Source organism: Colletotrichum fructicola (assembly GCF_000319635.2).
Source record: "Colletotrichum fructicola Nara gc5 chromosome Unknown KSG_Nara_v1_contig04, whole genome shotgun sequence".
In the NCBI taxonomy this organism is placed as follows: domain Eukaryota; kingdom Fungi; phylum Ascomycota; class Sordariomycetes; order Glomerellales; family Glomerellaceae; genus Colletotrichum; species Colletotrichum fructicola.
The window spans coordinates 2,195,342-2,441,213 of NW_027094054.1; the positions used below are offsets into that span (position 1 = coordinate 2,195,342).

At 54.8% G+C, this 245,872-nt stretch overlaps 73 protein-coding genes across 73 annotated transcripts; 37 read left to right on the top strand and 36 right to left on the bottom strand.

The window, feature by feature from the left end:
- Positions 1 to 4,808: 4,808 nt before the first annotated feature.
- CGGC5_v007431 (uncharacterized protein) lies at positions 4,809 to 5,991 on the top strand (the record flags this gene model as incomplete). Its single annotated transcript, XM_032036016.1, has 3 exons — positions 4,809 to 5,326; positions 5,514 to 5,520; positions 5,572 to 5,991. 3 exons carry the CDS (start codon positions 4,809 to 4,811, stop codon positions 5,989 to 5,991), a joined length of 945 nt encoding a protein of 314 aa, XP_031885151.1.
- A 513-nt stretch (positions 5,992 to 6,504) lies between these two features.
- imt1 (Inositol phosphoceramide mannosyltransferase 1) lies at positions 6,505 to 7,494 on the bottom strand (the record flags this gene model as incomplete). The annotated part of the gene is made up of 1 exon (XM_066151859.1): positions 6,505 to 7,494. One exon carries the CDS (start codon positions 7,492 to 7,494, stop codon positions 6,505 to 6,507), a length of 990 nt encoding a protein of 329 aa, XP_066008622.1.
- Positions 7,495 to 11,326: 3,832 nt separating this feature from the next.
- On the top strand, positions 11,327 to 12,299 carry CGGC5_v007433 (uncharacterized protein; the record flags this gene model as incomplete). The annotated part of the gene is made up of 2 exons (XM_066151860.1): positions 11,327 to 11,960; positions 12,097 to 12,299. The coding sequence occupies 2 exons, from the start codon at positions 11,327 to 11,329 to the stop codon at positions 12,297 to 12,299; spliced, it is 837 nt and encodes a 278-aa protein (XP_066008621.1).
- Positions 12,300 to 13,008: 709 nt separating this feature from the next.
- On the top strand, positions 13,009 to 13,758 carry CGGC5_v007434 (uncharacterized protein; the record flags this gene model as incomplete). Its single annotated transcript, XM_032036018.1, has 1 exon — positions 13,009 to 13,758. The coding sequence occupies one exon, from the start codon at positions 13,009 to 13,011 to the stop codon at positions 13,756 to 13,758; it is 750 nt and encodes a 249-aa protein (XP_031885061.1).
- A 708-nt stretch (positions 13,759 to 14,466) lies between these two features.
- CGGC5_v007435 (uncharacterized protein) lies at positions 14,467 to 15,501 on the top strand (the record flags this gene model as incomplete). The annotated part of the gene is made up of 2 exons (XM_032036019.1): positions 14,467 to 15,091; positions 15,155 to 15,501. 2 exons carry the CDS (start codon positions 14,467 to 14,469, stop codon positions 15,499 to 15,501), a joined length of 972 nt encoding a protein of 323 aa, XP_031885273.1.
- Positions 15,502 to 16,978: 1,477 nt separating this feature from the next.
- Positions 16,979 to 18,026, top strand: CGGC5_v007436 (uncharacterized protein; the record flags this gene model as incomplete). Its single annotated transcript, XM_032036020.2, has 2 exons — positions 16,979 to 17,663; positions 17,722 to 18,026. 2 exons carry the CDS (start codon positions 16,979 to 16,981, stop codon positions 18,024 to 18,026), a joined length of 990 nt encoding a protein of 329 aa, XP_031885163.2.
- A 2,946-nt stretch (positions 18,027 to 20,972) lies between these two features.
- CGGC5_v007437 (Efflux pump FUB11) lies at positions 20,973 to 22,799 on the top strand (the record flags this gene model as incomplete). Its single annotated transcript, XM_032036022.1, has 2 exons — positions 20,973 to 21,633; positions 21,688 to 22,799. The coding sequence occupies 2 exons, from the start codon at positions 20,973 to 20,975 to the stop codon at positions 22,797 to 22,799; spliced, it is 1,773 nt and encodes a 590-aa protein (XP_031885114.1).
- Positions 22,800 to 23,089: 290 nt separating this feature from the next.
- On the bottom strand, positions 23,090 to 24,446 carry pdiA-1 (Protein disulfide-isomerase; the record flags this gene model as incomplete). Its single annotated transcript, XM_032036023.1, has 5 exons — positions 23,090 to 23,536; positions 23,590 to 23,944; positions 23,996 to 24,195; positions 24,269 to 24,276; positions 24,329 to 24,446. 5 exons carry the CDS (start codon positions 24,444 to 24,446, stop codon positions 23,090 to 23,092), a joined length of 1,128 nt encoding a protein of 375 aa, XP_031885149.1.
- Positions 24,447 to 25,800: 1,354 nt separating this feature from the next.
- On the bottom strand, positions 25,801 to 27,589 carry rcm1 (25S rRNA (cytosine-C(5))-methyltransferase rcm1; the record flags this gene model as incomplete). Its single annotated transcript, XM_032036025.1, has 2 exons — positions 25,801 to 27,339; positions 27,389 to 27,589. 2 exons carry the CDS (start codon positions 27,587 to 27,589, stop codon positions 25,801 to 25,803), a joined length of 1,740 nt encoding a protein of 579 aa, XP_031885115.1.
- Positions 27,590 to 28,513: 924 nt separating this feature from the next.
- Positions 28,514 to 30,158, bottom strand: CGGC5_v007440 (uncharacterized protein; the record flags this gene model as incomplete). The annotated part of the gene is made up of 2 exons (XM_032036026.1): positions 28,514 to 29,753; positions 29,803 to 30,158. 2 exons carry the CDS (start codon positions 30,156 to 30,158, stop codon positions 28,514 to 28,516), a joined length of 1,596 nt encoding a protein of 531 aa, XP_031885147.1.
- A 5,521-nt stretch (positions 30,159 to 35,679) lies between these two features.
- On the bottom strand, positions 35,680 to 37,390 carry CGGC5_v007441 (uncharacterized protein; the record flags this gene model as incomplete). Its single annotated transcript, XM_032036028.1, has 3 exons — positions 35,680 to 36,161; positions 36,218 to 36,284; positions 36,350 to 37,390. 3 exons carry the CDS (start codon positions 37,388 to 37,390, stop codon positions 35,680 to 35,682), a joined length of 1,590 nt encoding a protein of 529 aa, XP_031885148.1.
- A 943-nt stretch (positions 37,391 to 38,333) lies between these two features.
- Positions 38,334 to 38,956, top strand: CGGC5_v007442 (uncharacterized protein; the record flags this gene model as incomplete). The annotated part of the gene is made up of 2 exons (XM_032036029.2): positions 38,334 to 38,558; positions 38,621 to 38,956. 2 exons carry the CDS (start codon positions 38,334 to 38,336, stop codon positions 38,954 to 38,956), a joined length of 561 nt encoding a protein of 186 aa, XP_031885026.2.
- A 728-nt stretch (positions 38,957 to 39,684) lies between these two features.
- On the bottom strand, positions 39,685 to 40,869 carry CGGC5_v007443 (uncharacterized protein; the record flags this gene model as incomplete). Its single annotated transcript, XM_032036030.1, has 3 exons — positions 39,685 to 40,169; positions 40,227 to 40,293; positions 40,348 to 40,869. The coding sequence occupies 3 exons, from the start codon at positions 40,867 to 40,869 to the stop codon at positions 39,685 to 39,687; spliced, it is 1,074 nt and encodes a 357-aa protein (XP_031885113.1).
- A 1,097-nt stretch (positions 40,870 to 41,966) lies between these two features.
- Positions 41,967 to 42,659, top strand: CGGC5_v007444 (uncharacterized protein; the record flags this gene model as incomplete). Its single annotated transcript, XM_032036031.1, has 1 exon — positions 41,967 to 42,659. The coding sequence occupies one exon, from the start codon at positions 41,967 to 41,969 to the stop codon at positions 42,657 to 42,659; it is 693 nt and encodes a 230-aa protein (XP_031885112.1).
- Positions 42,660 to 43,220: 561 nt separating this feature from the next.
- On the bottom strand, positions 43,221 to 46,417 carry hutI (Imidazolonepropionase; the record flags this gene model as incomplete). Its single annotated transcript, XM_032036034.1, has 5 exons — positions 43,221 to 43,486; positions 43,564 to 43,735; positions 43,787 to 43,870; positions 43,922 to 45,116; positions 45,168 to 46,417. 5 exons carry the CDS (start codon positions 46,415 to 46,417, stop codon positions 43,221 to 43,223), a joined length of 2,967 nt encoding a protein of 988 aa, XP_031885012.1.
- A 1,449-nt stretch (positions 46,418 to 47,866) lies between these two features.
- On the top strand, positions 47,867 to 49,102 carry CGGC5_v007446 (putative inactive purple acid phosphatase 16; the record flags this gene model as incomplete). The annotated part of the gene is made up of 1 exon (XM_032036035.1): positions 47,867 to 49,102. One exon carries the CDS (start codon positions 47,867 to 47,869, stop codon positions 49,100 to 49,102), a length of 1,236 nt encoding a protein of 411 aa, XP_031885011.1.
- A 714-nt stretch (positions 49,103 to 49,816) lies between these two features.
- On the top strand, positions 49,817 to 52,139 carry CGGC5_v007447 (uncharacterized protein; the record flags this gene model as incomplete). Its single annotated transcript, XM_032036036.1, has 3 exons — positions 49,817 to 50,075; positions 50,125 to 50,920; positions 50,969 to 52,139. 3 exons carry the CDS (start codon positions 49,817 to 49,819, stop codon positions 52,137 to 52,139), a joined length of 2,226 nt encoding a protein of 741 aa, XP_031885202.1.
- Positions 52,140 to 52,299: 160 nt separating this feature from the next.
- On the bottom strand, positions 52,300 to 53,624 carry CGGC5_v007448 (Sterol uptake control protein 2; the record flags this gene model as incomplete). Its single annotated transcript, XM_032036037.1, has 3 exons — positions 52,300 to 53,136; positions 53,194 to 53,430; positions 53,484 to 53,624. 3 exons carry the CDS (start codon positions 53,622 to 53,624, stop codon positions 52,300 to 52,302), a joined length of 1,215 nt encoding a protein of 404 aa, XP_031885010.1.
- Positions 53,625 to 55,095: 1,471 nt separating this feature from the next.
- Positions 55,096 to 56,172, top strand: CGGC5_v007449 (uncharacterized protein; the record flags this gene model as incomplete). The annotated part of the gene is made up of 1 exon (XM_032036038.1): positions 55,096 to 56,172. The coding sequence occupies one exon, from the start codon at positions 55,096 to 55,098 to the stop codon at positions 56,170 to 56,172; it is 1,077 nt and encodes a 358-aa protein (XP_031885201.1).
- A 1,656-nt stretch (positions 56,173 to 57,828) lies between these two features.
- On the bottom strand, positions 57,829 to 59,673 carry fmqE-7 (MFS transporter fmqE; the record flags this gene model as incomplete). The annotated part of the gene is made up of 4 exons (XM_032036040.1): positions 57,829 to 57,970; positions 58,024 to 58,276; positions 58,329 to 59,359; positions 59,438 to 59,673. The coding sequence occupies 4 exons, from the start codon at positions 59,671 to 59,673 to the stop codon at positions 57,829 to 57,831; spliced, it is 1,662 nt and encodes a 553-aa protein (XP_031885009.1).
- A 1,179-nt stretch (positions 59,674 to 60,852) lies between these two features.
- Positions 60,853 to 62,278, bottom strand: EMP47 (the record flags this gene model as incomplete). Its single annotated transcript, XM_032036041.1, has 2 exons — positions 60,853 to 62,083; positions 62,169 to 62,278. 2 exons carry the CDS (start codon positions 62,276 to 62,278, stop codon positions 60,853 to 60,855), a joined length of 1,341 nt encoding a protein of 446 aa, XP_031885008.1.
- A 1,088-nt stretch (positions 62,279 to 63,366) lies between these two features.
- ALG8 (Dolichyl pyrophosphate Glc1Man9GlcNAc2 alpha-1,3-glucosyltransferase) lies at positions 63,367 to 65,057 on the top strand (the record flags this gene model as incomplete). The annotated part of the gene is made up of 4 exons (XM_032036042.1): positions 63,367 to 63,443; positions 63,502 to 63,774; positions 63,834 to 64,327; positions 64,384 to 65,057. 4 exons carry the CDS (start codon positions 63,367 to 63,369, stop codon positions 65,055 to 65,057), a joined length of 1,518 nt encoding a protein of 505 aa, XP_031885013.1.
- A 1,410-nt stretch (positions 65,058 to 66,467) lies between these two features.
- On the top strand, positions 66,468 to 69,825 carry ITC1 (Imitation switch two complex protein 1; the record flags this gene model as incomplete). The annotated part of the gene is made up of 7 exons (XM_032036043.1): positions 66,468 to 66,470; positions 66,525 to 66,590; positions 66,645 to 66,703; positions 66,757 to 66,775; positions 66,828 to 66,893; positions 66,942 to 68,677; positions 68,727 to 69,825. 7 exons carry the CDS (start codon positions 66,468 to 66,470, stop codon positions 69,823 to 69,825), a joined length of 3,048 nt encoding a protein of 1,015 aa, XP_031885215.1.
- Positions 69,826 to 72,118: 2,293 nt separating this feature from the next.
- On the top strand, positions 72,119 to 73,006 carry CGGC5_v007454 (uncharacterized protein; the record flags this gene model as incomplete). Its single annotated transcript, XM_032036045.1, has 1 exon — positions 72,119 to 73,006. The coding sequence occupies one exon, from the start codon at positions 72,119 to 72,121 to the stop codon at positions 73,004 to 73,006; it is 888 nt and encodes a 295-aa protein (XP_031885064.1).
- Positions 73,007 to 73,584: 578 nt separating this feature from the next.
- On the bottom strand, positions 73,585 to 75,697 carry CGGC5_v007455 (putative Xaa-Pro aminopeptidase; the record flags this gene model as incomplete). The annotated part of the gene is made up of 5 exons (XM_032036046.1): positions 73,585 to 73,795; positions 73,859 to 74,965; positions 75,028 to 75,154; positions 75,293 to 75,366; positions 75,639 to 75,697. 5 exons carry the CDS (start codon positions 75,695 to 75,697, stop codon positions 73,585 to 73,587), a joined length of 1,578 nt encoding a protein of 525 aa, XP_031885030.1.
- A 2,880-nt stretch (positions 75,698 to 78,577) lies between these two features.
- Positions 78,578 to 81,713, bottom strand: ASG1-8 (Activator of stress genes 1; the record flags this gene model as incomplete). The annotated part of the gene is made up of 5 exons (XM_032036047.1): positions 78,578 to 79,429; positions 79,483 to 79,867; positions 79,921 to 80,550; positions 80,600 to 81,347; positions 81,401 to 81,713. The coding sequence occupies 5 exons, from the start codon at positions 81,711 to 81,713 to the stop codon at positions 78,578 to 78,580; spliced, it is 2,928 nt and encodes a 975-aa protein (XP_031885044.1).
- A 7,655-nt stretch (positions 81,714 to 89,368) lies between these two features.
- csn-1 (COP9 signalosome complex subunit 1) lies at positions 89,369 to 93,166 on the top strand (the record flags this gene model as incomplete). Its single annotated transcript, XM_066151861.1, has 10 exons — positions 89,369 to 89,462; positions 89,519 to 89,596; positions 90,227 to 90,287; positions 90,500 to 90,657; positions 90,839 to 91,076; positions 91,211 to 91,323; positions 91,499 to 91,543; positions 91,764 to 92,044; positions 92,103 to 92,864; positions 92,939 to 93,166. The coding sequence occupies 10 exons, from the start codon at positions 89,369 to 89,371 to the stop codon at positions 93,164 to 93,166; spliced, it is 2,058 nt and encodes a 685-aa protein (XP_066008627.1).
- Positions 93,167 to 94,837: 1,671 nt separating this feature from the next.
- prp18 (Pre-mRNA-splicing factor 18) lies at positions 94,838 to 95,943 on the bottom strand (the record flags this gene model as incomplete). The annotated part of the gene is made up of 2 exons (XM_032034126.1): positions 94,838 to 95,161; positions 95,224 to 95,943. 2 exons carry the CDS (start codon positions 95,941 to 95,943, stop codon positions 94,838 to 94,840), a joined length of 1,044 nt encoding a protein of 347 aa, XP_031886539.1.
- A 678-nt stretch (positions 95,944 to 96,621) lies between these two features.
- Positions 96,622 to 97,683, top strand: SAP18 (Histone deacetylase complex subunit SAP18; the record flags this gene model as incomplete). The annotated part of the gene is made up of 3 exons (XM_032034127.1): positions 96,622 to 96,695; positions 96,766 to 97,397; positions 97,664 to 97,683. The coding sequence occupies 3 exons, from the start codon at positions 96,622 to 96,624 to the stop codon at positions 97,681 to 97,683; spliced, it is 726 nt and encodes a 241-aa protein (XP_031886540.1).
- A 670-nt stretch (positions 97,684 to 98,353) lies between these two features.
- CGGC5_v007460 (uncharacterized protein) lies at positions 98,354 to 98,820 on the bottom strand (the record flags this gene model as incomplete). Its single annotated transcript, XM_032034128.1, has 4 exons — positions 98,354 to 98,407; positions 98,494 to 98,609; positions 98,702 to 98,737; positions 98,796 to 98,820. 4 exons carry the CDS (start codon positions 98,818 to 98,820, stop codon positions 98,354 to 98,356), a joined length of 231 nt encoding a protein of 76 aa, XP_031886541.1.
- Positions 98,821 to 100,020: 1,200 nt separating this feature from the next.
- On the top strand, positions 100,021 to 100,941 carry GTT1-1 (Glutathione S-transferase 1; the record flags this gene model as incomplete). Its single annotated transcript, XM_032034129.1, has 3 exons — positions 100,021 to 100,055; positions 100,104 to 100,489; positions 100,556 to 100,941. 3 exons carry the CDS (start codon positions 100,021 to 100,023, stop codon positions 100,939 to 100,941), a joined length of 807 nt encoding a protein of 268 aa, XP_031886542.1.
- Positions 100,942 to 101,329: 388 nt separating this feature from the next.
- Positions 101,330 to 103,837, top strand: CGGC5_v007462 (Pentatricopeptide repeat-containing protein; the record flags this gene model as incomplete). Its single annotated transcript, XM_032034130.1, has 1 exon — positions 101,330 to 103,837. One exon carries the CDS (start codon positions 101,330 to 101,332, stop codon positions 103,835 to 103,837), a length of 2,508 nt encoding a protein of 835 aa, XP_031886536.1.
- A 792-nt stretch (positions 103,838 to 104,629) lies between these two features.
- Positions 104,630 to 106,037, bottom strand: CGGC5_v007463 (Metallocarboxypeptidase A-like protein; the record flags this gene model as incomplete). The annotated part of the gene is made up of 3 exons (XM_066151862.1): positions 104,630 to 105,205; positions 105,321 to 105,413; positions 105,465 to 106,037. 3 exons carry the CDS (start codon positions 106,035 to 106,037, stop codon positions 104,630 to 104,632), a joined length of 1,242 nt encoding a protein of 413 aa, XP_066008876.1.
- A 1,393-nt stretch (positions 106,038 to 107,430) lies between these two features.
- CGGC5_v007464 (uncharacterized protein) lies at positions 107,431 to 109,815 on the top strand (the record flags this gene model as incomplete). Its single annotated transcript, XM_032034132.2, has 1 exon — positions 109,285 to 109,815. The coding sequence occupies one exon, from the start codon at positions 109,285 to 109,287 to the stop codon at positions 109,813 to 109,815; it is 531 nt and encodes a 176-aa protein (XP_031886538.2).
- A 3,347-nt stretch (positions 109,816 to 113,162) lies between these two features.
- On the bottom strand, positions 113,163 to 115,284 carry CGGC5_v007465 (uncharacterized protein; the record flags this gene model as incomplete). The annotated part of the gene is made up of 3 exons (XM_032034133.2): positions 113,163 to 114,263; positions 114,318 to 114,528; positions 115,250 to 115,284. The coding sequence occupies 3 exons, from the start codon at positions 115,282 to 115,284 to the stop codon at positions 113,163 to 113,165; spliced, it is 1,347 nt and encodes a 448-aa protein (XP_031886575.2).
- Positions 115,285 to 122,542: 7,258 nt separating this feature from the next.
- On the bottom strand, positions 122,543 to 123,728 carry SUR2 (Sphingolipid C4-hydroxylase SUR2; the record flags this gene model as incomplete). Its single annotated transcript, XM_032034134.1, has 2 exons — positions 122,543 to 122,955; positions 123,041 to 123,728. The coding sequence occupies 2 exons, from the start codon at positions 123,726 to 123,728 to the stop codon at positions 122,543 to 122,545; spliced, it is 1,101 nt and encodes a 366-aa protein (XP_031886535.1).
- Positions 123,729 to 125,884: 2,156 nt separating this feature from the next.
- Positions 125,885 to 126,793, top strand: CGGC5_v007467 (Translationally-controlled tumor protein-like protein; the record flags this gene model as incomplete). The annotated part of the gene is made up of 5 exons (XM_032034135.1): positions 125,885 to 125,899; positions 126,066 to 126,177; positions 126,284 to 126,421; positions 126,491 to 126,653; positions 126,709 to 126,793. 5 exons carry the CDS (start codon positions 125,885 to 125,887, stop codon positions 126,791 to 126,793), a joined length of 513 nt encoding a protein of 170 aa, XP_031886574.1.
- Positions 126,794 to 127,143: 350 nt separating this feature from the next.
- CGGC5_v007468 (uncharacterized protein) lies at positions 127,144 to 128,402 on the bottom strand (the record flags this gene model as incomplete). Its single annotated transcript, XM_032034137.1, has 2 exons — positions 127,144 to 128,265; positions 128,325 to 128,402. The coding sequence occupies 2 exons, from the start codon at positions 128,400 to 128,402 to the stop codon at positions 127,144 to 127,146; spliced, it is 1,200 nt and encodes a 399-aa protein (XP_031886686.1).
- Positions 128,403 to 128,924: 522 nt separating this feature from the next.
- Positions 128,925 to 130,039, top strand: MTW1 (Kinetochore-associated protein MTW1; the record flags this gene model as incomplete). Its single annotated transcript, XM_032034138.1, has 2 exons — positions 128,925 to 128,987; positions 129,053 to 130,039. The coding sequence occupies 2 exons, from the start codon at positions 128,925 to 128,927 to the stop codon at positions 130,037 to 130,039; spliced, it is 1,050 nt and encodes a 349-aa protein (XP_031886685.1).
- A 1,509-nt stretch (positions 130,040 to 131,548) lies between these two features.
- Positions 131,549 to 133,033, bottom strand: ATG15 (putative lipase ATG15; the record flags this gene model as incomplete). Its single annotated transcript, XM_032034139.1, has 1 exon — positions 131,549 to 133,033. One exon carries the CDS (start codon positions 133,031 to 133,033, stop codon positions 131,549 to 131,551), a length of 1,485 nt encoding a protein of 494 aa, XP_031886684.1.
- A 1,941-nt stretch (positions 133,034 to 134,974) lies between these two features.
- vps902 (Vacuolar protein sorting-associated protein 9b) lies at positions 134,975 to 137,351 on the top strand (the record flags this gene model as incomplete). Its single annotated transcript, XM_032034140.1, has 3 exons — positions 134,975 to 135,312; positions 135,366 to 137,094; positions 137,145 to 137,351. 3 exons carry the CDS (start codon positions 134,975 to 134,977, stop codon positions 137,349 to 137,351), a joined length of 2,274 nt encoding a protein of 757 aa, XP_031886683.1.
- Positions 137,352 to 138,308: 957 nt separating this feature from the next.
- Positions 138,309 to 140,956, bottom strand: ain1 (Alpha-actinin-like protein 1; the record flags this gene model as incomplete). The annotated part of the gene is made up of 4 exons (XM_032034141.1): positions 138,309 to 139,185; positions 139,240 to 140,219; positions 140,286 to 140,352; positions 140,442 to 140,956. 4 exons carry the CDS (start codon positions 140,954 to 140,956, stop codon positions 138,309 to 138,311), a joined length of 2,439 nt encoding a protein of 812 aa, XP_031886690.1.
- Positions 140,957 to 143,447: 2,491 nt separating this feature from the next.
- Positions 143,448 to 145,285, top strand: CGGC5_v007473 (putative D-lactate dehydrogenase; the record flags this gene model as incomplete). The annotated part of the gene is made up of 2 exons (XM_032034142.2): positions 143,448 to 144,983; positions 145,253 to 145,285. 2 exons carry the CDS (start codon positions 143,448 to 143,450, stop codon positions 145,283 to 145,285), a joined length of 1,569 nt encoding a protein of 522 aa, XP_031886689.2.
- Positions 145,286 to 147,238: 1,953 nt separating this feature from the next.
- Positions 147,239 to 149,190, top strand: CGGC5_v007474 (uncharacterized protein; the record flags this gene model as incomplete). Its single annotated transcript, XM_032034143.2, has 6 exons — positions 147,239 to 147,252; positions 147,321 to 147,338; positions 147,574 to 147,589; positions 147,661 to 148,152; positions 148,205 to 148,351; positions 148,405 to 149,190. The coding sequence occupies 6 exons, from the start codon at positions 147,239 to 147,241 to the stop codon at positions 149,188 to 149,190; spliced, it is 1,473 nt and encodes a 490-aa protein (XP_031886688.2).
- Positions 149,191 to 150,005: 815 nt separating this feature from the next.
- PRE6 (Proteasome subunit alpha type-4) lies at positions 150,006 to 151,033 on the top strand (the record flags this gene model as incomplete). Its single annotated transcript, XM_032034144.1, has 5 exons — positions 150,006 to 150,036; positions 150,095 to 150,101; positions 150,155 to 150,207; positions 150,264 to 150,651; positions 150,706 to 151,033. 5 exons carry the CDS (start codon positions 150,006 to 150,008, stop codon positions 151,031 to 151,033), a joined length of 807 nt encoding a protein of 268 aa, XP_031886687.1.
- Positions 151,034 to 151,192: 159 nt separating this feature from the next.
- CGGC5_v007476 (Uncharacterized protein) lies at positions 151,193 to 151,675 on the bottom strand (the record flags this gene model as incomplete). Its single annotated transcript, XM_032034145.1, has 3 exons — positions 151,193 to 151,512; positions 151,574 to 151,617; positions 151,671 to 151,675. 3 exons carry the CDS (start codon positions 151,673 to 151,675, stop codon positions 151,193 to 151,195), a joined length of 369 nt encoding a protein of 122 aa, XP_031886692.1.
- An 832-nt stretch (positions 151,676 to 152,507) lies between these two features.
- SSL2 (General transcription and DNA repair factor IIH helicase subunit XPB) lies at positions 152,508 to 154,988 on the top strand (the record flags this gene model as incomplete). Its single annotated transcript, XM_032034146.1, has 1 exon — positions 152,508 to 154,988. One exon carries the CDS (start codon positions 152,508 to 152,510, stop codon positions 154,986 to 154,988), a length of 2,481 nt encoding a protein of 826 aa, XP_031886691.1.
- Positions 154,989 to 159,775: 4,787 nt separating this feature from the next.
- Positions 159,776 to 162,645, top strand: TRK2-2 (Low-affinity potassium transport protein; the record flags this gene model as incomplete). The annotated part of the gene is made up of 3 exons (XM_032034148.1): positions 159,776 to 159,875; positions 159,956 to 161,646; positions 161,698 to 162,645. 3 exons carry the CDS (start codon positions 159,776 to 159,778, stop codon positions 162,643 to 162,645), a joined length of 2,739 nt encoding a protein of 912 aa, XP_031886531.1.
- A 772-nt stretch (positions 162,646 to 163,417) lies between these two features.
- CGGC5_v007479 (mitochondrial 54S ribosomal protein bL19m) lies at positions 163,418 to 164,166 on the bottom strand (the record flags this gene model as incomplete). Its single annotated transcript, XM_032034149.2, has 2 exons — positions 163,418 to 163,932; positions 163,989 to 164,166. 2 exons carry the CDS (start codon positions 164,164 to 164,166, stop codon positions 163,418 to 163,420), a joined length of 693 nt encoding a protein of 230 aa, XP_031886532.2.
- A 269-nt stretch (positions 164,167 to 164,435) lies between these two features.
- Positions 164,436 to 165,642, top strand: CGGC5_v007480 (uncharacterized protein; the record flags this gene model as incomplete). Its single annotated transcript, XM_032034150.1, has 2 exons — positions 164,436 to 164,550; positions 164,603 to 165,642. The coding sequence occupies 2 exons, from the start codon at positions 164,436 to 164,438 to the stop codon at positions 165,640 to 165,642; spliced, it is 1,155 nt and encodes a 384-aa protein (XP_031886529.1).
- A 181-nt stretch (positions 165,643 to 165,823) lies between these two features.
- Positions 165,824 to 167,009, bottom strand: cys-17 (Cysteine synthase 1; the record flags this gene model as incomplete). Its single annotated transcript, XM_032034151.1, has 2 exons — positions 165,824 to 166,821; positions 166,892 to 167,009. The coding sequence occupies 2 exons, from the start codon at positions 167,007 to 167,009 to the stop codon at positions 165,824 to 165,826; spliced, it is 1,116 nt and encodes a 371-aa protein (XP_031886530.1).
- A 2,097-nt stretch (positions 167,010 to 169,106) lies between these two features.
- On the bottom strand, positions 169,107 to 172,065 carry CHFR (E3 ubiquitin-protein ligase CHFR; the record flags this gene model as incomplete). Its single annotated transcript, XM_032034152.1, has 2 exons — positions 169,107 to 171,866; positions 172,015 to 172,065. The coding sequence occupies 2 exons, from the start codon at positions 172,063 to 172,065 to the stop codon at positions 169,107 to 169,109; spliced, it is 2,811 nt and encodes a 936-aa protein (XP_031886527.1).
- Positions 172,066 to 172,863: 798 nt separating this feature from the next.
- CGGC5_v007483 (putative enoyl-CoA hydratase) lies at positions 172,864 to 173,793 on the bottom strand (the record flags this gene model as incomplete). The annotated part of the gene is made up of 2 exons (XM_032034153.1): positions 172,864 to 173,594; positions 173,658 to 173,793. The coding sequence occupies 2 exons, from the start codon at positions 173,791 to 173,793 to the stop codon at positions 172,864 to 172,866; spliced, it is 867 nt and encodes a 288-aa protein (XP_031886528.1).
- An 870-nt stretch (positions 173,794 to 174,663) lies between these two features.
- On the top strand, positions 174,664 to 175,359 carry Rer1 (the record flags this gene model as incomplete). Its single annotated transcript, XM_032034154.1, has 3 exons — positions 174,664 to 174,732; positions 174,793 to 175,210; positions 175,271 to 175,359. 3 exons carry the CDS (start codon positions 174,664 to 174,666, stop codon positions 175,357 to 175,359), a joined length of 576 nt encoding a protein of 191 aa, XP_031886525.1.
- A 654-nt stretch (positions 175,360 to 176,013) lies between these two features.
- On the top strand, positions 176,014 to 177,469 carry CGGC5_v007485 (RNA polymerase II-associated protein 1-like protein; the record flags this gene model as incomplete). The annotated part of the gene is made up of 2 exons (XM_032034155.1): positions 176,014 to 176,284; positions 176,337 to 177,469. 2 exons carry the CDS (start codon positions 176,014 to 176,016, stop codon positions 177,467 to 177,469), a joined length of 1,404 nt encoding a protein of 467 aa, XP_031886526.1.
- Positions 177,470 to 178,048: 579 nt separating this feature from the next.
- CXT1-4 (Beta-1,2-xylosyltransferase 1) lies at positions 178,049 to 179,985 on the bottom strand (the record flags this gene model as incomplete). The annotated part of the gene is made up of 2 exons (XM_032034156.1): positions 178,049 to 178,124; positions 178,196 to 179,985. The coding sequence occupies 2 exons, from the start codon at positions 179,983 to 179,985 to the stop codon at positions 178,049 to 178,051; spliced, it is 1,866 nt and encodes a 621-aa protein (XP_031886533.1).
- A 3,182-nt stretch (positions 179,986 to 183,167) lies between these two features.
- On the top strand, positions 183,168 to 184,614 carry FUN26 (Nucleoside transporter FUN26; the record flags this gene model as incomplete). Its single annotated transcript, XM_066151863.1, has 3 exons — positions 183,168 to 183,355; positions 183,417 to 183,450; positions 183,493 to 184,614. 3 exons carry the CDS (start codon positions 183,168 to 183,170, stop codon positions 184,612 to 184,614), a joined length of 1,344 nt encoding a protein of 447 aa, XP_066008658.1.
- Positions 184,615 to 184,793: 179 nt separating this feature from the next.
- Positions 184,794 to 185,645, bottom strand: CGGC5_v007488 (uncharacterized protein; the record flags this gene model as incomplete). Its single annotated transcript, XM_032034159.1, has 1 exon — positions 184,794 to 185,645. One exon carries the CDS (start codon positions 185,643 to 185,645, stop codon positions 184,794 to 184,796), a length of 852 nt encoding a protein of 283 aa, XP_031886524.1.
- Positions 185,646 to 186,033: 388 nt separating this feature from the next.
- Positions 186,034 to 187,321, bottom strand: CGGC5_v007489 (uncharacterized protein; the record flags this gene model as incomplete). Its single annotated transcript, XM_032034160.2, has 2 exons — positions 186,034 to 187,058; positions 187,111 to 187,321. The coding sequence occupies 2 exons, from the start codon at positions 187,319 to 187,321 to the stop codon at positions 186,034 to 186,036; spliced, it is 1,236 nt and encodes a 411-aa protein (XP_031886668.2).
- A 3,271-nt stretch (positions 187,322 to 190,592) lies between these two features.
- On the top strand, positions 190,593 to 192,745 carry MDM34 (Mitochondrial distribution and morphology protein 34; the record flags this gene model as incomplete). Its single annotated transcript, XM_032034161.1, has 2 exons — positions 190,593 to 190,859; positions 191,369 to 192,745. 2 exons carry the CDS (start codon positions 190,593 to 190,595, stop codon positions 192,743 to 192,745), a joined length of 1,644 nt encoding a protein of 547 aa, XP_031886670.1.
- A 1,723-nt stretch (positions 192,746 to 194,468) lies between these two features.
- On the bottom strand, positions 194,469 to 195,336 carry CGGC5_v007491 (Protein AF-9-like protein; the record flags this gene model as incomplete). The annotated part of the gene is made up of 2 exons (XM_032034162.1): positions 194,469 to 195,037; positions 195,096 to 195,336. The coding sequence occupies 2 exons, from the start codon at positions 195,334 to 195,336 to the stop codon at positions 194,469 to 194,471; spliced, it is 810 nt and encodes a 269-aa protein (XP_031886669.1).
- A 1,157-nt stretch (positions 195,337 to 196,493) lies between these two features.
- Positions 196,494 to 197,430, top strand: CGGC5_v007492 (Uncharacterized protein; the record flags this gene model as incomplete). The annotated part of the gene is made up of 2 exons (XM_032034163.1): positions 196,494 to 196,606; positions 196,665 to 197,430. 2 exons carry the CDS (start codon positions 196,494 to 196,496, stop codon positions 197,428 to 197,430), a joined length of 879 nt encoding a protein of 292 aa, XP_031886665.1.
- Positions 197,431 to 197,533: 103 nt separating this feature from the next.
- Positions 197,534 to 198,448, bottom strand: SYF2 (Pre-mRNA-splicing factor SYF2; the record flags this gene model as incomplete). The annotated part of the gene is made up of 1 exon (XM_032034164.1): positions 197,534 to 198,448. One exon carries the CDS (start codon positions 198,446 to 198,448, stop codon positions 197,534 to 197,536), a length of 915 nt encoding a protein of 304 aa, XP_031886664.1.
- Positions 198,449 to 198,934: 486 nt separating this feature from the next.
- CGGC5_v007494 (uncharacterized protein) lies at positions 198,935 to 200,176 on the top strand (the record flags this gene model as incomplete). The annotated part of the gene is made up of 1 exon (XM_032034165.1): positions 198,935 to 200,176. The coding sequence occupies one exon, from the start codon at positions 198,935 to 198,937 to the stop codon at positions 200,174 to 200,176; it is 1,242 nt and encodes a 413-aa protein (XP_031886667.1).
- A 1,591-nt stretch (positions 200,177 to 201,767) lies between these two features.
- On the top strand, positions 201,768 to 204,109 carry CGGC5_v007495 (Kelch repeat-containing protein; the record flags this gene model as incomplete). The annotated part of the gene is made up of 3 exons (XM_032034166.1): positions 201,768 to 202,014; positions 202,092 to 202,782; positions 202,837 to 204,109. 3 exons carry the CDS (start codon positions 201,768 to 201,770, stop codon positions 204,107 to 204,109), a joined length of 2,211 nt encoding a protein of 736 aa, XP_031886666.1.
- An 11,991-nt stretch (positions 204,110 to 216,100) lies between these two features.
- On the top strand, positions 216,101 to 217,186 carry CGGC5_v007496 (uncharacterized protein; the record flags this gene model as incomplete). Its single annotated transcript, XM_032034168.1, has 2 exons — positions 216,101 to 216,312; positions 216,625 to 217,186. 2 exons carry the CDS (start codon positions 216,101 to 216,103, stop codon positions 217,184 to 217,186), a joined length of 774 nt encoding a protein of 257 aa, XP_031886671.1.
- A 3,987-nt stretch (positions 217,187 to 221,173) lies between these two features.
- On the bottom strand, positions 221,174 to 222,859 carry Haspin (Serine/threonine-protein kinase haspin; the record flags this gene model as incomplete). The annotated part of the gene is made up of 2 exons (XM_032034171.1): positions 221,174 to 221,833; positions 221,882 to 222,859. The coding sequence occupies 2 exons, from the start codon at positions 222,857 to 222,859 to the stop codon at positions 221,174 to 221,176; spliced, it is 1,638 nt and encodes a 545-aa protein (XP_031886554.1).
- A 404-nt stretch (positions 222,860 to 223,263) lies between these two features.
- On the top strand, positions 223,264 to 224,763 carry CGGC5_v007498 (UPF0674 endoplasmic reticulum membrane protein; the record flags this gene model as incomplete). The annotated part of the gene is made up of 3 exons (XM_032034172.1): positions 223,264 to 223,336; positions 223,469 to 224,336; positions 224,391 to 224,763. 3 exons carry the CDS (start codon positions 223,264 to 223,266, stop codon positions 224,761 to 224,763), a joined length of 1,314 nt encoding a protein of 437 aa, XP_031886555.1.
- Positions 224,764 to 225,037: 274 nt separating this feature from the next.
- On the bottom strand, positions 225,038 to 225,608 carry ECM15 (UPF0045 protein ECM15; the record flags this gene model as incomplete). The annotated part of the gene is made up of 3 exons (XM_032034173.1): positions 225,038 to 225,107; positions 225,166 to 225,268; positions 225,428 to 225,608. The coding sequence occupies 3 exons, from the start codon at positions 225,606 to 225,608 to the stop codon at positions 225,038 to 225,040; spliced, it is 354 nt and encodes a 117-aa protein (XP_031886556.1).
- Positions 225,609 to 226,323: 715 nt separating this feature from the next.
- On the bottom strand, positions 226,324 to 227,445 carry CGGC5_v007500 (PI-PLC X domain-containing protein 1; the record flags this gene model as incomplete). The annotated part of the gene is made up of 1 exon (XM_032034174.1): positions 226,324 to 227,445. One exon carries the CDS (start codon positions 227,443 to 227,445, stop codon positions 226,324 to 226,326), a length of 1,122 nt encoding a protein of 373 aa, XP_031886557.1.
- A 4,887-nt stretch (positions 227,446 to 232,332) lies between these two features.
- On the bottom strand, positions 232,333 to 233,907 carry cdc37 (Hsp90 co-chaperone Cdc37; the record flags this gene model as incomplete). Its single annotated transcript, XM_032034175.1, has 3 exons — positions 232,333 to 232,455; positions 232,539 to 233,822; positions 233,884 to 233,907. 3 exons carry the CDS (start codon positions 233,905 to 233,907, stop codon positions 232,333 to 232,335), a joined length of 1,431 nt encoding a protein of 476 aa, XP_031886558.1.
- Positions 233,908 to 234,789: 882 nt separating this feature from the next.
- Positions 234,790 to 235,095, bottom strand: CGGC5_v007502 (uncharacterized protein; the record flags this gene model as incomplete). Its single annotated transcript, XM_032034176.1, has 1 exon — positions 234,790 to 235,095. One exon carries the CDS (start codon positions 235,093 to 235,095, stop codon positions 234,790 to 234,792), a length of 306 nt encoding a protein of 101 aa, XP_031886559.1.
- Positions 235,096 to 235,497: 402 nt separating this feature from the next.
- On the bottom strand, positions 235,498 to 241,392 carry mot1 (putative helicase mot1; the record flags this gene model as incomplete). Its single annotated transcript, XM_032034177.1, has 3 exons — positions 235,498 to 241,150; positions 241,288 to 241,305; positions 241,382 to 241,392. 3 exons carry the CDS (start codon positions 241,390 to 241,392, stop codon positions 235,498 to 235,500), a joined length of 5,682 nt encoding a protein of 1,893 aa, XP_031886731.1.
- Between the last annotated feature and the right edge of the window lie 4,480 nt (positions 241,393 to 245,872).

Here is a 245,872-nt window from a genome sequence, read left to right on the forward strand (position 1 = left end):
CCAGTGTGAAGCTCGCCAGGGCAGGCAGGGGTCCTTGGGGGTCCTTCCCGCCAAGGTCGGATTGAACGATGGGTCCGTCATCCCGCCAATCTACTCTAGCTCTGACGTGACGCCTGAGCGACTCACCACCTCCTCATGTCAATCAAAGCCCATTGTTGAACGAGCACTGCTGTGGTTGGCACTGACAGTGGCCCTCGCCCGTTCGCAACTGTCGCCGTCGTCGCCGCCTTTCCTTAGTCTGGAAATGCTAACCACCAGCATCCACCACCCATCTGTCGTCCTCCGTTGTTGGTTCACCAGAAAGCCACGCGATGAACGGAACCGCTCCAGACCAGTCCCAAGCCAACCGTCGATGGATGAATCCGCCCGGCTGAAGCCACCGACCATTGTTCCTTTCAGGCACACTCCTTTTGATTGACGGCGCTAAGCCTGACTGACACCAACCCACGAGGCTACGGCCGAGACCCTGTCCGGCTACCTCGATGCTCACCACACTCGACTCGTGTCTCGAAACCCCTCAGCTTGCTTTTCACCAAGCCTCCAACGCACGACATCCGGCATCTCTCTGCTCGCCCACGCGATTCGACTCGGTGGCTGCCCTCTGCGGAAACCTGTCTCTCTCCTCACGCGCCCATTCTCCGTGTTCCCCCGCATTGCCGGGCATGAAGAGATGTCTACTTTACACCCCAGCAGAGGCACCCGCACCAATGAGACACCAAACCCAGCTCCCCAAAGTCACGAGAAAACACGCACAACGAACGTCTCTCTTCGTCCTTTTTCCCACAGAATTACCGCTCGCATAGTTTATGCCGCCGGTCGTACAAGAGTATCAAGGAAGGGCGCCAGCTTGAAATGAGCGACCCAGCACGGCGGTAACGCCTGCGTTTGCGTTGCCACCCCCGGCCAAGAATATCGCGTCCCGCTCGGTATCCAACACGGCAGCCACTTGATAATCATCTCATAAGCCTTAAAGCCGCCGGTTTGCATCTACAAACTCCGCAGGATCTGGCAACCTGACGCTGGGCCCTTGCTTTGTGCGACTCTTCTTGCTGGGACAGGGAACCAGTCTGACCTCTCCCCGGCTGATATCTGCAGCGATTGCCTCCAAAGGTCCAGACCGAGTTGCCCAGCTCAACTACGAATGCCGGACTGCATCACTCATCACCGCCACGTCTCATCCTCGCTACCGCCTCATGCTAGCCAGGCTCATCTCCGCTGCTTTTCTTCGCACTGTCTGGTGACAGACTCTCGGGTCCGGTCCAACCTCCCAAGAGGCCTTGCTCGCGCATATATTTCTCCCAACGGCAACAAGACCGCTCCTAATGCCGCCTGCACCACCAATCATAAGATCTCATGCATGGCCGCCCCCACCGCAAGCAACACCATAACCAGACACTCCAGGATACAGCACCCAGGTTTCTGAAGCCAGCTATTCTGGGCGTTTTGCGGCATGTGTGCCTGCCCCCGATGATGAAGAGTCTACAGTACCGGTGGTGGGTGACACGCCAATGTGACGATGCAGATTTCAAGGCATCATCATTCAGGTACCGCAATCTGCAATTTTCACAACGAAGCCGACGGCATTACGACATCCGACATTGCAGATGAGCCTTCTCCGCTCCAAATCGTGGTCCAGCGCCGCTAATATGGAAGGCGCAGATGGACACGCCGACGAGCCAAAGAACCCGGCAGCTGAGAACGATGAGTCTGCTCACGACACGACACGACCCCGCATCGGTTTGATCCAATGAACCAAACTATCGTCCCTGACCTCGATAGGACGAGTCCGCGAACACCATGTGGAGACGCTCGGCCGCGGAAGCCTCGACCTGCAGCTTTTCTCCTAGCGTCCAAGATGACGGGCTGTGATACCACTTTGCTCCTGTCACAGTGCATCTGCGGCCTAAAGGGGGCCTGTTGCTGAAGCCACATCACGCATAATACGCAACTACACCCTATGGGAAAAACGCCGACTTGGTGGGAACCAGTAACCTGGAAGACTGGCGCACCCTCCTTGGCCTCCTGCGCTTGGAACCAGATAACACTTGTTCCAGTCTAATCTAGCAATCTCACACATGTTATTTTCGCCGGACGAATCATCACGCCCGACATTTGTTGGCCCAAAGTCGCGTTTTTTCCGAATCTCGGCCGGACTGCCGTATATGATGCGGATCTTCGAAAGGATTATTCATAGGTTCTGCGGGCAACATCCGAACCAAGTCGCCGACGCACGCGAGGCTTCAGTCCGTTTGTTAGGCAACCGCATCAGCAGTCAACCAAAGGCCGCCGATTGGTCATCATCCGAGTTTGATCATGTTCTCGTTGAATCTTTGGGGCCATGTCTCCTATCAAGGTAGTCCTATCCCACTTCACTTTCGATACATGCACCATCTGCAAAGCCGGCGAGTCGACTAATCACCGGCGTCGAAATCTGGGTCGGTTCTGCGACGTAACCCAACCACGCCCCCTTTACTCTGTCAGCAACTCATAACTTCGCGATTTAAGCATATGAGCCATGTACAAAAGTCCCAAATCAGTCGGCCACTGAGACATCTGTAACAATTATTGCATACATCCCCGCATTTACCACCGACACGTCTTTGCTTTTACTGTCACGGGGGGAGAAAGCGCCGATAATTCGAAACAACGGCTAAGTGTAGCTGGCTTCAACGGCATGCATAGCGCGGGTTCTTCATACTTCATTTGCCTTGGAATCGTTCTGGAAGATTGCCTCGAGGGGTGCTGCATCGGTGGGCGGGCGTGGAGCAATCTAAGACCGTTGCACTCGGTGTTATGGCCAGGCTGCCTTCGACGTCGGACTTGGTTAACTGAAGCCAGTCAACAGACCGATTTTTCGCGGGGCGAAGTCGTCCTCTTAGGTGATGGTCTGGAGTCTTGTCGCGCCTAACAGGTGTTCGGCGTGCCTTGTTTGGTCGCAATTTTCGAGTGTGATTTGCTCCAATATTCACAGGTAACTCGGTAGCCTGCCTTGTTTAGACCTTCCTCCGATCTACCAGAAGACTCTATCGGGTTCACCCTGAAGACCAAGACTGTCACCTTAGCCTATCGCCGGAGACTTTCGCCGCTCGTCTGGGTCAGCTCTCTCATTCGCCGAATCTAGGGAAATGAAGTTGATTTGGTTCGATCGTGAGGTTATATCTGAACGTCGGAAACGTCAAGGGAACTTGATCTAAGCGCATTGATTGCTCTACAAACAGGCCTGCGAGGGGCACTCCGACCAAGAACTCACTGTCAAATCGCTTCTCCGGGACGCCTCAGGATGGAACACACGAAACATTGCGACAATTTGCAGCCTACCAATTCTCTCCAGCCCTACCCTCGGTACTGAAATTTCTGCAACGTTGCTCGCCGGAGGAGAGTCCTTGGTTGGATGCCGGCGTGGTCATTACCGCGGTTCTTGGCCCGTTCTCATCTGCGAACAACGTAGTCGGCACTTGGGAAGAGGACGCACCTCTCATTTTGACCACAAAGGTGCGAGATGTCTCAGTTCTCGATGAGCCTCGCCTGTTTGCGAGGCCCTTCCCTACACCTTATCCATCAAGTGATGACAGACAACAGGCGCTGGTTAACCTGTTCTCCCGACGGCATGTCTTTTGCCCCGGGCTGGGTCTGATTGGATGGCAATTGGACAGGAAGAGCGGGGAGGAAGAAATGGAGCTGCCCTGAGCTTCGCCCAGTACCACCCTCAACTCGTATGGGCGCGCGTGGCCGTCAATCGCTTCCATTTGTGGCGTGTGGCGGAGTGCTTGGGTTGTTCAGCTGCTGTTGAAGATTATTGCATCTCCGAGCGAGGTTGTCGACGAGAAACTTTGCTGTCTCTCGGGTTTGGCCCTTTTTGTTTTCAGTTTAGCACGTATTGAAAGCCTTTGGTGGATGGTCTTTCTCAAGGGAGGTATCCGGCTTGCGGACTTGCAGGATATCTAAGCCGATTTGCACGTAGAATACTCACCGGTTTCCGTAGTCAACCCCGGCGTTCACGTGCATTCATCTTTGGCAGGGAACTCATTATCTTGTCATTCGAGGCTGTGCCCTTTCTCAATCACCGAGACAACGATGCCGTCCAGTGCTTCCACCTCAATGCCTCCCAGAGATCCCAACGGCTTTTATGGGACATCGACCCGACCTCATTCTCTGTGGTGCTTGCCATGTTCGTTTTATTTGATAAGCTGCGAGCATGGCCTTATAGAGAAGTCTTTGGTGGTATCCAATGACGGACTTTCAGGGCGTCTGAGCTGAACTACGTGCAGCATGTTCGCAGCTTCGAGAGATTGACCTCAGCTTCTCTGGCGTCAGGATTTCTTGTCTTGTCTATCTATACCCAACCCTGCTGTCCTGGTGTTCGAATACTGTCGACTCCATCAGTCACGAAGACAAAACAGTGACAATGATGTCTAATTCTGCCAATCACTCTGACAAAGAGATATATGCTGAGAGCACGATGTTGATCTGGCCGCTTTCTCCAGCCCGTTCTCTACATTCTTCTGATTTGATTAGTTTCTGGACTGAGATCAAGGCCAGGTCTTCTGGTTAGAGTCGAGGCTATAGATGGCTCGGTGGCCTGTGAAGGTCAAGTCATCAAGTCTCGTCCACCTTGCCGTCTTCTCTCATCTCCGAAAACCTAGAAACTACCTTTTCATCCAAGATGAGTACAAAATTTCTGATCACAGCTTTCCTTTTTTTCCCTTTCCATTCTCCTGCGTACAACATAGGAGGACTATTCCCCCAACCCACAACCCAGCGAATCCTCCACCACGAACAACCAAACCACCAAGAACAAACCCGCAAGAATGGAACCAGCTTCGCAGCCCCAGCCGGTCCAAGCACCAAACTCTCGGATCCGCCGCGCGGTCTCGCGGCCCTGGGACTTTCTCAAAGCTCACCTTCGCCCCGTCTGCCAATACGTCCGCCGGCACTTCACCCGCCCCAGCGCCTCCGACGACGCGGCGCGCACCCTCGCCCTCGCCCGCCGCCAAGCCCACCTGCAGGTCCTGCAGACCAACTTCCGCCCTGACGTCGTGCAGAGCCTGCAGGAGACGCCGTGGCTCGCGGCGCACCTCGCCGCCGGCGGGGATGACGCGTGGGACGAGAGCCAGCGGACGTTTCCCGACCGCGTGGCGGGCCACGTCCTCACACGCCTGCAGATGCACAACTTTAACTTTGTCGAGAGGGGGCAGGTGAATCTGCCGGCGCGGTCGGTGCGCCACCTGGAGTCGATCATGGAGCTTGTCTTTGTGGAGGAGGTTGCGAGGAAGATGGCGGCGACGATGCGGGAGGCGTGGGTGGATCCTGAGGGGCCTAGCTGGTGGTGGGTTTTCAGGCATAAGACTGTCGCGGAGTGGTTGAGGGCTGTGGTTGAGCTGCAGTTTTCTTGAAGGAACTGTGGATGTTCATCAGGGGGTCGTCCTTCTTCCCTTCTAACTTTTTCTTCCGCAGTTTGCTGCCTGTGGGCGCACCTTTTCGACTGCCGTATGACTCTGACGGGGAAATACCAGGGGGTCAGTGAGTACACGCCTGGCATATTGTAGTTTCTCGAAGCTAACACAGATATAGCCTCAGGTCAAGCTGCGTGGTAACTTGTCCAACTTGTCCAAGGGGAGGACCATTCGTCAAGTCCACTTCAGGGGAAGGACCATTCTTAAAGCACTGGAAAGCGCTGGCATCGCGGGCGAGTTCAGTGAATGGTACGATCTGACTGCTGGGATCAGGGTTCCTGACGCCTCTTCCCCGAATACCTGGATGCTGGCAATGGCGAGGAACTTGTGCATCTACCACGGAACTGCGAATGCCTACATTTACAAGCGCGTCAACTGTTCGGAATCGTTCCCGGACTTGGGTTCCGCCGCTCTCTCCGCCGGAACGACACAGATTGGGGGAATCGGATGGCACTCCGCACCATCCCGCAAGTCTTCAAGAGGTTCAGTGCATTGGGGGCGTTGTTGTGGGCTTCATTCGAGGAGCAGATTTGCTTGATCGGTCCTAAGGGCAAGCTCGTCAGCAACTCTAGGGTCGGCGCAAGAACAACACCAAATTGCGGAGGGTGAATCTACTGACGTGGTATATGGGTTGGGTAATGGCCAGCCGTACAAGAGCTCCTCAACATTCGGGATGGATATGTGGCGAACGGCCTGACAGGGTGGACGGGCGGAAGCGCTTCTCAACTCCTTGCACATTTTGAGCTGTTCATTTATCTCGTCCAGGGGATAAATCGGAGTCATCGACTCTGCGCCTAGATACGCTACCATGCTCGAACTTATGCCGCCGGAAAGGAACGTGGAGAAAGAATCATCGACCTATCACAAAAGATCTAGTTAAACATTCTTTCTCAATTCAGCTCACATACCAAGAATATCTTCTGAGTCAATTCACACAGAAAGGGAGTTTTGTAGACGCGAAAATATGCCCTTGGGCGGCACTAGAAGGCAAGATTTCAGGGGTTTCAAATTATACCAGCAGTCTATTCTTTATCCAAACTTCACTCAGCAGTCAGACCTCGTTGTGCCACTTTTTGTTGCAGCACATTGATTGAGAAAAATTTCCGCGGTTTCGCCTCGTAATCCAAAAGAACACCAGAACTGCTCCTACACACGGAACAGCTAGCCACTTGCTGTCCAGGTGTAGATGATCGGAAATGTAGTTCAAGACTTGCCCGTCTGACCCGTGCCATGATCGACCCGCAGCATGTCCGACCACGGTCCTGACATGGCGCTCGCTGAGCAACGCCACACGAGGTTGGTTCGTCCCATACATCCACATGTACTGACGATATGCCGCAGTCATCATCAGCGGCCCCGTAGACCAGAAAACCCTCAAGTACGGGAGAAGTATTCTCTTCGAAGTCGAGCCGCCACGTCGCTTGGCCTCTTGCAGAGACCACATTAAGAAGTCAGAACCCTTCTCCGCCATGAAGAAGTGATTGCTCAACCCCGCAGCGCCTCCAGTGGGCGCGAATACAGCTTGTAGACCAAGATGTTGGAGACACATTGTTGCTTCGACGGATCGAGGGTGGACGTCCAGATCAGCATAGATCCCTCCCTCTGCATGTATCACGACCAGACGTGCCAGATCTGCTCGCTGGATATTGTGATCGTAGGTTTCGTATGTCGGTAATAGCCAGGAGTATTTCGACTTGATGAGGAAAAGGATGTCGTCGTCGGTCCAGATTTTGACTTGATAGCCCCTTGGTTCGAACATGGACTTCCAAGACTCACGGGAAGCTCTTGCTGGATACGTGCTGACGTCTGTAGTCTTCCATATTTGGTGAATTGTATTTGGAACCGTTTCGTCGAGCTGGCTGTCGTCGATATTCGACAGTGTCGAAGGAGGGCATTGGTCTAGAACTTCGATCGGCTGGCTTGGGAGACTGAAGTCGTTCGTGTTTGTGTAGCTGAGTTGATGCAGGACGAGGAGTGCTGTGAGCGAAACGATTGTAGCGGCCAGAAGCTTCAAGCAGCTTCCCCGGGGAACAACGACCATTATAAAGACTGAAGGATAAGAATTGAAGTTTAAGAAGATTTGGTGATAAAAGGAGGACGAGGTAGTTGTTTAGGGCTGAATGTAGATGGGATGCAGCGTAAATTGAAAGGGGTATCTTGACAAAATTTCAAATAACGGAAAGAAAACATGCAAGTTAGCACTTGCAGGAGAGGCAAGGAACGGAAACGTAAAGAATGCAGTCTATCAGAAATTTTAACAAGCAATTGCAACCATTTCTTGTAGAGCTGTGATCGTGAAGGTGAAGTGTCGAACCACTTGCTATCGGAGGGCAAGCTTGGTCTGACTTAATATACAGTAGGACCACGGAACTGACTCTTGAACCACTAAACAGAAACGACCACCCTCAAATCACCCGCCCTATGTTCATGACAACCTTCCGTCTCCGTATGTAATCAGAAATCGCCAACTGACGATCTCTGGACGGAATGTGGACTTCCAATCATGCAGCAGCACTAGGGCGCAGCTGCCGCAGCCAGGTTCGCTTCACCCACCAACTCGGTCGTGACCATCTGATGGTCAATGCCATCCGAACCCAGGCATCAGCAAAAGGGATCCCGGTGCTGTCAATTCTGAGTGCGAGACCCCTTTACCCACGAGTCAGAATCTAAAATCGACACCCGGTGGAGGTTTGTACCAACATGATCATCTTGATACGAGGTCGAAAGCAGCTGGGTTCTACACTAGCCCTACCGCATCTCGGTAGGTGCCGGAGGATTTGGTTGTCGTAAAAAGTCCCGTGCCGAGTCTTTCGCTCTGTTTCGGGATTTGATGTTGAACATCGTTGGCCGCGTACGAAGGAGCACTAGCAACAATGCATGCAGCTAGCTCTGAGTTATTTCTTCATGAATGACATCTATTGGTTCTTGTCCTTTTTCATCCATGCGAGTATCATTTTTCACATTCAATGGTAGCTCCAAAATACTTGTTGTCTCTATGTACAGTTGTGTAGGTGTCGGGGCTCGGAAGAGCCCCAACTTCATTTTCGTCTGAATCACCCCCTTCCAAACTTTAGAGACCAGGAAATTCCAAGTAGTCGAGACATCCCTGAAGAGTTAGTTCATAGCAGACCCTCATTGTCTATACTTTGAGTTCGTTGGCCAAGAGCCTCAATGTGCCCAAGGAAAGAATGTCGAATTGTCGATACGGATCAGCTTCAGGGTCAAGATTGTTCGCTGCGTAAAAGAACTTTCCTTTTGGACAGAATTTGAGCAAGTCGTCCAAACGCTAGTCCCTTGTAAGTCATGGAGTGGTTATTAATATTTTGGTTCTGTGCACCCACATTGTTGTAACGCATGAGCTGAACCCACCACAGGCAGCAACATTTGTCCCCTGCTCAAGGCAGCAGCATTTTGTACCCAATCTCCCTCCAACGTCGAAATAGAGTAATGATGTCGCGATTGACGGAGAATTCGGTCCCCGTATCTCGTGCTGTATTAGTTTACATTTTGCATGTTAATCTCAACTAAGTTTTGGCCGCAGTAGTTATCCCAGGAAGGTATTTGTAAACGGAAACCCTTGCTATTCTGTAGAGGCCGCCGATGATTGTTTCTTGTATTTGATTTCGTGATATCCGTGTCACTGTTGTTCACTTCTCCGACTCTAGCCTCCCTACGGGCTTCTGTCTGAAAGTACGAAGGAATTGGATGGAGAGCTGTAGAAAACTCATTCCCGTTTTCTGAGAAGAAGAAATAGTGGCTTTAGGGTTTTTTTTTCCCCTCTTAGTGTTGAGAAGAGTAACTCAAAGGGGCCGTGGTCCTTGGAGATCAGAAGAACAAATCAAAAAACGTATTGAGTAGCACCGTTCGTTTGGTAAGACCATCTGAAGCTGGTTTTATTGCTCTTTTTACCGGTAGCGTATCGTACTGTCGAATACTGCACAGGCAAAAGTCCTTGAGATGTTGTGACTCCACAGGCAGGCTCGCAAGGGAAGGAACGCGGAAAACAAGATGGAAAGTATCGTAAACACCGATGGCATGAATCGTAGCGACGTTCTGACTCGATAGAAAATGTTACAAGTGGTAGGCCAAGATACTGTGGAAAGAAATTTTGGCTTCATTCCGATAAAGCCAGCCCCAGTATATCTAGCCTGCTTGAGACATTTGGACCGAAAAGCAGATATGGCTCCTGAAATAATGATGTGGCCTTGATCGGAGCTGATCGAAAGAACTCGAAATACGTAATATCCTATTGGATGAGAGAATGTTGCTATTTCTTCACCTCGCACATGACGCCATGGCTGAAATATTCGCGGGAGGGCATGACTGGCTCTCCTGGTCGACAGGCAGCTTCACTCATATGACTAGTCCGGTCCATGGAACCTTGCATACTCATGGCCAACCTATCAAAATCTGCCGCAGTGACCATTATAAGGTGAGATTTGTATTCATTTGGGAAAAAGAAGTACCAAAACGGCGTGGCTTTAACGCATCCAGCACTGGCTTGTCTGGGGCTTGACAGGGGCTATCACCCCGTTTGCCAAATTCACCTGGTTGTCACGCTTGTCTTTTTTTTCCTCCTTGCTGCATTGTTGACTAATTGTGGACAAGAGACCACATGATCAAACTGACTCGGAGGACCCAGATATCTTTCCGTATGAGAATTGGGATGTCCCTTCGGAGGGAGATGTCAGCATCAGACAAGTTAGCCTAAAGGGCGATCCAAATTGGAAGCCTGAAATGCCTATCCCACAACCCGAACACTGAGTTTTCTCTCCAAGGTAAGTAGTGAAGAGATAATGCATTTTGCCTTGATTATAGCCAATTGGTTTCCGTACTTCAAGAAGAAATCCTTCCCAACGCCACTCCTCATGGTCTTTCCGCATTACCTAACAGGCTGACGAGCTGTCGGCTTTTAACCGTCCCAAACCCCGGATCAGGCTTTTTGGCCATGTACAAGGAAAGTTTGAGCGGGCTTTCGACATCTCAGGGGGCGCTTCCATAGCTTGTAAGTCTCCCCAGTGTGATGACATGGACGGCATTGCCTTCAGGACTCGTCTGCTTCCCTATTCCCTCGACGCCAGTTCGCCTGTAGTTCTGAGCACGATATCAGAGGTTCGCTTGATGGCTGAAATGTCTTTTTTGAGACCGATCACAGCGAACACGCTCCCATCCCATGATGCTGGTTCTCAACAGTCCTGACATGTGTGGCATATTACTTGGCTGGGGCGAAAGCAAGGTATCGTTCCAACTTCTACTTATTTCCTTTGATACTGACTCTCTTGTTCCCTAGGCCGGCTAGCACGAACGATCATATTACATGTGTCATGAGCGTCGATGTCCAATCCAGACCGCAAGTTGGAGACGAGACCTTAGAAAATAAGATGATATCGGGCAAAGTGAGAGGGCGAGAACGTAACTGAGGTCATGTGCGTCCCCGGGGAATATTCAAAGAAGCCGATAAAGTCGATAGACAAGTGTTGCTGGGGAGTATGTTTCTATCAAAGCGGAAGGATCGAAGGTGAGAAACTCTTTAGGTCTCTCTGTGAGCGAGTTCTCGAGAACAAATAGTTTGGATTCGTTGCTGAAAGGACCGAAGGGGGAAAGGCAGAAAAACCCAAAGGGCAAGAGCGAACTAGTTGGTCCCTGCATGTATCTGCTCTTCGAGAGCTTCGTCCTCTTTTTCTTTGCCCTCCTTCTCTTTGCCCTCCTTCTCTTTGCCCTCCTTCTCTTTGCCCTCCTTCTCTTTGCCCTCTTTTTCTTCGCTCGTACCTGATCGCCGAGATTTTCGTCCATCTTCACCTTCACCATACACACACACACACACACACTTCCGCATTTGTACCCAAGAATCACACCACCCAACCTCGATTAAGATGGAGATTGATGAAGATGACAGTATGGCTAGCAATGACTCCGGCACCAGTACCACTAACAACGATGATAACATTGTGGCCAACATCGCTGCCGATGGCGATGTAATTATGGTCGTTGGTCCAGAAAAGAAAGAATTTCGACTCCATTCCTTCTTTTTAAAGACCACTTCCAAGGTCTTCAAAGCTATGCTGGGTCCCAATTTCGCCGAGGGTCAGCAACTCAACGCCAACGGGGCTCAAGGCAATCGCACGCCGGTCAAGATTGACCTCCCAGAAGACGACGTCAAGAGCATGTGTTTCATCTTCAGAGCTATTCATCATCATTTTGACGCCTTCCATAACGCTAAGGACATTCCTTTCTTCGAAATCCTGGTCGCCGCCGACAAGTATGACCTGATTCATGCTATCAAGCACGCATTTCATCATGCGTTGGCTGCCGCATTTGGAAAAGAAGACACCCTGAAGAAAATGCTGGGCGTAAAGCTCTGGAAATTCGCCATGGCTGCAGCTTTCGTCAAGGACACTACTGCCTTCAAAACTGCTACGCGCATTTTTGTTCTACACTGGGAACATGATTTCCTCGATTTTGCCAAGGTGTATTACTTCAACGAGGTGTTTGCATTCCACGTATGCGGTAAGTGAAGTCCATTCGACCAGATTTTAGGTCAAGGGCTGATTCGTTGCTTTCCCAGCTGCTCTTGAAAGAAATCGCTCTGATTGCAGACAAAAAGCAATGGTAGAGTTGCTCTTCGCATGCAAACGCGAATCAGACCGGCGGAGACTCGAGATCAAGTACAAGATTGGGGTGTCCGACCCCTACCACTTCATTGAAAGCAGCGTGAGTCGTCAGCTAGACCTCATTGAAGACTGCGTCGAATATCGGAAAGGTGGAAGACACACCGACGATGAAGACAAATACTGGATGGATACTTTAAAGGAAGATGCAGGATTGCACCTGGCTCTTTTCATTTGAGATGACGTACCTCTGGCTACCGAATCGGAAATGTCGACGGTCATTGGCGAAGGGGATTGGCGAAGGACAAGTCATAGCAACAGTGACCTTAGAACAGGGAGACTGGAAATCCAGGGAAGGGACCTCAGACTGTAGATTTGGCAAGAGAGCGGCTTGAAAGAAGGTTTTGGTTACTTGGATCCACGAAGACGAACTTTCCATGAATTCAAGCAAGAATCTGCTCTCTCAATTCTTGATTAGAGAAATACAGGGCCCGCTAGAAAAGAGATTTATCAGCCGCATGTGCTTAATCTGTCTTGCATACACAATCTGCGACGCCATCAGAAGCAGACGTGCTGTCACCAACTTCAGCGATAGAGGTCTGGCAACCAAAGCGAATTTTAAAGAGGTCAACAAGTGTTATTGATGGGCAAATCTCTATCAAAGCGAGACAGTCGGATTTCGAATTCCTTTTGTTTCTCTTTCTCAGTCCTGGAGCCTTGGATCTCTCTGATTCCGTTGTTCAGAGGGTAACATGGTAAACCGTTCTGGAGGGAAAGAGCTAGCTTAGGTAGTTGGTTCTTGCCTTGCCTTGCTACAACTTTCAACTTCACCCCCACCTCGCCCTCGTCGCTTGATTGCAGCCGCTCAGTAGGCATTTTTCGTTCACCTTCTCAGCACAACAACTTTCGCCATCGCAAGCCACAGAGCATCACTGACATCGACCAAGATGGAAGTCGACAACGATGCCAATATGGTAGGCGACGATACCAACACCATCAACAACATCGCTCCCGATGGCGACGTTATCATGGTGATCGGCCCTAAGAAGAAGGAATTTCGACTTCATTCGCAGATCCTGAAGGCCGCTTCTAAGGTCTTTAACGCTATGCTCGGCCCAAAGTTTGCCGAAGGCCAGCAGATCGTCAACAAAAGAAGTCATAACGACCCGGTCAAGATCAACCTCCCCGAGGACGACGCATACAGCATGGGTGTCCTTTTCGAGCTCATTTATTATCGATATGATGTTCTTTCTAACGCCGACGGTATCACATTTTTCGACGTTGCGCTCGCTGCCGACAAGTATGATCTGATCCGTGCCGTCAAGTACCCGATCACCGAAGCCATGGATGGTATCTTGTTCAGCTATGATGAAAGAGGCGAAGAGGAATCCATGTGGAAGCTAGCTATTGCTGCTTCAATATTCGATTATGATCCCTGCTTCTATAAGGCCACTGAGGCGTTGATTTTGTTATCTTCGGATGGATACATCAGATTGGCCGACAAATGGTATACGGATCAGATGTTTGCACTTCGCCTATGCGGTCAGTCTCAATGGAATTCATTCGAAAATTGTATATTTCCTAACGTCAAGGGTATTTCAGGCCTTCTCGAAGACCAACGAACAGAGCTAAGACGGCTGGCGATGCGCAAACTTATGATCGTCTGTGCGCGGTACAACAATGAAGACAACGACTAAACGCAAATGGCATTTGGCTCAACGATCCTAAGATTCGATATCAAGAGGAATGCTCCTGAGTACTTTGCCAATATGATTACTTCAATCAATTCCGCAAGAAAGCCAAACGAAAGGAGGACAGAAGCACCAAATGGATGGATGAAATCGTGGGAAAGGCTGGGTTGCATTTGTCCGAAATGCGTGCCTAACGCGGCATACTAGGTATTCAACATGGGCTGAGGAAACACAAGTGAAAGGGAACAGATTGGGAGCTTGCTTAGCCAAAGGATAGATGGACTTGTCCAATCACGAACAAATTCAATTCGAGTGGACTTTTTAGACGATGACACTGCAAAGCAATTGACCTAATCTACCACCAATGCATTCATTTACAAGAATTTATCCACCACAGCAAACTGGGAGCCAACCGACAATTTCCGTTGGTTGAAAAAGTCTTCATCAAAATAAGAGGATTAAGGTTTCTCTCTGTCTCCTTCCTTGAATATCGGGCCGCCCTGACTCCATTGTTCCAATAGTACCTAGCGAGGTCAAACACTTCACAAGGAAAGAGCTATCTAGTTGGTTCTTGCCTTGGCCACTACTTTCAACTTCACACTCACCACACCTTCCTCGCTTATTTACAGCTGCTCGTCAATTTCAAGCCCGTCACTGCACCTGAGAACTTTTGGCACCGCCATTCAAACGAGACGCTCCGCACGCCAATAAAAAATGGAGGTCGACGACGATGCCAGCATGGCCCAAAATAATGCGAGTACCGCCAGCGATGATGCCAGCAAGATCATCGACGTCGCTGCCGACGGCGACATCATCGTGATCGTTGGTCCCGACAAAAGAAAGTTCCGAGTCCATTCTATCATGCTGAAGTCCGCGTCAAAGGTCTTCAACGCCATGCTGGGTCCTAATTTCGCAGAGGGCCGTCAACTCCGCAACGACAGCCTTCACGGCGAAAACACCGAGATCAAGCTCCCGGAAGATAACGCTTATGGCATGAGCACCATTTTCCATCTTCTTCATCATCGTGTGGACAAACTACCGAACCCCATGCCTGCCGCTCTCCTTTTCCAACTTGGTATTGCCGCCGACAAGTACGATTTGGTCTCGACCCTGAAGTACACTATTACCGGCGCCATCCATCGGGCCATCAATGACGGCAGAGGGTTGAAAGATATGAGGATGCTTGATGTCTGGTATCTGGCCATTACTGCGGCTTGCTTCGACGACGCTACCAACTTTGCCACACTTACTCACGTCTTGGTCTGGTATTGCGATGTCCACTTCGTCCACTTGGCTGAGGAAGCGGCCACTGATGAATTGTTCGCATACCGTCTATGTGGTAATTCTCTTACATGAACCATTCAAACAAAAAGTATGTGAGACCGACAAGCTTTTGAAATAGGTCTTCTTGAAAAGAAACGCTCAACTATCCGTTCGGAGATGCAGCACACAGTTCTGGTCGCGTGTTCCTGTAAACAAGAAGGTAGAGTCCTTACCACGATCAAGTGGGGCTATAGCGATGACGGCGAGTGGTACATGGCGGAGTGCCTGTCTGAGGGCAGTTTGCACGCGATGTGGGATTACATCGATGATGCGGAACTGAATTTCGCGTTCATGGAGGATAAATATGATGCAGATTCTTCTGTGTGGTTGCCTTGGATCCAAGGTATCCGCAAAGATGGAAAGGTGTTGCTGAAAGACACGCGCAAGCCTCAAGCCGAGAATGGTATTGATACGCAACGCCCCTGAAGATGATTTGGCTCGGAAGACATGGACGAGATCGCGCGAACAAGGGAAACATGGAGAAAAAGAGACAGCCGGGCTGGAGATGCACGCAAGTTAGAGGCGTGCGATCACCGTGATATCGAAACCTAGGTAAATTAACCCTAGCCCTCCTAGCTCTACACACACACATATATACTACGTGAGCCTATGTAACCAATTACTTTGGGCCACAACACGCGTATACACTCTATTCCTAGCAACTTAGATCGGTGACCAGGCTAACCCGTTGCCGTGGTTCCAGTCTCTTTCAAAGGTCTGATCATGCTAGACAATTGGGATGACAGAGTGCTTGATCACCGCATGATGTTGTTACAGAAGAAAGGTGGTGAAATGCCCGAGCGATTCTAACCGAATTGAGTTCTGTTCAGAAAACGGCGTGTTCACCCCTTTTCTGCTCGCGAAAGAATGCTGCCCAACTCAACGTCATCGCAGCCTCAAACCCCATAGCTCCTGCAAGACGGACAAAAAAGACTCGAAACGTTCTTCTGGGCCAAGCTAGCCCAATCAAGCCGAGCTGGAGACCGAACGCAAGGTTCAAACATCCGGAGTGAGCTCGAGCCACCACACTTCCTCCTCTTCGCCGAGCACCGCCTCCTGTGGCTGCTCTCCAAGAACGATCACGAGAAAAAGGGCGGCGGCAATTGACAGCTGTCGACCGCGACTCGAAACCTGGGGAAAAAATCAAACCAATCTCATCATCCTCCGATCGGAGCACGCAGCCAAGGGGCAGACTCGAGCTGAACGCACTCTCAAAGCTTCACCGCCTCCAGCAGGGCGCGTGTGCCGGACGCACGGCACCAATGCAGAATCAAGAGATGAAATCTCAACCACAGCCTCACCATCCCCCGACTCCAATCGGGCCAGGACCAACGAGCTGGGGAAACCCGGCCAGCGGCCAGCACCCAGAACGCGTCCTCTCGCAAAACAAGCCTCGGCACTGACGACATTCACCCCAATCCTCCCAATCCCCAACCTTCCTTCCCAAACGTTCACTCCGCGCAGCTGAGTCGGGGGAAACACCACCAAGAGATTCTTGCTTGCGCCCGGCGTCTCATCGGACCCCGGGAGACCTGGGTCTTCCCTGGCAGCGAGGAGGATGCGGAGGAGCAAACCATGGTGCTTACCAGACAGGACCAAGCAAGGCCCAGAAAAACCCTGACTGACTCTTGAACTGCCACCCGAGGAGGGGAGAAGGTCGCGTTTGAAGGGAGGGGGAAAAGCCTAAACGGTGGCGATGGCTATGGTGCAAGTGAAAGGCCAACAAAACACACAACACACATTGCGCAGCTCCATCTCAGCCTCACATCAGATAAGAGCGGCCTCCCACAACAACAGAATTCACGTCGGTCCATCAGTGCTGCCTCCCCTAGACTCACACTGAGACCGCCCTCCCCTCCCTTCCCAGACCTACCGAAGAATGGACAGCCCGCTAAGCAAAAACATGACAATCGACAAGCCCAACATGGTGACGACAACGACAACGACGACGGCGTCGGAAAAGTTCTTCGAGGTGCGCTCGCCGGCCAGCTTCGCGGCGCGGATGTGGTCGCGCACGGCGCACAGCGGCGTGCCCGTCGTGCCGGACGGCGACGTGATCCTCGTCGTCGGGCTGGGCGACGAGACAGCGGAGCTGCGCGTGGACTCGCTCATCCTGAAGCGCGCGTCGCGGGTGTTTGGCGCGATGCTCGGCCCCCGCTTCAAAGAGGGCCAGAGGCTGCTCGACCGCAACGGCGGCGCCTCGTCCGAGCCCGTCAAGATCAACCTGCCCGACGAGGACCCGGAGATCATGGAGCTGATTCTGAACATCCTGCATCACCAGAACTCGCGGGTGTGTCAGATGGCGGCGGCGGATTCGATCTTGGAGGTGGCTGTCGTGGCGGATAAGTATGACCTGGTTGATGCGCTCAAGTACGCATCGCAGACGATGCTGCATTACCATGAGCCGTCGATTGAGCATCTGACCGTCGGGGACCTGTGGCGGTTGGGGCTGGCGGCGGGGTTGCTGAATGAGGGCAAGGCATTTGAGAAGGTGACGAGGATGCTGGTGTGGAATCACACGGTGCCGTATATACAGCTCGTGGACGCGGAAGATGTGGTCGACATTGAGTTCGCGCTGCGGATGTGCTGTGAGTTTGAAAAGAGCACTTGCTCATGAGATTCTGAGATGCTGACGACGAGTTCCAGATCTATTGGAGAAGGAGAGGCAAGACTTGAAGACGTCATTGCTGCAGCATCTACTGCCGATTATTTCCACTGGGAATCAGCTGCGCCTGGTTGAAATCAAGGTGGACTCGGCGGAACACTTCGACGCGTGGCCGGAGTTGATGAAGCTGTTCGGGGCCAGTCTCAATGAGATGACCCGGTTCGCGGAGGGACTCGTCCTGGCGGACCGAAGCCGCCGCGCCGCGGGGCCCAACTCGGACTTCATGAGGCACTTCAGGAGTAGGGGCGGGATACGTCTGGAGGACGCGCGGAAAGGGCGCGACTGATGAGGTTGACGACAGGAGGGGGATAATAGACCACGGCGCCAATGAAATATGCACTTGCTTCCTCATCTCGTCTGCCCAAACCGTCATCCAAAAAGCGCATATGAGATGAAAAAGTAAGCAGTGAGAAAGAGAGCGGTCAATATCTTGATTTTCCTTGTCAATAAAAGTTGCACGGACGACTTAGCTCAGGGCGCGGTCAGTCCGTTCTAGAACAATTGTCGAGATGGCTCCTGTTAAGCTCTTTTTTTCCATCGATCGTCGTCTAGTTTGAATCGGCCGTGGGATCCAGTTACATGGGTTTGGCAAGGTGACATTGAAGGCCAAGTCTAAATGTTACCTGGGGCTAGGGAAGCCAGGAACGCCAGGGAGCAAGCCACAAAGCGACAGCCGAGGCACAACAAACGTGGCTTCGGAGCTTTATCGATTAGATTCGGTCAAACGCCGACGGACAGGCGTGACCCATGCCGAGGAGGATTGCAGACGGGCCCCGTTCCGCGCAGGCCTGCAATCGCCGTAAATACCATTCGCGCAAGTCCGGTCTGCCAAGGCGCTGGTTACGTTGAGCTGTCGTCCGGCCGAGGCACAGATGCAGTGAGAGAGAAAAAGTTGATAAGCAAAAAGTGGACTCAGGACGGGTCACATATCTTTTGCGAAAGGTTTTGCTCGTTGCCGGTCGAATGGGAAGCGCAAATGACCCTGGATAGCTCCAGAATTTATGGGCTGACCAGGTGCGGAAGTTGGCATGGCGGAGCGGTCCAGGCAGGTCTGGCAGTTCAAGCTTGACGAAGGCAATTTCCAGAGATTTTCGCAAGAGCCGACGGCTCGGGAGCCAAGTCTAGCCAGTCGTGCAGGGGTTCTCCTGGGCCGCGGTCGCTTGGTGACCACTGGCCAGCAGCGTGATTTGGCAGCTGGACTTTGTTCGATCTTGGGAAAAGAAAGGACTGGAGGCTCGAATCGGTCCCGACGATGGATCGGCTCCGAAAGAGAGGGGCGGGTTGTTGATGGCCGGATCGAAAGACCGAATGCCTCCTCGATGACAAAAAGAAGACCAGTCGAATAAGCAATGTAGCACACCGACGCTAAAATCGCTAGAACAGGTAACAGATTCATCGCCGAATGAATGGTTCTGCCAGTTGATTGTCCACGGGTCGCGCGCTCGCGTACTATTGGCGAGGTCTCGGCCGACGCGCCGGGAGGCTCAGCCCAAGGTGCGCTAATCTCTGAAGCGGGCTCCCCAAAATGGCATTCCAGTGTTGTTGGTTCGTTCGTGACGGGCATTGCATTCAACCTGCATCAGCCTCTTATCGGGCGGCATGACGATCCTTCCCATCCATCTATCCAGATCTGGCAGCTGGCCGGATATACCAACTTCCAACAGGCGATAAGCCGCGGGTCTCAGTTCATCCACCGCTGGGCGTAGTCAGTGACGGCTTGCTGCCTCTATCGTCGTATGTTGGTGGACCGGCTTTCAGCCATGCCTGGGTCCTCAATGATCCAGACAAGTATATCTAGGGGAGCGCGTGGCCTGCCTTCTCGGCGTCCTCACAGCATCCGATTAACAGGGCGTGCGCGTCCGCGGCTAGGGATGAACTTGACAAAGTCCGAACGGTCGTCTCAAATCCTGTCGACCTGAAGCCCTGGTTTGTAATAAGAAATGAGTGGCATTGAGTTACCATGCGCACCTGAGAAAAAGGGATGAGCGACGGAAAATACAAACAGCCCAAATCCGTTGGAGTTGGGAGGCGACTGACGGTCTGACCTTGGGTAAGCCATCAATCGACCTCGGCACGGTGTGCAGATCCGCCGACATCCCGGTCTGTGGAGCTCTGCAAGCGGGCCGCCGACCCATGAGAAATCGACTTTGAAGGCTTCGCCCACGTTGTTTTCGGTCGTCGAAGCCCGGTGTGGCCGTTGCTGGAGGGGCCCTGGCTCGCTAGCCAACACGTCATTCCGCTTGTTGGTGCACTAAAAGCAGTGCAGGCACGAAGTACGTACCCGATTTAGTCGGGAAGGAGAGAAGAAGAAGAAAAATGTTGCCGACCAAAGTGGATACACCTGCCTTGCACAACTACGAATAGAGTTTAATGCAATCCCGTTCGTCTTGTGATTCAAACTTCAGTTGGAGGGACCTGCGACCTGCCATCGCAAACCTGACAAGAGTCTATATCCGGACGAGGGGCATTCTGCTCCTGCAGTCAACTCTTGGCATCAGTCTGAATTCCGTCTTCAAACCCTTGCGCCGAGACGCAGACACGACAAGCCCAAACTCCGAATCAAACGATGACTCTGCTTACGACATGACGGCTTTGCAATCACCATCCGTCTGCTGCAATCTGTGCGGCGCATTCGCCATGTCAGACAGGCGGCGGCTAAGGCTTGCGCTAGCCCGCGACACCAGTCGCATCGACTCACAAACTGCGCTCGACACGGAGATAACCACTCGGTCAATTGCTGTCCCCGGCCAGCCACGTCCGACCCTCCGTGTCATGCAGTCATGGACGACGACCTGAAGAATTGTGCACGCGGAAGCCATCCCGTTCGGGTGGGCTTGCATCGGTGGAGCCCCCTTCCCATGACCCCCTGCAATCCCGCCCCGATGGAGACACTCCATTGTGATACGGGCACCGACAAAGGGTGAAGAGGGCGAAGGCCATGGAACGACCATTGGAAATCTCCACTGCGGCCCCCCGCTTGGTACGCAGTATATAGAACATACGCCGTCCCAGTTCTCCGGGATTCAGATCTCGCTCTAGATCTATCGCCCATCTTCCCCGACCTGGAACACCAGAGTTCGATAACGACATCCTCGACGATCGTCATACAAGCACAGTCCAGTCCGTTCAACATCGCGATATAAGCTTATCAGACCACCCGTGCTACCGGATCACCACGAGGCCGCCACGAGTGCCGCTACCACCAGCTCGTCCGACCCCAGACTCCATCATAATGGTGTCAACGTCACACTCTTCGTCATCTTCAATGACGGCAACAGAGGCCGATGTTGAGGCTCAGAAGCCTGCCAGCAAGGCCAACTACTTCCACCTCCTCTTCGACCAGGCCGGCGTCACCCCGGCCGTTGTCGACCGCAAGTACCCCGGCGAGGGCACCCTTGAGTCGCCTTTCGTCGTCGATTTCCTCCCCGAGGATCCTCACAACCCCCAAACATTCGCCACGTCGAAGAAGTGGACGTACACCATCCTCCAGGCCATCGCGACTTTCGCCGTTGCGTTTGTAAGTACAGCTTACTCCGGCGGCATTGCTGAGGTCATTCGCACATTCGGCGTCTCTACTGAGATCGGCATCTTGGGTGTCTCACTCTTCGTTGTTGGTTTCGCTGTTGGCCCCTTGCTGTGGGCTCCCCTGTCTGAGCTGTATGGCCGTCAATACCTGTTCATCGGTACTTACATCTGCCTCACTGCCTTTAACGCTGGTGCTGCCGGCGCTCAGAACATCGAGACGCTCATCATCCTGCGTTTCTTCGCCGGTGCCTTTGGCTCTTCGCCCCTGACCAACGCTGGTGGTGTTATTGCCGACATGTTCAGCGCCTCGGAGCGTGGCCTGGCTACTGCCATCTTCGCTGCGGCCCCTTTCCTTGGTCCTTCAGTTGGTAAGTCTAATTCATCCGAACTTGTCCCACTGCAGCTCGAACTAACATGTTCAGGTCCCATTGTTGGTGGCTTCCTTGGTGCCGCCGAGGGCTTCCGCTGGATTGAGGGCCTGATGGCCATCTTCACCGGTGTCCTCCTCTTCGTTGTCGGTCTTACTGTCCCCGAGACCTACGCCCCCGTCCTCCTCCGTCGCCGCGCCGAGAAGCTCGAGAAGATGACTGGCAAGCACTACGTCTCCAAGTACGAGGCTCACCAGCCCCGCAAGACCGTTGCACAGCAGTTCAAGGTCGCCCTTTCTCGCCCCTGGATCCTCCTCTTCAAGGAGCCCATTGTCCTTCTTACCGCCATCTACATGGCTATCGTCTACGGCACGCTGTACATGCTCTTCGCCGCCTTCCCCATCGTCTTCCAGCGCGGCCGTGGCTGGTCTCCCGGTGTCGGTGGCCTCGCTTTCCTCGGTGTTGCCGTGGGCATGATCGCTGCTGTTATCTACACCGGTTTCGATAACCGCCGCTACGCTAAGGCTGCTAAGGCCGCCGGCGGTTTCGCTCCCCCTGAGGCCCGTCTCCCGCCTTCCATGGTCGGTGGCTGCCTCCTTCCTATCGGTCTTTTCTGGTTCGCTTGGACCAACGGCCCCGAGATCCACTGGGTTGTCTCCATCATCGCCTCCGGCTTCTTCGCCGCCGGTCTCGTCCTGGTCTTCCTGTCTCTACTCAACTACCTCGTTGACTCGTACGTCGTCTTCGCCGCCTCTGTCCTGGCCGCCAACTCCGTCATGCGTTCCCTCTTCGGCGCTGCCTTCCCGCTTTTCACCACCCAGATGTACGAGAACCTCGGCATCCACTGGGCCTCGTCCATCCCCGCCTTCCTTTCTCTTGCCTGCTTACCCTTCCCCTTCCTCTTCTACAAGTACGGCCACATCATTCGCGCCAAGTGCTCGTTTGCTGCGGAAGCTGCCGCCGTCTTGGAGCGCATGCGCAACACCCATGAGGAGGTCAACGAGGATGAGGCTATGGAGGAGGAGCAGGAGATGAAGCGTGAGCGCACCCTTGAGCGCCAACGCACCAAGGAGCAGCGCCAGCGTGCCAAGTCCAATGCCGCTGCCCCTGGCGGCGTCTTGTCCGAAGCCCCGGCCGAGGACGAGAAGGCCGCCTCCACGGCGTAGGCTCAAAATCCTTGACGCAACCACACTTTCCTCATAATCACGGTTACCAAAAATGTATAGAAGGTGGGATAAATGATGATACCCGGAGACGTATATATGTCGATTTCACGGCATGACTAGCATTGGCGAGGAGTTATTTTTTGCATCATTTATCGGAACATTATCACGGCGGCTACAAGAGCCTCATGCAACTCATCACATACCAGATAGACCTTTCATGTATAATCCTAGTAATAAAGTCTATGGACTCAAACCTCGTTTTCTCTCCACTGTGACTTAATGCCGCCATCTCACAATTCATCTCTCTCCCGGCCCCCAATCTTGATCTTCAACCCCGGAATGTTCTTGACCTTAAGGTTGCTCGACCCCACGATCCTCACATTCGCGCCCCCGGCTTTCTCCTCCTTCGGCTCCTCCTGCCCCGGCGGCGTCCACGGCTTCACCCGCCCCTGCCACACGTCGAGTCCCCACCCCTGCAGCTCCTTCGGCGTGAACCCTCTGTCCTTGGGGTAGCGGTACACTCGCCCGTTGGACAGCTGGTGGACCGCGCCGGCGGGGTACCCGTCCCTTGCGGGGTCGAGGCCGAGTTTGCCGGGGAGGTCGGGGAAGTAGGCCGGGTCGACGGTCACGCTCGTCAAAGAGGCGTACTGAGATTTCGCAAAGGAGGATAGCTGCGCGCGGATTGAGGCACGGGTCGCAGCTGAGGGGTGGAAGATGTAGACCATCGGCCAGCCGCGCTGGAGTTTGTTAGCAGCATGTTTATGCATATGGGTGGGAGAGGGTTAGATACCTTGAGCAAGCGCTCGTGGGTGGCGCGTGACAGATCCGTGATGAGTGGACGTGAGGCCTCAATAAGCCATGCTTCCAGACCGTCGGGCGAGGAGGAGGTGTGTGTGCTCGCGTCGTCGCGCTTGCGGCAGACGACCTTTGAGTCTGCAGCCTGCGTGTCGACGACGCCGAACGTGTACTCCGTCCAGTACTTTTTCGCCACGTCCTCAAAAGCCTCCCGGAGAGATGTTTCCGAGGGTTGCAGGTGCGCGATGCAGACAAAGTCGTCTACGTCTTTGAATCTCTCTGCCTCTTCCGGGCCCACACGCGCGGGGATCTGGGAGGAGCGTTTGGCTCGGTCGATGAAGCGAAGGATTCTAGCTGCGGTCAGTGAGGGAATTCTAAAGCATGCGAGAGAGGGGCCTTACTCATCGGCGGTCTGCGGCCCGGCATAGACGGCCACGTGCTCGGGTCCGCGGTAGAGTTGGATCTCGGGAATCGTCTCAGGAGGGGGGCTCGGGCATCTGGAGTCGTTGGGGCAGTCGGCGACCCATTCCAGGGGAACCTTAGTCTTGGAGCGGACGGTGTCCCATTCTTGAGCGAGGGCTTTCCTGGTTCCGTGGGATTCCTGTTGGATGGTTTGAGTTGGATGCTAGGGCTTGGGAGGATTTGGGACTTTTTGGGTGATGGGATGAAGTTACTTTGACAACTGCGATTGAGTTTAGTGTGATGATGCGAAGATGGGGTTGGGATGAACTCACATGCGACGAGTTTGAGGCCGGGGGTGGGTTTTGCAAGCGGTGCTTGGTCTCCGGCGTAGGTTCCGGAAGCTAGCACGGAAAGCCAGATGCTGAGAGTAAGAAGTGTAGAATAAATCATGTCGCGGCCTCTCATGTGAAATTTCATTGAGTCGCGAGAAGAGACAATCAGGTTGCGAGAAGAAGGTTGATGGGATTGGGGAGATGGTGGGAACATCTTCGACAACCCCTGTCCTCTCTCAGACAGGGGTATTCTCCTTAGTCAGGGGCCCGTAGTTGAGGTCACATCGCATGAAACGTCGCTTTTGCCAAGTTGGGAAGTCCAGCTAGCGCTTGTGGTCTATTACCCTGACGAATATCCGACCAATAGTGATAGCAGTGATGACAGCACCGCTGATGGAAGCTGGTGACTAGGTGGTCATTGCCATGACGTTACAGAACTGTACTTGTCCAAGATTTGATGGACTGCCAGACCAACGAATTTGTCGAAGGCTTGGATGCCGGGCTGTAACCGAGAAAAAGAGCGACCACAGTATTCTTGGACAGCGCAGAATCGTTGAGCCACATTGTTAAATGGGGCTAAAACATCGCTTCTCTGTCAAGCACAAAAGGTTGACTGAAATTGTACTTGTTAGCCATGCGGGCTAAGTTGTAGAGTCGCTCGACCGGAGTGGGTGCCTGTTGAGGCTCGCCTTGATGGTGAAGGCACAACATGGTGAAATACAACTCGTTAGCATAGTCATCGTCGCCGTTGACGCACATGTTTACGTGAGCGATAACCGTGACTGGTCCTTCGGTTCGTTGATAGATGAGAGGCTGTCCCAGGATAGCGGGGAACGGCCAGTAGACCGTGGGTAGGTATCGGCTGTTGATTTCAAGCTTGCGAATGCTTTTACCATCACGAATATACATGAGTATGTCCCTGGCAGGATCAATTTCGGTGATTGGCTCCATGGGCACCATCTGCGTATCGCTTTGACTCATGACGGTGGTTGTTGATGGTAATGGTGTCGACATAAGTATTGTTGCAGAGAAGTTTCGTCAGAAGAGACGCAGTGAAGAAGACCCATATATGAAGGCCCCCGACGCATCAGTGCCTACATCGACCGCATAACCACAAGCTACTGCCTGGATTTGATCGTCTCCGTCGATCGGCTTTCTGGCAGGTATTCCGATACCAGGAGCTCCAATCACACATTCCACCTTCAGCCTCAACGTGATCTTCCTGAAAGAATACCAGGAAGGCACCAGAAGAAAACACATGGCAGGGACGAAAAGAGAGACAGGAACAGAGGCGAAAACAGAAACAAAAAGCAAGGGACGCGGCTATTTTCCAGGATCCTGTGATGAGGAGCCAGAGTAGAGGCGGCCTTTTGCAATGTGACCATAAGTTATTTGGCGATCTTTAAGCGGTGCTTCCTTTGATTCGAGGGTATCGGGACCATATTGCTCTGCTACCATTATTATTATAAATCCTAGTCAAACCCACCCCATTCCTCCTCATTTTCACTATCCTCGGAGCTGTCGCTGTCATCCTCACTCTCTTCCTGACTCTGTTCCTCCTCCTTTTCCTTAGCGGGTTCATCGTCGTCCTCAGCCAACGAGACCGGCTCACCAGTGCTCTTCAGCACCGGCATTCCCGTCAAGTCCCTAATAATCTTCCCCTCGTCATCTCTCACGTACGGTCCGTCCTCCTCCACCATATCCACGTCCCCGTCCCTCTCAAACGCAGCGACAAAGAAACCCATCACTCCATGTCCATCGCCCTTGTACGTCCGTATACAGGCCTCCGCAGCCTTTTTGTCCCCACCACACGCCTCGGGAAGCCCGCGAACAGGCCACTCCTTCATCCCGCGGACCTGCTTCTCTCTGACCAGAACCCGCCATCCGCGCTCCTTAGCGATCTTGGACTCGAGTGCCTTCATCACCACGCCCTCGTTCTCTTCAGCGTGAATCGAGCACGTCGAGTACGTAATCTTCTTCGCCGAGGGAAACCTCATCGCATGCAGGAGCAACGTCAGCTGAAATCCGGCCAATGAATTCAACCTCTTCTGCAGCTCCTGTTCGGACTGGATCTCCACCGCGTTGCCATCGTCGTCCACCATCACCTGCTTCGCCTCATCTTTCTCCTCCCGTTTTCGTTTCTTGACATCAGGCTTCGTGCCCTTTGTCTTCCCCTTCGAGCCGCCGGGCCCCGAAACCTCTGGCAAATGCAACTCAGGCATCGAGTCACGACCCACGATACCGCTCCCCGAACAACTCGGGTCCAGCAACAGCGCCCCGACGTCCGCGTATGCCTCCGCCTGCGGATCGACCTCCAAAAAGTCCTGCCCGAGCCCAATCTTCGTCGTCCCCCTGCTCCCCGCAATCCTGACCATCTTCTCCAGCGTCTGCGCCCTCTTCGGGTCTCTCTCGAACGCGAAGATGGTCTGCTTCGCCGCCCCCTGCTCCGGCTGGTGGCCCTTCATCACCGCCGCCAGATGCGTCGTCTTGTTCCCCGGCGCCGCGCACGAGTCGATCACGTCGCCGTCCTGCGGGTGCGGGTCCAGCAGGTACGCCGGGAAGCACGACGCCTTGTCCTGCAGGATGACGTCGCCGTTCTGGTACGCCGTCGACTTGGTGACGTCCGTGCCGGGGCTCGTGGCCAGCAGGTTCGGGACGTGCGGGTCGATGAAGACGGCCTTGGCGCTCGATGCCGTCACGTCCGCGATAGAGAACACCCGCTCGAAGCCCTTGAACGTTGTCTCCAGCTGCGTCTCGACGTCGCTTTTGAGGTGGTTCACCCGGATCCAGCGGGGGTGTCTGCCCTCCGGGTCCGCGTTGGCGTTGACGTCCGCGCGCAGGGCGTCGAGGGAGGGCATCCGACGCCGCAGACGCGCGCGCGTGAGCTCCGAGGTGAGGCGCGCCTTGTGCCTCTCAATGGTCTGTCTGAGGCCGTGTGATTGCGGGAGTGCGATGCCGCCTTTGGCGAGCAGGAAGTCGTGGACGAGTAGTAGGGATAAGATTGGGGTGAGCTGCGACGGGTTAGTGAGTTCTTAGGATGAGTGAGCGCCGGGTCTTTACCTTTCGCTCATGGCGAAGCAAGTCCGCCGCCTCGATGACCTCCTTCAGCACGCCGCTCCATTTGCACGTCTCGAATGCCAGGGCGTACACCTGCGCGGGTGGCGACTTGAGCCCCTTCTTGCGAAAGACGCGACTCTTGAGGCTGCCGCCGTGGTCAGGGCTGGCCGAGAGGATCTCGGCCGTCTCATGGTACAGCGACATTGTTCCCCTTCTGTACTTGTTCCTATGGCAGTTTCAATTGGTGCAAGTGAAATGAGAGAAGAAGTGTTGACTCGTCCGTCCGGTGTGGTGCATTTCAATGCCTCGGTGAGTGATTGTGGAGCTTGCTCGGCCGTCGTTGAAGAGAATTTGCGGTTCGGAGAATTTTTGCGGGGACCGGGCGGGTGGAGACGACGGGGGATTGGACGCGCGACGAGTGTCTCCCGGCGCATGCCCATCGACTTTGTCACTTTAAGCTGATTTAATTGGGGGATGGTCCGGTGAAAGATTCTGGATCAGAATATTGATTCAGAAGATAGAAGAATTGGGTCTTGGGGCTGCATGAAAGGAAATGAGGTGAAATTCTTCCCAGCAACCTTAATTGGACCGCCATGGCGGGATGCACTTGGTAAGGTCACTCATCTCACGTAATTGACCACGGCATTCCATGCGAACCATGATGCAAGTAATCCATATGGTGACGCTCCAAAAGCAAGCAACTGATGGAAATCGTTTCTGGTTGAACTGTCTATCTGACTACCAGAACGAAGAGGCCAGCGCCTCTATCCATTTGTGTCCCTTTCAAAAACCCTTCCCAAATGTGGCCATCTCAGGCCGAACAAGAATCGAAGTGTATGTGTCCCCGGTGTGAGGTATGTATGTAAATCTGTTTCATCATCTTCGTCAAATCCAACGACGGATAGTCAAAAAAGCAAACGGAAAGCCTCCGAGTGAAGTTCATTTTCCAAAGCCTGACCGAAATCCCCGCCCAGTGTTCGTTTCCAACCAGAACCCCTTGGTATAAGATCTGAAACTCCCGAATTTCCCAACACAGGCCCTAGAATGTCTAATGAAAAGAAGTTTGGTACAGGCGCAAACAAAAGAGGTGCGCGAAGGTGGAAGACTCCGTCTGTGTTGATTGGCCGCTTAATGGTGGTTGCTGTGGCGGCGGCGCATGTGCTCGTGAACATGACGACGGGCCTTCTTGTAGCCGTCGCTGTTGTTGTTCGCAGGGGTAGCGGCGGCCTGGGAGTCCTCGCTGGCAGTGACCGTGACGGTCTTCCAAACAGTCTTGGTGCTGCGGCTGCAAGAGCCCGTGTTGGACTTGACAGCATCACCGAGAGGGTTTGTGGGAGCGACGGCAGGAATTGACGCCTGGGCTGCCTTGGAAGTGACGGCCGCACTGCTGACCTCCTTCTCGGGGGCTTGCTGGACGGGAAGCTGGGATGCGACAGCAGTGGCCGAAGCCGCCGGAACGGCTTCCTGCTTCACAGCGCCGCTGGAAGCTACAGCCTTGGCGGAAGCGGCAGAGGAAGCTGCGGCAGAAGGCTTGGCGGATGCGGCGGCAGATGCAGAGGTGCCAGAGGAAGGCTTAGCAACGATGCCACCGGTGAGTCCGCCAACGACGTCGCCGAAGGTCCAGCCGCCAAGAGGGTTGCTTCCTGGGAGAGCGTCCAAGATGCCGTCGGTCTTCTCATCAATGGGAGAGGGAATGGTGCAATCCTTGTTGGTGTTGAGACCCTTGAGCAGACCGGGGCACTTGTCCATACCGCTGGAGCCAGCGTTGCAGTTGTCGATAATCTGCTGCAGAACATCGGTATCCCAGGCAGCAATGAAGTCGGCGTGAGAGCTGTAGCCAGAAACATCACCATTGGACAGGACGAAAGGCTGAGTGCCCTGGCCCGGAGTCCAGCGGTCGGAGAACTTGGGGGTGTTCCAGTAGACCTCGAAGAACATGTGGGGAACGTGGATGTAGCCGGCAGGGCAGTTGGCACGACGCTTGTCCGTGGCATCCTTGTTGGAGGGCCAAGTCATGCTGTTCTCATAGTCGTCGAGGGCCTTGTTGGGGTTGTAGCAGGAAGGCATGTGGATGTCGGCGCGAAGGGGAGAAGCGTAGCCGTCGCAGTTCTGGTCAGGGAAACCAACACCAGAGCCCTGGTTGTCGGGGTCAACGATACCAGCGGTAGATCCATCAGAGTTCGTGGGGTAAGAGGCGGGGTTGTAGTTGGATCTAGGGCAGGTCCACTGTACTGGCTGGACGGGGCCGTCGGCGGGCTCGAGATTCTGCTTGCCGCCAGTGGAGGGTACCACTCTAGTAGTGGTGTTACCGCTGACGATCTGAAGACCCTTGGGGAAGGCCTTGATCTCATCGTCGGTACCCTCGAAGCTGCAGATACTGTCAGCACAGTTCCTCAAAATCCAGGCGCAGCACTTACAAGTAGTAGACGTTGACGTAGAACATCTCAACCGGCTCGAACTTCTTGGTCTTGGGGTCCTGGAAATAAAGCCAGGGGAACCAGTAGGCACTGTTGTCACCAGCAATCATGGCATTGGAGCACTTGGACTGGGCCAGAGTGTCACCGGTAGCTGACATGCCAAAGTTGCTTCCTCCCATGACACCGTGAACGTGCGAGGCAGGCTGTCCGGGGGAGACGATGGGATCAACACGGGTGCGGACGAGCTCCTTGCCGTTGAAGCGGAGGACGGCGAATGTGCGGTCGCTAGACTTGGAGCCGGCCGAGGCGGTGCCAACGAGGGCGGCCAGGGTAGCGGCGGCGGCGGAAAACTTCATGTTTGCGCTTGTTTTGTGTGATGAGAATGGGTCGAGGTGAAGTTCAACTAGATGAGTGAAGAAGAGGTCGTCGCTGGGACTTTGGGCGTTGAGTAGAGACTGTGGATGCTGATACCGGAGCACCTTCGAAGAGAACGATATATCGCTCAGATGTGATTGTAACTCGGATGAGCGACGAAAAGTGTGTAAGACACTGTGAGTGAGAGAGTGAATGAATCAGACGGATCAAAGACGATGTCTGGGTGTTGTAATGAGAGTGATGCCAAGCAAGCTCAGCGTTAGTTTTGAAAAGGAATGATGATGAAAGGAGAGAAGAAATGCCCAGCAAGTACGACAGGGAAAGGTGGTGGAATGGGAGGTGAGGTCGGGAGTCTAGATCAGGGTGGAGGGAGGCGGACGGGGAAGTATTATAATCGGAGGGCATCTTGGGACGGGGACACACGGACAGGGTGGATGGCAGTTGGCAGCCTACGGCCCAGGCATCCTGACCTCACCTCCAGCTCACCTCTCGCCGCGCGGAAGAGGCCCGGGGGGCAGGAAGACGCTAGTCTAGAGCCCAGGCGCGCTCAGCCGTGACGCCATGGAGTGTTCTGGGTAGTGCGGCCTGTGAAAAACGGCGATGGATGCCCACAGGACCGCAGGGCGAGGACGGGGGCACGCACGGGAGACGAGGAGGTGGTGTGGGCGTGGGTGTAAGTCTGCCGGGGGCCGGGGAGGCAACGCATCTTGGCGGGAGACCAGCGAGATGGGAAGGACTGCGGGTGTTTGGCTGGGCTGAGTACCGAGTGCTAATATGGCCCGCCTCCGTCCCCTGGTGATAGACTTTAAATATGGGATGAACGACAGGGACGAACCCTTGAGCTTCAGAGTGCGTCGAGGTTCCTTCACTCCTGTGCAGCTATTTTCGAGTACATTTACTCAGCTTATCCTGCCATTATTATCCACAACCAAGAAGCAGTATGTGCATTAGTGGCATCAACATCAAGGGAAAAGAACGGGGAAACAAAGTTGTTTAGGTGGCTTCCCACCACCAGAGAAACGGCAGACGGCTGGAGAGAAGAAACAAACGCTGCAAGCCCCTGGATACCAGACCCCGCTCCTCCTCTGGCCGGGCGTTTTCCTCTCTGCAGACTGCAACTGCAGCTGTGCTGCACACTTACAAACGGGAAACCGCCCAGACTTGAAAAGGAGGCCGCGGGAGTGCACAAAAGTTGAGATGGTGTGCTGCAAGACCTGTTCCTGCATAGTGCATACGAAGGAGGCACCCTCATTGGCCATATATGCGTCTAGCTGCCATTTTTTGTGCAGGTCCCGCGTTGGATTGTCGTCCAGTGTGACGCCGGACGAACTTAGCAGCATGACTCGCCCCTGAGTGTGAGTTCTTTTTTTGCTAGCGCTGTGCCGCGCCGAGTGGCGGCCAGTCAGCTTCAACCAGGTTGAATCAGCGCCTTGGAAGACTGCCACCTTGGCTCAGTAACCCGCGAGGCCAGGCGGCAAGAGGTAAGCATACTGCTTTGGCAGCGACGGGTGCCCGTTGGTGGCGTAGACGGTTGACATTGGAAACGAGAAGCGCTCCGTCCGTCTGGAAAAGCTAGCAGCAGTTTGGCCGAAGCGCATGGCAACCAGAAAAACCATTGATCCCGACTTTTCCATGGCATCTGACAGTATTCGTATTTCAGGGGCAACGGAAGCCGAGGGGCCACCAAGAAATGACGTTTTGGCGGGCTGTCACGGCCTCTCATCTAATCCGCCATGTCTTTGCCCGTCCATCGAGAGGCTGACGGATTTGATGATGTGGATATTGCTAATACGGTCGTCGTCGGGAATGACGAGGTTGCGGCGGGGGTGACGGGATCTCGGCTGGGATGACGGGCGGTGGAAATAGGGTGAAGCAGCAGCCGTTTGTCGCTGTTTTCTTCAGCCAGGTGAGACGGAACAAGAGAAGATACGGTGCTCACTCAATCGAGCCCCAAAATGCCCAAAAACGAGTTGGAGCAGCAGTGACGGCTCTCCCTGGACTCAGAATGGACCTCAGAATGGAAAGTGAAGGGGTTGAGGGGTCGAGGGGGCGAGCAAACAGGAAAGAAGAGGAAGGGCCGGCCGCTATGCTAACCTTAATCCAGGCAAGTGGTTCCTGGGCTGGCGGGTCCACTTGCGCAGGGGTTTCCCCATGTCATCTGGTACGTACCTTCGTTGATTGCAGTTGAGGGCTTCTCAGAAGAGAAACTGGAAAGAACAATCCAGATGATGGACGACAGTCGCCAGCACCTGCCATCTGCTGAACAGTTGCGGTGGCAGGAGCACAGTTTGGATGTTCTCACCACCTGGCAGTCACGTCGAAGACAACCACAGCCTGCAAACAATCCCTTTCTTGCCCCGGTGAGGAATCCTCTTGTCTCGGCTGCTCTTGGCCCGGTAAAGACTTTTCTAGCTGCATAACTGCTTGTGCACTCATAGCTGCCCGCATTGGTCGCACGACACTCGATTAGGTTCAAAATTCCAACGATACCAACCAGGAGAACAATCCCATTCATTTTTGCAAGTGGATGGTGACCCAATAGTCTGTTTCCATTCCAACCCTTGGGCCTTTGCGAGGTCATTCGACTGAAGGAGAACACCGATGGATTCGCTCTGGTGGGATTCACCAAAGAGTCCAGACCTTTGTCGATATCTCCCACAGAGGCTGGAGGATCTGTCTTGAACCCTGCCATGACAGATTGCACAGGCCCGACTCAATGGTCAATGGATTTTGAAGGACCACTGAGTCGCATAGCCAGCCGCCGATGGGGTTTCAGAACGTCTCATCCCGGCGCTCATCCCGTGTTTGTCTACCCACGTTTTCAACTAAACACTCGCGGAACGTCCAGCGAATCACGCTTCGTCGAGCCGCCACCATTCCATTGGTCAAGCCCGACGGGGAGATCAACCTCTACCTCCGAATGTGACCTCGTTACATCGTCTCCCTGTCCATTGCATCGGGATTTCCTTCTCATCAGCTGCAGCGCCAGCTCACCGAATTCAGCGACACGGAAACTTGATAGCTTATGAAACCGCCACAACACATGCCTCTCAGGGGCGTTGCGGCCGCGGCCGCCTGCCAGGAGATCATTCTCATGGCACTTGATAAATGGCTTGCCATCCTCTAGGTCCTCCCGTGACTGCCGCTTGCCGGTCTAGGTCGTTGTCGACCTCGAAGCCATCCGCACACCAAAGTTCCCTCAAGTCGACCAAATGATGGCTGTCAGATGCGGCTGGCGCCAACCTCCAATGTGAAGTGGTTGGGTGGCTGCGGAAGCATTACGGCTGGTCACGTTTGCATCTTCGTTTGCTTCCCTCGACAAGAGGCTTTCGTATGGCTGAAACTGCGGACAGGTTTGCGCCTCCGATTCTAGAGTCGTGACGTGGAAGCTCTCTAGACCAGTCACCCTCAAGCATCGTGGCCATGTTGCCGTTCGGTCAGGCTGGGAAAAGTCAGGAACACAACTCTTGCTTCGATCAGCCTTCATACTCTGACTCTGAATCCTAGCAACATTCCCTTCATCTACAACGGCGCACTTGCGCCCTTTGCTCGATTTAGGTCTCGTTTTGCAACGCCTCATTCCAACGCTCGCCAATCCTTGCTTACCCGGACTTCGGTCGAGTGTCCTTCTGTCTTCCCAAGACTTCGGTCGGAGACAGTCTCACCGTTTTTGGTCAATTGTTCTTCGGCCAGGGCAATTGTCACCGGACGTCGTCATGGAGTTCCTCAACGGACTTCCCGGGTACCACTCACCGCCATCAACATCACTGCCCATGCTTTTACTCCTCAGCACTGCCACCGTCTGTTTATTTCCATGTCATTCAGCCTCCGCTTATACGGTCGGCGTCGGGGGCTCCAATGGCTCTTTTCGCACGTTCATATTGCCAAGCAGGGCCTGGTTTGGATGAGTAAGGCCAAGAGCGGACGCGAAATGAACGATAATAGGGCACGACAAGATGCCTCGACGTTGCAATCCATTTAAGCATACCCTGCTCTCTGGGCGACCGTCATGCGATTCATGCTTGCTCACCTTTTGTGAAGCCCGTGAGGCTGTACCCCTGTCGCATTCAAGGGCGGAAAACCACAGACTGGCGCGCGCTTCAGAAACGCCGGGCTCACAACAGTGGCCCGCCCAATCAAACAGATGACGAATACCGGTCAAGACCAGAATGCGTGGCTTCTCATATGAAACACATTGTTTTCACTTTCTGGGAAACAACAATGTTCAGTTTTGTTTGCACAGATACGTGGGTGCGGGCAGCCCTCCCGTCAGCCAAAGGCCGAAGCCACCGGCCATGCAACCGCTATGCTCGCTTACATCACGATGCACCAATTCTCGGCGAACGGCAGTTTTCATGCAAATTTGCCGAACTTTCTTATTCCTGTCAGAACATGCGACGATCCTTTGGACGAGCGAACTAACAAATTTCATTTATGAGATGATTGCTGCCCGCTTTGCGATAGTGCTTTCCCGCAGGGACGGATCGACGGCGGCGCGCACGATACCGAGCCCAGTCCAGCCGGGAACGCCATCCAATCTTAAGCCATGTGTCGCCCCTCGCCCATCTAGAATCCCTCGTCTGAGCAAGCGCAGCCGATCATGTCACCGCGGCTTGTTGATCCGGGGGAGCTCAGCCGGGTATCTCTCACGGAACCGAACCGTCACCGACATCAGAGCATCTTCCGTGCCCATCAGTGCCGACTAACCTACCATCAGCTCCGCCTTAGCGTGGAAAAAAGTCTCTCAGCTGGTGCTGCCTCCTCCCCCGTCAGACAGAGTCAATGTCCCTACATCAGTGTGCCCTTATCGCGCCCCTTACAGCATCGCGACCCGGAACGGCGTAGCACGCAAAAAGCTTCGCTCGTGTGCGTGCCGAGCGTCCGGATCGCGGTCTTCGGGGCTAGGGCTGACAGACATGGGCCCGCGCGGGTGATGTTGGTGTTCGAATGACGGTTACGTGCGTCTCGCTCTGTTGGACCCGTGTGTCTCCGAATGTCTAGGACGGTGGAAGTCAGCAGTTTCAATAATTTTCCACGGAACGAGACACGCTGGGTCGACAATTGTTCGAAACTGACACAGGCCGTACTCTTGTATTTCCCCTCATGTCTTGGGGGATGAGCCAATCGTAGTTGACGGAATGATCTGTCAAGCTCCGATGCGTTACACGGCAATATACTTGCTGAGGAATCAGACGGCCGAGGCGTTGTCGCGTTTGAAGCTGCGGCCAGCGAAGAATTCTAGTAGGCGACACCATTTGTCTCGTTTTAGATTTATCAAGTGCTCATGGAAGTGGTTGAGATCACCTTGTATTGCTACACTGCTATCTAGGAAAAGCCGACCTCGTCGACTTTCTGTCGTCGTGAGAGTACCCAGACATGAAAACCTCCTGCCGAACCCATGCCATTTTTAGTAACTAAACCCACATATTCACTTGAGGCTCACACAGCTAGTCCTTCTCCCGACCTGGATCCTTTCTCTCTCTCTCTGTCTCCTTGATAGCTTCAATCCGACAAAGTGTGACCCAGCTCCTTTTCAGCGTCCTGCATATACTCCACCACCGTCTTAGCATCTCCCCGGATAAGCTCGTGATCTCTGTCATCTCCCTTGCTCAATTGCTCCAGCCTCTCGATCCAGAAGCCCCATCGTTGCAGACACATCATCGGGGGGCCATGATACAGTGGTCCTGGTTCTTCGTAGTCCATCGAATCCTCCTTCGGATGTTCCGCACCAACGTTTTCCAGTGCCCATCTGAGAAGAGGTTTGGAAGCCAGACGCATCGACCACTCACAGGCGATAGACATCCGACACTCAGCAATGTCAATATCTGGGCTGATCTCCTCCTCGAGGGCCGATCTCATGGCATTCATGGCATGATGATGAGGTCCGCCAATCGCACTTGCCAGACACAGGCCTCCGAAACTGTTCAATTGCTCCCAGGCAAGTCTACTTTCCCAGGTGAGCTTCGTGTATCCCGTGGTCGGATCTGAGAGTAAGTCAGTGATTACTTCCCAAAAGTAAAGCAACTCAGAGGTGGCATACCAGAACAAAAAGCAGCATCCATGCAGTATGAAAACATGGGAAGATCCTTCCACAGACGCCTTTCCTCCTGCAGGGCCGTTTCTCGTCAGTATCGATGAAGCATAGAGAAGATCTTGAAAGAAAATAACTTACACTACCAATCTTCACGTATCCCCTCGCTTGGCGATGCAACGATGAAACAACCCAAAACATCGAATACACGCTCCTGAAATCACCAAATCGAGCGATGTCAATGAGGATTTCCCACAGCGTCCACAGCCAGTCTTTGACCTCTTCCTCCTGATCGCTAGGCGGGCAAAGACTGTCAATCTTCGCGGCGGCTTCCTCCGAAGATTTTGTATGGATAGACGCAACGGCGGTAGCCAACACGTCGATGATGGCACGCTGTTGCTCAGAGAAGTCTCGGTTTTGGAATCTTTTGATTCTGTACACAGGGTTCGAGTTCGGGATCATTTTGTCGTCTGCATCTTCGTCTGACTGGTGTTCTGCGGCAGTGTGGAATGAGGCGTTGTCGTCATTCAATGCGTCGGATACAGTCGTCAAGTCCTCAGTGACCACCGGAGGAGCTCCTGTTGGCAGATCTGAGTCGCTGCACCGACCAGACGAGAGACCAAGAGCGGCTTCGAAATCCTCGCTGGATTGCGACTTGGGTCTGTCTGAATATTCGATTGTGGGGTCGGCGTCGATTGTTTTGGAGAGATCGACGTTAAAGAGACCCTTGCGCTTCCCATTTCTTGAGCCAGTATCATAATTGGCGTCAACGGGTCCTCCAAACAGCGAGCGAGAAGATCCAGCATCGCACCACGCCTTGGTGTCAGAGGTGATGCTTCGGTCGATGGACACAAGCAATCCTGGAAAATTTTCACTGTATCGAAATCCAGGTGGAGGCGAGGGCTGAGGAGGGAGAGTAATCTGGGCAGTGGAAGGTTGGTTTGCAGAAGCCTTTGAGGTAGACTCAAGAGCAGGTCGAGTAGATTGCTGAAATCCATCGTCGGCTTCCGGTTCAACGGCGATGTCAGCGAACATTTTCGTCAGCTTTGCTTCGTCGCCTGTTGCGGATTCGGGAGAGGGATCTGTCATAGGCTCAGTCGCGGACTCGCTAGTATGCTCCTTGACGCTGTCCGGCGCGACCTCTGGCGCAACGTCTGTCGGGGGGTCAATCTTGGAGTTCATGCTGTCGTCCGGGACAAAAGTCTTCGTCTTCTTGGTTGTACGATCGTGCCGCGAGAAGAGCAAGGAGGAAAAATTGAGAGAGCAATGCGAAGGGGAAGGGGAATGTGAAAAGTCGAGGTGGTTGAGGGAGCGAGTTGGTGAAAGAAGGAAAGAAAACAAGACGGTTGAGGGTAGGTGCTGAAATAATTATCAGGCTTGATCACAGCTGATCTGAAAGCAAGCTGACCGCCCCGCTTGTTCTTTGTAGATGCGGGTGCCCTTCCACGGGCGACCCTGCCACGTGACCCGTTTGTCGCAACTTCACCTCAAAGATCACCCGACCGCCCAGTGAATTAAGCAAACCCATCAGGCGAATGTGTTGCCATGGCAGATACGGTTTGTTGACTTTGGGCCTGTCCTCCGGTACAACGATTGAACGACCCTACCTACGGTGCAAGTACCGTCGTCGATCGATGTGGGTCCTGATCATGAAGCTATTCCCAAAATCCGGGTATGTGAAGTAAACAGAGCAACTGCCCATGTGGCAGGTACTCAACAGAAATCGTGATGGCCCTTGGAAGCTCTTAATATTTGGTGTTTGAAAGTGTGTGTATTTTGCCTCACCCGCATCACCTCACGCGTTGCTACGTGGTTGCTTGGGAGGTTGATGCCTCAGGGGATGGGCTTCGTCTGATGATACATCGCGCTAAAAAGGGGGTACCGCAAGTGAATACAGAGACGAGGCCTCAGGCTTTGATCGCGTCAGAGTGATCGCGTCTCAAGGCCTTCACCATATAAAGACGTCAGAGTATCCCTCCCCCTTTCAAGCCCACCAACCCTACCCTTCTCGCGATCTTTCCCTCTGACTCCTCTTGACGAGAACCTCAAACCTTGGTGATTGCGATCTGCCATTACAATTCACACTGTCTTCTCACAAACTACCCCTATCATCGAAGACGTGACCATGTCTCTCAGTCTGTCTCGTCTGCAGACCAGAGGAAGCGCCTCCAACAACTCGCGCCCGACAACTCCTCCCAATGCCCCAATGACATGGGCCTCCGTCGTCTCGCCCAGGGCTGGCCGCCCGGTCAACCACTCCGAGAAATCCTTCGTGAGCCGCGTGGCCCGCCAAGAAGAGGCCGACATAGAAGCCGAAAGGGCCCAGAGACGCAAGTCTCACGACTCTTACGTACATCAGTCCCTCTCCTCCATGTTGCATGCCTATGAAAACCAACTGACTTTACTTCAAAGTACTCCGCCCATTGCGAAGACGAGCCTCAATACGACCATCTAAATGCCGCAGACATCCGCCGCCAAGTTCGACAGGCGCCTTCAGAACACTACTCTCGCGGCCTCTGCCCACACGAGTACGGCAACAAGCCTCCCCTCCCTCTGCAAGCAGAGCCAAGGTGGTCGGAGTTTCCGATGAAGCCTAGCCCTTCCAAGGGTGAGCGCGGAAACAACTACACTGGCGGCAACCCCGGTCCCGTCCGAGCAATCTACAACGACGACAATCGCGAGGTGTTCGATGTGGCGTATCACGACAAGACGCGTCCTGGCCGCAAGTCGAAGAACGGGAAGTCTTAGGAGAGCCACCCGTTTTCGCTGGCGACGTACCGTCCCGCCTTCCACAACCCAAAGCCTTGAAGCTTGCAGCTATTGGATCAAAGATGAGCAATGTCATCTTTATGAGAATCAGCGAGTTTGTGTGGACACAGCTTCTTTCTTGGTAAGCGCGATATCCCTTGTCCTAGACGATGTTGCTTCCATCGCTAACACCTTTGTCAGATTACAAGCGAGGCGCATTGCGGTGCTTGATTGAGAACATCACGAAGGATTGCAGGTTGGATGGCAGGTTCTCGAAGATGCAGACAGGCCACTGGTTTATCAAGCCAGAGGAGCATGAAGCAAACGCGTGGCGGAGAGCTGGATTTGGATGGATAATGACTTTACGTGGTGGGCTGGGGATAATGAGACATGGATGATATTCTTTTGAGTTGCATTGGTTGTGCTGATCTGACGGTGCCATGGCATCGAAGTTGGGGCGTTTTGGCATTGGTTTCGTCGTTCTGCACTTGGCTTGCAGATTGGGCTTTATGAGCAAAAAATACCCACAGCGATAGAAGCTCTTAGTTGTGCTGTTTTCCAGAAATCAAGTTTGTTCTGCTCCTGATGAAAACGCTCGTCCTTGTGGGATTCCACAGCGTGGTAACACAATGCTTTCTATTTCCAAACAGACCGTAGACCTTTGAGTCGCGCTGGATCAATGCCAACTACTAGCCTATGATAACTTTTCTGCAGGCTTGGGGAGCAGTTCATGCTGACAATAAACGACGCACACGCTTCTCGACGTTTCTTATCGTCTTCGCGGCCTGAAGTGCCATTTCCCGCGTGTCTTCTTCCAATACAGACGCCTCCTTCCCAAGCATCTCCAGACGTTCAATCCAGAAGCCCCATCTCTGCAGACACATGGTCGCAGGTCCGCCGTACAATGGGCCTGCTTCCAAATATGATGGCGAGGCCCTGGCGACTTTCGCACGACCAGGGTTCTCCAGCGCCCACCGTAGAAGAAACTTGTCGGCGTGCTTGATCCAAAGGCAAGCGACCTGTATCCTGCAGTCTGCAAACCCCGGCAACGTATTCACATCCTCCTCAAGGGCTGTACGCAATGCTATGATAGCTTGGTCGTAGTCACTGGCGAGACCTGAGCGCATCAGTCGAGCCGCAAAGCAGCTGATGTTCTTCCAGCTCTGGACGTCTGCGGGGTCAAGCTTTTCTGCTCCCAGTTTGCTGGTTGGGTCTGTATTGGACATGATTCAGAATCATTCTTCGACATGGCATAAAAGGTAGAACTTACCATTTTCCCAGTACTCGTGAAAAGCGATTGGGAAGACGGGTAGATCTCTCCACACGCGTAGATCGCTCTAAAAGCATAATCAGCTGATGTACAACTTCAGAATATTGCAGGGGCAGCCTACGCCCCAGACGTCCATCATCCCTTTGGCACACTGCACCAACTCCTCAAGGATGCGGATACAACCCTCTTGTACTGTGTCTTTCGATCCAATATCTGCAACGATGTCAAGCATAACAAGCCAGACCATGTACATCCAATTGTTGGCCTCTCCAGTTCGGTTCAAGGGAGGGCAGAGATCGTTGAGCTGGTGCGCGGCCTCTTTTGCTGCTTCTGGAGTGGCGGCGGAAATTCCGCGAGCGAACAAGTTGAGGACCGCAATATGTTTTGAGGTGATGTCCTTACCATCGAGGTCGTAGCTTTGCAGGATCTTGTCCTGAATCTCGAGCTCGAAAGCAGCAATTTTTGCGGGCGAGGTCTCGCTATCGACTTCTTCAGAAGCTGGACCATGAGTCTCGATCTCCGCACTAGGCGCAATTGGCAACTGCGTCGTGCTTCTTGCCTCGTCTTCTGCCGCAGGTTCTCCATTAAGCTTCGTGGAGCGTTCTGCTCGAACTTTGGCGTCTGCTTGCGCGTCCCATTCCATCGCTGACTCTGTTTGATTCGGAATCTGTGCTCCAGTCTGAGTATTGATGGATTGTGCGACGCAGGGTCCCTCTATAATGATTGACGTGAGTGGATGGTGAGATGCTGTGTTATAATAAGACGTCCAAAACACGAACACGCGTGTGGGAGTTGGAAGATATGGGCAAAAGGTGGAGCGCCAGAGTATCTGCGACTAGGTGAATACGGAAAGTGCGAGAGGTGAAGGTGAATTGGCGTACCGGAGCAAGGAAGGAGGTGGCGATGTGAGGAGGAAGTCACTCGCCCCGCCTGCTTCTTCCTTTAAGCACCCAACAGCCTCACTTTCTATCCATGTGGCTCAGTTTGCGAAGCTTTTGATACACGAATCAACTTTCGCTTCTAGTAAGTAGCAAATAAGTAAAGACAAAACTCCGTGAATTTAACTGAGTCACTGGTTATGGTCATGACGAAAGTGAAGTATCGTCAAGTCCTCAGACAACATCCGTATGATGTTTACAGACACTTGATGCCCCCTGAGTCACCTGTGACATCCATACATTATCTGGATCTTTGATCTAGGAATGCACAGAGTTATCATACTATGCGTGGAATATTGTCACTACTCTTGACTTGTTGACGTCTTCGACTGACGTGTTTGAGACACGCCCAACCTTACAGAGGAAGCATCCACTTCACAGTGATGGCTTTTCAGATATATTCGAAGCAAATTTGTCTGAAGATGATATTCACTTGGTATCCCTTTGGATGATGCGCGCCAGGATATAAGCAATAGCAATATCATCCTCGCGCAGACGGCGACACGAGGTGAGTGAATTCTTAAACCCCATCCACTTCAACGCTGGGAAAGAAAATTCGAAAATAAAATCCCTTGGATTTCTCCCGAGTGAACACTCTCTCTACTCTCAGTCGACATTGGTATGATCCCAACTGCTCTCGCCATACTATCTCAGGAGTTTTCTCGGCGTCTAGGTGGTGTAAGTCTTCCTGCATGTCCACTTTGCGCTGAGCCATCTTGAAATCTTCCCTCACTCTCTATATGTCTCTCGATAACACTGATTATCTCGCAGGTACAGTACTTGAGAAGGAACAATACTCAAGATGAGCTACTCGTCTAACCGTCACCACTTCAGAAGTGGCAACGGTTCCTCGACGTCCTCGCAGACGGAAGTCAGGACTTCGCGTCGGCAAACCGCGATTATTGATGTCGAGGACCAGCGTGAGATTCACCGCTGGACGTATGGACCTCGTCAGGAGGAGGATTACCTCGACGAGCAAGATCTCGAGCACCGCCGCCGTCGAAGCCCGACCCCGTCTCATGTGAGTGATCCGCCGGTACTTCACGTCCTAGCTGAACGTAACCCTGTCATTATTTCGCAGTACGAGACCGACTGTGAAAACCCCGAGTACAGGTTTCTTCTCGCCTCAGATGTCAGACGTCAGGTCCGCCAGGCTCCTTCGTACCATGGTGGAAATCGCGGCTATCCCCATCAGTACTTCAATCGCGAGAGACTCCCTGTCCGATCCGAAGCTTCTCGCTACGAGCATCCCATCATGCCAAGTCCGGGTGAGGGTAGAGAGCTCGACAACTGGAGACCTGGACTTATACCGGGACCCGTCAGGGCGATCTATAACGAAGATGACCGCACCGTCTTCGAGGTGGGATACCACGAGCGTAGTGCCGCACCAAGTGGACCGCACGTCGGTGCGAGACAGAGTAATACCCCGTTTAGGCTCGCCAGGTACCATCCAACTGTTGACTACAGGGATGAAGATGAGAACAGGCGCTCGTAAGTTCGGCATTGATTTTGCTCAGTATACATCTTTTCGTGTCTTTCGGTGCCTCGCTTGCCGGCCATGGTTGAGAAGCATGGACGTAGAGAAGAGGTCTTCATTCCCACAGACCGGGGGTATCTCTGGATGATTTTGTTACATAGCATAGCGCACGGCGTCGACGGCATCGTAAATAAAGAGACCTGTTTCTTCATTTGTTATCGTCTAGTATATATATGGGCCTCCGGCTGAGTGGAACGAAAGCTTGCGCGTGGCGCAGATGCATAACCGTTACAGGCTTTATACCCATCTTCTTCTCAAAGCTGACTCTTTGCTCTCCCGTATATTATGGCCCAAGCTTGTCAGATAGGACCCAACAAACCAAGCTTTCATCTTTCTTGGTGATGAATGCAATGCTTGCAAGCAGCGCAACAATCGGGGACTGCTCTTTGAAGATCGCCACCTTTTGGTATTGACGCCTCGCACTATCCGCAGTGCCTATGATACTGCCAAACTTAGATATGAAAGATGATTTACATTTACAAAAGATTTACACAAGTATGGGACAATCTTGAGCCCTGTCTACTGCTCATCGTGCTCCTGCGGCCAGCAAGCAGCTACCTCAATCTCGCCATCCTTGCCCTCCTCGAAGCTGAGCGCCACGGTACCTCCAAATTGGAGCGGGCTGCCCTCCCAAATGACAATGTCCTTGCTCCTCTCAAGGCCGAGAATGTCTTCGACGTTGCTTGACACAAGACGGACGGTCTCCTTGGCTCCGAGGTTGGCGTACTTGGCTGCCCAAGAGGCCTCGAGCGCAAGGTCGTGGAGGCGGTAGTCGGCTGGCATGACTAAGGAACGGAAAGTGTCAGTCTATGTATTATTTTCATAGCGACTGTATGAAAGGGAAACTCAGGGGGAAACATACTGTCAGAGACAACGGCAATGGCGAAGTAAACACCTGCCTCACTCAAGAGTCGGGCGACACTAGGCGTCAGGGGCGGGCCGACGACTGCGTCTCGGTGTCGGAATTCGTCGGGTGCAGGACGAGTCTGTGTGAGAATGAGAGGGATCTGGGATTTGGCGAGCTCCAGGGCGACCTGCAACGCATGGTTAGTCAGATAATGGGCAGCGTCAGGGATGACACTTACCAGAGGGGCCTCAGCACCGCCTTGAATAACAATGTTCACGTCGGGGAAGTCCTTCTTGATGCTGATGATTTGCTGGATGTCCCACTGTGCACATGTCAGTTACGATGCACCAAATCTGGCCGTTGGGTGACTTACGTGGTTATTAGCCTTGATAATGAGCGGCAGCTTGCCGTGCGCTACCTCTCCGAAGGTCGTCTCGTTGTGCTTGCCCTGGCCGTCCACCAGAATCTTGCGCAGCTTCTTGACGGCGTTGCTGATGGTTCCCACGCTGGCCTTGGCGCCATCATCAAGAGTGACATGCAACGCGACCTCGGGCTTGAAGATTCCACCATCTAGGAGGGTGCGGCCCCGTCGTGTGAGGATGCCGACGCTAACACCGTTGACGAAGCCAGCGTCGCTGACGGGAGGAGAAATGGCACGAGAAACGCCACCGAGGCGGGCGCGTGCAAATGCCTTGCCCTCCAGCTGAACGCCGTACTTGGCAAAGTCAAGGTTCTCAGGGTCGTTGCCGTCGCGCTTGAAGTCGGCGTAGCCATCGCCAGTGGAGGGTTCCGTCGCAATCTCCACCAAACCGAGGGAGGATGTGATGGCCGTCAGACCTGGGAGGACGTGGCCGTCGGACAGATCCAGGGTGGTGACTTCGCCTTCTGCTGATGCCTGGGTGACTTCTGAAGCGCAGTTCTTGGAGGTGTTGAGACACGTGATGCCTCCCTTGTTGATCACCAAGGTCAGGTTCTCCCCGCTGACATCGTGGAAGGTCGAGGGCATCTGCGGGTGGTTCTCTAGGAAGGTGGTTGTGATGCCGTTGATGACGAATGTGGCCTTCTTCTTGGTCTTGGAGCAAAAGGCTTCCTTCGCCTCTGGCTCGAGTTCCGTTCGCATCTTGGGAGTGATCGGTGCGGGGACCTTGGCGGACGCCTCGTTGAAAGTCGTACCCATGCTCTCTTGAACAATCTGGTGCTTAAGCTGGGGGTTGCCGTCGATGTAGACCTGGAGAGGGGTCGCGCCGATAGAAAGGGGGTGGGCATCCCAGACAACCAGATCGGCATCGTATCCAGGACGCGCGTAGCCAATGCGGTAACCCAAGTCGATGGCCTTTGCGGGGATCGAGGTGACAGATTGCAGAGCCTGCTCTTCCGGCAAATGGAACGAATGGCCAACACCGGCCTGATACATGATATACTTGGCGCTCAGCTCCGCCGACGTATGGTCAGATTTGTAGGCGACAGGAACGCCGTGCTTGGCGAGGATTGCACCTGCAGACAAGCTGGGAGCGTAAGCCTCCCACTTGTACAGACTGAACTCGGCAAAAGTGGCAATCGTGACGTTACTGCAGGTTTGTTAGTTGTGGAGGTCGTTCAGATTACCCGGTGATACTCACTCCCCATAGTTCTTCAGCATCTCAGGGACTTGCCACGCTTCAATGGCATGGTGGAAGGCCCGGACCTTGACACCAAACTCGCCGGTCACTCGCAGCATGGTCTCCAAGTCCTCAGGAAGATAGCAGTGGTTCTGCATTGCCACGCGGCCACGAAGCATGCCAGCGGTAGACTCGAGCTTCAACTCGGTGGGAAAGTTTCCCAACTGCTCGATGAAGCGGCGCTTCTCCTCCATAGAGGCCGTCGACAAGAGCGTGGCAGCCTCGCAGTACTCGTCCTGCTTTTCAACAAGCTCTTTGGCCTTGGCGAATTGCTCACGGAGAATCCAAGCATCGGCCATACGAGTGTGGTCGTACACCCGCTTCGGGTTCTCGCCGCAGGCGAGCTTCATGTATCGATGGCGCTCTTCGATGGGGATTCCGTGCTCGAGGAGGAGCTCCTCCACAATGTATTCGCCCAACTCTCCAGAGTTGAGAACATTCTTGATCGCAGTTCCCTCACCACCCATGACATTGGCGGATCCAGGGAGAAGGAGAGACGAGGTGATGCCACCTGACATGATGATCTCTGTGGCCACATCATACGCCTTGGTCGAATCGAGAACGCGCACGAAGGGCGTCAACGGGCCGTAGGCTTCGTTCACCTCGTTTGTGTCGTCGGTGGCAGACAGGCCAGGCCACATCATGACTGCATGGTGGGAGTGCATGTCAACCAAACCGGGTGTGACAAAACGACCGTGCACATCGTGCTCGACAGCTCCATCGGAGCTGATTGACTTGGAAGCAGTCGTCGCCACCTCGGTGAAGAGGCCTTTCTCAAACTTGATGTCCATTGGCTCGGAGGCAATCGTCTCGCCGTCGAAGAAGGTCGCGTTGCGAAGCACAACAGGCTTCTCCTGGCCGCACTCCTTGTTCCATCGCGGGTTCGACGTACGCGACTTCGGGTTGGGGCTTTGAGGGAAGGTTTTGAGAGAGGCGCAGTGTTGCAGCGACTCCTCGAACCGGGTCAGCCGGGCGGACGAAGTCGCGTGTTGGGCGACATGGTCGAGCTTCGTCTCGCGATCGAGGAGAAGGCACAGCCAGGTAATGGCACCGCAAAGGAAGACGGCGAAGAGCAAGCGGACGGATATCAGGCGTCGGGCAAGGGTGCGACGAGTCCGGACGCGGGGGTAGGCGGCAGCTTCATACGGTGGTGGGGTCTGGAAGGAATAGAGGTCGGCCTCTTTCGAGGACCGGCCTGCTGATTGAGGCATCGTGTGATGATGCTTGGGGTCGAGAGTGCTCCGGGTGAACGAAGCAATTGGTCACCAAAATGGCACTTCGAAGTAGCAGAAGAAGGTCGACGTATCGTAGAGAGTGGGACGTCACATCATTTTATCAGTGGCAGCCTGGGGTAGCTCTCTTGTGAGCTTCAGATTACGACTTTTCGCATCCATGAACGGGAATCTCGACCAGTTGGGAAGGTCAATTCAGCGTCGCTGGAGCTCCAGGAAAGCTTGGGTGATGAGCGGGGAAGCGGCAGTGGTATCTCACGCGATAAGCTTCTGGAGTTGTTAGTCCGGCCATATCGTATGGGAGTGATCTCTAACAGGAAACATCCGTCGCCCCCAAAGCTACTTGTGCTCCACTGGAGCTCTCATCGCCAACCGGGAGCTTCGCTGCAGAGTGTGTGCGACAGGGGAACTTTTGGGGAGCAGCATGTTGCGTGTCTCATGCTGGACGTGACGCAACCCAGAGTGAGCGTCGCTGGCGCGTCCAGACTCTGCATCGGCGCGTCGACTCGAAGTGAGCCTTGTCACGACCTGCGTGGGAATGCAGAATAGGCGCTTGGACTGTCCATCGTGCTGAATATTCGAAGACGAAAGACCTTTCACTCTTCACCAAACGACGACGAGTCCTTCTTCATTGCTGGGATTCTCAAAGTTTCCTGCTCCATCGGCAACAAACCCCCGGGCCGCCACCTCGTCCCAACTATTGAATGAAGCCTCGTTGCGCAAGGGAATCTTCAATTCAGCCGTTCCGACACCTGCAATCGACAATTGCCCATACCAAAGCCAGGGCGTTGTAGATAACCACCTGCTTTTAGATGAGCGAGGAGCTGCTAGAAACACCGGACGATGATCCCTGGGGGCGGGAAGTACGGGGAAAGGCACACTTGGCACCGGATCTGAGCCAGCACTTCCTGCAAGTGGAGGTCTTGGGTTAGTGACGGAGAGGGAAACACTGTGAAGGGGGGAAATTCGTCTCGTCTTTCCCTGGTTGGCTTGGGCCGCCTCCGTCTCTGGTGGACCAATAGGTCTCCCCCTCCCCCAAAACGGCATCTGCCACAGTGGGCCTGTTTTGGCTCTGTTTTGGAGTGTTTGACCCTTGGGAAATCCCAGCTGCAGCGACAGCTAAAGCTGTTCTGTTCTGGTCTTCCTGCTGAACATTGACATTTTCTGCGATTCAATGTCTCTTTCCAAATTCCATATTTCTTCTGGTTCCTCCTCACCGCGCCTAGATTGGTTTGTTTCCTCGCCTGGCATCCAATCATTTCGTGCTTTTTTCGATCTACCAGAGACAGCCTCTGCACTGTAATGCTCCTTCGCCGGCGTCTATATCCATTGTCTCGTCCGTAATCTTTCCATTTCTCGGCACTCGCCTTCGTCCTCCTTGCATCTTCTTCGCCATCGACACCACAGACATCTCCACCATTCATCACGATGCCGGAAGCAAAATTGGAAGAAGCAGTTCAGCTGCGCCCTCCGCAGTCTACTGCCCGCCTGATGGAGCGCATCTGTCAGCTGATATTTGTCTACGCCATTTCCTTCGCCGCCATGTTCATGCTGGTCACCAAGATTTCCCCTGGAAAGTGGCCGCTAAAGGAGCCGTCGCTGGACAAGCCCAGACTCAAGCTAGGGGCCACGAACCGCGACTTTCGCATTGGCATCTTTTCTGATCTGCACTTTGGGGAAGTCGAGTTCGCCTCCTGGGGCATCGAGCAGGACGTCAACTCCACTCGCGTCATGAAGAATGTCATGAGGAGCGAGCATCCGGATCTTGTGGTACTGAATGGCGACCTAATTACCGGCGAGGACACCCACAAGGAGAACTCGACAGAGTACATCAATCAGATCGTGCGGCCCATGATAGAGGCTGGCCAGAAATGGACCTCTATTTACGGAAACCACGATTCCAAGCACAACCTGGACCGCGAACAACTCTTCCGCGCCGAGAAGGGCTATGACCTCTGCTACACCACCTCCATGGGCGACAAGCTCCCCGGCATCACCAACTACTACTTGCCCATCTTCGACGGCGACGCCAAGGACCCCATTGCTCTGCTGTGGTTCTTTGATAGCCGCGGCGGCACTACCTACCAGACCGACTCCGACAATATGGACGATATTCCCAATTGGGTCGCACCTGAGACGGCCGAGTGGTTCACCACGACCTACGACGAGCTGAAGGAAAAGCACGGCCGTGTCATCCCTAGCGTGGCCTTCGTGCACATCCCGCCCCACGTTTTCCTCGACGCCCAAAAGTCAAATCTAGACCCAAGCAAGTTTCCGGGCTTGAATGCCGACTCCCCGTTGGCCATCCAGGGCCAGGGCCAAGAGGACGACCCGTTCATCGAGGCGCTGCTCGAGGCCGAGGGCCTCCACAGCATCCACGTCGGTCACGACCACGGCGACTCCTGGTGCTCCACTTGGCCCGGCCACGAAGGCGGACTCGGCGCCGAAGCTCCATTCCTCTGCTTTGCAAAGCACACAGGCTATGGAGGATACGGCGAATGGAACCGCGGTGCTCGGATGCTGAGACTGCTGTTTTCCCAGGGCGATAACCCGCAGATGTCGGTCGAGACCTGGGTCCGCATGGAGGACGATCAAGTCATCACACGTGTCTCCCTTAACGAAACCTACGGCCTGGATTCCTACCCTTCCAACAATGGAGAGTGAGGGATAACGGGCTATCTATAACTACAAAGAAACGCATGAATTACAAAGCGTTGCCTGGACGGATTTATATCACTGCAGTGGAATATGCAGGATAGGCTATTGAGACCCGGCCAAGTCAACCCAGGAAGCAATAATTCCCACTTCGGCTCGTTTCGGCCGCAATAACTGGTCTTCGAGACAAGACATTCGTGGCACATTCTCCCTCCGAAGGATGTAGGATGCTGTGCGCCCACCCTTCCATACATTCCCTCACTCCTCCTCCCATTCCTCTGGGCTCGCACGGAAATTGCACAGTCCTCGCCCTGCGGTCAGCTGCGGTCAGCACCACACTTTGCGGCCGGCCGACGCCTCGTCGCAAGCTAAAAAAGAACGCCAAACAGGCCGCCAGCAATCTGTGCGATGCAGCCATAATACCATTGTCTTCTTCCTTCGCGCACTTTGTCTTTCTGTTCCTTCCGCCATCGATCTTACCGTTCTCCAAAACATTCTGCGGCAGAGTCTGGGACGATCATTATGGACAGAAACACAACATCCAGTGAGCGACCACCGCCGAAGTACACGACTTTCAAGTCATTCGCAATGTCTCGCCAACCTCTTCAACATGCACGACGACCAATTTACATTCTAATTGTATACTTACTTCTCCTACTTGGACCCTGGATTTGCATCTGTGTCGTCAATCAGCGAACAACGTCCGATCCTTGGGGCATCCTCATGCGGGATGATTTCGACAAGTACAGCCGATGGATGCGCGTGGCGCCGTTCCTGAGTGCAGTGACGGCTGTCATTGCGCTGCCATGCGTTGCGGCTCTTCTGGCCCATGGTGCAGTGGTGTTCTCTCAACGACGATCCCATCGGCAAGCCCTCAGCCTCCGACAGCTGTTTGCTCTTTCCGACATCCAATGGACGGCGGTTTTCTCAAAAGGACAGACATCGTCTTACCTGATGATGGCTACGGCATTGCTTCTGCTGGGTAAGCTTTTTGGCGACTGCTTGTGATCAATTGGCTGACCAGATCTAAGTTGCGGCACAGTTGCCTCTTCAATCACTGCTGATGCCGATGTCCGCTCGTGTGGTTTACCCATGCGACAGCTCTCGACATCTGACAAAATGGGATCGCACGTGCGATGGTGCAAGGTATCGGGCAGAAAGGGTCGGCATGGAGCCTGAGCCGGCTTTGCTGAGGGTTTCCACCAACTTCCCCAACATCATCAGTCCAGTGAGATCCAAGCTGGCCAGCATCACGTCAGCTGACGTCCAGGAGAACCTGTGGCGCGACGGAAACACTGACAGAAGCTTTGTGACTGGATCAGACCACAAGTACAATGACGCTTTCTGGGTTTCGTCTGTGCCTGCAGGAACGACAACGGGACCGCTCCGTCAACACTCGATGAGACTCAACTCAACTGCCGACTGCCAAGTTGCGACTCGTGAAGACTTTCCTTCGGACTGTGTCGGCTACTCAACCACTCTTGAAGGATTCGGCGTCACCATCAAGGTCTGCATGCCTGATGACTCCAAGAACCCCGAAGTTGAGCGAGCGCTGCTTCCCCCGCGTCGACGTCAAGACATTGACGAAGTCGTGTTCATCGATGCACAAATCAGCCCTGAGGCATTGCAGGCCTCTGATTTCGTCTCAGACCCAGCGGAGAATGTCACCCTGAAATGCACGGCCAAAACAACCCGTGCATTCTTCGAGCTTGGTAACTTCTACACCAACCTTAATCAGTCAGGCATTATCGACGAGTGGCCCTCGGATGAGGTGATGAAGGCCCAGTACCACGATTACGACTGGGCGGGCAACCTCATCACTAGCGAGTGAGTTCAAACATGCCCAAATTTAAGTCTGATACTAACACCCTGCAGGTCGGATCAAGAGTGGGATCGCGACGTATTCGGGGGATGGACTTCGTCTCAGGGCCCGCTGAGGACAACTGTAGAGGCCCTCTTCGGCGCCGAATCGTACCCGCAAGCCGTACTCGCCTTCCTCAGCCAAACTTTTCCCGATGGCCAAATGCCCGGCAACCTCACTTTGACCGATGACTCAGTCCGCGATGCCACCAAGAAGGGTTGCGCATTGCCCGCACCTCTTCATGGCTGGCAAATGCCGTACAACTCCAAAAACGACGAATTCGACACATGGTACCCTTCCATCTATAACGGATGCACGCTGAAGAAGCTTCCCAAGTCGCTATTCAGGATCGCACAGGGTCTGCGTCACTTGACTGTGGCTCAAAGCACTCTCGGGGTCGGCATGTACCTGTCCAACGCTGCCGTCCTGCAGGATGCAGCTTCGAACGATGCGGCAAGAACGATCTACAACCTCACTGGCACGGCTTTCGTTGCACCAAAATACAGCCTCGGGGCGACAGTCATGCTCAGCGCGCTCATTGCCTTTCAGGCAATCTGTCTCGCCCTGCTCGTCTGGTACATCTGCACCCTGCCGACATGGACAAACACACTCGATTCGTTTGCGATGTTCAGAGTAGGCTCGCAACTGAAGGACTCTGTCAACCTCCCTCCTATGGGCCGTTTTGACAAGGACGATATGCACAAGTTCAACGAAATCGATGGCCTAGTCGGAGTCGTCCCGGGGCCGGGCATCACGATGGACGACGATCTCGAGATGGCGGCCATGACATCGTCCAACCGTCTGATCCGAAGTGCATCTTCGGCGCAGCAGTACGAGATAATCAGGCCCTCATCGCCGGCCAGCTCAGTCAGTTCAGCCTCGTCCGTGGATATGCCGGCCGTGCCGCCGCAAGCTCGCCAGGTCCCTGATGGAACTTACCCGGGCGGCGTACCCGGGATGTCGGCCGCTGACTTGAGCTCCTACCTTCAGGGGGGAGGGCTTGCTGCGCCAGTATCCCCAGTCTCATCCGTGGCGTTGTCTGTGAGGAGTGCGTCCCCGCCGCCGCCGTATTTGCCGACGAACTCGTCAAACAGGGAGCAACGGACGAGGTTGCCGTATGAGCTCGGCTTGGGAGCCCCGGGACTGATCACAAAAGCATTGTGGAGCAGGAATCAGCCGAAATAGTCGGCTTTGGGAGTTGCATTGGGCCGTCGCTTATCACAGCCAGCAAGCCTTGGAGTTTACATTCATTCATGTCGAATTAGAACTGATACCCAGAAAATAACAAACGTCGTATTATTCACATTGTCGATGCGTTTGTCCTCCTGAGAAGTATCCATTGCCGTCATTGGAAGTCGCCAACAGCGACAGATGTATGTTGTCGTTCCAACTCTTGCTTAATTAAACTCTCCATGATATTCAGCCTCCTCGACGCCCACCAAGACTCCTCGGATCCCAGCAGCAGCCTTGAAGTTCGATAAAAGTGGTACAACACCAGCAGTGCCCTCGTGTCACTGCTGATAACCATTTCTAGAAAGGTGCCGACGCAAAAGAGCGGGAATGAGAGGATGTACCGCTCAAGATCGGCTCTTTGCGGTGGCGACGAGTTGGTCTCTCTGTGCCCCCAGAGCGCGAGGATAACGGAGAGACGCGTGACGATGGCGTGGTAAGCCTCGCGCTCTTTTGTCGCCTGGGCGGAGAGCTGTGTTTGGCTAGTTGATGATTCGTCATACCGTCTCATGAAATCTGCTACTATGCCTTCACAGTCCATGCCCTGGCTCGCTACGATATCTTCCAGAGTACTACATTGGGATATCGACGACATATTTGCGAAAATGCTATCCGGGCCTTGGGCCCTTGTGCTGGACAGGAATACCCTCACACCGGAACTGAGGAGGAACAGCTGGTCACCCTTGAGGTCCAATCGACGGCCGTCAGCTGGCTTCCCCTCGTCTTCCAGTAAGTCTAGGTTGCACCACGTGAGGTAGTGGATCAACATGGCCGTGAAGAACAGCGGGTTGTGCTTCTCACGGCCATCGTCCTGGCTGAGGGCGGCACTAAAGCCAGCACAGCTGCGAGACAGGAGTGCCAGTGCAGCTTCATCGTACAGCGGCTCGTCTGGGTGCAGGGCGCTAAGGTGTCGCGCCGAGGTGGCCAGCATGGCGGTCATCAGGTACTCTTCCTGCCAGTCCCGTGAGTCAACTGTCCCTGCTCCTCAAAGGTAGCAAGGAATATTCACCTTGAAAGCGAGCGACGTCGCTGGGCCCCATACTTCAGAAAAGCAGAGAGTAGGAACCGTGACGTGCTGGAAGTGATGGAAGAGCTCCAGGTGGACGAGGTTTACCGGCCCAGAGAGGTGTGGCGGCCGGGAGGATGCGGGTGAGGCGTCCTTTTCAGGAGTAGCGGAGGACTTGTGGGGTTGATCGCATGTTTCGTTCCGTCTGATGCAGTTCGAGCAGGGTGTTTGCTCGTCGCACTTGGGATCGTAAGAAGCCTGATGGGTTCGTAAAGCACCAGGAGGGAACGCACCTTGACTTTCCGCTTCTTGCAGGCGCCACAGCCGCCTCGGCTCTTCTTGTGCGCCCTCATCTTTTTCGTCTCGTTGTGAGCCGTGTCGATGAACCGCAGCGACCGACCGGGTTCTGTACCCTGAGATCTGGGGTCTGACATCGTGTGATGGATCACCTTGAGCAGTAGGGGATGACTCTATGGAATGTTCGTGTAGCTGCTGGTTGAAAGGCTCAGGGTTGAACTTTCATAGATTAGAGAGTCACTGCATCTCGACAGGTACTGCTCGATTTGTATGATTCCGGTCCCGGGGTTTTTTTTTGGGCGCCATCAAGGACAGGTTCGATGTGGACTCGGAGGGGTGTTGTCAAATGCTGAAGTGCCTGGGGTAAGCCTGGTTGGGAATGCGCGGGGGTGGCTGCAGTCCGAATAGAGTTTAGCTCGAGGGTACCTGGATACCAGATTAGCGGTGCCAGGGGAGCCGGCGTCTTCATTCGCCAGCGTGTAAGTGAGTTAACAAGAGCCGGCTGCGAACTGTCTGCGGACTTGCATAGCACATTGACACTCTGCGACTGGAATACGGCTCTATCGAGCAAATTTCTTGACATAACAAAGTAAGGCTGCGGGTTTGAAGGAAGAATTGTGTTCCCATGACGTAATTTACGGGTCCAACCTCTCTGGGAAGACACCTTTTATCTCTCTCGTGAGAAACAACCGCATAATCCACAGTTGATCAAGTCAGGAGGGTAGATATATGTCCAGTCACACCATTTTCGAACAAAAAGCTAATTTTGAACGAAGAACATAGCAGGGACGATGACGATGCCAACTACAACGAGCAAGGACGACAACGGCGGCAAGGAGGAGGACGGTAGTATTAGAGTCCACCGGAAAGGTAGTCCATTAAGAGCAGTAAAAGTTGTGGTCTCTTGGTACACCAAATTTCCTACCAGAAACTCTCTGGTAGATGAAGTCCCCCTTGATAGTGTAGGCATCTAACATTATCAAGACTGACATACTGACAAGTCCTCATGGCCCGCCAAAATCTCAATGAAAGTGACGAGGAATATCACCGAATGCCTTTTTTGTTGTTTCTCGCTCGCTCACGATCCGACCAACTAACCAGGCGTTCGTTTCCTCGTACCGCCTTCAATCCATCCTTCCCCCGGAGGCATGAATTTCCACCTCTTTGGCCATCGACCTACCAGGTCACAAATTTAGACTTTTCTGTGCCTGAAATCAGGGTTACGGGTACCTAGCTTGAAAGATGCCGGTTCCTGAAAAGATGTTAGAGATACCTCTGGCAATTGATGCTTGAAGATAGACTTTTCTGTGCCTGAAAACAAGATTACGGGTTCCTGAAAAGGTGGTCTATGTTATCTGACCCTTCAAGCTCTCACGATTCCTTCGATGAATCCCTATAAAACCCCAATCTCTCTCATGGTCTGGTCCTCCTGAAATCTCTCCGTCTCTCTTCATCGTAGCTTGATTTCTATTTCGCTTCCAGCAGATACAATTCTCGTTACACACAACTCTCACCAGATACAACTTTCGTTACACACATCTCTCGCCATACACAACCTCCTTCACACACATACACCGTTTTTACCCTGTTTGTCTCGAAGTGGTCAGTATGACCTCTAACGAAGTATCTCGAGAGTCTTCTCAGCAGAAGCGGGAGGTGGCCTCCAGAAGCCCCCGTTTCTATGTTCAATTCGACTGTGGCCTGTCTATTCGATGCAAGCCTACGCCCACCCGCTTTCACGGCGACCTTTGGGTTGAGCCTCGTGAGCGGGCCATGGCAGCCATTCCTGAACACGACCAGCCCACACCCCGCGCTCTCAATCTCTTCACGGATTCCTCTTTTCCTGGCAAAGAGTCGTGGGGAAGTGGTCCCAGCGGTCACTCAACACTGGACAACCCCGCGGGAGCCACCGTTACTTGGCAACCCCGCCCCGGTCTCAGCCCCGACTGGACAGCCAGCACGTACAGGCTCATCAAGTGCCCCGACTTCCTGGTGGCAGAGCTGTACGCCTTGGCTCTCGGGCTCGAGACCGCCCTCTACCTGTCCCGCGCGGTCCCCGACCTTCGACAAGTGAACATCTTCACGGATTGCAAGGACGCGATCCGTTCACTCATGAGGGCCGACGCGTCGGACGATGATCCCTTGGTCCAAAGAGCCGTTGCGGCATCCGCCAAATTAGAGGCCAAGGGTGTCAGAACCGCAGTCCGATGGTGCCCGGGCCATGTGGGCGTTGAAGGCAACGAGAGGGCAGACCAGCTCGCCAAAGCAGTTCGCCGCTGCTCGACAAGGAAGGGGGCCGTCCCGACTGAGATGCCAGACAAGATGAAGGAGTACAGGGTCACCGTTAACGACCACGAACTCCGCTCCTTCAATGGCCGGTCCTCTCCGCCAAGTCGTTCGCCTAGTCCTCAGCCCGCACCATCGCTCTCTCAGGGGCCCATGATAGGGTCTTACAATGAACATGGGCTTTGGGTTCCTTCCTCCGTCCTGACACCAATTAACCCAGGACACCCAAGCCCCTTCAGACCGCCCACGCCGCCTGGTTTGGACTTGTTTCCCGCATACCAGGCGGCAATGAGTCTGACATGGCCCCAGGCCTACTATCAGCAGCCCCCCATGCAGACTCATGGGCTAACATACCCTCCTGGACTGATGCCCCAGGCCGGTGCCATGGTCTACGCATAGACCTGAAAGAAGCAGCGTCACCAAGCCTGCTAAGTCGGCTTAGTTCCCTGCCAAAGAACGCGAGTCCAACTCTGGAGAGGACTGGACCGGCATTGACGATAATGCCGTTCCAGCATCCCACCCGAAAAAGAAAAAAAAAGAAGAAAAAAACCAACATCTCTTCGGACACCTCTTCGGATACCAACCGCACGTTATAGGACATGCACTCTTCGAATACTTCCCTGGCAGCCGCTCTTCTTCACACCAAGTCGTTGGCCAGTACCAGCGTCCTTCCAGTCAGCTATGGAGGACATGGTTCTACACAGGGCCTTTCCAACGACTTACATGCCGCCAGCGGCGCTTCAGCGATCAGGTCTCCTCAGACCGACAAATGGAGACTACCTCGCACTTGCGGAGCCACCAGCCTGGAACATCCAGCAGTCTACTATACCGGCAGGATAACAACCACACCAGGTCGTAACACTACCGGGATCACTTTGATCTTGGAATGCGTTGCCGCCTAAACACATCCTGTCGGTAGAGCTCCTCTCAAACAAACGCAAGGCCTTTGTGCTCCCACGATCGCTTCAAACAACACACTCGTGGTAGACCGACGCTACAGTCACCACCTCATCCTAGAGTGCGTTGCCGCCACATCAAGGCTGTCACACTCCCAGGATAGCCTCCAACACCACAACTCGCGCCATAGACCAATGTCCCATCTCATCCTAGAATGCGTCGCCTACCTTAACAAGGTCGTGTCGCTACCAGGATTACTCACAACAACAACTGCGACACAAACTCATGGTAGACCAGTGTCCGGCGCCACCTCATCCTAGAATACGTCGCCTACCTTAGCAAGGTCGTGACGCTACCAGGATCTCTCAAAACACAAACATTGTAGTAAACCAATACTACAGTCACCACCTCATCCTTGAATGCGCCGCCGCCTCATCAAGGCCGTTGCGCTACTCGGATCACTCATAACAACAACACAAACCTCGTGGTAGACCGATGTGCCACTCATCCTAGAATGCGTCGCCTGCCTGACCAAGGCCGCGGCGCTACCAGGATCGCCTTCAGCATAAACATCATTGGCGACAATGCCATCTCAAGCGTCGAACAAGACGTTTCTTGTGTTACGACACAGACTACGCAGCACTCGACAGGAAGGACTCTTAGGACTCCACCCACCGTGACAACTAGAGTCACACTACCGGCTTAACGCCACTTTTGAACAACACCCAGCGACTGAGTTTTGCGATTGCCTTTGATTTACCTGTTTACCAACCAAAAACACTAAAAAAAAAAAAAAAAAAAAAAAAAAAAAAGAAAAAAAAACCATTGTGCTGCGTGGTCTGTTATTTCATTTCATTTACATCGCGGTGCAGTCAAAGACTGCAGGAAAGGGAAGGGAAGGGAAGGGAATGATAGGGAAGGAAGAAGGGAAGAGAAAGAAGGGAGGAAGCGCTGCGGTTCTAGTTGTTTGCTTTCGATGCTTACACATTTTGATCGCTTCGTACATACTTCTGAACAGGCACATAGAGAAAGCATTGCTGAGCGGTGCTAGGAATTGCCTGCAAACAAGGCACGGGTTTTGACCCGAGAAGGGTTTCCCATGACTTGGGGCAATATTATAGTACAATAACAACCTCAAGGTTGAATATACACAAAATATCAATGATCCCTCTTCTCTGACGTGACAGCCTCTTGATCGTGACTTGCATTGACGAGACGCTCCGTCGCCGTGAGCGTCTTATGGAATCTCCAAGGCTTGATGCCGCGCTCGAATAATTCGTCCAGCTCCGCAGCGGAGCGCCTGTTGTGATATCATCAGTATGTTTGTCAAATGATTCAGATGGGAAGACGTACCCCTTGGTCTCGGGAATCAGGAACCACATGGCCACCACGAACGGAAGTCCTACGCCGGTGTAGAACCAGGCCGTCTTCAGCTCCCAATTCCACTGGTTTCCGTCCACCATGTACGGGGTCAGCACGTTCATGACAACACCCGCAACGCATGTAGAGGCAGCTCCAAACCCAGCCGTGTAAGGCCGAAGCCTTTGCGAAGAGATCTCGCCGATGAAGCCCCAGCCGGTGGCTCCATTCGCAGTCATGCCGATATCTAGTCCAACATCGTCAGTATTCATCCTTTAAAGTTCAAGATGCCAACTCACTCCACAAACATGCAAAGAAGACCAACAAGACAAAGGTCGGCCCACGTCTCGGCACAACCCCGAGAATCCCAATGGCCATACACGCAGCCCACGACAACGTTGACCCGCTGCATGAAATCCACCTTCGCCCGACCTTGTCCGCAATCAGTATAAACACCAGTCCGCTCACGATGTTGATCCCGGACGTGATGCACGTCGCCTGGAACGGATCCTTGATACCCGCCTGCTTGAAGAAGTAGCTCGCAAACGTCGAGAACAGCGTCAGCCCCACGAACTGCTGCGTCATGAGCGTCCACAGCGCCGTCACCGTCCGCTTACCGTCGACGCCCTTGAAGATGGCGTACCACTCGACGTTGGCCTGGGACCGCGCGACCTCCATCTCGTGGTCGACGGCGATGACGAGCAGCTGCAGCTGCTGCTCGACGTCGTAGTCCTCGACGCCGCGGTACAGCCAGCGCAGCGACTTGCGGGCGGCGTCGAGCTTACCGCGGGTGACGCACCAGGCGGGCGACTCCGGGACGAGGACGTAGATGATGATCATGAGGCCGATCTGGCTCCACTGCGTGTAGATGGGCGTCTTCCAGTCCTCGGGGGCATACTGCGACATGACCTGCAGCGCGACAGGCGCGAAGAACTGTCCGAGGGCGAACCAAAAGTTGTAGGCTAGTAGTAGCCCGCCGCGGATTCTCGTTGGGGCGACCTCGGCGATGTAGGTCGGGACGGTGGACTGGAGGCAGCCTACGCCGACGCCCGCGAGCAGTTTGGCAACCAGCCATACGGGCCAGGTTTGGGCCACAGACTCGCAGAGGATACTCATGGAGAGGATGAACCAGTACCAATACATGGCGCCCTTGCGGCCGAAGCGGTCGGAGAGGAAGGGGACAGTCGTCATGCCGATGATTTGGCCGACGGACATTATGGAAGACCACGCGCTGAGGATGGGTGCGGCGAGGTTGGGTTCACCGCGCGAGGTGGTTTCCGTTGCGAACTGGTTGATGAATCCTGGGTTGGCGATGATGTTGCCGTTGATGCTACGTTGTTGTTAGTCTCATGTGGATGTCTCCTTCTCAAACTTGGTTCCTCAGAAGAACGAAACACAGAACACTTACCCAATCTGATAACCATCTGTCGCCGCGCTGAACGCAACAGCAAAACAAGTAGCGGAGCACACTTTGAAGGCCTTGAAAGTCTCCCACAACGTCAAGGTCTCGTAGCCCGACACGCCCTGGCCCTTGGCGGCGGCGTCGAGGGTCACGTCCTTGGGGTTGTCATGTTGATTCTCGAGTCCGACGTCGTCGGCGTGCTCAAGGGCGATTTCCGGCTTCTGGTCCTCTGTCTTCGTCATGCTTAAGATTGTCAGAGAACTTCACTCTTGCCAATGAGACTAAGAAAGCCGACATCCTGAGATGAACCGTTATATATCTCGCAATGCCAAAGACATGGGACGCAGACGGCAGAGCGGGTAAAGCCAGCACCACCAACGTCTACATGTCATCCAAGACCGCTAGGTCCCGGTGGGCTGGGCTGTGTCATTGCGCCAAGCATCTTGGGTCTAAATTATCCACAATGATATACCGAGGACAAGGAGGGCGTACCCAACAATCTGGGGTAAGAGTCTGGGGAAGTGGCAGTTTGATGGGGAGCAACAACTCCACGACGCCCGTTCGGTTTGCATTACCCCGGAATATGCCCCAGATTCCCAAGGAAGCTGTGATCGGTAGTTCGAGCCAAGAGGGCGAGTCGTGAGGGGAACCCCGCATCAACAGCATCGCTGCTCCAACTTGGAAGTTTTAAACATCGTTTTTCTTCTCCACTCTTTGGCTTGAAAAGGATATCCTACGCTCAAGGTTTGAGACGGTCGGTCAGTTGGTACGGCTGGTTGACTTGGAAGGTCCAACACAAGGTCCCGCTGGACATGGGGTTGTTCGACTCAGAACCTCGGTTGTCAAGAATGAGAACCAAGGCTAGGAAATCATGGTCCCGGACCCTTTGTACAGGAATCTGCTCTTCCACTTATTATTTGATTTGGGGCAAAACAATCGCAGTCGCATTGAAATGTCTGAATGTGAAATCTGTGCGGCCAAGGCCTGTTAACAGCCTTCGTTTTTCTGGCAATGTCGAAGATGTTTAGACTCAGGCCGCGTCCACTCTACTAACACGCTCTTCAGTCTGTACTAGGCGTCGTACGCGTCAACGAACATTCAATTTTCAGAGACTTGATGAGATGGCAGGAACTTTGCGATATGAACTTGGAAATTTTTCGATTTCTTACACCGACGCCTGCACTTGCTCTCGTCGTCATCGACCCTACTCGGCTCGCCTCTTGTGTATTCTCCGTTTTATATGTCTTCGTCGCCCGAGACGCTACACGGGACTAAAGGACAACAACTTCCCGTTGCAGTAGCACGGCGTCCATCATTGGCCAAAATTCACATGATGCAACCAATCGTACATGATTTATACAAGACAACTCCACACACGCCATCTCTGAAATGTTGACTTTGCGGACCTCAGCTTCGTCACCTTACAAGTACTTCTTGGGCATCGAGTTCTTTCTTCTCTTGTAAAGGACGTAGCCGACAGCGAGAACGACCTGAGACCCGACAATGACAAGGATAAGCTTGCCGTGACCAGGAGCGGCGTTGACGATGTTCGAGGACAGGGTGGAGTGATGTTCGCTCATGTAGCCCTTGAGAGAGTGCTCCGTATTCTTCATTTGCAGGTTGAGATCGGTGCGCATGGCGCGGATCTCGCGCTCGAGGGCGTTAATGCGGTCCTCAATGCTGTAGACCTTCTCGATCTTGCGCAGCTCCGTGCGGAGCGAGTCGAGAATCTGCGAGGTCTCTGCGTGGCGGTTCTCGGCGTGCTGGTTATACTGGTTGACAGAACGGTAGATGGTGCCGATCTGGTGGTTCACCGACTGAAGACGGTTGTGCAAATCGGCGAACTGCGCCTTGGACGAGGTGATCACATCGGCAGGGCTGTCGGGGATGGCATTGAGGTCGATGGGGTCCTCGTTGCCGCTGCGGGGGTTGTTCGGCTGACCCTGGTTGGCCTTCTGCTCGTGGGCTTGCTGTTGCTGCTGTTGTTGTTGCTGCTGCTGTTGGTGGCCCTGGTTTTGCTGCTCGCCGGCGTGAAGCGAGTCGGACATGACAACCATCTTGAAAATCTCGAAAGAGTCCGGGTTGTCGGCGCTAGCGGCGGTGATACCGAAGGAGTAGCCGGGAGGGATCTTGACCTTGTCAGTTTCGAAGCAAAGGCGTCCGTCGATCTCGACCTTGAAAACGCTGGAAGTCTGGCGCAGCTTAATCTGGCTGGGGCGGCCAAGGTTGCGGTAGTGGTACTGGCAGTGACCGAAAGCAAGGCCGCTAATATCACTCTGGGCCTTGTAGTCGGTCGAGCGGTCGTTCAAGAAGCCGCGAACCATGCCACCAGTACCGCCGTGACCGTCAACGACAAGCACGAGACCGTCGAAGCGGCCTGCAGTGTATGCTGAGCTCATGCCAACGTCGTTGGAACCGCCACTGGTGAGCCAGATGTTGAGGTTTCCACCGGCGCGCTCGCCGCCATTGGCACGGAAGTCGATGTCGGCGATCCAGTTGCTGTGCATCACCTTCTGGGTGCTCCAGATGGAGCCGCGCTGGTTCCCGGGGGCGACAGGGGTGAGGATGATCTTGTTGGAGAGGATTTCGGGCTGGTTTGGTTGTCCCTGGAGGACAAAGTTGGGAACGTGGCCATCGTTGTTGGGCGATATGCTGTTAGACGTCGTGGTTAGTGGGAGCTTTTGGACATCGGCCATACGTGGGCGCGCTGGAAAGATGCGGCTAGGAAGCTTCTTACCTGCCAGTGTAGCCAAAGCTGAGCTCATTGATGAGGTACTGAGCTTGTGTCAGGCTCGCACCGAGAAGAAAAGCGAGCGTCGAGCTCAGAGGAGCTTGCGACACACGCATTGCGACTGAGGGTGAGGTGGCACGCGGGAGCTATGTGAGGTGGTGGGAATGGTGGGGAGAGGAGAGAGGGCGTGGATGGGTATCAAAGAGTTGGAATAACGAAGCCGGCCGTACGCCCACAGGGTCGATCAATTGCGTATTAAATCACAGAAGCAAGCTCCTGAAAAGGATGCAGAATTGAAGAGAAAATACGAAATGCAGAAGACGGGATCCAAACATGCGTGGGAATGGCGAAGATGGTTAGAGGGCCGCCAAGTTGAGAAACTCGAGGCAGGGGTCGTTGGTGGTGGTGCGGTGTCTGTGGGTTGAGGACAGGTTGGCACAAAAAAGTGTCAAAGACTCGCTGTGAAGCTCCTGTGCAGCTGTGGATGGACCACACTGCCCCCTTCTGGAAGGCTGTTTGTCGGCGTTGGCTTCCGAAAAGCGCATTGAGCTAAGGAGTAAATGAAAATCAGCTTGAATGGAGAGCACGGCAGGCCAATGATTATTTATTCGCCTCCGGCTTTGCTAGTTTAATCTAGAAATGTCTAGTCTCCCTCAGGAGGTCGTGGGGTCTCGTGATGATGGATTCTAGAGATGAAGCTTGGGTACTGTTCCGCGGTCTAAGACGGAGCATGAGCCTTTACTGGAGACTGTCACGAAATAGAAGGGACCCTGGTCCACCACCTCCGCGTCGTAGGTAGGCATGGCCCGAGCTGTGTCGATTGGGCTCGCGCGGTTCCTTGCATTACGCTGTGCTAAGGTGAAGACAACTGTGGCGTGGAGCTCTCCATCTGTGGCTTGAACAGCACCAGCCACATCTATGTCTGAAGCTTTCCTGACCCACTTCTAGAAGTCGGGGCTGGTTTCACCGCGATTTCTGCACGGACCCCAAAACGGACCCCTGTCCATCGCTTAGTCCACGCCTTCTCCAAAATGGCAAGCTGCAGCTTTGAGAGCAGGACCCCTGACGAAAGCGAAGGTGGCCTGTGATTTTCCTCCCACCTGCCGGGCAGCTTCAGCTCTGTCACCACGCCAAATTGAAGCTCTCACGGCACCGCCCTGTTCAATGCGGACAACCTGCTGATCAGCCCTTGGAACGCGCCACAATGGCTGAATCATACCCAACCCTCTCCCAATGCGCGCTTGTCGCCGGCGCGCTTAAGGTCCTCCTCTTCCCGGCCTAGTAAGTGGACCGCCGACCGACACCTCCGAGAAGCCACCGTCGCTGACCTGCCGCGAAGCAAATCCACCGACTTCGAAGTCCACCGGAACTGGCTCGCCATCACGAACAGCCTGCCTTTGTCCAAGTGGTACTACGAGAAGACCTCGGAATGGACCCTCGACTACCCTCCCTTCTTCGCCTACTTCGAGTGGGTCATGTCCCAGGTTGCGAAGCTCGTCGACCCGGCCATGCTCAAGGTCTACAACTTGGAATACGATAGCTGGCAGACGGTATACTTCCAGAGATGGACTGTCATTATTTCGGAGCTGGTCCTAGTCTATGCGCTGCAGCGGTGAGTGCACCCACTTGTCCTTCGAGATGGGAACAACAGCTTATATGGGGTATCACTAGATTCATCGAGACCGCGACGGGAGGAACGAGACGTGCTGCCCAGGCTGCTGCCATCTCAATTCTTCTTTCCCCCGGTCTTTTGATCATTGACCACATCCACTTCCAGTACAATGGCGCCATGTACGGTGTGCTCATCCTGTCTCTCGTTCTGGCGAGGTCCAAGTCGGGCTTGCTGGGCAGCGGGCTGGTGTTTGCTGCGTTGCTGTGCATGAAGCACATCTATCTGTACCTCGCCCCGGCCTACTTTGTCTTTCTTCTCCGTGCCTACTGTTTGTCGCCCAAGTCCATGTTCAGAATCCAGTTCCTCAACTGCATCAAACTGGGAGGTGGTATTGCGGCCATCTTTGGTGCCGCATTTGGACCGTTTGCAGCTCTGAATCAGATACCACAGATGATGAGCCGCCTTTTCCCGTTCTCGCGTGGGCTTTGCCATGCCTACTGGGCCCCCAATGTCTGGGCTCTGTACTCCTTCGCGGACCGCGTCCTCATTTATGGTAGGTCATCCACCGACCCATGACTATTCCACAGGAGCATGCTAACAGAAATTTAGTGGCACCCAGGCTCAATCTCCCTGTCAAGGCCGAAGCCATCAACAGTGTCACCAGAGGACTCGTGGGTGACACTGCCTTTGCGGTGCTGCCAGAAATCAGTCCACGCACTTGCTTCGCTCTCACGCTCTTCTTCCAGGTGCTGCCTCTGATCAAGCTCTTCTTCCAGGCCCAGATACCCTTGCCCTGGGACAGCTTTATTGGGGCGGTGACTCTGTGCGGCTACGCTTCATTCCTCTTCGGATGGCATGTGCACGAGAAGGCCATTCTTCTCGTCATCATTCCCTTCAGCCTTATTGCGCTCAAGGATCGCCGCTACCTCAGTGCATTCCGACCATTAGCTGTCGCTGGACACGTCTCTCTCTTCCCCCTCCTGTTCACGTCGGCGGAATTCCCAATCAAGACGGTTTACACCATCTTCTGGCTGATTCTGTTCCTCCTGACCTTTGACCGATTGGCGCCGGCTTCCAGAAAGGCCAGGTTCTTCTTGCTCGACCGATTCAGCACGCTGTATATCGCAGTCAGCATCCCGTTGATCCTGTACTGCTCACTGCTGCACCAGATAGTGTTTGGGAAGCGGTATGAATTCCTGCCGCTAATGTTCACGAGCTCGTACTGCGCGGTGGGGGTCGTCGGCAGTTGGCTCGGTTTCATGGTGGTTTACTTCACGTCATGAAAGTGTGGAAAACCGCTTTCTAAGCGAAGGGTTGTTCATATTAATCGTGTATAAAAGACGAAAATAAGACAAAGACTGTGCCCTTGGGCGAAACTTTTGCGTGCCAGTGATGACGGCCAGTTGCCGGAAGTCTAAAAGAGACGCTTCGTCCCGTGGGGGCCTGTTCGACAAGAGCCAATCAAAATGCAGAAACTCACGTGTCTGGAGGCTGACAGCAGCACCCAGATCCACTAGCAGCCATGTCCCAGGCGAGAAACAACATTTTGGAGCTAACGGCTGAGCAAGGGGACCGGGGGTCGTGGGCCCCTGGGACATAACCCATTGTATGCCATCAGCAAACGGAAGAGCAAAACAAACGCATGTCGAGCACAGTTTTGGCCATGCAGAATCGGGATTTGCCTAATTGACTGCTCTGGAATGCACTTGTAAGGAAATCACTTACACGGAGCTCGGCGGCCCGGAGTGGCCTTGTCGAAGCAGTCCGGCCTTGATATCGCGACTTTTCTCGAGCCCCGTCCGTCGGAGGCATACAAAAAAGATCACATACAAACGAATCATATCAAATTTACCACGGAAGCATTTGGAAGTAAATTTTAAGGCGTTGTGGTGGTAAAACGGTGCTCCTCCGGGTGCGATCCCGAGGAGGTGATTGACGAAAAACAGCCTACCCGTCAAGGCCGGACGGTGCACATGACATATATGAGGATAAATCGACGAAACTGGAGTCTTTTCGGTCACTTGAGTGCTCAATCGATTGCTCCGGCGGCGGCGAGTGCAACGAGTACAAAATCGTGGGTGGCCGACGCGGGTGTGGGATTCCCGAGGTGGACGGGGTCGTGGCGGGTGGAGGAGGGTGAGGAGGCCTGGTGAGCAGCGCTCTGGGAGATGGGATGCGGAGGCACCGTGGGCCGAACGGGCCAAGCGGGCGTGGGCCAGGACCGCTTTTACTGGCGCTCTTCGTCTTTTTCCCTTTTCCTTTCCCTCCCCAAGCTCACCACTTCTCTTCCCACCTTTTTGTTTTTTTTCCTCGACGTTTCACCCACGACTCGCAGGCTGCGCGTTTCCTCCATTAGCCCGCGACCACAACCACCCTCAACATCGCCATTTGCAACCACATCTACCGCCCTGACACGTCTTGTTCGACCCGCACCGCGTCCGCCAACTCGCGTGTAAGTGCACCGCCGAACCTGCTCTCCCCTGCCCGACACCTCGACCGCGCCTCCGCCCCCTCCGGCCGCGACCACAACAACCCGCCACGACCAGCACGACGCGCCGCTATCGACCGGCAGATGCTTCTCGAGAGTCTCTAACACCACTTACACCGGTTCAAGAGAAGGAAGGCTGCAATACAGCCTCGTTGCGCATTCGGACCTCGACTTTTGGACCATGCCATTGTAGCCCACCGCCACCATGGTACGGACCCCGTACGCGCCCCGAGGGAGCGCGCGCCGCTGACTTGCAATCCAGGTCTTATTCAAGCGCAAACCGGTGCAGTTCTTGCCGCCCAAGGACATTAAGGATGACAATGCAGAGGTTCGAAAATTGAACTTCACGGACGATGCGACGAATACTGATGTAAGCCCTCAGGTCTGGCACATACCGCAGACCGGTGAAGTCTTCGCCCATTATGAAGACTATTTAACTAGGTGAGCTCCCCGTTTTTGCGTTCTGGTGGGTGTTCCGAGCTAACTCGGTGAAGAATGGATTTCTACAAACAGGTATGTTTAGTCTAGGTGGGGCTATGGGCCAAGACTTGCTCACACCGCATAGCGCCGATTCATTTGCCAGATCACAGGGCACTCTGGCTTGACGTTTTTCGAAGCTCTCAAGAGCGAGGTTTGTACTAAGACGTCATCCCCACACCTAGACACTAACACGCGATAGCTTGCTGGCGCCGAAGAAGTCGAGCAGGCCTTCCCCGAAGCCCTCAAGGGCCCGGTGCTGCGACGCGTACAATTCCAAACGGTCTCTCGAATCGATACCCTGGTAGACATGGTTTTTGAAGAGTTCAGGGCGGACTACTACCCTGGCGAAGCAGTCACAGTCAGCACGGCAGACGGAGAGAGGTTGCAGGGCGTTGTCAGAGAAAAGACCCGGTTTGGAGGCAAGGTACTACCCGACGGCACCTTGACACCTCCCTACACTAGATACACGGTCAGCCTCGACGAGAGACCCGGCGCCGAAGCTGTGGTTGACGACGATCACATCTGGCGCGATCGCAAGATCTTTACGAAGTCGGTCCTGCGCTCTTTTATCAAGAAGACGGTGACGCGCGAGGCATGGAACGGCGCCCCGTGGCTCGTCAAGCAGGACTATGCGGCACAATACCACATCGACTCTCGGGTCCCGGCTCACCTGCGCTACGATACAAAGTTGATGGAGCGGAAGCAGATCCAGGCACAGAAGCGAGCAAATCAGCCGCATGGCCAAGAGGCAAACGGAGCAAACGGTGTAAACGGAGCTATGCAGAACGGGCCGGCTAGGTTACCGGAACTGAAACCTGCACCAAAGAACCAGAAGGGCAAGCTGCAGCACCAATCTCCGGATTTCGACGGCAAGGGTTCGCAGGGCATGCTTGCTGGACACGAAGGCGTATTTCAGGCGCCTCCTCATAAGAATCCCTTCCAGCTCCCTCTCAACTTCAGAAACCAGCAAATGCAGCACTCCATGGCTGCTCCCGAAGTACCCCCACCGCCTCCGCCGCCAAAATATCCCATCGAAGATTTGCAGGTACCGATGAGGGAGGGTGTTGTCAGACCGCCGCTGTCGTTCTTCTGCAAGGACCCTCCAGCCAAGACTGATGACGCCACCAAGGGCAGCGCTGGCCCGCAGGACAAGATTTCGATGGAGTCAGTCGGCTTGTTCCTGGAGACGTGGGATACGCTCAACGTCTACTGCGAGATTTTCAAGCTGGATTCATTTACGTTTGACGACTTTGTTGAAGCGATGTGCGCTGCATCCGAAGAGACGACGATTCAGCTATTTGAAGAGATTCACTGCGCCGTTTTGAAACAGCTCGTCAGCGCTGAGGCAGACGGTGGCAAGGTCAACGTCCCGCTGCCAGAAGTCGAGGAGGAGGATGACTCTGAGGAGGAAGAGGAGGAAGAAGAAAAGGAGCCCACACCTGAACCTGACAGGCCGCCTGCTAGAGCCACTAGAAGCAGTCTGGCGAGGGCCGAGGCAGAGAGATTGGCTGCGGAGGCGAGGGCCGCTGAGAAGGAGAGCGAAAATGTGGAGCCCGAAATCAAGCATCGCGCAGACGAGGTTCTCGAGGACTACGACTGGATTGAAGAACTCCGAAAGCGAAACTTCGCAAATGGCGGCTGGGAGAGAATCATCGTTGGTCTGCTTCATCAGCTGTCGAAGGACGAACGGCATGAGAAACAATGCGAAGACCTTCTCGCACAGATCGTTCCCCCGGAGGTGGAGCAGCCCACGCAGGACACCGTCAGGGAGCAGTACGCCAACCTCGACGTTAACCTTCGCGTCCAGGCACTGCAAATCATCTGCTTGCTTACCACCAGAACCAAGGCCATGCGCACGTACATGGAGGAGTGCAGCGAACAGATGACTGCTTTCCGCAAGGAGAAGATTGACTGGCAGCGTCAGAGGAAACAAGCGTGAGTTACGTCAATCCCGTCTCACCTGAGAGTGCTAACATCCCGCAAGACTTGAGGAGCTGCGTGTTCTAAACGACCAGCGCAAGATCTTGTTGCCCGACAACATGCCACCGTCGCCGCCTCCTGAAGCGGAAAAGCAGGATGAAGACGTCAAGATGGCCGATGCTGATGACTCAGTCGCGGATGCCGAGGATGAAGTTGCCGACTCCGAAGAAGAGGGCGCTCCCCGCAGAAACATCCGTCGTGCCAACGATCGTGCTGCTGAGAGGCAGCGCAAGCGCGAAGAAGAAAAGAAGCGCAAAGAGAAGGCCGAGGCCGCGAAGGTGCCCAAGCAGTCGAAACAGTTCATCAAGGTCCTCAAGGACATCACCAAGAAGGAGGAGTTCATCAAGAAGTGTGAAGAGGAAATTGCCGTCATCGACAACGACCTTCGCGAAGCAGACTGCGGTCGAACCAGGGTGCTTGGCAAGGATCGATTCTGGAACAGGTACTACTGGTTTGAGCGGAACGGAATGCCCTACGGTGGGCTTCCAGACAGCTCTACCGCTGCCGCCGAATACGCAAACGGTTGCATATGGGTCCAAGGACCTGACGACCTGGAGCGCGAGGGCTACATCGACACCGATCCCGAATACCAGGCCGAGTACAAGACCAAATTCGACATGACTGTTCCGGAACGCAAAAAGCTGGAAGAGGGCACTACTAGCGTTTACAACGCGCGTCAGTGGGGCTTCTACAGCGAGCCGGAGCAAGTCGACGAGCTCCTGAAGTGGCTCGATCCTCGTGGATTCAACGAACTGCGACTCAGAAAAGAGATTGTGGCCTTCAAGGACAAGATCGTAAAGCACATGGAAAACCGAAAGCAGTACCTCGCCAGCGCAGAGCCCGAGGAGAAGGAGGAGAAGAAGGAGAAGAGGAGAGACTCCAAGCGGATGAGTACAAGGGGGCGCCATCATGAGCCGACGCCTGAACCGACGAATTACCGCTGCTTGTCTTGGGAGAACACCACAGCTATGGAGGAACTGGGTCACCTCCATTCTGAGCCCCCTCCTCCCCCAAGACCCAGAAAGCAGACGACAAAGAAGAGGCAGGCCGTTGAGCCCTCTCCCTCTCCTGAGCCGGCGCCGAAGACAAGACGGCGCAAGTAAACGACACGAACACAAAGCAGTCACGACCTGATGGCCGTGTGATGTACTGCCCGGCATTCACTGTAATTACTAGACGTGGCCTGTAACGACTGAACAGAGCCATCGGTATGGGCTGATCTTGCCCAGTACCGACTTTTCGGGGCTTGTTTTTGGAGCTCTTGCGAGCTTTATTTCATGGACCTGGCAAAACATAAACTTTGGTGTTCCGGTAACTGAAAAGAAGAAATCTGACGGATGTCCACCACAACTGGGGGACAAGTCGAATTGTTTGCAGCATGGCTGGCGGGTGAAGGAACTTTTCAAAGCATTGGGCTGGCGGGTTGAATGGCGTGCGTGGTTTGCATTAGCTACATGGGGCTTGGGTTATAGACTCTCCAAAAAGAAATTCACGGATTATCGTTCTGGATGCACAGACTTGCGACGCGTGTGATGATGTGTGCTTGGGGGAAGGTTTTCCTTCGTTCATGGTTTGGCAGTTAAAAGAACGACGGCGCTTCATGCCGTATGATGCTGAAGATACCACGCTATTTTCCATCAAACCGTTGAGATGCCGGGAGAGGTCATGGTCACGATGTCGTCTAGTCTAGACAATATTTCCAAATCTCAGGAAGACGTTGACGAAATACTCCAAAACGACTCGACAGGCGATATTTCGCATTGTGGATCGATGCCAGTGCATCGGAAGTTGCTTGGACTGGTTCTTTCCCTGTCCTACGTACTTAAAGTCATTGCAGATTCAACTCGAGGCAACCACCGAGTAGCATCACTTCTTCCATTGCGTCAGGGATACGTGCCATTCGTCAGGCGATTGGAAGGTTGAATCCTGTCATGCACAACTAAAGGGTTGCCAGTCTCGGCTTCTGACCGAAAATACACAGCAGGCAGCTCCGCAGGCGAAGCTGCGTGAGTTGCCAATGCCGGCACAAACACAATGGATAGAAGGTTGTGTCGTAGCCCATCCTTCCTTTCGACACACCCACGATGAGCGTTTACTACCGACAACCAGGGGGCAGCTGCCGTTATGCAACAAGAACAGAGGCACGGCGTGCTGCTCACAATACCGGCAAAGGCCTTTCCTCAGAAGGTGATACAGGCCTTCCTTTTGCTCCCACACACCCCATGGTGGTTATTACCTTCGAAGTTGGAGAATATAATGGGAAAGCGCCACGGGGCAAGACCAGCAACGGCAACTGGACTGGATCGCAGTTCTGACGACTTCTGGGCTCCCTCTTCTCCCGGAAACCTCCTCGACTCCACTCCAACAACAACAACACTTCTCCCACATTCATCTACGCCCGTCTCAATTTTGGCTGCACTACCACATTCTTCTTCTCAGCAGTTGGATACTTCAACTTACCAGCTTATCATCGTCCGATTCGCTGCATACCCATAACATCGCCATACTCTTCCCACCATGGCTGGCTCCAGTACCGCCGCAATCCCCCGGAATCCTGACTGGGACAAATGGTCTGTAGGCAAGAAGATCTTCCATGAAACGTTCTGGCAACAAATTCGGGATGGCCAGGATGAAGACTTTAAACGCGCCAACCTCAGATTTCTGAGACTAGACGTGTCTTCCGTGGACATGTCTGATCTTTACTTTTTGCAAGCAAAGGTTACCGGCGACTTGAGAAAATACGTGCAGCATATCTGGCTGAACATATCATTCCATAAATGCAAATGTGAATGCCAGCCTGGCGAGGCGGAACCAGATGATGCGACGAAACTGGGCCGCAATCAGCACGGGAATCCGTTCAATAATGGGCCGCACGCGACACTATTGCAACAAGCCATCAGAAAGCTTTTTGACGCCTTGACAGATTGGAAAGAGCCTGCTCTAAACGAAAAAGGGATTGCAATCGAACTTAGCGCACAGTCATACTCTTACAAGAGGCACTTCAACTTCGACAGGTCGTATTTTGGGTCATCTGACGAAATAGGGTCTTCACTAGAACATGAAGAAACACATCAAGACCTTGACGTATCGGCTTTTCCAGATTACACGAAGCGCATTCACAAACAGATGGCATTCCGCTTGTCTGCAGACGGTTTGCCTACGCTTCCAGCAGTCACCAAGTTCGTACTGCGCAGACAGTTTCGTCACAGCCTTATATGCCTGCCAGAAAAAGGCAAAGGCAAAAGCAAACATAAATGGGGATTAAGACCCATCTTAAGAAGGTTGCCTAACCTTAAGTCTCTGGTTTTCGAGCCATGGCGAGCGTGGACTGATGAGCACCAGCGTCTTTGCGATCAAGGTAGGTACGCAGTATTCATATGAGACTCAGGCCAAAGCATGGACGACAGCAAGGACGACAGCAAGGACGACATCAAGGACGACAGCAAGGACGACAGCAAGGACGACATCAAGGACGACAGCAAGGACGATGGCAAGGCCGACAGCAAGGACTCACGTTCATTCATTATCCCATTCATCACTGACTTTTATCATTTAGAATACGGTTTGTTATTGTCGAAGCTGCCAGAAACAATCACAGACGTATCTGTGTATGAGGACAACAACGAGTCCTACGCCCAGAGGATTGCCGGTGTTGACCGCCTTCTTCGTGTCCCCAACGCTTCCCTCGGAAAAGAGCTTGCTGAGGCAAGCCAAAAACTCACAAAATTATCCGTCGCATTCATGGTCGAAGCTGGAGACTTTTTTGATGAGTGCTGCGGAAAAGAGGGCTTCCGATGGCCACATCTGGAGTCTCTTACACTGACATCGCGGCTACTCGCGCGCGACGATAACAAGGCGATATTGGATATGCTGAAGAAGGCCGCAAGGGTTGCTGAACGCATGATTAACCTCAAAACTATGGCGATATGGTTTGGCACCGAAAATAAAGCTTCTTGTTTCGCATACCACCTACGCAGCGGACACAGTCGCATTACCTGGCAAGGCACTAAGTCATTGGTAGATGATACCAAGCTGATTCAGCTCTGGACAATTGTAGCCTGGAAACAAGATGCCTCTTTCGACGGTCTCGTGCAGGAGGGTTTGTCGGACATAGGTTGGAAACTTAATAGTACATACTTTGCGGGCTTAGAAGGGCAGTTGAACTCAGCTCAGGAGCTCAAATCTCATGGGCATGCGGCGTTCCTCTTTGGGGATACCTTGCCCGCCGATGTCATTGACCCGCTTTCTCTGTGGCAGATGCAGCAGGAAGCTCGCGTGTTGTGAGCGTTTACATGTACGTTAAGGGGGCAGACTTAGCATAGAATGATTGTTATGAGTTGTGCTAGCAGGCATTGTCAGTTGGCTTCCGGGCAGTGTCCATACACACGTATATCCTCGTAAAGCGACTATGTTTCAAGTCGTCGTCGTCGTCGTTGTCGTCGTCATCCTCTATCATTGTTATTTTTTTTTCGCTACCCCTATTGTTTCTCTATTGCTGTCGTCGTTCTTGCTAGGACTTGTATCGTTCATTGTACTTCCTGTTATGTTTGTCTTCCGCGTCGTCGTTTCCATGATCTACATCGTTCTCACCCACATAGGTAGCAAGGCTCTTTTGTAGACTTGCGGACTTCGGTGGCACTTCCAATCGTTGAGCAAGCAAATTTTGGATTGAACGATCAGCGTCGCCATCATGTCTTGTCAATTATGTAATCGTTGGAAACTAAATCTCGCCATCAAAACCGCTCAATCGCAACCCACCAAGCGGCGCAACTCATCTCAGCAACGCTCGCCCAAAAGGCACACACAACGCTTTCCCCTAATCATCATCCGTCTTTATAAGAGATTTAAAAAAACAGAAAAGCTTAGGCCTTGCCATTGATGACTCTCAACAGCTCCTCGCCCTTTGGCGCCCCGGTCGAGAGGTTCTCGTAGCCGTCGTCCGTGACTAGGATGTCGTCCTCGATGCGCACGCCGCCGACGCGGTAGTACTTCTCCAGCACGGCCTTGTTGATGAAGCGCGCGTGGCGGGGGTTGCTGAGGAAGTAGCCCTCGATGTATTCCCTGCAAAAGTACCTGCATTCCTCGCGTCAGCATTGTTTCACAGTATCGGGTGTCGTTGGGGATGGCGAGACTTACACGCCCGGCTCGACGGTGACAATCATGTTCTTCTTCAGGTACTGCCGGCCCTTGTACGGCGGGGGCACCGACGCGGCGGCGGCCGTGGCCCGCGCCATGGCGCCCATCATCTCCGGCGTGATGACCTCCCGCTTGCCCACGCGCCCGCCGGCGCGGCCGCCCATGGCGTTGTTCAGTAGGAGAAGCCGCTCCCTGCCCGAGACGTCGTGCACCTCGAGGCCGACGTGGTGGCCCAGGCCGTGGGGGAAGAAGGCGGCGACGGTGCCGGCGTCCCAGACCTCGGCGGGGTCGCCCCGGAGCACGCCGAGAGCGAGCAGGCCCTCCTGGGCGACCTGGCTGGCGTGGATGTGCAGGTCGAAGAAGAGCGTGCCGGGGCGGATCATGGCGATGCACTCGTCCTGCATGCGCTCGACGATGTCGTGAACGGCTTTCGCCTCGGGGGAGAAGCGGCCCGGGATGGGGAGGGTGCGGGTGATGTCGCTGGCGTAGCAGCGCCACTCACAGCCGGCGTCGAAGACGACGACGTCGCGGCCCTCGAGGGGCTGGTCGTTTGCGTCGTAGTGGAGGGTGCCCGCGTTGGGGCCGCTGCCGGCGATGATGGCGTAAGCCTGGTCGCGGGTGCCGGCGGTGGTGCAGCGGGCCTGGAAGATGGCCTCGATCTCGGCCTCGTTCTCGAGGTGGAGCAGGCGCTCTGCGACGCGGCGGTGGGCGGCGGCGGAGACGGCGTTGGCCTTGCGGATCATGGCGACCTCGTACTCGGTCTTGACAACGCGGGCCTGGTCGACGGCGGGCTGGAGGGAGGTGAGGTCGACGCGGACGTCGGCCATCTCGCGGAGGAACTCGCCCGAGAGGGGCACCTGGTCCGGGTGGATGACGTAGAGGGTCGACCCGGGGGCGAGGTGGCGGTAGAGGAACTTGTTGAGCTGGGTGGTGTAGCGGACGTCGTCGACGTCGAACTGCTCGAGGCACTCGGCGATGCCCGGGGTGCGGCCGAACCAGAGGACCTGGCGCGGCTCGACGTAGGGGACCCAGAGGATGAGGCGGTCCGAGGCGAGCTCGTAGGTGACGGCGCAGTCGGCGAAGTTGGCGCCGCTCAGGTAGTAGAAGCTATTCGCGGTGTTAGTCGGCTTGAGGTCCGGAAGGTTTGGTGGGGGGGAGGGGGGCTTTACTATCGTCGTTGCCTGAAGGCCGGGCCCATGTCCGAGTCTTCATATTCGCGGCTTGGTTCGCCGGGGAGGAAGACGAGGCCATCGCTGACGTTGAGCTCGGCGGCGACCTTGCGGGCGTGGAGTTTGGCTTTACGGTGTTAGTCTTATGTCTTTGGTTATATTGACGATGAAACACAGGCAATTCCGCGGGCCTCCCAATAGGCTCATATAACATCACGGCAAAGACACTTTCTCACAGCCAACATCAAAACGGAAACTTGCATACCGGGATACTTGGCCGGGATCGGCGCGACAGAGTTGACAGACTCGATCGTCGGTGAAGTCTTCACCTCGATAGCCCTTCACCGAAGCACAGAACACAAATCAGCAAACATTACTCATCAGTCGGTGTGAACAGGCAAGAGAATCAGAGCGCGTGAGTGAATGAGAGATAGGTGGAGGGGTGTGTGTGTGCACGCAAGCAAACACGGGAACAGCAGGAAGCTCGTTCTGGCATCTTGGGATGGCCGAAGAGGAGCTGCGTGGTGTCTCTCGCCTCCATCGCCAAGGCTCGAGTTCCCGGATTGGACAGAAGGAGATGGAAGTGAACGCGCAATGCTTTCTCCACCTACAGAGCATCAAACTCATCCACCACGACGACATCGTGATCAACGGCGCTCTCCATCGTCATGGTTGCTTCTTTCTGCGATCCTGTGCCGTCTCTTGGGTCGTGAGCAAAAGGCGGGGTCCCTAGTATGTGGTGGTGATGGGTGGTGGGCGTGTGTTTCCCCGTCGTCCGATGGCAAGGGTAGGTGGTGATGGGCGGTGGGTGGTGGTTGGTTCGGCAAGGCGGTCTGACGACGACTGAGTTCCCGCCCAAGAGGCTCTAGAACGTCCCGCGATGGGCCAAGGCAGAGGAAACGCAGATGCGGCTAGGATTAAAGTAAGGTACAAGGTTTTGGGTCTTGGGGTAAGGTAAGGCAAGGCAAGGCAGGTTTAGTTGGGCTGGGTATCCGTAGTGTAAGGTAGGTAGGTAGAGTGGGATGCAGCAGATGTGACGGGACCTCTGGGTGCGTGCCGCTGCGGCTCTGTGGTTCAGCCCAATAGGCGATGCGGCTCGTGAAGGGTGGTTTGTGCTGGATGGGGGTGGCGTTTACGTGGCGTCGCGTGCCAAGACTTTCCCGAGCGGTACCGCAGCGGTGCACTGTAGGGCCAAGTACCTACCGCAGCGTGGGTTCGGACAACAGCCGCGGGCAGGCTACCTAGGTACCCAGAGGCTAGATCAGGTCTCGGTTGCAAGGCGAAACCTGGGGATTGGTCGATCGGTGTCGTTTGTTTGGTGGAGGGGCACTGCGCAGTAAGGGTTGGAGGAGGAAGGAGGGGCCGGAATGACGATGACACTGGAGCGTGCGTGCATGTGTCGTCGTCGTCGTTGTTGTCTTCGGCAGGTAGGGAACTGGGAACAGGTCGAACCGGCGGCGGCGGTGGTATGCGATGTGTGGTTTGTGGGCTCCCGGGTCGTCCCCGTTGTTCTGCGTTGGCGCAAGTTCCGCTCTTCGGTGCCTCCGAGACGTGACGACGGCACGGGGGCGTCTGTTCGGTGTTGCGGGATTACGGAGTCTGACTAAAACGCCTTGAAGCGTCGCTACGAGCCAGAAAAAAAGTGGCCCGGCTCGACGACCTCAGGGTTCTTCTACGCGTAGTGTGAGGAGATGCAGCATGACAAACAACCGTCCCGTGATAGGACGGCCCGTCTTTCAGAAAGAGGGCCCGGCGCGCGAGATTCCCATCGTCCGCGGTGGCCCGTAGTGTCACGACTCACCAGTGGACCTCCCCTTCATTCAGCCCAGTGCGCGCCGTCGCCCGCCATTAAGCGCCCCATCGAAAAGAACATGCAAGAGAAGGAAGGGGGCCGACTTCGGTGCCGAAACGGCCTGCCGCTGCGAGCTGGATTCTGATAAGGATTTAGCGGAGATATCATACCCACAGCGCTACGCCCAGCTAGAGTCCACCACTGTCGTCTTTGGTGTGGACCGGGGACGGTTCCTGTGGGAAAAAAGCGCCGCGATCCAATCACTGCCAATGTCCAGCTTCACCAGTGTTGTATGTATCCCTACTCCGGTACGAATACATACAGTGCCCCTCTCTACATACCTGGTAACTCGACCCCCTTGTCCCCTGGATTTGCAGCGGCGGAAGGTACCGTTCGAACGACTCCCCCCCCTGCTACTCACCTCACCATCTCCATCGGGGTCACACTGTGTGCTCGCGAACATGTCTCCCAAGGTCCCGCGAAGAGGGGAACGAAGAAGACCTCAATACGGTGAGCCATCATCGTAGGTAGCGACCGACGGGACCCTGAGCTAGGAAGGTGGGCAGAACATTCAATATGTTTTTGCTTCAGGCTTGTACGAATAGAGGGCCGCGGTACGGGTACTCCTGTCACACATACTTTTTCTCTCTTCAACGGATACAACGCTCTGGAAACAGGCGGCCAACGGTTCCCGCCTTTTACTCCTCTCGCATCAGCCCCGTCGTTCGTTTCCCTGAATCCCGCATGACTCCTCCTCCAAAACCGATACGAGGAGCGAAGGAAGGTACTTGCTTGTACGTAGATTAGTATCCCGCCCCCAAATGTCGAGGCGTTGGGGAACCGCTTTTCTTGCCAAAAAAGCCAAGATCGCGAGAGAACAGTGAACACACACACCCACTCACCCACCCCTGCCTGGTAAAACCCGTCAATCGCGCCATGCCTTACCGATACCAACCCCCTCCCTCTCCTCCACTGGACAGGCTGAACGTAACGTACCTCGGCGGCCTGTAGGTCAAAAGTCTTGGCCTGTAGCTGCGATGCGATGCGATGCCATGCGCTGCAATGCACGCCGAGCTGCACTCCATTCCATCACTTTCGTAGTGTAGTATGCCTGGGGAGGGGACCGTTTGTGTCGCAAGTGGTCCCTGGAGAGCACTTTTGTTCCCGCCTGAATCAACCCTCCTTCAACCCCACCTGGAGGTTGTCACTCCGTCACCCCATGCCCCAAAGCTTGATAGGCCTCTGCTCCCTGCCTAGTTAGCTCACATAGATACATACAGATAGATGGTCATGATGTTGGTACAGTTGTCTATATCCAATTGTATACTAGCTGCTGCATCAACTACCATACAGGGCACAGATTCGTAAAGTGCTTCGGGGAGTATGCACACATGTCTCCCCTGAATAGATCCATGAACCTTCATTGAACGGCTCGTTGGTGATGTTGTTCATGGTGGCGGTCCTTGCCTTTCGAGTCGCCTCGCCCTTTGTCTTGCCTCGCCTTCGTCCTGGTGACCGTTTCCGCCTCTTGCCTATGCAGACTTGATTGTAAAACCCTTTATATCAAGTCACAACCTGAACGCCTGCGGGAACCGATATGGCCCCTATACCACTCCCCCAGCCGGCTGGCTCTTTCCACAATCCTCTCCTCTCCTCCTGTCAAAAAAGAATCCCTGAAAAATAATCGCACCCTGAGCTTGCAGGGCTCCAAAAATAATGCTGGGTATCACTTGAAGCGAAATGGTGCTGCCGCCCCCCTCACAGGCCCTGATATCCGTTCCTGGCAAGCAATCCCGCTGCCCAGTTGCTTTGATAGCCAGCAGACTCAGCGAGCATCCTGTCAATGTCTCCAGGTCGTTGCTGCTGCATGTGCGCTCGCCTGGCCTGCTCTATCCTCGCGGCGTCCGACATGCCCGGGTATCCCGAGTGCTGGTACATGTTGGACATGTCGAACCCTGACTGGTGGTGTTGGTGGTGGTGTTGTTGCGGCGCTTGCTGCTGCCCCTGTCCCTGGTGCAGGAAGTAGGCCGGAGACTGGCCGAGGAGCTGCGTGTCGATGTCGTCGAATGCGCCGGGCATCATGAAAGAGGACGCATCCTGCGGGCCGCTGACGTTGTTCGGCCCGGGTCCCTTCTGGTAGCCCAGCTCCATCATCGGCTGGTTGGGGTAGGCGAACGGGTCCTCCGACGGGAACATGAGCGAGTCGAGCTTGCTGATGTGGTTCATGTTGTTGCTGTGCGCGTGTGGTGGCGGGAATCCCTGCGGACGGGTCGAGCTGGCCGACGTGCTCACCGAGTCTGGAGTCGCCCGCGAAGCCATGTCCATGGAGAGTAGATCCTGCATCGCGAGGTTCGGGTCCTGGTACGCAGCCTCCGAGATGGGCACCCCGTCGAAGGAGCCGCGGACGTGCGACAGCCGCCCGCTGGCGATGGACACACTGGGCGATCGGCTCATGTCTTCGGATCGGCGATGGTTCATACCCCCGTGCATGCCCGGGTGGCCATGGATGGGTATCGAGCTGGTCTTTGGCCCGGGTGCCGATCGCTTCTTCGTAGGGATCGGCTGCGCCTTGGCCTGACGGAGCCTCTCGGGCAATTGTTCAAACAAGACCTGTCCTATGTTAGCCCATGTCGCGCCAAGAACAGATTGGGGTAAGCACTTACATTGAGGGCGTCGGTGACCCTGTCGGCGGCTTGGCTCTTGTTCTTCAGTTTCGCAACAATGTCTCTTCCTGCAATGGCGTCCTCAAGGACCTCCGCGGAGCCTGGCTTTTCGGGATTCTCGATGGCGTAGAAGACGAGCGAGAGAATGGCGAAGAACTCGGTGAAGAGCATAAACCAGTAAGGCCCGGCAAGCACGTTTTGCTTGCGGATTTCGATGCCAATATGGACAATGTTGCGCGAGACGCTGATGCATGCCGCGGCGCAAGCATACGAAAGCTCGTCAATGTTCTTGTCCATGCTGATCCGAGGAGACACGTAGTGAAGGAACGGCCTGTAAAGAACGAGCTGCACATGCGCGTAGGCGAATCTCAACAAGTGACGGACGCTGTGGCATTGTTAGCAAATTAGTCTGTTGTCAAGGGTCCCAATTTGACCTACCGGATGACCTCGACAGGACCGTCAGGGCTGGGCCGCCATTGCGCAGGCAGAACCTCGTACCACTCCTGCAACTCGGTCTCGATCCGCTTGATGTTCGCGTAGCTGATAAGGTACGTCGCGCCCGGCTTGTCTCCCTTCATGACGCTCTGCCCAAGGCCCTTCAATGGATACACGAACTTAAGGATCTTGGCCAGAATCTCCATCAGACGAGTGTGGGCGTTGAAGGCCTCGAAGAACGAAAAGACCCCCGGCGGCGGAGTCAGGATACCCTCGTTCGTGATGTATTCGTCGTCGATCTCGGTTGGGTACGGCTGATCAATATCGTCTGCGTTGAGCAGTAGCGGGAATCCAAGCATGGCCGAAACGTAGATATCCATCTGGCGGATCACCCAGAATACCCGCTTCCTTACTTCCTGTTCGATGATGGAAATCTGCTCGTGCTTCAAGAACCTGTGCAGACCCATGCGCAGGGCTGATCGGAGTGCGATTCCCACGAACGCGTAACATCCGCTTAGGTTCGAGGTTGCTTGCAGGAACAGAATCATAAAGAGCAGTGCTTGAAGGGATGTCAGGTCTCGACATTCCGTGATATCTTGAAGAATCCTCCTGGCGGTGTCATAATATTTCATTCTGTGACAGGTTAGGTGAGGTTCAAAGATTGGAAGTTGTTATTACGTACCCTTCTTCCGCGGACTCCTTGTAGGCCACGGGAGGAGCGGTCTCGTCCAAGTTGGCATACATGCAGCCCAGGGCCATAACAGCAAATAGCAAGCCCACAAAACGGTGCTCTTCCTTGGTGTAATCTTCGTGAGACTTTTCGTAAACGCGGTCAAATAATTCGTAAAAGGTGGGAATGTGAACCACCCGGATCAGGCAGGTAGCGCAGTTGAGCGAGTAGTAGCAGAGCTTCCTTGCCACTTCCTTTGGGGGAAGTTCAGGAGCAGTTGCCAACGACGCGTCGAAAGGGGAGGAGGCGGCTGATGCTGGGGAATCCAGGTTGATCAAGCCAGCAGGTCGTTCTGGCCGAGGGAGAAAAGGTACTTTGGTCACCGGTCCCATCATGCCCCGGAAGTTCTCCTTCATGCGGCGCAAAAAGACAGCCCCAGATGACACGCCGTGAAAGTCCCAACCGCCCTTCTCGTCCAAGTCCAGCTGGCCTATGGACTCGATCATGGACAGAAGCTGAGCGTCTTTCTCCTCAGGAATAGCAAAGGGGTCTTGCCTCAACTTGGATACCGCTGCTCGTGCGTGCTCCCTGTTGCGGAACTCTTGCTGAACAGCAGGGTCGAGCGTGGGATCGGCCAAGTCGACGTCCGGCATGAACTTGCGCAAAAGAGCTTCTGCACGTTGCAGGCGGCTTTCCAATGCCTCAATGTACTGAGGAGCAGGATTGCGCCTGCGGTTTGAAGGCTTGTCATATGTGCATTCTGGCGAAGTTGTCAGTAAATTAGGCATAACAGAGTTCTCAGAATCTACAAACCGTAGCTGTAAACTGAGCAATGAGTGCAAGGCTGCTTGCCATCGCACTTGATCTTTTTGCGTCTGCACTCGTCGCATGCCCTGGTTACACGTCGACGTTTCTGTACGGGAGCGTTGGGAGCGTCAGGGCCGCCCGCCTTTTCGTCCATGTCAGAACCAGAATGGCTGCCGCTGGGCGAGGGAGGTTCCTTGACGGGCCACCCAGCGGAAGGCGCCGCAGATTCGTTGTCCGACATGTTGGGAGAGACGCCAGAAGCTTGCGAATCCGGGGGAGAGTTGTTGTCGGTCTTGACAGGGCGTGGTGGAGGACTCATTGCTGGTGGTGGTGGGAGCAAAACCAACAAGAGGTGCGTGTGCCAAGAAATGCCAGATTGGAGGTGATGTGTGGTTGTGTAGTAGCTGTTTGTGTTGGTGGTGGTAGTGGTGGTGACAGCTCGTTCGAGCTCACGGTTCTCGGTGTAAGTGCAGTTATGGTGGACGAGCTCTTTGCATATTTGTGTATGTATGCAAGGGTAGTTGTCCGACAAGCCAACCCAATTGCTAGGAACGGCTTCCGGACTGACCAGTCTTGAACATTTGAAGAAGAACGAAACGTGTGCCAAGACTTCGCGGGGGATAGAAGGAAGATAAGTTTAAACAAAACGGGAGACGAGAGGAGGAGCCGGGGGATCTTTTGCCTCTTTGCTGGCTCGTCTGGGTAGCTGGGGGGTGGAAGGCCCTTGTTTAAGGCCGAGCAGGGTGCGGGTGCGGTGCGGTGCGGTGGTGCGGTGCAGCGCAGCGACCAGCAGACTGAGAGATGGGCGTGAGGTGTGTGTAAGTCGCGCGGAAGCTGAGCGCGAGGATGGATTACGTAGCGGTAGGTAGCGTCTCGGCCGGGGTTGGTTGAGACAAGAGAGTACACGAGTCGAGGGTATGGAGAATATGGTCCCGCACGGTGCAGTCACCGCGCTACTGGGACTGACTGCAACACACAGGACACGATCTGGCGGCAGCGGGAAGGGTGGTGTAGTGTGACTCCCCCCCTTAGTCCCAGTACACTAGCATTCTGTAGTGTACCTGCCTTGCCCTCCTAGGACTTGGAGACCGGAGTCTAGCACCCCGGCTCGAGGCAAGCTGTAGCAGTATCCTAGGATCTTGGGGGTGTGTATGTGTGTGTGTTCTTCCTGTGTACTGGTTGGGTCACTTAGCGGATAGGGACAAGAGGGAACGGAGACAATACGAAACCGTCGCGAAGGGGGACGGGGAAGCTAGGACGAAAGGGCAATAGGGATCGGTACGAGGGTCAACGCCGTGAGTATGTATGATGTGTGAGTGTGAGTGGTAGTGGAGGGGGGCAGAAGAGGGGATGGAAGTTGGGGGAGTTCGACTTGGAGACATGATAGAGTGTGTGTGTCCAAGTCGAAGGAGGGGAGGGGAGAGGGGAGGGGCGAGCATGAGAGGAACAGGGGAGGCGTAAGGCAGACTACACTGTGACTGCTGAGTGGCATGTATGTACAAGGCCAGCAACAAGCCAAGATGAATTAAGGTAAGGCGAGCAGAGCGTCCAGACGACCTGTCGTGGCGCTCGTGCTTGGGATGCTTGGGACACTGGCGGAAGCGCGCGAGGAGACACAAGGGACAAGACTTTTCGAACTGGGTTCTTGGGCTGGGAAGAGCACAACACAATGGCATGTACCGCTTCCCCCCAGCAAGCAACAAGAGAAGAAAGGGCCCGCCGAAGGGGGACCGGGAGGGGGGGGCGTATTCCAGGGAAGATGGAGGTAGGGTGGTGAAAGCTCGGTCGAGGCGACCGCGGTGAGAGATGCGCGGTAGCCATTGGTGACAGATGGCGGCAGCTAGATGCGCGAAAGAGACCATCTCCGCGGTACGCATGGTCTGTGAGCGATGCGCCCAATGACTACTGTTGTTGTGGTCATTTATTGTACCTGTATATGCACAGAACGTGAGGACGGGAAGTACGGGGATTAGAAGTCTGTACATAAAATGTGCCTATGGCGAGTTTGCGCCGTATCTCGTCGCAGAGTACCTTTCCGCTGGGAGGAGTGGGAGGAACGGGGATCGTGTGTCGATTCCACCGAAAGCCAAGACAAGACAAAACGGACGAAAAGAGACGCTCCAAATCGAAAGGGTGCCCGCCCCTGGACCTGACATATGTTGGTGCTAGGACTCTCAAACTCTGAACAAAGGGGAGCATCCCGACCCGACAGTGTTCTCTGCAGAGTGCAACAGGCAGCACGGGCGAAAAGTGCGGTGCTGGGATAAGCTAGAACTGCGAGGACGCTCAGAAATGTACAGGACCAGAAGGTAAGGTAGAGCGAGACTCTCAACCCCGACGGTGGTCGGTGGCATAGAGTCCGGACTCGAGGGGCCATGCTTGTTTCCGTGTTAAAAGCGCCATTGCAAGTGGAGGGCGTCAGGACAATGACGAGATTGGAGTAGTTGGAGCTTCTATCTTGAGAACTTGAGCTAGGCTCCGTTGAGTTAACATGTTGTAGGCAAAAATAGCAGTGCTTTGTGGTGCGGGTAATCTGAACGAACAGAAGGGTTCTTTTGAAAAAGCCAACGGTGCGAAGGGGGCGAGAAGCTAAGCGTGGATGTAGAATTTCGGGTTGGGGTTTGGCTTCGGGCCCGCAGAGTTGCAAATGCTCCCTTCCCTTGTCTTGACGAGTTAATGATGATGGCCAATCTGCTGGGCCTGTGACTAAAGAATGGGGACTGAGACTGGGACTGGACCTGGGAACTGCCGTTGGTGGCTGTCAGTCAGTACCTGGGCGAGTACGGCGTACACTACCATTTGCGGAGGCGCAAGTGGTACGTGTAATTCCGTGTAAACACAATTTGGCTGATTGCGATTGCAAGGAGCATCTCGTCTCTGCTTCGTCTCATGGCTATCGAGTGATTAATTGGCCGTGGGACGTACCGCGCGGGAGACCACACACGCTTCGGAACACTCTCAGACTGGCTCTGGGCCGTCGCAGGGCGGGCATACTTCAGCGAGTAATCGCTCTGTATGGGATGAATAATAGCGGCGAGAGTGAGCGACCTGAGTCGAGCACGCAGCAACCGGACGGGCATCTTTGGGGCCCCCGGCTGATTTGACTCGAAAAGGAATAATAAAAGCGGAGGTTTTTCGGGAATGGATGCAGCCCGTTTTTGTTCGATGGAGACTCTTTGAGAGAAAGAGATCCGTTGCAACCAGGACCCGTCGGCCACGGAACGCTGAGTTGCTCCTGAGAGCCTGTGGTGCAATAAGCCGCCCCCCTTCTGCTGCTGTGTGCTTCGCAGAGCAGCGACCGTCGACCTTGCTTGCTTGCGCCATGTCAGTCAACTCTCCTCACAGCATCATCAGTCATGCCGCAACGCCTGCAGCTCTGCGTCTTGTGGATTGAGAGCCTGCAGCGCCAACGATGTTCGTGCATGCGTTTGGATGCACGGTGGAGCCGGGGGTACGTATGCCTTTTTACCCTTTTCTGATGTTTGTGTCTTTTGCGAATCTTGCTTGAAGCCAACCGCAGCCCTGAATTCCACGCCATTCGGTACCTTACCGCATGGCAACGTGGTGTAAGGAACCTCAATCTGCACACACACGGTAAAGCTTCTGGGTAGCAGTAGCAATGACAGACCGCCACGGGACTGTCATCCGCCCGGTCTCGTCCGGCAAGCTCCATCAAGCCACCAGCGTCTGCAAGACAAACCAAGGCCTGGTCTGACGGTCCACCACCGCTAGGGTTAAGAGGATGCCATTCAACAGGTCTAGGGTGTTTGTATGTGTCCATGAATAGATCACGGAAGCAGAAAGAGAGCAAGCCTAGGCGCTTTGTCTTGTCCTCCAGCTCAAGTCAGCAGGAAGAGACTCTCAGTGGAAAGGTAAAGAGAATAAAAAAGTCGAGTCCTCAGTCAACGCTGACTTATCCCACCTGCCTGCTATGCACGAGACGCTGGATAAAAAGTGATCCAATTGGATCGGAATTGATTCCCCAGGACACCCCCGGTCAGGTCCCCGACAAGGGTACCTCCTTAATGCAAAGCAGTTCCTGTTGCGACCAGTCGAGCGCAGAGGTCAGCAGAAAATCAAAAAAAAAAAAAAAAAAAAAAAAAAAAACGAGACCACAAAAACCTAGTGAAAGTGAAATGGTAATGGTAATCAGAAATGGGGGACTGGTCTGATCCGTCGCCGTCGTCATTTAGTATGAGGCAGATAATGACCATCCCTAGTCCCTGGGTGCACTCGGTCCCGAGTACAAGGTTGGCCATCAACTCATTCGGTCTCCGAGTTGAGCTGGCGGAGCTAAGGGTTTTTGACTTGGCCAGACGATACCACGGCGCATGGCAGGCCCAGTTTCCAAATTGTAAGGACGGGGCCTGCTGGCTCAAACGGTCTGTGATGGTGCAGAGAGTCTGGGCTCCGCGCCCGCGCCTGCGCCAGCGCCAGCAGCCAGAAGGTCTTTCGTCCTTGCTTCATCGGTCCATCCCAAGCATCGCATGAGAGTGGCTCTCTGTCATCGGCCATTCCCAGCAGTGGCCTTGTCAGCGACATCAGCCGCTGCCTCGTCTTGCGATTGCCTTTTTTTCTCTCTTCAAGCTGTGACTCTTACCCTCCCTCGGCCTCCACCCACATTCCTTGGTGATGGAGGCAGGAATTGGTCCGAGGTTGGGATCGAGGGTCCAGTGCGTTTGTTAATTGTGTCGCCATGGTGGAGAGGCACGACAGACACGGCAGGCGAGACCATCCACGCCGATCCAAAAAAGTATGGAGGATGGCATACACCTTCGTGACCTTGCACAGGGACCGGGAGACAAGCTAGACCAACGGGAGGGTGCCACTGGCCAAGAGCCAAGTTGCAGGACAAGAAAAGGCGGCGGCGACGAAGACGACGACGACGACGACGACGACGCAGGCGGGCCGCCCCCTTTGTCATGGCATGAAGCAAGGCCGTCGAGTCTTCTTGTCGAGTGTGTGTGTGTATGAGAGTGAGCGTTCAGGTGTGAGTTGTGTGCGCGCAGGCGAGTGGCCCGCAGGACCCCTGTACTTCTTGGTGGCCCCCCTTCCGGATAGCCAGCTCGCAGAAAGATGGGCATCTGGCATGGCCATCGCGAGATTCTGGGCTTTGGATGCAAGCATTGTGGGAATGGAAGACGCATGGAATATTCGAAAAGGCTTCGTTTGGTGGATTACCGTCGCATGGTTGACGGGACGTTGTCAAATGGTCCGCCCTACAGAAGAGCAGGGCCCAGGGCTGAGGGAAGGTGAGGTTCTGAAGTCTTGGCATCCGTCATTGGGGTCGACTCTATTGCGAGTTTTGGCTGTCAATTTTCTCTTTTCGCGGGAAGGGGGGAGCCATTGGATCAGATTGGCGTCCCGTCGGGTGATTGATTGCGTTAAGGTACAGAGGGTACGGGTACGGTAGGTGCGAGACCTGAGCCCTGGAAAGCGCTTGGGGGTGGTGCTTGCCGCTGGGCTGGCTCTGGCTCTGGCTCTGGCGGCTTGGCTTGGGACGGGGGGTTGAGCTCCTGCTCCAAAAAAGCTCCAGCTTCCAGCCTTTGGGGTCCTTCCTTCCATTGGGGGTGAGTGACCTGCACCTGCCGCTGGTTGTCTGTCTCTGTCTTAGAATGGGCAAGCGCTGGGTATCGTTCCTGCCACAGGTCACCCGCATGCCGTGCTTTCCCCCTCAAACGGTACAAACGGCAAGAGGCAGGAATCTTTCTTTGCTCCGTAAGTACCTTCCTTGCTTGCTTGCGTGAGTTTAATACCAAAGGTAGGAGCTGAGGTACGAACTGACTGAGGCGACCGGTGGAAGGTGACGACAACGGCAAGTGCCAGGCCACGGACCACAGGGCAGCAGCCAACGGCAACGCCAATGCCGTGACGTCCCATGGATTGGAGACTGTCGAGGTCCAAGGTGTGTCCACCGCTCCCACTCCCACTCCCACCACCGCGTCAGCCCAAGGGCGGGGGGCCAGAAAACGCAAGAGCTTCCTGGTCTTAAGTCTTGGCACGCTCGATTTTCCTCTTTGCCAAGACTTCCACCCCGCCCCTTCGCGCTTGCGCTTGTCTTGACAACATCCATCGATTGTAAAGAGCCTCAGTTGATATATCAAACGTTCTGGAGATGCTGTGAATTGGGCGTTTTTTCCCGTTGTTTTTTGCTCCCAAAACTGCCCAAAAATGCCTCGTCGCTGCCGACCGTCTCGCACCCCCAGGAGTGTGCTCGGGTGTCAGAAAACAGGAAATCAAGGAACCGGCCACGTTACCTTGGTGCCCTCGCCCTCGCCCTCGCCCATCCGCGCCCGCCCTCGTTATTTCCGCAAAAATTCAATCAAAGAGAAAGAAGAGCCAAAAGACTTAATGCATGTGTCAGCCACTAGCAGGGCCACCATTGTTGACACTGTCCTCCAGAGGTACACCCAAGTACAGTGTGAGCGAACAGCATGGGGGCGGACCGACCGTCCACATCGCTAAATCTTGGTACGTACCCTTTCCTTTTTTTTTCCCCTCCCTCTCTCATCTTTCATATGCATCCTGGCACCCTGGTACCCTGCCATCCTGGCACTGCTTCAAAACCCCGGCAAGGTACCTTACAGATTGTACCCGAACCACTCACTCAACTCTGAGTCTGCCCGAGTGGTCCTTCTCTTCAGAGCAAGAGCCACCCGAGCCGACCGCAACGCTGAACCACAGTGCTCACGGCTGCTTGCCAGGTTGGGGCACCACAGTCACCACGACCACATCGCCCACCTGCGACCCCCTCGATCCCCTGACGCGACAGCGACCCGACGGCTTCCATTCAGCGACAGCACCCACAGGACCACACGACATGCACACTACACCACGATAACGGCCAGACTTCTGAGCAGGAGACCCTCGCAAGACGCGGACATTCATTCCAACGTCCATCCTCTAGGAAGTAAGTCATGACTTGGGTATTCAAGGTTGCGTCTTTTTATGGAATACGGATACTCTGTCTCTGACAATATCCTCCTACCTTTTGCCCGACTGATGAGTGATCCCCCGCCGCCGGGCCCAGCGTTGGAAATGGAACCCGTCATTCGCGCCCAAATTCGCTCCAGCACCCTGCCCTTGCTTCGGCCCTGCTCTGCTGGACTGGACCAGGCCCGGTTGACCTTCCATTGTGAGGCCTGACCTGGACCTTGTCTGGCTCTCTAGGGACTTGTCTGGATAGAAGACCAGACCAAACCAGCCCAGCCCAGTTGCTCTAGGCTCTAGCTTCCATGCCACTGTCGCAGTTGTTGAAAATCAATCTCTCGGGCGAGCAACCCTTCGCCGATGGCTACACTTTCTCCTGCAGCAAATCAGGAGCACCGTCAACACAATAATAGACTGAAAACCCGAGCTGAATCTGAGACTAGCCAACAGGGATCCTTTGCTTTCCCCAGTCCCATCAATCGGCACCAGTCAACTCTGGCGCGCATCGTCACAAGGCCTGCGCATTAGATCACTTTCGCCAGACATAAACTGGCAACAGGCGGAGAGCATCAAACAGCGATATGCTGCCGCAGAGGTCGACCGCGTAAGACGTGCAAGCCAAGGACGCTCGTATGGCATCGATCGAATTGGCATGCAGTACCGCACCCAATGAAGCACATACCACCTGCGCTCGACAATTCAGCCCGTCTTTTTAGCTTTGAGTTGCTTGGAAACAACACATACTCGGTCAACTACCGTCCTGTCACCTGCTGTCTGTGATCATTCCATCACCTAAAGTGCAGCGTAACTGTCTGAACAGGTACGTACCTAAACCTGCCTTGCAGCGCACATCACCTTCAACAAGATAAAATATTGGCTTGTTTTTCTTGCTTCAGTTGCTAATATTTGCGGTTTGGCTTCGGGCTCCAGTCGCAATCGCCAGACCAGTGCCATCTTCAATGCTGGCCCTGGCCCTTGTCACTGTTGAGGATTCATGTCCAACTGATCCATTCTGATCCAACCCCAATGCTGCACTGTCGGTCCATGACGGCCTTGCCTCCATCCATCAACCCTCCTCCCGCTCGGTCATCAAACGAATCAGTGCACGAACAGGCCAAGGGTACGAACGAAGAACAAGGTGCGGCTTCTGCTTCCGCGGTCCATCTTACCACCGGCTGAACAGGGTGAGCCCAGTAGCATTGGAGTTTCTGGTTGATGTAAACTTTGCTGCCGTTTGTGTTTACAGCTGGTCTCACCACGACATAAATCGTCGTAGGCTTCGTTGTAAAGACGTTTACAAACAGTGGCTTTGTACTAGGCGTCTTCGCCGCGCTAATCGCATGAGAAGTGTCATGCTATGAATGCACAAGTCCGCTTTTCGGGTTGTAAAGTTGCCGGTCTACCTATGCACAACTTGACAGCCTGACCAGGCGTAAGACAACTCAAAGGGAATGCAGAAAACAGTGGCATCTGTGAGGATCAAGTGGACTTCGTAGGAGTCGGTACCCAGCTTTTGCATCCCATCCGTACATAGGTATGTACGGATGGGATGCAAAATACGTTCATAGAAAGTGAGGTGAGGTAAGATGAGGCAGGCAGGCGTGGCAGGTTCCATGGTTCCCTTCACTCAATCTACCTTACCGTATCGCCAAGACTTTGTACCTTATCCTTATTCTCAGTGATCGACCGACTGCCGCATCTGGTCACCAATCACTGGCTCCGCGACACGCAACGAGATCGCCAGTGTCATATCTGCGATTACCATTCTGCATACTTTTTTTTACTTCTACCTACAACGTTGCAGTTGCAGTCACAAGTGCAGCACCACTTTTTACCTTCGACACCACGTCCGAAGAGCGTCGCGACACGGATAGACAGCTCCTCGATACTCATGCACCTCAGCTCAAGGACTTGTATCCGCTGCGTGGAGGAAGTACCTCTGGCTGTTCACTGCCTTATTCAGGTACCTCCCCTCCTTATTCAATTACCCCGCAAAAACGGCCCCCAGCCACTGCCAAACAGTCTCTGATTCGCTGGAGGCGCCACCAGCCTGCTGCGCCTGCCTGGCTCTGCCTGCAGTTGCCATCCTCACCATCCCTCCATCTCTCCCATCGTGCCATCACATCACCTCCATCCAGTCGTCCTTGCCCCGTCTCATTCATCTCTTGCGCGCAGTGCGACACAGACGCCAGGGTCCATTTTCCATCGTTGTCATTCGCCTGCAGCTCTCCGGTTGCATCCCACGAGTTCATACACGAGACGGTCACAGAAGCGGCAGAAGCAATTCGAGCGGCATATTCCTGCCTGGCCTGAGCAGTCGACCGACGTACTGCGTAAGTGAGGCCTTCCACCTTTCTCTGAGCTTCCACCTTTCCACCTTGTACCTTGTCGGCGTTAGCCTCGCCTTCGCCTGCCTGGCCTGCCTGGCCTGCCTCTTCGTACCGTACCGTACCTGCCTTACCCTTCCCCAACTGTCACTGTCCCGTCCCTGTTCAAACGGCCAACCTGAGATAGAGCCCCTCATCCCACCCGACCTCAATCTTCCACTCATTCCACGACCATCCACCGCTTCCACCAGCCCCTTTCTCTCTGCTAGCCCGGGCAACTCTAAACCGCTATCGGTGCCATCGGCCACCGCACCTCTCATCCCCATCCCCGGCCTTCTCTTCGCCGTCCTTGCCCTCGTTGCCGGCGTGCCTTTCGTCCCCCCTCGCCTCGGTCTCGTTGCTGTCCTCCGCAGTCCTCTTGCTCGGTACGACACGCCCCCCACCCCCTGGCACAGCGCGCTGTACTGGCCTAACGTCCGCACCATACCTTGAGGTGCCGTCCCTTCATTAGTGTCACCGATACACACCTTGCCAGCCCCCTGCTAACGGTCATTTACAGAGCGCTGATACGATATCGCAATCTCATCATGGCTGCCACCAGCGCCAACGCCAATACCTCCCTGTTGACCTTCTTCACCCAGATGGAAAATCAGGACGGCGTCATTGTCAAAGGTGCGTACGCCCGTTGTCTAAGCCTTGCTCAACGTCCGAGCTAAGCCTCTCACTCATCTTCACCGTGCCCATTCCCCTCACCGAGCCGGGTCCCGGTCCTCCCTTTCCCTGTCTTGTCTCAAATAGGAAATCAGTGCCAAGACGCGTGGCCTGCTAACCCGCTGTCACTCTCTAGACATCCCCAAACTCGATCTAGATCTGTACATCCAGAACTACACAGGTATGTACGCTCTGCTCTCACACCCTAGCACCTCGTCTCAACCTTGTTTCTCGTAAACTGCGCCTTGTTGCCCGTCCATACCCTCGCGGGTCCTCCTTGGCTCAGCCTCCGTCCGCGCCTCCGCCCTCGTCTCCCCGCCTGCCAAGAAATTCCGCCGTCCCCCTCAGGGACCACCACTCATAGGGGACCACACTACTCACTCTTCTCTCACCTGTCACAGGCCGTACCCGCTTTGAACGACTGTTCCTGATCGGCCGGACTTGCGTGCCGCTCTGTGTCGACGCCCTGAAAGCTGCAGTCGCCGAAGCCAAACAGGGTCAAGACGTTCAACGATACCGTGAGGCTTTTGAGCACATTCACATCGCCGCTCCTTCTGAGCCAGAGGCCGTCTTCGATCAAGAATGGGTAGACAACACCGACAGGGCCAACAAGGCCAAGACCCACAACCTTGAAAATGAACTGAAAGGTTACAAGATGAATCTTATCAAGGAGAGCATTCGGGTCTGTTCACAACGATAATCTGGCCCTTACGAACCCGGGAACTGACAGAATGCTACAGATGGGCAACGAGGATCTGGGCCGTCACTTCGAGGCCACTGGCGACCTCAACAGTGCTGGCGAGGCTTACAGTCGAATGCGACCCGATGTGAGCACATCGAAGCACATCATCGACGTCGGCAAGCACCTCGTTCATGTCTCCCTCCAGCGCCGCGAGTGGCCCATGGTCATTGCCAACCTGAGCAAGATCACCGGAGTACAGAACGGCGACGACGAAAAGGGGCTCCAACCCTACGTCAAGATAGTCCAGGGGATTGCCCTCATGGGTTTGGACAAGTTTGAGGAGGCAGCTAAGAGCTTCTTGCAGACGGATGCCGGCAAAGAGGGAGTGGACTACAGCAATATCGCGAGCCCCAACGACGTGGCAGTGTACGGTGGCCTCCTGGCTCTGGCGACCATGGACCGGAAAGACTTGCAGACCCGCGTTCTTGACAACCAGAACTTCAGAACCTTTTTGGAACTGGAGCCTCACATTCGCAAAGCCATCTCTCTCTTCGTCAACGGTCGGTACTCGGCATGCCTGGCGATCCTCGAGGCGTACCGTGCCGACTACCTGCTGGACATCTATCTCCAGAAGCACGTCAATGCCTTGTACTCTCAGATTCGGAGCAAGTGTATTGTGCAGTACTTCATTCCGTTTTCTTGCGTCACCCTCAGCAGTTTGGAAGAGTCCTTTGCAGTTGAGGGCCAATCGCTCGTCGATGAGCTCGTTACCATGATCAAGAATGGCTCCTTGCAAGCTCGAATTAACACAATTGACAAGGTAAGTCCGCGGCCCCCGAATTCGAACACCCCAAAGCGGAATCGCACAGTGCTAACGCACAGGCCAATTGCCAGACATTGGTCGCCGTGTCTCCGAACCCCCGAGCCAACCTGCAAAAGCTGGTCCTTGACACGATTGATGGCTACGAGCGGGACGCCCTCGAGCGGATCCGCCGCATGAGTATCATCGCAGCAGAGATGGAGGTGAAAAACCCCCGTAAGGGCACTGCTCATGAGGGTGTTGATGCACTTTGGTTCGAGCAGTCGAACCGGCCAATGGCGGCCGCCGGCGAGCTGAGCTGAGCTGCACAATGTACGTCGCCCTGAAAAGGGTACCGGCCGAGTGTTGGAGCAGTTCTCCGCGCATCGGACGCGAATCGGCAGGCGATGAATGCTGCCGAGCCAGAGAAACGAGGGGCACTTTTGACGATCCACTCGGGCACCCTAGTCAGAAACCCTAAAAATTGGCTGGTTGAATGCCAATGCAGAACGGGCGGGTTGGCGCCGGATCATTGGTTCCCCTGAGAGAGGCATACGTACGCTCGCCAACACTTTAGCAACACTGTGGTATCATTCAGACGTCATGGCACTTTTTGCGCCAGACACAACCCAATTAGCCACTAGAATCGGGGTCACTGGTTGAAGACTTCACGCAGCTGGACGGTGGAGCGGCGAAAGGAACATTTGGTGGTGTTGATCGCGGGATCCCCGGGGCCGATAGATTGAGGCTTACGCAGCAGGCATAGGGATGTGTCAAGGGAAAGGGTACAGTGGCACCAATGGGAATAATCGGGAATGAACTGCTGCCCATATTCTATGCGACACTGCGTGCTTCTGCTTCGCCCGAACCGTGTCCAATACGTGAATCCAGCATTGTTCGTGCCTAATTCCAAGTTAAGCTTACCCTGTCGACGGGATCAGAGGACGATAGCCGGCGCTTCTCCTCGTAACGGTCTAGCGGTCGAAGATGGTGTTGTGTGCCACATCTCGACATGCGCATGCCTGCAAAAGCAGTTGCACAGTGCTGTCAAGTCTCTCTTTCTCGCGTCTCTCGCTTAACGGAGAACGGGCCTGAACCACCAGGGACCTTTCGGTAGGTGTAGGGGTGGTGGTGGGTTGGAAGGGGAGAGAGCCCGGGAGGAAGAGACACCTGATGATCGCTGCTTGGCTCCATACTCAAGTAGGCGCAAGGCTCCATTAGCATGACCGGGGCGATGAAATCACACCGAGGCAGAAGAGTCCCCATCCCCTGTTTCCCCGTCGCATCTACCGCAAATAAAAGCCGGTGAGTCTTCAAAATGGGGCGCATTTTGGGGGGACCCGACGCCTCTGCTGCCGCTGTATCTTTTGTCTTTTTTTTTCTTTTTTTTTTTTCCTTATTTAGGGGCCAAAAAGGCTGTCAAGGATGCAGGGTATAGGAAACTCGGAGGCATGTCTCCAACTGACCCTTGGAGGGTAGGAGGGGCGCGGTTCGCGTTCCTAGACTGCATCAGGAAGTCCAACAGTCCTTGCCCACGATCCATCGCGGCAAAAGAGTAGGGAGGGGGGTGAAAAAGGCTTTGGTCTCCATCAAAACTCCATATCCATATCGACCTCGCTTTCGCCTTCTTTTCCCTTTTCTAGTGGGATGCCCGCCTGTCCGTCCGGGACTAAAATGCACCCGCTAAACCAATGAGCAAGATATTACAAACAGTATCGGAGTACAAGTTTTCATGGTGATGATGGCGCGAGTGAGCCCGCAGAAGCAGAAGTAAGGGGAGCGAGTGAAGGGGGAAATGCCGAATGTGCGTAGCCCTGTCTGATGGCGCATTACCTCCACTCGAAAGACTCCTCCTTTGGCGGTCTCGGCATTGTAACAAGTTCACAAAAGTTCTGCCCCAAAAAAACCTTGGTGACCTTGGCAAACCTGAGTCGTCGTACGTAGTCCTCTTTTTTTCTCCGCCGTCGTGCATCGGGTGTTTGGGCTCGATTCGCTCATCCCATCAATTGCCGCACGTCGGTGGGCGGCCAGCGGACCTGCGCAAAGGTGAGCAGTCGCTTGATGCTCTGCAGGTACTTGCGGGTGACCTCGTCGCCCATGACGTGCCCGCGCTCGCCGTCGTGCAGCTTTTCACGGGCACTGCGCTCGTGGATGCCCACCATGGTGACTCCGATGGGCCAGGCGGCCTTGCCGATGGAGAGGCGGAGGTAGCCATCGTTCGCGTCGACGTAGCGGCGCTCTTGCGCGGCTTGGACGATCTCGATGATGGGGGCGAGGAGGTCGTCGTCCAGGTCGTACTTTTCAAACTTGCGGAAGAGCTGCGAGGTTGGTGTCAGTAATTGAGTGGTTGGCTGGCAAAAGAGGGTGGTCGCGGACATACCGGCTTCAGGTTCTCGCGGCTTTGCACCATCGCGCTGTAGGCCGTCTTGCTGGCTGTGGTATCCCGCCGCTCTTGCTCCATCGCCTTCTCGTACTCCGTCAAGACCATCGTGAAGTACGAAGCAAGCTGCCTGAACAACCATCGCCTGCCCTCCTTGTCCTTGGGCACCGTGCCGTCGACCTTCATGTCCTTCTCCTCAACCAGCTGCAGTGTCGTCGGTATCGGGCCCTTGGTCACCACCGTCGTGAGCCTCCTGTACCTCCGCAGCCTGGCCGCGTGGCTCTCCCCAAACAGCGTCGCCGGCTCGCCCAGATCGCGCAGCTTCGTGTAGAGTTCTTCGTCGGGTATATCCTCCATGCCATCCTCCATCTCGGAGACATCCTCGCTGCTGGCCTTGACGAGCTCCGGGAGCCCGAGCCGGCGCCGTCGCGCGCGCTCTTCCTCCTCCTCTTGCTCCTCCCGCCGCTTCCGTGACTCCTCCGCCAGCCGTTGTCTCTTCTCCTCGCGGATCTTGTGCTCCTCTGCCGCTTCCTCCTCCCGCTTGCGTTTCGCGGCGGCCTTCTGCTCTCGCTCTTTCTCGAGGCGGGCTTGTTCGGCCAGGTACTCCTCCTTCCGCTTCGCTTCGACGTCGGCGCGCTTGAGGTACTTTGAGGATGACGACGAGCTGGACTCCTTTGATGACTTGTCCAGCTCCTTTGACATGAGCGCTGCGAAATCCATGATTACGGTTCGCTGTCTATCGATCGTTGGGGGTTCGTCGTCAGGGGGACTTCGTCGGTCGCCGTGGCCAGTGCTGGCTAGGGGTGGGTCCGTTCCAGCTCAGAAGGGTGTGTTGTCTCGTGCCTGCGTCGCGATGGCGGTCCCGTCCCTTGATGGTCGTTTGTCGTCGCCCGCGTCGATGAAAAGTCGATGAGATGTCGTTGAACAGCTCGGCATGGGATAAAAGAAAAAAATCGGATAAAACGTTCCGCAAAAGCTTACTTTGCTTTATTTTTACGTGTTTCCCCCACACCTTGGGGGAGGCAGTGCAAAAAGTTGTGGTGGACGATCCATGCATGGAAGCTCTGGAAGATCGCGCTTAACTTGCACAGCCTCACTCGCCTACGACCTTGACTCCAGTCCGGGGGAACGCACACACGCAAACTAGTTCCCGCGTTTTCCTGCTGGACACCCCCCGAAAACGTGTCTTTGTACCTGTTCGTCGCAAGGGGAGCTTGTCAAGCTTTTTTTTCCGGGCGTTTTCCTTTACTCCACCGATTTCCTGTGTTTTGCAGGCTTAGTTGCTTGCATTTGACGTCGTGTGTGCGGTGTTGGTTTCGTGATACCTCACCCTCCGACCGCACCCACCCGACTTCCGAACCACTGGACCTGCTCAAGCCAGAGCCAAGGAAGGACGTGATGGCTTCATACGACCGGGAGGTAACTACCCCATTCTTGCTCCGGCTCTTTTACAAGAATGGGTCATTTCACAGGTAAAGTGGGACTCAGGCACCCCGTCACTTCGGGCTTGTAGACATAGCTTGCTAATGAATTGTTTCCCAGGCCGGACGAGTTCGCATCGAGGAGCCTGCCACCGTCGCTGTCGCTCTACGCCTGGCCCAGCAGCACCCTCACCGAGCTGGCAGAGCAAGTAGCTGCGGAAGATCCTACCCTCCTCCCGAGCCCGTCCGTGGGCACAAGGCTCGCGTTCCGATTGATCTACCCCGACGCCCGAAACGCGGCAGCCACCGCGGGCGCACATCACGCCCCGACACAACCACGGTTCATGGTGAAAGACCTGGGCAGCGTAGTGCTCGGCGGCGATGGCGCTTCGGCAGCGCTGCTTGCCGCGGCCAACGGCGCGGAGGGAGACGATGGAGATACCGAGATGGCGGGAGCTGCCGCGCTGGCGACCGCGGAGGCGGCGATGAAGGACAAGACGCTTGGGGAATTCAAGTTCGTGGTGGGCGACTACGTCTCATGCGCCATCTTGCCGCCGCTCGCCGACGGCTCCGTTGCGCCGGCGATAACGGCACGGAATGATAGGCCAACGGGCCCGAGGGGTCCTGCGGCTGGGCATCCTCCGCACAATAACCGGCGAGACGCTGGGTTCGCAGGAGGCCCGGGTCGGGACAGGGAACGGCGTCGCTCTGGGTTTGGAGACGGTGGTTTCCCTGAGGGCGAGTGGAGGAGAGGTGAGAGGCTCCCTGATGATGCCCCTGACCGGTCTTGGGCAAGAGGGAGGCGGGGAGAAAGAGGCGACAGATGGTGATTTGGACCCATCTCGTTCAGTTGCGACCTGAGGAGTTTCTGGCTTTCCGGGTCGATATTGACTTTGCCTTCGACTGGAAACGACAGTGTCGGTTTCACTCGTTCGGAAATGGGTTCTACAGACTTCGGTCAACGAGGCAGGCTTCGGAAGTTATACGCCGCTCCGTGGTTGTTGACCTGATAATGACAGGGGACCGCGCCATCTGGTAGCCATCTTCGGGATGTGAGGGCCCTATTCGCCCAGACTTGGAAAATATAAGCGGCGGATGGAAAACTGCATCATATGACCGATCCAGGCTCACCATTGAGCTCCGAGAAGACGTTGGGGACAAAGTTTGACGCCTAGGCGGGTTTCCTAGATAGCTTCAGCATGGAAGCCTACGGGATTTGGGAGACGATGATTTGGGAGACAACTGATTAGGGGCCATCGATGAGTTTGTCAAAACCCTAGTGGGCACATGCAGGGCAAGGTGGCCTGGATGCTGAGAGTGCATCATGGAAGTAGTGGACATCTATGGCTCTGTCGGGGCATGCCGTCAACTCGAGAGCTTTTGAAAGACGAGCGGGGTTCGCCAGAAATACCGGAGGCAAGGAAGCAGAAAGGGGGCTTCGGATCACGACTAAGGGAACGATTGCGGTGGCTTCGCAATCGGCACGGCGTAAAGGTTATCAAAAGGGATACCAATTGTTTTCATTGGGGTCATTAGCACCCATACATCATCAGAACATATCAATCAGGACATGCTTCAAACACGGCAAATGTGACCTGAGGCGTTGCTTCGAACAAATGGAAACTTGAATTGTTTTTCATTTATTTCTTCCGTTCCAGCGTGGATCTCCAGGCTTATGTACGACCACAGCTCCATTGTACCAAGTCAATCTATCGCTCGTAGACGAGGTCGCCCTTGCGCTTCGCACGCAGATCCCAGAGACCCTGTTCATTGCGTCAGTATGTGTGCCACTTCAAGATTCCAAACCGTGCTCATCGCTAGGCAGGGTTCGGGAGAGAGTAGAGCTCACGTCGGTCTTGTAGCCAATGTATCCGATGATCGCGGGGACAACGGCAATGTAGATGAAGGAAATGCGGGCTGTTCTCGGCGTCCATCGGAAGAAGATGTGTCTGTTGCTCTGCATGTCTGTTCGGCGTCTTCGGTTAGCACCTCCACTGCTTCCTCTCTCGCGACGCAATCAATTGCATCAATTAGCTCGGATATTGGATTCAACGTACGTCCCAGCTTGACCAAGGCCGGGTCAAGGGCCAGCTCTGTCCGCAAGAATTAGCATTTCTTCAGGTGTATTTTTGGGGTGTCAGATTGGCTCACTGTGGTGCTCAACGCCGCCTGCCATCTTGATCGATGTCAGAGCAATGCTCAATCTGTGTCCTGGAGAAGAATTGGCTCGGTCGGGACGACGAAGTTTGCGGCTTTCCGGGGTTAATCGGCAGAGCTCATCGACTTGTGCTGCTTGAAGCGCCGTGATGCGCGATGCTCAGCCGACCGTTGGAGTTGCTTGCTTAGGTAATACCGTCTCATGCCTTGAGGGTCAGGCAATAACCAATCATACGGGCTGTATTAGCCAGATGCTTAGACACTGTGACACTGTGCACCGCGCCGCTCTTCAGGGCACATGGACAGTTTGAAGTTGGTATGAACACTGTCTTACAGACTCGTCTGACCCTCGCAGGCTTTGTGTAGTTGGAATTGCTGCTGTTTACATAATCACACCAAGTCAACGTGCCAGAGTGGTTAATGGGCTGCCCTGCTATTACGTCTGGCTTTCGCTGGAAAATAACATAGGCAGTGGCTTCGGTCGCGCAAGTTCGAATCTTGTCGTTGACGCATTTCCTTTTTGCTATTTTCCCTCAACTTCATCCCGTACATTCCGCTCTTCTCGTGTGTGGTTTCGTTGATACTTTTGAAGTTATCGTCTGAACTTTGACTGTTTCTCCCGGCATTCAATTGAGTTGTGCTGCAGTCGCAAAGTACCTCGCACTCGGGTTTCAACGAGGACTACCTAGTGCTTGTTATATTTACTTCCGGATCGTAGTTCAGCATCGACGAAACTGCTATCTACTCAATTTTACCCCCAAGACTCAAATCATTACGACGCTAACGTGTGATATCATTGACCATAGGAAATTGCAGTCGGAGCCAAGAGTTCCTCCGAAGATGCAGTGTCTCCGACGATCATGAATTGGGCACTTGATTGGGATGTCGACCGATGCGTTTGTGCCGAGGCAAGCCTAAAATGTGGGGGCCTCATCTGGTGTTGCTCAGAATGCGCCGCTGCGACAGAGGACGGTCCAAGTGTTTTTGTTTGGAAGCAGGTGAAGGTGAACTCGGTGGGGCCCGGACACATGAGTTTCCGGTGTACTAGTGACGTATAAAATGAGGGACATGACCTCGGCGATTTATTTGCTTGTCGATTTGCTTGTACGTTACTGTGATTGTAAAAGGTTCTGCCATTGTCTTGAGATAGCCCAGCTACGTTGAGTAACATCGGAAACGATAAGACGCAGTACCACATTCCAAGCGAAACATTAGCAGGATGGCAACAGAGGAACCCAAGGTGAAGCTCTACTGGTAAGTGTCCGTGAAGTCCTGTACGACCAAGTTCTCACATACAAGTAGGCTGGAGCAGTCCAGAGCCCAGAATATTCTTTGGCTGCTTGAAGAGCTCGAAATCAAGTATGAAGTGGAGGTCTTCCATCGCAACAAACAGACTCTGCTTGCGCCTCCAGAGCTAGCCAAGGTTCATCCCCTCGGCAAGTCTCCAGTCATCGAGATCTTCCCAGGTGGCTCTGGAGAGTCAATCAAGCTGGCAGAGAGCGGTTACATGACGCAGTACCTGTGTGATCACTTTGGAAAAGACTCCGGTCTGATCCCCAAGAAGTGGAAGGACGGCCAAGAAGGCAAAATCGGAGGAGAGACCGAAGAGTGGACGAGATGCCAGTATTATATGCATTACGTTGAAGGAAGTCTGCTTCCTGTCTTTACCTTGTCTCTTGTCATCTCAGGTTGGTCTATCTCGAATGCCTCAATTGAGCATCTTGTCAGATCTCGCAACTAACACACTTCGTCAGCCCTCAAATCGGACAATGTCCCCTTCATCGTCCGGCCTATCACCTCGGTGGTCGCAAACAGGATCTTCAGCATGATGATCTTCCCCAACGCCAAGAAGCATCTATCCATGATTGAGGAGCATCTTGCAACTGCTCCAGGTGGAGGAGACAAGTACATTTGCGGTCCGAACTTGACGGCTGCCGATATCCTGCTCAGCTTTGCGCTCATCGCTGCTGAGGGCAGGCTCGACGGATTTGGAAATTGGCCAGGAGGCTCAGCCAAGAAAACTTATCCCAAGGTATTTGCGTATATCGAGCGACTCAAGAAGGAGCCCGGGTATGAACGATCTGCTCAGAAGATCCGCGAGATTGATGGCAAGTTTGAGGCCACCATCTCTCGATTCTAGGGGATATGGGGTTGGGAAACTGGTGGGCGGAGAACATATACCACTTTGCATTGTTTTTCTTTCTTCCTTTTACGTTAGTAAATTGACAATGGTAACAACTCTACGTAACCTACCTATCAAGTAGAAACGTTACTTGGCCTGGTGACCTGAAGCTGAACGTCTCTCGTGAAAGTGGGAGAAGCGAACCTGGGCCCAAGCTCTCTCGGGTAGGTATCCGTACGTCTTAGCGCTACAGCCAATTGACAGGGGCGGTAGCCACCAAATCGGCGTGCATCCTTCCGTGCCCCGACCTTGCGTCCCGGAATTTTTATCGAAAATCACCAACTTGCAGCTCATCGCAAGGCTCCAACCCCACGTCACACGGTTGCTCGCCCGACTGCCAGACGCCATGCTGGCTTCGAGGACGGTATGCGCTCGCTGCCGGACCAGGCTTCTGGCTGGCGCGATCGCTGCCAGCACCACCCGCCCGAACTCGACAGCAAGTTTCCCCTCCGTCACTGCCGAGCAACCCTCCGACACGACAGCGCAGCCACCGCGGGCCCAGGCCTCTGAGGCTTCTCCAAACAAGACCCGTTCAAGAAGATCAAAGAACGATGCCGATGCGAAGAAGCGAGCGCTGGATTTGTTCGAAAGCGCCATCAACAAGAGCAGGGGCGAAGAAGCCGTTGCGCAGGAGACGCCGTACACCTTGGAGAAGCTGGCCCGGCTTGCGAAAATACTCGATACTGTCCTGAACTCGAATTTGAAGAAGAACGTCACTGTTGAAATCGCAGCGAGGAACTTCGTTATTCTGGAGACAGAGGTCTTGCCAAGTTTACGAAACTCGAAGATACCACAACCTATCTTGATGGAAGCTTCGCAAGCATTGCGACAACTTATAGACTTCAAACTCATCAATCCGCAAGCGAAAGAACTCCCGAGCCTGACAGACCTCTGCCGACTCATGTCTGATTTCGGAAATGTGAAGCCTCAGTCACGTTTGCAGTTCATTAACACATTCCTTAATGCAATCTTGCAAACGCTTTCCGAAGCAAAAGACACCGCCAACATGGAGTCTGCAGCTGTGGAAGAGAGGTTACTACAGGATCTTGTCGATTTTTGGAAGCATTTTACTGCGTTGCGGCGAGTGGACAGCGGTCTGCGATCCGAGCCGAAATTCTGGCTCACCTCGAGACCGGACTTGCGAAGCAGCGACCAGCCGGTGAAGCTCTTCAGGTTGCTACTACATTCTGTAGCAGCCAACGTGGTCGGATTGGACACCGCGTTAGTGACTACGTATGTCCTACTTTCAGACCCTGCATACGAACACACAAAAGCGAGGGAAGATGCGGCGCCTCTCCTCGAAGCGTTGGAACCCATTATCAAGCGTTTCGACCGCGGAAAACTTCGTCCTCTATTTGAGGCGCAACCCAAGTTGTGGCAGTTTGTTGAACCAAGGGCAGACTGGCGGGTCATTCAAGCGGCTCCCAACGTGTTGGGTGAGTTCGCCACTGCTGCGCCAGACGGCTGGGCCCCAAAACATGGCAAATTCGCCTACGCACTGTGGCACAAACGCTTCAACATGGCGTACCGTGGAAACGACCATGCAGCTGTGCAGCAGGCCTGGAGAGATCTAATCGAGCCACCTAATGATGCAAGTCGGGCGGGCAAACTCCGTAGATGTCCCGAGCTGTTCGATTACATATTGCACATTGCCTGCCACAAATCTCGATATGAGAAGGCCATATACACGCAGGTCATCTCCGAGGTTTTAGAATACATGAAGGCCATCGGCCTCGAGCCAACAATCAGGACATACACCTCTATGATGGAGGGTTGGAAGCTGGCAAAGCGAATCGAGCCTATCGAACACATGTGGGAGTCTATCACGACAGCCGGGCTGAAACTGGACCATCAGATTTGGTCAAGTCGGATATCTGCGCTTGGCGGGCTTGGAGCAGGGTGGGATGGCATCAGAGCGCTCACCCAGATGGACAAAGCGTGGCAAGAGGCAGTAAAGAACGGAACAGAGGACCAGGCTCTCAAACCTGCCATGTCGAACGTAAACGCGGCAATATCCGGGCTTCTGTGGCGAAACCGCATGGACGGCGTAAAGAAGGTCTTGGAGTGGGCTTCTGAGAGGGGCCTGCAGCCTGACATCTACACCTTCAACATGCTTCTCTCCAGCATGTTGAAGCAAGGCAAACACGAGGAGGCGGACAGGATACTAGTCAGCATGAAAGCGGCAGGTGTCAAGCCAGACGGCGCCACTTTCACCATTATCATGGATACCGCCTTCACCGACATATCCCAGCAGTCGCCCGAGGAGCAGAAAGCCACTATTGGGAATGTCTTCAGGGAAATGAAGGCCTGCGGTATCGACCCGAATCAGGAGACGTATGCCAAGATGATACATTCTCTCATCAGACAGGGCGACGTCGCGCGGTCTTCCATCACAGCCATCCTCGCCCACCTGCGCGCCACTGGCCAGCAGCCCTCCACCGAGATCTGCACCATGCTCGTCGAGTACTTCATCGACCATCAGCCCGACCTCGACACCGTCCGCGCCCTTGTTGACGACCGCCGGTCCCGCGCACGCGCCCTGACGGACCGCGTCTTCTGGGAGACCGTCATCAAGTACTACCACCGCGCAGACGACCTCGACGGCGCTCTCGAGATCGTGTACGACCTCGACGACTGGGGTATCTGGCCTGGCCTGCCACTGCTGGAGCCCCTGCTCCGGTCACTGCTTCACCGCAAGGACTGGGACGCCGCTAAGAAGCTCGTGGGTACCGTACGGCGACAGCCCCGTCCGGAGGCTGCTGACCGAGAAAGTCGGTACTGGAGGCATGCTTTCTGGGCTGTGGCAAGGGATTACGACTTGGTTGATCACAACGCAGAGGTGGTGCAGAATTAGTGAAGATGGCCCTCCCCTTGTACGATGTCGAAGAGACTGTTGTATAACACGTTACAATACTAAAACCAATGCCTCTTCATTTATTGTCTTTTGTCGATGATATTAAGACTTAAGTGAAATCAAAATTGGCGACTTGCCCCGGGGTGGTTGATTGATCAGCCGGCGAGCGGCGAGTTCATTCCCAAAGAAATACGAAGTCGTAGGAATGTTGAACCCCTTCCCACTTCTTGCTAACGTACCACCCTTTTTAAAATGGATCCAGACTGACCCATATCCAAGAAAGGGCCCCCGTGGCTCGTTGGTTGTTGATCTGGCACTATGACAAACCACGCGAGGGTCTTCGAGGGTTCTTCCTCCCAAATGCCCATTGAATAAGGCGTTGCCCTGGCTCAAAAGTTCATAATAGACAGAACTGATCATGTGTCAGTCCTGAAAATGTCCCCTTTGGAGTACTGTTCACGTCTGCAGCAGTCCCAGGGAATGTAATGCCACCTATGTTATTCGAGTGAGCTGAGGCAAACCATTGCATATGTTCCGCTGACAAAAAGACGCCGTGTATCCTGATATTTCTCTCATGAGCATCCTAGTATACGGTTTTCCGGAACCATGATCTGTTTAAGTGTTTTATCAAAGTGCAAGCTTCACACAAGGTCAGCGGCTGGTGGCTTAAACAAGCTCCAAGTGTCAACCATGGCAGCAAAACTTTGTGGGGGATGTGGGGGAATCTCTTCACGACAGTGCCCTAGTTGCGACCCGGAACCTCCAATATGCCCTCATTCTTCGAGGCGGAATCTAGCCAACAACACCAAGAACATACTTGATCCCTGCCCAGTGCTCCTTGGCCGTCGGCCGAATCAACTCCGGAGGCAGCACGAAGCCACCGGCACCACTGGTCTTAGGCCTCAACTCAACACTCCAAGAATACGTAGCATTCAGTGCGCCGTGATGAAAGTCTCTCGCAGAACCAGTGGAGTAGTACAAGATCTCACACGAAGGCCCGACCTGATACTCCTCGCCACTCGTCGCATTGATAGCAGCTGCGTAACCGCCGCCGACATCACGCTGTGCCTGCAGGTTCTTGGGGAGGACATCTGGCGCACAAGAGAAACCCCAAGGGAGGAGGATGAGCTGTGAGTAGCTGTGCCAGTCAATGAAGAGGCGAATGCCCCCCGGCGTGGCAGCTAGCTTGCGGGAGAGAGCGGAGAGAACGACGTTCTCAGTCGTGTCACCCGGGCTGAGGCCTCGGAAGGTCTGGCTGCAGGGATCTGATGAGACGCTGCCGTCCTCGAGGGGGTAGTTCCATTGGAAGTCCCAGTTACGGTTACCGTCAGTGCCGATACAGGTGATGTTGGAGCGTGGTTGACGGTTCTTCCGCCAGAGACGATCGGTCGTTTGGGTATATACGAAGCCTTGATGAAAGTTAGTGCATTGAGGAGCACAAGTAGGACAGGGAATTCTTGCCGTCTGGATTGTGGAAGGGCACGATGTAGAAGTCGTAAGCGTCGAAGAATGCTGTGACGTTCTTGTTCCCGGACCGATAGCCTTCGATGAGCTGGTAAGTCAGGTATTCGACGGTCTTCACCAACGATGTTAGTACATGCAATATCTTTTCAGTGGCGACGCTTACCATAGTTGTGATCCATTCCCTGGCGTGAACGGTACCGTGCCAGAGGACAATGGGCTTGTTCTCTGCCGGTTTTCCACCCCAAAGCTTCAGCCCAAAGATGTTGCGCCCTTCGTACGAAGATCCAATGTCCAGCCACTGCGAGTTGTTTGGGAACGCGGCATGAAGATCCTGCCAATATTGTAGGTGGTCATCATATGAGTGGTAGGAGTCGAACCAGCTTAGACTTGGCAAGCCGCCTCGTTTCGTCAATGGGGTAGAGTTAATGACTCGAGATTCTTCCATAATCTGGTTGCCCAAGTCGTTGCTCAGAAGTTGGGTATCAAGTCCTAAAGCCTCGAAGCCGCTAATGTCATTCGGCGGAACCGCGACCTCAATGAACTCTTTCAAGTCGATGGAGGGGAATGACACTAAGCGGGATTGGAGGTCGCTGGGGGCATTGGCGGTTGACACCCGGTAGACATGGTATCCATCATAATTGACTTTTGCGTCTCGCGGGGCGCTGCTACTAGTGATTTTCACAGCAGAAGCTGCGACGAGGGGTGACAGAACCGCCAGGTAATTGGCGAACTTCATGATGACTTTGAGCTTGGCCCGGCTGCTAGTGTTGCTTGGAATGACATACGGGCTGAAAACAGCATTTGAACCGAGTAGACTTTATATGCGCAAGTCCCTTGATGGGCTTCCTCTTGGCTCAATAAACTCAACAGGGGCAAAGTGAGGGGTTCACTCTTGATAACATGCAAGCCAAGACCAGGATGCTTGGATGACGTTCTAGAAATCCTTTGCTTGGTAGCATTCTGATATTTCTTTCGTGAGATTGTCTATTATTTGGTGGAGGTAGCCTGTATGGGTTCGCCGTGATGTTGCATGGAAATGCAGAGCTACTCCCAGAAAAGTAGGTGCGAAGCATTTCGGGGTCTAAGGCGACTCCAACTTCCACATTACGTTTGCTTGGCATCGAGGATAACCGGCCACTTTAGTTGAACCTTCCGTCTGCGGATGCGGAAGAAGCATAGACTTACTTGGATCTGGCGCGCTGCCAGCATGTCGACTTACGTGAATCATTCGGCGGTATTGGTCTTTTAGCCAAGAATCAGGATTTATTTGCTGGCGATCACGCACTCGCAAGGCCTGCTCCGGAATAGTCCCGGCGAGTCCGGCTCCTGACGGGGATCCACTTTTCGGTTCTCTTCCGTATTCGCACCCGACACATCCGGATGTCACGCGGAGCTGGTTCGAGCAGCATTGTGTTTACCTAGTGTTCTTTGGCAGCCAAAGTGACTCGTTTGATACTAAGTTATATAGCCCACCGAATATCCGGGGAACCTTAGTGAGCTAAAACTCCAATATGAATGTGTAATTGTGCCAGGCAGTACGAGCCGCTGTTATGTGGACATTGGCTGCCTTTTCTGGACCAGCCTAAATCCGGCCTTCGAATCCGCAAAACTCTATTTCGCATTTCTCATAGGAAAAACAACAAGCAACGGGATTTCATACAAAACCAATTCAGATTCTATGCTAGTCGGGTGTGTGAGTGAGATGACTGAGCATACCGCAGCTGGAGTTCGTCTTACTTAGTATCGGACCCAAGCTCCGCGTGTGCCCCCTAAAGGCTCCACTAGGCTGCTCGGCGTCGACCGGTTTGGACCCCAAACGCCAACCCCAATTCACCTTACCTACCTACCTACAGTTTACCTGAGCGTGCCTTGAAGCTAGCTAGGTGCAGTGAGTACAGATGGTCCGACGTCACAGGTGCCTGTGACAGCCGCCACTTTCCAGAATTTTTTTTCTCTCCAACTTTGACGCGTCGTCTATTTTTCAACATAGGTGTTCCTTAGCAAAACCATCGAATTATTGTCGCCAAACGCCAGCTCTACGACCTACGAGCGACGTTTTTGTCGCGGAACAATTGCACTGCGGAAATGGGCTAGAAATCACAACCGAAATATCGATACCGACCGACGCGATGGCTACCGAGAGCTCCAAACCTTCGTGGCGCGACGAGTCTTCCGACTCTGGAAGCGGAAGCGACAGCGAAAATGAAACCCCATCGGCAGCCACCCCGACAACGGTCGAATGGCTTGCAACCGGCCGTGCAAAGCGTTCCACAGCCGGCAACCGAATGAAGTCGATGCTGGCCAACGAAGAACCCGACTCCGATCTCGAGCTCCTGTTTGCCGAAGACGACAACGACGAGGGCTTCACCGATGTCGACGATGGCGGTTCCGACGTACAGATGGACTCGTCATCCGACGACGAAGACGAGCAGAACCAAGGGGATGACATGGAAGGAGAAAAGGAGCTTGAGAAGCAGGCCAGAGAGAAGAAGGCTGCGGCGCGGAAGCGGAAAGCCCAGGAAGTCATACCGGTCAAGTTCAGGAAGAAGGTTCGCATCGACGCAAATCAGAATACTGCACCAGCTCCGCGGCCCAAAAAGAAATCAGAACGATCAAGTTGGCTACCGTCGCCTGCCGACATGCCCGTCCGTGCCTCGTCCCGACAGACAACAGTGCTCAGCAAGGAGCAGCTGCATCAACAGATGAAGGAACGAGAGGCGAAGCGCTTGAAGCAGGCGAAAGCAATGGAAAAGAAGGCCCAGAGGCAAGCGGAATCAAAGAAGCCCCCGATGACACAAGCAGAGCGACTCGCTGAAGCCGCCATTGTGGAAAAACGGAACTCCAAGTCCCTGAACAGATGGGAAGAAGCGGAGAAGGCTCGTGAGGAGGAGCGGCTGGCCAAGATTGCAGCGCTGCAGAATCGCACGCTCAAGGGACCTGTTGTGACGTACTGGAGTGGCCTGGGCGAATGGGAGCATCATTTGAAGCATGTTGGCAGGGTCGCGGAAGAGGAGAAACCTGTGCGGAAGAAGCGGGAGAAGAAGGAAAAGCCAGAGAAGGGCAAAGGCAAGGAGAAGGACGGGAAGGAAGGCGAGAAGGCCGAAGAGAAGAAGGGAGAAGGACCAACAGCCACTGCGACTCCTACGCCTGGGCCCGAGACTACGCCTTCGAAGCCGGCAGACGGACAAGGGGAGTCGAAACCTGAAGCTCCATCAGCGCCGTCAGTATCGACAACTGGTGATGCCCCTCAGACAAATGGTACCCCGAAGGCACCATCGCCACCCACGCCATCTCCAGCAACACCAGCGGATGCGACTCCAGACATCAAGACAGAAGACAGACCCGGCGTCATGGCACCTCCGTCTATGGCACTGCCTTCATTAGCATCTCCTTCGTGTGCGCCTCCTTCTCTGGCAGCACCTCCATCCCTGGCACCTCCTACAATTCCACCAGCGGCAACCATCTCACCTGCAACCTCCCAACCTGAAAACCAGCCAAGGCTCATGGCACCACCATCAATATCACCTCCACCATCAATGAGCGCACCGTTAATGGCTCCTCCGCCGATACCTCCTCCGCCAAAGACTTCGGTCCTGGCAGCTCCGGTACTGGCACCACCAGTCCTCGCGCCGCCCCTGGGAGGCATACACCTGGGACACCACAACTCACAACCTAAATCCAACGTTCTCGCGCCACCCAACACGTCACAACATCGATCTCCTCTCTCCATGCCCGCTCCGCCTCCACCTCCAACGGCGAGACCGCCGCCTCCGCCACAGGCACCCCTTCAACCGACTCAACCTCGAGCTCCCCCCAAACCTCCCATGGTGGCTCCGTTACCACCGCCGCCGCCTGCAGAACCCCCAAAGCCCGAAGAGCAACCCCCAAGCGAGGTCGCTCGCAGCGCGTTCATCCTCCGCAACTTTGATGAAGACCTGATCAAGGATAAGACAACCCAGACGCAGATTCTCTTCGGACGGAGGATGGACCGCCTTGCAAAGCCCGCCCCTCGCCCAGTTTGCGTCATTACCGCTCACCCGGCTCGCTACCGGGACCCCGATACGGGTCTACCTTATTATGACGTTCGTGCATACCGGGAGATTCAAAGACTCCGCCGTGGTGAGTACAAATGGAGCAGTCTTCTCGGCGCCTGGGTCGGCAATTGTAACTACGCAGCTCGTGGAGTCCCGGAGAGGTTCCTGAAGGGTGACGGCAAACCCAAGCCCAAGCCAAAGGAGAAGGAGGTGGACGTCACCATCGGGGCACCCTCCGAAAAGCAAGAAGGCAAAGAGGACAAGACCGCCTCGCCCCCACAAGAAGGGGGGAAGAAACAGCCGGAAACGGTGGCGGAGAAGCAAACGGTTCCAGCCCCGCCTCCGTCCGCACCGCAGACGCCGCAAGCGCCGCAGGCCGTGGTCCAGACGCCAGCCCAACCTCAGACTCAGGAAGCGAAACCGGCAGCGACCGAACCTACAACGGCCCCTGTAGCCGCTTCGGTCGCGACACCAGTCTGAGTAAGAAGAGACTTTGGTGGTTGTGTCCCTGAATAATGGCGGCGGGAGAACGCCTAAAACCTCAGACGCTCTTTATAGGCTCCTACCGATCAGATCGGAACGAGGGGCCGAAACAGGAACGGGGGGTTTAGGGGGACGTAGGGGAAGTGGAGGGCGGGCAGCCTGTGCATGAAGAAGCTTGTTCGCCCGTTGGTGTTGACGCCCGTAATGAACCGCACTTGGTCTGTAATCATATCTCTATATCGTATGTAACAATACCCTCAGGGCGCTTCTTCGAAGCCAGCCTCTGACGTCTCGAGAATATCTCGAGCAATACATGTTCTGCCTCACAAGGTCGCCGAACCAATCTCTCTCACGTTCTGGAATTTGCATCAGGTCATCAAACAAGATTACCTACAACGCTAGAATTTCAACCGTTCACCAGCTTCACGAACGCACCCACTCGCAGTACACCCCACCCAAAAGACATCGGGTGCTGCCACACATCGGAGCACTTGGGGCAGAAACGTTAAACGGGGCTCCGGCCGGAGATGTGTCGGCGCCGGAGCTCTCTCTACCATTTCGTCCTGCTGCAAACAATACAGGTATTAAGGGGGTCAGGAACAAACCGGAAGGTGTTAGAGAGGGCGGCCCTGTCCACTGGAAGGGGTGAACTTGCAAAACGAAAGGAAAATAGACGTCGACGGGCACACAGTAGCATGAAAAACGTTAAAAATTGAATTGTCTTGGAAGTGTCGTTGAGGGTGTGCTGGCGTGGTGCGAAGAGTCGAAATATGCTTTCCTTCACAGACGGTACAGATCCTTTCTCATGTTGGGACGTTTTCAATCTTCAGACCAGGCACACTCAGATGAGAAGGCTCTCTGTCGTTGGCCGGCGACCTTAGTCACAGCTCGACCCGTTCGGCCACTCACACCCTTCGTCTCGACTCTCACCACACGCAGCTCAAGTTTTTCTCATTACTCGTGTGCGTACAGTCTATCCCGTGTAAGCATAGTCAGGCACACACACACTCAGTCACACACAACCACACGGGGAGGGCGACGACGAGGAGGGCAAGAAAGGCACCTACACACCACCTTTCCTCCTCCCTGCCCAACCGTAGTTACGTACGCACGCAGCGCACGCACATAACTCACCCACACGTAGACCACCACAGAAGGGGAGAGAGTGCGCGCGCGGGCAGGTTTGCTGCAACACAGACGCATGATTACACTTAAGCTCTCATCAAAGCACACCAGACACATAAGACTCTCACACACCCACCCATCCACCCATCTTAATCCATCCCAAGCTTTCGGGTTCGATATCGGATTCCCGTCTACCCCCACCGGCCACCACCCGCCGTCCGTCAACCTCGTCCACTCATTCAGGCACTACACTTTCACTTCTCACTGACAGCCTCATCGGACGAGTGATCAGGTCAGGGCAGGTCCAGGGGAAAACTGCAACCGCCCGAAGGGAAAAGGACGTGTTTGAAGATCGCCTTGCTTAACGTTCACGTAGTGTTGGCTGACCCCCTTGACACTCCCACCCACCACAGGCGCCCTCCCCGAACGAATTACAAGCCAGTTATCCGTCTTGGCGGGGACCAACAGAACGACAAACCGAGACTGAATACACCAAGACAAAGAAAAGATGGGAGGATTTAACTTGCACGAACATGGACCAGCTCACCACAGGCCGCTGTAATGCTCGCGGCCCTTCGACCAAACCCATCTCGACCGTCCCTCTCTCGGCCGTGAATGTAGGGCTCGTAGCTTTCCTCCACGGCGGCCCCGAAAAGGGGACTGCGGACACACGCATACCACCACCACCATCATCATATCTCGCGATGCTATATCGTCCGTTTACCCCCCGAATAAGATTAAGAGAAGGTCATGTCGTCACCACCCTCATTACGCAGGTACGCACAAAAAACCTGCTTAAGCTTGCGTACCTGAGCTGGAAGAATGAGGGCATTCCCCCCCCCCCCCCTACGAGGCCTTCACCATGCTGCTCAACACCCTCTTGGTCTCTGCGCCCCCGCCTCACTAGTACATGCAGCAAGCAATGCGCGCGCGCGACGGGCGTCCGAAAGAGGGGGAAAATAAAGAATCATGAAGAATGCCCGTCTAGAGGAAGTATCGTCAAATTCGAAAACCTGATTAGCCCAAATGTTGCTTTCCCATGAAAGAAGAAGAGTAATCCCGCGCTACGCGTGTCTTGGTCAGCGACTCCGCCCGACGACGACGGTTAAAAACATGCGGAAAATGAATCCAGCATGCTGTCTCGAGACTAAACTTTTCCATCATCTTCGATCTGCTGCATAACGCCAGTCAGTCCCTCCTCTCCACCTGCATCGTGTTCCTTACCATTGGTAACTTGATCAGCAAGCTAAGCTTCTTTGACGGGTTTGATCTTCCCTCTTACACTTACACACACACAGCACCTGACTGACCACTGGGCCACGCGGAACTTGGACATATGGGGAATGAGAAGCCGTCGAGCCTCATGTTCGCGCGCCCGTGCCCCGTTGTGTGCTGCCCCAGTTTCGATGTGCTTCCTGTTTGGATGCTGTGAAACCTGCTGCGAAGATGTGTCTTGGCTTTTCGTCGCAACCGGCCTATTTTCGAATCAATGCTTGAAGCCCAAGTTTTCCAGACGGCGGGCTGTGTGTATTATCTTTAGATCCTGAGGAATATTGGCAACATTGGCAATGTGGCTGGGCTGGCTCTTTGACAGGGCGGTGTAAGTCACGCGCAAAGATCACGATGTTTGTAGACGCAAAAGTTTCTTGAATCATTGCAGATGTTTCATTCGTCACCTAGCAAATCCATACATCGTTCCACATGGCACATTACCAAGTCCATCGCCATCAACAGCGCACGTTGTCATCCAGTCCTTCTGGCTGGCCTGAAAGCCGCAACAAAGAAATGAAACTAGATACTCCCAAGCACCGTCGCGATATAGTTGTCCATTCCCAACATTTTGCGCCGAATAAAAAATCACAAGAGAGCAGCTTTTTGGAATGCCTGCAATCTCTCCATCCCATTTTCCCTGAATCGCTCAAAAATGCCCACTCCATAAAGCGCCGTCGACGTGATAGCCGAACCATGAGTGGAAGTAGTAGAAGGGGAAGTGAAAATGGGGTATATCCTCGTCCAGTACTCCGCAAAAATCCTTTCCGCCGTTTGTTCGTTTCTCAGTGGCTTAACCACTTGGAGTGCTCGTATACCCTTCCTAAAGGACAGGGGAGCTAAAGCAGATATGTGACCTGTTGTATAGCCGTGTCTATTTGTGACGTTGCTGTAGGTGGTTGTGTGTGTCTGTGGTCGTCCATGTGTAGGACTACCCGAGGAGACTCTATTTAGACACCCTTGCCCCGGATAATGTCGACCATCCAACCCATCTCGTTGACCAAGTCATCGAGCTGGTTGTCGGTAGGTGCTGAGACCACAGTAGTGGTGACACCTGGGTGGTTCTTGATACCAGGTGCACGGGGCAGGCTGTAATTCTGCTCCAAAGAGGGCTTTCTTGAGCCGGGTAGGGATAGAGGCTGGACGTAGTTCACGTCACTCTCGTTAGAGAAGCGGTCATCGTCGGTAGAGTCGTAGAAGGAAGGAGCCTCATCCTCAGGGGACATGGGCTCAATAGAAGAGGCGACGCTTGAGTCGGATGAAAATGAGAAGCGTGAGGCAGGAGCGATCTCCTCAAGTTCTTTAATAGGCAGAGGAGGAAGAGGAGAATACTTCTTCTCACGAGTGAGCACCTTGACGTTGCTCACGGTGGGTAGGGTGCTGTCAGAGTGGGAGCGCTTGAAAGGCGGTGGTGACAGGCTGGTAGCGTAGTGGTTGATTTCGGAGAGGGCTGAAGACGCGAAGTTCTCGTCGTCCTCGATCTCTTCCACAATATCATCAGGGATGTAAACAGTGGGCCGATTCTCATTGGCCCTTGCGAACGGGTTCTCATCAGAGAGAAACCTGCGCAAGCTCTCGGGAGAGAGATCGCGCGTACGGCTGCCGTCTGAGGACTCGCTTCTGCTGTCGTCGGAGTGGGTATATGAGTACGGAGAAACAGGACGCTCATCATCGTCCATCTGGCGCCCACGCTCTGTGCTGCGGCTGGTGGAGGGCTTCCTGGAGAAGAGACGGCGCCATGTGGGTGGTGGTGAGGTTGAGCCAGAGCGTGCGATCGCTCTGGAAGGTGGAGCCGCGGGGGCGGAGCCCAGGCGCTGGTGGGGACTGCCGGGGATGGGTGGTGGTGGGCGGGGAGTGATGAACTTGTCCTCCGGGTTCATGGTCCTGTACTCGCCCTGGTGAAGAGAGCCCAATGATGCGCTGCGCTTGCGTTCCGCCGCCATCTCGTATGGAACTTCCAGAGTGTTTACAGTTTGTCCTGGCAAATACGGGCATTGCGTGGTGGTCGGCAGAGCAGGGTTGTGAGCTTCATGGATACCGTCAAGCTCATACTGAGACGTGTTAGCCAATGTCGATGGCATTTCAGCCACGAGACCATTGCTCACGTAGTAGTAATAGGTGTTGCCCATCTTCAAGCCACCGTTGCGTTTCTTGTCCCGCGCTCCAAAGTCATCGTCGATGGTGATGTCGTTGAAGGTGTGGCATCCGCGCCATTGGCCGCGATCTCGTCGAATGTCTCGCTCCATTGTGTACGGTTTGGAGAAGTTATCCCAAGATCCAACCAGCTTTACTGTTCTTACGGAAGGGTGAGTTTGGCTACAAGATGCTTTGGTTAGTAAACCAGGACTTGGGGATGTCAAGATGTTATATATCATGGAAGCTCGAGGATGTTCAGTGATGCATGCAGTCAGCCGCTAGGCTCACGCCGAGCATCAGGCCTGGGTGGCCCTTGTACCTGTCCTCCCCCGAAAGCGGACGAGGTGCCGACCAAGGTCGGCGATGCCTTTTGGCTTTGGCAGGCGTTTGACGGAGTTCTCGGAAGGTTGCCGTTGGGCTCATGATGGAGGGTGGAAGGAGAGGAACGGGCGCAAGCTAGGGCCGGGGACGCAGGGCATAGCATAACCCGATATAAACTTTTCCGTCCGACAATGTTCGAAACATGAGCCCAAGCAGTTGGTTAAGCACAGGCAAACAAACTTCGGCGCCGGTCCCCGAATGCCCTCCCCGACTTCTTGGGGAAACTGAAGAGACTATGAAATGCTAAATGAGGACAGGCGACGAACTTTCGCCGGCCTGGAACATGCTGTGGTGGTGGGATTGGGCGAGACATGGGTGTAGAGGGTGATGGGACGAGGGGTGAAGCTGTTGTTGTTCAAACATACAATTATGCGATTTCGAATGACGGTACGTAGATCGCACATTCAGGTAGTAGTGGTAGTGTATAGCGAAAGCGACGCCGAGATTTCGACCAGCGAACGGAATGAAGGAACGAAAGCGAACAGTATGAACGACCTATGGCCCTGATAAAAAGACTCACAGCATGAAGGTGAAAAGCGTCGTAGTAGGATCCATAGCTGGAATAGGTTGGGCAGAGCCCAAATGAAATAGGATGTGGGAGTATGTCTCAATTAATGGGTTTATTGTTCCGCGGCGCCGTAGCAGCGCAATCCACCCGGTGACTTTGTTGGCTGTTGGTAAGGTCGGAGGGCTTGGTATTTCCACCTCTGGTTGTTGGCCCGGCCGGTGCGGTGTAAGTCGACTTGGCCTTCGTTGGTTGGGACAGCACAGTTGGATTTGATTTCAGTGAAACACCAGGAGGCTTCCCATTCTGTCGGAATAGACGCAGAGCAGCTCCAGATTGAGAATAGGCAAGGCAGATTTGAAATTGACGGAGGGGGTCGTCGACCAATGGAGAGGAGGGGGATGTGCGTGGAAGCGCCGTGACGGCAGTCTGGATGGGCGAGGTCGACGGTTGACTGGTGAGCGCTTAGAGAAACAAGCGGGCGGGCCCTGAGCATGCAGCAACAGAGGCTGGACGGCAACGCAGGTACGGTTCTGGGTTTGGAAACAGGCGAGGTAACGGAGGAATTGGAGTTTTCCAGAACTGTGTTAGAGGTTGAGATGGAAGTCAGGTACCCGTCTGCTCAGGATTGGCTGTGGTTTTGGTTTTGCTTCTGGGCGTCGGGTTCGGTGGATCGGAGTGTGGGTGGGTGTTGAAGGGAAGTTTCCCGCAAGTCGCTCTCTAATATATATGAACCTCGGACGGAGCTGGGGAGCGTCTCGAGAACCTTGAATTCGGGTCTGAATGGAACGGAGGGCTGAGCAATAAGCAGAGCCGTAAAGGTAGCGTAGGCTGAAGCAGTAGCGTGGGTGAGAGAATAATTGGACGGTCGCAACAGAAACGTGCCCTGGCAGCCAGTCGAACCAGGCCCAGAGGAGACCAAAACCAGGGTCTCCCAGGCTATTTGAATGGTCTCTCGCGCACGAGCGCAAGGTAAAGAAGAACAAGAACAGGTGGGTTCAGTGGATATAGTGGATTCTGGCTGGTCCTTCTCTCGATCTGGCGGCAGGAGTCGCGCTTTGAGCCCACCCAAAGGCCCCTCTAGCAATTCCGCAAGACCCGTGAGACCCCGGTTGAAGAGGCGTCGATGGTGAAAGCAAGCGGCGTCAAGTCAGCCAAGTTGGGTAAGATGGGGGCAGGCTGCTGTTGAAGGCTTTCGCCGGGGTGGGTTTTGTGGCTTCGAGGTGGCAGAGACCCCACGGAGTTGGCCAAGACCCAGAGGCCTTAGAGGCCGCGGCCTTTCCTGAGGCAGCGAGGATTGGTTTCGTGGTGAAAGCTGAAGCGGACGTAACGGAGAGACTCTGACGGTTTCTGTCAACCAACAGCGCCTTTTGGAGGCGAGGCAACACCAACAGCAGCTGCTGTGAAAGGGGGCGGCGGCAGCGTGAAGGGCACAGTTCATGCAACGCGCTAATATGGCCAGGGCTAGCGAAGCCTCGTCAGGCCATGTGGGTGTCCTCGTTCGAGGTTGAGTGCCGGGTGCAGCAGCAGGGGGGGTGCTGCCGTGTGGGAGAATCGATTGGATGATGGGCTTTTTGATTAAGGTCCGCCGATGTAAAGTACCACTGGGTAGGGATTGGCCAGCAGCGATCTGAGGTGACGAGATTCCGTTGTAATCTTGTCGCGGTTGTCTGCCGGTTCAAGGCGATCAGGTCTCACAGTCCACCAGTCTCAGACTCGAGGGGACAAAGATGACGGACTGGCTGATGATGTCGCTTGCAAGTTGCTGGGTTCTCGTTTGGCAAGATGCGATGAGAGTCGGAGCGGAGAAAAGGAAAGGAAAGGGAAGGACAGGAAAGTGGAAGCAGAAGATGAGGTGCTACGTAACTGCCCGTTGCGTTGCTTCTCTCACGTCGGCAGGTCTGTGTTGCGCCTTCCTGCAATTGCATTTGCAATTCCAGGAGTTGCATTGCACCTGCCCTGCACCTGCACCGGGCTGCACCTGCGCTTGCAGACCGTCAGACAGACAGTCGCCAGAGGAAGGGAAGCCACGATCGTTCCTGCTTCCTGCCAGTCCGTTCCTGCCTCAGCTGCGGCTGCACGTTGCCTGCGCCTCTCTGCCATATTTGGAAGCATCACCTGCAGCCCCATACCTCTGATCCACTGCAGGCAACAACAAGTTGTAAACATTGCAGCCTACGATGCTCTCTTCCTATGTCTTGCTTGATCCAACGGAGGACGGAGGACGGGCCACCCACAGACGGACGGCAGGGACGGGAACGCGGCAGAGAGACGGGAGCAGCAGACTAACGGAGATGGATGTAAGAATCTTCCGTCGTCGTTGTCCTGGCAAGAGGCAGGTACAGGCCGAACATGATGGCACTCCGGGTTTGGGTATCCCAGGTCGAGATCGTGTATTCCTTCCTCTTCTCCCAAACACTGAAGAGAAAGCGTCGCTGTCTTCCTGTCCAGCTGGCGAACCGTGACGCTCCAAGAGCCAATCAATCCCCATGCGGCAGGAAAGCCCCACGCCGAACTCCGTCTATTAAGCTCAGACTGCCCTCCTTGTTGGGTCCCATCTCCCACGTCGCAGCCTGCCTGTTTTGCCCAACCAACACTGTTGTACGCAGGGCCACGGGACCTGGTCTGCTTGGGATGCGCGGGAGGGAGCGTCCACGTCGTCGATGATCAAACAAAGCACACGTCGTCACCGCAACTCGGCAACTCTGGAGCTTTTCTGTAGGCAGTACCCGACTCCCGCGCCAGTGCTTCCCGCCCCCAGACGTACATTGGACGGTCAAACTACCTGTCCAACAACTCCCTGTTCCCCGGGAGAGACACACTTACACGGAACACTTCAAACGGCCGACCAAGGTGACTTACAATCCGAAGTCCTCGCAGCCCCCTATCTCCCCTCGCATGAAAAGCAACCATCGCATTGCAGTTAATCCGCGCCGCCTATGACGCTCCCAAGGTCACCTCCGGACGGTAATCAAGTCTGTGAGGTCGTTCGCGAGGTTCAGAGAGCCGGACGTGCCTGATGGATGTTGGCTTGTTCGTGACGTCGCGGCCCTAACCATGACAAAGAGTCAGTTCAATGCCGCCACGAGGACCCTCAACCCCGGATGGACAATCGCATTGTCCGTTGCGCCGGCCCTTCGAGGTGTCACTCGGCCACGGCATTCTATATCGATTGCCGCCCGTATCATTGCTGCGTTACCACAATACGACAACATCGTGGTCCGCTGACCACCGGAAGAACGGCGCCAGACGATCCTCGACAAGCTGACCTTTCCTGCCTTTGACTGCGCATGTCTCAGTCTCGAACAGTTAGCATCCTGCAAGTTGTTGCCAATAGTCCACGGGCGTCACCGGCCCCTGTCGCTTCCGTCGCATTTCGGCCATTCACAGACGCTGCTGTCAATAGCTCCCCAGCATCGAGATGCAATCGGGGACCGCCAGTCCAGATCGGACCTACGCCGAATTCATGTCCGCCGCCGACGGAGACTTCAGCTCCAGCTTCAGCACCACACTACAGTCCGGATCTTGGCAGGCGTCGAGACTAGCTGCTGCGATATGTCTCCGCTGTCGAGCGGGACCTGCAGACACATCAGGTGCACTAACGCAGTGGAATGTGCCGGCTGCAGAACCCTGCATCTCTTTGTGGTGTTTTGCAGGCTGGATCCAGAAAGATACCCACTCATATCGTCACGTTGCCAGCGTATGCACCGCATAGCTTCGCATTAGAGCCCTTCTAGTGTCATCTCAGCTGGAGTGTCACGGCAACGGTTTATTGACGTCAAATTGGCTCATGTTGAGAGTATTGGTATCATGGATCAGGCACATTGCCCTCACAAACGTCGCTACGCTGCCAAGGGCTTTACGTCAGTGCAGACAGCGGCAGTGATGCCTTGACAACACCAAGTGAAGTGATGCCAAATCACTCCAGATACCAGAACCATCGCGCAGCGTCCGCGATGCACCCCCTTCTGGAGCGCTCTCCGTTTGCGTCTCAAACGACAAAGGCACGGACGAGAGGCGCTTGACTGGACATTAGTTGACATATTGCTGAAAACGATTTCGACCTTCCCCAGAATCCACAACCATCAAGTGCTCCTTACCGGATTCGTCGACTCGATGTGTCCGCGATGCACACGCCCGTTTGGTTCATGCGATCTACCACACGTTCGAGCCATCGTGATCGCAACTTACCCAGACCACCGCCGCCGCCGACTGTCACGAAGAGTCGGCGTTACCTCAAACACACCTGAGCTGCCCAATCATGCTCGACTCACATCTCCGACAACTTCATCTCGACCTCGTCTACCTGGTCTCAGAGCTTAACTCTAAATCTCAGACAGCACAACGCAGCTCGTTATCGGTGTTAGGCCATAGTGGCACTCGGCCGGGGCTGGTCAGGTCCGCGCTCCGTTCCGACCTGAACTGTTTCTTTGCATTATCCCACTGGTTACGGCCGACTCGCTCTTCGTCTCGACTTGACTCGGAGGCTTTCTCTTTGTCTTTTTTGACGATTCCTTAAAGGGGAAAACGAAGCCGACGACGGGCACGCACGAATGTTTCTGTGCTCCTTGCGCATTTTGTCTTTGACGTGACTCGGCTTCATTCTCTCCACGTCGCAGAAGACACCATTCATGTCACGTCTCCAGTTCGTCCCTATTGCTGCTTCTACAGCTTAAGCTGTGCCTATTGCTGTGCCGCCTAAGCGGTCCCCGATCGCCCGAGGTCCCCGGATTGATTGGATCCCCAGACTCTCCCTGTCAGGGCAGGACGAACGGCCAGGCACATTCGGGGGCCGTCGGGCGCCGGCCACTCATTGGCTGTCGCGTCGCTCACTTGAGAAATGACACACACCATCTCGCGCCTTCAGGGTCCAATCCTCTGGAACGAACCGTCACTAGCGGCCAATCTCACGGGCTCCCCTGAATCAGTCTGTTATGAGACCTGAAAAATTTACGATACTTTTGTGAAGTACGACGATAACATGTCTCAAGAAAAGAAGCAATACCGGCGTATCACAGTCCTACGACCGATAGAACAGTAAACATGCAAAATTTCCCAGGGTTCACACCTCGGCCAATCATGTTACGACGTGATGTGAGCACCGCGAAACCATCATGTTGGCTTGATATTATTTATGTGCAACAATGCAAAGTCGTTCGTCGTATCAACGCCTCACAATAGCAGGTGATTGTTCATTACGCAGGCCTAATAGTTCCCCCTCGGTAGATGATACTCTGCCATCTATAATTTGGCATCTTCGGCGGGCTGCCTGCGGCTGCGATTCTGTGTCTTTGCTCACTCGACCCGGCATCAACGTCCAGACGATATGGAACATATGCGGAAAGAACGAGACCCGCCTCGCTTCGCAGATTGACGGCGTCGATCACTTTTGATAGAACCTCGCGAATCACCGCTCAATGCCCCCGTCGTCCCGTCCCCCCTCTCCCCGTTCTCCCCGATTCCCCGAGCACGTTCTGATAGACCCACAATCCCAAATATCCGTATTTCCATTTCGAGATGGATGGAGAGGGACCTGGGACCCTTCGTTGCTCTGTGTTTCCCCTGCCGAGCTGAGAGAGGGAACAAGTAGTAGAGCACGGGATTCGCTGCGGTCATGACGCCCAGTTGCAAACACTTTGCGCGCAGATCACACAAATCCTCGGGTGCTTCCTCTGCCGTTTCGCAGCACGGCCGCGCAAACCCAAAGAACGGTCCCCCATTGTGTGGTGCAGCTGCAGCGAATGCACTCCTGACATGTTTGCCTCCCGCTCGCGCGCAGCCTAACGCATCATGTCATGTTCGCGCAGCCTAAAACACTCGCACAAACAATGAAGCCACCAGCAAACACGCCAAAAAAAAAAAAAAAAAAAAAAAAAAAAAAAAAAAAAAAACCCACCTGAGTGGTGCTTAGGCTGAGCAGCAGAAACGTGGGCTGTCGTGATGTTCTTTCCAACACTAATTTGACCCTAACGCACGCAGGGCAGCGCGGGCAGCGGATACACGCAACAAAAAGTCAGAATTAGAAACGGTCCAGGCAGGAGAATGGATCGTCGGATCATCTTCTTTCCAGGAACGGTGGCGACCTGGACCTGCGCAAGCTTGCACCGGGATGAGCACGGAATGCCTAAACTTGCAGCGGGACTGCAACAGAAGAAGCCTCTCTGGCGAAAACGCCCCAAACAATGCGTGCCCTTTCCTAACGCTCGACTTTGGCTGTGTATGGATAGGTATGGAACTGTCAAATCAAAGTCGCGAGTGGCGATGACAGGTTCCAGACAGATGCCTAAGATGCCTGGATGCCCCAAGCGTTCGGACGGCCGAGCCTCGACTGGGACCACCCTTCGGAAGTTACAAGTACCATCTCCGAACGTCAACCGCGCCCAGTCTTCGCCTCCTATTATGCTGTTCCGTTGCCGGAGCCGCACGCAGCGTGACGTCCGTGGCTCAGTGGTGACATATATGGCGCTCTCACATGAGAGAGATCCGTTCACTGTTTGAACAACTGCACATAGAGTATTTAACAACCCCACAGGAAGGAATCAGGGAGTGTGTCTGTTGCCAAGCTTTCTCCTACAGTAAGCACGGTGAGAATGACCACATGATGTGATTGCAGGAATTATTATCGTCCATTAGGTGTGTGTGATGTGGTAAGCTGGTGTGGGAGTTGATGACCTCCCTTTCGTCACTGATCCTCCCAACCTCCTAAGACTAGTTTGTTCGTGGCCACGTTCCGCAAAAGCCGATGCGATTGCCCCTCCTCCATCCTTCGCTGCCCGACATCTCAAAGGATGCGGGCCGCGACGGGAACCGCATATGCTGCATAGAGGTGTGAAGAGAGAATCCTCTCCATCTCCTCTCCTGGCTGTGTCGCATACAGGCCAACTCATTCTTTCCCTTCCATCTCTTCTCTCGTGGTCACAATAATCGAATCAAAACAAGAAAACATTGCTCCCAACATGTTATGTGTGTGTCACATGAAAACGCCCAGTCCCATGCTTTCCCTATTGTGTCTTGTTTGTAAAAAGTTATGTTTGTTTTTTGCGCCCCTAACGTGATGGTATCCCTTCTCTCTCGTCGGATGCAAAGATTCACCGAGCTCTTTTCGAATTCCGAATGATCCAAACCAGACTCGACTTTTGCGTCAAAAAGCGGGAGGGCGCGCAGGGTTTACAGAAGAATCGAAGAAAAGGGGCATCGTTGTGCGGTAAATTATATGTTGTTTCGTCGTCGAATAACGTGGTTTCGGATCGATTTCGGAGTCTATCGCCGATCACCTCCCTCGGCCGATTCGGGAATTTGCTTCGCTTCTCATTCGGACTTGGCCTCCACCGCCTTGCTGTTGCTCGCTGCCACTTGCTGTACGCGGTTTTTCCTGTCGCCCTTGTACCTCGTGTCCAGGATGCGGTCCCAGAAGATGAAGAAGGGCTGCGAGAAGTTGGTCTTGATGCCCCATGTCTGGTGGTGGATGTCGTGGTAGGCGGCGTTGTTGCTCGAGATGTGCTGCAGGGGGTCCCAGGGCAGGGAGTAGCCGCAGTGGTCGTCAACGGTCTTGATGGTCGAGAAGCAGAAGAAGAGGAGACCCTGGCGGGCGGTCATGCCCGTAAGAAGGAAGCCAATACCGGCGCCGAGGGTGTCGAGGAGGAAGCCCTCGAAGGGGTGGTTATACAGAGCACCGTAGGCGTAAGGAACGTAGAGGCGGTGGTGTCGCGAATGGAAGGTAGCTAAAGGAGCACTCTGTTAGTCTTTTGAAGCTCTTCCGAAGATCCCGGAGCGCAAACAACTTTTGCGCCGAGGCGTGAAACTTACTGTACATCCACTTGTTGACGTGCATCAAACGGTGGAGGAAGTACTGCCATGTGTCGAGGACCGAGACAGCGGCGAACAGCTGCATACCGGGGATGACCAGCCAGTAGATGGCCTTAGCGACAAAGAGCTCCCAAGCGGCGAAGGCGGGGACGACGGAGTGCGATCCGTCAAGCAGCTCGGTGGTGAGAAACGGGTAGTGGCCTCCAGCGAGGGCGCCGGCGATGAACGGGTGGCCCGAGGCAGACATGTTCTTGGAAATCGAGGCGGCGTTGAGTCCGAGCAGGCCGAGGACGGTGGGCAGGGCGCGCTGGGCGAGGCGGACGCGGGTCGCCCAGACGGCGACGTCGTACTCTTCGCGGCCAACGGTCTGCTCGTCGTCAATAACCTCGAGGAAGACGGACATGGCGATCTGGATCAGCTGCTGGATCAGGACATCGCGGGCGACCTCGTAGCGCGAGACGTGGTTGCGCTTGGTGATCTCCTCGGGGGTGTGAAGGCGGTACTGGGGCCAGACATCGTAGGTGTCAATGAGGTGGAAGAACATTGACAAGCACCAGTAGACGACGATCGGGCCGAAGATGTTAAGGTAGCTGTCTGGAATGCCAGGAATGAGTTCCGGCTTGGGCCTCAATGTGTAGGCCGGAAGAGGCGGAAGGTCGGCAGCCGCCGACGTGAAGTTGAGGGCCATCGTGGGAGGAACCGTTTCGTTCACCATGGCCGGTGCGATTGTCGTGGGATTGGGCGATTGCGATCGGTATGGTGTCGGGTGGTGGTGTAAGGGGAGAGAGGTAGGTTGCGAGGCGAATGGATTCGGTCGGAGGGCGCGGTAATGAAGGAGCGAGGTGAGGTTAAGAAGGAAGGGCGGGGGGCGAAGCACGTTCGCAGGCCAAATGAGCGGACGGGTTGGATATGTACGGATATGAAATGCCAATCCTTGGGTGCAAATGCAGACAGGGCTGAGACGAGCAGTCGACTGGGCCTGTGGCGAGTTGTTGGTCGAGGTTTCACTAGCTTTGACTAGCTTGGTCCTTGTCTGCAATGCAAAAAAATGATAGCGCTCGACTTTAGGTATGTAAGTACACAGTGAGAGACAGATGGGAGCAGAGCAGAAAACAACAGCAGCAAGTATTAGAGGTACGGTCTTATTCACTGGGCTGGCCGCTCGGTGCTTTGAAAGATGATAGGCAACGGTCTTAGCGGCGACGGCGGAAGAGCGGGCGGGCAATTTTTTCCCTTTCTCGGAGGCCGGGCTCTTCTCGAGGCGCTGGCCCTGCGGTGGTGCCGTGCTGGCCCATCACCCACTCCAAGAATGATGCGCTTTATCAATCTCGCTTGTGAAAAGGCGCGGGCCTCTCGCCTTTCGACTGTCTCCCGGTTTTGCCACGGATCGAACCACAAATGCCGTCGCGTTCTAAGCTTGGTCACTTGAGGGACAAGATCAGCTGGAGGCCTTTTAGACTCTGCGAGCATGCGCCAATTGCCATTCCATTTATGCGTGCACTCGTAACTGGGTTCGACAATTGCGCGCTACCTCGCTCCTTTGCGAGTCTCGCCGCGTGTTGGCACTGACAGCCGACAATACGCTGCGATGACGAACGCCTGCCACTACAACCACGAGCTGGCTCCTCGCGTAATTCGCGGCGGCCTTGTCATGTTGTCATAACTTTAACACCCTGCGCGGCTTGCTACGCTGCCGTGTCAGGCCACCGGGCTCTCCCCTGTCACCACCGTGGATACGCGGACAACTCGGTGGCTTAAGTAAGCCCGGTTCGCCGTGATCCACGACGCTGACTGGTCGAGCCGTGTTGACATGAAGGGGTGATGCTTAATAAGTCCAGAGCCCAATCTCATCGTGATGATGCGCCCACTCTCTGCTGTCAACAAAATGTCTTCTCGAGGATGCCCCTTTCCGTGCCATGCGTCAATAACATCCGCATGTCGTTCGAAGGAATTCAGGCAGGGCATGGCTTGATCATGACGGGTGCTGGACTTGATGACTTGTCCAAAGTGAGGCGTTGGTCCCATCATAGCTCCGCCCAACGTGCTATTCAAGAAAAGGGTCATTCTCACAAGGGTCAGACCCAAGAGCATACGATGCTCCATGTCGGAGAGAGGTTCATGTGACACGCCAGAGACTGGCAGTTGAAAGATCGGGCTGGAACACACCGCTGTCGCTCCCTGCTGGGCGCAATTGAGGCTATCCCAGCTTCGAACGTGGATGTGGTGGATATCTCCCTGGAGCCTTCAGCGGCTGCGGCGCCGTCGCCTCAACCTCATCGGCTGGCTTAGCTAAGACAGCCTCACCCAGCTGCACCTTGCTGCATTGGCAACAGACGAGGTTGTTGACCAAGAGGTTATTCTCAAGTGTTGGTATCATCAAGCCGTACAGGTCAGGGGTTCCTGTGTACAAGAATCCAGGTTGGTGCGATCCATGCACAATGGTAAACAAGATGCAAAAACAAAATACCTTCCCAGGTTGAGATTCCATCAGGTTGATATATGCGCATTCCAGCAGATCAGGCTCGCCCGCAGCCAGCTGCGAGTGTCCTCCGGGTCCGCGCGCACGTTCTCGCCCCTCGGCCATGCCGCCTGTCCCGTTAGTCAAGCCCCTGTCTCTTCACCCAAATCCTTAACACGCACCCGGCCGGCCATCGAGACCAGTCCGAAAACAACCTAGCGCCTAAAACCCCACCAAACACAGTCCTCCCACTTGCCAAATTTGCGAACACTTTTCGCCCTTCAAAAGCGACCCCTCTTCTCTTCTCCAGACCCAGACAACGAATTTCCGTTTCGCAGTCTCGTTCATTTTTCACACCCCTCGACCTTCTCAGACAAACCGCCAAGATGATTATCTACAAGGTACGACACCAAGCCCCTTCAGACGACATACCGATGGTCTTGCAGAGGTACACGAGCTAGATGGATTCTGTACCCCGCCATTTTAGGCGGCGGAGGAAAAAAGCGACAGAAAATGTTTTTCTTGATAGGGGGATCGGAAAGCTAACCAGAACCCCGCATTGAATAGGACATCCTCACCGGAGACGAGATCATCTCGGACTCCTACGACCTCAAGGAGATCGCTGGCACTGTCTACGAGGCTGACTGCGCCATGATCACTGAGGGCACTGTCAACGTCGGTTCGTAATACCCTACCATATACCCCCTGGGCGCTTACCCCGCGCCTACTTCCGGTTCCAGCGAGAAGAAGCAACAGCGACAGGATGCTAACGGAGCAACGCTCAGACACCGGTGCCAACGCTTCCGCCGAGGAGGCTGACGAGGGTGTTGAGGACGCCGAGGTCAAGGTCAACAACATCGTCCACTCTTTCCGTCTTCAGTCCACCCAGTTCGACAAGAAGAGCTACTTGACCTACCTCAAGGGTGCGTAAACTACAGGCGAATCATGGCCAGCATATCGAAATTGAAGTTCCGCTAACACTGTTGCTCAAGGCTACATGAAGGCTGTCAAGACCGCCCTCCAGGAGAAGGGTGCCGATGAGGCCAAGGTCAAGGAGTTCGAGACCGGCGCCTCCAAGTTCGTCAAGGAGACCCTCCTGCCTAACTTCAAGGACTTCGAGTTCTACACTGGCGAGTCCATGAACCCCGACGGAATGTAAGAAGCAACCCCAATTCATATCTCTCCATATTTGGATACTGACTTTGATCAGGGTCGTCCTCCTGAACTACCGTGAGGATGGTGTCACCCCCTACATCATCGTCTGGAAGCACGGTCTTGAGGAGATGAAGGTTTAAGAATCTCGACGGAAAAGTTCTGTTTTCGAGATTTTCTTCGGTGCTGGGCTCCATTTTACGTCTGGACACCTTGCTATAGCGTCCATCTGCTTTGGCATATATCCCTTCAGATCCTTAGCAAGCAAAAAAGTGAAAAAAGAACACTCGGTGTTGACCGTAATATTTTGAATGATTCCTCGGATGCTGAAGTGAACTGCAGATACTGCTTTTGTTCTTATTCAATGCCGGCACCGATTATATCTACAGAGTGCCGTTCCCCGCAGGGTGGCCTGACTGACCGTAACAAAGAACGCCACAAATGCATGCCTTATGTAATGACAACGACCCCGCCTCTATCCACGCGCACTACTCTAGAACGTCGGCTTGGTTGCCAAGGGAATCGGAGGGGGCTCATCATCGCCGGGCGGCGTCGGCTGAGGTGCCCCGCCGATCTGAGGCTTCTTCTTCGGCGGCGGAGGCGGAGGCGGCTTCTTCTTCCCTAGAGCGTTCACGAGTCCGGGCGGCGGGGACAATGGCGTAGACGCGGTACTCGAATTACCCGCCTGCTGCTGCTGCTGCCCGCTGGCCTGCCCGGCATACTTTCCAACCTTGTCGGCAATGCCGTACTTCTGATTCAGATTGTTTGCACTCTTGACGCCGGCAGCGACCTGCTCCCCATGTCGTTGACGGAAGTTGTTGAACGTGGACGCCGCAGAGCGGGCATCTGCCATTGACACTGATTTCGGGTCCTTGTGGAAGTTGGATGCCGTACGGAGAGCTGCCTGCTTTTGTTCCATTGTAGTCCCTTCCGTTGGCGGCGGGCTGGCTGATTGCCCTGAGCTCTTGCCTAGCTTCGCAAAGCGGTTTTGCAGCTCGTTCATCTGGCCGGTGCTAGGTGGCGAGAAAGCCCCTGATCGCGGGGGCGGTGCAGGACTGCTGTTGTTGGAGCGGGACGGGGGATCGGGGGGAGCCGGCCTTCCAATGCCTAGGGCAGGTACCGATACCCCAGCGGATCCAAGCCGGTTAAGTGCATTTTGGTTGAGGTATCCTCCGCCGCTGGATGTCGGAGGAGGTGCAGGTGATGCTGGCGCGGTAGCTACCGAGGTTGAGGATGGTGTTCGGGGTGGAAGTCTCGGGGGCAGGCTCGGCGGCGGCCGTGTTGCCGTCTGGCCGGGGGTCCTTCCGTCGGCGCCATCTTTCCGTCCCGGCGGCGGGGGCAGGTGAGAAGTCGACAAGCCCGTCGTGTTGACCCGGAATGGCTGTGGCGGAGGCGCCTCCTCTTCCTCTTGTTGCTGGGCGTAGCGATTGTCCTCGTAAGGCGGAGGCGGTACACCAGGCGACGTTGCAGTCGATCGTGGAGGCGGCGGCGGGATAGGTTGGCGTGGATCTCTCCTCGGCGGCGGTGCAAAAGAAGAGGGATCTTGTAGAGACGATAGTGGTCTGGCGACGTGGTCTGCTCGGTCCTTCTCCTTGTTCCTGCCCAAAAGTCCATTCTGCCTCTCTTCGTCAGCTTATCGATTGCGTGCTTTCTACCATGATTGACCGAACGCACCACTTGGCCCTTGAGCGTAGTTCCCTCTTTCTCAGGATGCCACCCATTTTTCATGAAATTGCCGAGTCCTGAAGACATTGTGCCGCACGCAGTTTCTCGAACGTCGAAAAAAAGATTCGATGAAAAGGGGAACACCCAAGAGAAAACGATGTTCGACTCGGGTTTCGGGCGGTGTGAAAAGAAGAGACAGGCGTGTCCGGTTGTGCAATTAATGTAAAAGCGTCTCCGGTGGAGGTTCAATCATGGATGTCTCCAGTGGTGGCTCTTCGTCAGCGCTGCATCCTGGTTCGCTGCGTGACGTCGGCTGGTGTGGCAGTGACACTGGACGGGAGTGGGCGCCCCCGCCCCGGTCACTATTGGGCCGCTAAGAGAACGGGCAGTCGGGCGCTGGCAGGGCCGCCAGCGGGCAGATAAATCATGCTGGGCGCCTTGCGATTCAGGCGCGAAAAAAGAGCCCCTCTGCTGAAGGAAGCAGCGCCCTGGGCCTGGACTAAATATTGACTTTCGTCGCGTCGATCGCGTCTTCGAACTGCATGTCATCGTTGCTGTTTTCCTGACTGCGACCAACCCCGCCGATTGACTGCAGCCCAACAGCCCGCGATGGCGCAACGAAATATTATCGACGTCGAACTGTTGACTGAACACCTTGGATACGCGCCAATTGTACGTTGGTTTCTCATTCCTAGCCAGTGCATCTTGGGGTGATTGTGAGGCTAACTGCGGCGTAGTCGCTCCTCGACAGCATCATCAACAACGTCAACGCAGTCGCCGACAAGACCCTCGACCGTGTCGAGCAGGGCCTCTCCAAAGCGCCGCCCAAGGCTCTCGGATTTGAAAAGGCACTCAAGCAGCAGAAAAAGAAGGCAGCTTCAATCGAAAAGCAGGCCAATGTCGAGGAGACGGCAAAACTAGAGATCGTTGACGGGGTGCACAAGCTCGAGACGTTACTATGCGCAGCCATCGACAAGAACTTTGACAAATACGAGTTGTACGTGATGCAGAACATCCTGGGCATTCAACCAAGCCACCGAAACTGGATGCGCCTGGCCCACTACGACGGTCTCGACTTTACGGCAGGAGCACACGAGGACGCACCGACGAGGGAGAGCGTCGACGCGCTGAGGCGGAAGTTGCAGGCCAGCCAACGGCTGAATGTCATGCTTCACGCGGAACAGGCCAAGAACGCGGCGCTACTGGTGAAGTTGAAGGAGGTTGTCGGCGGTAAGCCCGCCGGCGCCAGGAGTTCGCTGGGAGCTGCGGAGGTCAAGGTTGAGGGTGCGGACGACAAGGCGCCGTTCCAGTTCTTGCACAACAAGGGTGACTTGACAGGGGCCGACGCCAAGACGCCGATCACGACCACTACAGCGTTCAACTTGTCACAGCTGCAGGCGCTGCGGGCTCTGTCAACTTCGCTGAGGAATATCATGCCTGACCTGAAGGACCCAGCCAGCACCGAAGAAGGAGCAGAGAAGAACAAGAGCTGGAGGCGGGAAAGAATGGAGTACGTCGAAGGCGAAACGAGGAAGCATCTTGAGAGCGTCAGGGGCCTCGAACTGGGCAAGGACGGAGAAGTTCGAGACGGAGAGTGGCAAGGCGAAGGAAGAAAGTTTGCCAAGGGCGAAGTTGAGGGACTTGAAAGCGTGGTCGCAGCCCTTGGGGGAGGCTCAGGTGAGCCTGCTGCACAAGACGATCCGGACGCCATGGACGAGTCATGATTCACTCAGCTTGTTTGAATTGCGATGGGATTGTTATTCCAACCACACCACGACAGAAATACGGCGCCTATCATTCGCTATCTTTCTTTGCTAAGCGGGCTGTGGCAGCACCGGCAACGCCTCCAAGAGATGAAACTCTACATACAGAGCACACACGCTGAGCGCTGTAGCAGCCGGGAGGTGCCATATCCGTTTCACAGCCGGGCACCATCATTAGTGGTGTTGAAGGCTTGTCAATCACAGGTCTGTGGGCCGACACCGCGACGGTCCCCAGCTCGTTTCCTGCTGCTGGGATCTACACGAAAGGAATTGGCAAAGCATCATTTCGAGTAAGCTGGGCAGCTGCCAGTCTCAGAGATTCGTCGAATCGCCAATAGCTTGACCGAGCTCGTACCCGCCCACAGCTTCTAGAACTTGGATGCAACTCTAGACACAGGCCACATCGAGTCCAAACGCTCAGTCAGAAGTTGGGCGTCCGGGTGCGTCAAGGAATGGAATAGGACGGTAGAGTCATACATCGCAGGTGGGCGGGAGGGACCAAGAAACATTACGACGTCACGAATCGAACGGTCATGTCAAGTGTGAGAAGGGAGGAAGTAGAATCAACAAGTACATACCAGATGAGCTCGAGAAGGGCAATTGAACCATGTTTCAAACTCCTAATCTTACAAAAAGCTACTGCACCTGAGATTCGTGATTTCATATAAACGAACCAGAGCGTCGTAACTCTAGTCCCTGTCATACTACATCGGGCTTGATTGAAAGGGTTGAGAGCAGCTGCAGAATAAGGGGGGTCTTTGGTCTTCGAATGAAGAGAATCGCGGCCGCCCAGCCACCTCCCGAGGTCACTACAGCCAACCTAGAATTGTTTTCCACAGCTCTGCTGCAATGTTCAGGTCGAGTGTGTGAAGGATTAGCCAAGTGACCACATGATCGACTCGACCGCTTTGGTTGAGGTCGCCATGAGCTTTGACGATGTTCTGTGACGACGGCGGCCAGAGATAGATAGCAAGCGAGCATGTTCTCTTCTCGCAACATCTCCTTGATGATCCATAGCATTGTGCATGAGTTTTGCTATTCGGGGGCGGATAGTATGACGCAATAGTAGTACTAAAAACAATGAGGACGACCAGGGTGATAACAAGAAGGACAATAATGAAGGAAAAGGTCATTACGCTGATTTCATGATGGCAATATAACGATACCACATCTTTCTTGCCCAGTGTTCAGCCATGATGTTGCTCAGCACTGTCGCTGGTCCTAGACAGGGTTGGCGGAGTGACCTAGCACGCATTAGAGATATTAAACGGAAGCCCTCGGGTTAATGTTGATTCTACTCGTTGTATTTGATCTACAGCTAGCGCGAGCCTGCTGCTATGTACTTCATTCTCGTGACTAAACGCCTATCTGCTGGTTGATGATTGATTGTTATGCTCCCGTGACCCAAACCCATTCCCATTAACACCAGTGAATGTAATACAAAACCACTGAAAAGGACAAGAAAAAAAATCACATCTCCTCACTGATACCCTCAGAAACCTGGTCCCACTCCTTGCACCATCCGAACCAGTATCTTCTGCGACACTCGGGCTCTGAAGGTGCCTTGGTAGGTGCCGTGGTCGGAGTTGCGGTCGGCGCGGAAGGGGCGGAGGTGATGAGATGCGAAGTGGTTGTTATAGGTAGAGAGGCTGTCGTCGAGACCGCGTCCTTGCATCCCCAGAAACGTCCTGGTGTCATGCAAGTGGTCGTGGCAGACTCACTTGTCGTCGTTGTTGACGTAGTAGTTGTCGTAGTGGACGTAGTCGTCGTCTTGTCCTTGCATCCAAACCATCCGGGTGTCTTGCAAGTTGACGTTGTCGACGTAGAGGTGGTGGTTGTGGGACCGCCCGTAGTCGTCGTCTCGTCCAAACATCCCCACCAGCCAGGAGTCTGGCATGTGGCGGTGCGGGTGCGAGTCGTCGATCTTGTCGACGTCGAAGACTTGGATGTGGTCGTGGTCTCGGTGCCGTTACTCTCGTACATCTTCCAGTTGACGCAGTCACGGCATTCGGGTGTCGCGTGGCATACGGGGACATTATCATACTTCTCGATCACGTCGTGGATAACCGATCGAATCTTGTGCGTTCCAATACCAACGCGCCATCCCTTGTCGGCCACTACGTCGTAGACACACTCAACTCCAGTATGGCAGGCAGACTCCATGGCGTATCCGGCGAATGAACATGTCGCAGTTGCGCCGTTGCAGGTGCCGATGTAAATGGGGTCTGCTGTGTGGCCAAAGTGGAAGGCGCCGGTATTCTGACGAGCTTGATGGACCATCTGCTCGGCTCCCGGAGGTACTGGCAAGCCCAGTCTGCCGGCAGCGAGCGCCTCTGGTACGGCTTCAAAGGTAACGACAGGCACACCGTAGGTTAACCCCAGTAAAGAGCTAACCGCGCCACCCAGGGAGTGGCCGGACAGCCAAATATTTGCATCGGGGAAGATCTCGGTGACGTTGGAGTATAGTTCCTTAGCGGCCGTATAGTAACGGTGCTCATCCTTGAGTGCTTGAACGACGCAGGTGTTGTTGCATGAATAAGTAGACGTGGCGCAGTCGCAAACTTGATGCCAGGTCCACTGTCCTTGCTGAGCACAGCAGCAGCTGAAGAACAGGTTGTCGTTGACTTTGTCATTGGTGGTGGTGCCATCGCCGTCGAACACCGCGGGGGACGTGCCCTTCAGTCCGATGACAACAGTCGAGTTCGTCGCATCGGCCCAGATGTGACCGCGCAAACCGTCGGTCTCCCAACCAAAGTCCGCACTCCTGTTGTACGGGCCACCAACTTCTTCCCAGTCCGCTTGTCCCTCTTCCTCGACGTATGCGTTCGCTGCCATCATCGCCATACTCAGCACGGTCGCCTTGTCGGTGATATTGGGTCCGGGGACTTCGTCGGTGGTCCAGGACGACGGCGACATGATGTTCACATAGCCGCGCTGTCGGGCTTCGGTGACCATGGGGTCTACGACAGACGGGCGGCGATCGACCAAGCGTTCTATCTTAAGAGGCGAGCTCCGAGCCTTCAGAGGCAGGACCCTCTCCCTCTCGAAGCCATCCTCGGCGGTCAGCCACACCTGGCTTTCGGCGTCGTTTGCGTGGCTTCGGACATCCCTCCGTCGGTGTAAGTCAGGATGACGATATGTGCCGTGATGGAAGACGTGTCGTAGTGTAAATAGGTGCTCGTCTGAAAGGGGTTGTTGTGTGGTTGGCGGCAGCAACGGTCCAGGAGGCAGTACTGCCTGTTCTTGTTGGGGAGCTTCCCCTGCGGATGTCAAGGTTGGCGATACCGCGAGGAACGATAAGAGCAGCTGGGCCGTGACTCTGCCAGCAGAGGTGCATGCGCCGCGGTTCCCTAGTTTTAGTCGCATATTTGGTGGTTGTTGTAGAATGGAGGATGGTTGACCAGAGAGCCAGGCGAAGACGGGCGACAGTCTGGTGTTGCAGATATGAATCCCGAGGTTGGGGAAGGGCGGACTGGATCAATGATGCCGACGTTGAGATGCAGAGGACTCGCGTGCCCGTTATGACAGCATCAGGTGGGCAACTGGCGGGTGTTTACGTCGCCTCCGAGTCGCGGAGGGTGCTCAGACCAGGCCTGATAACCCACTGCTGTATCCGGCAGGTCTCCGCCTCCAGATCTCTGTTAAGATCTTAGCGTAGAGGGCCGCTTTGACGATAACAGATCCCCTGAATCAGTACTCAAGACACCATGCCTCCTGATAAGGCGCAATCAGGGAAACCCACACCAGCATGTGACCATGGTCACTTCAGACAGTGCATGTCTTCTGTATTTCCAGCCAGTCGGAGGCCTGACACTCGTTCGTGTCCGCCACTTTGGGGCATCAAGGTCATCTTCAGCGGACGCTCGGTAACTGGACGATCCCGTCGCGCTCCCCAGGCACCCAGGGCGGTGCAGCTGCCATGGATACCTAATTTTTGACAGCCCGAGGCAAATCAAGCGTATTCATGCTGGAGATTGTCTACGGGGCTTAACACGGGATTCTGCAGGCAGTGTTGTGGACGGTGACCTGACCGCCCAGGTCTCCGGAGCACCTTATTGGGATACCTGAACTGCCTAAGGTACATTGACGATTTGAAAGCAGCTTTGGCTGCCTTCATCCTCTGTTTGCTGCGTTAGGCGAGAGTCGAGGATAGCATGGTGCCCAAGGTTGGATAACAGATCGAGATGGCAACATGTCTGGCCCAGGTCAGAAGGTGAAAGTACCGACCTAACCAAAACGGACGAGACGGTGAAGCATCATTCGCCCTGTAGTAGAGCGGCTCCTGGACACGAGGTGAAGTAGCCTGAGAGCCACTACGCCCTGCCCTGCCTAAATCAAGCCCCCTGTCATGCCTATCCGTAGCTCCCCAGTACATGCATGCACTGAAGGTCGGATCCGTCTGCAGATGACACCTTCCACCTTTTCTAGTGTTCCAATGAGACAAGAGCGGGGACGAAAGCTCCCTCAGTAGCTGCCCGTTGCTTGCGTTACGTCGCCTTGTTCATGTTGCTCTGAAGCTTCCATTCCATCTGCAAAGACATCGACTTCCACCTTGTTGCTTTTGCTTCTTCTGTGCGGGCACCGAGCAGGCCGTGCTGCCATCGCAAAGAAGCCCATATATCATTCTGTTAGAGATGCGAATAGAAACATAACTGCCATCTTTGGCCATCCTGCGATCCATTATCCCTGCCAACCCGCTCCATTTATGGCATAAATCCGCCTCACACGCGACTCAACCGTCCCGCGTGCTGCCGCCAGGGATCTCTTTCCTCTGATATCGGGTTTCAAGACCGGCTCAATACTTAATGCCGCCCTGACGACAACAGGTATGCACTTCCTGAGCCCGCGACATTGGCCCGTCTTTTCGCACTCTTGCAATCTGCACGGCTGACAACGATGGCTTCTAGCACCGTCGAAACCCTCATGGCGTCCACCGGCCCATCCAAGTCTCCCGCTGCTCGGCCGAGCACCATACGAGCCCCATCATTCACTCGCCAGAGCGAGGACAGCGATCCTCTGAGAGTACCGAAACGAGCCCAAACATTTCAGAATGGCTCTGCAACCGACCCGTTGGCCACGCCGGCCGTCCCCAGCAAGTCGAAACAGGCAGACGAACCAGAGGCCCCAGATGCCTTTGAAACACGACCCTCAACAGATAACGACGATGGCTTCGATGGCAGAGGATCTGTGGATCTGGGCGAGTTGCCAATCGAGCTTGTGAGCTTGACTGACAGGTAGCGCACCTGATGCCTTTCAACCTAGAGTACGAGGATCTGACAGAGCACAGCTTCGTCGAGTCGCTGACCACGAAACACCACCCGACGCCACTGAACATCGACAATGTTTCCCAGCTTTTCCAGGATTTCTATCAAGTCGCATCTACACACATCAACACCCATATTTCTTCGCTGGTCTCCCGGCATAACCGGGAGGCGTCTCCCGCCCCGTCCGCGTCATCCAAGGTCTCCACAGCCAGTAGGCTTCGAGCCAAGGCAGCGTCTCTCGGCAACAAGGACAAGCCCAAAGTCCTGCCCAAGGCCGAGCCAGAACAGCAAATGATCACTGCGGAGGAGCTGGCCAACAAGAAGAAGGCTCGAAAGGCGATCGAGGCTAAGCGGGGAGTCATCGAGGAGGCCGTCGAGCGAAGGCTATGTGAGGGTATCTATCACAAGATTTATCGCCACAAGAGCACCCAAGATGAGGCGCAAGATGCCAAACTGCGGTCCAAGACTGCAGCCTTGGCCCTTGTTGGTATTGGACCCTTAGACCTTGGAATCGATCTTGGAGACGACAAGGCGCAGACACCTGAGGCGGCTGTCGAGAAAACCGAAGAAATCAAGAAGTGGCTGGAGCAGGCCAGGAGAGACCTCATCATGATGAATGAGAAGAGGTATCCGCTTGGCAAGCTTCACCATTTGAAGGCAGCTCATAAGAGCATTGTCGAGACTTTGGCGCACTTCCATCCGTCTGCTTCCGCGGATGAGATCATGCCGATGCTCATCTTCGCACTCATCACGCTTCCTCCTGAACACTTGAACGTCATAAGCCACTTGCACTTTATTCAGTACTTTAGATGGGACACCAAGCTGACGGGTGAGGCCGCGTACTGCTTGACCAATCTGGAGGCGGCCATTGCCTTTCTGGAGACGGTCGATCTATCCACGCTAAGGGCGGATGAGCTACCCCAAGGTCCTGGAAAAGGTCCGAGCCAGCCGGGGACGCCCCGCGCTGACACGTTCCCTCCGGCCTTCCCGCCCGGCTTGACGGTAACAGCGGACACAACGGTGGAGACCGCTACTGGGAATGCTACCCCAACGAAGCCGCCCGCTTCGCCCTCGGCCTCGGCCGGGCTGCGTGCTGCAGTCCAGGCTCGGAATAGAAGACTGAGCGAACTCGTCAATACGCCTGCCCAAGCCATTGGCGCTGCCAGTGATGCTGTTCTCAACACTGCTGACCAGCATATCAAGACCATTTCAACGAGCTTGGGCGATAGCTACAAGTTTCTCGTTGGCAAATTGCGGGAGTCTCAAGGGTCACCCACGGAATCGGGTCAGGGGCTTGTCGTGCCAAAAACTCTTGATGATGCCAGGAAACTGGTCAGCACCCCGCCTCCCGAGGAGGAGGGCTCGGTGAGCGGTGCCAGTTCCATTCACGGAACAGAGGATGCCGACTCCACCCGTCGAACACCCTTACGAGAGGACAAAATGTTGAACCTCATCGGCGGACGGAAACCTAGCAGAGACCACAGTGCCGACAGTTCTCGCAGCGTGAGCAGTTCCAAGAAGGCTACGCTGCTGAAAGAGAATGACGAGAAGGGTTTGCCCACGTCGTCGCCAGCATCGGGCTCAAACCCACTCGACTCTGTGCGCAACTTTGGCAATTCGCTCTCCAGGTTCTCTGGCATGGGTATGATTCGTGGCCTTAGTCGGACTGCGTCTACGCCCGTCGTGGCCAAGGAGATGTCACCGCCAAAAGACGGTCCGGCCAAGGCAGCCGAAGGTGTCGACCTGGCAACGGTACGTTTCCCATGGGCAGCAGCTAGGATTCGAGACTAATTTTGATGCAGGCCTTCCCAGATATCGCGGCCGCTTTGCCGCCTAAGCAAGCGCCGCCCCCCAAGCCAGTGCCACAGATCAAACCACCCAACAAGCGATTCATGGAGCTCCAGAATGCGGGCGATCTCAAGCTTAACGAAGTACTGGAGCTGTTGCGTGACTACAGGAGACTGGCAAACTCGTTGAAGGATATGGGTGCATTCGAGAACCAGAAGTGAGATTATATGTGGCGGCGGCCTTGACAGGCAACTTGCGTTCATTACGAGTAGGACAGGGGCAGCATACCGGAGACATTGGCGTTTTGATATTTGATATGGGACCTGTCGGCAGTCCAGGCTACAGGTACAGCAAGGCTACACCACTGGCACATTATACAAGGAGGGTCGTGTGGTATTATTACTAGACATAGGGTTTTTACAAAGTAGCTTGAAATAAAAGAAAGACCGTCATACCCCACATCCTCCGTGGCTGATCAAGATGGGAAAGTGCTGATGCTATCGCATGAGCAAACATCCTGTGCGAGCACTGGTTTCCGGGAAGTCTCCGGGCGCCGGTGGGAACAAAGCAAGAGTGCCTCTCCGTACATTAAACATGAACATCGTCCCTGTCAATGGCACGGCCATCATTTCATGATGATTTTCCGAGGCACCAGCAAAGAAGAAGAGAAAGAGAAAGAAAAATGAAGGGTTTCTACTCTGATTTTTGGTTTTTATATGTACCTGACAGAACGACAAGAAGAAAACAAAAGGAGTGAGAGAATATCCATTTCGCTCCCTGCGACGACAAGAGACTCGCTCGCGCCCTAAACACCCAACCAATGCTGTGGAAACGATGCTTGAACGCCCGCCTCCCTCTTCCCCAACCTCTCTCCACCTGTTGCTTCCCCCGGTTCACCCGTTTTCAGAGGCCCGGGAGCTGGGGATGTGTTTGGAGGGCCCTCGCCCAGGGAGGGATACTAATGTTTTGTGTGTGTGCGTGTGTGATGGTGGTGGTTGCTGTATATATACCTTTTCGGTTTTTGTTTGTGTGAAGTGTGTGGTTTTGGACATAGGAAAGACCCCCGATGAGAAGAATTTGCCTCCCTGCTTCCCAGACCGTTCCATTATTGTCCGTTGTGTGGCTGTTTTGATGCTTTTTGGCTTATTTGATTTCATGTTTTTTCCTCCCCGAGTGGTCTAGTGGTTACCGTTCAACTTGGGGTCCTTGGGCGGCACTGTGCTCGCGCGGTTAGTGCGCTCCTGGAGCACGCCGATGGGCACATTGCCAGCCTCCTTCTCGTCGTTGATCATCTTCTCCATGAAGGCGATGTAGTCGTACTGCGGCATGCCGCGGTCCTCGGAGGTGTCTGGCCCGTTGTGCGGCGGGATGATCTCAATGAGCTTGTCAATGACCTCGTCGGGTACCAGGGAGTGGCGGAGATCCATCTCAGTAACGTAGGGCTTGCCATCGGCGACCTCACGGAAGGACTGGAAGACCTGCTCGGCGGTGTTTTGGTCCTCGGTCACGTCAACCATGAAGCGGATGAACTGCTCGAAAGTGACGTGGTCGCGGCCCTTCGAGGTATCCATGAAGTAGTCGTGCATCTCATCCTCGGAGAAGACGAGGCCAAGGGAGGCAAGCGCGGCGCTGAATTCGAGTTCTTGGAGTGAGTTGGTGTCGTCCCGGTCAAAGTGGCGGAAGACAGACTCAAACTCCTCAAGCTGAATGGGCGTCAGGTTGGTCATGTTGCGAGCGACCATCTGGTTGTCGAGGAAGGAAAGCTTCTTCTGCACCGAAGACTTGACTAGACTGTGCTCATAGACCAACTCATCGTAGGTGTAAGTGGTGAAGTCATTCTCCTCAATGTTGGCCTCCTGGCACTTGGCGTCCACTGCAGCAATAGTGTCGAGATACTTGTCGAGAGGGGGGAGGTTGTCGCTGAGCTTGCGGACGTGGTGCAGTTGATCCTCAACATCACCGTCCAGACCTGAGATTGCCAGTTGCATGGTATTCAGAGCCATGGCAAAATCGTTGGCCTTGTCGGCGAAAGATTTGCGGAGGGCGTTCTTGATGCTGCCGTGAAGTTAGTACGAGAATCGTTACACTCTGGAAAGATGCAACACTCACTCTCTGATGGTTTCGTTGATCAGCTGTGCCCGCCTCATCTCCGTTTGCGCCAGAGTTGACCATTCCTTCTCCATCGTCTCCAGCGACAACTCTGGTGGGGGGTCATACGGCCGCAGCCTGTACGTGCCCAACTTCGTCTTGATGTTGCCCAACAGGGTGGCGAGCTCGCTCTTCTCGGCAACCCAGTCTCTCTTCTTACCCCTCTTGAACGCCGCGAACTCGTTGGCTTGAGCTTTGGCATCGGCATACGTTCCTTGGAATGTAGCCTGCTGCCACTTCTCAACCTGCTCCCTGATCTGCCTCAGAAGCTCTCTCATGCGCCTCTCGTACGCGCTTTGCATCTCCCAAGCGCCAGCCATATTGTTGACAAACTTCTCCACGCGACGTCCCGCATTCTCGACCTTCTCCATCTGAGAGAAGGCGTGGAACCAGTAGGCGATGTAGGTCATGAGTGACCTCTCATCGGGCTTGGCAACGTCACACACATCCTCAACATCCAGCAGCTTAGGAATACCAATCTCCTTGTGCGCGATATCGAAAGCCATCTGCATGTTTCCCCGACGGTCCGACTTGTCGAGGGCGTCGTAGTCGATCAGGTCTGGTCTGTGAATATCGAGCAGGGCGCAAAAGGCGAGACCGTCGTTCCAGCTGCCGCTGAAGTCGCGGACCTCCACCTCGTCGTAGCAAGCTGTCTTTCTTTGACACCACAGGAGCAAGCCCTCCTTGGCTGTCATACCCTCCTCATTGATGTCACTGATTGTGAACCGCAGAATGAGTGTCCAGATCAGACCAAGGATGATTTTCTGGTTGCCATCGACGACATCCTCGGCACCGATGTTGGTCATCTGAATGCCCCTGGACTTGATGAAATCCAAACCGGTGTTGACATTTTCGAATCGTTGAACGCGAAGCTTCGGCTTCGCCGCGTAGCGTCCCAGTGTGTCGTTGGACAGGCTTTCTAGCAAGTGGATGAGGATAACCTGCGCAAGCAATTTGTGTTAGCCAAGAGAACCCCGCAATTCTGGGAATAGGGGCTTGAAACTTACACCATCGCTGAGATCACGCACGAGATCCTTGACTTCGAGTGAACGAGCCTCCAACTTGGTGTTGAGCCTGGTAAGAAAATACACATATCAGTAACTGATCGTCACCACCACGGACAGAACCAGGGTCTTTTTCTCGGGGTGGGGTCCGGCTCGTACCATTTGGTAAAGGTCTTTTGCTGGACCGTGATCCATTTCTGCTGTTCAGCAAACGCCATTCTCGTCAAGCCCTGGTCATGCGGCGGCTCAATGGCAGCGAGGGCATCGGCGGGGGAGGATCCGGTGGCAGAGCGGAATCGGTTCTTCTTGGCGACGCTCTCCTTGCGAGTTAAAGCGAGGCTGCTGCTTCCAGATCTCTGCAGGCGCTGCGCATGCAACTCCTTTTTGTCTCGTCGGCTTCGCGGGCTCGGTGTGGTGCTGGCGGAGCTGTTTGTACGGAAACGCGAGTCGGGGGAGGACTTTTCTGGAGTCGAGTGCTCGGTGTTGGTCGGTGTGGTCGGGGTCGTGGAGGCGGGTGAAGATGTAGAGGTGTGGCTGCCGGTGGTGGATTTGGTGCCGGCCGAGTGGTCGTGTAAACAAAACTCGGGGAATTCCTCGTTGCACTGGACGTTGCCGGGCAGACTCGAGCCTGACAGTGGGCGCTGCCCCTGAGGGCCTCCCCCGGTGGACGTCATTTCGGGCGATTCTAGTGGCTCGCTAAGTCGACTGGCAGCGCTCGTCCGCTGCAGGCGCCGGGATTTCGATAGTGATGTGGCTTATCGATAACGGCCCAACTGCCGGTCTGCTAGGATGAGGGGGGGAAACGTTTCTTCTGGACGTCTTCTAAGGGTGCCTCTTTTAGCAGGTGAATGGAATGTTGTGGGTGAATATGTCTGTGTCACTTACAGCTAAAAGACACTAAGGTTGGTTAGCAGGTTCAATGCGTGTTGAAAACAAAACAGGCTGGCAACACGGCAACGGCGAGAAGAATATCGAGGAAATCAGTCACACCACAAGCCGCAATAGGGGAGACTTCGCAGTTTATACCATCCATTGGATTCCCTCCAACGCATTCCAACGCCTTCAGTCTCTTCCCAAGTACAGACGAAAGACGTCGCGCGGCGCCAACAAAGCGAGGTCTCCCCCAGGCGCAAGATCCCTTCTGAAACAAGAGCCTGTCTCCCGTCCCTCCACTCCACGATCAGGAACGCGCCCCTTTCTCCCATGTCTCCCACAAGGACTCCGTTGATCCCTCCGCTAAATCGGCCCTCGACGAGTGCTCGAGTCGTCACTGTCGCCTTCGCCCTCGTCACCCCCAGCGCCAACGGGCCCGCCCCATCGTCCCACTGTCTAGGCCACTCATGCATGCCATAATGCTTGAAGCTGATCGGCAGGGATCCCTAAGGGTGCCATGGAGGTCGTGACTTCCAATTCTGGCCGTCGCGAAGCCTCTTCGTCGTCGCGGATAAGGCAGTTGCAAGAGATAGGGGGAGGCTTGCAGCTCCTGTCTTATGCTATTCGCCGGGCCCTATTAGTTGCCCATCCTTGAACAATGACCTCAATGGCCCGTTCTGGCTTTTCTGTCTGCATTCTTGGAACATTCTCCCCTTCAGCCACTCTCCAATTTGTGGGGGAAACCGCCGACAAAACGGCGAACCGCTCGAGGATCGAAATTCCTCTGACGGGGATCAGTTCCTCTATCCGCAACGTCGTCTATCCCGTGCCGCCGGTCTCCCGCTGTAATCCTCCGAGAGACCCTCGCGCGGTGGAGAGGAAAGGTCGAGGACGCATGAATGCACCGCGGGTACTCTGACGAGGCTCGCGTCAAAGAGCTCAGACGGAGATTGGCAAGGACACTTTGCCCAGATCCCAAATCTCTTAGTTTCACAGGCCTGGACATGGCCGATGCTGTTGCTGGTGCTAGCACACCCGTCTCGTGGCCTCTGCGGACAATAAGAGGCACGAGGGCCATTTTGCCGGGCGTCTGAGCCAGATTGCGACACGTCCCGCCCCTAGCCGAGACAACGAGCATGAGATGAAGAATGATGAGGTCAGACTTTTGGTCTGAAGAATGAAAAAAGGCATGCAGCCCGATACCGAGGCGAGATCTGTCAGCACGGCACACAGATGGCAGAATGAGACGGAATTCGCACTTTTCCTCTGTTGGAATGGTGCTTGCTGAGTTAGATGCAATCTTCAGCAGATAAGATTGAAGTGTGTTGCTCCATGACTTTCAGATGCAAGTTGGAAATCGTCTTTGAGACGAGCCAGTTCAGTTGCATTCTACATCGCTAATCTCGACTTGGCTTCGCTTAAAACTGTCTAACTGTGGGCACCCGAGAGGACAAGCCCGTATGCAGCGATCTTGAAAACGGCTTCAGACATAAGACATCCTGAATATGCAGGAGCTTTTGTGTCAACGGGCAAAACACACTGTGAATCTTCTTGCGGCGTGTCAAGTATGAGCTGCGCCTCTTTCGGGTTGCTTGCGCTGAGTCGCAAGTCTTACACCTAAGGCTGATGACTAAGACGACGTCGTTTTGGGGAATTCGAGATTGAGAACCTCACCGGTCCGGATTTCGTCATCCAGGAATGGGGTTTCAAAGGCAAAAATGGGGTATTCACTTGCGAATAAAGCCAGATATTTAGACGATAAACAGCCGGTCGGATCGATGGACAATCGAATGCTGAAAGCCAGTTGGTCCTCCACTCCTCGGCAAAAACAAAACTTTTGCCGACGGCAAAAACCAGCATTTTCACCGAGCCAAATTGTCGGTACTGCTGCACCGAACCACTTGGTCTATGGCACGCAGATTTCAGAAGCACTTCAGGCGCTGTAGCGGGCTTTGACGCCATCGGGTTGGCAATTCCGCACTATTTACTGGCTGTCCCTGCAGGGGATTAGTGCTTAAAGCCGAAATCGGGACCAACGTCACCCAAATCTCGAACCTCACGCAACTTTTTTGATTTCTTCAACCCGCTGGGTCCTCAGTCTTTCAAAACCTAGCCAGGACACACAAGAGAGCTGAGCGCGGCTGTTCGGTGCCCCCTTTCATCCCCTCTTCTTTCCTTGTGTCCCACAGCCACATCAAAGTCATAATGGCCTCTAGATCAAGGATTCAGCCCCTTCTCCGGGCCGCTGCCCGGAGGCAAACACTGCTGAGCGCCGGCAGCCGGCATCCCGCCATGCGGCAGATCTCGGCCCCGGCCGCTACCGTCGCTGCCGCCCGGTGTCTCTCGACCACGGCCGTGAGATGCGCGCAGGACAAGAAGGAAGTCAAGCTCACTGCTGCCGCCTATCCGGATCTGAAGCGGGACTCGCGCTTTGCCGAGGTGACGGATGCTCACGTCGCCTACTTCAAAGACCTCCTGGGCCCCTCCGGCGTTGTCGATGGTGTCACCACCGACGCCGCAGACGACCTCGCGGCTTTCAACGAGGACTGGCTGCGCAAGTACCGCGGCCAGTCGCAGCTTGTCCTCAAGCCCGCGTCAACAGAAGAGGTCAGCAAGATTCTCAAGTACTGCAACGAGCACAAGCTCGCCGTCGTGCCCCAGGGCGGCAACACGGGTCTCGTCGGTGGCTCTGTCCCCGTCTTTGACGAGATTGTCATCAACATGAGCCGCATGAACCAGATCCGCTCCTTTGACGACGTCAGCGGCACCCTCGTCGTCGACGCCGGCGTCATCCTCGAGGTCGCCGACCAGTTCCTGGCCAGCAAGGGCTACATCTTTCCCCTCGACCTGGGAGCCAAGGGCTCATGCCACGTCGGCGGCAACGTCGCCACCAACGCGGGCGGTCTGCGTCTGCTCCGCTACGGCAGCCTCCACGGCAACGTGCTCGGTCTCGAGGCCGTCCTCCCTGACGGCACCGTTGTCGACGACCTGTGCACCCTGCGCAAGAACAACACGGGCTACGACCTCAAGCAGCTCTTCATCGGCGGCGAGGGCACCATCGGCATCATCACCAAGGTCTCCATCATCTGCCCGCAGCGCTCCCAGGCCGTCAACGTCGCCTTCTTCGGCCTCGAGTCGTACGAGAAGGCCCAGCAGGCCTTCAAGGCCGCCAAGGGCCAGCTCGGCGAGATTCTGTCTGCCTTTGAGCTCATGGACGCCCGCAGCCAGGACCTCGTCCACGCCGTCAGGGGCAACAAGCGGCCTCTGGAGGGCGACCATCCGTTCTACTGCCTCGTCGAGACCAGTGGTTCTAACGGCGACCACGACTACGAGAAGCTGGAGAAGTTCCTCGAGGACGTCATGACCAACGAGATCGTCGAGGACGGCGTGCTCGCGCAGGACGAGACGCAGAGCAAGGCTCTCTGGAGCTGGCGCGAGGGCATCCCCGAGTGTCTGGGCCACTGGGGCGGCACGTACAAGTACGACGTGTCGATCCCACTCAAGGAGCTCTACCAGCTCGTCGAGGACACCAAGGTCAAGATGGAGGCGGCCAGGCTGGTCGGTGACACGGACGAGTTCCCCGCCATCGGCGTCGTCGGCTACGGCCACATGGGCGACTCGAACCTGCACCTCAACGTCGCCGTCAGACGGTACGACAAGCGCATCGAGAAAGTCCTCGAGCCGTTCGTCTACGAGTGGATCCAGGAGCGCAACGGCAGCATCAGCGCCGAGCACGGCTTGGGCGTGGCGAAGAAGGCGTTCATCGGCTACAGCCGAAACGAGAGCATGGTTGGCCTGATGAAGCAGATCAAGAATCTCTATGACCCGGTAAGTGGATTCTCGGTTCCTTTCTTTTCTCCTTCCTTCTTCCCGACGGGGCAGATTCGTTTACCCTTCCGTGCCGTTCGTGTAAGACGGCGAATGTGACCCCCATTTGTCACTCTGACTCTCACTTGCTGATGATGACTCCCCCCGCCGCCGTGTGCTGCCCCCCCACACGATGCTGCCTGTCACTGCCTCCCCTCCCGCATGAGAATATTGCCCATCAGCCCTGCCTGCCTGGCGTGTGAAAGGAATGCTGACGTTGGGCCAATTAGAACGGCATCATGAACCCTTACAAATACGTCTGAGAGGGCGCCAAGAAACGATACCCCCCATCCCTGAACGGAGACGAGTCCGGCTGCCTTAGCCTTTCGGGCCTGACGTCTGGAAACGGTTTGTTGACGCGTGGTTGGAGCCCGCGCCTGTGACACCGGCTGGGTTCCCAGCCAACCAATGGCCACCACCCTCTGGAAAGAAGTAAGGCAATGTGGTTTTGTAAAAGAAAGAGAAAATCAGGTGTGTCGTGTGAGCGAGGCTACGGTCGGTGTGTGTGTGAGCCGGCGCGCGGCGCTCGTGTGCGTATGTGTGGGCATGACTGACTGCGCACTCTCAAAAGCGCCCTCTCGTGGTGGTTTAGAAGACATGACTCCCAATCGGGACATATTTTGAGATTTTTGTCTTACAGAGGGAGAAGAAAGTGCCTCGGCAAGCGTGATTTAGTAGGATATCACACGGCACACACGAAATGCACACTAGATTTATCATCATCATCACCAGAGAGAAGTGAGGGGAATAAAAGAACACAGCCATGAAAAATGTCCAAATCCATCACAATCTGACGATCATCCGCCAATCCTCGGAGCGCCGAACCATGCCCGGGGGACGGGATTGACTTGGATCGGACATGTCTAAGATCGGACGTTGACGAAAACGTGATGCGATCAGTCGGTCAACCCCAGTTCAACAGTCCCCCCAGCCTCAACCGCAGCGGCCCCATGGCGTCCCGAGGACAGGTCTCAGCCCTTTTCCCAGCCCTGGGGGAGAGGGGAGGAGGGGAAGGGGAAGGGGAAGGGGACTGATGACTCTACGTTCCAAGGACAGTAGTCACATACCATAGTATTGATGGGCAACGACGTAAGCACGTCCATTGGCTACGGTACGGCCGCCCCGAGCATCTCCCAAGGTGAGGGCGAAACACCAATGACAATCGCGCCGTCGCCGACACCCGAAGCCCCGCACACCCGCAGACCGGCGTCTCTGGTGTCTGGTGTGATCGTCCCTGCCTGCTGTTCTAGCAGGCGGTGTCAGGATTGGGACTCGTGTGTCTCTCGGCTGCTGCAGTGCTTTTCTGTTTCTCTTGTTTCCCCCCCTTGTCTCGAGGGGATGGTGCCTGAACCCACGTCGTTCCCCCGGCCGGCCATTCCGCACCGACTGGCTGACAGTGCCCTGGCAGAAATCTTACATGCTCAACTCTCATTTGCCCCTTTACTGAGGATACTGAGTGCGGCACTGCGACTTGCCAACCTCTCCCCTCAGCACTCTCAGCGGCCGCACCATGTCAGCCTCCGAGCGACCAATCCGGAACCAGGGCCCGTATGTCTCGTGGGGCCTCCGAGCCCGACCCCCTGTCGTCGGTCTGCAGCCCTACGGAGGCAGCTCCTAGGGGGGACGTGCACACCGTAGTTACCGGGGAGGAGGAGGAGCCGAGGAGGACAAGGTGAGATGGTTTACACTTTTTTGTTTGCTTTTTGATGTTAGTCCCGCCTGTCAAGTCTCGGGTCGCACTTGCAACGATCCAAGCTTGGCCAGTCGATGCTGTCATCCTTCACCGGGTGATTGACTTGATTCCCACACTTGCGCATTCCCACGCGCCGCATATACGTAGGCACCCTCTTCAAAGACACTGATCTGATACAATCATTTTCCCCATCCAGGGGCCCGGTCTTGGCCACGGATTTGCGCTCCTCGGTTCGATATCGAGGAACGAAACTAGAACTAGATTGATAGCCTCCGCCGATGCCGTCTCATGCAAGGAATCAGAACCGGAACATCATGTTCTCGCAAATCGAAGCTCATCGTGCCTCGGCCGGGGGAATCGTGATGCTCTATCTACCCGCGCCCTGCCTCCGATTCTAACCAAAGGGAGGCATATATTTGATCGTCTCGGAGCGGCCTGCCTGCATACGCAGCCGCAGCCATCTAATTCGCCCAAGCTGTCCCGGGTGTTCAGTTCCCTTGCTCCCAACTGTCCATACACCGTCATGATCCACACTCGGTAGGGCTGCAGCACACCATCCACCAGGTTATCCCGCGAACCATTGTTTGCCTAACACGGTCCCACAGACGTCGGCACTCGCCCACGTAAGAACCTCCCACTCCGCCATCCTGGACCACGGGAGACCTCTTGACGTCCCGCTGCGGCTGTGTTGGGGCATGATATATACCGGGCCTCGTGCGCCTGCCTTTCCGCGTTCGTCGTCTTGAAGAGGCTAGGCCAGCTATGGGCATTGCGTATCTTCCAACGTTGAAGTTTGAGATTTTGATTTGTCACCATGGTTGGAGTCCGTGGTAAGTATAAGGGGTGCGAGACATGCAGGGCCCGGCGAGTTAAGGTAAGCCCTTAGAGACCCTGAAGAGCGCCTCTTGGGAGAGACAACAGCTGACGGCTCGATGACTGCCTTAGTGCGACAACGAACGACCGTACTGTCGGAAATGCATCGACAGCGGCCGCGAATGCGCTGGGTACGAGCGCGAGATGGTATTCATCACCGCAACCATCGACGACGGCGGCCGTTGCTCGTCTCACCCTCCCCGACAGGTATCCGCGTCCAAGAAGTCTCCGAAAGCAAAAGCTGCCGAACAAACGGCGCCTCGCCTTGCACCAACAGAGCCGCTAACACCCGCGTGGGATGACTTGATTTCCTTGTCTGAGAACGGCGTTGTGTACTCGGTGCAGATTGCGACTCTGCATGCCAGGCTGCAGAACGTCTTGCGAGGCGAGGAGGACCGCAATCGATTCAGCTTTCCCATTGCCTTTCCACCATACCTACCCATCGACGTGGAAACCTGGGACAACGGAGGTGACACGGACCTGGCTGCGCAGAACATGATCAGCCTCTTGCCTGCCGGTAACGTCGCCGGTCCACCAGATGGGATATGCGCATTTCTGTTCGAGGTGAGCGGATCTGAGTATCTCCAGAGAGGAAAAAACTGCTAACATGCAGCAGCAAAACCCAGCTTATCTCGTGACGAACGGCATCACCCCCTGGGGCTTACCCCAGGAGAACCAAGATGTAGTGAAGAAGTTTGGGCCGGAACAATTCAAATACTTTCCGAATCACCATTTCTTCGTCAGAGTGTACAGGTGCAATGCGGTAAGGAGCCAAGAAGCACTGTTGTACCGCCAGCGGCTAATTGATAGGACAAGATCATTCTTGCCCTTCTTCATAGGAAAGCGACCTTCTTATCCTCATTTGAGTGGTGTACAATCCCATGGGAGATGCACCCCAAGAGCATCTTTGACAGACTTTTCGACGTCATCGTCCATCTGCCTGGCATCTTTGCTCGAGTCGACCGCACCATCCCATTCGCTGCAACTTTGCAACGCCGACTGAAAGCGCAGGAACTTTTGAGCAGTTGCTTGCAGGTTGAACAGCAGCTGGAGGAATGGCATACGTTCGCACGCTCCCCGACCCTTGAGCATCCGTATGCGTACTGGATCGAAGAATCGGACGATCAAGATGCGCAACAAGTTCCTTTCGCCAACCCTTTTGCCGACAACTTCGCATTCAAGGACGGGATTACCGCCGTCATGTTTCTGTACTACTGGATGACGCTGTTGCTCCTCCATCGGTGTATCGAGAGTCTGCACCACGCCATATTTCAGCCAGTCATCGAGGATTTTCCGAATATGTACCCGGATCTACCGCCACATCTACAGATCAATCTAGCGAGATATCAGCAGCGTCGGGAATTCGCGGCCAGAGTGTGCCGTGCACTGGACTTTGCCCTCAACACAACAGTACAGCCCGACTTGCTCGTTGCTCCTCTCGCAACGGCTTTGGAGTTTTACCGAGAGCTCAACTCATCCTCGCGGGATGGAGAGCTGGAGATCATGTGGTGCGAAGGCTTCAAGCTGAGGCTGGCATCGAAGGGACAAGATATTGCCAATGTACTCCAAAGCAGGCAGTGGGCCGACCTGGCGAGATTTTGAACGGAGCGGGCTCCTTGTTTTCGATGGCGCTAGGTTGACGCTGGCAACCAAAATTCCTACACGGCTGTAGACAAAACGGTGGAGGTATTGGGATACACGGACTTGATTTGGCTGCGTGGTGTTGACCGGATGCTTTCAACATTATTTTATCGAGGACCCAGCGGTCGTGGTGGTTGCGCGATGGACTGGCCGCCATCGTGGGAGAGTATTGTGTTGTAATATATCATAGGCTGCTTCTGACGCCAGAGTCATGACGACACGGCGAAGAACACACCCGCTGCAGCTGAATGCCTCTTAGAAATGTAAGATTTGTCAGATTGTTGCAAGATTCTTGAAGTCGCCGCTTTCGAAGGGGAGAAAACAGTGCAAGGCTTGTCGTGACTTGAACCTCCCGTCGTCAGTGTACTTGTCATGGAGGACCTGCTTCAGTTCACAAGCAGGTAACTAAGCTGCCCGCGTGTGAATACTGAGATGGGGGGGGGGAAATCTGGTGCAGCTGTGCACGGACCATATGCAGACCTGATCCTAGGAGCTCCCCTCGCTGAGCGTGATGGCGGTGGGCGGGAAGGTCCATTACCCGGACTTTCCCCGGCGGTACAGAGCTCCTGGAGCTACTCAGCCTTCCGTGCCAGCGCCAGCAGATACCGAAGCTTCGTCAGACCTGCAGCCTGCCTACCTTACCTCACCTAATACTTCATCCATCCTCCACCGACCGCACCCCTTCCATCCACGGCGATTGTCCCGCAGTAACGAACATCTCGCCGAACTGAACAAAATCAAACAACTCCTTTTCTACCAGCCGTCATTCAGCAAAGATGGCCTCCGGCTACGATAGAGCATTGTCTGGTACGTCGCCCTGCCTGTCCGTTAATTGCAATGTGTTGAGCTAACCCACCGCAAACAGTCTTCAGGTCCGTCAACATCTCCCTCGACCCTGCCCAAGCCCGCCAACTAACTTGCACAGTCCCGATGGACACGTCTTCCAGGTCGAATATGCCGGTGAGGCCGTCAAGCGAGGTAATAATGCGCGCCCGCCACATCCCAGGGCGAACTCCAGCTCACTGTTATCATAGGAACGTGTGCGGTCGGCGTCAAGGGCACCGATGTTGTCGTTCTCGGATGCGAAAAGCGATCAGCCATGAAGCTGCAAGACACCCGAATCACCCCGTCCAAGATCCAGCTCCTCGACACCCACGTCTGCCTGGCCTTCGCTGGCTTGAACGCCGATGCCCGCATCCTTGTCGACAAGGCGCGGTTAGAGGCTCAGTCCCACAGACTCACTGTCGAAGACCCCGCCTCGATCGAGTACATGACCAAGTACGTCGCTGGTGTCCAGCAACGGTACACGCAGAGCGGTGGTGTCCGGCCATTCGGCATCAGCACCTTGATTGTCGGCTTCGACAGCGGCAGCAAGGTTCCCCGCCTTTACCAGACTGAGCCTTCTGGCATCTACTCGGCATGGTATGTTCTTGGCCTAGAAATTTGCGTGAAAGCACCATGCTAACCCTCTTACAGGAAAGCCAATGCCATTGGCCGTTCAAGCAAGACGGTTCGCGAATTCCTCGAGCGCAACTACAAGGAGGACATGGACAGGGAGGCTACCATCCGCCTGGCTATCAAGTCTCTCCTCGAAGTTGTCCAGACTGGAGCCAAGAACATCGAGATTGCTCTGATGGCTCCGGGAAAGACAATCGAGATGCTCCCGGTAGAGGAGATTGAGAACTACGTCAAGAACATTGAGCAGGAGAAGCAAGAGGAGGCGGCCAAGAAGAAGACTGGCCGGACGCCAGGAACCGGAAGCGCGGCCATCCTGACGAGAGGCTCCGGTGACGGTGACGAGTAAAGGCATGAAAAGGCGTTGGGTTCGCGGATAGACGACACTGATGAGGGTATCAACCAAATACCATTGTATTACCACCTCTAGACATGCCGTGGGGAATCTACTAAAAACGGTGTCCATAAAATCGCCTGCTGTCACACAAATGCCCAACTAACCTCCAACTCAACCCAACTTGTCCGCATCGTCGGTAGGGTCGAATATCGACTTTCCTTCGACTTGACGGACACGCTCGTCCTTGATCATGCGGCTGTCCTTACGGGCGTCCTCGCCCTCGACAGAGATGGCGGCCTTGGGAGTGACAGCGTCGATGACGAAGTGGTTATCGCAGTGTGGGCAGTACTCGTCGGATTCCTCAAACTCTTGCGCGTCCTTGCGGAAGCACTTCTTGCACTTCTTACAGGCGAAGGTCATGTCGAAGGTTTGCATGAGAGGGTGCCTCTCCTGCTCCTGGTGGCACTCGGCGCAGTCGAACCATTTCTTGCCTGTATGGGAAAAGCGATTAGATGTGTCTTTCCCAGGATGGGGAATTCTTCGGCGGCGTACAGCATGGTGAGCGGATGGCGACTTGCGCGTTCAGGACGTGTTTGCTGTCACGAGCTATTAGCTGGCGGTCAGGGGTCGAAGGCTCGATGGAGCGTACCACATGGTGTATGTTGTTCTTCTGCGTTAACCGCGATTTAAGTCGAATGATTATCTGTCCCGTAGTTCCAGGTTCTTCACTTGTCTTGCACAATCTGGCCAGCGGTTTCGGGGGATATGCAACTTTTGGTGGTGGTCTGGAGGTGAGAAGGTTCCACCAAATATTTGGGCTGCTGATAAATTTGGCGGGGTCCTGGCTTGTCGCCTCCAGTGCCTGATTCTTCCCGCTGCACACCCCGCCGACTGGTGGGGGATGAAGTAGAACGACGGCACTGGGTTTTTGCCAATGAATGCGTAATTCCAGAAAATATGACCATTGCTTGAGAAGTCTTTCAACACTTGCAAAGAGACTCAATACTGTATTCTCAAGTAATTATTTCCCGATCAAAGTTCTTGCTTATGTATTTGCACTCGTTTCTGTAGTGTTGGCATCGGCATATCACCGCGTTTTTCTCTCCCAGTATTCGACCAAGGAACATGATACAGCAAATACACATCGTCTCATAGTTTCGGAACGAAAATTCGATCGAAGGCATCTACTAGGTAGCTACGAGAAAGGTAGACAGGCACCTAACCGACTGTCTGTCACTGAGTGCTTTCACCTGGGACCCTGGCAGGTGGGGCACGCCAAAGCTGGAGTGCAGGAGCCCATCCAATAACTTGCCTTGCCTGCCTGCCTTGTCTGCCTGGGCCTGTCCGGGTGTTGCTGCTTACCTACCTGGTACTTTAACACAGGACCCATTTGCAGGCTACATCATTCGCCTCTGCACATTCTCTCTTCACATCATTTCTCTACATCTTTGCGACGCCCGATATCCCACGACATTCATCCGCCACGATGCCGCCGAAGAGGAAGGCTCAAGGAGCCGTCACCGGCAGCCTCAAGGCAGGAAAGGGCTCGGCGGTGTCCACGCCAGGGGGCGCTACCCCCAACAGGAGCGTCGCTAGTGATAATGAATCCTCCGTGGTAGATCCCATCAGCGAATCCGAAGATGAGAACCTCGAGAAGAATGTCGACAAGTTCTCCGTCGACGCCTACCTCGACAGACCAAAAGCAAATGGACAAGAGTCCATGTCGGCGCTGTTCAAGAAGAAGCGCGACTTCTCGTGGCTCCAGATGAAACCCGACTCCACGAACCGCCCTCTCTACATCGACCCAGCAAAGGGGCGCATCTTCTTGGAGAGCTTCAACCCGCTTGCCGAGCAGGCGCAGGATTTCTTGATCACTATCGCCGAACCGATTTCGCGACCGTCCTTCATACACGAATATGCCCTCACGACACACAGTTTGTACGCTGCCGTGTCGGTTGGCTTGTCTCCTGGCGACATCATCAACACCCTGGACCGCTTCTTGAAGATGCCTTTACCGGAAAGCATTCGCAAGTTTATCGAAGGCTGCACACAAAGTTTCGGCAAAGTCAAGTTGGTGCTGAAGAACACTAAATACTTTGTCGAGAGTACCGATCCGGTGATTCTGCAGAAGCTTCTGAAGGATCCAGTCATTGGACCTCTGCGAGTTCACGGAAACGAAGAGATCACAACAACGGCTGCTCCTAAGCAGGGGCCCCTGGTCATTCCAGGCACCGCTAACGCCGCAGGTGTACGACAGGCCGAGGAGCAGAAGGCTAAGGGTCGAGAGGGTGATGCTCAAGCTCAGGATAGCGAAGTCTACGCAGCGTTGAACGACGACGACGACGACGACCAGGAAATTACCCATGCTTTCGAAATCTCGGACGATGCGGTGGAGACGGTACAGAAGCGATGTCTTGAACTGGAATACCCGGTGCTGGAGGAATACGACTTCCGCAGAGACGAAGCCAACCCGAATCTGGAGATTGACTTGAGACCTGGTACGCTGATTCGACCGTACCAAGAAAAGAGTCTGTCCAAGATGTTTGGAAACGGCCGAGCAAAGAGTGGTTTGATCGTCCTTCCCTGCGGTGCTGGAAAAACGCTTGTCGGAATCACGGCAGCTTGCACTGTGAAGAAGGGTGTCATTGTCCTCTGCACTAGCTCCATGTCGGTTGTGCAATGGCGAAACGAGTTCCTCAAGTGGTCAAATATCAAGCCGGAGGATATTCAAGCCTTTACATCCGACAACAAGGGCGCGATTTTCCCTGGTAACACGGGTATCATCGTTACTACTTACTCCATGGTGACGCAAACTAGAGAGAGGTCTCACGAGGCGAAGAAGATGATGGATTTCCTTCAGACCCGAGAATGGGGTCTAATGCTTCTCGACGAGGTTCACGTTGTGCCTGCTAATATCTTCCGCAAGGTCACGTCGTCTATCAAGACGCATTCCAAACTAGGACTTACTGCCACACTTCTTCGTGAGGATGACAAGATTTCGGATTTGAACTTCCTCATCGGACCCAAGCTGTACGAGGCCAACTGGATGGAGCTGTCCGAACAGGGACACATTGCCAAAGTGCAGTGCGCTGAAGTTTGGTGCCCAATGACCGCGGAATTCTACGACGAGTACCTCAAGGCCTCGGCGCGCAAGAGAGCGTTGCTTTACATCATGAATCCTCGCAAGTTTCAGGCTGCTCAGTATCTCATCAACTATCACGAGTCGCGCGGAGACAAGATTATTGTCTTCTCGGACAACGTCTACGCATTGAAGATGTATGCCGAGAAGCTCCAGAAGGTGTACATCTACGGAGGTACAGGCCAGGCCGAGCGCATGAATATTCTTCAGAACTTCCAGCACAACCCGCAAGTTAACACTCTTTTCCTTTCAAAAATTGGAGACACGTCCCTCGACTTGCCCGAGGCTACTTGCCTCATCCAGATCTCGTCGCACTACGGTTCCCGTCGTCAAGAGGCGCAGCGTCTCGGCCGTATTCTCCGAGCCAAGAAGAGAAACGAGGAGGGCTTCAACGCCTTCTTCTACTCCCTCGTCTCTAAGGACACACAGGAGATGTATTATTCCTCCAAGAGACAGGCTTTCCTCGTCGACCAGGGCTACGCTTTCAAGGTGATCACACAACTCGCCAACATTGAGAAGACACCTGGCCTCGCATATGCGGCTGCGAGTGAGAGACGCGAACTGTTGCAGAAGGTGCTGATCGAGAACGAGGCCGGTGGCGAGGACGAAGTTATCGATGACTTGTTCCATAGCGGCAACATGGGTCGTGCCCCGGCCAGAGGCAAGAAGAAGGCGGCGGCGCGGAGGACAGCAGGTCTGTTGGGAGATCTCTCTGGTGGCCAGGACATGGCGTATATGGAGCAGAACAAGAGGGTCAAGCTCAAGAAGGCCAAGGCCGAGAGCAGCACCTTCTTCAAGAAGATCCAGAGGGAGAAAGCTAAGCGCTAAAATGTATAATGAACACGGTCGAGGCGTTTTGGGGGGGTTACGGGATCACGCGACAGAGCGCGGTTTGCTCGGCGTACTACTATAGAGAAAACTATATAAACGTTCTTCAACAAGAATGCAGTCACAGTCATTGCCTTCGTTTGCAAGGCGGCTCTGCATCGGTAGCTAGACTACCAAGATTGGAAATATTACTCTGCCCAGGAGGTTGGACGTTTGTCACTCTGTGACCTTTTCTCCTTGCTTGCTTTTGGATGAACAACCTGCGTGGCCGATCATGGGTGACTGCGTCGTCCGGTGAGATTTGCTTCTGTACGAACGGCTGTATTGAGCACTTCATAACAAACGCCCGAGACTCGCCACGAGCAGAAGAACCATTTGGGTTGGGTTCTCGACAAAAATTTCACAAAAGCATTCATCCACCTTGTCAACCCTTGATTGTATTTGTCTGAGATAGGGGCCTGCAGATGCCGTGCTTCGGTGATTGAGGCATGGTCTAGACACAGCTTCATTGCAATTCCGATATCAAGGCTTTCCGAGTCAAGTTGCTTCTTTCATTTGCCAGCCGCCGGCATTGAGCTCGTGTTGCTAGGTTACTCGGTCTGTCCACTCAGACCGGTGTCCGTGTTCACCGTCACTTGTTCGGGTATCCCGCACGGAAGGAAGGGTAGTAAGAAAAAAAATAGGGGGTCGAAAGGGAAGTGTTCTCCGGTCCCTGTCGGTCGGTCAAGGGCTCGATGCGTAGGGTTGGAAACAGAAGCTTCCGCTAGAGGATCGACAAGCTTCCGTGGGCGGATGGCCGGGTACTATCGGCCGGCTGCAGAGATTGGCATTGCAAATCCGATGGGCGTTTCTTATTTTGTCGTGTCAAGAAGACCCATGTTGCCAATGGAAAAACGTGATCGTTTGGGGAAAATCAGTTGGAGGTGACAAACAGCAGCCGGTTGCGGATGTTTGGAACCGACCGCACTGAGATCGCCAAGGACGCTCACCCCTATCTGGTGTTTGTGAAGCGAACAGGGGCTTGATAAGGTCCTCATCAAGGGATGGATTGCGCCATGGCAAAAAACTCGTTGCCCTGTTCAACGTCCCTGGAGAATTAGTCGGTCTGCAACTGTGCAAACGTACCAGTCGGCAGACATTCTTCTTCACGTGGGCCATCTGACGAATAATTCGAAGGCACAGAAGGGATGGTCTTGGCGAGTGATACGGGTTGAATCGGTGTAAAGAGCCGATGATCGCTCCAATACCACAGGCTCGCCATATCTGGACGGCGTATCTCAACGGCGTGGGCGTTTAAGGGTGTCGGGTGTCTTGGCAGTCCAGGTTTGGAGATGACGGTCTTGTGCCGCCATCTCACAACTCGCGTGCATTGCTTCTCGCTAGGGCTTGGTCAAGTAGGCCCGCGTCGCATCGGTTGAGGAGCTGGCCATCTGGAATTTTAGCGGTGAAGGCGGGTGAGCAGAATCTCAAGGAAATCAGCTGGTGAACAAGTTGTATCCAAGTGGTGAGACTGAGAAGTGACAAGGGTGTCGTATGCGGTTACTTGGCGTCGTCTCTCAGATCTCACCTCGGTGGGCGGCTGTCTCGCTGCTTGTCTATCAGTGCCTGTGTTCTAGACCCCAAGACCCGACCGGCAGGGCGGGCGGGCGGAACGAGCGACCGGCAGTCCGGTTGAGCAGGGTTGGAATTGTGGTCGATGAGGCAGAAAGCAGCATCTTGGGGGCCGACAACGTGGACTTTCCGTGATTTCGCATTGACTTTGACTGCGTTCGGCCCAGACAGATATCAGGGTTGTTTTGTCAGGTACCTGTGGCTAGGTAGCTTAGTTTTGTCCTCCCCTCGAAGGCGAGTCGAAGGCAAACAGCTAGTTGAGCCAGCGAAGCTTCGAACCAGAGAAGACCAGAGTGTGACAGAACTAGAGAGTGTTAGTGAGAGTGCTCAGTAAATGCGGCTGACAGATGTGCGATGCGGTGCCAGGTTGCATTTGTTTCCAGGTTGTGATTGAGCTTGTGCAGTGCCTCATGTAAGCCTCGCTGTAAGAGATATGTTGCGCCTAAAAAAGACTCAATGGGCTTCAGGATATCTGGGGATACCGATAGGTTTCATAGGCGGCGTGGCTTGCAGGTGGTACTTGCTGGCTTCGGCTAATCAAGGTACCTTACGCCGTCGGAGTGCTGGCTGCAGCGTCTCTTCTGCTTTTGGGCGATGGGGGTTGCGTCGGCTTGGCTGGGATGGCCGGTATGGCGTGGCGGCCATGCTGTTTCAATATGGTGGTCAAGAGGGCATTGTGTTGCGCCGGTGTTGCAACCACGCGAGAGTCATGGTGAAGGCGTCCGGGATCCGAACGGGTTTCTTGCTGCTGAGGAGATGCGAGCATGCTGGAGGCTTGGTTGCGATTTGGGCGAGTTTACTCCCGGAAACTGCGGCGCCGTTGTAAATAAACAGACGCATACGACATCTTCAGGGCCGATCTGCAAAGCATGAATGGCGCCTCCAAGAAAGATGGAAACTGAAGATGCGTCTCGGGATACCGTGGGAAGCATGGATATGCGCGCGGGGTGGTGGGATGGGGCAGCAGCGACGAAGGAACCGGCTAGTGAAGGAGGGGATATGCATGCGTTCACATGCCACCACCCACCACAGCGCACCTCCTTCGAGAGATTGTCCAAGAGATCCCTCGAGAAGGAGGGTGAGATGTGCTGGCACAAAATGACGTATTCCGTAGCGTCGTGCCCCTGTTACCCTGTCGCGTCGCAGCTGCAGTCTGCTGGACTCTTGCTCCTTTGGGCGACTGCAGCAGCTCTGCGGTGTTCTGCTTGGGCGAGAGGCTGCGACCCACACCTTCAAATAAAGTTGCTTGGCACTGTGGCACTCCGCCGGCAGCTTGGTCGGGGGAACTAATAGGAGATTTGGGGGTAACTAGCAATGGCGGGTGTCTTGCAATGGCACGCCGCGAAACACATCTCACGAGTTGCATCTCATCTCACCTAGAGTACCGGGTGGGAGGGTAAGCTAAGACGGCTAGGTGCTACCTTACTTTATGGTGAACAGTCCGTCGCAGACGGCAGGAACCCCTCGTCGCGGGAAGGGATTTCCATGCTCTCCTGCAGTGTGTGATGTGCAGAGATGAAGATAGCAACACATGAATGATGTGCGCAGATGATTGGCGATCACTCCGACTCGGCCGCGGTTACGGCGAGGGCGGCCTTGAATAGGCGGATGTAAGGTCAGGTCCCGCAGACTTCCCATCCGTGCCGGGCACTTACGTGGTATTGCTCTGTAAGGCGAGGAACCTGAGGTGATCCAATGGTGTGATTGTGTATCCGTAAGGTACTGACTGACTGATCGAGTGCCAGACGGGTGCCGTTCGATACGAAGAGATGCATGCCCACTATTTGTTCTTGCTTCCCTCTCAAGAACACTGAACACTGTGAAATTCGATTGTCAGGGCCCACAGCCAGCGGCTTTCCGAGCTCTGGAACGGATGATGGAAGCCACTTGCCACTGGGAAGCTGGGGAAAGCACTCCGGTTTTCCGGCGATGGACTTTCGTCCCTTGCCAGATGCAATTCCTCGACTGCTTCCAGCCCAGGGAACAATTTTTCTGTTCCATCGTGAGTGGATCCTACCAGTTGCTGCCAGACAAAGCTTAGCTCGCCCCATATTGCTGTTACCCCCAGGCACAATTCCAGCGTTTCCATGTTGCCATCAAACCCCAATGACGGCCCTGTCAAGGGCATGGATGGCAGGAGATGTGGACCTGGGACATGCCGCAGCAGCTGCTGTTGATGGTGAATTTGGGCGCGCCGTGGTCTGGTCACCACTCCACTAGAGGCTGTCCGCAACGCCCGCAGTCCGCTGCACCATCCAACGGGCCTGCGTCTTGCTCCAGTGTCCCTTTCTAATTAAAAACAAGAAAAAAAGGTGAGAGAGAAAAAAAAATGGGAACGGACGCCTCCGGGTTGTTGACCCCCGTCACACAATAAAGATCCCAAACACGGCCTTGCTTCTTTCTTCCCAGACTGCTGGTGCTGTTGTCCGCTACTTTGCTCTTTTTTCCTTCGAGGAGCCAAGAGCCAAGAGCCTCGGGCATTGGCATTGGCATCGACGCCGGCAGTCAGCAGCAGCAACAGCAGCCAGTTGCGAGTAGCACTGGGCAGTGGCATCCAATCTGTGTCTTGGACGATTGTCTGCAATCGGCAATCTCGCAGTGCAGCAGCAGCGCCTGCTTGTGCAGCAGCACCTCACCCATCGGATGCCTCTTCAGTGCGCCCACTCGCCTTCTGAACTCTGAACTCATCCGATCGAACCTACCTCACCTACCTCACCTACCTCACCTACCTCACCTACCTCACCTACCTCACCTACCTTGTCTACCTACCTTTACCTCGACTCTTCTTTTCCATCCCGACTTTTTACCCAATTCGCCCCTGCCATACCTACCTCCTGCTTTATATACACGGACTCCGCCTGATGTCACGCTTACCACGACCGGCTGCCACTACCCCATCTCAATCGCCGCGCACCAAATCGATCATAATGAATTCCAGCTCAGCCGTCATCCAATCCTTATAACAAGGACGGTTAGACTGAAGCATCACAGCCACAAGCGCCAAGACCTGGCCCATTCGCCAGCACCCACGCCCACGCCCACTACCAGCACTACCATACTCATACAAGTCTCCCAGCTGATGTCTCGACCGGCTTGCTTCTAGACCAGCTCGTTTTCTCCCTCCTCCCATTACACACTCCGCGAATCCTCGAGATCATCGTCGCGACTCGAGAGAAATGCTCGGCGACGCGCGTGGCTGGCTGCTCGCCCAGCTCCGGGCAGCCAAGCCTTCCTTCATATCCAAGAAGCCCCATTTCAACTTCATCTCGGCTCACTGTAAGTCGCCGTCCCAACTACCGTCGCATTTCCCATCGCCGTCTGCGCACTACGCTAATTGCTCCGCGCTTTCATTTTAGACTTCTGGATCTGTGGCCTCACCATCCTCGGCTCTATTCTGATTTACGCCACTGCCGGCGGCCAGATGGCATACGTTGACGCTCTGTTCTTTGCCAGCGGAGCCAACACACAAGCCGGCCTCAACACCATCGATGTAAATCTGCTGAACACTTTCCAGCAAATATGTCTCTACGTCTTTGCCATGACCTCCAACCCCATCACCATCCATTCCTCCGTCGTCTTCCTCCGACTCTACTGGTTCGAGAAGCGATTCCAGACCGTTGTCCGCGAGGCTCGCCAGCGGCGAAACACCATATCCAAATCCATGTCCAGAGCCAGGGGAGATGACTTGAACCAGGCAGAGAGAGGCCGCGGCCTGAGTGTACGGAACATCCAGGTCATCCATAGGAGGAGGGGTCGGATGACCAACGACGGCATCGTGTACGATATGAAGGACGACGAGGACGGTCGCATTTCGCCTGGCAGCAACGGCTTCGTCCCAATTCCCGGAACCCCAGCCCATCGTTCTTCGGGCGAGCAGACTCCCAATACTGTCCCGGGGTCCCAAGATGACGCCAACGACGTCGATGCATCGCAAAACCGAATCACCTTCGCCCGAAATGTTTTCCGAAGTGATGGAACCGAGCCGGAAGTCAAGCTCCCGCCGCCATCTTCTCCTGCGCACTTGGCCATCCTTGAGCGGCAACGCAACGATCAAAATGGGGAGACCCTGCGAATTCCCAACCCTAGAGACGTTGAGAAGGGGATAGAGCCCAAGCGTGTTGAACACGGCGATGCTCCAGAGCCGGAGGACGACAGAGATCATAGCCACGATCATTCCGCTGCCAGCGGGGCGAACGGGATGGCCAACGATGTCGGCAATGTTGGCCGACGACAGACGATCAAGATCGAAGAGCCGGAGCGGCCTCGAGACCACCACGAGCCCCCTGTCAAGGATGAGCTTGCAGATGAAGCCGAGGCTATCGGCAGAGCCATTTTCCCCTTCACGTTCCGCAGGCATCGCAAGAAGCAACCGCAGGATGATGCCACATCGGAAAACGCTTTGACGAGAGTTCGGAGCCGCGTCGATACGTTCCGGTCAGCCCTGTCACGCGACAAGCAAGACGACATGCCCTACCTCAGTTTCACGCCTACTTTGGGTAGAAACTCTGCCTTCCCTGGCCTGACACAGGACCAGCGTGAGGAACTAGGAGGAATCGAGTACCGGTCGTTGAGGACGCTTGCCGTCATTCTACTCTGTTACTTTTGGGGCTTCTCGCTTTTTGCGATCGCATGCTTCCTTCCATGGGTTCACACTAGCTCAAACGACAAATACGGGAACTACATCGAATCCAACGGCGTCAGCAAAGCCTGGTGGGCCATCTGGACCGCGAACTCGGCTCTCAACGACCTGGGTCTCACCCTGACCCCCGACAGCATGAACTCTTTCAACGACGTGCCGTTCATTCTGTTGATCATGTCGTTCCTCATCATAATAGGCAACACTGGCTTCCCTGTGATGCTCCGGTTTGTTATCTGGGTCCTGTCAAAAGTTGTTCCTAAGGGAGGTCTCCATCAGGAGCTCAGATTCTTGTTGGACCACCCCCGTCGCTGCTTTACCCTGCTATTTCCAGCAGGTGCAACATGGTGGCTGTTGACTATTCTCATCGGTCTCAATGTCCTCGATTTGTTGTTCTTCGTTCTTCTCGATGTAGGTGCTTAATTTCACTCACATAGTAAACAACGCTGACTTCTGGTTTAGCTCAACGACAACGCCGTCAGCCATCTGCCAGTTGGCCTCCGCATCGTCGACGGCCTGTTCCAGGCGGCATCGACCAGAACCGCAGGTTTCTCTGTGGTCAACATTTCACTTCTGCACCCTGCTGTCCAGGTTTCGTACATGATCATGATGTACATTTCAGTCTTCCCCATCGCCATCTCCATTCGTCGCACCAACGTTTACGAGGAGAAATCACTCGGCGTATACCATCACCCCGACGAAGACGTCGACACTGCGAATGAGAATAGCGCCATGTCTTACGTGGGAACCCATTTGCGTCGACAACTTTCCTTCGATTTGTGGTACGTGTTCTTGGGGCTCTTCATCTTGGCCATCACCGAAGGACCTCGCATTCAGAAGAAGGACTTCGATGTCTTTTCCGTGCTGTTCGAGATAGTGAGTGCCTACGGTACCGTTGGACTGAGTCTCGGCTATCCCAACGTCAACGCATCTCTCTGCTCGCAGTTCACCACCGGAGGCAAGCTTATCATTATTGCCATGCAAATCCGTGGAAGACACCGTGGTTTGCCTTACGGCCTTGATCGCGCTGTGCTCCTTCCGAGCGAGTCGCGCTTTGAAAAGGAGGCTGAAGAGGCGCCATTGCCAGTACTAGTACGGTCTGCTACTGGCGCATCAACAGGAACAGCCGTGAGCGCCAGTCGATCTCATCTGAGATCGAGAAGGCAGAGCACTAATCGCGGAAACATCAACATCTTGACCCAATTCCTACACCCTGGTCCTCCCATGGTCCCGCACGAAGACAGTTTTACGTCCCGACGCAGCAGGTCTTTCGAGGTTGGCGACCACCATCTGCCAATAGCAGAGGAGATGAGGAGGCGTGCCACAGAGCCAGCTGAGGACGATAGCACGTCTACCGACTCTGAGGTTATGAACACGACTCGAAGAGTCAACACTACACCAGCGCGCTAGACGCTGCAGCAATTGATCGGCCCGAAACCATCAACACCTGAGGAGTAAAACAATGAGCAAGCCTTTTACGGAGTTATACACGATATCGGCACGTGTGCGGAGTTACTGGTTCGAAAATACATATTTGGTGCGACAGTCATTCTTTTCCGAAGACAGGACGGACTAGACAAGCTCAAGCTACGGACATACCTTGTGAATTGGCGTTGGGAAATTCCTGTACATTCTTAGGATTCTGCACAATTATGATGACTGATGATCGAGAGTTTCATTTTTCATGTCTGCGTTTCTCCCTTATCTAGTGATATGTGTCTTCTGTCGGCCTGTGGTCAAGGTTCGTGCCTAAGTAGACCCAGCTAAATCTTTGAGACCTCCATTCAAGCTCCTCACTCATGATTATTCTGATGCTTCATCTCTAGAAAGCCCCACTACAACACACCCCATTCTTCCTTGCTCTGCAGATTTAGTAAAACCTTTCTTCAATTCTCAAGCTTTGTGGCACATGCCTGCATCAGCAATGCGTCCCTAACCCAACCTCTGCTCTTCTCAATCTTAGACCCCTTTCCATTTCCTTATTGTTCTCATGGTATACACCTTGATTCGTAATCCATTGATTGTAAGAGATCTTTTGTGTTCATGTACAAGGCTCTTGGGTCCGTGTTGTACAACCCATCAGGTTTCTAATCGTACATCACCCTTCGAGGCCATAACGGCCAAGATAATGTCAAAGCCTCCCCCACCACGCATCATCTGCAACCGGGACCTCTCAAAATCATCACTTCTGCTCCTTCTCGAACCTCGAACCAACCTGTCCCTTCGCCCTCGCACGCATGCCGTACCTCTCCTTCTTCCAAGCATAGACGAGGTGGTCGACGTTGCCCATGTCATGCTTCGGCTTGCGCATGTACGTGAGACGAGCACGCCTCGCGCGCTTGGGCCTACGCCAGACAATATCGATACCGATGACGGTGGGCGAGTAGATCTTGTACCACATCTCGACGCCGACCTTCATCAACTGCGAGCGCACGAGGATGGCCGTGTCGACGCCGCGGCGGCGGATGCTGATGCACACGCCGGAGAAGGGCTCGCCGGATTTGGTGGTGACCATGAGGACGTCGCCGACCTTGGCGGCGTCGGGCCGGGTGATGTCGAAGAGGCGGGTTCGGGCGCCGGTTGGGTCGAGGGTCGCGCGCTGCTTGGCGTCGAGCTCGGGCATGGGGTTCTTGTGAGTGGAGCGGATGGTTTCGACTTGCGGCCAGACGTAGAACAAGGGCTTGCCTTCGGGTCGGACTGGGTGATGTCTTAGCAAATCCGTCTTTGTGAGTGTATCGTGAGAAAATGCTTACATCTTGCCGGCTTGGGAAGTTTGAAGGGTGGTTGTGCCCGAGCAGAGCCTTTTGGTGGTGCTTTAGGCTTCTCGACGGCGGTGGCCATGGTCCGGGTGAGCAGTCTCTGGTGGCGCGTCTGACGGAGCGCTGTCTTCAGACAGCCAACAGGCCGTCTGAGTAGACAGTTTACGTTCATTTTGAGGTGTAGTGGGCGATTTGGACCCGAAAGGCGTTGCCGTCGACCGAGGCGCAGGGTAGCTTCGTAGGAGAGAATCCAAAAAGTCGATGTTCGGAGTGCCAATTGCGGGCTGTGATTGGCTCGGTGCATCAATGATGCGGAGCCGGGCGCGATCGCTGCACCGTTCTTGCATCTCCAAATTTTTGGAGGGGACCCTGCACTACCCGAAGCTCCCCCGTCGGATGTCTCGATAGTCTCGACATCAACCCACGCCACATACGGAGATCATGTCCAGGAGCTTAGTTGGAAGGGCCCTGAGGGCAAAGCCGTCGGTATGGGAGCAACCGGCGGGCTGCATCGCGCAGCAGCAACGGAGCTTCAGCCAAACACCATCCCACCAAAGTACGTTCCGTGATCAACGTTTATACCGAAGAAGCTAACCAGATGGTGGTAGATAATAACCAAGTCATCTTTGACAAGACCTCAAACCCTGGCCTCGCTCCGATCCTCGAAGAGATCCAGTCCAACATCATCCTCCCCTTCCACCTCCCCATCCACCAGCGCCAGCGTGTGTTCTCCCCGAAGATGAAGAACTCCCTCCGCACCGACCCCGTCTACGTCGAGGTCGACGGCCACGAGCACAAGTTCACCCACATCGACCAGGACGCCCTGCCGCCCTCACGCGAGATCACCTGGAAGGCTCTGCGTGAAATGCATACCGCCGAGGACTGGAACAACTTTGGCCGCCTGCTAGCGGGCATGCGCATCGCGGGGCGCCGGTACAGCCAGGTCGACTTCGCCAAGATGGTTCGCCTGGCGGGCTCCAAGGGGCAGATCTTCACCATCATCGAGGCGGCGCGGCAGGTGCGCAAGACCGGCTTCAAGCTGGACACGTCGGAGAAGGTCAACGAGACGCTACACTACGTGCAGATGCGCGCGGCCCAGAGCGGGTGGGACAAGGAGTTGACGGAGCAGAGCCTGCGGTGGGCGGAGATGGTGATTGAGATGATCGAGGACAACAAGCACAAGCTCAAGCACGACCCGACGGTCAAGCGCGGGCAGCAGGTTCGCTGGCCGCTGCACAAGGACCCCCAGGTTCTGGGCGCGGCGCTGCACCTGGCTGCCGTGCTGGCTGTGAAGCACAACGAGGGCAAGGACGTCGACGGCAAGGTTACGCGGTACGCGAAACAGGTTGTGGAGAGGTGGCCCGCGGACAAGGGCTTGAAGAAGTTGCACCCGAGGGAGGCCTACAAGAACTACCAGACCGGTGTCGCGTACCTGGCCTCGAGCAGGACGCAGTACTTGGCCACCGCCAGCCCTGTCCTGCACGGTCTGTTCCTCGCTGCCCGCGTGGTGGATCAGCCTACGGCGGAGAAATTGCAGGCAATCGCTGCGACGCTCGGCGCCGAGGTGAAGCAGGCGGTCGACGGCGACAGCACTCCTGCCGAGCGCGGCTTGTCAACCTACAACACCCTCTTTGAGTCCAAGGCGTAGGGGACAATCGGGACATATGAAGGGAGGGCATGACTAATGCGAGAAAAATGGAGGCGGAGGATGGCATAAAGAAAAGAATCAGACGACGCTCCAGGAGGCAGGCGGGGGCTATGTACAGCTGATATGTAAGATTATCTATGTATACAAGCATCAAAGGCACACACCCAAAAGAGACGGCCGACTACGGCAAGACAATGTACTTTTCCAGATGCTTCGGTATCGCGCCCAGGAGCTTCTTCTCGCCCAGCCACTTGCGCGAGAACAACCTCTCGGCGTAGCGGTATGCGCCGTCGCAAAGGATTGTGACGACGGTGTGTCCCTTGCCGAGCTTCTCAGCAACCTCCTTGGCGGCCACGACGTTGAGTGCCGAGCTGGCGCCCAGGTACAGACCCTCCTCGTCGAGGCAGCGGTACACCATCTCGATGCTCTTCTCGTCGGCGATAGTCAAGGAGCCGTCGACGAGCCCGATATCGGCCGCCAGGTTGTCCGTGATGCGGCCCTGGCCGATGCCCTCGGTGATGCTGGACCCCGTGCGCTCCACCAGCTTGCCCCCGGAGCTCACGTACGAGTGCAGCACGCTGCCGGGCGGGTCGGCGAGGAAGGACTTGACGCGGCCGCCGCTCTTGTCCTTGAGGAAGCGCGTGATGCCCGCGAGCGTTCCGGCGGTGCCCGTGGCGCACGTGAAGGCGTCGACCTTGCCCTGCGTCTGCTCCCAGATCTCGGGGCCCGTGGTCTCGATGTGCGCGCGGCGGTTGGCCGTGTTGTCGAACTGGTTCGTCCAGACGGCGTTGTCGAGGCGCTCGGCGTGGCGGCGGGCCTGGTGGTTGTAGTTCTCGGGGTTCTCGAAGGCGACGGCCGGCACGGGGTAGACCTCGGCGCCGAGCAGCCTCAGCAGGTCGATCTTGCCCTGGGACTGGGTGTTGGGCATGTAGATGACGAGCTTGTAGCCCTTGGAGCGGCAGACGTGCGCGAGGCCGATGCCGGTGTTGCCCGCGGTGCCCTCGACGACGGTGCCGCCCGGCTTGAGGAGGCCGCGCTCCTCGGCGTCCTTGACGACGTAGAGGGCGGCGCGGTCCTTGACGGAGCCGCCGGGGTTCATGAACTCGGCCTTGCCGAGGACTTCGCAGCCGGTTTCGGCGGAGAGCTTGTTGAGGCGGATGAGGGGGGTGTTGCCGATGGCTGGAGGGGAAGCCGCGTGGTCAGCGTGCTGTCAATCGAGGAGGAGAGGAGGAAGGGAGTGAGGACGTACCGCCGGTGAGGCCCTTGACGACGCCCTGCGCCTTGGAGAGGTTGAGGGAGTAGGCGCTGGGAGGGTCAATGGCGCGGGCGGCCGTCGTCGCGAAGCGACGGACACCGAGACGGTTCATGGTGTCTGTATCTCGAAGAGACGATCACTCCAAGATTCAGAATCACAGCCCGGGGAACAGCTGTGTAGTGCGGTAGGTCGACTTGCGACTTGGGTAGTTGGCGGTTTCTGGGGGTGTTGAAGAACCTCCGGCATTCGGCTTTCTAAGCTGAGTGACAAGGGGTGGTCCCTCCCGTGGTGGGGTTCAATTGGGTTCTGCGTGCCGCTAAAAAAAAATCACGTCAGAGCTTGAGGCGGCGGTGGTGGGGTTGCTGAAGAACGCCGCGGGGCCGCGGGACGGCAGTCGGGGGAGCCGGCCGATCATCCCGTACCGACGAGACCGGTCCGGATTTAGGTGAAATAGATGCTTAAATTTGTGTTGCCTGCCTCGGGATACATTTTGCAAATTTCATTAAACAAGGCCGGTTCGGAAATAATGTTGAACACGGCACGATTAACAGCCAATGCGTACGACGTGCATTTTTGACGTGGACTAAAAGTCCCTTTTCAATGCTAACAGCGAACGCACACTGCTTGATTCAGGACTTCTGGGAGCATTTCTATTTCCTCACAGAAACTTGTGCTGGCCCTGACGCTTTAAGATAGAGACACTCCCTGTTCTCAGTCACGACCGCACCGGGCGAATTGCGACGGTTAAGTTCAATTAGCTTGTAGATATTTTGTTACTACCATGCAAACGCAAACTCTTTTTCAATAATTGGATTGCCTTGTCTCATTGGTGTGGTGCCTGACATATCTGTCAAATTGCATTTTTACTGTTTTTTTTGTGTACCCATCCAAATGATCGTTGTCGTCGTTATACTTATGAGACTTTTGGAATAAGCAGCCCCTAGGACAACGATAGCGCTACGAAGATGCTAAGGCTCAGACACAGAGCATTCTTTCATACCAGGGCCACCAGTTCATTCCCTAGCGTTTCTGCAATATTTCCCTAGTCGAGCCATACAATATAGATCGATTTGGGTGTGGGTAACCAAATGGATATCCATGGATATGGGTACCCATAGTACGGATACCCATGGATATGGATATGTCTCTGGTATAGATTTGGTTTGCGCATGGGCATGGGTATGGTGTCGATTGGATATCCGGGAGATATCCATATGGGTATCCATGGGATCTGGATACCCATGGGTATAGATACGATCTGGATATCCGTGGGCGTGGGTGTGGATATGGATATGGACACACATTGGATATCCATGGGTACAGGTAAGGGTGTAGTCTGGGTATAGCGACGATTTGAATATCAGTGGGTATGGATTCCGTGGGTATGGATTCCGTGGGTATGGATTCTATGGGTACGGACATTGTTTAGACATCCGCAAAGACAACCACATGGGTACTGGATGATGGTTATGGGTACCCACGGGGACGGATATATTCTAGATGTGGATGTGGTTTAGATGTGGGAATGTTTTGGATACCCATGGGTATGATCTGGGTATGGGTATAGGTATGATTTGGTCTGGATATCCGTGTTGTATGGGTTGTATGAATATGGATACCTATTGAATACCCGTTGGATACCCATGGGTAGGGACAAAGTTTGAGAATGGATACCCATCTGGATATTAATGGGTAATGGGTAATGGGTAATGGGTAATGCTATGGATCATGAGATTGTTGCTGCAGCACATTTAATATACGGCGTTCCTGAGGAGTCCTCTACACTAGACAGGTTAGAGAGTCACTTGACCAACACACAAAGTCAGTGCTGACTGACTTAGCAGCGACCATCTGTCTCTCTGAAGTTGGCTGACCAGAAGCATCAATTCTCGTCATCTCCCGTTAAGGGAGTACTTAGACGTAAGGACGTAGCGGTCGAATGCATACTTTAGTCTTCTTGACTTCCTTCCCTATTTCGCATGTCCTCCTCCATTTTGGACTTCTCTAGGTTATTCAGCTGCCTCATTTAAACTTCTGAGCTAAGTTTTGTTCATATTGATAGATTGGATATCCATTTCACCTATATAGAGAAAATGGTGGCGTCCACAGGACATGTGCCACTTTTGATGCTCCCGGCCGTCTCATTCATCACGGCGCCTCACCTCATTATATAATCATTCTCTTGCTTTCACCAACCGCCGCAGTCTTCTCAGTGCTGCTCCAAGTTTCTCACATACGGCGAAGGGAAGAGCCCCTTGGCGCCCATGTAGACCCCAAAGAACCAGTCCCCATTAACATCCTCAATCTCCCTAATCTCAGCACCCTTGGGAAACATTAGCTCATCCTCAGCCTTGGGGAACCAAGCCCACGCCGCGTTGGCCCGCATCCCCGTACCCCCGTCCGGCGGGAACCCCAGTGCCAGGCCCTCGCTCGTCGGGGCATCCTCCGCCACATCTGTCGTGACGAAGCGCTCGCGTCGCTGCGAGCCCTCGGTCCACCACCACTTGTGGTGCGCTGGGTCGTCGCCAGGGGCTTGTTCCATTCGCAGCCCGCGGCCTCCTACGAGGTCGGCGAGGACGTGCCGATATTGCCCGCCGGGTCCGTCGTGGAAGCCGACGACGACCATGCGGTGCCCGTTGAGGCAGCGGCGCCAACCGGCGTGGCCGTTTTCGGGGCTGACTTGGCCGCGGGCTTCGAGGTTGGCGTAGCAATTGGTGCATATGTCGTAGTCGCCTGGGTAGGTGTCTGGCTCGATGGAGCTGGTGCAGGTGAAGCAGTGGTACCGGCTGTGGCTAGGCACGATGGGGTCCTGGCATACGTCGCAGCGTGTTGTGAAGGTAAGAGGCTTGAAGGGGCCGATATTATGGATGTTTGGCCCCGTCAGGACAGCCGAAGAATGAGGCGGTTTTGGCGATCTCGGGCTCGCAGGCGGCGTGTGGGATTGCTGGGGCTGATATGTCAATGGCAGAAGGGGGTGAGTGCAGGATCGTCCCTGGTTCACGCAGTTATTGCAGAAACCCCAGTCACCCAGATTGCACGAATCGCAACGCCAGAAGCACTCATTCGCCCATGACAGGCAGTTTGCACAGAAGTTGCCGCTCTCTAGGCGCTTGATCGGGTCCTCAGTCGTAAGCGTCCTCCTACCCTCCGCTCCGCCAGGGATGATCTTGGGTTGGAGATATCGGTTTGCCGTTAGCATGTGAGGCCTGGGTAGATCCTCACGACCGGCCTGGCGAGCCTTCTCCCACTTCGCCCACGCGCCGTATCCGAAGCCGAACCAATGCAAGCAGCCCTTGCCCGAACGGTAGCATTCGAGACAGATATTCCAGTTGCCACTGGCACAGATGCCGCAGTTGTAGTGGAGGTCGTACTCAATGTGCTGTTTGGCACACCGGGAACATGCGATGGACGGCTCGGGGTAAAGCTGCGAGCGTGTGCGTTGGTGTCCTGGTGAGTTTGGGCTGCCGATGCCCAGGCCGACTGGACTGGAGAGGGTCTGGCTGATGATGGACAGATCTGCGGGACGGTTTGGCCGCTGGATGCGAGGTGATAACGGCTCTATGGGCGGGGAGGGGGCAAAGTTGGCAGATACCAGCGCAGAGGTTGGTGCTCGGCCGGCGAAAGAAAGATCGCGGGACGTGGGGGAATCACTAGGGGGCTGCGTCGTCGGCACAGAGGGAGTGCTGGAGCTTCTAGCTTCGCCAAAGACTGTCCTCGGCGCCGATGCATCGCCAAACTGTGTACGGGTTGTGGTGGAAAGATCCGTCTGTGAACGTGTAGCCACGCGGACTTCAGACTGCGAAGCTGGAACCGGCGTGGTCGCACTACGGCCGCCGCTAGAGGTTCGACGTCTCCTTCGCCTCTCCTCTGGGCGGATTTCGAGGTGCATCGCACTTTGCGAGAGCGGGGGTCGGCTGCGATCATCGGGGACGCCTGTGGCACTCGTCGATCTCGAGTGTGGTCGCTGCCTGCTTGATGGCCTGCTGCTGTCTGATGCAGTTGCCCTAATTTCCTGAACACGGTCAGGAGAGTGTCTCGACTGCCCATCGGTATCTCTCCTCCTCGTCCTGTCACCTCTGGCCCGCTCCCGCTCCCTCTGTCGGCGCCGGTAGGCCTCCGTGATCTTTCGGCTCAGGTCGTCATTTCGACTGAGGTCAATATTGTCGAGGTCGAGACCATCGAGAAGGCCCTCCTCCTGGATCTGCCTTGCGAACTCTTCAATCTCTCTCTCGATGTCTCGCTCACTCAAGTCTCCGGAGCTGATCAACGACCTCAGCGACGACTGATGCTCAATTTGGCGACGTCGAGATTCCGCCGATGACTCCTCACGTTGCCTTGACTCACTCCTCCGCCTTCTCCTCTGCTCACTTGGCCTTGCGTCGGGCTGCAGCTGGTCTCCATGAGATCGGCCTTCTTCGGTGCGGGGTCGTCTACTGCCCTCGTGTCTGTGACTCTGACGGCTGTCGCGACTAGGATCTCGACTTCTGCGCGTTCTGCCGTCTCCAGAGCTGCTATCCTCCCGGCGTCGTCTGTGTCGCGGAGCCAAGGAGGTTTCCACCCCAGCCTCCCGCAGGCTCAACTCCCGCACATCCTCTATTAACCTCCGCTCTTCCTCTTCCGCCCGCCTCTCGTCCGGCGTTCTTTCTGGACTGCGTATGCGCGGGAGCACCTTGTCCCCCGGCTTGTACTTCTTGACCATTTCCTCGATATCCGCCTCAGATCTCTTTCGGTCGGGGTTTGCCGCAACGAACATGTCGAGGAGGGTTGCGACGGTGGCATTGTGCCTCGTGTCGCGCACTCGCGCACGGCATGACGGGCAGGTGAAGATGTTGGAACTTGGTGACGGTGGGTTTGGCGAGTTTTCGGCCTGCTGGGCTTGAAAAGAAAACCAGTCCTTTAGACATGCGCCGCAATAGGTGTGCAGGCAGTCGAGAAGAGTCAAGGGCTGGTAGAGGAGCTCGGTGCAGATCTGCAGAGACGAATCGGTCAGCGCAAAAAGAAGCATTTAAAGTGCCCCTCCCACTTTCTACCGCTGTCACTCTCACAGGCTCTTTAGACTCCCGCTCTAGGGCGGCGCTACGGGGCTTTGGATCAGACGACAAGGACGGGCAACTTACAGAGCATGTCAGCTCCTTCTCCAGGTCGAGGGCAGGCTTTGAGGAATCCATGGAGCACCACGAGATCCCAAAAATGCCGGGCACCAAGGCAATGTCTTGGGGAAGACGTGGAACTGCCCAAGATGCGCCTGAGGGGACATGGTTCGTATTAAGACTGGCTGGCGGTCGTTGGCGAGCTGCGGTGGCGGGGCGGGCTTGAAAGGCAAAGGCTAGGCGCGCCGTGCCCGCAGCTGCAAGCACTGGACCACCAAAAGAAAAAAAAAGCTCGGAAAACCGCCTGTGATGGATAGAAGCCCAACCCCACGTCTGCTGGCCCCGGCTCCCTTATCCCTGCTTACCGCCGTGTCTAAGAGGTAAGCTGAGGTCACTGCAGCCCTTTCACCAGATCTCTCAGACAGGTAACCCCCCTGCAGCTTTACGGGAACACGAACTCAATGGGCTCGAGACTGGTAAACTTCAGGCTCGATTTCGTGTTGCGAAACCATCATACTTTGGCGGGCCTTTCTGTTCATGTGAGCGCTCTCAAAGCAAAAGTATCTTTCGCGATGGGCATCCGTTGCGGCTGTTTCGAAAATGTAAGTCAACGTCGACGATAATTTGGTTGTTTCTCCACGGAGAAGCCTAGAAACAGGACATGCCGCCCTTCCTGTCCGAGGCGGATGACAAGACCATCCGGAGGAGCGAGGCCAAGCACGCTCGGCGACGCGCTGACTGTGCTCGCATTACATATCCCGCTCGAGTACAGCGAACGGATTTCCCCAAGAACCGAACTAGGACGGTTGCACGACATTTTGTCTTCCTCAGATTCATACGCGTCTCTCATACATTGATCATCTCCTGCCCGACTTCTCAAGAGTGCGTCCATTCCGCCTTCTTCTTCTCCGCAAAGGCCTTCATGCCGACCTTTTGGTCATTGCTTCCGAACAAGCTGTGGAACACCCTTCTCTCAAACTCAACGCCATCCCTCAGCGGCAGGTCCTGGCTCTTGTTCACGACCTCCTTGCACGCGTTGATGGCTACTCGGGAGTAGCTGGCAATCGTCTCGGCGGTCTTGAGCGTCTCCTCCATCAAGATCTCATATGAGGGGAAAGCCTTCGCTGCCAGGCCCCACTGAGCGGCATCAGCACCGCTGAACGGCTTGCCGGTCAGGATGAGCTCCATGGCCTTGGACTTTCCAATGGCACGGGTCAGTCGCTGACTGCCTCCAGCACCGGGAATGGTACCAAGCTTGATCTCGGGCTGGCCAAAGTTGGCATTCTCGGTGCAGTAGAGAATGTCGCACATCATGGACAGCTCACAGCCTCCACCGAGCGCGTGGCCTGAGACAGCTGCGATGATGGGCTTCTTGACTTGAGTGGTGAGGAGCGACCAAGATTCAATGAAGGACTTGGTGTACGCCTCCGAGAATGTCAAGGGTGCCATCTCCTTGATGTCGGCTCCTGCAGCGAAGGCCTTTTGCGAGCCCGTGAGGATGATGACGGAAGTGTCATCTGCTTCGTTGAATGCTCTCAGGGCATCATTCAGCTCTTGAATGAGAGGAGTGCATAAAGCGTTCAGTGCCTTGGGTCGGTTCAATGTGACTGTTGTAAACCTGTGTAAGCATCACGAACAGGCGAAACGTAGCTGGCTAAGCGGGCACTCACCTTGTCCAACGCCGGGCTTCGGGTTCGAGACCTGGATGTATTCGTACGAACCGCTGGCATAACCACGGGTGAGCCTAGGCAGAGTCGGGGCCTGCAATCGGGAGGCAATCGGCCGCAGGTATCGGAAGGAGTTCATGGTGACGGAGCTTCGGGCGTAGCTTTGATATACAGATGAACCACGAGACCGTCAACTCGTTCGGACGTTTATGCTGGGTAAGACACTGGTCACGCTGACTCAGGAAGAGAGTCGGACGGAAGATGTAATCGGAGAAAGGTAGCTTCAATTGGAACGGATTTAAAGGTGAGGGCCGAGATAAGTGGTGACAGTGATGTAAGAGGTCAAAGTCAAGCTCGAGCTCCCCAAAGCTCTCCCTGGGTACGAGTACTTTGTTTGGTAGGTAGGTAGGTAGAGCTCAGGCTGGAAAGCATCGGCTCTCCGTGCCCCGGGGCCGAGGATACAGTCGGTCGCAATGGGAGCACGGACTGTGCACTGTGACAGGCCCCCCCGCGTCACAGGCTCCATCGTCGCTATCGTCGCTGAGAGCAGCATCCTGGTTAAAGGACCCGTTTCTTCAGATGTGCTCCACCCGTGTTCCAAGCTCCTCCTCCAAGTGTCGTGCTTGGAGGGAGACTGCGCCACAGGGGCTCGTTCTGGGCCTTTCCTGCCATTTTCCAGGGGACCCAATCACTGGAGCGAGTTGCTAAACCACCGGGTAAGATTCGGGCCAAGCTGTTGGGTGCCTCCTGCTTTGCGCAATAACTGGTGCACCTATGCTGTTAGGGAACAAGCCTTACGTGGCTGAACCTACCTGCTATTCCTGAGATCCCGCCAGTCAACCCAAAAATTCGTCCGGACAGATCGCGACTGCGCCAGCTATTTTTTCCCCCGTAGTACCATCCTCCTCGACCTGCACCGCATCTTCTGATCGGCGAACCCTCACGACAACAGGAATAACACATATTCTTCGGATTCAAAGCTGCTCATACCCACGACAAGCTGCCCAAGATGGACACCATGGAGCCGGAACAGACCCCTTTCTCCTCCGTTACTACGCATACCTCCAAGATCCAGAGAGTACGCACGCCCGCCCCGAGCCTCGCGGTTTCCCCAACCAAGTAGCTAACCTTCGCGCAGCAATACCAAGCACTCCTCGATCAGTCAACGCCCTTTGTCCTCTACAGATGGGTCGGTACCGGCGTCTGCCTCCTTGTCTTCTTCGCCCGCGTCTTCGTCGCGCAAGGCTGGTACATTGTCGCATACGCTCTCGGCATCTACCTCCTCAACCTCTTCCTAGCCTTCCTCCAGCCCAAGTTCGATCCTTCCAACGAGGCGCTTGACAATGAGATGGAAGACGGAGGCGTCGGTATTCTCCCCACCAAGCAGGACGAGGAGTTCAAGCCTTTTATCCGCCGTCTTCCCGAGTTCAAGTTCTGGTACTGGGCCACCCGCGCCATCCTCATCGCCTTCTTCTGCAGTTGGTGGGAGATCTTCAACGTCCCCGTCTTCTGGCCCGTTCTGGTTATGTACTGGTTCATCCTGTTCTTCCTGACGAGTACGTGTCTCCTCCCTCTCAAAATACCCTTGGCGCAAAGCTGACCAGACCCCTCTCTAGTGCGCAAGCAGATCCAGCACATGATCAAGTACCGCTACGTCCCCTTCACTTTTGGCAAGAAGAACTACGCCGCCAAGAACAACTCGTAGGGGAGGTTTAGTGGGCGCTACCGGTAGAGCAAATGCAGGTGCCACGCTCTTAAATGCGGCGTTGGCAGGTGTAAGTCTAGGCACGCGGAATAGACAGAATGAGAAGGCAGATACGAGGATGCAGAATCATCCATGATGAGCCTGGACAGCAACGACGGTGACGACGGGGGGAATTGTACGTATAGAACTGGCGTCGGTATGAGTGCATGCTTGCGACGGCGAACTACGCAGGGCGCATGAGGAAGCGCTCCTCTTCGGTCGGGAGTCATTGCGTCATTGATGAATGATGGACTTGCTTTGGGAATCGTTCATCTCATACACTACGTATTGTAATAAGACAGACACAAAAAGTGTCTATTGCCCTTCATAGTTGTCGCCTATTTCCCACAGCAAGCTGTTTGCTGGGCGTCCATCCGATAAGTCGATAAGGCCTGGTTGGGGTTGGGTCCGGGCGTTGGCGCAATTTGAGGTAGGTGCCCCCAGCTCAGCCTCGTGGAACTTTTCCGGGCCAGATGCACCTTCCTCCCGAACCGTCAACGCGACCGCGACTTCGCTCCTCCGCTAATCAACCAAGCTCACCATTCAACCCCCAACACTTCAATTCGATACGAGAGCACATTTCGCATTCCGGCTGAGCTTTGAACAACCGTCAAAATGTCTTCCTCTGCGCCTCGCGGCGGCGAGCGCATGATCCATCAGGATTTCATCGCCAGAATCAGATACTCCAATGCCCTACCGCCGCCCCCCAATCCGCCGAAGCTGCTCGACATTCCCAACACTGGTCTCGCCAGCGGCCAGTATACGACGCCCGGCTTCGCATCGCGTCTTGCCAGAGAGCAGCCGTTGAACATCGAGGTCGACGCGGAACTGGGTATGCCCCTGGACCTGGTTGGCATGCCAGGTATCTTCGACGGAGACGAGAGCTGTGAGTGAACTGAACGATCGCTTCCACGAGTGCCCTTCTGACATTCTCGAAGCAATTCAAGCACCTTCACACCCTCCTCAAGTCCATCCCCATGATCGACCACTCCTCAGACCGCTGTCCACACTAGGCAGAGCCAAGAGCAGCACCGAAGCCTCGGTCTCTTTCCTTCGCAGAACCGAATACATCTCCTCCGTGATGCCTCGAAAGGGGGCTGCCGGTGCGACCGGCGCCTTTATAAACCCCAAGCTCAAGCGTCCCGAGAAGCGTCGCTCGCCGGAGCCTGACAAGGACTCTCCCGCTGCCATCAGACGCAAGATCGAAAAGAGCTTCGAGAGCGCCGAGCGCTTCATCAGCAACCCGACCCGTCATCGCCACCCGAGCAAGCCCAATGTCCGCCTCATGTCATCCCACCAGCTCCTTCCCGATCACGACGCGCTCCCCGACTCCGGCGCCTACGTCACCGTCAAGCTCCTCACCAACCCAGTCGCGAGCGGCAACAAGTACGACCGCCGCCTCCTCAGCGGTCTACTGCGACCCCTCGACAGAAGCCGTGAAGAGAACGATGCATTCCAAGCCGCCGTCGAGGCTCACGAGCGCGACCCCGCCCGCAACCCCAAGCCCCAGAACCTCATGGACTACAGCTTCTTCTTGCCCGCATCAGTTTCCACAGCTGAGAACTTCCGCTCCAAATTTGATCCAGAGAACCCCGATAAGGACGACGATTCTCTGTACACACATAAGAGCGAAGGCACCGACGGTTGCTTCAAGTTCTCGCGTCTCCGTGCCTACGAGACAACCAAAGAAACGGAGCTGGACCACAACACCAAGTACGACGAGGAGCTCATCCTTGCCTTCAACGACGAGCCGACCAGCACCCGGCAGAAGGCCGCCTACTACTACCCTGTTATCCAACGCACCCAAATCCGCCCTCAACGTGCCAAGAACATTGCACGCACTCTCACCCAGGTGGAGGACGACACCCAGGTCGTCAACGAAGTTGAGATTTCCGTTTGCGACCCCAAGGGTACGACCGCGGAGAACATGAAGCGATACCGTGAGAAGCCGATTGGCTTCGTGGAGGAGGTCCAGGAACCTGAAGGAGCCGAGGGCAATGGCGAGGAAGCTGCCCTTCCATCGCCCAGCCCTGAGAGGGATGCTGACGGCGATGAAGAGGATGACGATTAGGGGGTAAAAAGCATGAAAGGCATGAGACACCATTGGATTTGAGGATTCATGACCTAAGCGATCAGACACAGCTCGACTGGACGGGCGTGTTGTAATACCATTCAGTTCCTTAGAGGGCCAAGTCTGCGCAGTTTGTGAAGCGGAGTTAAAAGATGGCAAGTAGACGAGGGACCGGACAACAGGAAATGAGAAAAATGTCGAGCAGTATCATCACTATCGTAATCAGTGCTTTGAACCCAAGTGCCGCGTCATGACATGATTAGGTTTTGTAATGTCTATCCGTTGGGTGGGTTTATAAAACATGAGGGTGGGTTTTCTACCTCGTTCCCGCCATTTCATCATGCAATTTTCTTGGAAGGAACAGAAAGGTGCCAAAAAGGAGACGGAGCAACATGAGAAAAAAACAAAAGCAAGCAAATTTCCCTCTTTGCCTTTCTGGTATAGTTGGATGTTGCCCTCTACAGTAACGACTTTCATTACCCCGTTTCATATACCACCGAACTCCGTTTTTAGGGGGTTGCCCATGAAAAAAAAAAAACACTACAGAAAATGACAAGAGAGCAAGGCCAAAACAGACTTCTACGCTGGCAGCGGCGGAACCCCTCCTGCTGAGAAACCAATCGTGTCTCTTTGGTCGTCGGTGACGCGGCCGTATCTGTGATGAGTAAGTCAGCATGATGGGAATGGCGTGGGTGTGAGTAAGGGATGGGTAGGGGCGAAACTGACTCTAACAAGAGACGGAAGAACCAAACCTCCATGTCCTCCTTGCGAAGAACCTTGTTCGCCCAGTCGCTACTGCTGATGGCCATGCGCTCCGCCTCATTGCGTCCCAAGGCGCCGTCTCCAAAGAAACGCACCGCTTCGAGCCAATCGTCGCCCTGCAGGCTCATGGGGATGTAATGCGCCCAGGGACGCAGCCACTCGAAATGCCACTCGCGGAAGATGGCGAGCTTGAAGGTGAGAGATTTGGACTGCAGGAAGGCGTAGAAACGGCCCGAGAAGGCGTTGCCGTCCATGTCGAGGAGGTACTTGTACTTCCAGGCATCCTGCTGCTCGGCGTGGCCCTGGATCTTGAAGAATTCCTTCTGGGCGTCGCAGTCGCCGGGGTCACATTGGCCGACGTGGGAGAAGTAGACGTCGATGATGTCGCGGTAGTCGCCGCGGGGGACCTGCTTCACCTCCCACTTGGGGTTCTTCTCGTCGCCGCGGTTGATGTAGACCTTTGCCTGGTCGGCGGCGTTGATCTTTTGAACAAAGTGCTGACGGTGCTGCCGGCGCCAACCGCCGTTGCGAGAGAAGCCACCTGTGGTTGAGCCGCGCCAGTAGAGGCGGTCTTCCTTCTGCTCCCATGGCATATCCTTGGACTCATCGTAGGCGACCTTTTTGTACCAGTACCACGGAGACGGATACAAAATGTCGTTGTAGGAGGAGATCTTTGACTGGGAGAAGATGGGGAACAAGTCGTGGACGATGTTGTAGGCGTTGGGCCGGTCGAAGAAGCCGAACGTCTCACCCAGCGAAGGGGAGAGACAGATGTCTGACATGGCAGTGATGTTGTAAATGAAGCCGAGCTCACTGACGCCGTACTTGCTCAGGTCGTCTGACAGTTCGTCCTCTTCGAGACCGCGCGAGGGGCTGTCGGGCGGGCATGACATGCGGGAGTGAGTCCAAGTCGGCTGGTGGGCGAAGACGTTGAACCGGGTGCGCTTATACTCCTCAATGATCTTGCCTTCACTCAGGTCTCCGTGTCGCTTTGTGAAGGTGTTGGACGGGTTCGGGGATGAGTTCGCCTTGGGCATGTTCACATCCTTGGCCCTCTTGACGAGGCGAGCCAAGTCTTCATGTGGCACCACAACGCGCGGCTCGTCGTGGATGTTGAAGGCTAGGTCCATGCTGGGCAGCCACTGGATGAACTTCTCAATCATGCCTGCGGTTGCCTCGCGCTGCCAGTCCTGTCCACCCTGGATGTGCGATGTCTTGTGGTCGCGAATCAGCAGGCCCAACAGCTTGTTGTCGAAGCCAAGGGCTTCTCTCGCACGCTCCCGTATCGTTTTCGGCTTCAGGCCCCAGAAGGGCGTGAGCATCTCATGTATCATGTCGAATTCGTCAATGAGCTGAACGCCGTTGGCCTTTGCGAATTCGAACCACTTGTCGAAGTTGGGCGGCGGCGGGATGCCATAACGTCTCTTGTACTCGGCGACGGCATCCTCGAGGGTCTTGGACTGCCTCTTGAGCGTCGTCTGGAAGTCCTTCTCGGCGTCGGTCATGAGGTGCCACATCGGGTGCGAGGCAGTGCCTGTCGCCGGCTTGGGCCGTCTATCGGGAGGGGGGCCCAGGTAGCCAGGTCCATCGTCAACGGGTGGTGGCTTCGCAGCTTCTGGCGCGGGTGGAGGAGGGTTGTTGGAGAGGGGTGACGTCGATATCGGTCGCTGGTCTGGCGGCAATCTGAATAGTGAGAATAGACAGATGGTAACGAAGGCGACGAGGCCAAGGGCCGTCCATTGGCGACGGCGCATGGTGATGATGTAGCCTGCCCCTCGCAGCGGGCTACGTCGAGGCTATTCCGACTGACTTCGGGGAAGTTGTGCGCAGGAAGGACTGCGCCGTTGGAAGCGAAGGTGGGAGGGGAGGTAAGACAGACAAATCAATGCCTCATCGCATGAAGAAGAAAAGACGTTGCGCCAAAAACTGCAGCCGCGTATGCGTTGACGTTGGTGTGACAAGCTGGATGAGTCTGTCCTATTGCTCAAGTGCTAGTGGAGGTATTGATTGCTGTGGTCCTGGAGGTGCTGCTGCCACCTAACCTTCCAGCTCGCTTCTGGGCCGGGCGGACGCTAGGTTGGCAGGTCTGCGATTGACATGCCCCTAAAAGATCGCCTGAAGAGCGCCCAGATTGGAACGCGTTCATCCGTCCAGTGGCGTCGTGCCAAGAGCGACAGGGGTCGTAATTGGACACCACTAGCCACCCAGAGTTCTGGTCTAGATCATCACAGACTCAGGATCCCTTTGGGAATGACACGAGTCCCATCTACGAAAGCTTGATTTGGTCGAGTTCTACTCGGTAAGGTTAGTGGAATGCATCTTGCCATGTAGCGTTGAGACATCGGCCAAAGGGCCATATCGACCTTCCCTTCTTTAGCAAGGCAATCAACAACACACCCAGCCTGCCGGAATCTCGCCCGCAACTACACAATGGATGTGCTTCCTAAATTAAGCTAATCGAGAAAATGACATGCAGAAAGACGGCTGGGGATTTCTTATTCGCTATTCAAACTCACGCATGATCTGATTATCTATATACCCAGCCTGCTTATGTATGTCGCTACAAATATGCAGCTGCTGGTCTTGGCCCATCAAGTTCTTGGCCAAAACACTTTGCGCAAATTAGATATTGTGGCTGGATGTCGAGAGACATGTCTCTGCACATGTTCTCTCTTCAACGGCAATTACAGATTCGAGGAAGTGTGGATGCGTTGGTACCGTAAAACGTCCGCGACCACTACATCGGGAGTTTTTACCTCGTAGATTGGGAGCACATACGTATTGGCTCTGTTGATCCGAGAAGAATTAAAGCAAAGTCAAGCTTTCCGCTGTAACCCTCCGATATTACTGCGGTACTGGTCTTATCTGGGTTTCGGGAGCCAGTGCATAGCATCCGTGTGCTACGTAGGGAAGAAGAAAAGCTCCGTGGGGTTGGGGGCTGTCTGACGCATACCTAACGTTAGGCTTGCGGTTGCTTTTCTTACGACCAAATATGCCCATTCCGCCTCATTTTCGATACTCGAAGCAGCTAACGGTTGGAGTAATTGATTTTCTCGGTGAGCGGGTCGGTGACGCCTCAGAATGAGTACACTGAGATGGCGGTCAAAAAAATAATGCACGACATACCTGCGTCGCATCAAAAGGGCATCACGTGGAAGGCACTTTGGTGCGTTAAAAACTCGAAGCGGAGCAAAATTGCTATAGAGATATCGCAAATATGCAAAACATACTTGCATTGCATCGCTTAACTATCACGTGTAGGTCGCAGAATGGGCCTCCTGGAGCCTGTTGCCAGTTTGGGATTAAGGTGAAGCTGGTGATGGAACATTCGACAGTGCTCACCGAGACCATCGCCAGGTCTTGTGCACGCATATCCTGCATACGAGAAGCTCAGGGAGCAGAGGATAGAAATCGCGCAAGAGACGAGCCTGAAAGATAAAATGAAATAAAAAGCTCAGGAGCGGAATCGAACCGCTACCCTACGAAATTCTAGAGGACGTCAGTATGAATTTCTACCAAGTTCTGAATCAACGGGACGAGTCGTTAACCACTAGACCACTTGGCCTTGCGGGCTTGGGTGAAGAGCACGAGACGGGAGACAAAGATAAACCCTACCGGGTGTGCTCACGTACGGCAGGATAGCATGGAGGCCAGCAGGTTGCTCCTACCTGCGATGTCCGCGTTTCTAGCGGATCCAGGCGCAGGAGCATAGACGTGGAAACAGTTGGAGATCTCCTATATTTACTAGGTATGCTATGGAATCTATTTCCTGCAGGCTCTATTCTCATCTCCAACATCGTCTCTACTATCATCGTCGTCTCCATCACAGTCGTTATCGTCGTCACTGGAGTTTTAAACATGACCTCAAGCCATTTCAGTACGGGGAGTACAGCGCCATGGGCACAAAGAATGTGGTCCGTCTCTTGGATTAAGCTTCAATTAAATTTCCGAGCTCCAGCAAGTGGCACTTATCCTAGATGACTAGTACGTAGCCTAAATCAGCAAAGCAACCCATGTACTATGTGAAGCACTCGGCATTGATTTGGCAGCAACTTTGAGCACATCGCATCCACGATAATGAATATCATGCTTGAAGGTTTGAAGTGAGATGAAGTTCCTTGTGGCCCGCTCAACTTCGGATTTGGTACGATGACACGGATGAGTCTCCCACACTGACGAGACTCGTTTACCAAACCCTGAACTGCGTGTCAATCGGAAGCAATCAACCCAAAGAAATTCGAATTCGGTTGTCTCAAGCCCGCAGTTTGGTGCAGGGCAACTGAAATTCGTCGACTAAACTGGTCAGGATTTCGTTGAGGAACGACGTGAACAGCAGTTCGTTCGAGTAAATTAAGATTGAGATCCTTCCAGGGGTGAGGCTTGTCAGATCTCCAGGTGCTTCTGCATGCACCCGTTAGGCTACAGCAAGATCATGCTGAGGTAATCAACCAGCCCCCCACGCCCGACCAACCCGTACCCCAGTCTAGCTGCACGGCGCGTGGTCATCGATTTCATTCCCCATCTGAGTGGACGACGAACGATCTGGTGAACACGGCACATGATTGCTTGTCTCCGACCTCAAGACAACACACGCCTACCCAACGGAACCCGCTTGTCCTCGTGCCCAACGCATCTGGACCAGAGTCCGTCTATTGTCAAGGAATACTGAGTGGCCGACCGATCCGCACCTGGACGAGCGACGGATGGGGCATTGACTGGGTCCCCAACGGCGACAACCCCGAACCTCGGCGCCGGGCGCGACCTGACTTCCTTCGACATCGAAACGTAACGCTCCGTTGCTCTTCCAGCACAGACAGGTCAAATCTGATCTAGCACTCTACTGCCGGCGACTCGAAGCTCCTCGCCATACCCAAACGCCGAGCTTGTTCGAACACTCGTTCTCCGACATCGAAACAGCCGACAGGGCCGAGCAGTGATGATGGACCGCATTCGAGAATACCTGGGCAAGTCCAGCAAGCCCGATCGCGAAGAATATGAGCCCTTAGCAGAGGAAGGTCGCGAGCTCGAGGGCTCTGCGTTGTTGGAGGGTCAAGAAGAGGTGCCCTTCTCATGGACAGAGTACTTGATGTTCGCCTGGCTGGGTATGGCGATGTTGTGGGCATGGTACGGCATCCTCCGCTCGTCTTCTGAATAGTGTCCAGAACAGCACTCTAACGGTCCACAGGAACATGTTTCTCGCCGCCGCTCCCTACTTCCAGGTCCGCTTTCAGTCCGACGTTTGGATCCAACAGAACTTCCAGTCTGCGATCCTCACCGTATCGACCTTGACCAACCTCACCGCGATGCTCATTCTCACGAACATCCAATATACCGCCTCATACCCCTTCCGTATCAACCTCGCCCTGGTCCTCAACACGGGAATCTTCTCCCTTCTTACGGCCTCCACGTCGATGTTCCTCGACGTCACCCCGGGCGCCTACCTCGCCTTCATCCTCTTCATGGTAGCGTCCAGCTCCTGGGCCACAGGCCTCATCCAAAACGGCGCCTTCGCTTTCGCTGCCTCCTTCAACCGTCCGGAGTACATGCAGGCCCTCATGGCCGGCCAAGGTGTTGCAGGCGTGCTGCCCCCGATCGCGCAAGTCATAACCGTCCTTGCGGTACCAGAAAAGGACAGCGCCAACGAGACAGACGCGATCCAGGCGTCCAGCTCCTCGGCCTTTGTCTACTTTCTCGCCGCCGTGGCCGTCTCAGTCTCTGCCCTCGTTGCCTTCGTCCCCCTCGTCCGCCGCCACAACCACATCATCGAAGCCCGCATGGTCGAAAACATGGCCGAGTCCCTCAACTCCGTGCAGGAAGCCGAGCGCGCCGCCCGCAAGGTCGTCTCCCCCTTCCAGCTGCTCAAGAAGCTCCACTGGCTTGCCGGCGCAATCTTCATGTGCTTCTCCGTCGCAATGTTCTTCCCTGTCTTCACGGGCAAGATTCTCTCCGTTAGGTACCCGGGCGACGAGAAGTCCCCCGCGGGCGCTCTTTTCCGTCCGGCCGCCTTCATTCCCCTCGCCTTCTTCGCATGGAACTTAGGAGATCTCTCCGGACGCATGGCCACCATCCTACCATTCTCCCTGCGCCATCGCCCCGCGGCCCTCTTTGGCGTGAGTCTCGCCCGCCTAGGGTTTCTGCCACTGTACCTCCTCTGCAACATTGGCGGCCGTGGTGCGGTGATCAGCAGCGACTTCTTCTACCTCGTCGTCGTTCAGTTCTTCTTCGGTCTGACCAACGGCTGGCTCGGCTCGAGCTGCATGATGGCGGCCGGCGAATGGGTCGAGGACGGCGAGCGCGAGGCCACGGGAGGATTCATGGGATTATGTCTGGTGGCTGGCCTGACGACGGGCAGTCTCCTCAGCTTCTCGGCGGCTGGTATTTAGGAGATACTATGGTGTACTTGGTTAATGCATTATTGAATTGGGACGGAGTTTTCGGGATACACATATAGCATGACAGATCACGATTATTGATATCAACGTAGAAACATATTCTTACACCAAGGAGCAACGACTCCTTTCGGGTATAAAACATTACGAACACCTAGGATGAAGTGCCAAAATCAGAACAGACCAGCCAAGATGTCATCCGCGTTCAACTCCTCTGCCCTCGGCAACTCCCCTTCATTAAACGTGCAATACCATCCCAAGAACTCCGCCACCGATCCAAACACCCGTGAAGAGTAAACCCACTGCGACACAAAGGTATACCTCCACCTCCAACCACCCTCATCCCCAGCCCGTCTGCAATACACAGCACAAAACCACCCCTCCTCCCTCCCCTCCCCGAGCTCCCACCCGCCAGCAACCTCCCATCCGGGCCCCAGCCCGCTCATCTGCTTCGCCTCCGTCGGCATCATCACCCTCTCCGCCGTCCTGCGCTCAAACTCCCTCCCCGCCGCCGCCGTCCCCCAAAGCCTGTCCCTTAATCCCCACCAGAAGAACGCAGTCCGGTCCTTCGCGAGCCCAGGCCCGTCCACCGCATCAACCTCCTCCGCCAGGACTCGAAGCTCCTCAGGCACGCCAATGCTCTCCCACACCTCCTCCAGACACGTCCGCCTCAGCTCCCTCAGCACGACGTCAAAATACTCCCCCCACATCTTGCTCCTCATCCCCTCCCGCGCCTGCGGCGACGTAACCCCGTCGAGCCCCAACCGCGGCACCAGCGCATCATACCTGTCCAGCACATCCCCCGGCGTCGAGATCCCCAGCTCCGCGAAGCAGTCTTCGTCCGCAGACAGCAAGCCCCGCAGGCTCTCCATCCGGAGCCGGTCCAGGTCCTCGCCGTCGTCGAGGTCCGTTTCCGCAGCCGCGATGAAGGGCACGTAGACCTCCAGGACCTGGCGGTTGCGGGATGCCACGTGCGAGCGGTACGCGGCCAGCGCGGCTTTGACGTTTACTCGTGCGGAGCGCATGTCGATGTGCGTGTCGCTTGCTGGTGATATGGCATGAAGAATGCGACGTTGATGATGATTTCTACTTGATGGTTCGGCTTTTGTTGTTTTGCTCGCGCGAGTCAATTTTGTTGTCATGCCGCTGGATCCGACCGGGTGCGAGGTGGGCAATTTTAATTTACTTAATCAGATCAACACGCGATGGTCCTTGTGTGAAGTTTGCAATTGAGCTTAATCTATGGGGCTTGCTGGTTGTCCCAGAGATATCATGGCATCACAATCAGTCTCTTCTCCTCATCAAGGATGTGTACGGGCCGCATCGGCCTTTGCGTCTGAATTACATTACACTGTTGTACTTGCTAATTATACACTGTTTTACAGAGGAGAGGGCTCCGGAGTGTCGAGCTCCTTAGTTCCAGAGCGCGCAGTTCCTCATCTGGCCACGGCCAGTATACCACTCCCCTTCGACGAGGGCGAGCTCCTTTGCGCGCCACTCGTCAAATTTCCACTCAATGTTCTTCCAGTCCAGGTCAGCCAGCTTTGCTTCAAAAGACGCATCATCCACTTCCTTCAATTCCTTCACGGTGCCGTCTTTCTTCTTTTCTTTCTTCATACGGTATCGCACGAAAAGAGAACAGTCCCTCAACGTCATGGCTATGCCATAATCGACGTCGGTAATGTTTTTTGCTCTTCTGAGAGGACCGAGTGGATCTTTGGAGAGTTGATGTTGTTTCAACAACTTGAGTGTGGGTTTTTGCTTCAGGAGCTCGTACAGACGAGCATAATTCTCATCGTCCTTGAAGATCTTCTTGATTGCCGCAGCGCGGATGGATTTTTTGCCTGGAGGTGTTTCTCTCTCAGGGTCGAGCCAGAGAGGGCAGGGGTAGTTGTCCGGGCTCAGCCGCTGCTCCTTGATTGGAGAATCGATCTTGGCTTTGGCCTTGCCCTTGCCCTTGTCATCGCTGGTCTTCTCACCTCCCTCCACCTTGTGACTGGGTTTATTGGCGGTTTGGGGGTTGTTGGCGTCGTAATACTTCTTGGATGCGAGAGCACAACACCGGCAGGTATTGGCTTTCGGGGGTGCTGACGGCGACTGAGCCAGCCACTTGGGCTTGAATTCGACAGCGCGCTCACCCGGTCTCGGTCGCATGTCTTCAACTAATGCGACAAAACATTCTTCACCCGGTTCGATTGTGTCCCCTCGAAACTTGGCAGGCCGTCTGGGAGGAGGAATGGTATCCAAAGCCTTCAGATGGTTCACCATATTCATGATGATGTCTTTGTTGCCTTTCCCCAGTCTGTGCGCAACAACTAGGTCATTCCGGCTGTCGAAAATTGGCAGAATGAACTTCTGGAGGTAGCTTAACTGCAAGCCTGCATGCAGGTACGGCTTGTTGGGATCTTTGGGTGCCTTTGGCACTCTCAAGAGAAGTTCTGTGAATAAGTCAATGACAAGCGAGCGGAGGCAACGGTTCCCATAACTTACTATTGAGGAGATCTTCATCGGTCTTGTCGCGTGGGTCGGGCTTTCCGGCATATGGTGGCAAGTGGGCTTTGAAAACGACGTTCGCAGCCCCCTCAGCGACATAGTCGACATATAGCCAGTGGCCAATATACTTAGTATCTCTGGCACTGGTCAACTCAAACGAGAACGGCGGGCGGTTGGCGAATGGGAGTACCATCGCGATAGTAGTCATGGTAGTGATAGATAGATAAGAAGGCAGTGAAGCGATGTCTGGGGGTTTTGATAAAGGCGAAATCTTTGTCGTAGAATGAGATGATGTTGTCGGGAAAACGATGCCAGAGGGAGAGTCCGGAGGCTAAAAGCTAGATACCGTAGGAAACCACCTACTTTGGGGGTTAGGTGGCGGCCGCTTTGAGGAATGTTTTACCCAGGACGGAGGAAGCAACGCCCATTGTGGATGGTTCAAGTTGAGAGGATATGGCAACTCGGGTAGTGGAAGGTCCTTCCCAACCGTGGGACGAAGGTAGAAAAAGACCGAAGGTGAAATGCGGAGCCGACACTGCCCGTCCAAACGATACCTCGACCTGGATCTTCCTGCTATCTTGAGTGAGTTTGGCCAATCCAGCATGGACACAGGATACGTTGGTAAGGTAAGACCACAGATGTCAGCCAACCCAACCCAACCTAGACTGTCCTCCTCGGGCCGAAGACGAAGGCAGCGAGAACGGCAAGCGACAGCGGCTGGCCCGACTTCACCTCCTGGATAGATTCAGCAAATTTGGAGCGATATCGACACGTCTCCATCTGCGATTTGTTGCTGCGGCGCAACGAGGGAGTTGTTGTCATGGGCTGTTGTTGTCTTTGCGAAGTCAGCGGTATCCCAGGATGACGACAGACTTTCCCCTTCCGGGAGTGGAGCAGAAAGCTGGCTTTTTTGGCGCTGGCAAGCTGAGCTTCCGTCGACACAACCGTAGCAGACAGGCTCTTCCTTGGTTCAGCAGGCGCTGAGGGGTTGGCCAATGACTGACACCCTTTCCGCAAGGAGGCGTCGGCGTTGGCGTGTTTGTCATGTTTTGGGCGTTGAACAGGACGGGACGAGTGGTCGGTGCAGAGCGAGCAGTCGTGTGAGGCTGTTCACTTTCGCTAAAATTTACCCCAGAGTCTCGTGAGAGGCTCGTCGTTATTAGTGGACTGGAAATCACTGGATACCGCATCTCCTCCCGTTGCAGACTGAGGGGCCGAGTACGGTGCATACGTAGGAAGATGGTCCAATTGTTCCATCGGCACAGCGTCCGCCCCATGCACATGCTTCCATTCCATACATGAGTTCCTGCGGCGAGAGCAAGGCACGCTCTCAGCTCTGGCAATCTGGGTAGCACTCTAGAAAAGCGAGGCGCCGTGCCGGCCGGTCTCTGCCGGAGGAGGACCGAGAATGGCCTGTGCAGTTGGTCGCTCGTGTCAGTCCCCACCGGCGGCCCAGAACGCATCCATGGACTGCGTCGTTTTCTTCCTTTGCGGCGTCGCCCGTTGGCTCCCTTCCACCGATAAGCGGACCACTGCGGAGAGCAGATCCAAGGACAGGGCCGTTGGTGGCTGGATGAGTGGCCTAGAGTGAGGGGAAAGGGACGAGCGGCACTGGCTGGACGTTGAAAGTAGGTAGATAGCAGGTCGTATTGGGCCGTGGGTGACGGGAGAACTGCAGCAGATCTGACAGGAGGTTTCGATGGGATAAGAAAGCGTCGGACTGGGCGACGGTCAAGAAGGAGGGGAAAGAGAGTCATCGCCTCGGGGCCAAGGGATGGCCGGGACGGCGGGCAGGTTGCAAGACCCGAGAGCGAATCGTCGGACGTGATTTGTCCATGTCCTTGATCCTTCTTCCAGCAGTCTACAGGGGCCACGAACACCTCCCCGGCCTGGCGTCTGCCTTGCTATTGTTACACGGAGTATTGCCGTGGAGCGCATCTCTTCATCCCCCAGTCCAGGAGACGGAAGATGACGATGCAGGAGGGGAGAGAGAGCATGGTCTGAGATGGAGCAAACCAGCCCATGCCAAATTGATTTCCAGATTCAGCCTTCATGCAGATGCGTCCACCAAAAGGGGACGGCGGCGTTTCCTGGAGTTTGGCAGTTTTCGAGAATCCTGCAAAGTCATCTCATGCTTTTTCGGTGCTTAGAGCGTAAAGTGCCCTGATGTCGGATCATGTCAAGCACATGTCTGTCGACGTCGTCCGATCTTTGCTGACTCTCCACCCCTCGTGACCGGTCCAAGGCTGCAACGGCCACTGGCACCAACCAACACGGCGGGATGCGGATGCGGATGCGATGCGAAGAAGCCATGCCATGCCATCGGCGGGTTCATTTCGCCAAACGGTCCCAGAAGGCTGATTCGATTTTAGCTTGACAGATCTGAAGAGTCTCTGCGACACCCCCGTTCCACAGACGGTTCGCGCTTGGGGAAACGAGGCCCAACTCTAAATCGGCGACCGTCATGATCTCTTCTGTTAGTTCTTTCTCCGTCGCTTTGCTGCCCGCCGCGATATGCCTCGTGGGTGTGTGCCAAATGGCAGATGGCAGATGTTAGTCTGGCCCGTTGTCTTAGAATCCAACCTCGGGTGACTTGCATGATGGCCAATTTGCCCCTACCTTACTCATACCGCCCTTCTCACAAGCAAAAACGCACCTAGGGACGGGCCTGTAAACACTGCCTGCCCTCAGTGCTACGCGCCAGCCGGGCTGCCAGACAAGCAGGTTGCAACCACTGTAATTAAGTGGAACACACCCCTCCAAACACTGAGGTGTGAATCCCCCCCTCCGCCGATGGAACTTGGAAGACCAACTGGAAGGGCTTCCTCCTGTCTTAACCGTGGCTTGGGGGCGCCCATCACGCTGCAGCCGTTGCGCCGACCACTCACACAGGGCGCCGACGGTGCCCACCGCTTCTGTCGCCCCACTCCAGTCGACCTCCCTGCACGCGACACCTGCAGGAGTCGACCAGTCACAGCACCCGGTTTCCCAAGTATCAGAAATTTTGCGGGAGGGAAAAAAAAATTCACGCTAAGCCCGCACCGCACCACTTACCTCCGAGTATTCCCTTGATCTTGGGAGGCGCTCCCGAATACAATAGTGTATTCGTAGCGCACCCGACCAGCGTCATTCGGAGGAAAACGCACACACGCACCGCACCACCACCACCACACAGAGCTCGCCCCGATCTACATCCAAGACCTGCCTCCTCGCCAAACCAACCCTCCTTCTCCTCCCACTCACCCCATATTATCCCGCTGGTCTTCCCCGGACTCTCGCCTTCTAATTGCTCTGCTCCTCAACGAGTCCGTCCTTTATTCCTCCCGACAAACCGTTGCGAACAAAGCTCAAGAGCTCTTTCCGTCGAATGCCGATTTCATAGCGACCCCCTCCGATCGACTTCGTCCTACTTTTACCCGGCCGAACGGCCTACACCAAATCACCCTTCGATGGTTGGCTGCAGTTAACGCCATTTCAACATGGCCTTCAACTTCAACTGGTCGCCGCTGACGGCCGACGCCGAGTTCTATCAGCGCGCCCGCGAGATGCTCACAACTGCCCTGAACAAGTCTCCAAAGCCGCCGATTATCGTCGATGACATCCTCGTTACCGAGTTCAACCTGGGCTCCGTGCCCCCCGAGCTGGAGATTCTTGAGATTGGCGACATTGCGGAGGATAGATTCCGAGGAATATTCAAAATGTGCTATTCTGGCGACGCCTTCCTGACGTTGAAGACCCGGGTTCAGGTATGCCGATTTTTTTTTTCTGGTGGCTTTTTTCCTCCCGCCTTCCCTGCACCCGCAGCTTTGGAGGCGAAGCTCGGTGCCGCGGCTGCGGCAATGACTTCACCAATGCCGCAACCCGACGAACATGCACAAATCCAACCCCGACGCATCCCCGTTCCAGCGCGACTTCGTTGCATCGAGCATTTTCAATCGCGATGCCATTCCCATGCCAGTGCTTGGAATGAGCGCGAGCCCCGCCAACGACTACATAGCCGAGACTCAATGACGCTGCTCCCAAAACCATCGTCAATGAGCTCGGTTACTAGACTGCCCAACTTTCTCTCGCCTATCCCTCGGCACTTACCCCAGACATCCCGGTGTTTGTTTTTTACTCATCAAACATTTCGTCCCTACCCGCGTCCTTGCATTGATGCTGAAATTACCTTGCTGGGATGCGCGTCCTTAACCTCTCTACGGACCTACCAAAATGGAACGTGCGTCATAGCAGTAGCTAATATATCAACAAACAGGCAAATCCACTGAATACCTACCTATCTTCTAAGCCAAGCTTCACATCGCCCCAGCCATTGGCGGCGGCATCGGGGTTGACAATCCCGCTGTCAATCACCTTGTCCGAGATCAAGCTCTCGGCTTTCATCATCTTGGTGTTTTCCAGGACGAAGGGGCTCACCCTGGTTTTCCGGAATGACCCGCTAGAATCGCTTAAGGTCTCCTCGACCTTTGATTCGATCCAGTTTGTGCGCGATTATCTGCAGCGGACTATCGAGGCCCAATTGAGGAATCTGATGATGGACGAGCTCCCCGCCATCATTCACCGCCTGTCTCTCCGCCTATGGTGCCCCGATGCAGTACCAAAGGACGAGGATGCGTCCAAGGAGAACACTGATGAGACCGTAGTGGACCCCTTGGCTAGCCCCCCATTAGACCCCGTGGACGCGAATGGCAACCTGCTCGATGCGAACGACGTGTCGTCACTATCGTTAGAGGGCGGCCCAGAGGTCCAATCACTTTTCTCGCAGAAGAACCTGCTGAGACTAGCTGCATTGAACGACTCTCATCGCACCTGCTCCCTCTTCACGCCGGGTATCCGCGATGTAGTTTTCAGGGCTTGGACCAGACCTGCAGCGTCTGAACCAAACAGTACCCCGCCAACCGCGACCCCTAGCTTATCCAAGACGAACTCGTTCGCTGGGACGTCGACCACGTACACATTCTCTGACACAGGTAGCGCAGCTCACGGTCACCTGCCATCCCGGCCGTCCATGGTGAGCCTTAACTCGGCGACCACCGGACTGTCTCTGGGAGCTGGCATTAGATCGAAATCGTATGCAGGCCGGAAGAAGAAGAACAGAGTCGTCAACCTCCGTCGCACCCACAGCGAGGTGTCCACACCAGAGGCAAGCGACACTTACTCGGATATAGCGTCTGATTCTGCTTCCGTGGCAGGCCCTTCGACCGAACCCCTCACTTCCTGCTCCATTGCGGAGGATCCTGAACAGGAGGAGGCCCTGGCAGAGCTGGCCAATTCCACGCCGAGCAAGGTCCGCTTCAGCCCCGTCGAGCGACCCCAACTCCACTCCCGGCCTCCTTTGCAGCCCAACTTCTACGCTCCGCCCACCGAGGCTCCCAGTGCGCCTATCAAACTCGATAGCGCCCTCAATGTGGAGACTACTCCGACGGCCCAACAGCCAGCCGACAAGGCTCGGACTTATCCCAATGAGAAGGGCGCTGCTGGCGAGAACTCGACTGTTTACGAGCAGGCTTGGATCATGAAGATGGCTGGAGAGATTGCTCGCCGTGTCTACGACGAGAAGAACCGTCAGCAGCAAGGCATGTGGGACGAGAGGGAGGATGTTCCCCCTCCGGCCTACGAAGCCTCAACCTAAACAACAGACCTGCGCATAGCAGGTGAACATAACGTACGACCGTACAAAGATCACCACCTACCCATCCACTCTGCTGGATTTAGCATTTTCCTTATCGTCTGTCCCATCGACTTCTCCTCGCAAGGCGTTTGGGGAGCTTTTCTCTTTTTCCCCTTTTTTTTCAAGCGGAGACAACACAAAAGGCTCTGCCAAACCATTGATTGCTTTAGTGTTAATGTGTATATCCGCATGGCGTTCGACAGGAGAAGGGAGGGGATCATAAAAAAAAGAATGTTTGTTTTGTCAACGACGGGGAAATCAAAGATTGGAGAAACCACGGCTACCCCCCTCATCGTCGAATTTGTTTTGCGCTTTTTGGATTCTTTGGGTTGGGATTCGGGGGGCCACCAACCACGACTGAACTGATGACATGACGAACGGCAGTCTTTTAGAGACACACCAAACTTTACGGCTGCTGCTACTACCTTATCACGGCATCATCAGCCCATTTTTAGCGACGTCCTCGAAAAGGCGCGTACGCATACATACCAAACTTTACACCCTTTTCTTTTGTCATGGAATTATATGCACAGAGTCACGTCCGCGGAGGACGGATAGACAGAGAGAGGAGGTGGAACAATAGCAGGAAGGAGCCGCTGCTGCAGACCAGGAGAGGAAATCACATTGATATCATTCGAAAGAGCGGGGAAAAGGGGGTCAGACGGAATCTGTGGACAGACATTGAGTATCTTTTTTTGCGCGAAAGCCTGGCTCGACAGAGAGAGACCCATGGCGAAAGGCATGTCAGTTAGACATGTCGGAAGAATCAAACTCCCATCTTCTAAGCATAGTACTGTTTTCTCAATTGCGTCTGTGAAGCATGCTATCGATACACCTTGATTCGCCACACCATTAAACATCGACAAGCTAAGCCGAGCCTATTTATATGCTCAGCCTGTGACAACTACTCGATCTTTGCCTTTTTGTTCGACAACTCGACGTCTTCCATTGAGATGCATCGCTTCAACGGCGATGTACGAACCTCAGGACGACGTCGTTCGATGTTCGAGTGCGCAGGATACGGAAAATGACGCGTTGCAGAAGGCCCAGGCACATCATGTGCTGTCAAGAGTCGGATTTGACTTCTGTTGTCATGCTGGCTGCTGCAACTTCTCATGTATAACAGAGCTTGAGATGACACCGTCCGTAAATATTTTACGGTCTCAGGTGTAAGAGATTGTGACATTTCTGCTGCGATAGGCTGCTGCTCGGAGGTTTCACCCCGTGGCAGATGGTGGTCGCCCTGCTCCTCGTGGTCAACCGCACTGTCCAGCATCCGCCGGATTTTGCTGTCAAGTATTTTCTTCCAGAAACGGGCACATCCTTGTTGATGCTCGTCCAATAGTGCTTCAAGATATAAATGTCTCTTCAGCCCATGAGGCCAACGGGCTGCCGCATAGTCATGAATACTGTCGAGTACGAAGTTCTGGGCCACGTCAAGGACGCCTAACTTCCACGGGTCAGCCTCGCTGTCGCCGCAAGACGCGAGTGCCACAGAGTAATCGAACTGCGGGCACAGGATATTGCTGTCCACTGCGGCAGCAACAGCTTCAATCTAGGAGTCGAGGATCTTCCGCAGATTTTGCTTCGCTTCCTGTACCTTCTTTTCGTCTTGCTTTCGTTGGGCTTCGTCGGTCTTGCGTCGTTTCCTAAAGAGCCCCTTGTTTTTTGCGCTGGGCGGCTTCTAGCTGCTCGCAGCAGCAGCGTTCTCGGCTTTGAGCTTGGCAAGTAATGCTTCCCTCTCCTTAAGAATCTCGAGCTGTTTCTCGGCCATCTTCTGGACCTTGGCCTTGGCCTCTGCGAGTTTCTTAACCTCGATCTGCTCCGTCTCGAGACTGAAGGGCTGTCCTGGCTTATTTACCGCGGGCAGAAGGGAACTCCGCTCCCAGGAAACTTGTACGTTAGACGTCTTCTCAGGCAGAGGAGGAATCGGCTTGTTCTTCCCCTTGCCGCCCTTCCCAACAGGATGGCCCTTTGGAGTAGCTCCAGAGGTGAGGATCTCGTAGAAGGCTTCGTAAGGCTCATTGAAGAGCTGCTCTTCGTAGTTCCACGCGGTAATCTCACCATTGTTCTGGCGGGCCATCTGTTCCTTCTCGGCATCGGTCCTACCGAAGGGGTGCAAGCGGAGATTGTGGTACAGAGTTTGGGGCTTCTCGCCGGACTCGGTCACGTAGTACATCTTAATTGTGATCTCGAATTCTCCCCATCCGGTCTCATGGATGATGAAGGGTTTTCCGGGTTCGCCGTCGATCACTTCGTTGAGGTTAGCAAGGTTCGCAGCCTAGTAGGAAAGGCGAAGGGGGGAACGCACTCCGCACGTGGTTGGGGATGGACTCATGTAACTTGAACTGGACTCTTCTAAGCCAGTAGGTAATGTCTGTGTCGTCAATACCCTTTACAAAGACCTCCCACGAGTGGGTGTGGTCGTCAGGGACGCCCTCTGGCTTCGGATTGCGCTCGGGATCGAAGGGTCGGGCAGTGGTTCCGTAGATGAAGGAACGCTTGATCTGGGTGCCCTTGACGCGTTTACCGAGGCTGCTGGGCGGCGCCATCTTTGCGGTTTTTTGCGGAATACTCGGATGGATTGATATGTCTTGTGTGACGATACAGTATTAAGGAGACAATCGTTGTCGTTAAAGTTGGTGTTCGAAGATGTACATGGTGGAAAATGAGTTGTCGCAAGGAAGGTTTCTGCAGTCGCGCCCCAAGGCGAAGAAAGACAAGGTAAGTACCTTCAGGTAGCCTTACAGGTGCGCAACTTTAAAGTGGGCCAGAAATATCACCCCTCGCTCTTTCCCCATCGAATCTGTTGCCGAGTCTAGGAAACTCTGACGCGACGCCGTATTTCATCCAGCGGCAAGTCAGGAAATAAGGGTGTTGTGCAAAAGGCAATGGCGTTCGCAGGTTTTTTCGAACCGAATTTTGGCTGTTTTCATGAGTCCGCCTGTTTTTTACTACATTTCCTGTGTGCTTCTGCGACCTTCTGAAGGCGTGTGATATACATCTACAAATGCATTTACAGGGAACTAACCCACAAGAAACGCAGAATGCACAAAGTGAAAGGTTGAAATTACTGACCGCCCGAAGGACAGAACTTGAGTACAATCTGGAGAGGTACTCAATTTCTACACTAAGCTTGGCATCCAGCGCTGGTTATGAGGTCATAGACGAGTCTCCACTGGAATCGAGAACCGGTCAATGACTTTCTACAAAGTGATAATAGTTAAAGAAGCGTCTGGACGAAGTATTGAGATCTTTCTTTCGTGATGCTTCGAACATCTCAGTATACACTCATTGGTCTGATGTGTCTGGTGCATTTCTTCTAGGTCGGTTCGTCCGTCCCATAGAATATTCCAAGCTCAGGCACAGTGGACGGCGCAGCCAACGCGAATCGGGTCTGGCCAATGACAAGCTCCAATATAGCTGCGCACCCCTGTAAGCGCACGCCTGCGTCAAGACCCTGGAAGATTTCAATGGAGAGCTGGGGGAGCTTCGGGGCGGGTGATGATTTCATGACTTTGCACCGCGCCCGGAACGGCATCGAACCACTCTCGGAAGAAACTGGCATGCGATTGTCGGTACACTAACGCCGAATTCGGGGTTCAATCTTAATCAACAGCAATTGGCTTTCATCCAGCTCTGTTCGCTCGTGATCTCTTCCAATTTCCCCTCAATTGGTCGACCGCTCATACCTTCTCACACTACGACCATGTCCACATCAGCCGTCACCAAGAAGCTCGTGGTCTGCGGAGGAAACGGCTTCCTCGGGTCAAGGATCTGCAAGTATGCCGTTGCGAGAGGCTGGGATGTCACGTCAATCAGGTACATCCTCCCATAGGGCTTCATCCAGCTGATCATCTTCTCTAACATCGTTCCGCAGCCGCTCAGGTGAACCCAAGTGGCAGGCAGTGACCTCATCAACAGCCCCTCCTCAATGGGCACACAAGGTCTCGTGGGAGCGTGCCGATATGCTCCGCCCCGCAACGTATGCACCGCTCCTTAAGGGCGCCGACTTCGTCGTCCACAGCATGGGCATTCTCCTCGAGGCCGACTACAAGGGAGTCGTCTCCGGCCAGGAGTCACCCATCTCCGGTCTCCAAAAGGCTTTCGCCCCCGTCAAGGACCGCGGCGTCGACCCCCTCAAAGGCCCCGAGGGCGCTGACCTCAAACCCACAAACCCCAAGGACCAATTCACCTACGAGGTCATGAACCGCGACAGCGCAATTGCCCTGGCCAAGCAGTCAAACGCCGAGAACGTGAAAGCATTTGTCTACATCTCTGCCGCCGGAGGTGCGCCTGTACTACCGGCGAGGTACATCACCACCAAGCGCGAGGCAGAAAGCACAATTGCCAGCGAATTCCCGCGCATGCGTGGTATCTTCCCCAGGCCGCCCTTCATGTACGACAGCTCGAGAAAGTTCACACTGCCTCTAGCTGCCATGACGGGCGCTGGTGCTCTGTTCAACAAGCTGACTGGAGGCGTGTTGGGCAGCTTCATGGGTGCAAGCGGTGTGAAGCCTTTGCCTGTGGAGTCCGTGGCAGAGGCAGTCGTAGAGGCACTGGATGACACCAAGGTTCAGGGGCCTATCGAAGTGCCTGAGCTCGAGGAGCTGGCGAACAAGGGATGGAGAAAAACCATGCTCTAGGGCATGTCATGTATTCTAAAAGTTGTCATAGACTGTATCATTCCCCAAAGAGGCCGTAAGGCTCCCCGCGCGCCTTTACTCCCATTAATTCAACATCCGGCTCTTAAATCATGGTTCCTCTCTCGAAACTGTCCCTAATCTCCGCAGTGTACTTGTTGTAGAAGCGTGCCAGCTTCTGGTTGAACTGCTTGTTCTTCTCGTTGATGTATGTGACGTCGCCGTCGTCGCCGTTTTGTGCCATGCGGTCCTTCCTCTTCTTCAATCGGTTCTCCTCAGCTCTCCTGAGGTCTTCCACAAGTCGGTCAATGGCAGCCTTGTCGGGCTTGCTTTGTGTGAATGTTGTAGAGTCGGCAGTTGAATAGAAAGACCCGTCCTTGTCCACCGCGATGAGCTCTCCGTCTTCCGTCTCGACGATGTCGAGTCCACCAGACGCCGCCGCGCGCTCGATGGCGGCCATCTTGTCCTTCTCGTACTTTTCCATATCCGGCGTGATATTCTTGAGCTGCCGCTTGTAAATCTTGTTGCTCTCGGCAGTGTAATCCTGGAACGCATTGTTGTCGCGGTGCGCCTCCTTCTTCTTCACGCGCTTGTCCCACTTCTCGCTCTCGTCGATGGTCCAGTCCCACGCGCGCTTGCGCTCAAAGTCACCACCGGCGTCCTCGACATCGGCCTTGAGAAGCTTGTGCGAGGCTATGGCCTGCTTGCGGTGGATAGCAGCCAGTTGGCTGGGGTCTGTAGCGAGGCGTTGGGACTCGAGCGTCGCTTCTTTGAAATTTTGGTCGGAGGAGCTCTTGGCGCGGGCTTTGAGGGCTTTGAAGCGCGCCATGCGATCTTGTGCCTTTGACACAGCATTGTTTGATGCGGATGATTCTGGGACTTCGGCTTCTGTGGTTGTTGCGGTAGATTCCTCAGCATCAGGCTTTTCGGTAGCGGCAGGTTCTGCCGGCGCGTTTTCCTTGATTTCCTCTTTGGCGGTGGCCTTGGGCTCGGTCTTTCTCTTCTTAGCGGCAGGAGGCATATTTATGGTTATGAGAACGTGATCGGGAAAGTCGTGGTTATGCTGCTGATCGCAAATGGTGGAAATTCGCTGGGGTCTTGGTTGGAGACGGGATGTCACTGGAGAACTGAAGTGCGCCAGGTGACGAAAGCCGTGACGCTCCTCCGAAAAATCTCCAGCCTTCAAAGTATGTGGCTGGTGCGGTGCACTGTTTGTGGCTGTGCTTCAACCGGAACAACAGATAGCCCCACCCGCTGTGGATCGTATGGGGGGAGGCCACAACGGGACCTGCGAGAAAGCACCCGCGGCTCCGCAGGCGGGCCATCCCTGTCGCGCCCCAACACCCCCTGCGTCCAGTCTCCCCTCAGCACCTAGACGCGCCCTCGGTAGTATGCGGCTCCCAGAATCAGACGATTTTTCAAGCAACATCGCGTGTCCTTGAAAAGCTTCATCCCCAAAACTGACCTAGGCTCGGAGCACCCAATGAGCTAGCCAAGCGCGCCAGCTATGCCCCCTCTGAGATGTGCGAGTGGCATCCAAGGCCTTCGCCGCACAACTTCATTTCCTGCCGCGGCAGCTCCGTTTCATTCTACTGCTCATCTCACGAAAAGGACACGACCAAGGATTCACCTGAGAAAACGCAGCACCCCTACACCAGGACCATGGTGGAAGCCTTTTGAGCTCACAGAGGCGGTTTTGGACCTGGACAGCTACGAGAGCAATTACACGCGACCGTATGACAAGGCCGAAGAAGTGGCCCAGACCGCAAAATGGAAGTCAGATCCAAGGAAGGATGCCATGGGGAAGCGCATCGACAAACTTGAGGCCGACTATAAGGACGCCAAGAAGAAGCTCGAGATCATTCAAAGCAAGTCCTGGCAACCATGGCGTGTCACGGATCTCGATATCATGACTGCTGCTCTTCAGGGAGCCCCCAAACGCTCAGGGCGCGAGACCCAAGACGTTGACAGTGTTCAACTCGAAGTTGTCGACAAAAATGGCATTCCCTTATCCGTCTGTGAAGACGACGAGCGCCTTCTAGAGTGGCTCATCCACCGAAAGCACAACGCCCGTCCATGGCGACTGGGCGCTGAAGAGCTTTCACGACTTTTAGAGGAACCAAACAATGCCAGAGAGTTTCAGCGTTTACTCTCGAGATTCCTAACGTCTGGTCAAAGTCATGAGACAATCGCAAATAACGCCACCGCTATTGCAACGGTTATATCAGATGCGCTTTGTCGTTTGGAGCGCCCCATCGAATTGCTGCCCATCATCAACAGCTTCAACGCTCGCTGCGAGTTGCACGGCTATCCAATGGGTCTCCCCCTTTGCCACGAGGGTCTGAGGCTTTGCGCTGGAGCCTTCAAGCTCTGGGGGTTGCAGAACTACATCGAACACGCCTTCAGCCATCGGTACGGTGTTGAGCCAGTCGTTATCACTGAAGTAATGCGCATCCTTCAAAAGGAGGTACTATTAAGAGAATCACAAGAGAAATCTGGCGTCGGCTCAGACCTGCAGAGCTTTGAAGGCCCCCGGTTGAATCTCAGAACCTGGAAATTCAAGATCTTTCGCATCTTGACTGGGGCTCCAAAGAAAGGAAATCCCGACAAGACGAAACCGTGTTTCCGGAAAATAGTCGAGAAGAAGCCCGACGAGCAGGAGCTGAACGATGTCTACCAGGAACTATTAGCAACAGTCAGACCTCTGCCACAAGACATGGTCGACATGGATAGTCGAAGCGGACAGTGAAGGAGACGATAGCAAGGACAGTCTATCGCAAAGGGACAAATGGCTGAACCCCTTGTCAGGTCTTGTCAAGGCAGTCGTCGAGATGCAATTCCAACCTTTGCTGGAATACGGATCATGCAAATCAATAGAGCTCCAGAACAACCGATGAGTCGAGGGTGCGCTACCCTTAGAAGAGATAGACATCAATGGGAAGAACGAAACCGCGCGGTTCGGTGGAAATCTTTCCTTGGCCACTGAATGGAAACTTCAACTCCAAAGTTCGGACCCAACTGTTCGGCGTCAGAGCCCTGCCATCCCGCTAATTAGTCAAAAGTGGTTGCTACTGCTCTATCCTTCCAACGGCTCCCGCCCGCGTCGTGAACTACTATCTCACCCAGCCAACAAGCGAAGTCGCGCTCCTCTTTGAGCCGTCGGCCTCAGCCCTGCCACGCCCATTGCCGGATGCAGGATCTAGTGCCATGTGGCTGCCCGAACTCCATCCCATCCGGAACTTTGCTCCAGTGAGCTGAAGCGGGACTCTCCAGACCACTTCTCCAATTGGACCTCGTACGTACCGTTCACAAGCTCTAGCTTGAGCCGCCTTTTCTCTAGACACAGCGTTAAGGCCGCGTTCGTGTTTAAGCCTCCACGGACTTCCCGTTTGTCTGATTTGCTACCACTTCATTTTTTTGGCACCTGAGTCTCCCGGGAGGCTGACGCAGCTGCAGCGCAAGCCATGAAATCCCATCTACGTGCCTGCTTAGCAGCTGCTTCACCGCAAGTTGTCTCAAACGTTGTTCGTCTGCCTTCGCGGCATGTTTGGGCGTTGGCATTGGGCTCGGAAACCCCTGGTACTCAAATATTGGACGAGCTATTGATCCTCATAATAGGAAAACTACAATCATCGGAGTCGATGATCATCTCGATCTAGGCCTTGTCCTGCTTGACATTCAAGGCGCCTCCCCGTCCCCCACTTGACCCGGGAGTCAGGTTCACTCACAACCAGACAACCAGAGTACCAAACGTGGCAAAGCAAGCTACATCGATAGAGGCATGGTGTCCCGGGCTAGAATTCCAGCTGTCTCGCTGTTCACATCTGGTCAGCCTCTGGCTGCAGCCGAGCCGCCGCCCGTCTGGATCCGGTCTGGCTTCATGCCTTCTGGTCGTGGGGTTGACTGGCACTCCTAGCTTGCCAAGCCTGCGCACTCTCTTGTTCCCGATTCAATTCTTTGTCTCCGAGCTGGATCATATCTCTGGGCAGACCTAGCCTGAACTCCTTTCGTGGGCAGTTCCGTTATTTTCTGGAGGTTTGCAATCCTTCTGCGTCTTCAACCTTGGTCGTGTTCCTCGTCACATTTCTCCCTTGAACCACGTTCATCTCCGCGCAGCATTCCATTGCTCGCTCCTACCAGACGATCTTTCCTTTCTAGTTTGCAGAAGTAATACGCTATCCACGAGCCGTACTTCTCTGGTCCGCAGAACAATTCATCTTCTTCTCGACTATTCGTTTCCTATTGATCCCCACTTACTTTCCTCCCTTGCCTGCCGTGCGTTCGATACACCCCGTACTTTGAACTGCCGACTGGACGCCAAATAATTGCATATTTTCACAATGGGCCCGTCCCCAGACCGGGAGGGATCGACAGCCCGGGATGGAGGAGTGTTAGGGGTCCGATCAAAGACGTCTATGCTATGTGCGTCCGTTCTGTTACTCGTGGCACCGGCCATCGGACAACAAGATCCCGTCAACAATTTCTGTCGTCGATTCGGGCACCAGACAGCTGTTGTAGACAGCAAACTGTACATCGATGGGGGGCTCATTAACTGGAACATAAACGAGAATCCGAGTAACTACTCAAGTACGTCCACTTACCGTCGCTGATAGTTCAACCTAAAAAGATCGCATAGTTCAAGAAGTCTCGCTAACACCATTCAGATCCATGGCTCCTCTATCAAGACCTCTCCCAGTCAGCCCCCAATGTGGGTATGCCGCCATTATTTGCGAACCTCTCAAAGAACGGAACAATCCCCAACACCAATGGCGGTGGCCTATGGGCCGATGGTGTCAACAAGCGTCTCTATCTGTTTGGCGGCGAGCACAATGCCGAACCCCCATCCCCATTCAATCTGTGGTCGTATGATATCATCAATAACTATTGGACATCATACGGCACACCACGGTCCGGCATTCCCATTTCAAAAGTCAGCTACGGAGCTGGTGTGTCTGTCGACACGAGGGGTGAAGCGTACTACTATGGCGGCTGGCTTAGCAACGCCTCCGTCGCGGGATGGGGAACAGGTCCACCAGTTGCTACTAACGGGCTCGTCAAGTACACCATGGACACGAACAGCTGGTCGAACAATACTGGCCCAGACAACGTCCGCCGCGCTGAAGGAAGTCTGCATTACATACCTGCTGGAGGCGGCGGGATGCTGGTCTACTTTGGCGGCATTCAGGATTTCAATACGAACGGAACAGGGGAGGGTCAGCCGATGGACACAATCTTCATGTACGACATCCTGAGCAGCAGATGGTACACGCAAAAGGCGACAGGCCAGATCCCCGAGATGAGACGGCGTTTCTGCGCAGGCGTCACATGGTCGGCGGACCAATCCTCCTACAACATGTGAGGCTCTTTCTTTCCTTCCTCCTCTAATCTCCATCACTAACATGTTCAAAGCTACATGTACGGCGGAGCAACGGTCCCAGGAGTCCTTGGCGCAGGCTACGACGACGTCTACGTTCTCTCCCTCCCAACATTCACATGGGTCAAGATGTTCCCTTCCACAAACGGCACAGGCTCGAACCCTCACCATTCTCTGTCCTGCAACATCGTTCCAGGCCGCGCGCAAATGATCATCATCGGCGGAACCTTCCCTTCATCCAACGACTGTGACTACCCCGTGCAATGGGGGACACACAACGTCGACCTTGGCAAACAGAACAAGAACAAGAGCATCTGGGACCTCTACTCCCCGAATAAGACGACATACTCGGTTCCAGATGAAGTCATTGCCGTGATAGGCGGCAACGGCAATGGCGGCGCAACAAAGACATCTCCCGCAGCCGGCTGGAATACCGCAGACCTGGGCCTCATGTTGGCCGACCAAGCCGAAATCACGCTCAGGACACCCACCCGCATGGTCTCTGCTACATCCGCTCCATCCAGTGGCTCGTCCCTCTCTACCGGTGCGATCGTCGGCATCGCAGTCGGAGCTGCCGCCGTCATCATCCTGCTCGGCTTGGCCTGCTTCTGCCTCATTCGTCGCCGCCGTAGCCAGCAATATCACAACCCTCCCAACTCGAGCTCAGGCCAACCATTCCATACGCAGACACAAAGCATGTCTGAAGCTTGGTCCCCACCGGCAACGCACCTGAGCCCAGCGGCATCGCCATACTCACCTCCTTACCACCCCTCCCCTTTCACACCACCACCGCACTCCCCTCCGCCGCCGCAATCCGCACAAACGGTCCCGCCTTACATGGGACCGCCCGTCGAACTCCCGTCCGAGTCTCCAGCAGTCGCAACAGCTCTTTCTCCCCCACCGCCGCCCTCAGGGGGGCACCATTCCGGTGCGACGACAGCAGCAGGCTCCTCGATGACGCGCTCGTCCTCGGTAACCTACCCCCCGCAACAAGCCTACTTTCCAGACCCGGTGACCTTGTCGAACCAAATACAAATCGACGCCAATGGGAACATGTGGGTGCCGCAGGTGAGCATGGTTCAAGTCGCGTCCGGAAGCCATCCGGGTAGCCAGCACGGGACCCCTCCGGTGTATACGCCGCCGATGGGAGACCGAAAATCACCGGCGGCGCATCCCACGCCTCCGGTGGAGGTCCAACCGACGCCACCAGCGGAGTTGCCCGGGTCGCCGCAGGAGCTGAGCGCGGACCGGGATGATGATCGGGCGGGTGGTGGGAATTCGAGGCACCAAACATTCTATAACAGGTGAAAAGGGCCTTTGACGATGTATATTTGGGTACATTAGCGAGAGCATGCGTGACTTGGGTCAAATGTGTTTATTGTCACGAAGTCAGTCCTACAAAGTATTTAAGCCTGCTGCTGTTTCTCTTTCCTTTGTTTTTACGAAAAGATTCCACTCGGAGTTTGGATGAGGCGACTGGGATTGGGGGCGTCAAGGGCGCAGTGTGATAACTGATGGGGAGGTAATGCGAGGTTTCAATACATACTTTCCGCCACTCCTGTTCCTTGGAGAGGATGGTGAATTCTTTCCCGTAGCTTTGAAGCTCATATCCAGCGATCTCTCACAATACTACGAGACTCGGTTACACTTCAGGAGTCGGATGTCATCATTTGAACAATACTATCAGGGACAAGAATGGTATCCCAATCCTGTATCTAGCACCGTCTTCCATGATCTCTTGCGGATCGAGGCCGCTTTGACAACGGCTCTACTGCTTCATCATATAAGTGTACGCGCTGGTACTGTCTCGAGGAAGTAGGATAGGCGGTGCGTTCCCCTATACTGTATGTGTCTTAGACCAAGTGTTGGCTTCAGAGATCCAGATTGGCAGACCCTTCAACGAGATCCCGGAGAAGAGCATATCGCTTGGGCTGAGAAGGAATATTCGTGGAAGTTAGAGGCCCCTATCGATGCACGTTTCAGCAAGCTATTCCGGACCTAAGGTCCCGGTTGCTTTATCAATGAGTCAACGTGGGAAGATGGTTCAACAGTAGGGACATTCTCTCCCGGCACACTAGTTACCATGGACCAAGTAGGGATCATCTACAGCAATACTGAACGTACCCTCTGACACCAAGACCAAGACGCAAGAGTTGCCTGCGTAGTCACACCATCCGGGTCTCTCTCTGAGGTCATCAGGGTCCAGGATGACGACGACGCGACGACCCAGGGTCCGAGAAAGCCAAGCCTTTCTTGCGTCCGATGGGGCTACGTCCCCTCCCACCGACTCCGTGACGTTGGCTCACAAAGGACGTCTTCGTCTGCCCAAATGTCACGATGATCGGTGATGGTGTCTGTGTCACAAGAGCGCACTGTAACACAATGTACCGTTCATTAGCGAGGTAACCAGCGAAGCACGCGATTGCGATTGCGATGCCGTTGGCGCTTTTTACGTGATGGGAGTGCCAATGCACAATGTCTTGGTCGCGATTTGACTTTGGGACACAAGAAGAAATCGCATCATATGGAGGTCGCGTGACGAGACGGACACCGCGATGCCGTTTCTCTCGCTTTTACGGATCGCCGGGGAAAAAGCCACAAAACAGACTGACAGCGACTCCCCTGCTTGTAAGTTTTTTTAGATTAAAGAAAGAAGAAAGGATGGGCTAGATCATGATGTGGATGTCGTGCTCGCAATTGAGGTGTGGGGGGCGGCGCCTAATCCAGTGATGCGAATACGGCGGCGCGTTGCGTCTTGGACGCTTGGGTGTTCTTTCTTTTCTGCTCTACCTAATATTTTTCCTTTCTTGCCCAGTCCCTGCCTCGACCCCACGATTCGTCATTGCAGGGGCTGCGTAGAGTGATCGCCGCAGTTTGTGAGTCAAAACTCGACGACATTTTGGCAAGATCAGAGACACGCGGGCGGGTACATCAAAAAAAACTTACGGTGAAAATTATAGGCGATAATACCGCCGTACGACCCGAGGTTCTGAATCAAACCCTCGGCACCGAGGATGTCCGTTACACAATGCGTGTCTTTCTCTCGTGGAAATGAACCTGAGAGAAGCCAACCCGATATCGCTCGCCGGTCTTCGCAGAGCGAGACCGGAAGGGAAGTGTGCTCGGGACCATTGCTAGGGGATCAATGACTGGAGTTCACCTTACCTCAAGGGGACCAACCGCACCCGCTGCGTGGTCCAGGCCCGCAGGCGTATGCGGTATGCCACATGGGAAAGGCGCCGAGCGGACGTGGCCCAACGGCGACGACGACGACGTCGTCGTCTTTGTGGTTCCCGGGGAGCAGGCAAGAGGGTCGCCGTACGCAGACTGCAGGCCGCAGTCAACGACGTGGGCGGGGAGGATTGCGGGATAACGAAGGCCGAGGGATGTTTGTTGGCGGCTGACGCCAACATGCAGCATCACTGGGGATAATTTCAAAAATCGGCGAAAAGAGCCATCACACCGAGCATGGACTTTCTGCTCTGGCTCTTTGCCAAAAGTCGTTGTCAAACAAAGACCTTTGGGCAATCAGGGTCCCCACGTTCCCACGATATTCAGATATGGATGGACCCCGGACGGGTTGAAAGAGGCATAGCGGCTTGAGGATCGTCTGCTTGCTGCTGCTGCTGGTACTGGTTGCCCACTCCCACTTCGCAACCACCCATGCTCTCGACAGGGGGGCAAGACGCGGACGACTTTGCAGTTGCGGTTCGTCCGCGTTCCCGTGTCTGACTCCATAGATAAGAAGAACAGGCAGGAGAGGCCGATGGGCGTATTTCTCGTGCGTGAACCAGAGATCGTGGCCGTCCCGCGTTCATGCCGAGGCCATCCCGAGCCATTCTTCGGCCCTAGTACCTGCAGACGGTTATGAAAGGCGCAGCCCATGGTTTGAAGCTTCTTCAAAGACGGGATAGGTTGGTTGGGCCGGGGGCCAGGGAGAGAGGCAGTTTCCGGGTCGCCCATTTTGTCTCGTTGCATCGCAGGTGGGATATCCGACTTCCGTGAGGTGTGGCGCCGTTGGTTGGTGGTCGTCTCTTCCCCTCCGCCTCGAGCGGACTCTTGCTGCTGCATATCCGCACACCTCTTCGCCGGTCCTAATTTACGTTATGGACGAATTGGCTTTCAGGGAACGGCAGCAGAGAAAACTGGTTGTGAAACAAGTAGACGCAGTTTAGAAGCTCTCAGAGGTCCCGGATGTCGTTATCTTGCATGAGAAGTTCACGATCCAAGACGGCGTTCAAAGGGCCTGCATGTTCGTCGAGAGGTACCCACACCACAACCGCATGGGCTGGTCCCGAAAGTATCCGACCCAGCTGTCCATCTCTTGGGTCGCTTCCAAAGAAGAGGCGTGGGATGATAGTCGAAGGCAATTGGGTCGCCAGCGGGAGATTGAGATCCAGCACGTTGGTGAGCCAGAGGCTGTATTGCGCTTGTTGTGTCTTGCTGGTGAGTATTTTCATTGTTCTGAGGCTGTAAGCGAGATGTCGTCAGTTGCTGGCCCGTACAACAACCAATGGCGAGCCTTCTGCCATGGTCCGTGAGCAGAACCAAGACCAGAATTGGTCTACTGTCTTGACCGAGGCGCTCGGCCGACGTCGTGCATGGTGAGCTCGCAAGGTGACGCGCGAGGTGAATGAGGCTCGTGGAGTTGTGACCTCCTCGACTCACCTTGATGGCGGCGCTTGAGAATCCGCCTCGCATGGATTGGGGCACTATCGGGACCGAGACACGGGATGGCCTTTCTTTTGCGAGGGGCACGGGTGTGCTGAAGACGTGGGATGCCAGCTGGGAGAGGGAGAATGGCGCGCATATCGCAAAGGCTGCCGCCGTGAGCCGGAATGGCATACCGAGGCGGCAAGTCGATTGCGAGCGTGGTGTGCAGTTGTCAATCTCGCTGCCTCGGACGGCAAAATGTGGATTTTACCGCGTCCAGATTCCCTCTCGAGACTCGGATGCATCGACGTAACCCTCCCTTGCCAGGCTGGCGGGAGACGGAGGCCCAGACGGCATCCTTTCTCTTGATTGCGTCGTCAATCAACTCTGATAACTCTGATAACATTGAGTGCAGGCCGAGAAGGGATGGACCCCCACGCGGAGTTGCAGGTTGTGGTTTAATTGAGCGCATATGTATGCCCGGTCTTGCGTGGTGTAGAGACGGCGGACGGGGTGGGTTGAGTTCCTATCCATGCGACTTGTCAACCGCCGACTTGTCTGGCCCAGCGCGCGCCTACGCGGGGTTGCGAGCGTCAGGCAGAGACAAGACGACACACAACCGTCCCTCGACTAAATTGCAACCCCCTCTCGCCCACGAGCAGGAGCTGCCCGTATCGAGCCAGTCGCGGGAATGCGAGAGTCTCAGTGGTGGTGTGTCGACGCAGCTGGCTTGAATCGCATGTCGCGAGATATGCGATCATGTCTAGGAGGGGAAAGTGGCAGCGGAAGGGACCTCTCGTTGATTGCACGACAGCAGCCGGTTGCATAGAGCTTGCCAACTCAATTGGGTAGTTGATCACGTCGATAGCAGACAGCGATATGGCGACATCCAGTTGCCAGGTTGTTTATGGCAGAGAAGAAGGATCCCGGGCGGTTGAAGGACGCGGCGTCAGACGACATGTCTTTGCTGGATTCGGCCGAGCCCAAGCACCGTCCACGTTGCGCCGGTGAAGCCATCAGCGCAGCGCAGCTCAGCGGCCCAGACTTGCGGTTGTGAGTCGTGTAGCGTCGTATCTGGCCGTCGTCTTTAGTTGTGAGGGGGAGATGATAGATGGTGGTCCAGAAGGATGTGATGGGACACTCAGATGCCATTGGGTACCCTGGGGAACATGGCTAGAACGGCAGTTGCGATCGAGAAGACGACCCCGCATCGAAAGGGGGTGAGACAGCGATGAGCACCACCAGCTGGAGAGAACAATTGATCAACGCGACACAATGATCCCCCCGTCCGTTACGATGGCTTCGCATCTGACGGTGTGAATAATTGAACGGTCTACTGGTGTGACGACCGACACGGTACATGGGGGTGCGGCCTTCCAATGGGTAGGGTCTTGGCCTGGGTCCGGCGGTGCGTTGGGTCTGGGCCGGGGGATCGCCATCTAGCGGATTGCCCGGGTGGGAAGCGGTGCTGCTTAGTCAATTGTGCTTTCGCTGTGCATGAGCACGTTTCTTGTTGTTGCCCGTCGTCACGAAGCCATGTACGTGATGTTGCCATGTACTTTCACGACAAACAATGTACCGGCATAGGCCGTTACAACTGATGTGGGCTGGTGGTAACCTGTACTGTTGCAGAGCCATATTCAAGACATATTAGACGGCGGATTCGACATTCTCATCAGCCAATGTAGTCTCGACGTCTCCAACCTCGATGGACACGTCCCAAATATGTTGAATAATCGGATCTCCATCTGCTAGGTAGGGGTTTTCTTCTTCACACGGGCAGACGGGAGACAGGGAAAAAGGCAATAGGATGAGAAAACCAAAAACTTACGACGATCAGAACAGCAGCTCAACCCCCCAAGGCGAGCACTACCCCATGCCCATGTGCTGGTTCCCGTGGTTCCTAGCCAAAGAATTTCTGGACCTTGGAGCTTCTTGCAATACAACTTGCAGCGTGCAGCTCCGGGTTACAACAGAGAGAAAGAAAATTTTCCGTCGGCTCCCTCGCCGGACGAGCCTGCGCCTGGGATCGCCCCGCTATACGAACCACAGGAAGGGAACAAAGGGAAACGAAACGCGCATCAATGCTGTGGGTGTTACCGTAACTGCCCGAGAAGAAGAAGAAAAAATTGAATTGGGTAATGGGGCGTACTCAGTTGCCTCTGGCCATACACGATGCAAACACGTGTGTTGCGACGGAAGGTATCGTCCATGTCGTTACGTCTCAACGTGGATGAAGCGGCGGTTGTGGTAGGTGGTTTGGCTGTACCAAAGCAGAGGTACCTTCCCACCAGCCCAAGGTACCTCAGGTACTTGTGGCGCCTACTGGAGGTGTCCGTACTGCGTAGACGAAGTCCAGACAAGGTCCTTGAAGCCCTGGCAGAAACGGAACCGGGAGGGAAGGAAACAGGCGGGGCGCATTTTGGGGCTCTGGACTGCGGTGCCGTGTCATTGAGTTCCCTTCCAAACTTCTCCTTGCCTTCTTCTCATTCGTCCAGTGCTCAGTCCTGCTACCCTTTTCCACATTTCATCTGTTTTTCTGCCTGTGCCCTGTCTGGTTGTGGCATGCAGTGGATTCCATTGTTTGGCGGAGCGTTGCAGTCTTTGTGCGTTGTTCTGGGAAAAACGGAGTCTCGTCCTGGTTGTGTTGCGGGCGACGGAGTGAGGGCCGAAGAGGTCCACGGACAGTGAGAAAAGGGGTGTGAGGGACGACGGCCAGACCAGACAAATGGGGATCTTCCACGGGACCCCAGGTCGGTGTCGCCAAAAAAACTCAAAGAGGCCTGGACGATGAGCGCCGGACCGCCCAAGCTTGCAGCGCCGTTCGGGAAGCATGACGCCTCCAGGGGACTCAGGGCCTCTGTAGGGTACATCCATTCCCGCTGTGGGGACGATCCTCCATGTGAATAGAGGCAAGCCTTGGACGACCGGGCTTCCGGTGGCTCTCTCTCCTGAAGGTCCTCCTGAGAGTCCTGACTCCTGAGAAAAGATGGCCCCCAAACCAAGGCCTGAGACTTGCTTGTGGGAAGCTGTCGGTCAGAGGTCTAGTTCCCTCCAGTTGACCGTCTTTTGTGGAGTTGTTTTGAACTCTGTGCGTTTGTCCAACCCAAGCCGCAGCAGCTCTTTCGGGGGCCCCTTCGTGGGGAAACGTGCTCAAGAGAGTGGATGGGGTGATGTGAATGTGAGAAGAGCACTATGAAGTGGTGAACGAACAACCAAATAATATGGGGTCCTTCTGCGTTTGCGACTGACTTTTGCAACAGACACCGCGGCAGCAGCCAAACACGGCTGGGTTCGGGGAACACGGCGCTGTAGCATAGCAGCGGGACCCTCTCCAGCCCGGGCTTTTGGGAGTTGAGTCTCCAGAGTCTCCAGAAATTCTCTTTCTCTCTCTGCCGGGTCACACACAAGCTGCAGTGTCGTTGTCTCTGGGTCCTCGTTTGTACCTGCCCATTCCCACACCCAACTTACTAAGGCAAGAAGGAGTCAGAGGACCCGCCATGGGCTGATAATAGAGTGACGGGGACTGTTTGGCGTCCCGTCTGTTGTTGCCCTTTGACGAGAACTGCAACATCCAGGGACGTGCCTAAACTGAAAAAATTGGAACTGCGTCACGGCGGGTTTTTTCCCTTTCGCAATTGCATCATCCCTCTGAGTCTTTTTGAGGGCTATTATCGCAACCTGCCTCGGGCCGGCTGATATTACATAACGCGCTACTCTTGTAAGTGCCGCCCAGTACCCGTTGTTTGCGGGCGTTCAATTTGCACTCCTGAGTCATCTGGAAGGGAGGGAAAAAAAAAAAAAAAAAAAAAAAAAGGCTCAAATGCCTCATGGAACGACGCGGTGGCGGCCAGTCCCAATGAAGCAGCTGGCAAGATGCTGTACCGTCTCTGCCTTGGCTTTTTGAGTTGAGACACTACGTATGTACCATGCTATGCCATATGCTATGCCATGCCGCTCAAGCGATGGAAAGTTAGAGAAGATTTGACGGTACCGATGCAAGGTACCTCTCACGTTCATGTGCGTGTGTGTTGTTAGATTTTTTCTTCTTCCCTGGTTCCTTCCTTATGCACACGGGACGGCTTCCATCTCTCCATAATATGGGGTACGCAGCAAGGCACCTTGCATCCAGCTGCGCGAAGCCGACTGGCCGTCGCCAGGGACTGAAAAGTCGCAGTGTTCATGCGGATGGAGTCCCCAACATATGATCACGATCGATGATGGGCGCGCGGCGCGGGCATGGTCACAATGTCCCCTTCCGTTCCATCTCCACCGCATCAAGTGCTTGTTCTCTGCTGCCCACTCGTCATCTGTCGGGTGTTTTTCATCCAAGGACTTTGGACGGAAGCCGTGTCTTCAATGTTTGATGTACCGCTTGGCTCGTCCTCAGCCGGGCCGGTACATGTAGTGTCTGAGGGAGCCGACAGCGAGGCCGTAGAGGTTTCGACTTACATAAGGCGCTTGGAGTGCAATGGCCGGGATGCAGGATGGGGGATGGGGATGGGACGGCTTCTACGGTCTACCAGCTCAGAGCTCCAGCAAGGAAACGACCCAAACTTCTAGGTTGTCGCTACTTGCACATCTTAGCTAATAAGGTGCCTTCTGTGATGCAACAAGTCAGTCGTCCATGCAGCCAAAGCTACCTACCTTACCTCTGCCCGTCGGCGTGCACTCCGGCCGCCACCCACCTACCACATTGCAGCACGGGGAGCCGTGGCCGTGGGTGAGAGAGTTAGCTAGTGATGGAGTGAGCTGATGACAGAATTGCGAAAATGATGCATCGCAATGGCAACTGAGCCCCCTCGGCTCGCGTCAGGCCTGGGGGGAGACTGGTTACCTTACTGCGTACCTTAGGTACCTTAGCTTGCTTCCCACACAGTCTAGTCCTTCGCAAGGCCAGTCACCTGGCCACACCTCACCTCACACCTTGGCTTTTTGTCTGCGCTCTGCTGTCCAACAGATGCCCTCAAGCCCTCCCACCCCCTCGGTGACCTGACCTTGATCTCAGGGCCTTTTCGCCATTGCCCTGTCAGACTGGAGGGACCAGAGGGAGCAAGCAAGGTACTGTACCCCGTCCTGCATGCCGCTGCATTCTGTGTCCGTACCTGACATTCTAGTTTCGATCATGTAATGATGGAGGGGTCGTGGCTAGATTCGTAATCGCAGGCTTGAATTCACCATCCACCGTTGACCGCCAGAGGACTCTGCTCCGGCCCTGACCCTGAGTACGTACCCTGCAGCCTGAGGTGGGAAAGGTGCAGAGGTACTCCGGGTCGTCGTAGGTAGTCGCTGGAAGTACTCTTCTGATGCTACCCGTCCCCAGACTCGTTCGGCAGCATCGTGCATCACCTCTGATTTCCCTCTCGCTTCCCCATATTTTGGCACTATTAAAAGCCCTGCTTGGCCATTCTGCCCTAGCCCGAAAGCGCCTAGCAGCCCTTGGACGTGGTCCCCGCCAGTCCACTCTGCGTCTCCGCCGCAAGAGAAACCAGACCACTTCTCTCTTTCTCTCTCCAGTGAAGCAAGCTCACCCACCTCGCCGACAGGGGGTCCGGATTACCCAACGGAGCCTTTCGAAAGACAGGCTTCCCCCGTCCACGCGCAACCTCGCAACTGCGCCAGAGGGATCGAGAGCAGAGAGGTACCTGCCTGACCTGACCTGACCTGACCTGACCTGCCTGCCTCGCATCCTGCCCACTGCAGAGAGAACAAACACAATCCCCGTGATGACCTGAGCTCTGGGGGCGAATTGCGATATAAGCCTCGGACCCCGATCTTGAAATCTCGATCTGAGAGGAGACAGGAGGGAAGGAAAAAAAAGTCAGAGATTTCTCGCTAGTGAGCCGCATTCCTCGACACGTCAATAAGTCGGTGAAGGAAGGAGAGGAAGGAGTAAAAAAAATAAAAACTTTCAAAGACCAAACGAGGATCAAAGAATTCCCAACCAAATTAGTCTGCACACGAAAAAAGACACTCGCACATCGCGTTTAACCACACAGACGTCAAAGAAGAATACCTTTGGGCTAGACATTATTCTCCGGTCTCACGTATGCGAGAGACAAACCCGCCGCCATTCATTCCTCTCGGGGGCCCTTGCTTTTCTCCAATTCGTCCAACGCCGCTTGGGAGCAGGAACTTTTTCTGCTTGGCGAGGAACTGGACAATGAAGACATTGGAGAGACAGGGCCACAGCCTACCCAACGCACACGCGCGCTTTCTAAACAACTGGAACAACAGGTCAAAGGATAATTTGAAATGGAAAGAGGGAAGGTCATCAGGGTATCTGCAGTGTGCTCTGTTGTCTCTGGCAGCATGCTACCTTGCGGCGGCGACTAAAATTGCGCGTTTCTGCACTTGTGACTTTGCCTCTGGCAGCACAGTGCTCTCTCTCTCTCTCTCTCTGCGCAGAGCAAAAAAAATAAATAAAAAAAATAATAATTAAAAAATTGGCCGTCTGTCATGGGCAAAGTTGAGACGACGGACGAATCGGCGGCGCTGTGCAGAGTCGATTGGCTGAAGGCCCGTCCGCACCCCGACATCTCCGCTTTCGGCGAACCCACGGCCCTGCTCGTCCTTGCGTCAATCCGAGGTACTCTTTTTGCGGGCAATGTACCTTTCTCTCAACCGGGCTCTTGCCTGGGTCCAAGGTCCAGGGAACAGACAGCGAGAAAGGGAAAGGGAAAAAAATACCCATCTCCAAGGGAGTGAGCAGAGTACCTCCATAGTATCCGTAGCAGTAGCTGCACTCTAGTAGCACGACAACGGAAAGAGTCACACTCGTCAAGCGGCTCCATCCATCCCCAGAGACCCCGAGAGAAAGCAGCAACAGCTTTGATACAAAAGCAGATCGTCCTGCAGCACTACAAATAATTCCCGAGCCCTCCCGTCCGTTTCCAGAGCCTCTCTTTCGCGTTTTCCCGTATCAGTTCGGACTACGAGGTATCTCGGTCATCAGTCATCATTCTCATTCTCATTCTTCTCTCTCTCACCACCTCACTCTCTTCCTTTCCTCTCTCTCTTAATCGTCTCACTCGAGGCACACATACCTGACCAATTCGTGCTCTGCTCCAACAAACTCCGACTACGCCCTCCGCTTCTCACTCCGACTCTCACTCCGACCCTTGGCTTAAACCCACCGCCGAACATCAACGACGACGGGACCAGACCGACATCCCAATCCACATCGACATCCGCAAAGTAAACCGCAAACCACTTCGCCTTACCTCAACTTCCCTAGCTTCCTTTTTCTCTCTCGCTGCTAGCTAGCCCTGGTCCCCGCATCCGCACTCCTCTCGCTCTCGTGTGTCGTCATCGTGCTTCCAGCCAGCGCATGTTCGTTGCTGCACCCGCTGTTTAATTAAATCTCGAAAAAAGCACCCGGCCACGGCCCATCCCTGGATCGAGAAACCACTACCACGGTGCAACTTGGCGCTACAGACGCCCGCCTTGCCCCCGGCTTGTTTACGACTTACACCAAGCTTGCAACCTCTCACTATCTTACCCTTACCTAGCACGGCAACATCAACCACCGTCAGCTACAAGCCTCTCAGCCGAGTTAGCCCTCGCAAAAATAGAGCGCTCATCCGGCCATCCTTCCTACGGGCTAGCTAGCACCACCACGGCCGCCCAGCACCTCATCCGCCTGGGCTTGAACACCGTCTGTGTCAGCGGCATCTCGCCGAATTGATAATTAGATAGGAACCTGTTCCTTGGGTACGGGCATTCATAAAGGCGTATCAGCCGCCCGCACACACGCTGCTGCACCCGCTACCGCTCGCATCCTCACACACACACGCTCTCACACTACTCACCCACTCACTCACTCACTCACACACATACAAACAACACACACCCATCACTTATCAGCTCGGTCAAATACCTACCAGGCCATATCCACACCCCCAGGCAAACCCGCCGCTATCTATCAGTTCCCATCACCAAGGCGCCTTAGCTATTGGAAATAAGGCACACCACATCAGGCGTCCCCTGCACTTGCGGCTGCTCTCGACCCCTTCTTAATCCTCCCAGCACCCGCTCCGACCTGGCTTGTCTGCGGGGGGAAACTTGACTCTCCAACGAACGGGCAAACACAAAAAATCTCTTCAGCGGCATCGCGCAACGGTCCAGACCTTTTTTTGCCACTCGGAACGCGTGAGAAAGCAAGGACCAATTTCCTGCATTCCCATACCCAAGGCCACCAACAGGACGGCAACCCGTAACACACAATCCCCGTTTACGAAAATTTTTCACGAGAGTCACCAACTCGATTCCTTCACCTCCACGGGGTTTTAAACTGGGTCTTTCTGTCTCTGCTCGTTGCCAAACCCGACGGCCGAGACAGCACGGGCAACCACCTTACAGTTGTGTTGGTGTCAATCATCGCTCGTTAGGGGAATTGCACGGCGCCTACCCCTCCACCAAACCACCACCATCCCCGCTTATCTTCCTCCGCCTGCCACCACCGACACAGGCTCCCGCTGCATCACAGGCACCACTGACTGTCTGGGAGACGACAGACAGTGAGGACTTTCGACTACAAGAAAGACCCCTGCCAGCATAGCATTGGCTTTCTGACCTCACCTCCCGATCTATCTCTCTCTCCCATATACTCACACACACACACACACACACACACAACAACACACAATGCATCACAGTCGCAGAAAGTCCGGCAACACCTCCATGACGGAGAAGACCGTTACCGCCACTGATCCCTCCCGCTATGGCAAGCGCCCAACAACACTCTCCCGACGCCAAACACCTGTCGCCGCGCAAAAGCTGGGCAAGAGCCACAGGGACCGCGAACGCGAATGGCAGGACTCGTGGGACGATGACCGTGAAAGCTTCCCTCAGTTTTGGTATGTAAACATGATCTGTCTTTCTCTCTCCCTGCTTCACCTCGGCCCTTCCTTTCTTTCTCTTCAGCCTGGCGCAAGTGGCTGCTCGCGCCATGTTCTAGACTGGCAATCCCCGCAGCAGCTCCGTCCTGTTCTACGCAATGATCTTCCATGGCTCGCTGCAGACGGTTTCCCTCTTCGGGAGTGCTGCAGTGTCACGAAGGACGCGCAGCTCGGGGCGTCACCCATTACCCCGTCTTCCGAGAAGCCTCTCAAACCCATCTTGTCTTTCATGACTATCACAAACACTCCCGCTGACTGGTTGTGTTCTAGCATGACGTGCGAAAAGCAATTCGTGCCCCAAGACGTCAAGACGCTGTACTGCTCAGAAGCGTGCCGCCTCCACGATCAGCAGAGCGCATCAATCGGCAGGAGTCACAGCCAGGTGCACCAGAGTCACTACCCTTTCTACGCTGCAGGCAACCCCGAACCGAGAGACATCGTCCCCCGCGCCTCGCCATCGAGGCCCAACTCGATGCACTTCTCCCCGCCCACGACACCAGGTGCCACCAGCGGTGCTCAGTACTCGTCTGCCATCTCCGCCCTGAGGTCGCTCAGCATCCGCCCTCCCAGCCCGCCATCCCCCACATCCTCGCACCCTAGCAGCTTGTGGCCCTTCACCAAGAGCAGCGCCGCCAGCCCCAGCTCCTCCTACAACCGCAGCGGCAACGGTTTCTTCCCCGCGACCTATGACGGTGGTTACGCTTCCACCGGTTACGCCTACAACTACAGCTCCAGCGGCATGGATCGGCCGCTGCCGACGCGGAGACCCACTGGCCCGGGCTACTCGAGGCCGAAAAGTATCGAATTGGTGACACCCATGGTCGGTCGCTAACGCCCACCAAAAGGGCTTGGGGAGGGCTTGGGCCACCAGACACACATGGTTGTGGACTACCATCCCATTGGCAACGCACGACGACATCGGGGGCGGAACTGGCGTATTGTTCGGCGACCTCCCTTCGCACCCGAACAGGTGTACAGCGGGGGGCCGACGGGGGCGCTCTCAAGGGCTTTCTCCTCTCGTACTCGCCTGTCCACCCCAGCCCCCAACGCGGGGTTAGCGTCGATTTCGAGCGCCGGAAAACGCGGGGGTTTAATTTACGGGATGGACGACGGCCGATAAGGGGGAGATTCGATGCCAAACTTCAGCTTCTGTTTTGTTTGCTGCTCCTCCTGCTTCGGGTCGCCACATTTCCGAATCATCCGGCACTCACTTTTCTCCAGCCGATCTCATTCCAACACCACCCTCGTCCCTTTACCCCACGAAAATGACGCTTTGACGCGCGTGGAGAAACCAGCATGGTGGAAGTCACTAGTGTGGGGATTTGCCAATTTGCGCATCTGCGGCGTGTTCTCATCGGTCATGTGAGCGGGGGAGGAGCAAGGGAAGGGGGGGATCACACACTCAAAACACACAAAATCGGGGTTGCATTGGCATAGGCATTGATTGGCATTGACACAGCGAGTTATTGGGGATATTGCCTGTCTGGATTTCGAACCGGCTGTTTGGTACGCCATACCCAACTCATCACGGAGGATCTCAACGACATCTCCGTGCCGGGGTGGGCTGTGGCCGGGAACGATTCATGACGGGGGAGTTTTCTTATTTTTTTCATCTTCTCTGAGCGTTGCGCACGTATTGTGTGTCGTTCGCGCCATCTTGAAAGCATATTAGAAAGGCGGGCATTTACGGGTCTCCAGCTTTTGCATGAAAGGACAACGGGTTCTTCAGGTTATTACTCGGGCGCATTTTTGTCATCATCATCATGACCTTGGGACAGGAGGCACATGGCGGATACAGTACTCCCCCTCCTCTCAAAACGACCATAGTCTAGCTTTTTATTGTATGTATCTCATTCCGCGATCTGGGTATATGTCTCTAGAGCAGGCATAACCCGATTTCTCAAGGAACAAAATATGAATCACATCATAATCATGTTTGTTTGTGTATAACCGGATTGTCTGGTGTCTGTCTCACTCGTACAGCGCGCGTTGAGAGTGTATGATTGGTGAATAGCGGATGCAGACACACACGCCTAGCTACCTAGCATCAAGCAACTAACTCGTGCATCCGGGGGTGTGAGGGAAGGAAGATACCTGCTCTACCGGTCATGGTATCAGTTCCACACTTATCTGAACCTGCCCACCTCCGCAAGACCCATTGTCGATCTATCTCTGTTTTCTGTTCTTTCTTTTTACCCGGACGAGACATGTATGGAGTGATTGGCCCCGCGAGTGATGTGCGCAACTGACTCGGCGGTGGGTTCTTGCGGGAGATGGACAGGAGTAACCTACCGTTGAGACGGCAGCGCAGAGGACGGTTGATGGACAATTGGGGGTGGCCCAGGGGTGGTGGGAAAAGGTGTTGCGCGCACTGTAGGATTTTGATATTAATTGGACACCCGTTTTTGGGAGGAGGGAATCCTTGGTTCTGCTTGGGTGTTTGCTGTGCCGCTCAGGAATACTATAGAGAGAGGTCTGGACCGCTTTCTTCCCGGGCCCGAGGTTTTGCTGAGGTTGTACAACGTGCTTACGGATGGGGGATGATGTATGTGTGTGGTCTGGTTGGTTGGATGGCAGGTGGTGAAGGATTATTGTGCCTGTGTGGGGGGAGGTAGTGTTGGCGCCGGGCGATTTCCGATATTAGAGACCACACTACGTGTGATTGTGCTATGTTTTGGGAGAGCTCCTGGATTGGGGGTGTGAGGTCGGGATTTCCCATCACGACGACCCTTGGGACGCGTCGAGGCTTGCGGGCGCGGGAGAACTACGGAGTGGGGTTTGGGGAGGGGGAGAATGTGTGTCCCGGGCTGTTTGGCAATTTGGGAGGTCACTTTTTTGCGTGGGGCTTGGCTTTTCGTTTTGGACGATCGTGAGGAGCAAGATCTGGGGGTGGGCTCTTTTCTCGTCACGTTTGGGGTGGGCGGTGGAGACAGTCACGATTCGGGAATATGGGGGTCTCGAAAGAATATGGGATTATACTGTATGGATGGCTTCCGAGGTCTGGCATGCCGAGTCAGGTGGGTTTGCTACATTTGCTCGCGGGATGGTGATTATGTGTATGGGCACCTAAAGTCAGATGAGTTGGTTGATTGAGGTTGAGGCGAAGTCGGCCAAGGGTTAGGTGTCCTATGACGAAGTGGTTTACGAAGGTCTCGTGCGTGTGTGTTGACGATCGTGGTGATGACTTTGGCTGACGTACGGGGGTTGGGTGTTGTTTGGGGGCGGTGTAGGTCCGGTGAGCGGGTTGAGGATCCAGGTGAGCGGAGAGCACGCCGCGAGCCGCGAGCCGTGAGCCGTGAGCCGTAGGCCATCACACCGTGGGCCGTTTTTGGAGCCGTTGCGATAAGAGATTCTTGGTGGCGGCGCGGCGGGCGGCTGAGGCGCCTGCTGTGCAATAAGGGACGGCGTGTGATGGTGTCCCAGGGAGGACCGGTTTAGTGATTCTGGTTGTGTGTGGTGGGCTGGATGGGTGGGATGATGACGTGAGAAGGGGTCGTGTGGTTTTTGCCTACTTGGGATACCCGGGGGGGATCGCATAGTCGGGAGAACTGGAATCATGATCTGCTTTGGGCAGGGTGGTTGGTTGCGTAGCGCCGGTGTTGGATTTTGGGTCGATCAGATTGGGCGAGGGAGGTGAGAGCAGCACCATGCGAGATAGGCTAGTCTCGGTTGTCGGTGGCATTTGCCAGATCTAATCTTTGCTCGGGGATGAGATATCCGAGATTTTGGTTTAACCCTCTGGCAAGAGCGGCCCAACGGTTCGCAAATACGTCAGGTTTTTTTGAGACATGGTAAACAGGTTTTGTCCCCCGCCTCTGTGTGTGATGGGATGTGATTGATGCACGCAGTTACCGGTCGCGTCTCCAAATGATTTGTGTTTTCCCGTGTTTGTACAATGTGCGACATTCCTCGCGCGTTTGCTCGGGGCTGATTGCCGTGGGAGGGAGAGACGGCCGGCGCCGTGTCGGCGAGGCCGGTGTTGTTCGGGGTGGAGCATCGGGGGTGCCCGAGTTTTGCGGCGTGCACGGTGCTTGGGCGGCGGCCGGGAGAGGAGTAGGAGGAGAAGATTGCGACACTGTGTGTGTGTGTGTGTGGAGGAATGACTCTCCCCCCTGCTTTCTCTTAGGGATTGCATCGTATCGGGGCCCGGTCTTATTTCGGGAGGATACGGTGACAATATCGTGAGGGCATTATTTACTGTGCCGCTTTTGGCGGTTGTGGGAAACGGCAGTTTGTTTTCCCCCCGTCGTGGTTGATAATCGCTTACTCGGCACTGGTCACTAGTCATTTACACGATAGTATCTCTGACGCCTGTGTTGTCACTTGTGGACTTGCTCAAGCAGAGGAGTCATGAGATTCGGTCCTTTCATCGCCTGCTGCTTCGAATGTACTTCAAAACCTGAAGTGTGCCAGAGACAGCAAAAGTATGGGACACGATGTTTTTGGCGGCACGCATGAGAACATAGCCCCAAGACTCCATCCCTTCATGAGGAAAACACTCTTGTAGTCAAACGGACTGAACTGTACCTGACCAGATCACAGTTTCTGATTGAGTATGTGCCTACCTTTCACCATAGTCAGCGAACTTTAGACACATACTCTGCGATTCTGGCTTCGTTCTTCGCCGCTCGCCTTTCCGAATCACACGTTAAATGCAATTGTATATGCAAACGCCTACGGGTATATCGGACGATCTATGCATGTCCTCTCTAAACCGCCGCTCCGGTAGATACCCAAAACCAATGCTCCAACTGATGCAGCCTCCCGACCCAATGCTCCTATAACGAAATGATATGCACCCAATATCCAAACACATTCCTCACCGAACCCTCTTCCTCGGAGACCTCTTGAGGTCTTCCACCTCTTCCCGAGATAGGATGATGCTCTCCTCTCTCTCCTCCGTGTCTCCCGACAGCTGCTCTTCTCCTATCCACCCGGCCTCGACAGCAAACCTGACGACCTCCGCGGCACATCCAAAGGACGGGGTGCCGGCCTTGGCCTCGGGATCCAGGTACTTCCAGAGCTCTTTGGTGGCCTTCTTGAACTCTGCCGCATCCTTCTTCTCGCCCTTGAAGCCCTTGATCATGTACTGATACAGATACGCCAACCACAGCACGTTCGTGTACGGCACGTAGACATCCCAGGACAGGGGCTGCCCGTCCGCTGCCTTGGGGTATGGCGAGTTGTGCGCTGTTGGCGGGAGACACCCGCGCTCTCCCTTGATCAGGAAAGACCGCATCTGGCGGTAGACCTTACACTGCGGTGCGTGGGTGCTGGTGAAGATGCCGAGTTCCTTCTCGAGGTCCAGCGCGATGGGCTCGTCGTCGATGTCCAGGTCCTCGGCCCGGGAGAGACCGTAGTCGAGAATAGTGATGTCGAGCCCCGAGTATCCAAAATGGGGCGCTGTCTTGCTGTTACCACGGGCTTGAGGCTCGTCTGTCCGCCGTATGCAGAGATTGCCCTCGTGAAGATCGCGATGCTGGTTCTGTCAGTCTTCGAAGGGAAGGAAGGAGTTGTGCGAGCGTACCTCAAAACAGTTGAATTCTTCTGCCCTCGCCAAGGCAATAGCAACGAGGAAGAAGATGTCCCACAGCTGACTTTGGTTCACGAGCTCAAAGTCCTCCAGTGCCGTGCCTGCATCGCCCAGCTCAACTACGAGGAACTTCGTGTCGGCAAGATACCGGCTCGGGCTCGGGTAGAACTGCAGCCTGTCCGGGTCCTTCCGCTTCATCTTTCGATGAAATGCCTGATGCGTCTCCAGCAGACACTTTGGCGCCTTGCCCTGCACGATGTAGCGCTCCTTGTATACGACGAAGCCCGGGATGTCGGCAAGCCACTCAGATATCTGTAGCTCGCCACGCATGTCGTCCTCGGAATGCGGCTCCTCGTCGACAAGACCAGAGCGCTCCTGTGCTTTGGTCTGTGGCTTGATGGGCGACTCGAGACGGATGCACTTGATGATGCTGGTGCCGCGCTCATTTCTGACGCGGTAGACCTCGGCATAAGAGGCCTCGGCGATCTTCTCAATCGTGTCTCCCGGCGGGCAGACCTCGTCCCATGTGAGGATGCGGTAGCCGGGCTTAGGCTCTTCTTGGGGCTCTGGTGATGCCGGCTTTTCAGCTTTTGTAGCCTTGGAGGACTTGGACTTGGACCTTGGGGTTGTGGTCTTGACTGGTGCTGGTGATTCCTGGACTTGCTTCTTTGGGGATAGCACCTGTCTCCTTGGCGAGACGGGCTTCTTTGGCTTTGGCGGTGATTTCACCACGATGGAGCCAAAGTCTCTCGACAACTCATCTTCCGAAGAGTCGTATTCAGCTCCAAGCGCGACTGCGTCAAGCTTCTCGGAGATCCTGATGATCGAGTCATCGTCATCCGAGTCCACCGCCACTGCTACCGTCGTCTGCGGCTTTCGAACTGGACTCTGCGGCAGCTCGCCGAACAGGCGCCGCGCCTTTGACTTGGTCGACGTCTTGCCGTACGTACGGCTCGCTATTGTGCGTGCCATTTTTAATGTTGCGTGTTGTTGAATCTGCGTCGAATTCGGGGGATAATGCATCTCATCGTACGACACCGCAATGGCCGTCGTTGGCATCTATTGACAATCCATGCGGTTGACCAGACAACAGGAGCTTCAACGGAAGGGACGTTACTCCGCAGCCGCTGAAGACCCACTAGGACCCGCCAAGCTGGGCTCGACCGCATTGATGCGGGTGTGGAGCACAGTTCATCTGCCCCAGCTTCCAGAAGAAGCCACTTGACTGGCTGACGACTAGCTAATTTCGCCATCTCGTTGGCGACGTTGCGCATCTGCATCTGCCTCCTCACAAGCTCGCAGCTTCACTGTCTGCAAGTCTTGCGTCCTTTGACAACTCATCGCAGCCAGCCAGCCATCCATCCCCGACCGCAACCATGGCCAACATCCTCAACGGCCTCTTTGGAGGTTCCAAGCCCTCTGCATCTCCAATCCCCAGCGGTGACTCTGGTACGTCCATTTCTCTCTCGTCCTCGCCGGATGCCTGCATCTCGACGTCAAAGCTTCACCGACGTCTTTCCCCTCCGCACCCACATTTCCACCTCCTCAATTGAAACTGACGCAATCTCCAACCACGCACAGATTTCGCAGACTTCGCCGGCGCTCCTGACCCGTCGCCCACGCCCAGCTCCTTCACTGCTGCCCCCGGCGGCGCGAGCCTTGCTGGTGGTGCTCCCGCTGCCACAGCCCGTCCCTACACGAAATGGTACAACATCCACGAGCGCCACTCGCTTGACGAGTTCAAGCTTGAGGGTGCCATCCTCGCCGTCAGCGCCGTCATCTTCCTTCTGCACATCATCGGCTCGCGTCTGAACCGTAGCAAAGCCAAGGCTTGGGCTACTGCTCACGCGCCGGTCCTGAAGAGCGAATTCGCGTCTGTCGGCTTCGATCCGAACCCGACTGTCGACAGCGACCCCAAGAGCACCGATGGTGTTCTGCGCGAGAAGTCCCTGTTCGAGTTCGCCAGCTACGGCACTGGACGCCAGAATGTTGCCTTTATGGACGTCAAGTTGAGCCTTACCAAGCGCTTCAACCCGGCCCTGAGCATCGTCGAGACTGTTTCCAGCTTCTTCATGGACTCTGTCGAGGCCCCTCACGACTCCCTGGAGGCTGTCATCTACCCCTTTGACGGCAAGGAATCTCTCACCGTTCCCTCTGTCCCTGGCACCCACGAACTGCGCAGCAAGGATAACAAGAGCACGTACGACAACTTCGTCTGGGCCATTGTCTCCAAGGACCGCATGAAGCAGGTTCGCGATGATCGCTACGATGTTTCCATCACCTTCACCAAGGACCACAACAAGCTTCCCAACTGGGTTACCGTCATGAGCGAGAGCGCCGAGATCACTGAGCAGCTCCTGACCCCTGAGCTCGTCAAGGCCGTGGAGGCCGCCGGCGACGCGTTTGACTACCTCATTGTGTCTGACCAGCCCATTCAGAAGCCCACCACGTGAGTCCATTGCTGCGCCGCAATTTCCCGCGTTTAGATGCTAACATCCTGCAGCCTGGAGGAGACCGTCCCCCGCAAGCGCGTCTTCTTGCGCTACCGCCTCCCCTCCAACAACAACTACGACTCTCTGGTGCCCCTCTTCGAGTACTTTGTCCGCATCCCCGACGCCCTCGTGTCCGGTGCCCACTTTCGTCCCGAGGTCCTCCGCAAGGTCCGCAGCATCCGCGACGAGAACATTGCCCAGATCAAGAAGGCTGCCGAGGCTGAGAAGGCCGAGGAGCGTGCCCTTGAGCGCGAGAAGCAGAAGAAGGCCAAGCGCGACGCCGAGCTCAGCGGTCTGGACGCCAAGGCTCAGAAGAAGTACCTCGAGAAGGAGCGTGAGCGCGAGCAGAAGAAGGCCCAGAAGAAGCAGACCATGCGTGGTTGAGCGACCTTTTGTCCTTCGTATTGGAAGCTGTCGAAAAAAAGTTTCTCGCTTTTTGGTGTAACGTTCTGAACAAGAAGACCATGATCTGATGTATCTGGGTTACGGGGGATAAAGGGGGCTGGCGGTGTCTATATCACGATCTAGGCTGGACGCGGATGAAGGTGTATACTGTACTACCATGAAGAAAAGCGACGGGGAGGCAACTAGCATATCTGTCAATCATAATAAGCATCATTTTACATGCATTTGAATCAATTTCATTCGAAAGATTGGTCTATTTGTCTTCAGCCAGGATACCCTCCACGCGCTTCACCTTGTCCTCGGCAGACTGCTTCTTGTCCGTTCTGATTCGTCGTCAGGTCTTGCTTCATTTGAGGGTTGGATGAGGCGGGACGTATTTACCTTGAACCGACGCGCATCGACGACTGGATCCTCACGACGCCCTGCTGATGGACGAGGGAGTGCGCCTGGCCGATGACGCGAAAGACATCGTCCCAGCTGCCCTCTGCGATTATTGTCAGCTCTGCACTTGCTCCATCATTCACACCACGTTTCTCTCAGTGATCCCCGCAAGTTGGGGTTCTACCGCTCTCATGTCGCAACATGATCACAGAGAAGGAGAGAGAACACCATCTCCGAGGGCTTCAACCGGGGCGGCACTCACCAACGGTCGTGCCGGCCGAGTGCATGGTGTACTTGAGCCCGCTGGCCTTGAGCAGGCGCTGGACCTGGGCGACCTCGTTCGCGACGGAGACGCTGCCGGTGCCGACGGGGATGAGGCAGAAGTCGGCGTAGGCGGCGGCCGGGGTGGGGATGTTGGAGTAGTCCGTCGTCGGCGTTGACATGTTGCCGGTGGTGCTTTTTGCGTCCGTGGCACTTGGTGTCTGTGAGTATGTCGAAGGATATGTCGAGAGCAACGGCGAGGAGATTTCTGGTTTTACAATGCGAATAGCTGTCGAGTGCTTTCAGGTTAATCGTGGAAAAGGCGCCGTGATATGTGAGGGCAGACGTCGAAAGCTTACTGCGGCATTATCCAATGATGCAATGGACTGCGGGGCTCACCCGTCCAACGAGGGGTCAGCATGAGCTCATGGCTTTCATTCTCATCACCACATATTAACAAATTCACCAGTCACCGTTTTCAATCTATGACTATCGTTGAACGTTTTGATTCTTTTTTGAAATTGACCCTGCAGTACATGATTGTACTGTGCTGGGCTTTCCTGAAACTATCCTAATCCTTTGCTGTGATAGGTATGTGTCGTGGCCCTGACTGTGGGCATAACTATGTATCCTCCTCGCCAGCGGAACGTTTCACGCTTTGCTGTGCAGTAGGCCGTTGAACAAGATGTCGTGAAGAAAAAAAACAAAATCCCCTTTCCCGCCGGTGTTCCGGCCCATATAACGCCATCGCTATGCTTCGAATGACAGAAAGAGAGTTAAACAAGACCGAGTGAGGAAATCTACGAAGGCCCATGATTTTCCGGTCCCGACGCAGTGTAATTGGAAAAAGTGAGTCGCATGCTGGCGCATTGACCCTCGCAATCGCTTTCGCTCCTCCTAGAACAGGAACACGGCGGCAGCCAGGAACGCGACGAGCGCTCCCGTCTCCATGCCGCCGGGCGCGCGGCCTGCGAGGCCAGCGCTGCTCGCGGTGGCGCTGTTGCTGCTGCTGCGACCGGAGATGTCGCTGGACGACAGGCCGTTGAGGTCGTCGGCGGCGTCGATGGCGGGGCCCTTGTTGAAGAAGTCGACCAGGACGAAGGTCGGCTTCTTGCCCCATTGAGAAGTGCAGGTCTGCGCGTGCAGGCCGAGGTTGCCCTGGGTGGAGGTGCTGGCGGAGTTGGTGGTGTCGATGTCGCTGACGTCCGGGATGAGGATGTCGCCGGTGAGAATCTGGTACTGGAAGTGGTTCATGAGGGGCATCATGTTGGCTGAGACGGCGGCGGAGGCGGTGGTGTAGGTTGAGGGGCGGTCGATTGTGCAGTTGAAGCCCGAGGCGGAGGTGACTTCATAGTGCGTCTCGAAAACGTAGGCGAACTCGGGGAGGAGGTAGGGGTAGGTTGAGTCCGCGGTGATGGAGGCGACGAAGGTGACGAGACGGGTGTTGTTCGAAATCATCTCCTGCAGGGTGGGCCAGCTGGAGGTGGCGGAGGAGGAGGAGGGCGTGTAGCCGTACTTTGAGATGCCGGAGGACTCAAAGACCTTGCCGAAGACGGAGGCGGCCTGGTTGTCCGAGTTGACGAGGAGGATGGTGACGACTTCGTTCTCGTGGGCGTCCATCCAAGTCTTGATAGAGGACAGCCACTTCTCGAGAGTACCGGCGTCGAGGAGGGAGCATGTGGTGTGGCAGAGCTCGAGGGTCGTGCCGGAGGTGCTGTTCACGGTGTGGACCTGGGCTTGCAGCAGACGAAGGCCGGAGTTGAGGGCGACTGTGGCATTGTAGTACTGGTTTCCTGCAATGGAGTTCGACGTGGATGAGTCGCGGAGGAAGGCACTGTCGTGAGCGCCCATGTGAGTGATGTTGTTGTACTTGCGACTGCATAGTGAGGGGGAGTTGTTGCAGGCCGTTGTTGAGTTTGATTCTGCGGAGTTGGTGGAGTCGGAGACTGTCGAGGGCAGGGCGTTGACGAGAGATGTCGTCGCGAGGAGGGCCGCGAACGCTCTTCGGAGGGAAACCATGTTGATGATGTTTGCTTTTGGTGTTGATGCGTGTATGTGAGTGTTGAAAGGCCTTGAACCACCTTGTTGACCAAAAAGGGATCCTTCCTCTGGTCCTTATATCTATGTTGTCTCGAGAGGTTGATCGGCAGCAGGCGCAACAATGAGGTGGTTGGCGTGGAGCAGAAACAAGAGACGAGGCGGCGGAGGAGGGTGATGAGAGGTTGTAAGCAGGGCAACGGGATGGGCGGGATACGACCAGGTGAGGTAAGGTCAGGTAGGGTATGGAAGGTAGCGGGACAGGGTATCAGGTAGCTGCTGGCCAAAGGTTAAAGAGCAAAAGAAGCAAGACGAGACTGCGATGACCTCGACTGTCGGGAAAGCAAAAGTGAAAGCGGTGCCGGATCCCCAGTCTTAATAGGCATGGGACCGAAGGAGCATCCTCGCAAGGCCAGGCCAAGGCTGGACGTGTGAGATGGGTGTGGTGTGTACCCCATGTAAGGTGAGGTACTCTAGAAGGTGGCTACCCGCCTTACGTATTCGCCGATGGAGCATTTTTTTGAGGCTGGGTTCGATGGTGTACAGTGGTAGCGACGCTGGCCTCGGTCCAGTGCCCCCAGGCGAATATCAGACAGAGTGTGCTGCGGCTCCCTCTCGCTGTCGTTGGGTACGAAAAGCTGAACAAGATGTGCAGAAGTGCAACGACTGGGACAGGCCAGAGCCCTTGGACCCTGTTGGTTGCGCGGCCCCCAGTCCGTCCCCCGTCCCGGTGGGGCTCCGGGCGTGTGGGCGGGCTGCATGGCGGCATGGCGCAGTCGCAACTTGGCAGTTGTGCACTACGTATTCCCGCGAACACGGCTCTTCAACCACTTTATTTTTTCTATGCTTCTGCTATGCCTGTCGCATCAAGCTTCCTGTGTCTCTCGTTTCTGATAGCCTGCCTGTCTCTCGCTTGTCTATTCTTCATTGGCCCCTTTCCGTCCTTTCAACGACGGACGGAACAGAGATAGAAACAGCGACAGCACACGGTCGACGGAAGTGGCATATTCTCACCACTCAGACCTGCACAGCCGCCTCGCTGTCGTCCAGTGCGTGCATTGGATTCGTAGGCAGGCTGTAAGGAGTCGCGTCAGCAAGAACGTGCAGTGCATTGGCAGACGTTTTATCCACCCAGGCTTACCACCGAGCACACAGCGCTCTTGCAGATGGGTATTGGAGGTACATCGAATGGAACCCGCCCAATGTATCTGTCGTAGCATCCCTAGCCTGTTGCCCCCCCGTTTAATGCCCGTCGCAATGCAGATCCGGCAGTGAGACGGTACAAAGGAAGGGGACCGGCTTCATCCAGATTGCTCTGGTGTCTTTCCAAGGCACTCCGTCAACTTGTCCGCTAGCAAGTCCAACGGTTTTAGCGTCAAGGTGACCCGCGCAAGACAAGAACTGGCGCCAGGCAGCGGGAACAGAAGAAGAAGAAGCAGCCAGAGGAGGGCCCGACTCCACGGACTTGAGACAGTCCCAGCTAGAAGACGGTGGTGACGGCGCTCGACATTGCTCGACGTCTCACCCTTCAAACCTTGGACGAGGCACCCTGGGACAACAACGCACTTCTTCCCCCTCTCCGTCGCAGCGGACCTCCTCGCACCGCGGGCGCTACCACGTTGTCCCCTCCAACCGTGCAAAGTAATCCGAAGCCTGGGTAGACAAAATGGCCATCACACGGCAGAAAAAAAGTGCGAGAGTTGCAGCCGCACACAACCTTGCCTCGTCTGGCTCAAGCACGCACCACATCTCCCGCGTGAGAGAAGAGGCCCTTGCTTTGACTTCCCGTCTTCGCATCTTGTTCGGCGAGCGATCACCCCTTCACCGGCCGCCGGCTGTCGGCCGAGGCGTATGAAGCATAACGATAGTGGTGGTAAGCAAGTGCGCATAGTGGACGATCTGCGACCGCTGTATGGATGTCACCTGTAGTTTCCCCCCCAATACCGATGACGTATCTACGACAGCGTTCCATTGGTGTCGGGCAGTGTGGACGATCCTTGATGGAGACCCCGACCAGCCGACCGACCGACCGTTGGCGAGAGATGACTGACTCCAACCTTCTTGTTCCTTCAATCTGCTGGTAGTGATGATGCATCCAGTCTCCATTCCAGCACCTGCGGCAGAAATACAGGAGGTTGCGGTTGTGGTTTCATGGGGGCTCCAATGTTTCTCTTACCCAACCAACCTCTGCTTGCGCGCTGATCACCTTGTTAACCTCGCAACGACGACCCTCAGAAAAACACTGACAGCAGGGGATGACTCGTGCGGCTGTTTTGTTTCGTTCGCCTCATCGGACTGCGTGCCGTACACGACCTATGCAGTCAACTCTGTATGTGCATCTGTCCAGTAACATCACTGTTGCCCAGCCGTTCCCAGCTCAGCGTTATTCCAAGTTTGGTGTTTGGCTGCATCAGGCTGGAGACACAGCGGCAGACACGGAGGAGAACAGGAACAGAGTTGCAAGATCAACAAGCGTGCTCCAGGTACCCGTAAACAATCAACAAAAAAAGAAGAAGGCTGCCAGACCGCCAGGTTGTGGGATACCGTTCCCCAATATTCCCAAAGCCACATGGGCTTCTCGCGACCTCACTGGTGCAAACGGCAAGCGTCTGCCACAAAAAAAACAGCCACCGGCCCCTGTGCCACGAATGCCACGCAGCGGAGTTTCGAAGCCACCAAAAAAACAAGCTGCAACCTCCAAGTCTCTTGCGATCGTTCATAGACGATCATCTGAATGGCCCCGGAATCCCAACCATGGGATTTCATGGAATTAGTGGAAACGTTCACTGGAGACGCCTGGAAAACCTGGCAGGCAAACCACATCGACCGGTCGACCATGGCCCAGACCATCGTCATCTGCCATCAGCACTTGTTCCTCTCACACTGCACTGGCACCTCTTCCAGTACATTGAAGGTGACTTATGATTCCCATCCCACGGGCAGTGAACCCGATGAGAGACGGGAGGGCTGATCGGTGTGGACCCACAACGCCAGGAAAGACCCTGCCACAGAATCCCCAGCGACGATCGCCCTGGTTGCTATTTTTGACTTTTTTTCGCCGTGTGTCACTCTTCCACCCGTCAGCTTCTCAGCCACCACCCCTGACTGGGCCCAAATGTTTCTCTCGACTTCACCACACCGTTTTCAGGATTCGGCTCTTCCATCCAGGCAGCCAATATTATCGCTAAAAGGCAGCCTTACGCTGTACCGCCGTGCGATTACAAAAACGTACCCTTGGCACGAGAAGCCAAACAGCTAACGCAACCACGCCTCTTTGACCAGAGAAAAGAGCAACAGTCACCGTGAAACACCGTTCCCAATGCATCTAGACCTTTTCCCAGAAGCACCACCGCGTAGCGCAAGGCATGGCGCGCGCAAAGATGCGGGGAGGCGTCAGTCAACGGAAAAGAAGAAAGACGAAAGAAGCCCAAGCACCCCCAGTCTTCGTCACCTCACATGGTCGGTAGCTTGATCCGAACCGTCTACTTAAAATACGCACAAACATTTCGCCTCCGCGCCCGGGTGGTTTGTCCCATCGCCTTTTCTCCAATGTCACATTCGGCAGAGGGAAAGTTAGGGAAAGTTATCAAGCCAACATCATCCACAGAAACTCCAGATGACATCGCCATCGCCATGACCCCCATCGCCCAGAATTGCCCCACGGCAACAAAACGGTTCGTATTCAATTCGAGAACGGCACACTCTCGTTGCTGCAAATAACTCGCGACCACGAAATATTTCGCCTCCTTACGTGCCCCTGCCGGTCTAGAACCAATCGGTTCGGCGCTCCGACAATTTTCGTAGTTTTTTCCTTTCCGCTTGTGCTGAGCCTCGCCGTGCGGCGCACCAACCTGTCAAAACCACCACCCATGTCACCCGACGCCGGCACTTGCGCCCACATCCCTGAAGTGACGGCTCGCCTTCCCGTCTCGATGAGGCCTTCTACCCGGACAGTAGAGAAGAAAACTGCGGTTATGCAGTGTAGCTTAAACCACCGGAATGGCAAGGTATCACGGGTTGCGGGCGGACGGCCACCACCGCGCCTCACCCCTTTAAGGTAGTCTCACGTCTTGCGAACGCCGAACCGTACGTTCGGTAGCTTGGCCAAATTGTCAAATCCCAAGGCGGGTTTGCACTAGCACTGCCGTATTCCGTACCACGAAGGAAATGCGCAACCCGCAGCCATAGAAGCCGAGATTTCAAGACTTGAGGCTCGGAAATAGTGACAAGCAAAAGACTAATGACCACGTCGAGAGTAAGCAGAATAATTGCAATCAGGCATTGAAAAACGTTTACCCTAGTCTGCCGTATCTGTGCCATATGCACGCCTGTAGCAATTTGTCGTCAAGTTGCAAATGGTTGTGAGCTACAGGGATGGTAGGTCGATTGAGCATGGACAAGTGCTTCAGACCATCGAGCACACGTAAACCGCATCACTAAGCCCGGCGCTCGGGATCGAACAGAGGCAAGAGTCGAAGGTCTTGGACCATAAGTTCGGCGGTGTCCATGCCACACGAGAATAAACCAGTCAACGGGTGCGTTTCTTGGGATAAAAGTCATGCTGTGGGGGAGAACCGACCGACCAACCAGCCGCAAAAGCCGCGTGGTGGTGATTTTCAGGGATGCCAAGCCACACTCCCTGTTCGTCTGGCCATTTGAAATGCTATGCAGTGCGCATGCCGTGTTCAACGCTTTCCCCCATCAGACAGCAGTTCATCAATGCCTTGGTGCGATTCTTCGGATGCTGCTCTTATTGTTTTCATCTAGTTTGCTTACTTTTGACATGGTCATCAGTCTTTGTCCATCATCATGCTTGTCCTTCAAGTATTTTGGCCTCGGCTCCAAACACACAGCTCATCCTCATCTGCTTTACTCTGGGTCCGGCGCGAAGCCGGATTCCGAGCCGGCTGCTGCCTCCATGTCCTTGAGCGCCTTCTGGCCTTCTTCCGTCGTGGCATCGATAATTTGCTCCTCGAGGCTCAGAATACCGGCCTGCGATTCGCAATCTCGTCAGTAAAACATGTCTCATCAAACAGAAGCATTCGTATCGAAAGAAATGAAAACAGCCCACTCACCTCGCTAAGCTTGCCGACAATGTCCTCCGCCTCGTCAACCTTCATATTGCCGAGCACCTTGTTCACCTCGTCCAAGCTGCCGCTCTCGAGCGCCTTGCGGAACTCGGCGCTGAACCCCTCGAAAATGGCCCGGCCCTCCTTGACCGCCGGGTCCTCGCTACCTTCAGGCGGTATGGTAATCTTGATCTCCGTGCCGGGCTCCACGGCATGCAGCTGGATCTGCTCCACGCCTTCCGGCTCGTTGGCGCGCTCCTTGACAATCTCCCTCGCGCGGTTCCTGATCTTGCCGTACGTGTCCTGGACATCCTTGTAGAACACATCCTGAGCCTGGTGTCCCTTTGTCGTGATACGCTTGAAGAACATGCCTACACCGTCCTTGCCCAGCGCCCGGCAGTACTGCAGAAGCAGCGCCTGGTGTACGCACTGCCGGCAGTAGTCATCCTTGCCCTCGAGGGCCGCGTCGAACGCGAGGACGAGAAGTCCATCCGTCTCCTTCTCCGTCAGAATCTGAGGGTTACTCGACAGATACGCGAGACTGGAAGAGTAGTCCGCGGCCTTGATCTGCGCAAATTTCTTCGCGGCGGGCGACGCCTCGATTTCCTCATCGTCGTCGTAAGAGGTCTTGGAGTCCTTCGGGGGAAGTGTCTGCGACATGTCAAAGTTGGGGTTGAGCAGCTCCGGCTTGCGCTCCGGCTCCTTGCCCTCAGACTTGGACTTGTTGACGTGGGAGCTATCGAAGCCCGTGTGGATCCCCTCGCTCGTAATCTTGCGGCCCTCCTCCTTTTCCAGTTCGGCAAGCTTGGCCAGCAGCTCTTTTTGCAGGCCCTGCACCTTGTTCAAGTGCCCCTCGACACCCTCGAGCATGCCCTGGTAGCGGTTCTCGGGCTTCTTCTCGTCCAGCTCCTTGTTGACTTGGTCCAGCAGCACGGCCATCATCTTGGAGAAGGTAGGCAGGGGCTCCGACTCGCTGTGGACGCCTTCAGGGCGCGGGGGAGGCTGGTCGTCCTCGGGCTTGCCTGCGGACTCCATAACAGCCTGGAAGGCCACCTCTCCAGGATTACGTGTCTCTGCCTCGGAAGCGTGGGATTTCAGGGCTTCGAGCAAGCCCGAGATACGCTTCATGAGGCCATCGTTGATGATGCGCTCGTACTTGAGCGTCTCTATCTGGTGCTTCCGTTGTAGTCGTTCCTGGTGTATTTGGTTCTGTTTGGCGCGAATAAACGAACGTTTGTCGACGTTGGGGTGCACTTCAACGTCCGAGTCGTCGCTGAGCTCCAACGCGTCCTGTGGAGGGTTCTTGATTAGCGGCTGAATGACTGCGGGGTACGGGGACTGCGCGACTTACCCATTTGCTGTAGTCGACAGGCATTTTGGCGGTTGTTTGGCGATGCGATGTATGTCGCCAAGAGGGCGTCTGTCGTTGTGGTTCAAAAATCGCTGTGTCGTGGAATGTTCTGGATTTCGAGGACAGGAGCTGGTTTGGCGCCCACTACCTACGGAGCATCACAGGTGCGGGGCAATACCCCGCCGTTTAGATAGGCGCGTCACAGCTGCAGCCAAACAGCCCAGGGCAGCTATGAGGTCAGCAGGAACTGCGCTAGAGACGACGGACGACTAGCGGAGACGACGACGGGGGACGACAATCGAAGCCGAACAACGACAACGGGGACAATGACGAGGACGACGATCAAGGACGCGACAGAACAAAGTCTCTGCAATGATTGAGCGTTTTTTGCTTTTCTATCTATGTCTTTTTGGCCTGTCAGAAAACTCATTCTCAATCAGCGCGATAACTCTGCCGGGATTAAATCCATCCTTCGCAACTCCCCCGTCGCGCACATATCCTCTCTGGTTACTCAACAATCTGACTCCCTGCACCACTTCATCCGTCGAATAATGTGTATGCCCAAACACCCAACACCGAACCCTCTCCCAACCTCCTGCCCCCAATAGGTCCGTAGCAAACGCCGAAGACCAAATACTGCCGCTATGCCTGGGCTCCGATGTCCCCTCCATCGACGGCGCGTGATGGGTGATCACAATGACAGACCTCTCCTCCGGCACGTCGCCCAATTCCCTCCTCAACCAAGTGACGTCTTCCAAATGCGCCTCGTTATGATCATCAACCGGCCACGCTTCGATATGCTCGAAGTCCTTGACCTTGGCCGTCACCGCCGCCCTGGCCTCGTCGGGAACCAGAGACCACAGCGTGCATCCCAGAATCGTCACCAGCGAGCCGGGGATGTCGAATCTATCGCGGTGTAGAATGTGAAGCTTCTGTTTCAAGACGCCGCGCCAGCTCGATCGTGCTGTCGTGGTTGAGGCCGTGGAACTCGTGGTTGCCCAGGACGAGCACCACGCCCTCGAAGCGGTTCGTCTGACGGCGGATGAAGGCGAGGTACTCCTCGTAGTCGGCCAAGCCGCCTACGTCTCCAGCAATCAGGAGGTAGGGTGATATGGCTGGAAAGTCAAACGTAGAATACTGGTTGCCAACTTCGAGGTGCAAGTCTGACATGTACTGGATGAGCCCCTTCTGGGCAATGCCCATGTTGGCCATCTTGGTTCTGTGGCGTGTAATTTTTCAGGATCGATTTGAGAATTGTAGTTGCAAACAAAATGTCGAGAAACACGGGTCTCGGATTGACTAACCCACAATCGAGAAGAAAGTACAAAAGGTCTCGACGATTTCAACGTTGATGATCAGAGTTATTGGGTAATTCGTAACGCTCTAAAGATGCATATTCAAGTGTGGCAGTTTTGCCCCCCACTCCACCCTTGACTCCCTTTTTAGGAGTCAATACTATGATATGATACATAAAGTTCGCACATACGATTTCGTAATGAATACAGAGACGCATAAGGCTTCTCGTGCCCTCAAACATAGGAGCATCCAAGTTGCTCTCGTCAAAATCTAGATGCCAAGCCAAACTCCGGGTCATTGATTCGATGGTTCCGTGTCTCATTGCATGGTTTTCAAGAAACCATCCAGGTCGAAACTCTCCTCGTACTGGCTGTTATCCCACAGGTCGCCCAGGTCATCAAGCCAAGCCTTCTTGCCGGGCTGCTTGCCTGTAACGACGTCACCCGTTTCGATATCCACCATGTCCTCTTCCCTGCCCTCCATTGCGTTCTTTGGTTTGTCGGATATTAGACTAGGTCCTGTATCTCCCAGGTTGAACAAGTCCAATATCTGGTCTGTGTCCATGGTAGACAGGCCTGCATTCTGCTGATTGACGACTGTTGATGCAACGTCGATCTTGAAACGCTGAAGACTGAGAATCTTCTCCTCCAACGTGCCCCTGGTAATAAGACGGTAGACGTTGACAACCTTCTTCTGGCCAATACGATGGGCACGATCCATAGCCTGCATATCCTTCTGCGGGTTCCAATCATGCTCGACGAAGATGACCGTGTCGGCACCCGTAAGGTTGAGACCCAGACCTCCGACGCTGGTCGTCAAGAGCAACACATCGTATGACGGATCACTGTTGAACTTGTTCACAATGTCTTGTCTCTTGTTGGCTTCGACTGAACCATCCAAGCGCAGGTGAGAAACGCCGGGCAACATGTTCTTGAGGACGGTATTCTGGACCATATCCAGCATTTCCTTCATCTGGCAGAAGATAAGGGCACGATGGGGCTTGATCGGCTGGTAGAGCGGATCATTAGACTCAGCCTCTTCCACGCCAATGCCGCAGTCGACAAGCAGATCTCTCAACGCGGTCAGCTTCGGAGCGTGAACCGGATCTTCGAGGCTAGTTCCCTGCTTGTTGAGGATGCGTTGAGTCTCATCGTACATGCTGTGCGTCGGCTTCATGACCATTGCTGGCGAGTTGCAGAGCTTTCGCATGTACTGTAGGGCCTGGAAAATGTGTGACTTGGCATCCTTGTCTTCGCGCCCAGCCTCTTCTTGGAGCTTCTTGCCTTGCTTCCTAGTAAAGTCGTCGAACAACTTTTTCTGAAGATCACTCAGGTCGCAGTAGTAGTTCTGCAAGATCTTTGGTGGCAGGTCATCAAGCACCTCCTCTTTGAGACGTCGCAAGAGGAACGGGAGTACCTGCTTGTGGAGTGCTTCGATAGCCAATGCACCAGCTTCCTGCTCCTTCGATGATGCCTTGCTAAAACGACTGGCGGCAATGGGCTTGGCAAACCGGTCCAAGAACACTTTCTCCGCACCGAGAAATCCCGGCATCAAAAAGTCAAACAAAGACCACAGCTCAAGAACGTTGTTCTGGATGGGAGTACCAGTCAGAATCAGACGGTGATTGCTTGCTAATTTCTTGACAGCAATCGTAATCTTTGCCTTGGGGTTCTTGATCAAGTGGCCTTCGTCGAGAATGACATAGTTCCAGTTGTACTTGGCGAGCACTTCTGCGTCGTTGCGGCAGACGTCGTAACTGGTGATGACGATATCGGTCTTATCGAGATTGTCCTTCATCGTCTTGCGCTCAGCAGGCACACCGACGTAGGCCGTGACGCTGAGGAACGGGGCATAAGTCTTAATTTCTTGCTGCCAGTGGCCAGACAGCGTAGGAGGGCACACGACCAAAGACGGAAGACGACGAACATCAGGAGCGCCGGTTTTGGCGAACTCCTCCGCGCGATTGTGGTGATCGCTGGCAACCATGCAAATGGTCTGCAGAGTCTTACCGAGACCCATGTCGTCGCAGAGAATACCGTGGAGATGATACTTGTTGAGGAAATGCAGCCAGTTTACACCATCTTGCTGGTATGAACGAAGTTCGGCCTTGATGGCGACGGGAATCTGGAAACTCTCCACCTTCTTGGGATCGAGCAGTTGAGAAATGAAAGTCCTTTCACGATCTCTACCCTTGAGAAGCTCTTCGGACAGACCTGGAGGATCTGGGATACCGGCCTCGAGAGGCACCAACTTGACCAAGGTGGCAAACGAGGTTGTTGCAATCAAACGAATCTCGTTGTCCGAATCACTCATGCGGCCGAGGACGGGGACGATGAGGAAGATGACATATGGTAGAATGGCGTCGCCCATCACGGCAATCAAGTGGTAGATGGCCTCGATAGCTCCTTGTCGGAAGTTGAGATCGACAGGGTTGCTGATGGATGGGAGCACCTTTTCGACAAGAGCCGTCATACCCTCCACAGTGATGACGCTGCAGATAGTGGCCATGCATTTCGCTGCCATATAGCGGAACACTGACAGTTCGGAATGCAAGGCTTTGATCACCAGCGGCACCTTCTCCATGACGAACGGATGAATGGCTTTGTCGAGAGTTGGCATGAGAGTCCGGATGAGTGACAACGCGTCGACGATTTCTTGACCAAAGGTGTTCTCGGGGTCCCGTGCCTCGGCGGGCAAGTCGCCACTGAATGCCTTCACGAGAGGTTCTTCCATAAACGTCCTCACAGTTGGAACGGCCGTGAGTAGTTCGGCACCATACGTTCTGGACAGGATTTCAAGAGCCTCCTTGGCGCCACGTCTGGTGATGCGCGCCGCCTTGGCTTCCCTCGCCCACTTGGCTGCGTCTGCGTGATCGACTCGGTCTTCTTCCTTTTGCATGGAGAGCACGCAATCAGTCTTGGTTGCATGTACGGGGAATTCGGGCGTCTCCGCAACCTCAACACAAGAGAATTTGATGAGGTTGGAGACCACTTTGTCGGCAGGCCCGCGACGGCCCTTCTCATTGAACAGCTGGACGAGACTGGCAATCGTGGCAGAGGAACGACATTGGAGTTCCTGGTTTTCCTCTGTCTTGATGCTGTCCATGATTCCCTTGATGAGAGGACTCGGCTTCTTTGGAAGAACCTTGATCGCAACCAAAGCACAAGCAGCAGCAGCCTTAATGCGCACATCCCGAGCTTCTTTGGCAGTCCTGGCGTCGGTGATGGCTGACGCGGCCACATCTCTGGCTTCCCCGAGCTGCTGGCTGGCCACCAAGCGTTGTCCGGGCGACATGGCCTTTTTGAGCTTGTCAAAGTCTTCGCCGACGACTTTGTCTGCGACGGCGATGGAGAAAGCACCAGGCCCAGCTTGCTCGTCTCCCTGAACCAGAACGGCGAGTGTAGGGAGTCTTCCGCTTGAGACCTTGCCATGATCGCGGAACATGTTGAGAAGTTGCTGACACTGGGATCGTACGCGATGCATGTAGCTGACCAGGTCTCCGTAATGAGAGGGCCGCTCCGCCTCAATAATCTTTTGCAAGGGTGCCACAAATCTCTGAGGTCCTTCGGCTGCTGTGTTGTTCTTGGCGTACTCGTCAATGACCATGCAAGCCGCAAGCTGCGTGGAGGCGTTCCTGTCTGCGAGACCACTAGTGATGAGCTCATCGTACTCTGCCATGTGGCTGTTCGGAATGAAGGACATGATCAGACCCATCGCCTTGGCAGCCGAGACTCGCGAACGGATGAGTGTATCCATTCCAACCAAGTCGACGTCGCCTTGGATCATATGGCCATCGACATCATGTGTATGCGTCGCGACGGGCGCGTCATCGGTCTTGGCAGACTTCCGGCGGCGCTTGGTGGCTCGTTCAGGACCTTCAGGAGATGATGCCTTGCGGGCGGGTGTTGCAGTGACTGCCGTGTAAGTGCCGCCTGAAGGTCTCTGGAAGAGATGCGCAGGCATGGGTAGGGGATGCCGTGACACACCAACGGGGTGCAGAGTTAGCCTCATCAATGGGCCGACGTGTGCCGCAAACTCATCAGCCAAAACGTCAGGAGTCTGCGAAAGAGACCGCACAAGGGCTGTCCACACATCAATAGACATATTGAGTGTTTCACGATCTCTCTCAACAAGGATGTTCTGGAAGATGAGGCGCAAGATCCTGCCATTGAGCCAGCCGCGGGAGTTTTGGGCGCCGAGGTTGGCGAATGTCATGAGCGCTTTCAGTACGGCTAGTCGGACGGAAGTGATTGTGTGCCGAAGGAAGGGGTAGAGTCGCGGTACGAGCAGAGTGAACGAACGCTCTTCATCTTGCGCGGCTGATGTTTCCATGGCCTGTAGAACCTCGGGGTAACTGCAGAGCGTCGCAAGAAGGTCCATAATCTTGCCAGTACTTGCGCTCAGATCATCACCGAGATCCGCGAGACTTCCCCACATGATGTTGATGAGTCCGTCGATGGAGCCAGGGCGCATAGTGACGAATTCCTTCGCCATCGGCAAGAGCGTGGCAGCACTCACTGACCGGACATCGTCATCGTGTTCCTCCAGACCCTTCATGACGAGACGTACGACTCCGTCAATCATCTCATTATCCTCCAAGAGCAGGTCTTTTCGGACAGCGACGACATATCGGAGACCGACCATGCCACCGTGGCAAACCGACCATTGGAGCATCTCAAGATGAAGATCATCTTGCATGACCATGCGATAGAGGATCTTGTAGATGCCGTGGACTGAGTCTGCCGGAACGTGTCGAAGGACTGAGCCAAGGGATTGACCAATCGTTTCGCGAATTGGTGCCACGGAGGTATCCGAACTGTAGTCAGTGAATCTGTCCAACATCAAGACACAGCAGAGTCGGCAAGCCAAATCGTCGAGCCAGGCCTGGTTCAAGCGGTTGTTCTCAGCCCGAGACTTGGATCGTATCCTGCCGGCTCCGGCACCATGAACACGAATTACTTCACGTATGCCCATTGCGGCTCCATGCCGCGTCTCCCAGGATGGGTCGAAAAGATCCACCTTCAAGAAGTCGCATAGTCGGTCGTAGGGCCATTCGGCGCCCTCCATGGTCTCGTCCGCCTCGATCTCGGACTTGATCGGAATCACGGGCCCCTTGAATTCGCTGACAACTTTTGACTCCTCATCGACGTCGGCCGGTCTGTCCAGGTTGAAGTAGTCGTTGACCTTTCCATTCTTTTGCTTTGAATCGGCATCGGGCATCGGTGTGTCGTCGAAACCCTCTGAACCAGCGGTGGTCGTCCTCCTAATGGAAAGATCTCCAAATCCGCCCTTTCCTTGAGCGGCCTTCTGTAATTCTCTTTTGCGTTTTCTCTTCAGCACATTGAGTTGCCTTGAACTCAATCCTGCTTCCTCTGCCGGTTGACTTTGGCCTTGGGAGGCATTCTCCTTGCTTCCATTATGACCGTTGGCTGAATCTTGGGGAGTCATGGGACTGTGGTCCTTCTCCACGAGGACGGGCATCTCGGCGTCCTCGAAGACCCTGCCAAGGAGACCTAGTCGTCCATTGAGTGTCTTCTTTTGGTGTGCAAGTCGTGCAGAGGGGTCTAATGAGGCCAAGGCGAAATCGATGTTGCCGCCTCGTAATAATTGCCGGCCATGCTTGATGATGTGTTCAACGTTGAGCGTCCCTAACTTCAGGAGCTCATCGGTAGCAAAAGATGGGACGTCCTTCTCCTCCTCCTTTTTCACGTGGCCGTTCTCCTCCGGCTCGTCTTTCTTGATCGGCGCGGAATCTCCTTCATCCTCATTTGGGTCATAGAGAGGTGCGTTTTCAATGATCTTGCCAATGGCCTTGGCAGCTGTTGACCGTGTCTCCCATTCCTTATGTCTAAGATAGGGGACAACTCTGGAAAGAAGGTTGAACAGCTCATCTGGGTGCTGCTTCTGCCAGTCAGCCAATTGATTGACAGCAGTGTCACGAATGAGACGGGTGCTCCCCGTTTCGAGAATCCTGCAAGATGTCAGCTATCTTCTGAACGACGAATATGGTAACCCCTTGAAAGATGGCTGTATCCTGCACGATCCACATGACGAGCGAATGGAACGTGACAAGCGGACGTGCCTGGGTAGCCGTGTGGATTTACTCACGTGACCAATCTGTCAAGTCTGTAGTAGCAAGGTTAGTGCTAGTTCTGGCATAAGATCGCGGGCGATCGCGATGATCGGATAGAAGAAAACGCACCTCGACGCCATCTTGTATTATGATGGACTTGATGGGAGTTTCATCATAGATTGGGCTTCTGCTGGCGTGTTAGCGGCGTCTCAAGGAGCCCGTTGTGAGTTTGTTGAAAGTGGATGAAGGGGGCATGGCGGGTAAATGGGTGTCGGCATGGATGGGGCGAAAAATAAAGAATGAGAAATGTGGAAGTCTAAACATGTGGTGTATGCCATCCTGACTTGCCCAAACGAAGGTGATGCACTTTGGGTTGAGTCTGAATCATGACAGCTGGGGAAGCTGATGGAGGTGGGATGACACGGATAATGGAATGCGTTTGCGGTACGGGCATGGAGACGTGCCGGACCGAGCGATCCAATCAGAAGGCGAATATTGTAGAGATATGAGAGAAAGGGTGTGTCGTGCAGATGCCGGGGCAGAGCAGATGCCGGCTAAGAGAATAAGATACGTACCTGTCTCTAGAGCAAGCGGGTGGGAGTGATGAGCATCAGTCTGCATGGGGCCAGAGAGCAATCGCGATCCCGTCCACTGCGGATCAGGCCGAGTCTTGTTTAAGAACAAGCGGCTACCTTGCATGCATTGGGCAAGCAGGATCCAATTGATGTCGCCGTGCCGGGTCGAGTCGGACTTTTAGACCCGAGACCGAGAAATGGCAGCAGTTGACAAACTAGTTGATTGCAAGTTGTCGTTGCGATGCAAGCGTGATGCGCACGAGAATCGATTGGTGATGGTGATGATTCGAGGTGGGTGTGTCTGTTGCGTGCACGTGGTGATTGCAGACCGGGGCGAGAAAAGAAGGCACCGGGAGAGGTGAGGCTCCAGAAGGCAAGAGGGACGACGCCTTAAGTGGGAAGGAAGCGACGCGCCTTTGGGTGGATAATTGGATGCAGTGGCGGGCAGGTGCGAGGCGGGAATGCAGTGCTGCTGCTTGTTGGTGCTGCTGTGGTGGCCTAAGGATAAGGGATCTCAGCTGCAGTTGCCTGTCGTGGTGCTGTTGGTTGCCTGTGGTTCTGGCTAGGCGTGGACCGTTGAGCCAATCAAATGGTGCGATCCGAGACTGGATGGGGTCCGGTTGAAAAAGGGCAGCACCTCTGGTGGCCGCGGGACTGCGCTCTGGAGGGAAAATTTGGGGTGGAGGGGCCCGGACAGTCTTAAAGGTATGCCTGCAGTACTTTTATAATTACCCGTGGGCCCGTGAGAGAAAAAAAAATGGAAGGAAAGCCAGCCGTTCCTTCACGCAGCGACGGTGTCTCGCTTAATTTCCTTAGCGTCATCTAGCGCCCCTGGTCCGCCTCCACTCCCCAGCAAACAATAACCCCTGCCGGCTGCTGTCGTCGTCGTCCTCTCCGGCCTCCTGCCATTTTGCATCTGTCCATCCAGTGCCTCTGACCTTACACTGGCACTTCGATTTAGAGGTGTGCCTCGCTGCCTCATGTCACCACCTATCTCGTCGTCCCTTTTCGTCCAACCTGCATCCCTTCAAATCGAGTCTCCTGTCTTGCTGCCATTCGCAAGGCAACAACACATCGCGGCTTACAACCAGCTTTGCGCCTTAGCTCAATTTCTCACACATCAGGGTACTGTTTAGTCGCATCGTGAGTTTGCAGAACCACCTCTACGACGCGACTGCTATCTTTATCCACTTCACAGTTTTCAAGCGTCATCAAATCCAACCACGATGCCAATACTTTGGTATTCTTGGCGCCACCCGCCAGCGCCAGATCTGATAAAGGTTGAAGATAATGGTGCATATTTGAAGCCGGCGAACACTTGAGCAGCCTTGCCGCTCGACTGACACCAACGGTTCAGACACGCTTTCGAAAAAGCTGAGAACGGTATAATCAGCGTTTCACACACATACCTTTAAGAGCCTTGAACCTTTCTATTTTGAGTTTGTTCTGTCTCTGCCATCATCCCCACGTTCAAGGTTCCCGCTCGGTACTTACCACAGCGACAGAGCCTATCACGATGCTCGCCCACCGCTAACGTGCTATCTCTGAAAACTGCGAATCGGAGTCCAGTTTCCGCATGTGTCATCATGCCTCTCTCCCTTGCGTGAGGTGACGGGTGAGCTTGCCTCAATGTCTTGACTTTTCTTGGACTAGACGAGACCCAACCCACGGCAGATCTTTAAGAGTCTCTCTGGTTGACGACCTTCCGCACATACCAGGCGTTGCCCCCTTGACAACGGAGCGTGATTTTTTCTTCATTAACGGGGGCTAAGTGAGCAAATGCCTGTGAATGATACCAAAAGGCCATGTCAACGGACGGCAGACTCTACGTCTTCCATCGCATCTGAACAACAAGTCAGATTGGATAGATCTGACCGTAGCTGTTAACCCGAGCCTGCGATTAACATACCAGGCTACCCCTTGGAGACTAGCCCGGACAGGCACTTCACCTTAGGTACACACAGACAGGATGCATTTTTCGCCCTATTGGCAGCATTGGGCAGTAGGCAGTCTCTCACCATATCGCGCCTCCCGAAAATCCGACGACTGGACTGAAAGAGATGATAGATGACTGGATGACCCTCTGGTTTAGATGGATCGATGGATTGAGTGTCTATTTTGATGGACGAGATGGATGGGAGCCGGATTGGCGGCGATGAGCGGGCTGCGGATGCGGATGCGACTATTGCTGGCACTGGCGATGCAGGAGACGGCGCGAGGATCATCACAGGCATAGCTAAGGCAGGGCGTGCAGCTGCGGCCACGGCCAGTCCTGGTTTGATGCCTCGAACTGGAAATAAGCTGGTTCGGCTGGCACAAAAGACGTGGGGTAAGGTTGGGAATCTTGGCAGTGCCGCAGGGTCCCAAGTTTTTGGCGTTCCAGCGGCACGCCATCTCTGATTCGTTTTGGGTCATTCTCTTTTCTTCTTCTCTGTCTACCCGTCCTCTCCTCTCGAGATTTAGAGAAGCTTGGTGTTGTCGGAGAGTATGTGGCCGACGGCCAATTCCTCTGGCTGTCTGGTCGCTGCTTTGCTGTGTCGTAGGGTATCACTGACATGGAAGTGACAATGGAACCAGCCAGTGCAGTTCAGACTGCCCCGATTACGATGGCCTCATTTCACATCGAGCTCCGCCTGTCCCGTCCGTCCCTGGTTGTTCCAGGGCGACCTGGAATGTCTTACCCGCCTCGGCCATTCTGCCCCTGCCTCTGTCTCTGTCAGTTGTCATGCCCTCTCTCTCGCTCTCTCTTTTTCTCCAGAACTCGGTCTTCTCTCTCTCGTTTCCCCCCCCCCCATAATAGATTGCGTTCCTACATCCACAGATTCTTGGTTGGGGCTCCAGCAAGTGAATCGCCTCAACTTTGGCAGCTGTGCCGACACCTTATCCAGCTGCAGTGATACGTGGTCTCTCAGCCAGTTGTTGGCAGGGAATTGTACCTTACATGGACGCTGTATCAACCAAAATGGTCAGTGCGCGTAGCTCGACAGCGACCCGACCGGGGTGCATATGGGATGGATCCAGCTCTATCCATGTTGAAGCTCAAACTAGTCGTTGATCGCCCGGTATCATGAATGCTGCTCAGGCACACCGACACGCTCACGCGGTCGCCCGGCGCACCCACAGTCTAGCACTTTTCCCGACCTTGAGACACAGACAGCTCTCTGCATGCGCACTGGCGCCGGCTCTGGCAACCAGATAGAGGCCAACGCGGAAGTGTCGGATCACTGCGCTGAACCCTTACGTGAGCTCCATGGACCTTCGCGTCTCCTTCGCCAGCCCCCGGAAGACCTGCCATGCTACCCAAGAGCGGTAGCTCGTCAGGGACGCCTCCACACTCAACCATCCATCACCCACCGGCTGCAATCCACCCTGCTCTGGTAATGTCTGTCTCGGGGAGAATGGTGGCAGGTATTCCTCTGACGAGTCTCTGGTATTTAAGCGGAGATTCGCGGACATATCTGCCGGAGTCAGTCATCCCAATGCGACGAGCACTATGGTCGGCGCGTCCGACTCGGACCGCAGTTTCAACCACCAACTGACGAATTCTCAAGCCCCTAGTCTGGCCATTTCAAGGTTCATACGACCACGAGCGCCGTGTTCCAGTGGCTAGGTAAGGTAGTTTACAATCAGGCTGAGCCAACGAACGACCGAACGGCCGCAGCCGCGTCAAAGGTCAGCCAAAGCCGTGGATAAGCTTAGAGAACAACCAGACGAATTTGAATTTGCCAAGATGGAGTCAGCGTGCCCGCGAATGACGGGGTTTTCCTCTCTTCAGGTTACCGAGAGAGGAAAAGCAGGGAGCAGCAGCCAAAACAAGCCGTCTCGGTACTTGAATACTGCCAATAGAAAAAAAAAGCCGTTGTCAAATCCGACTCAAAGAAAATCCCATCTGCGGCTCTTGAGCCACTAGTAGGCAGTGGTTATTAGGCTCCTTAAGCGGGACGGGATGAGCGTCATGCAACCGTCTGGCCGGGACGTTGACATGGCCGATTAATATACAAACCCGGGGTAGAGTCACAGTATATGCACTGTCTAGCACGGGTTC